Source organism: Mya arenaria, chromosome 13 (genome assembly GCF_026914265.1).
Source record: "Mya arenaria isolate MELC-2E11 chromosome 13, ASM2691426v1".
In the NCBI taxonomy this organism is placed as follows: Eukaryota; Metazoa; Mollusca; class Bivalvia; order Myida; family Myidae; genus Mya; species Mya arenaria.
In genome coordinates this window covers 8,799,409-9,087,766 of record NC_069134.1, presented here as the reverse complement: position 1 = coordinate 9,087,766, position 288,358 = coordinate 8,799,409, and the positions used below count along the sequence as shown (strand labels likewise).

The 288,358-nt window shown below is 35.8% G+C and overlaps 18 protein-coding genes, 1 long non-coding RNA gene and 1 other non-coding gene across 31 annotated transcripts; 14 read left to right on the top strand and 6 right to left on the bottom strand.

Annotated features, from left to right (window-relative positions):
- The first annotated feature begins 1,229 nt into the window (after window positions 1–1,229).
- LOC128213861 (uncharacterized protein FLJ40521-like) lies at window positions 1,230–12,050 on the top strand. Its single transcript, XM_052919928.1, has 14 exons — window positions 1,230–1,275; window positions 1,623–1,724; window positions 2,018–2,071; window positions 2,882–2,952; window positions 3,277–3,379; window positions 4,138–4,254; window positions 4,533–4,586; window positions 5,396–5,512; window positions 5,791–5,844; window positions 6,654–6,770; window positions 7,065–7,151; window positions 7,911–8,015; window positions 11,111–11,188; window positions 11,929–12,050. The coding sequence occupies exons 1-14, from the start codon at window positions 1,230–1,232 to the stop codon at window positions 12,048–12,050; spliced, it is 1,227 nt and encodes a 408-aa protein (XP_052775888.1).
- Window positions 12,051–16,208: 4,158 nt separating this feature from the next.
- Window positions 16,209–16,640, bottom strand: LOC128213860 (DNA topoisomerase 1-like). The gene has a single exon (XM_052919927.1). The coding sequence runs from the start codon at window positions 16,638–16,640 to the stop codon at window positions 16,209–16,211; it is 432 nt and encodes a 143-aa protein (XP_052775887.1).
- A 4,234-nt stretch (window positions 16,641–20,874) lies between these two features.
- LOC128213411 (mucin-5AC-like) lies at window positions 20,875–40,380 on the bottom strand. 3 transcript variants are annotated; one of them, XM_052919072.1, is made up of 20 exons: window positions 39,597–40,380; window positions 35,746–35,906; window positions 35,231–35,468; window positions 34,325–35,130; window positions 33,886–34,102; window positions 33,149–33,708; window positions 31,190–32,869; window positions 30,819–31,068; window positions 29,478–29,594; window positions 28,781–28,891; window positions 28,345–28,468; window positions 25,696–25,841; window positions 25,213–25,387; window positions 24,718–24,983; window positions 24,246–24,400; window positions 23,832–23,994; window positions 23,542–23,646; window positions 22,126–22,497; window positions 21,792–21,899; window positions 20,875–21,646 (listed from the first exon to the last, which is right to left on the bottom strand). In XM_052919072.1, exons 1-20 carry the CDS (start codon window positions 39,625–39,627, stop codon window positions 21,261–21,263), a joined length of 6,171 nt encoding a protein of 2,056 aa, XP_052775032.1. In that variant the 5' UTR covers window positions 39,628–40,380; the 3' UTR covers window positions 20,875–21,260. The 3 variants fall into 3 exon arrangements, with proteins under 3 accessions (XP_052775032.1, XP_052775033.1, XP_052775034.1); XM_052919073.1 differs by having other exon boundaries at window positions 30,825–31,068; XM_052919074.1 differs by lacking the exons at window positions 20,875–21,646; window positions 21,792–21,899; window positions 22,126–22,497; window positions 23,542–23,646 and having other exon boundaries at window positions 23,876–23,994; window positions 24,235–24,400.
- A 6,463-nt stretch (window positions 40,381–46,843) lies between these two features.
- LOC128214339 (uncharacterized) lies at window positions 46,844–50,487 on the top strand. The gene is made up of 3 exons (XR_008257906.1): window positions 46,844–47,057; window positions 50,051–50,197; window positions 50,352–50,487. It is a non-coding gene; the product is annotated as an uncharacterized LOC128214339 (long non-coding RNA).
- Window positions 49,080–52,675, bottom strand: LOC128214338 (nucleoredoxin-like protein 2). 2 transcript variants are annotated; one of them, XR_008257905.1, is made up of 3 exons: window positions 51,951–52,675; window positions 50,150–51,635; window positions 49,080–49,447 (listed from the first exon to the last, which is right to left on the bottom strand). XR_008257905.1 is itself a non-coding variant. In XM_052920761.1 (2 exons), exons 1-2 carry the CDS (start codon window positions 52,346–52,348, stop codon window positions 51,383–51,385), a joined length of 651 nt encoding a protein of 216 aa, XP_052776721.1. In that variant the 5' UTR covers window positions 52,349–52,675; the 3' UTR covers window positions 50,129–51,382. The 2 variants fall into 2 exon arrangements, 1 of the variants encoding a protein (XP_052776721.1); XM_052920761.1 differs by lacking the exon at window positions 49,080–49,447 and having other exon boundaries at window positions 50,129–51,635.
- Window positions 52,676–55,927: 3,252 nt separating this feature from the next.
- LOC128213859 (uncharacterized) lies at window positions 55,928–57,927 on the top strand. The gene is made up of 5 exons (XM_052919926.1): window positions 55,928–56,217; window positions 56,487–56,544; window positions 56,800–56,909; window positions 57,676–57,873; window positions 57,915–57,927. Exons 1-5 carry the CDS (start codon window positions 55,928–55,930, stop codon window positions 57,925–57,927), a joined length of 669 nt encoding a protein of 222 aa, XP_052775886.1.
- Window positions 57,884–60,965, top strand: LOC128214953 (uncharacterized). Its single transcript, XM_052921676.1, has 3 exons — window positions 57,884–58,728; window positions 59,047–59,098; window positions 59,425–60,965. Exons 1-3 carry the CDS (start codon window positions 57,929–57,931, stop codon window positions 60,943–60,945), a joined length of 2,373 nt encoding a protein of 790 aa, XP_052777636.1. The 5' UTR covers window positions 57,884–57,928; the 3' UTR covers window positions 60,946–60,965.
- A 677-nt stretch (window positions 60,966–61,642) lies between these two features.
- Window positions 61,643–61,719, top strand: Trnaq-cug (transfer RNA glutamine (anticodon CUG)). The gene has a single exon. It is a non-coding gene; the product is annotated as a tRNA-Gln (tRNA).
- A 496-nt stretch (window positions 61,720–62,215) lies between these two features.
- Window positions 62,216–67,691, top strand: LOC128212942 (uncharacterized). Its single transcript, XM_052918346.1, has 4 exons — window positions 62,216–62,405; window positions 64,707–64,868; window positions 65,040–65,266; window positions 65,600–67,691. Exons 1-4 carry the CDS (start codon window positions 62,246–62,248, stop codon window positions 66,704–66,706), a joined length of 1,656 nt encoding a protein of 551 aa, XP_052774306.1. The 5' UTR covers window positions 62,216–62,245; the 3' UTR covers window positions 66,707–67,691.
- Window positions 67,692–68,607: 916 nt separating this feature from the next.
- On the bottom strand, window positions 68,608–123,637 carry LOC128212961 (sterol carrier protein 2-like). 5 transcript variants are annotated; one of them, XM_052918374.1, is made up of 19 exons: window positions 87,442–87,531; window positions 84,129–84,186; window positions 83,810–83,881; window positions 82,417–82,481; window positions 82,010–82,073; window positions 80,928–80,992; window positions 80,450–80,576; window positions 79,445–79,508; window positions 77,406–77,492; window positions 76,850–77,052; window positions 76,481–76,576; window positions 74,187–74,294; window positions 73,729–73,882; window positions 73,461–73,554; window positions 72,047–72,250; window positions 71,441–71,635; window positions 70,413–70,542; window positions 70,087–70,163; window positions 68,608–69,535 (listed from the first exon to the last, which is right to left on the bottom strand). In XM_052918374.1, the coding sequence occupies exons 1-19, from the start codon at window positions 87,508–87,510 to the stop codon at window positions 69,443–69,445; spliced, it is 2,025 nt and encodes a 674-aa protein (XP_052774334.1). In that variant the 5' UTR covers window positions 87,511–87,531; the 3' UTR covers window positions 68,608–69,442. The 5 variants fall into 5 exon arrangements, with proteins under 5 accessions (XP_052774334.1, XP_052774335.1, XP_052774337.1 ...); XM_052918375.1 differs by lacking the exon at window positions 80,450–80,576 and adding an exon at window positions 80,266–80,392; XM_052918377.1 differs by lacking the exons at window positions 80,450–80,576; window positions 87,442–87,531 and adding exons at window positions 80,266–80,392; window positions 85,064–85,241.
- LOC128212960 (nipped-B-like protein A) lies at window positions 87,760–122,642 on the top strand. Of its 2 annotated transcripts, XM_052918372.1 has the most exons (48): window positions 87,760–87,940; window positions 88,887–88,975; window positions 89,125–89,293; window positions 89,744–89,847; window positions 90,260–90,299; window positions 90,788–90,840; window positions 91,058–91,108; window positions 91,275–91,324; window positions 91,867–91,944; window positions 92,377–92,445; window positions 92,641–92,730; window positions 92,998–93,021; window positions 93,472–93,502; window positions 93,742–93,828; window positions 94,372–94,533; window positions 99,595–99,782; window positions 100,307–100,547; window positions 100,648–100,802; window positions 101,119–101,199; window positions 101,388–101,488; window positions 101,855–102,050; window positions 105,470–105,552; window positions 105,964–106,318; window positions 107,162–107,254; window positions 107,815–108,011; window positions 108,200–108,401; window positions 108,883–109,029; window positions 109,292–109,426; window positions 109,825–109,983; window positions 110,378–110,489; window positions 110,777–110,901; window positions 111,315–111,455; window positions 111,810–111,903; window positions 112,290–112,444; window positions 112,817–112,907; window positions 113,190–113,296; window positions 113,696–113,762; window positions 113,890–113,944; window positions 114,929–115,064; window positions 115,453–115,560; window positions 115,836–116,042; window positions 117,387–117,533; window positions 118,327–118,362; window positions 119,196–119,298; window positions 119,736–119,850; window positions 120,118–120,295; window positions 120,609–120,863; window positions 121,018–122,642. In XM_052918372.1, exons 2-48 carry the CDS (start codon window positions 88,912–88,914, stop codon window positions 121,360–121,362), a joined length of 5,982 nt encoding a protein of 1,993 aa, XP_052774332.1. In that variant the 5' UTR covers window positions 87,760–87,940; window positions 88,887–88,911; the 3' UTR covers window positions 121,363–122,642. The 2 variants fall into 2 exon arrangements, with proteins under 2 accessions (XP_052774332.1, XP_052774333.1); XM_052918373.1 differs by lacking the exon at window positions 92,998–93,021.
- A 2,698-nt stretch (window positions 123,638–126,335) lies between the features above and the next one.
- Window positions 126,336–138,446, top strand: LOC128212831 (lymphocyte expansion molecule-like). 2 transcript variants are annotated; one of them, XM_052918175.1, is made up of 12 exons: window positions 126,336–126,700; window positions 127,128–127,215; window positions 129,460–129,630; window positions 132,325–132,463; window positions 132,849–132,967; window positions 133,216–133,359; window positions 133,625–133,792; window positions 133,997–134,125; window positions 134,433–134,557; window positions 135,561–135,647; window positions 136,310–136,330; window positions 138,105–138,446. In XM_052918175.1, exons 1-11 carry the CDS (start codon window positions 126,651–126,653, stop codon window positions 136,320–136,322), a joined length of 1,233 nt encoding a protein of 410 aa, XP_052774135.1. In that variant the 5' UTR covers window positions 126,336–126,650; the 3' UTR covers window positions 136,323–136,330; window positions 138,105–138,446. The 2 variants fall into 2 exon arrangements, with proteins under 2 accessions (XP_052774135.1, XP_052774134.1); XM_052918174.1 differs by having other exon boundaries at window positions 135,561–138,446.
- A 2,516-nt stretch (window positions 138,447–140,962) lies between these two features.
- On the bottom strand, window positions 140,963–191,029 carry LOC128213857 (ATP-dependent RNA helicase DDX4-like). The gene is made up of 16 exons (XM_052919925.1): window positions 190,978–191,029; window positions 177,206–177,261; window positions 168,762–168,787; window positions 168,041–168,478; window positions 163,092–163,135; window positions 162,785–162,859; window positions 162,038–162,094; window positions 159,408–159,431; window positions 158,647–158,766; window positions 149,496–149,797; window positions 146,749–147,033; window positions 145,219–145,528; window positions 144,909–145,008; window positions 143,941–144,211; window positions 143,532–143,651; window positions 140,963–142,987 (listed from the first exon to the last, which is right to left on the bottom strand). Exons 2-16 carry the CDS (start codon window positions 177,233–177,235, stop codon window positions 142,865–142,867), a joined length of 2,325 nt encoding a protein of 774 aa, XP_052775885.1. The 5' UTR covers window positions 177,236–177,261; window positions 190,978–191,029; the 3' UTR covers window positions 140,963–142,864.
- A 9,612-nt stretch (window positions 191,030–200,641) lies between these two features.
- Window positions 200,642–204,681, top strand: LOC128214350 (neurocalcin homolog). Its single transcript, XM_052920770.1, has 3 exons — window positions 200,642–201,186; window positions 201,314–201,713; window positions 204,041–204,681. Exons 1-3 carry the CDS (start codon window positions 201,155–201,157, stop codon window positions 204,242–204,244), a joined length of 636 nt encoding a protein of 211 aa, XP_052776730.1. The 5' UTR covers window positions 200,642–201,154; the 3' UTR covers window positions 204,245–204,681.
- Window positions 204,682–208,657: 3,976 nt separating this feature from the next.
- LOC128213113 (hippocalcin-like protein 1) lies at window positions 208,658–212,121 on the top strand. The gene is made up of 2 exons (XM_052918640.1): window positions 208,658–209,311; window positions 211,342–212,121. Exons 1-2 carry the CDS (start codon window positions 208,901–208,903, stop codon window positions 211,525–211,527), a joined length of 597 nt encoding a protein of 198 aa, XP_052774600.1. The 5' UTR covers window positions 208,658–208,900; the 3' UTR covers window positions 211,528–212,121.
- Window positions 212,122–213,869: 1,748 nt separating this feature from the next.
- LOC128213587 (neurocalcin-delta-like) lies at window positions 213,870–222,318 on the top strand. Its single transcript, XM_052919459.1, has 4 exons — window positions 213,870–214,455; window positions 219,965–220,103; window positions 221,118–221,245; window positions 221,472–222,318. The coding sequence occupies exons 1-4, from the start codon at window positions 214,327–214,329 to the stop codon at window positions 221,787–221,789; spliced, it is 714 nt and encodes a 237-aa protein (XP_052775419.1). The 5' UTR covers window positions 213,870–214,326; the 3' UTR covers window positions 221,790–222,318.
- Window positions 222,319–224,723: 2,405 nt separating this feature from the next.
- Window positions 224,724–230,911, top strand: LOC128213588 (hippocalcin-like protein 1). Its single transcript, XM_052919460.1, has 4 exons — window positions 224,724–225,504; window positions 226,127–226,265; window positions 226,465–226,592; window positions 228,570–230,911. The coding sequence occupies exons 1-4, from the start codon at window positions 225,385–225,387 to the stop codon at window positions 228,801–228,803; spliced, it is 621 nt and encodes a 206-aa protein (XP_052775420.1). The 5' UTR covers window positions 224,724–225,384; the 3' UTR covers window positions 228,804–230,911.
- A 4,226-nt stretch (window positions 230,912–235,137) lies between these two features.
- Window positions 235,138–238,182, top strand: LOC128213585 (hippocalcin-like protein 1). 2 transcript variants are annotated; one of them, XM_052919458.1, is made up of 4 exons: window positions 235,138–235,205; window positions 235,605–235,953; window positions 236,372–236,510; window positions 236,707–238,182. In XM_052919458.1, exons 2-4 carry the CDS (start codon window positions 235,897–235,899, stop codon window positions 236,853–236,855), a joined length of 345 nt encoding a protein of 114 aa, XP_052775418.1. In that variant the 5' UTR covers window positions 235,138–235,205; window positions 235,605–235,896; the 3' UTR covers window positions 236,856–238,182. The 2 variants fall into 2 exon arrangements, with proteins under 2 accessions (XP_052775418.1, XP_052775417.1); XM_052919457.1 differs by lacking the exon at window positions 235,138–235,205 and having other exon boundaries at window positions 235,416–235,953.
- Window positions 238,183–238,594: 412 nt separating this feature from the next.
- Window positions 238,595–242,218, top strand: LOC128213584 (hippocalcin-like protein 1). The gene is made up of 4 exons (XM_052919456.1): window positions 238,595–239,111; window positions 239,530–239,668; window positions 239,865–239,998; window positions 241,692–242,218. The coding sequence occupies exons 1-4, from the start codon at window positions 239,055–239,057 to the stop codon at window positions 241,839–241,841; spliced, it is 480 nt and encodes a 159-aa protein (XP_052775416.1). The 5' UTR covers window positions 238,595–239,054; the 3' UTR covers window positions 241,842–242,218.
- Window positions 242,219–245,441: 3,223 nt separating this feature from the next.
- On the bottom strand, window positions 245,442–287,039 carry LOC128214809 (uncharacterized). 2 transcript variants are annotated; one of them, XM_052921472.1, is made up of 19 exons: window positions 286,795–287,039; window positions 285,657–285,792; window positions 284,871–284,960; window positions 283,073–283,178; window positions 281,974–282,132; window positions 281,620–281,637; window positions 279,791–279,878; window positions 279,387–279,511; window positions 278,781–278,839; window positions 278,598–278,670; window positions 274,447–274,531; window positions 272,283–272,358; window positions 268,201–268,260; window positions 265,690–265,836; window positions 263,870–264,039; window positions 262,643–262,793; window positions 254,193–254,266; window positions 250,063–250,167; window positions 245,442–248,704 (listed from the first exon to the last, which is right to left on the bottom strand). In XM_052921472.1, exons 1-19 carry the CDS (start codon window positions 286,972–286,974, stop codon window positions 248,585–248,587), a joined length of 2,022 nt encoding a protein of 673 aa, XP_052777432.1. In that variant the 5' UTR covers window positions 286,975–287,039; the 3' UTR covers window positions 245,442–248,584. The 2 variants fall into 2 exon arrangements, with proteins under 2 accessions (XP_052777432.1, XP_052777433.1); XM_052921473.1 differs by lacking the exon at window positions 281,620–281,637.
- Between the last annotated feature and the right edge of the window lie 1,319 nt (window positions 287,040–288,358).

Here is a 288,358-nt window from a genome sequence, read left to right as displayed (position 1 = left end):
AATTTAGAAATGAGTGAATATTTAGCCTACCAATACATTTCCATGAATTCCCTTGTGTGAATTGGGTTGATGAGAGGGCTGAGTTGTTTTTGTTGTTGATGTTGTTGTTGATGTTGTTGTTGTTGTTGTTGTTGTTGTTTAACGTACGCAGTTTTTATCACCATTTAGGTCGTATCACGATCAATGCGATCACTTTACCTGCATATACTTTTCATGGTCTAAACTTACCCGAACAGAGTTTGTTTAATCTTGTCGTTCACTTAAGACTGACATACAATGAATCAGAAAAAAGGCAAATGGCCGTAAAAAGGATTTTGTGATATATTTAGACAGTCACAAACTATGTGACGGAACCCGGGTTCAAACCTCTACGACGAGACGACTCTAGGACTAGGAGCCAGACCTCTAATTACTTCGCTTTCGGGCTCCGCTAATTGCTTCAGCGCATTGCTTTGTCAATTAAAGACGACATGATACAGATAATTTGAGTAAATAAGTTTAGATGAACGGATTTTTTATATATCCCGTTTACATGTTTGATGGTTCGGCTAGGGCGATGGTAACCAGTCAAAACGTACCCAAGTAAAAACGTACCCAAGTCAAAACGTACCCACATCCTGGTCAAAACGTACCCAAACCAGGTCAAAACATAAGCGCTTTTCTGGTCAAAACGTACCCACATAAAAAGTTTCACACAATTTTTGAAAAAATGACTATTTAATATAAAAAAATGTTTCTGCAACGCCGAATTATGTTCTTTTTCTGTGTTTAAAGCCAATTTAATCTCATATAAATCGTGTTTGTTAATGTTTAATGACAGATTTAAAAATCGCTTTTCCGGATATTTTATTGACTAGTATTTTGGGGCGATTATGGAAGATAATCCCGGTGCAATCGATGAAAATTGAAGACAGGCAGGCGAAAAATTAAATAAGTTGTTATGATATAAACAATTAATTTTATATTGCCGGCTTCCCAATGTGTGTTTTGTCTACGTGGGTGTGTATCGAAATTCAAGGGAAGTTATTGACGAGGGCGGAGCTTACCTTTGGCACCGGAAGACCAGTTTCCATATTATATTAGGGTGGTCAGTTTGATCCGATAATCGTCGCCATTTCCCGTCACTTGACTTTATCGAGAAGCAAGGCATTTACTCTTAAGATGTCGCTGTTGAAATAACAATAGCAATATTGTTACTCCTCCATGCAACTACGCAAAACGGAAACAGAATGCGAAAGTTTGCCAGAATGCCACTGACCTACCGCAAGCCAGCCGGTGGCTTCCTCACATAAAGATATTCACAAATCCTTTTGGGATTCAAACCCACAGCAGTGAGGGGCTAGAGATTATGAGTCAGCGACTCTAACCTTGCTACCACAGAGGCCCTGCTAACATATTTTTAGGTCTCCTGCAGCAGAAAACAGTTGAAAATATTTTGTCAAAGGGGGAGTAGCAGTAACAATTTCTCACTTTGCCACAATTTTTCAATGCTTTCTAAACATGGAATTTTCATTTCGATAAACAGTTTGATCTTTTATCCACATCTTTCTAAATGTTGTTTGCTGCAGAAACCCCATATTAGGGAATGGGTTAGAAGTCATGTTATGCTGTTTTTTGAACAGGTCAGAATAATGAGCTGCAGGAGAGGTCTCCAAGTGATGATTCCCAGCAAGGGTACCAGTTCCCAAATGCTGTAACATCCAATACTGACAGACAGCTCAATGGTAAGATTAGGTTGAGTAAGTTGTGGCTTGTTACTTATTAATATTTAGCAACTCAATTGATATTTGAATGCCTTTGTTTATCGTTCAGTTTGTATAATTTAATCTAGAGATATTTAATTAAAGGGTGCTTTTTACGCTAGTTTGTGCAAGTCGTCTTCAGGATCGCAAGGTCCTCAAACTGATTGTTTATCTTCCAAAGTGCAAGTCCTCTGAATGTAAGGTCCTCAAACTGATTGTGTGATCTTTCAAAGTGTGTATTTCAAATGACTTGTTATGCTGTTTTTTTCCAACAGGGCAGAATGATGAGCAGCAGGAGAGGTCTCCCCCAGTGATGATGGTCAGCAAGGGTACCAGTCGCCAAATGCTATTACATCCAATACTGACACACAGCTCAATAGTAAGAACTGGCGGAGATAAAATTGGCCTGTTATTTAGGAAGTGTTTATCTTGTTAATCAATAGGTATTAAGTTGAAATCGGAATGCCTTTGTTTATCTTTTAGACTGTAGCACATAATCTGCAGGTATTTAATGAACTGTTGCCTTTTAACGATAATTGGCTATATTTTGTGCAAGTCCTCTGAATGTAAGGTCCTCACAAAGATTGTGATATTTTTCGAAGAGTATATTGTATTCCAATACTAGATACTAACATGTCTTTGCTTGTTTTGTCGGGTTTTTCACATCACTTCGACAGTATTTCTGTCATTTTGCGACGCCCGGCTTATAACAAGTGGAGGAAGATCCAAGAAACCCACCTGAGTTACACAGACAGACAACTTGGTAGAACCACTGACCTACCGCAAGCCAGCCGGTGGCTTCCTCACATAAGGATATTCACTCCTTTTGGGATTCACACCCACAGCAGTGAGGGGCTAGAGATTATGAGTCAGCGACTCTAACCTTGCTACCACAGAGGCCCTGCTAACATGTTTTTAGGTCTCCTGCAGCAGACAACAGTTGAAAATATTTTGTCAAAGGGGGAGTAGCAGTAGCAATTTCTCACTTTGCCACAATTTTTTAATGCTTTCTAAACATGAAATATTTCATTTCTGTAAACAGTTTGATCTTTTATCCACATCTTTCTAAATGTTGTTTGCTGCAGAAACCCCATATTAGGGAATGGGTTAGAAATCATGTTATGCTGTTTTTTGAACAGGTCAGAATAATGAGCTGCAGGAGAGGTCTCCAAGTGATGATTCCCAGCAAGGGTACCAGTCGCCAAATGCTGTAACATCCAATACTGACAGACAGCTCAATGGTAAGATCAGGCTGAGTAAGTTGTGGCTTGTTTCTTATTAATATTTAGCAACTCAATTGATATTTGAATGCCTTTGTTTATCATTCAGTTTGTATAATTTAATCTAGAGATATTTAATTAAAGGGTGCTTTTTACGCTAGTTTGTGCAAGTCGTCTTCAGGATCGCAAGGTCCTCAAACTGATTGTTTATCTTCCAAAGTGCAAGTCCTCTGAATGTAAGGTCCTCAAACTGATTGTGTGATCTTTCAAAGTGTGTATTTCAAATGACTTGTTATGCTGTTTTTTTCCAACAGGGCAGAATGATGAGCAGCAGGAGAGGTCTCCCCAGTGATGATGGTCAGCAAGGGTACCAGTCGCCAAATGCTATTACATCCAATACAGACACACAGCTCAATAGTAAGAACTGGCGGAGATAAAATTGGCCTGTTATTTAGGAAGTGTTTATCTTGTTAATCAATAGGTATTAAGTTGAAATCGGAATGCCTTTGTTTATCTTTTAGACTGTAGCACATAATCTGCAGGTATTTAATGAACTGTTGCCTTTTAACGATAATTGGCTATATTTTGTGCAAGTCCTCTGAATGTAAGGTCCTCACAAAGATTGTGATATTTTTCGAAGAGTATATTGTATTCCAATACTAGATACTAACATGTCTTTGCTTGTTTTGTCGGGTTTTTCACATCACTTCGACAGTATTTCTGTCATTTTGCGACGCCCGGCTTATAACAAGTGGAGGAAGATCCAAGAAACCCACCTGAGTTACACAGACAGACAACTTGGTAGAACCACTGACCTACCGCAAGCCAGCCGGTGGCTTCCTCACATAAGGATATTCACTCCTTTTGGGATTCACACCCACAGCAGTGAGGGGCTAGAGATTATGAGTCAGCGACTCTAACCTTGCTACCACAGAGGCCCTGCTAACATGTTTTAGGTCTCCTGCAGCAGACAACAGTTGAAAATATTTTGTCAAAGGGGGAGTAGCAGTAGCAATTTCTCACTTTGCCACAATTTTTTAATGCTTTCTAAACATGAAATTTTCATTTCTGTAAACAGTTTGATCTTTTATCCACATCTTTCTAAATGTTTTTTGCTGCAGAAACCCCATATTAGGGAATGGGTTAGAAATCATGTTATGCTGTTTTTTGAACAGGTCAGAATAATGAGCTGCAGGAGAGGTCTCCAAGTGATGATTCCCAGCAAGGGTACCAGTCGCCAAATGCTGTAACATCCAATACTGACAGACAGCTCAATGGTAAGATCAGGCTGAGTAAGTTGTGGCTTGTTTCTTATTAATATTTAGCAACTCAATTGATATTTGAATGCCTTTGTTTATCATTCAGTTTGTATAATTTAATCTAGAGATATTTAATTAAAGGGTGCTTTTTACGCTAGTTTGTGCAAGTCGTCTTCAGGATCGCAAGGTCCTCAAACTGATTGTTTATCTTCCAAAGTGCAAGTCCTCTGAATGTAAGGTCCTCAAACTGATTGTGTGATCTTTCAAAGTGTGTATTTCAAATGACTTGTTATGCTGTTTTTTTCCAACAGGGCAGAATGATGAGCAGCAGGAGAGGTCTCCCCCAGTGATGATGGTCAGCAAGGGTACCAGTCGCCAAATGCTATTACATCCAATACAGACACACAGCTCAATAGTAAGAACTGGCGGAGATAAAATTGGCCTGTTATTTAGGAAGTGTTTATCTTGTTAATCAATAGGTATTAAGTTGAAATCGGAATGCCTTTGTTTATCTTTTAGACTGTAGCACATAATCTGCAGGTATTTAATGAACTGTTGCCTTTTAACGATAATTGGCTATATTTTGTGCAAGTCCTCTGAATGTAAGGTCCTCACAAAGATTGTGATATTTTTCGAAGAGTATATTGTATTCCAATACTAGATACTAACATGTCTTTGCTTGTTTTGTCGGGTTTTTCACATCACTTCGACAGTATTTCTGTCATTTTGCGACGCCCGGCTTATAACAAGTGGAGGAAGATCCAAGAAACCCACCTGAGTTACACAGACAGACAACTTGGTAGAACCACTGACCTACCGCAAGCCAGCCGGTGGCTTCCTCACATAAGGATATTCACTCCTTTTGGGATTCACACCCACAGCAGTGAGGGGCTAGAGATTATGAGTCAGCGACTCTAACCTTGCTACCACAGAGGCCCTGCTAACATGTTTTTAGGTCTCCTGCAGCAGACAACAGTTGAAAATATTTTGTCAAAGGGGGAGTAGCAGTAGCAATTTCTCACTTTGCCACAATTTTTTAATGCTTTCTAAACATGAAATTTTCATTTCTGTAAACAGTTTGATCTTTTATCCACATCTTTCTAAATGTTTTTTGCTGCAGAAACCCCATATTAGGGAATGGGTTAGAAATCATGTTATGCTGTTTTTTGAACAGGTCAGAATAATGAGCTGCAGGAGAGGTCTCCAAGTGATGATTCCCAGCAAGGGTACCAGTCGCCAAATGCTGTAACATCCAATACTGACAGACAGCTCAATGGTAAGATCAGGCTGAGTAAGTTGTGGCTTGTTTCTTATTAATATTTAGCAACTCAATTGATATTTGAATGCCTTTGTTTATCATTCAGTTTGTATAATTTAATCTAGAGATATTTAATTAAAGGGTGCTTTTTACGCTAGTTTGTGCAAGTCGTCTTCAGGATCGCAAGGTCCTCAAACTGATTGTTTATCTTCCAAAGTGCAAGTCCTCTGAATGTAAGGTCCTCAAACTGATTGTGTGATCTTTCAAAGTGTGTATTTCAAATGACTTGTTATGCTGTTTTTTTCCAACAGGGCAGAATGATGAGCAGCAGGAGAGGTCTCCCCCAGTGATGATGGTCAGCAAGGGTACCAGTCGCCAAATGCTATTACATCCAATACAGACACACAGCTCAATAGTAAGAACTGGCGGAGATAAAATTGGCCTGTTATTTAGGAAGTGTTTATCTTGTTAATCAATAGGTATTAAGTTGAAATCGGAATGCCTTTGTTTATCTTTTAGACTGTAGCACATAATCTGCAGGTATTTAATGAACTGTTGCCTTTTAACGATAATTGGCTATATTTTGTGCAAGTGCTCTGAATGTAAGGTCCTCACAAAGATTGTGATATTTTTCGAAGAGTATATTGTATTCCAATACTAGATACTAACATGTCTTTGCTTGTTTTGTCGGGTTTTTCACATCACTTCGACAGTATTTCTGTCATTTTGCGACGCCCGGCTTATAACAAGTGGAGGAAGATCCAAGAAACCCACCTGAGTTACGCAGACAGACAACTTGGTAGAACCACTGACCTACCGCAAGCCAGCCGGTGGCTTCCTCACATAAGGATATTCACTCCTTTTGGGATTCACACCCACAGCAGTGAGGGGCTAGAGATTATGAGTCAGCGACTCTAACCTTGCTACCACAGAGGCCCTGCTAACATGTTTTTAGGTCTCCTGCAGCAGACAACAGTTGAAAATATTTTGTCAAAGGGGGAGTAGCAGTAGCAATTTCTCACTTTGCCACAATTTTTTAATGCTTTCTAAACATGAAATTTTCATTTCTGTAAACAGTTTGATCTTTTATCCACATCTTTCTAAATGTTGTTTGCTGCAGAAACCCCATATTAGGGAATGGGTTAGAAATCATGTTATGCTGTTTTTTGAACAGGTCAGAATAATGAGCTGCAGGAGAGGTCTCCAAGTGATGATTCCCAGCAAGGGTACCAGTCGCCAAATGCTGTAACATCCAATACTGACAGACAGCTCAATGGTAAGATCAGGCTGAGTAAGTTGTGGCTTGTTTCTTATTAATATTTAGCAACTCAATTGATATTTGAATGCCTTTGTTTATCATTCAGTTTGTATAATTTAATCTAGAGATATTTAATTAAAGGGTGCTTTTTACGCTAGTTTGTGCAAGTCGTCTTCAGGATCGCAAGGTCCTCAAACTGATTGTTTATCTTCCAAAGTGCAAGTCCTCTGAATGTAAGGTCCTCAAACTGATTGTGTGATCTTTCAAAGTGTGTATTTCAAATGACTTGTTATGCTGTTTTTACCAACAGGGCAGAATGATGAGCAGCAGGAGAGGTCTCCCCCAGTGATGATGGTCAGCAAGGGTACCAGTCGCCAAATGCTGTTATATCCAATACAGACACACAGCTCAATAGTAAGAACTGGCGGAGATAAAATTGGCCTGTTATTTAGGAAGTGTTTATCTTGTTAATCAATAGGTATTAAGTTGAAATTTAAATGTCTTTGTTTATCTTTTAGACTGTAGCACATTATCTGCAGATATTTAATGAACTGTTGCCTTTTAACGATAATTGGCTATATTTTGTGCAAGTCCTCTGAATGTAAGGTCCTCACAAAGATTGTGATATTTTTCGAAGAGTATATTGTATTCCAATACTAGATACTAACATGTCTTTGCTTGTTTTGCCGGGTTTTTCACATCACTTCGACAGTATTTCTGTCATTTTGCGACGCCCGGCTTATAACAAGTGGAGGAAGATCCAAGAATCCCACCTGAGTTACACAGACAGACAACTTGGTAGAACCACTGACCTACCGCAAGCCAGCCGGTGGCTTCCTCACATAAGGATATTCACTCCTTTTGGGATTCACACCCACAGCAGTGAGGGGCTAGAGATTATGAGTCAGCGACTCTAACCTTGCTACCACAGAGGCCCTGCTAACATGTTTTTAGGTCTCCTGCAGCAGACAACAGTTGAAAATATTTTGTCAAAGGGGGAGTAGCAGTAGCAATTTCTCACTTTGCCACAATTTTTTAATGCTTTCTTAACATGAAATTTTCATTTCTGTAAACAGTTTGATCTTTTATCCACATCTTTCTAAATGTTTTTTGCTGCAGAAACCCCATATTAGGGAATAGGTTAGAAGTCATTTTATGCTGTTTTTTGAACAGGTCAGAATGATGAGATGCAGGAGAGGTCTCCAAGTGATGATTCCCAGCAAGGGTACCAGTCGCCAAATGCTGTAACATCCAATACTGACAGACAGCTCAGGCTGAGTAGGTTGTGGCTTGTTACTTCTTAATATTTAGCAACTCAATTGATATTTGAATGCCGTTGTTTATCATTCAGTTTGTATAATTAAATCTAGAGATATTTAATTAAAGGGTGCTTTTTACGCTAGTTTGTGCAAGTCGTCTGAACGTAAGGTCCTCAAACTGATTGTTCATCTTCCAAAGTGCAAGTCCTCTGAATGTAAGGTCCCCAAACTGATTTTGTGATCTTTCAAAGTGTGTATTTCAAATTTTTGAATTTGTGCTTTTCTCATCCGGTAGGGACTTATGTATTATGTATAACTTGTTCTGACAAAGTGGAAGTGGGGACATCTGTGTCCTATGGACACATTTTCTAGTTTTCTATTGGAATTCTGTTTTATGGAAATACTTTAAGGGAACCCAGGGGCGGATCCAGGGTTTTCCGATGGTTGGGGGGGGGGGCAACTGTTTGGCAATGTAACCCCCTACAAATGAACAATAAAGCGACCATGATTATATGCAAGAAACTTTGGGTCTTCCCCAAGGGTATCTTAGACTCTTAAAGTCTTAATAGACAAATTAATGTGTTTAACATCTAAAAATACATGTAAACTGTGACGAGTTTAGTGAAAATGCACACCAGGTTTTACAAAGCAGGGGTCTGTCAATGGGTATAAACGACAGTGTTTGTGATAAAGGAAAAGTAGATAAATACCGTATTTCCCCTAATAGAAGCACCCTCCCTAATAGTAGCGCCCCCCCCCCATGTTTTGAATCCAAATGTCAACCCCACCCACTGACTAAAAGATATCAATGCACTGGTGAATCTTGTATTGCGATCGAAAAAAAAAGGTTTCTATTGCTAATTAGGCTGAAAGTAAACTAAACATGAATACATCATTTGTAAAAAACGAGATTTTCCGCCGTTTCCATACACAAATTCTATTAGAAACTCTTAAGTGTTTCGTTTCATCGTAAAACGTAAACATTACTGCACTACCATTCGGGACCGGTCTCTTTTCCCCCGGATACAGCTGGATTGTTTCCATTCGTAAACAATGATAATACCTGATTATTTTAATTAAATTCCCAGTTTAAAATATATCCGTCAAACATTCTGTTATAAAAAATGAATTTCATATTTGGTTAAAGTAGATCTTAGGGTACTCAGAGAAAATCCGATCCACTCCCGAGTGCTAGACATTGACTCCAATATTGTCAACTTCTGCTTTCCTCTCCGATGATATTACAAGTTAAAATTTGCGGAAAAAATCGTTTGGCAGGCATTTTGGATCTCTTGTAGATAAAACTTGGTGTCTACAATTTCAAATAATCGAAAGATAACGTCGTACTATCAGAGAAGCTGCAATTACCGATCGGTATTTGTGTATAGAGTTTCATAGCACTTAGTGACCGTGAAATTTCTAGATAATGAAAAATAAGGTCTGAAATAAGAGCGCCCCCTGATCGGTTTGCACGGCGCCCGGGCGCTACTATTAGGAGAAATACGGTACTACAATAACATGACTTATTTCACTCAATATGGTTCTTTTCGATCTCATTTTATCAAAGTTTGGTCTTTTTTAGGCGATTTTCCTCTTTGAAAAAATGCACCTTGGCAAATTTTAGTGTAGGCGTACGCTGCTTCCTACCCCTCTAAATCTGCCTTTGGAACCCTAGTTTACTCCAGATTCAAAATGTTAAGTATATGAGAATCGGGTCATTCAGTCTTTTGATTGTCGTGGAGGAACATAAGCATGTCAACATTTTCTGACCATTCAATTGGATCTTGCTTTAATTTTGACAAGAAAGCTGTGTTTGTGAAACAGCAATGCCCCCAAAGGTTACTGTCACAAAAATTGACATTTGACCTTGAATTGACCTGTGATCTTGAATGGTGACCTTGACCTTGACATGAGACCCCTCAAAATGTTTGGTTCCAGGATACGTACATGCATGCCAAGTATCTAGTATGTTAAAAAGCTATGTAAAATGTTAAAATTGGTTATTTGACCTATATATTTGGCGTATGACCTTGAACAATGACCTTGACCTTGACATGTTTGCATTTTAAATGTGCAGCTTCATGAAATACACATGCATACCAAATATGAAGTCTCTACCTGTATTATTTCAAAAGTTATGGCCAATTTTAAAGTTGCACACAAACCAACAAACACAAACAGACGGGGCAAAAACAATATGCCCCCCCCCCCATCTAGATCTTGATTGGTTTAAATGAGGTCACGTGAGTTTCAGTAATTTTACTATATTGACTCATAGGTGTGGCCTAAAAAAATATGACTCGTAGTCGTGGCCTAAATATGAACTGACCGGATCCGAATAATTCCATAAGTTTCTGACACAATCGCATCCATTTAACTCACGCTTAACGCTTTCCTACTGACGTCATGTACAATGTCCTGCGCAGCAACGTCACACACGACGTCCTGCGCAGCCATGTTGCACACAAGGTCTGGTATTATTTCCGACATACTTAGAAGTCCGATTTCCTGTAGGAGCAAATTTTCTAAGGAATTCCTAAGGAGCTTTGTGAATACGCCTTAGGGAGTTTCGCTACTTAAGGGAAAATCTCACTTAGGTGAAACTCCTTAGGGAAATACTTAAAGGCTTTGTGAATATAGGCTCTGGTGCGAAACGATAACATTAAGTCAAAGTTATTGAAAGCGTACATGTAGGCTTTATTTAATTATTAAACAATTGTTGCCTTTCAGATTCAGTCGATATGACGATTTATCAACCTGAAAAAAGTGATATCGACCTCGGGCTGCGCCCTCGGTCAATATCACTTTTTCCAAGTCGATAAATCCTCATATCGACCTCACTAAAAATCAATAATTGTATATTGTTACCCTGCAAATGAGTTTTAACAAACCATAGTATTAAAAACAAATTTTACAGCAGCTTATTATTTACCTTGCTTTTAAATTTGGCACCAACATCGAATGAGATTGTATGGTATAATGTATTGCATCGTATAGTGCACTATACTACAGCTGACACTATTTTGTGTGTCCTCTGGACTAAGGTCCTCTCAAAGAGTGTATATTACAGAGAGTGAATTTTAAAGGTCTTATGTTGTTTTGTTTTTAAAACAGGGCAGAATGATAAGCTGCAGTTGAGGTCGCCCATTAAACATTGCCAGCAATGGTACCATATCAACACACAGCTCAATTGTAAGATCTAGTTAAGATAATGTCTCTTCGTTAGTAAAAAATTATTTACAGTATTAGTCTCTAGCAACTATGTTGAAATCGGAAAGCCTTAGTTCATAATTCAGACTTTATCACATAATTTGCAGATATTTAAGGAACTGGTTAGTTATGTAATAGTTGACAATATTTTGTTTAAGTCCTCTGAATGTTAGGTCCTCACACAGATTGTGTGACCTTACAGTGTGTATTATAAATGTCATATTGTGCTGCCCCCATTGAAGTTGGAATGACTTATGTTATTTTGTCAAATTGTTTCACATAATCTTCAGATAAAAGATGAACTGTAACAATATAATATTTTATAATTTTTGCAAGTTCTCAGGATGTTAGGTTCTCATACAGATTGTGTACTGATCTTACAAAGTGTGTTTTTTATACCCCTAGATCTAGAGACATATTGTCTATTTGTTTGTTGGTTGGTTGGTTTCTTTGGGACCAACTTTAACATTGGCCATAACTTTTGAAATACAGGTAGAGACTTCATATTTGGCATGCATATGTATTTCATGAAGCCGCACATTTTGAATGCAGACAGGTCACGATCATTGTTCAAAGTCAGACATATATAGTCAGAATATATAGGTCAAGGTCACCATTTAAGGTTAAAGGTCATTTCTTTTGTGACAACAAACTGTGGTGGCATTGCTGTTTCACAAACACAGCTTTCTTGTTAATGTCATTATATTATGTTTATAAAACAGGGCCAAATGATGAAATGGTGAGGTCGTCCAGTGGTGATGAATGTGATGATGGTCAGCTAGGGTACCAGTCGTTGGTAGTTCTACAACCCCACCCCGACATACATCAAAGTGGTAAGAACTAGTAGAGTTATTAGGCCCCACTGATGGGGTGTGGGGCCTAGAGATTTGCACTCTGTCCATCGGTCCTTACGCCTTTCCATGCTTCTGTCGGCCTGACATATTTTGTCCAGACAATATCTAAACCGCTTTGCTGTTAGCTGGTTACTTGGTTGTGTCAATACATCATGGGTAGGAAGTGTGCCATTTCCTATTTGTGTTACTCTGTGACCTTAACCTTAACCTATGACTTCAGTTAAAGAAAAAAAACTATTTTGGATCATTTCTCCTTTACCATCCTGAGAATACCAAAAGTAGAAAATAGAAAACGCAAGCCAAGTTAAATACACCCCATATCCACATCCAAAAAGCCAACCTGTGTAATGGGAAGCAAACAAAAGAAAACACTTAAATGGCCGAATGCAATGCAAAAGAAGGTAAAGCAACACATGCTTTATCTACACCGACATTACAACTATAAAAGTACAAGTATCAGCAATAAAAAGGTTTTAAAAAAGATGTGTGTTTGTGGGGAGGGTGGGGGTAATTAACGTTTTCAAGAAACCATTAAGTACCTGTTAATAAGCCAATAAATCAATCACTAAACCAACACTATATAGGCATATTGGCAAAAGAGTGCCATACACATTGAGAAACCCGTTATTGAGAAGGGGGAGGGGGGGGGGGGGGGGGGCTATGGGATTGTATTTAGTAAGTGTTTACCTTTTGAATTCAAGGGAATTAAATTGAATTGGGATATTTCTATGCCCCCAGCATCTATAGATGTGGGGCATATTTTTTTTGCCCTGTCTGTTTGTTGGTTTGTTTGTTTGTGTGTGTTCAACTTTAATATTGGCCATAACTTTTGAAATAATACAGATAGAGACTTCACATTTGGCATGCATATGTATTTCATAAAGCCACACATTTTGAGGGCAAATATTACACGTACAAGGTCATCGTTCAAAGTCAGCGGTCAAATATATAGTTCGAGGGTTTGGCGCAAGAATATTGTTACTCCTTCACAATTGTGAAGGAGTTACAATAGTCTTTCGCCAAACCCCGATTACCAATTTTACCATTGTCCATAACTTTTGAACCATTATATACGCATACTTGAAACTTGGCATGCATGTACGTCGTCTGAAACCAAACATTTGAGTGGTTGCATGTCAACGTCAAGGTCACCATTCAAGGTCAAAGGTCAAATTAAAGTCAAAGGTCATTGTTTATGCCCCCACCTCTTTTTTGCCTTTGTCCGTCTGTCCGTCGGTCATTCCGTCCGTCCGAGCCAACAAATGTGGGTTTATGAGCTTAGGGGAGGAGCCTAAGACAAAAGAATACAATAGGTTCATTCCGTAAGCCCATAATATCTTTGTTTATTACGGGCTTTTCCTTTGATCTTTTAAAGAACAAAAAGCCCATAAACACACAAATTTTGGTATGTCCGTCCGTCATTCCGTCTGTCCGTCCAGAAAAGTTTGTGTCGTCCATAACTCTAAAAGCGTTTGATGTACAGACTTGAAACTTCATGGATGTATTACTCGGGGTGTGAACTAGCGCACCTGGGTATTTTCATCCGGCCAAAATTTATATTTACGGAGTTATGGGCCTTGATTTTGTGAAAAAGCGGCATTTTAAGTTTGTGTCATCCATAACTCTAAAAGCATTTGTAGTACAGACTTGAAACTTCATGGATGTATTATTCAGGGTATGAACTTGTGCACCTGTATTTTCATCCCTCCAAAATTTATATTTTCAGAGTTATGGGCCTTGATTTAGTGAAAAAACGGCATTTTTAGTTTGTGTCGTCCAAAACTCTTAAAGCGTTTGTAGTAGTGACTTGAAACTGCATGGATGTATTATTCAGGGTGTGAATTTGTGCACCTGAGTATTTTTAGTCAGCTAAATTTTATTTTTACGGAGTTATGGGCCTTGATTTAGTGAAAAATCTGCATTTTTGACAAAGCGCTAGTGGGGGCATCTGTGTCCTATGGACACATGTTCTAGTTTTTGTGACAATAACCTGTGGGGGCATTTCTGTTTCACAATTTCTTGTTTGTTCTGCTGTCAGACTGCATCACATAATTTGCAGATATTAAATGAACTTGTGCAAATAGTTGACAATATTTGTGCAAGTCCTCAAAATGTTAAGTCCTCAGATTGATTGTTTGTTGTTGCAGTGTGTTCAGTGTGTGGCACAATGTATGTACGTCCCGAACAGTTTGTGTCTCGCGTAACTCAAAAAAAGCGTGTTTTTTTCTACAGATTTGAAACCGTATGGATATAATATTCAAGGTGTGAACTTGTACACCTGGGTATTTTCATCCGTCCGAAATTATTATTCACGGAGTTTTGGACCTCTATTTTGTGAAAATATGGCATTATTGTGAAAAAGCAGAAGTAGAGGTTTAGGGCATCTGTGTCATATGGACACATTTTCTAGGTTATCATGATTAAGCAATTTCTGTCATCAGGATAATTCCCCATATAAGAAAGTCCCCACAAATAGAAAAAAATTACCATGGTCCCTGAAAACGAAGGTCAAATATTTCTACTAATGTTGACAATGACCTTTCCTTGTTGGAGGACATAAACATTTGAGTCTCTTAAAATACGCTATATCTACGATATGTGTATGTTTTATGTTAAAATCAATAAAATCGAAGAATACCAAGCGAAACTGCTTGTAACTTAATGACTCCATGAGTGATTCACTCAACTTAAGTTTCACTGTTATAAAAAGACAAAATATAACTTTTCTGATTTTCTATCCCATGTAAAGAAACAACATGCCATTTACAGAAAAAATGCTACCTTACAGATACATATATAGAAAAGAAGAGCCACTGAAATATCTTTAAGATATATGATTAAAAAATGCAATGAAAATAAATTGGTAAGAAAATATGGTTGGAATTAAACAATAGGTTTGCTGGCCCATGGCGGTTTAGAACTTCTGAGTAGTATGCATATTTGATATTTGTCAAAGAAGATTGTATGGCGGCCGCTGTCTCGGCTCTGTTTCTTTCTTTAAAAACACACACATAAACATGTTCTTTGTTATAGTGTTTGAGAACTCAGATATTCAACTGAAGCATATTAAATGTTTTGTTTAAAGGCCTCTCAAAGTTGGCAAGCATTGTAATATTTAGCACTGTCCTCGTAATGCCGATAGGTTATGGGGGTCCTCATTGCCTTCGAAAACATTGACAAATAAATAAATGGCAATTTCATAGAAACCAAAAATAGAAACAATATATAATTTTCAACATTGGAAATTGCCGTTCATGAACAATATATACTGAAAAAGACGACGATGTAGCGTCCATATAAACAATGGGTCCTCCGAGCGTCGATATATGTCAAGGTCCTCAAAGCGCATGCAATACACGTATGAGTGTGTGTGCGTGTGTGCGTGCGTGCGTGCGTGCTTGTGTGTATGTGTCTCGCTGTGCGTCTTTCATTGTATGTGTCACATTGTGTGTCTCTCTGGCTGTGTGTCCCTCGCTGTGCGAGTTTCGTTGTTTGTCTCTCGTTGTGTGTCTCTTGGTGTGTGTCACTCTCGTTGTGTATCTCTCGTTGTGTGTCTCTCGTTGTGTATCTCTCGTTGTGTGTCTCTCGTTGTGTGTCTCTCGTTGTGTGTCTCTTGGTGTGTGTCACTCTCGTTGTGTATCTCTCGTTGTGTGTCTCTCGTTGTGTATCTCTCGTTGTGTATCTTTGGTGTGTGTCTCTCTCGTTGTGTGTCTCTTGGTGTGTGTCTCTCTCGTTGTGTATCTCTCGTTGTGTGTCACTCGTTGTGTACATCTCGTTGTGTGTCTCTTGGTGTGTGTCTCTCTCGTTGAGTATCTCTCGTTGAGTATCTCTCGTTGTGAATCTCTCGATGTGTGTCTCTCACGTTGTGTATCTCTCGTTGTGTGTCTTTTGGTTTGCGTCTCTCTCGTTGTGTGTCTCTAGGTGTGTGTCTCTCTCGTTGTGTATCCTTCATTGTGTGTGTCTCTCGTTGTGTACCACTCGTTGTGTGTCTCTTGGTGTGTCTCTCGCGTTGTGTATCTCTATTTGTGTGTCTCGGTGTGTGTCTCTCGTTGTGTGTGTCTCTCGTTGTGTACCACTCGTTGTGTGTCTCTCGTTGTGTATCTCTAGTTATGTGTCTCTTGGTGTGTGTCTCTCTCGTTGTGTGTCTCTTAGTTTGGGTCTCTATCGTTGTGTTGGTCTCTCTCGTTGTGATTTTCTCGTTGTGTGTCTATCTTGGTGTGTATCTCTTTATGCGTTTTTCCTTGAGTGTAACTCTCGTTGTGTGTCACTCTCGTTGTGTGTCGCTTTCGTAGTTTATCTCTCGGTGTGTGTTTCTCGATGAATGTCTCTCTGTATGTCTCTCGGTGTGTCTCACGGTGTGTGTCTCTCGGTGTGTTTCTCTCGATGTGTGTCTCTCGGTATGTCTCTATGTGTGTCTCTCGGTGTGTGTCTCTCGGTATGTTTCTCTCGGTGTGTGTCTCTCGGTGTCTCTCGGTGAGTGTCTCTCGGTGAGTGTCTCTCGGTGTGTGTCTCTCGGTGTTTGTCGGTATGTTTTTCGTTGTGCGTATTTCGTTTAGTGTTTCTCGGTGTGTGTCACTCATTGTGTATCTCGGTGTGTGTCTTTCGGTGTGTGTCTCGGTGTGTGTCTCTCGGTGTGTTTCTCGATGTATGTCTCTCGGTATGTCTCTCGGTGTGTCTTTCGGTGTGTGTCTCTCGGTGTGTTTCTCTCGGTGTGTGTCTGTCGATATGTCTCTCTGTGTGTCTCTCGGTGTGTTTCTCTCGGTGTGTGTGTCTCTCGGTGTGTCTCTCGGTGTGTATCTCTCGGTGTGTGTCTCTCGGTGTGTGTCTCTCGGTGTTTGTCGGTGTGTCTTTCGTTGTGCGTATTTCGTTGTGTGTTTCTCGTTGTGTGTCTCTCATTGTGTATCTCTATTTGTGTGTCTCGGTATGTGTCTCTCGGTGTGTTTCTCTCGGTGTGTGTCTCTCTCGTTGTGTATCTCTAGTTGTGTGTCTCTTGGTGTGTGTCTCTCTCGTTGTGTGTCTCTATGTTTTGGTCTCTATCGTTGTGTTGGTCTCTCTCGTTGTGTGTTTCTCGTTGTGTGTCTCTCTTGGTGTGTATCTCTCTATGCGTTTTTCCTTGAGTGTAACTCTCGTTGTGTGTCACTCTCGTTGTGTGTCGCTTTCGTAGTTTATCTCTCGGTGTGTGTCTCTCGGTGTGTTTCTCTCGGTGTGTGTCTCTCGGTATATCTCTCTGTGTGTCTCTCGGTGTGTGTCTCTCGGTGTGTTTCTCTCGGTGTGTGACTCTCGATGTGTCTTTCGTTGTGCGTATTTCGTTGTGTGTTTCTCGGTGTGTGTCTCTCGGTGTGTGTCTCGGTGTGTGTCTCTCGCGGTGTGTGTCTCGGTGTGTGTCTCTCTGTGTGTGTCTTTTGGTGTGTGTCTCTCGGTGTGTGTCTCTCGGTGTGTGTCTTTCGTTGTGTGTATTTCGTTGTTTGTTTGTCGGTGTTTATCTCTCGTTGTATCTCTCGTTGTGTATCTCGTTGTGTCTCTCGGTGTGTGTGTGTGTGTGTGTGTGTGTGTGTGTGTGTGTGTGTGTGTGTGTGTGTGTGTGTGTGTGTGTGTGTGTGTGTGTGTGTGTGTGTGTGTGTGTGTGTGTGTGTGTGTGTGTGTGTGTGTGTGTGTGTGTGTGTCTCGGTGTGTGTCTCTCGGTGTGTTTCTCTCGGTGCGTGTCTCTCTGTCTGTCACTCGGTGTGTCTGTCGCGGTGTGTCTGTCGCGGTGTGTGTCTTTCGGTGTGTGTCTCTCGTTGTGTGTCTTTCGGTGTGTAACTTTCGTTGTGTGTATTTCGTTGTGTGTATTTCGTTGTGTGTATTTCGTTGTGTCTCTTGGTGTGTGTCTCTCGGTGTGTGTCTTTCGGTGTGTGTATTTTGTTGTGTGAATTTCGTTGTGTGTCTCTCGTTGTGTCTCTCGTTGTGTCTCTCGGTGTGTGTCTTTCGGTGTGTAACATTCGTTGTGTGTATTTCGTTGTGTGTCTCTTGGTGTGTGTCTTTCGGTGTGTGTCTTTCGGTGTGTATATTTTGTTGTGTGTATTTTGTTGTGTTTATTTCGTTTTGTGTCTCTCGGTGTGTTTTTCTCGGTGTGCGTGTCTCGGTGTGTGTCTCTTGGTGCGTGTCTCTCGGTGTGTTTCTCTCGGTGTGTTTCTCTTTGTGTGTCTCTCGGTGTGTCTCTCGGTGTGTTTCTCGATGTTTGTCTTTCGATGTTTGTCTCTCGGTGCGTGTCTCTCGGTGCGTGTCTCTCGGTGTGTGTCTCTCGGTGCGTGTCTCAGTGTGTGTCTCTCGGTGTTTTTCTCGGTGTGTCTCTCGATGTGTGTCTCTCGTTGTGTGTATTTCATTGTGTGTATTTCGTTGTGTGTATTTCGTTGTGTGTCTCTCGGTGTGTGTCTTTCTCGGTGTTAGTCTCTCGGTGTGTGTTTCTCGGTGTGTGTCTCTCGGTGTGTCTCTCGATGTGTGTCTCTCGGTGTGTGTCTCTCGGTGTGTGTCTTTCGGTGTGTGTATTTCGCTGTGTGTATTTCGTTGTGTGTCTCTCGGTGTGTGTCTCTCGGTGGGTGTGCCTCGGTGGGTGTGCCTCGGTGCGTGTCTCTCGGTGTGTGTCTCTCGATGTGTGTCTCTCGATGTGTGTCTCTCGATGTTTGTCCTTTTGTGTGTCTCTCGGTGCGCGTCTCTATGTGTGTCTCTGGATGTTTGTCTCTCGGTGCGTGTCTCTTAGTGCGTGTCTCTCGTTGTGTGTCACTCGGTGCGTGTCACAGTGTGTCTCTCGGTGTGTGTCTCTCTTGGTGTGTGTCTTGTAGTGCGTCTCTCGGTGTGTGTCTCTCTTGGTGTGTCTCTTGGTGTGCGTCTTTCTCGTTGTGTGTATCTCGGTGTGTGTATCTCTCGTTGTGTATCTCTCTTTGTGTGTCTCTCTCGTTGTGTACCACTCGTTGTGTGTCTCTTGGTGTGTCTCTCTCGTTGTGTATCTCTAGTTGTGTGTCTCTTGGTGTGTGTCTCTCTCGTGTGTATTTCGTTGTGTGTATTTCGTTGTGTGTCTCTCATTGTGTGTCTCGGTGTGTGTGCCTCATTGTGTGTCTCTCGGTGTGTGTCTCTTGATGTGTGTCTCTCGATGTTTGTCCTTTTGTGTGTCTCTCGGTGCGTGTCTCTCGGTGTGTCTCTCGATGTTTGTCTCTCGGTGCGTGTCTCTTGGTGCGTGTCTCTCGGTGTGTGTCACTCGGTGCGTGTCACAGTGTGTCTCTCGGTGTGTGTCTCGGTGTTTGTCTCTTTCGGTGTGTCTCTCTTGGTGTGTCTCTCGGTATTTGTCTTTCGGTGGGTGTCTTTCGATGGGTGTCTCTCGGTGTGTCTCTCGATGTGTGTCTTTCGGTATGTGTCTCTCGGTGTTTGTCTCTCGGTGTGTGTCTCTCGGTGTGTGTATCTTTGTGTGTGTGTCTTTCGCTGTGTATCACTCGTTGTGTGTATATCGGTGAGTGTCTTTCGTTGTGTGTCTTTCGTTGTGTGTTTCTCGTTGTGTGTTTCTCGTTGTGTGTTTCTCGTTGTGTGTCTCACGCTGAGTGTCTCTCGGTTTGTGTCTCTCTGAGTTTCTTTTGTTGTGTGTCTCTTCCGTTGTTTGTCTATCGTTGTGTCCCTTTCGTGTTGTGTCTCTCTTGCTGTTCGTCTCTCACTGTGTGCCTTTCGGTGTGAGTCATTCTGAGTATGCGCCTTTCGTTCTGTGTGTCTCCCTCGGTGTGTGTCTCTCTCGTTTTGTGTCACTCTCGTTTTGTGTCTCTCTCGCTGTTCGTCGCTCTCTTGGTGTGTCTCTCGTTGTGTGGTACTCTCGTTGTAAGTGTTTCATTAGGTGTCCCTCGTTTAATGTCACTTTTGTTGTGTTCATCCCGTGATGTCTGTGTGTGTGTCTCTCTGAGATTGTGTTTTACTCGTTGCATGTATAATTCGTTGTTTATCTCTCTCGCTGTGTGAGACACACAACGAGTGTTTTGATGATTGTTCCTTCAAACAATTTCTTTGTTTGGTTTTGACTACTCTGATTGTTCTTGTAGCTAACATTCTGGTATTATCGATATACAACACGCAGTGAGTTTGTGTCAGTGGACCCTTAAGACCGATCGCAGATCGCAGTGAACAACGGTTGCCCAGGACTTACATTTGTTTGTTACGATAAAAGAACGTTGTTATGATAACGCTTTTAAAACGATTGAAAAAGACGTTGCTTACTTATTTTTTTCCGATCAGACGGTTGGAACTGAGAACATTCCAGTGACACCTTTGTGACAGGGGACCGGAATCAGGAGGCCATACAGGAAATGGGATGACCGACACAGTCTCCGAATAGTAAACATATAGAGCATGCCTATGGCATCCTGTGTCGTTTATGTAGGTAAAAAGCTATACAAAGCTTATGTTTCAAATGTTATAAAGAATCAGACAATAAACAAATATTGACTTGACTTGTTTGTCCCGTCGTTCGAAAGGTGGTTTTGACAAGTTGCCATGTTTTTATTCTTGCTCATATTATGTGCCTATCAATAGGGTCTATATTTTAATTTTAGACTTCTGCATTTGTCCCTGTAATGTTCGTTGTATTATTTTGGGTAAACATGCTACTAAGTGTTAAAATCAACCTGACTGGATTTAAACCATTAGGTTTTCACTACGTTATCTTCATCGTTGTTAACTTTAAAACGTGAAATATGCTTTGATGGGCTTATATGTTTTGTTCAAAACAAGTACAGCTGAAACAGTTGTCTCAAATCCTATTAAAATACCGCAGCTCACATGTGTATTCATGGTAAAGCAACACCATTTCAATTTTTTAATTCACAATAATCATTAACAACGTGAAAGCAATGCACAAATATAAGAACACCAAATATAGTACATAACACTCGTTTTCGAGTGGTTGAGCAATTCATTCGAAAACTATTAGTAATAATAATAATAATGATAATATTAGTAATTCATCTAGTAAACAAAATACACAGTGTATTAGAATTATATAAGGCAATTTGATGAATATGAAAGCAAATTTATGAGCACTAATCATCTGAAAGACAAAAAGTGTAGAAAACAATGAAAAGGCAAAGTGGGTTGGCACATTTGAGATTTAACATTTAAACAGTTTCTCAGTATCTCGATTGACCTGTCCGCATATTGTCATATGTTTTATCCTTAGATAAAACCAAATATTACACACATATCCCATCTGTGACATAGATGTCATCGAGACCAAACTGAATTAAATCAGTTGCATAGTGTTGCCTCCGAATTTCAAAAACCACGTGATCAAAATATTCGTCCATTGTCTGTGGCAGAACAGTTATTTTTACTGAGGTCCAAACAAGGGTCGGTAAAATTTCCGACGTCCAGAATATTTTCTGGTTATTTAACGTACCACCGATGGACACATATGTTGCTAGAATCAAATTCGCCGTAGAGTTACTGAACTTGTTCACTTTAAAATGCACGCAATGGGGAAGTCCAGTAAACAGTGATGTAAGTGGTGGTGAAATTAACTGTGAGATTGCCATGAAACCAAATGTTGACTTGTTGCCTCCTGCCACGATATAGTTACCTGAAGAAAATGGTAAATATTGTTAAAAAAGAGACACGTTATCGTGTTTACAGCATATAAGCGTCATTAACATTTATATTGTTTCAAAATAAAATAAAAATATCAATTATATATATAAGTTTCATATAAGTGTACTAATACTTACCATTTTTGTCATTGGATTTCAACATCCAGGAAACGGCATTTCTATCCGTAGACTCGGTAAAGAGACAGGAGTTTCTATCACTAAAATCACATGATAGAAACTCGTTCGCTGTAAGTGGTTAAAATATTATTTAAGTTATTAAAAATTGCTAAAATGCTAAAACAATGTGTGTGCATCATGAATGTTATATACAAAGGAAAAGATCAATGTTTGTTCCTACCAAAACAAATTTTCAACGACATATTTATTTTACTATGTTGAGCACAATTCAAAGTCATTTGTCCTACATTGCCAATGAGTTAACATTAAGTAAGTTTCATAATGCATTACATACCTATACACTGGCCATCGCTTAGTGTAACATTGTCTAATCCAAGGCCAAACACAGTGCCTTGGTCATGGTAAACGTTCATCATCAACTGAACTGTTTTCCTTGGTATAAAGACTTCTGTTGACCTCCAAGTATTTGACGAGCGATAATGACTAGTTACTTGCCAAATCAGATCCTTGCTTCTTTCATTTTCTGTAGGATTTTCGTTTTCTTTGCTTAAACCATAGACCGAAAATGTTAGATTCGAGTTTGTGCTGAACATGAAGTTGAAACTTAGACACTTTGGATCGTTGTTTGAAAATTTTGGCGTTATTAGCGTTGCGTTTGCTGGCTTTGGTGAACTAGAGTGTGGTCTTGCGGCAAACAGAACCATTCCTGAAACAAAGGCAAATACCCAGGTTACAGAGCTTCTCATTGTTTGTTTTCGTGTTAAATTAAAGAAGAGGTATTGCAGGATATGCTACAAAAATTGAATACAAATGACTCAAGTATTGTCATAAACAGTATGTATGTATTGTTAGGTTCTGGGAATAATAACTTTAAATTTGATATACTTTTATTAGAATATAAGAAATTTATTTTTTGTGTAAAAGAAAAAAGTGTGTTCCAACAGTAATTGGTTTCAGAAATAGCCTTCAGTTAGCATGGAACATTTATAAAAATACAAATATCTCAGATAAATTTAAAAGTAATTGGGCAATTGTAAGAAATTTGTTTTTGTAACTACACTTTTTCAAAAGTTGTTTGTTCATTTCGATACATTGTTTTATTCATTTGTACAATTAGATCATTAACATGCATGTTTTATGATTTTTTTCTTTTCCTTCCTTCTTTTCCCCAGTCTTTTTTTTGGTTTAGATTGGTTCTACATTCATAGTATCTCAATTACTATTCATAAATAACATAACTGCATTCTTATAGCATGCTTGTAAATTGGTATTATGTAATGTCATACTATGCTATGTAAAATGCATATTGAATAAATCATGTACGAATCTGAAAAAAAAAAAAAAAAGAATATTTGATTGATTCAAATAAAGTGCTTATGACCGCACATACTTCCTCATACTTCGTCCACAGTGTAATTATTTATGTTTGGCCATATCGATTGAACCATTGGATTTTTCATAACAATTATCAGAAGAAAAAAAAAAAAAGAATTTCGTAAGCCAGTGGTTGGGGTTGATTGGCAATGAACAGTTTAAAAAATGAGAATGCTGTATCCATGCTTTGGTTGTTTATTTCTTAAGGATCACGCTTTAATAACGCGTGTATTTCAATGTGGAGCCTATCTTAGCTGCCATAAAATAACACGCATTATAATTTTCATCCATAACGCCGTATGTATCGATAGATTATAAAGTAATTAAATATAATTTCGACACAAGAATTGACTAAGTTTAGTGCGTTTAGTTTTACCCTTGATGAACTTGTCTGCTGGTTGCCTTGTCCAAAAGTAGTCCCCACTTGATGCATCAGTATAACCGCACCATCCGTCTTCAAACGTGCAGTTCACCGTTGGTTCTGTATTAAAAACAAAGTATTGTCCACTCATAACACTCCCCTGAATTATTTATTTGATCATCTTCAATATTATAAGCTTATTGCAACTAATTTATTCCTGTGATTTTAAATGTACTTTATTTTTTCCATTCAACTATAGTTCAACTGTTAGGGGAATCAACGCGAATTTTAAAATGATGGCATACGGGTATCAACAGTCACTTCATCAATCCAGTCGACAAACGCTGTGACGCTGGTGTAGACTCCAGGCCTGTTCGTCTGCCCGCACATATCGCCCCAACTGACCACTCCGGCCAATGTCCACCTTCCATTGTCCACCTCACACATTAGACCACTTCCCGAATCACCCTTTTATGTAAAAATAATATAGCCAGCCAGTTTTTTCTATAAAGGTACATCAGAAATTAGTATGTATCAATATTTGATATAATTTCATATAACCAGTATCAACTCCAATTAGCAAGAAGATTCGAAAAATAATTAACCAATGGATCCTAAAAAATATTTGCCCAGTTTTGAATCCAACAACTTTTTTTGTTACTTATTTAATACATATAATGGAGAGCTGTTGTTGCATTGTGTTATTACCACTATTCTACCTTGCAGGCGTCGATTCCTCCCCCCGTGTACCCAGCACACATCATGCTGTCTCGGATGTAGGTCTTATAAGAGTAGAGTTCTCCACAGGTGCTATGGCTGATCACCTTTATACGAACGTGTCGGAGAAATCGTGGAGCAATAGTTGTATAATAATCTACGAATAAGAAATCAATACGATTTAAACATAAGCTATTACCTCTTGTATGTACATTAAAAACTATCACACGCATTTCGAGGGGTGAATGCGAAAAGGTCATAAGTGACATTAAATAAAGAAGAAGATATAACATTTCGCTTTCACCCCTTGATTTAGATTTGCAAAATTTGACAAACACAAAAAGCTACACAATATTAATACCAGTATTATAGGTCGTACATGTCAAATGATTCAAACATATTATCAAATGAAACCTTCAAGACAAGTCCAGCAGGAAGAAACAAACATGTGTGATTGGTGGAACGAAGTGTTACCTTTCATGTCCCATACACCGTAGCCTGCTATAAAGCAGTTCGAGTCCGGTGAAAATTGCCTTTTGTCCCAAGGCAAACATATTGACCTTATATCGCTTGTAAACGTAAAAGGACGTTGAAGGCGAATAAGAGCAATATCAGCATTGTAGATGAAGTTGTAATCCGGGTGTATTACAATCTCAGATGCAAATCTCACTTGACGCGAGTCATCATTAATATCGCTCACACCAGAAACAATAGATACCTCCTGAGGATTTTGAGCGAGACTAAAAAAGGAATGGTGAATATAAAGGACGTTATATGTGCGATGTTTAAAAGACGTGTTTTTTCTTTTCCTTGATTTATTTCGAACAAATATCAAAGTTGGTTAAGATGGGAAAATGTAAGCTATCAATGAATACAGCAATAAAACACCTTTACAGTATTCGGGCATACTGGTAAAATACACAATTCGATGCATTTCTGTATTTACATAATATAGAAAACTAAACTTACTCATTCACACAATGTCCGGCAGTTAAAACCCAAGACTCTCCAATTATTGAACCTCCGCAAATAACATTGCCGGATCCAATTCTGAGCCCAACTATCCACGGCCATTCACCCTTTGCGGACACCGATCCGCCTATAACCCTCTTCTTTCTATATTCATTAGACTTTTGACCACAGCCTGAAATAATTAATAATAAATGCACGATCTGGGAACCAAATTAGTATCCATTTAAAATATATTTTCCCGAAAAAGCTAATCGCATGGAGACTGAAAACTTTAATTTAAAGTAAACTACATTGATACTCCTCGTGGCCAGACATTTTACTGACGTCTAGTCGAATTGCACCGATAGTGTAGTAGAAACTTCGTGAAAAAGTCCCATACAGGAAAAATACTAAACAAGCAGCCTTCATAGCGATAGGTAGAGCAATTTTGTTTGTATTGATGTATGTTTAGTCTATGTTTGTTTTATAAAAGCCAGTCACCTTCATCCGAACACGCAAGGAGCGTTGTTTTGTCTAGGTCACAGGATTCGCATGACGTAAATGAAATGTTTCCTCCATGATCTGTTATTGAAGCAAACTTTCCAGTGTGTTCTGTTATTTTAATTGCTGTTACTTCGGTTGCATACCTAAAATGGTCAGGAATACGAGGTTAACATATACGGATATATAGATAGCAATCTTAAATGGAACTGTAGACTATAGTGTGAGGCCCATACTGGGTTTAGCGGACAAGAGCCAACACAATGGCGAGTAGTCTTACAACGACAAGACAACGACAATCCCATATCATATAGGTATCATTGCAATCATAGCTTGCTCATTACTTATAAAAACTAAATTTACAAACAATTCTTTAACATTAAAAAACATCAAATGACTGTAAGCCATAGTACGGTGTACGACGGCTCGGTGTTTATTAATAGCCTTCCATATAAATAAAATTAAACAAAACATCTGGTAACTCATTTTTCTTGTTATTCGTGTGTTGAAAAAAGGTTCTTGGACGAAATCCGACCGCAGGCTTTTGGGCCAGGGTATAAATATATAATTAATGTGTCTCTAAAATATATTTGTTTATTCAGTACACCAATAGCGGTCAGCCTAAAGGCATCGCACTGGCACCGGATTTTCAAACTCAAACATTTTTTTAAAAAATCAAAAAAAAATCTTATAATTGCTTACTAAAAATTATAATACCGAATATGTAATATGTATATTATACAATACAAAGTGCATATTTGAAAAAAAAAAATTCAATATTTTTTTACATATTCGGTATTATAATTTTTAGTAAGCAATTATAAGATTTTTTTTGATTTTTAAAAAAAAATGTTTGAGTTTGAAAATCCGGTACCAGTGAGTCATCGCTACACGAATAAACTACATAAAAGCTTGTATTTTTCTATTACGTTAGGGGAGATAAGTTAAGTTGACTGAAGTTATTTTCTATTTGTTGTTACATTCCTTGTATTTTTAAATCATTTACATGTTTTACTAGTATTATCTTTAAAGCTCACATAAGCTTGTCCATCGATCCATCAGACACATTTGTACATTTTGCAAATATTTATGGTTTTAATAAAAGTGACATATATAAGGCCATTGTTCCGAGTATTACTTTTAATGTATTTACACAATTACTCACCTTTATTAATATGTTTGTCGCTAATATATACCATGTAGATGTTTCTTTCTTGTTTACGACCAAATGTGGCTTTCAATTTCCAGAAGGGATTTCAGGGGGCATTTTGATTATGACTAAAAAATATCTAATTAAAAAACAAGGGCTGATATCTACTTATGATTGTTTCCAAATTTATATAACATCTGTCGAACACATACAACTACTTGTGGGGTTCTTTCGGCAAATATTTGTTTAGGTGTTACGATTTGGCAATTTCAATTAACATTCTAATAATGCGCATGGTAGCTGCTGATACTGTCAGGACAGTGACCGGGCAGAGATTTGGATGGTTGCCTGTACGGAGGGATTGACCCAATCGTAGGAGCAACCATGCCTTTGTACGCTACTGTTTCTGATAATATCAGCACAATCAAGTAGTATTTAAATTACATCATAAATTAAATAACGCCTCTTAGTAATACTTTTCAAAGATTTTTTTCTAGAAAGCTAAATTAATTACTAGTATAACATTTTTACCAACTACACATCACTGTACCTTGCTGTTAGTCCCATGTATATAATGCTACTAACAATTTTGATGTGTAAAAGGCATACGATTATTCTTATACCCTTAAAAGAACTAGCCATTTTACATTGGTATGTCGACAAGATAAGTGTATGTGCGCATGTGGACTGGTCGTACAGCAGGGAAAAATAGTTGATGTTATCATTGAATTCAGTTCTCTAATCCATCTTACTTTCTGTAATTGTAAGCATGACTATAATAAGAAACAGCATATGTAAATAAATGTTCAAATATTGTACTTAATTGAAACTATATGCTTTTATTTACAGGTCACCAGCTCTTTCTTATGTGTTAATATGGTATGTATGTTTCTTATTCATGTCGGAAAATAGCTCATTCTTCTAATGATTCTTGTTACCATACACCTGACTTTAAATAAAGATTTTTGTATCTTGTATCTTTTTTCGACTGCGCTTTAAATGCCCCAAAAAGTTATTGTATACATTTAAAAAAAAAGAGAATATTATGTTATATCAAAACGTTCTAATGAAGTAATCTACGACGCTGAATCATTTAGAAATATATTTATATGCTATTAAACTAGCGTTTTATAACCATGTTTACGAATTCATTTTTTTTATTTTATTTCACCACATCACCTAATAGCTTCTCATTTTTTTTTTAAAAAGTTGCGAACAAGGTGTATTATTGCGAAGAAAACAGTTTAATTTTAATGTCAAATGCAGTAAATATTCTTCAAATTTAACTACTTATATAACTGAAGGTAATTAAATTTAAGGTGTTTCTCATTTTTAGGCACATTTCTTAGTGTAAATAGATCCGCATTCCTATTAAATCATAACAGAATATATGCAGCAAAACGTTTAACAGCTTTCATTTGAATGCAGCCATTTGTTAGTCTATATCACGTTCCACACATAAACTCTGTTAAAAATCCATAGTACAGACAAACTCCAACCTTAATCCAGCCTGTCTGCATAGAGCTGTGCTCCCATTGGCCATACTCTGGCTGAAACACAGTTTGTGGCCCTCTCCTCCTATCTGCACTGCAACACCACCAGACCATCCATCGGAAAGCGTGACTGGAACAGAATTATAACCCTTGATGGCAACTACAGAGAATAAACACCTGTATCTCAAACAGGATGTCACAGAAAAAAAAACCTACATTAGTGAAATATTTCTTTTTATTTACGTTATGAAATACAAAATTGGTAATGGCGTTCCAGTTAAAGGATATTGAATAAATTATATTTTACTGCTATTGAAATGGTAATTGACTGGAACTGTAAAGATAAAAAATCTGTTCAGCTTATGCATGGACCAAGTAATGAAGCTACAATCAAATCAGCAATTTATAAGACGCGTTTCTATAAGGAAAAGGCCACGTTTACCACATCCAGTCTCGTCCTCGTTAAAGGGACAGTGTGTTTGACCGTCACATCGTAGTTGTAGACGTATGCAACTCCCATTACTACATTGAAACTGGTTTTCAGTGCATGTCGCTAAAATATATGTAAAAATATAGAGGGTAAATATAGATATATTTCTGCCAAATGTACACAGTTCAAACACTATGTGCTTATATGATTACGTGATTTAATTGATCATGAAAAAAGGAATAGTTAAAAAGTCCCAAATATCTTAAAACTGCACATCAACCGACACCTTAATATGTGCTTTCCATTGATTTATTGAAATATATCAATGGACTCAAACTGTTATTTCATTTTTCAAAACAGTGAAACATATCAATTGGATATGTTTACTGTTTTCAACTTTAAGCCCGTTCTGCTAACAACATGGGGCATGGACATAAACAGGGCTGGGGCACAATATAAACGTCGTAATTTCCGAAATCATCCCCTATTCCTTTGTATATTACTAGATATTAAATGAATAGTTTTTTCTTCTACAGGGCAGTTGTTCACATCTCACGTTCATTCTTCGTACACAGTTGTGTATCCATCTGCTGAAGATATAGGGACAAAGATGCACTGGCGCCAAGTAGCCCAAGATCTGTTGCGATAGATTTCCCTGGCATAAAGATCTTACTAGACAAAACTATCATAAATATTCAGCAACACCTACAACAATACTGTTCGTCGCTGCCGTCAGCACAATCGATCGTGCCATCACAGCGCCATTCCTGTGGCACACACTCCTCCCCGCTGCCACACGGTACCCGGCCCGCGGAGCAGCTCTGACCTAGAGTAAAAATTGGAGCATGTATGTAATCAATTTTAACCATTATCTGATAACTTGGTGCAGACATACATTCATTCCAGCGTGCCGTAATTACATTCATACTTGAACACTTATAAGTTTTTATAAGTGTTTATGATTATATTAAACTACAAATTGACGATGTAGGTTCAACTGGAAGTTATAGTTTGGTGTACGTGTACTTTAAAATGATTCAGCTACTTGTTCGTTTAACAATGTTTTGAATGTAACTATATAATAGTACCTTATACCTAATAAAATGGGCGAATAAAAACGATAGTCAGTAAATACAATACAAACATGAATGGCAAGTTAACACTATTGAATTCCAACATTGTTTAAATATTTGCCTATATAAAAAACGGCCATTTTCGCCCATGAAATCTTAATGTTTATTGCTAGAATAAACTCTGAAGAAAAATATACAAGTGTTTGGGCGAATTGTCCTTAAGTGAATTAACAATAATTTCTATGAAGTTCATTGAGCGCGTTTATCCTTAACAATTCATGTCAACAAAGCAGACTTAAAATATTAAGAAAGTCTAAGTTTTTAAGTTTAAAAGATCTAAAAGACCAACATGTTGGTTTGATATGGATTAGAAGTTTATGATCTGTTTTTTTCTTAAATATCTGGTTGACATATTTTGACATGTTACTACTTCCAATTATCTTAGTTTCACTTCTATACGAATGCTCAAGGTACCGAATGCTTAAATAAGACTTCTTTCATCCAGCCATAAGCAATAATAGTAACATTGTATATCTTTTTTGTATCATATGGAACCGTACTGCTTAGTGATTACAAGTAAGTAAAAGAAATGTCAGCAAATACATTACAGATAAAGTTATGGCAGTTTGTATTGTTGATTGCCAGGTGAAACGATCTACTTTTCAATCAATGCGGTCATTGTTGATTGCCAGGTGAAATGATCTAGTTTTCAATCTATGCGGTCAAAACAGTGTATTTCCAAATATTCGAATCCGTATGGTATTTTGATTCATTTTCCATTTCTTGCCCTACACATTAAACCCTTATATTTGTTCCCAAAATAATATGGTGTCCCCAGGCATCTAAATTCACATTGTCTTATTAAAAGCGTATAACATTGGTGAAGATCCCTTCTTTTACGGAACACTATTAATTCTTGACTAGCCGACAAGAAATAAAGATATGAAGAATTACATTTATTGAATTCATTTACATACTTTTACCTGCTTCATTTTGTGTTTTATAAAATCGTAAGCGAAAGCCATTCTTCTGAATAATTAGATCTGATGTGAACTCTACAAGCAGGTTCTCTGTAGTATGTAAGGTTGGCGGTAAGTTTGAACCACAATAAGAAGCGAGCATTTTATTTTCACTTTCGTCCCCAGAAATGCTATAAAAAGCAAGTTTGTCGTATTGGCATTTTTCGCCGTCTTCTATGTCAAACATTTCAAAGACAACTACTATCAACTGAAACGAATACATCAAAGTAGTTGAAACCGACGAAATAACATTGCTCAAACAATAGAACCAAAAGTTTCAGAAACATCATAATAAATATGTGGTTTTATGTGTATATTTATTTGCTTACTTTTGCGTTGTTCAGGTGAATTTTCCATCTACATACAGTGTCTGGTGGATATCCCGAGTTAATATCAGAACCAGGAGAAGAAATATATCCATTATACTCTGTGAGCTCCTCCGGTGGGTTGTTAGCAGAGCAGCCCGACAATAGAGTTTTCTGGGTCGGAGAACTCTCTGACATTTCATGGCTCGTTGTTTCTGTACTATCTTCTGTTGATACCGTAGTCTCCGTAGTTGTAGACAGTAACCGTTGTATTGTGGTTAACAATGAGTCTGTTATTCCGGAAACACTTGGTATCGAAGAGGAACTAGATGTCGCTGGCGTGGCCATATCATCCATTTCTGTAGTTAAATTTTCACCAGACTTGGTCATCAAGTTTGTTGAAAAAACTTCTTGTGTAGGCATCGCTGCTTCAGTTTGTGTTGATGATGTGACGATTGGTGTAGTGGTGGTTTTGATATGATAGTTTGTGGTGATTTCTTCTGTTACACTGTGTTCAATATTCGGATCAGTTGAATTAGCTGGTAGTGGTTCAGAGGTAATAGAATCAGGCGTTGTTAGATGTGTTGCATTACTATTATTCATTGATATTAATGTAACGTGCGATGTCTGTCGAGAGTCATTATACCCAACTGTTGTTATATTCGTGGATGGTGATGTATTATGCGATTTATGCCCAGAATCAATAGATTCAGCTGTTATATTCGTGGATGGTGATGTATTATGCGATTTCAGCCCAGAATCAATATATTCAGCTGTTGTATTCGTGGATGATGTTGTATTATGCGATTTATGCCCAGAATCAATAGATTCGGCTGTTGTATTCGTGGATGGTGTTGTATTGTGCGATGTCTGCCCAGAATCAATAGATTCAGCTGTTGTATTCGTGGATGGTGATGTATTATGCGATTTCAGCCCAGAATCAATATATTCAGCTGTTGTATTCTTGGATGATGTTGTATTATGCGATTTATGCCCAGAATCAATAGATTCAGCTGTTGTATTCGTGGATGGTGTTGTATTGTGCGATGTCTGCCCAGAATCAATAGATTCAGCTGTTGTATTCGTGGATGGTGATGTATTATGCGATTTCAGCCCAGAATCAATATATTCAGCTGTTGTATTCGTGGATGATGTTGTATTATGCGATTTATGCCCAGAATCAATAGATTCAGCTGTTGTATTCGTGGATGGTGTTGTATTGTGCGATGTCTGCCCAGAGTCAATATATTCAGCTGTTGTATTCGTGGATGGTGATGTATTGTGCGATGTCTGCCAAAAGTCAATAGATTGAGCTGTAGTATTCGTGGATGGTGTTGTTTTATGCGCTGTAGTAGAAACTGGTGTTTGATCAAATCCTTCGTTCGAAGTCTGAAGTGTTTCTAGTGAAATTTTAAACCCGCGTTTAGAAATTACCGTGTCAGACCGAAATACGAATCTTAATGATTTTGTCGCTTTAAGTGTCACATCCGTCCCCGTTTGTAAAAGGCAGAGCTGTTGATTGTCCTTCGCATTCACCGTTCTTAAATAATTTGGTGAACAACTGGAATAACTTGTTATTTGCTGTAATGTGTCTAGCCATCCGCAAAATCTTACTTCGAAAGTTGAATTTTGTACTGAAAGGTAGTCCCATTTGCACGCCGACTGGAGCTCTAGATCAAAATCCCTAATGGATATTTTAATTTCCTGTCAACAAAACATACGAGGAATTCATTAACGAAGTAAACAAAGAATATTCTGCAAAACGGATCCTTTTAAATACATAATACATCCTTAATGTTAAAAGACGTCATTCTTGGCTGAATTGAGACTGTTAAAAATATAAGTGTTAATAATACAAATATATACAATTCGTATATATGAGTATAGAATACAATACTATAACTAAAACTAGTACTCCGTAAAAATATACTTCTTCACCTGACACTTTGAAATGAGCTTTATATACAAGTTAAAATTATTTACCTGATCATGCAAAGATTCAACATCTAATTGACAGGTAATTCCAATTGGATAATTCTGGTTGTTAAGGTAACCTGGACTCACGATGTACAATATTTTCCCCGCTGTTACTTTACTTTTGTTGCAAAACTCTACGATTTCATGATTGTCTGGTGTAATATTAGGAGGGACCAAAGTGTTTGTGGAATTCGTTGTCTGCTCAGATGTGGTTACTTCGGCATTGTTTTGTTCACTTGATGTATCTGGTAAAGTCACCAAAGATGTTGATTCAGTAGACTCAATTGGAGATTGTTCCGACAAACCAGTATCGTTAAGAAATGGTGTGGTGGTTACTGGTGCTGATGAAGAAATCACTGTAGCACTGTCTTGCGTTGTCATTAATTCATTTTGTGTCGCCATGTTTGTTGTCTGATTTTGATCAATACTATCATTTGAAACACTAGAAGATGCACTAGGAGATGATTCACTACTGTAAGTAGAACCTTCTGTTAATGTCGTTGTAAATACTTTAGTTGCATTTTGATTGTTTTTATCCGGAATAGTACCAGGGGAAGTTGAGCGTACTGAAATGATATAGAGGTACATCCATGTCAACTGAAAATGGTGCAAATGTATAAATGTCTTTCATCACAATTTTTAAGCAATTAAAATCTAGCAGTTGCTGACATTTTATGACATGTTTTTATGATGTAAATAACATGTCCAAACGTGAAAAGATAATTTGTATGAAAATACAATACCCGTGGTAGCACTAAGCTGCAGTAAGAATCCCTTTGCAGAAATAATATGGTCTGAATGGAAGGTTATTGTTATAACATCGGATGTACTCAGTATGGGCGTAGGTAATGAAAGTCCGCAAAGATTAACAGATGAGGTTGCATCCGATATGCGAACATAGTCCCAGTTGCAGTACATATGATACTCAATGCTAAAGTTTAAAAACGTCAGCATTATTTCCTGAAAAAATATCCTAGACATGTGAGATATAGTAAACTTCCAAACTTCATGTATTATAAATGTAAACATTTTTAGAAAATACAAACTGATTAGTAATAAAAGAAAACTATTCAAGAATGCATTGTGCTAATTTTATGAGTGACAAAACACAACAATACCATGGAAATGATAAATGCAAAAATAAAGATCGTGTCGTTGGTACCAATTCATTGCAAAACATACCTTGTGCAGGCCATTGGTTATTGACAGTTCACAATGATTACTTAGAGGGTATTGACCATTGTAGTTCATCGGAGACTTTATAAACACCTCTGCTAAATCATTTACATTCACAAATGTTGTTTCACACATTATGATTTCCGCTGCATGTGCTGAAGTATCTGAAATGATGATGGTTCCTGTGTAAGTGTACAAATCAGCAACAGTGTGATCATCAGTGTGATTTTCCGTTTGCTTCGGTTTCGTGGTCAAAACGGACGTCCCTGTACTATAGACTGATGTCGGAGTTGATACAAACGGTGAGGTAGGCGTCCCTAGTGCTGACGTAGATGTGCTGCTAAAAAGTTCTTGATTGTGATTGGGGACTGGCGTTGTTTGCGTTGTTTCTGTTAATGTTTGCGGTAATTTGGTGGATTTTGTTTTAGTTGGTGCTGCATTTGTTGTTGCGTTTGTCGTTGTTTTTGTTGGTGTTGAATTCTCCGCCGAAGATATAGATGTAGTTGCCGTTGATGATGCCGTTGTTGTTTTCGTTAATGGTTGCGAAGCGGTTGATTTTGCTGTTGAATTTGATGAATGAGAAAATGAGTTTGATGAATCTGTCGATGATAAATGCTTGTTGTTGGATGGTATTGTTTGAGATGAAGTCCCCATTGTCCCTGTTTCTGAAAGGTTTGTTGGAACTGTTATTGTGTGCTCATTTAGTTCTGTTATAATGGATGTCAGTTCTGGTTGAGATGTCGTAGCAGAAGAAGTTGAAGTTGACGCAGGTGTTGGACTGGACGATTTACTTTGAGAAGATTCTTCATAATCTGGAACAGATGCCATTTATTAGATTTCGGGCAATTAAAACACAAACAGTTATAAGTTATTTATAGGATACAGATTACACGGTGTTATATAAGTGTATACCTTCAATGGCGGATACGATGGCTTTAAAGCCTCTGTAGTGGATGACCCCGTCTGAATGAAATTTCAAACATAGAGCGTCCCCAGAACAATTAAAAGTAAATGGATCCAATGTTCCACATAAAACAGTGTCTGGGTCGTTGGCCTTGCTGCTACATTTGTCATTAAATATTTCTAAACGGTCCCACATGCATTTTGGGTGATACTCAAGGACAAAATCTTCGAAATAGACATGGACTTTCTGCAATAATAGAATAACAACTATAATAACAATTGTATTTATAACCTTTAAATGTGCAGTGGAGATAATGCTTTTGGATAATGAGACAGGTATTAAACGGATGAATTATTAAGTCATGATGATAACATGTAAAGTCGTAAGAGTATTCATCTTATGCCTTCTTTAGTTATAATATGAATTCATTTATTCTACAATTAATCTTCATTCTCTTAATTATCCAGATTATTTAAAATCATAAGTATTTACCATTCATAAAAGAACATAAACATATACAAACCTTCGCTGCTGGAGCCTGCAAATCCCATGTTTGTTCCGTGTCCCCCGGGTACTCATCCGTCTCGTAGCCTGGAGACGAAATGACCACCAGACCGTCAATAACTACATTGATTGGCTCCCTTGGCAATCTTGGTCTGGATGTTACTAGGCAAATAAGAAATCCTGAAATGTGTAATAAAAAAAGGGTTATGTCGCTTGCTTTCGACCGAGTACATATTTAACGATTAAGGTACAGTAACAAAGTTCATTAATGATGTACCCTGTTTATATCCGGGATTTATGACGAAAAGAGAGTGAAAATTAGATTAATGTTCTATATCGTTATTTGATGGGTGTGCTTCTTAAATATGAATAACATCTCGTTTCATTTTTTTCGTGTCAAATTGCTCATGTCCGAGCGTATAACGATCATTGTTCTTTCAATAAAATACCTCAACATCTAAAAGTATAACTATGTAGTTGGGGCGTTTTGATACAATTAAAAACAAGCAAAATGCCTGCAATAATTATTTATAGTAAGTATTGGTCGATGTTATTTAAAAAGAAAAAAAGAAGTATAGTTCATAATAGAAAACTACGTATGCAAGGAAAATCTGTCTACATTCTACTCAGCGAAATTCAATATCCTTTTTTTATATCAAAATTTACATTTAAGTAAAAGCATGTGAAAACCCAATATTATTAATAGCGGCTTTATAACCGTTGTGGAATTTATCAGTATACAAATGAATTATAACTAGGTAGTGGAATGTGGTTAGTTCAAATAATATCATTTTTTTTAATAAACATGCAATGGTTAATAATATTCACTTATTTCAATTAATGCACAATATCATCGATACAGTAGTGAGATAAAAAGAATCAATTTCTTTTAAATTGATTAACTAAAATTTTTACGGTAAAGTATATTGGTTTTTTTTTCCAAATAGGATTAACAAGTGGACATATTAGAAAATAGTGCAGTTCGTCACCAATATCGCTTTGATTACACAATATAAACTTTCTATTGACATGTGGCACAGCATCTTGTCTCCATCCACCGACTTCGACATGAAAGGTTTGGTTGCTAGTATGAAAATTGAAAAATGGAAAACGCAGAGATTCGGTTAAGATATCAAGGTACTCTTCAACGTTTCCATCAGACTTAAACAGAGATTACATTTAACCCTTAGACGAAATATAAAAATATTTTTTAAAAAATGTCTACAAGATAAGATTTCTCAAGTATACTAATATTTTTTGCAGTTACTCTTGTTTGGTTAAGCCAAACGTATTATTAACCCGTTGAACCGAATATTGCCTTGATATAATTGACCCAAACTGAATTATTTTCTATCTAACATGTATTTCTAGGACAGGAAACTTGCTTTCGAGTCATGGTATGAAAATATTTTACTACAATAACTTATCATTCTGATTTTAACTATAACATTTAGAGTTTGTCTACCGAGTTCCGAGTAGAGAATGTAACGTGGAGTACTATTGCTTGAATATGTAATCCGGTTCAAGAATACAATGAAGTTGCTCCAACAGATCAAAGTTTTCAAAGCCCCAGTCTTAACATCCGTACGTTACAATGAGAACAATAGTAGCATTGTATGTTTTAAGGCAAGTCTAGGTTATTAATTCTGAGAAATAGAGAATACATTGCTTAGTTAGCCTGGCTTATTGAATATTTATGACAGTTTAAAAAGCTACCAGTGGACGAGAAATAGACACCTAGATATGTGTATTCCTTAACTACCTCTATTACTTGGTTGTCAATGCTAAAGTGAAATCTCTTTAAAGTGAAATATCTTTGAATTTCTCACACCAAAAACATTTATTCCATTGCATACAGTAATCTTGAGACAAGTTAAGACTTTGTTGAAATCATGTTCATTGTCTGTAGAGAGTGTAGTGTCGTCAGCATACAAAAGGATAAGTTATTGAAGGTGTACCGTTGTCTCATTTGCATCTACTATAGAAATACCTGGACATGGTATTTTAAGGCACCCGTCTGAATCGTTAGGTAAAAAGAAAATACAATCAGAGAAGGTGTTTCTCCCTGCCTGACGGACTCCACAAAAATTTGAGAATACTGGAAGCAGTTGTCCATTTTATAGCAGTTGTCCATTTGATAGCATTGTACATGTTTTAATGACTGCAAGAATATTACCCTGTAAACCAAATTGAATTAGCTTATGCCGTAAACCAGCTCGTCAGACAGAGACGAATGCGGCCGAAAAAACCCAATAAATTAGCAAAACTGTTTCTTTTCTAGGTTTCAAGTTTACTTAAAAGGAAATACAATGAAAGAATATGGTCGCAAGTTGAATAATTTTCGCGGAAGACGGCTTTGTTCTGGTTTTAGAAGTTATTAGCATAGAGGAATTTGTTGATGTGTTCATTAAGAATAGACGTGAATAAATTGCCGAATCAACTAAGAATTGCAATCGCTCTATAATTTGGGGGGTCGGTAGGAGAACCCTTGTTTTTGATAATTGGCTTTATTGTCCCAATAAGCCATACGTCCAGGAGTATACCAGTGTCAAGGATTGAATTGAAAAGTCTACAGAAGGCTGGGACAATATCGACGCGCGAGGCTTTTATGTATCTATTGTTAATATTTACAAAATGCGACGATGTTTTTTTCACTCTTTCTTTTCAGTATCATTTTGTTAACTTCGTTATGTTCTATTGCCGTATTGGCCTATTTAACACATTAATATCATCGCCTGAGAAGCCAGAGTGGTTATTTTCCGGGTAAAGATCATTCGCGTGAACGACGTTGTTCATAGTTTCAAGGTTATGATACAGTTCGTATATAGAGGGTAACTGATGTAAGATACGTTGCTTACTTTGTTCAAATGATTCCAGTAACCTTTAGGCTATTTTAGTAGCATCCATATGGATAACTAATAGAAGACGATTGTGCATACTTGTTAACAAGTTTACAAGTTTTTATTGGCAAATTCGCATCTCGCCTTTGGCCATTTACACAGAATAATATGATATGGCCAAGACATAAACGTACATAAACAAATATTACAAATTTATCCACGTTATATGAATAAATATAGTTTCAAATCATATGAAAACTAAATTGACAATGAAATCAATAAACTAATTGACAATTAAAATTAATTAAACTAATGAACAACTAAAAGATGAGTGTTTCACCTTAGTATTAGCTGATATTGCCAATTAATGAAACCCGTAGTATGTTTTCATATCTTGTATAAAATTCTAATTCTCACCTGAGTGACAATGTCATGCGTTTCCACATATATTCACGAATTACAAAAGCATATGGCATTCAATGATGAAGCACAAATATCACTGACTTAGTTAAGTAGTGACCGTATTCATCCATCTTTTCGGGCGTATTATGTATACAAAATATCTGATCTGGAACACTGACATACAAATACTTTTCATTAGTATGTTCCATTTAATACGAGTATGCCCCATCTCTTATTCATGTGAAATCAAAATTAACTCATTTTGCATGAATTTGAATATTTAACAAAGTTGACAAAATCGTGAAAAAAATCATAGCTACTACGTAGTTCTTCTTCTACTTCATTCTACTAATATGATACGATAGTAATCTACTAATATGATACGATAGTAATCTACTAATATGATAAGATAGTAATCTACTAATATGATACGATAGTAATAAATAACGGTAATAATATGTTGATGACGGGTTCCGCATAAGTAAGATTTATGTCCTTATTGTTTTTGCTGATAAAAATTAATAATCTAATAGAACACAAAGGTTTTAAGAATAGAGGATGTATTAACTAGAACAAAGGGGAAAACACGAAACCGTGTAAAATCGAGAATGTATATACACTTACGTACCTAACGCGAACACGATCAGCAATATTCTCATTTTGTCTTATTAGGCATCACCATCAGAAACTGTTCCAGATGCATTCCTTTTCCAATTATCTTCTCTTGGCTTCTTCTGGAAGCTTTATTGTGCCTCCTCTTGTAAGCAGAAAAGCCTATATGATTTTCAGTTTAACACTTGTATCAAATATATAATGTATTTTATAATATTTTTCCTTGACTTTGGATAAGTGTTTTCACTCTTTCTCTTGTTGCATATTTTCCGCTTCTGCAAGCTACGCTTGTTGACGGTCTGTATGTGGGTTTTATTCAGCGTTGGGCTGTAATCATTATTATTCGTGCACTTCACGCCAAATAATTTCAATTGCAGTTCTTTTTAATGATTGCCCCAAAAATACTTGAATGTTTGTGGTTTTCGCTTCTTCTATTTCAAGCGTTTTTTTTCAGAGAGTTAAAATAAGTCTCAAGTCTCTATGGAAATAGCTGTACATTGTGCACTATAATCTGCATTTTAAACATATTTATGATATCATTTAACCCCGATTTAAATAGAGAATGAATAATTCATATTTAATATGATATACAAGCGTTTCTTCTAATAGCGCGTTTAGTAAGTTAACGTGTTTCCATCGTATACACCCTGATCAAATTTAAATCCTGGGTTAAAATTATTACTTTATGAGTCCATGCTTTCCAAACCAAAAATATACTTCTCACAATTTTAAAAATGCATTGTTTCAATAAATCTTTAAAAAGTTAAAGAAACTCATCACCACAGCACAATTGTCCTCAGCACGAACAGACCGAACACCGCCCGTTCTATGAGCTTAAACCATGCTTGGTCCAGCTTTTTACACATTTTCAATAAAAGACGTTGGTCGTTTAATCCTCCTTTTGATAAAGCTTAATCCTCCGCACGTCGGGTAACATTACTTATCAGGTATATAGTTTTCTCCCAAATTGTCCATTTTAGGTCTTGACCCGTCTGCCTTCTTTGCAACATTATTTAATACAATTGATCCGCAGATTTTTACGCAAAATTGTTCAATGTTATTTTTATAGAGGAGAAACGAGTTAATAACTTATTTATACTATATTAGTATTCGGTTAACCTTAAATAATTCAATGAAATCGACCATATGTGTAAACCTTAAGATGTATATAATAAGAAGGGTTATGGCTCAGTGGTGACTATGAAGCAATAGTTTGATTTTGTGAAAAGAGAGAAGTTATTAATTCAAAATAAATGTATATATGTTAGAAATGTATGTCCAGAAACAGGCTCACTGGTGCTTATAAGTACCTGTCATCTATGCAGTATTTTTTTATTGAACAGTTCTTTTAATTCATCGAATCTTGACATTGATTTGTTAAACTATTAAAAGGAGCTTGTACAGTGCTGGCTGTTTGTTCTTTGCAATAAGCCTAAATTCTAACCTCTAAATCATCTACATGTTTATATACATGAAAGAAACCAAATCAAGAAGTCGCAATGTTAATGCAAAAAGTGCAACGGATTGTCATTGATGTTGTTCTGTATAGGAGCTAAAAATAAATACTTAATTCATATCTATTAAGTATAATATTTAAGAAATAATATTTCGCTGTTGCTTTTCAAAATATAAACGACGTGTTCACATATAAAAACAACAACAACAACAATGTTTTAAAAAGATAGTTGTCGATATAGAGGGGCTAATGAAAACATTAAAACGAGGGAAAGGTGGTGGTTTTGATTAACTAATTGATGAATATTTTATTGAAGCGGGCGAACTTTTGATAGGTCATATAGTCGAGGTGTTAATCATATATTGCATAGCGGGAATATTCCCTAATCAATGGATGCTTGGTATTTTACAACCAGAACTTAAGGGGAGGGGCGAAATGATGTCAATAATAACAGTTATTACTTTGATAAGTTGCTTTGACAGGATTTTTTTTACATCTGTTATTATCCACCACTTATCTTTTTACAGAGAGAAGTACAATATCATCACCGATGCACAAGTCGGGTTCAGAAAAAATGAGTCTATATTAGATGCCATATTTTGTCTAACTGGACTTATTGAACACTATCTATAGAACGATGAAAGACTATATACTGCTCATTCATAGATATGCGGAAGGCCTTTGACAGTATCCAAAGAGACGCTCTGTGGCACAAACTGAAAACATCAGGCGTTTCCTGAAACATGATGCTAAAGCCATGTGTGAATGATTCAATCGGTATGACGACAGGTGAAGCATTGTGGAAGTTTCTCCGTGTCTTTTGACTTAAAACTCAGCCTCTCTCAATGCGAACAATGTTTTTCGGTGTTTCATTCACTCTTCGTTGAAGACCTAAAAATTGAACTTGCATCTAGAGTCGAAAGCAGACACTGATATTATACGGCGCTGACGATATGGCCCTTCTTGTAGAAACCACGAAGATCTGTGGCAAGTAAAGGATTAATAGCCATGAACACATTGTTATCAAAGACAAAGCCCTTAACGTTTAATCTTAAGGTTAATTTGAGCTCTTTGACTCATTTGTAGAGTCAATTTTGAACTAGTTATGTGCAATTTGGGGTCATGTCAAATACAAGGAGATCGAATGCATATGCTTGGAGTTTTTATGGTGTTAAATTATCGTATATCAATGCCGCTATTTATGCAGAATTCACGGTAACGATAGCAATTACATATGATGAAATTTTCAAGAATTATAAAGTATTTGTTAAACGTGGTTTTGGGTTAACATTGTGTTAAAAATGCTATATAAAACTGTTTGTAACAAAACTGAAATGAAAGCTGAACAATTATTATGTAGATATGGCTACGCATATGTGTGGTACGATCCGCAATTTATTAATTGTAATTATTTAAATGTGCAATTTAATCAAACCATGATCGACTACATATAGGAATGGCATAGGGATTAACATCATAGTATCCTTATTGTATAAACACATAAAAACAAACTTTGACTACGAACAATATTGGACGTTAACAAAAGAGCAGAAAATAGAAGTTTAGTTGTTCGGATGAGGACTTTTACCGATCGGTTAAGAATAGAAACCAGAAGGTACGTACGAAGCCGTTTAGAAAGACATGAGCGTGTATGCCAAGTGTGCAACTCAACTTACATTGAAGATGAGTTCCATTTTTTGTGCACGTTATGTAGAACTTAGACAAAGACACATTAAAATGTTTTATTGGAGAAATCCATGTGTTTTCAACATGATTTCACTGATTAATTCTAAAAAAGAATACTGCCACCTATAAAAGAGATGCATATAGAAGTAGAAATAAAGTATTCAACAACACTGAATGATTTTTTTCTCATATGCATTGCTTCGAAATTAGGTATGATTTTGTTGATATGTCATAATTAGCAACTAATATTTGTGTATTGATTGTTGTTAAACAATTGTACTTATCTATTTGTATATCATTATAATGAGAAACCGTAATGATATAAGTCGAATAAATTATTTTTTGTTCAGCTAATATATAAATATTAACCTCCCTGAAGGAGACATAGAATCTCATTGTGCATCAGTGTGTACCGTGGACGATTTGGCTAGGAAAATCTCGTAATTCTTGAGGCGGTTTTATTGGTTTAACTAGGTACCAATGCGGAAATTTGCACAGACACTCATACTAATTTTATCCCATGGAAACGGTATTTTGGTGTAAGCTCAAATAAAACTTGGTCCTTCTAATCGCATTTAAAAAAATATCTCGAAACCTTTATCTTACATCTGTACTCTTAGATATGATAACTGCCGTGGTGGGCATACACTTGCATAATAATAATAATAATAATAATAATAACAACTTTATTTAACGAAGGTTACATACTAAGTGTACAATCATTACAGACATACTACTTATTTCCAGCATGGCCTTCACACAAAAAGTATTACAAAAACACATGTACTATACATATTAAGCAACATACAAAACATACAATCACACTATCACTATCATACATTTCTTCGACAAACACAACTCAGTTTAATATGATGATTATAAATTACAATAATTTCATACTGTAAATAATGTAGATATATTCAGTAAAACCACATTCAATCAATATATTTACATATTTGGTAGTATCCATTACAAGTTGTTGCAAGAATGTCATATACGTACATTAACACAATTCATGTAAACAATGAACTATTTATTATAATATGATTTAAATAAAGTGTCAAGATTTTTTGTTCATGTGATAAAATTATTTTGCCAATAAGTAGCCTTTTAATGCATGTTTAAAGGCTGGTAGCTTATCTTGACAGTTTATGTATGTAGGAAGATTATTCCAAATTTTCATTGCTTTATAGGCAAATGTATTTTTGATATAGTTTGTTCTAGGTTTTACAACAAAAAGATCCTTGTTTTCTGAAGAACGCAAGTTATAGTGCTCATTTTTGGCAAATGTTAACAATTCTGTGAAGTACGAAGGAGTCAAACAATTCATGCTTTTGAAAACAAGTAATGAGAGATGATAATAGCACCTGTCTTCAAAAGATAGCAACCCAGACTGTTTGAACATGTTTCCACAGTGGCTAGTTCCCGACTTGTACATTGAACATGTGCAACTTGAGTACAAGCATTGTAAACGATAAAAGAAATGTCATTAATGAATCTTGACAGATCATTATAATTATTATTGACATTCTTTGTAAAAAACCAGACGTTCTGTAGCGTTAGCAAATACACTAAATATATCAGATATTTTTGTTAACACACAAACGCACAAATATAATGCTTGGCTTAAAGGGGATATACGATATGATGTAATTGCGTACGCCAGAATGAAGTTGTACATTGCCGTTATTAAAGTTACTTTTAAAGTAACAACTATGGAAGCGTATACCGCATATACGTCACGGTACTTACAGAGTTTATAACGATAACAAACAAGATGCCCAATAAAAGTATAACACTTTCAGAGGAAAACGATGTTTATCATAAACATTTAGCATGTGTAATATTTAATGCATTTGAGAATGTAAATAAAGCATGCGTTTGTACAAATAACCATGTCGTAGCTGCACCAAATGCCTTAGAGCTATGTATATCGCCAGCCTGGACTTTATTTCAGTCGTAGCTGCACCAAATGCCCTAGAGCTATGTATATCGCCAGCCTCGACTTTATTTCAGTCGTAGCTGCACCAAATGCCTTAGAGCTATGTATATCGCCAGCCTCGACTTTATTTTAGTCGTAGCTACACCAAATGTCTTAGAGCTATGTATATCCCCAGCCTCGACTTTTTATTCCTGTCGTTGCTGCACCAAATGCCTTAGAGTTATGTAAATCGCCAGCCTCGACTTTATTTCAGTCGTAGCTGCACCAAATGCCTTAGAGCTATGTATATCGCCAGCCTCGACTTTATTTTAGTCGTAGCTACACCAAATGTCTTAGAGCTATGTATATCGCCAGCCTGGGTACTTTATTTCAATCGTAGCTGCACCAAATGCCCTAGAGCTATATAAATCGCCAGCCTCGACTTTTTATTCCTGTCGTTGCTGCACCAAATGCCTTAGAGTTATGTATATTGCCAGCCTAGACACTTTATTTCAGTCATTGCTACTCCAAATGCCTTAGAGCTATGTAAATCGCCAGCATGGACACTTCATTTCAGTCGTAGCTGCACCAAACATCTTAGAGTTATTTAAATCGCCAGCATGGACACTTTATTTCAGTCGTAGGTGCACCAAACACCTTAAAGCTCTGTAAATCGCCAGCCTGGACACTTTATTCCAGTCGTAGCTGCACCAAACACCTTAGAGCTATCTTTATTGCCACCCTAGACACTTAATTTCAATCGTTGCGCCAAATGTATGTGCATTTTTATTCTATTTCGCGCTTGCTTCCAAATGTTCATAAGAATTGTAAAAAATGAAAACAAGGATTAATAACCTGACATAAAAATAGAATGCCATAAACAGTGAATAATTAAAGCATTTGACATTTCATTACATCCTTGAATGGCGTAGGTCGGGATTGTCTTCATGATAAATGGGTAAAAATATATGATATATGTCAAATAACTTCTATCGTCTGTTTAAAGCATGTATTAGACTGTATACACGTTAACGCTATAACAAAACTTGCACTTTCTGGAATTCATGAAAACTGTTTTAAAAGAAACTATGGTTTACTATGTTAACTTTAAAATGAACAAGTTTGTATATATTAAGCAATATTTAACTAGTTTTTCCTTGTTTCACCACTCATCCCGTCTGAACCCAACGATTCAGTTTTAGGGTATTATTATAGTCATATTATAACACATCAAATATAAACATACGTGTACTTGTATATATAGTTTTGAATGGCTCTGTTAATTTTATTACACCGAGGTGCAGCATGTTTCTGTTTAAAATTGCATTCATCGAACGACCTTTTAAGGAAACATTAAAGGGAATTTCCATCAAACAGATTTAGTTGAAATAATACTATTTAACGATAGCAAATTCATGTATAATTGCATTGGTCAGTGTCAGACAGTGCTAAAAATAAAGTAAACACTGTACAAATGCCCTATAATTGATAGGTATACAAACCTTATATAAATATAGTTTCGACGATTAAACATAAACATTTTTCAGAGCTGTGGGGCCACTCTAGATGTCATTCATCGCAGTTTTCGCGGCATTTTGGGTACAAAATTATTCTTTTGGCGAATATCCCATCAGCCGATGGGGGTAAAACTCCCCCTTTGGCTTCAAAATTCTGTTTAAGTCACACTTGGGGATGTGACGGGGTCAAGCCATAATGCAGCCATTATAGGGCGCGGGTAGACCTTTATAAACTCAACAACAACAACAAACATAAACACTTGATCAGACATCTGTGTAGCTGTTTATTATACAAGAAACCTACAGATGACCTAGTCCGTTAGTTTCATTTAGTACATACACATTTAATACTTCTCATTCTATAATAAGATTTAAAATGCATGTTTAGACTATATGCCACGTAGTATTTTTATATATATGTTATAGTATCAAATGTCAAACTATCCAACTTAAATTATGAAATATGCCTTCGAATGTACATGAAAACCATGTTTCATGAGATTTTTTTGTAACAAGCAATTTAAAACAGAAATAGTGATGCGCATCTCAAACTGCTGTGACATGCCATAATTGGATCATGTTCACCTATTTGTTCATTATGAAAAGCTGTTGCAGTAGTCATATTCGTCGTAAAATACTTTATAAAATGGATTTAAAATTGTTGGGGTAATAATACTTTTATCGACGCCTTGAATTATGTTTATGTGCAAAATCGTTCAGGCTTTTCCTGAATATTGTATCATTTTTGAAACCGTCTTCATTGTGTCTGTTCATTCATTTATTGTCATATCAACACGGTCACCAGATGGTGGAGTTTTTTTAGCGAAAAACACGAAGCGTGTGGATAAACTACAGAAGACAGAAAGACATGCAACCCTTTATATAAAGGAATGAATGGTATGATTTATAGAGCTAAATATCACCTACATTTGTATATACTCTTAAGTAAAAGAAACTCTTTTTGTGCGCATGAACTTGTATAGAATATGTGCAACTCGGATACGAAAATGTCGACCGACAAAAGCAATGTAAGGATGGCCCTGAAGATAATAATCTTTATACTATAAAAAGGGTATGTCTGTTTTAAAAGATTACGATAACTATCGCATATTTTAAAGCGTCATGGATTAACTGCTGCGTGTATAAGACCAACATTTGGCCTTTAGAATAGCTTTATCAATATCATGTATGTATATTTCTAATTTGCTTTTTATTAAAGATATATATAGTTTTTCAAATGCCATATGAACGCATCCAAAAAACACCCAGGGGTAAATATTGGTCATATAAACGGGGTATATGTTTGCACAAAGGTGGATGTATTGTGTACACTAGAATGAAGCTTTACAATGCGTGAACACGTTGATCATTACATTTGGTCGATTTGCAAAAAAAAACTGTTAGTAACCGGCAGAACGTTTTTCACTTATTCACAAGCATGGCTAAAACTATTCATTTTGAACTGCATTGGCAGTCGCAATGCCCTTGGCACTTTTATTCGTTTATTTGATCAGATTTTGCAATTATAATTGCCAAATAATGCATTTGTAAGCAGATTATTTCCCATAATTGATATTCGTCTGACAAATTACTGAAAGGTTTAATACGCTTTCTCATCATATATCTGTATAGTGTAAACATTCAGGTCATAAGATTTAAATTATTGAAATCATTTTAGAGCCGATGGGATGGCAGTATTTTTCACAATATTCGACTTTTAAATTCAAACTTTTGATCGACGTATAATGTGTCCGTGCTAGACTTGAACATAGACTTCCAAATAAACAATAACCTTCGTGTGCGTGTTGAGCAGAGATTACAATTACATAATTTTATTTAATATACAATATCGTACTTGATTAGCACCTCGTTTATATATAAATATAGACTATTGAGCACATTACTACTTGTAGAATCTTTAGCATATCAATTTAAAACCACGAGTGAGTGAGAGTGTTCTAGCGGTATCGTGGGTAAAATGACAGAGGCGTTACATCCTGCTGTACTCTTTTTTTATTGTTTGGTGATAAAGTTTGATTTTCCATACAAATGTTTAAAAAAAAACTAAAAAAAAATCGCTGAATTCTAATTAAATGCATTTGCGTGATTCACTGAACACAGGGCTAAATGCAGGATACTACGCAATTGCCATGATAAGTAAGGAGTCCGATGTACACATAAGCTTGTCAAGAAATTTAGCCATTGGTGGTAATGTTAAAATTGAAGGCATTGTGACTAAATATCATTAACGTGTCATTCGAAAGGGTACTGCTTTATAATTACTATTATGTAAATTGAATGACCGAAATTAAGTTACAGATAAAGTTATGGCAGTTTGTATTCGTGTTCTTTATTAAATTGAAAACGGACGTGTAAAGACTTTTTTGAAATAATTAAATGCAAAAAATGTATGTTTGTAATATTTGTTACGTATATGTTTTTACATACTTTTTCTCTACATGTCAAAAACTTGGAAATGATACAAAATAATATGGTCCGGAGGCAACCAAAATTCCAAATACTGCACATTGAATACCTGAATTATTTAAACTTAAATCAGCGTGGCCTAATAACATTTAATATCCTCACAATTTTTTTTTAAACTCTACAAATTGGGCCTTAAATAAATACATCCGGAATGATAATGAGAGAAATTCCCAAAAAAATACATTTGATTTATTTTCCCATATCTTCCCATTTGAAGTACGTGTCCTTTCCCTTTTGTATATATATCCTTTTCACTTTTGATGTGGTTGTCAATGAATAAATTTCCTGCATATAATAGTTTATGTAAATGCATCCTGCGAAATTGAAATTGCAAAGAAAACAAAAAAACAAATGAAATATAAAACAATATTGAGGTTTTATTGGGTTGCGAACCAACACTGGTAAAGTCAAGACAAAAATAGTAAACCCATGCAATTTGAACCGACGTCTTAACCACAAGGCCACAAGGACTTAAAGAGAGAGGATATTTTGACCTTTTAAACTACATTGATAACATCACGTAATTATGTCAAGCATCTAGTCACACAACAACGAATCGCTGAAACCCGTCATTAAACACTATTGAAAATTGTGATCTTCAAATACTTGAGCACATATCATCAATTGCTAAAGGGTTCCACTTAAACTAGGGATTTTTATACTTGAAATATCAAAGAGCAAACTATTTATAATATAATAAGCTAGTCAATTTAGTATTTGGGGTCCAACAAATTCCTTCACAAACTTTTTGTATATTTTGTGATTATATTTATAGATTATATTTTTGCCTGTGAAAAGTCCTCACCCCGAGCTCACGCGGAAATTCAAACTGAAGACATTTAAAATTTGAACAATATTTTATTTTACCGATGACCCGTATTTATCACCATACTTACCATTTGCGATTTCCATATAGACGGTGTGCTTGTTAACAGTCATACAAATCAATAGGCTGTAAATTTTAAAACTATGGAAGACGGTCAGGGTTATAAATTCAAACCAACCACACAACTTAAAAAAGATATGCGTTTTGATCGCCCGTGCATGTTTACACAGTATTTATAAATTGTGTACTTCCTGCTTGTACATTCTTTGATTTTAATAATCTTATTATTCTTAATAGTACAAATGCTTCATACGAGGCAGTCAATGATTTTGAATATCCTTTCCAGTTCGATCTGTGCGCCTATCTTTCACTATTATTATGTGATGGATACAGCTCCGAACAGTCAACTAGAGACAGTACGTGTGATTGTATAATAAGGGGTGGGGGGGGGGGGGTAGGGGGCGGGGGGATGTAGGTTGTTAAAAAGTTTGTCTCAATGACAATTATCCGATCAGATCGAAATATACATATATTCTTTTTAATGTCGATAACAGACAGATCCGTATTTCCTTATCAGGGGGATGCATGTCTAGTACAGAGTGCCCTATGTACAATGACGAGGGTGACATTGAGGTCTTCATTGTTCAAACAGATGGTTGATTATCCAAAAACAAACCTTCAGTTAATACAAACCTACAGTTATTTTCGGGGGAAACACAGACTTGTAAGTTCTTCTTTTTATCATTTAAACATACATTTATATCACATCTATTCTAAATCTGATTCTTCACTAAAAAGGAGTAAAATTGATACATTACAGCAAAAAGTGTTCTAAGAATTGACGAATTTCGCATTCTACCATTTGTTCATGCTTTCAGCGGATGTCAAACAGTATCACGGAAATATGGCATATGAGGGAAGTAGCAATAACTTAAGAAGGCAACACCAGATCCCCTTTTTAAATAACATTCAGAAGGGTTTTTTTTTCTTAAGGAGAGCACACAAGAACATTTCAAAACAGCAGGTGAATACATAGTTTTGTCATTGGATAGAGGAAAACCAGAGGAGGAACTTTAAAATTAGTGCAAAAAGTGAACACTGCAAAAACGATTCCCCAAGTGCAAACCTTGCCACCAACGAAGGCAGCTACGAAATACCACAGCTAAAAAGTGTGCTTAATTTTAAGTGCAAATATGGACTGGTAAAATTGTGAGGCATTAAAATGGGGATGCACCTGTAAGAAGACACGGATTAACATGCTCGGTAGGTTTTGGTGAATGTTAAGTTGCCAAAATAGAGAACGTCTGAAAGACATTAATGACATGAATATGTAATGAGCTAGTGTTTTGCTCTTTACTACGTCTGATGAACATCGTAATAAAACGAAGGTGGGGTTCTTTGAGCGGCATAGACTGCCTTTGTTTTATCTAAAATGGTGTAATAAAAGAAAAGTTATCTTTGATTTAAGTCAATATTATTAAATCAAAATGTTACCCTCCGACGTAGCATATATGACGTAATTTATCACGTGATATGCACACACTGGTATTGATTCAGCTGAATACGCACAGTGGGAACTGCATGCGACCAATGCCTAGGCGCGTTTTCGGGTTCTGTTTATAAACAGTCAACAGGCGATATGTGAGTACACTCTTAAATAATAGTACAATTTTTAATAATCCCAACAGAATCATATGTTTAAAACTTACTTTAAATACGCATATGAATTTGACAAAGTATAGATATGGCAACACATATAAACCAACCCCAACGCACAAATAAAGCGAATCAGTTTGAAATCATCCTGAATTAAAGCCCGTAGTGGTGACGCACTTTTTTTACTCTCAAGATTGGCCCAAAATGAGCATTGACTATAATTTGCGTATCCATGTCATTATAAAATATGCAATCATGTTTCGTTCTCAGTGGTCAGTCCTTCAAGCGCTTTTTCCGCGCCGTCTCCGGAAGCAGCTGTCGTTTCCGTGTTGCCGAGCGCCTGCTGCTTGGCCTCTAATGTGGCGGCGGCCTGCTGCCAATTCCGGAAGGCGATGACACCCTTGTCCTGCACCTCCTTCCGACCCTTGGCAGTCACAACCTCCCCACCCCTACTGACGATGATCAACTTCGGCACCGCCGTCACGTTGTACTTCATTTTTAACTCACTGGTAAAAAAACGATATGCAACTAGATTGATTGAGCATAATATATAAACTGTGGCGTACATGACACTAGTACTCGAGTCGAGATAGACTTTCAGGTTAATGTACATTATATGAGTCAGATAAAAAATGTTGTTCTTATTTTACCGTAAGTGTTTTGATATTTTGTTCCTCGATTTTAGAATCAACGGCGTAATTATATTTACTAAACAGAAGATGGCACAAGGGTATCAGACTGAGCAATGTTGTTATCTGACTAGTAGTTATAGTATATATATATCCATACGTCAAGTAAATGCAAAGTATAAGTTCTCTCACTCTTTAAAGGGATCATCGTTTGGAAGAGCAAGCCAACTCCTGTGTTTGATCATAAAGTACTTCTCCATTTCATCAGCGGTTCTGTCGAAGCTGAGGAAGACCACCTCAAAGTTGGCCTTACGGTTCAAGAGCTCATCATAGAGATCGCACAGAAGCGGGGTGAACTGCTGGCAGGGTGGACACCACCCGGCTGAGAAGTATAGCCCAACGAGTTTCTCATCGAGCGCGACGTGACCCAGAACACGCCCGGGAACCTCCTGGTCCTCCGGTTTAACGTCCGGTTTCTTGTCAAAGTTAGTCAGGTTCAATTGTTGGGTCAATGTTTCTTCGTCAGGAGTAACAACTTTCTTTTCGTAATACTCTTTTGTAAACAGATATTTGTCTCTAAACAAATCCATTTTTAATAATGTCTCACAACAGGCTTAACCTTTTTAGGAGACCAATGCATTATCAGTAAGTATTACATTCTTCATCATTCAAAACAATCGTTTAATATGAAAGTGACCTACACTAGTAATTGTTTACATAGGTGCATTGTGGGATTTGTTGATATTATTATCCAAGCGACGCAAATGGTATAGTAAAAAATTATGCCGATTATAGCAGTCTACATTTTCGCCAGCACCGACCTCATCATCATCATCGTCATCATCATTATCATCATCGTCGTCATCATCATCACCAACATCAACATCGCCGTGGTGGTGTGGTAGTGGTGTTGGTGGTGGTGATAGTGGTGGTGGTGGTGGTGATACTGGTAGTAGTGTTAGTGATTTGGTCATTGGTAGCCTAGGAGTGGTGTAAGTGATGATAGTGGTAATAGAGGTGGTGGTAGTGTTAATGGCAGTAGTGGCAGTGGCACTTCTTATAGTGTAGTGGTTATAGTAGTGGTTGTTGTAGTGATAGTGAAACAGGTAGAAGTGGAAAAAGGGTACTAGTTAAAGTGGTAGTAGTGGTATAAAGGTTAGTAGTGATAGTGATAGTAGTGGTAAAGGTTAGTAGTGATAGTGGTAGTAGTGGTTAAAGTGGTAGTAGTGGTATAAAGGTTAGTAGTGATAGTGATAGTAGTGATAAAGGTTAGTAGTGATAGTGATAGTAGTGGTAAAGGTGGCAGTAGTAGTCAAAGTGGTAGTAGTAGTTAAAGTGATAGTAGTGGTATAAAGGTTAGTAGTGATAGTGATAGTAGTGGTAAAGGTGGCAGTCGTAGTCAAAGTGGTAGTAGTAGTTAAAGTGGTAGTAGTAGTTAAAGTGATAGTAGTGGTATAAAGGTTAGTAGTGATAGTGATAGTAGTGGTAAAGGTTAGTAGTGATAGTGGTAGTAGTGGTTAAAGTGGTAGTAGTGGTATAAAGGTTAGTAGTGATAGTGATAGTAGTGGTAAAGGTGGCAGTCGTAGTCAAAGTGGTAGTAGTAGTTAAAGTGGTAGTAGTAGTTAAAGTGATAGTAGTGGTATAAAGGTTAGTAGTGATAGTGATAGTAGTGGTATAAAGGTTAGTAGTGATAGTGATAGTAGTGGTATAAAGGGTAGTAGTTAAAGTGATAGTAGTGGTATAAAGGTTAGTAGTGATAGTGATAGTAGTGGTAAAGGTTAGTAGTGATAGTGGTAGTAGTAGTTAAAGTGGTAGTAGTGGTATAAAGGTTAGTAGTGATAGTGATAGTAGTGGTAAAGGTGGCAGTCGTAGTCAAAGTGGTAGTAGTAGTTAAAGTGGTAGTAGTAGTTAAAGTGATAGTAGTGGTATAAAGGTTAGTAGTGATAGTGATAGTGGTAGTAGTGGTAAAGGTGGCAGTAGTAGTCAAAGTGGTAGTAGTAGTTAAAGTTGTAGTAGTAGTTAAAGTGGTAGTAGTAGTTAAAGTGATAGTAGTGGTATCAAGGTTAGTAGTGATAGTGGTAGTAGAGGTAAAGGTGGTTAAGGTGGCAGTAGTAGTCAACGTGGTAGTAGTGGTTAAAGTGGTAGTAGAAGTTAAAGTGGTAGTAGTAGTTAAAGTGGTAGTAGTGGTATCAAGGTTAATAATGATAGTGGTAGTAGAGGCAAAGGTGGTATAGGTGGCAGTAGTAGTTAAAGTGGTAGCAGTAGTTAAGTGGTAGTATTGGTTAAAGTGGAAGTAGTAGTTAAAGTGGTAATAGTAGTTAAAGTGGTAGTAGTGGTTTAATCGGTAGTAGTAGTTAAAGTGGAAGTAGTAGTTAAAGTGGTAGTAGTAGTGATAGTGGTAGTAGTGATAAAGGTGGCAGTCGTAGTCAAAGTGGTAGTAGTGGTTAAAGTGGTAGTAGTGGTATAAAGGTTAGTAGTGATAGTGGTAGTAGTGGTATAAAGGTTAGTAGTGATAGTGGTAGTAGTGGTTAAAGTGGTAGTAGTGGTATAAAGGTTAGTAGTGATAGTGATAGTAGTGGTAAAGGTTAGTAGTGATAGTGGTAGTAGTGGTTAAAGTGGTAGTAGTGGTATAAAGGTTAGTAGTGATAGTGGTAGTAGTGGTATAAAGGTTAGTAGTGATAGTGGTAGTAGTGGTTAAAGTGGTAGTAGTGGTATAAAGGTTAGTAGTGATAGTGATAGTAGTGGTAAAGGTTAGTAGTGATAGTGGTAGTAGTGGTTAAAGTGGTAGTAGTGGTATAAAGGTTAGTAGTGATAGTGGTAGTAGTGGTATAAAGGTTAGTAGTGATAGTGGTAGTAGTGGTATAAAGGTTAGTAGTGATAGTGGTAGTAGTGGTTAAAGTGGTAGTTGTGGTATAAAGGTTAGTAGTGATAGTGGTAGTAGTGGTTAAAGTGGTAGTAGTGGTATAAAGGTTAGTAGTGATAGTGGTAGTAGTGGTATAAAGGTTAGTAGTGGTAGTGGTAATAGAGGTGAAGGTGGGGGTAGTTGTTAAAGTGGTAGTAGTGGTAAAGGTAGAAGTAGTGGTAGAGGTGGTGGTAGTTGTTGTGGTTGTGATAGTGGTAGTACAGTAGTAGTGATAGTGGTCTTTGCAGTTGTAAGAGCAGTGGTAGCAACGATGGTGGCGGTTGAGGTAGTGGTTATGGCAGTAACAGTTAAAACGTTGCAAAAGTAAAAAGTAGTACACCCAAGCCTTAGCTCTATGGAACGGTGTTCTGTGCTTTGGGGCGCTGAAACACATTCTTCAATAATAATTCAATCATTTTAACCTGTGTTTACAATGGAAATGGAAATACAGGTATTTCAAGAAGAAGCATGGTGTTATAACAATGCCTGTTTATTTGTTTCCATGTTATCTACAATATAGTGTATAAGCTTCAAGTTTTATTTACAAAATATCCAGAAGGTCATGGCCCATATGGACAAATACATCCATGCAAATAAGTGTTACAGTTGAATCAATGCATATACTCATCCAAAATTAAATAACCAATGTGTTTTTGTTTTTGTTTCAGGCATGTTTTACCATAAAGTGTATCTAACAAACTTTAATTGGGGCAACATGAATGGCAGCCAAGTATCTATTTATCTCGTAAACTTATATACTTAAAGTAGCACACCACTAACGGACACTAGTTCAAACTGTGATCAGCTTCATAATTTCTTAATGTGTATCATTTCCTGGATTCAGAAAACCCTAAAAATATTTGTAGTCCTGTGCTTAACAACATAGGCTAAAGCATTAAAGTTGAAGAGTTTGAAGTGGAGGTTTTCATTAGGGGTGTACTACCTTAAACTATAATTTATTCTCACAAATTCTGTTGTCGTATAGGCATACACTATTTTCTAAAACACACACCAGACTCACCGACCAGTCCATGCCCCCAGCGAGTGCCCACACCAAATCAGTAGTCTGTTCAATTTTGCATTCATTAAAATTACATCTAAAACTTATAAGTATGTCCAATAAATAATTGAAGTGGTTAACGATGTTTAGTTCCGTCTTTATTGGCGCCATTAAACGCGATTAACCTCAATGACGTCATTGGTAAATACGTCAATATGGCGACGTCCTAACATTACAATAAAAAAATGTAAAAGGTAAACGTTTATAATGGACGAACAGAATAAGAATATTGCTTGGCTGTCTGTTCATGACATTCAGAAAGAACCAAACCTTTGTTCCAGTGTTGATTTTGCGAATGGACCCGACAGAATATGGGCGAATTCAACAGATACGTGGGGAAACGAAAAAATCGCATCCACGATTCAAAATATTGTTGAAAGGAAAATCAACGCTGAAAATAAATTCCAATCATCACCAACCTCTGAAGAAATTCTAGCTGGGCTTCGATTTCAAGATGTGCGAAACATTTACATCGAAAGTGATTGTCATCTCTGCAGGTAATTCAGCATCTGTCTGATGAAATATCGCTATGGCACACATAACATTAAACTATTTTTTTTGTATCAGCAGTTATTAAATAATATGATATTGATACTGGTTTAAGTAAACCAAATCTTATCTGGGATCTACGTATGCTGAAATATCAATTAATTATCAGTTAGGGCATCTTTGCTTTCAAATATCGAAATGTAAAACATGGGTCATAAAATATTTATGACATAGTACAATTATAGTGTATATTATGTTTATTTTTTAATAATTTCAGCCATTATACTTCAGTCAGTCTTCCGGCGTATGAACATCTGAATGATGGCAAAAATCAGGTGGGACTTTTCTATCATCGTTTGCATGAAGCAATATTAAGGTGTATTGAATGCTAATAATAATATGCGACCATGTTACAGTATTAAAAGTACTCGCATATGTCCGAGTTAAAATAAACAGCCAAATATCCGGAAAAAATATGATTTAAGAAGTAAACAAAGCATTCAAAAATACACCCACAACGATAATTAAAAAAGAAATATTTCACTCTTCATCTCTTCATTGATGAGTCCAAAAACACTATCTCTTTCCAGATTCAGAGCGCCTACTACGAGGCGGCTGATGGACGGCAAAGACGCCTGAGTGGCGGGAGTGCCTGGGGCGACCAAGAGGTCCGATTCAACAACCCCTTCGACCCGCGTCTGTACGTCAATTTTTTGCACGAATAAATCCTACCTTATCAATCATTTAAGGTGTCCGACGAACAGTTATGCTAATTGTGAATGTCTGGTGACCCTTTAATATTTTGTATCCATTGAATGGGTTTATGTGTAAAAAACAAATCAGACCGAACCTGCGGTTTCAAACAAGTTGTTTGACCTTTGATCATTGGAGAAAATAAGCCATTTCATGTCCAATTTCACTTTTTATTACAAGACATTGCTTGCAAATTTGAGTACAATTGTATTATACAAGACGAATTTTTATGCAAGACATCACAGACGGGGCTGAAAAGGTTCAGGCGTGAATGTACTTTTTGTCGTAATTAAAATGAAGCTAAACATATGTTTTAATAATAGATCGAAATAAACAGGGGTGACATGAATCGATATACCCAGGTAAAACATTAACATTATTAAATAAAGAGAGCGCCATAATGTTAGAAACTTGTAAAAGCTTGAATAAAACATGAACCACCCACCATCCGGATGGTAGCCAATGAGGCATTTCGCATGAAATGTCTGCTGTGCAATTTAGGAGATATGTAGAAAATGTTCCATACCCGTATGATCGATATTTAGGTGCGTAATCGCATTCTTTAAAATTATAAATGTCTACCTATTTCAGAAATTTGAGCATCGCGGTAAGCTCGAGACGTGTATCCTGTGTTTCTTATCGTTAAAGCATACGAAATGTATGTTTGAATATGTAAATGCACATGCGTAGCCATTTATTTCTCACCATTGCAGCCGTTTTGACGGGCTCACACCATGCTTGAAACGGAAACACGTGGATTCTGAGAATCGGCCCGTTCTCGACGATATGAACTCCCTGATCATGACCCAAGATCCCGTAGAGTTTGCGGACACATACTATAGCAAATACAGGATGTACGTAAATGATCTCCAAAATGGTGGAGACCTGTCTTCCGGTGGAGACGTCTTCGGGTCTCGGCAGCCTCGGTCGGAAGTTCCGCAATTTGTTGGAGACGCAACCGATAATATGGGGCTTTGGCAAAGAATAGTATCGACTAAACGATTTTGGTCTGAAGATGACGACAACAACTCAAAGAGAACCAATAAATCTGTAAGACAAAGTTTTGGCATGGGCGACATGGCTGAAATAGGAAGCACATATACTTCTTCGGTTGCCATGGATGGGAGTGCGTGCGGGCGTTCGTTCAAGAACATGAAGGGCAGACCTCCGTCTGTATCTCAGAACGATAAGAACCCCTACACTGAAGAGAAAACCATTACCTCACAACAGGAACAGAGAGCCACCGGAAGGTCAAGAAAGGACATTTATGATTGGTTGTCCGGGTTACAGGCAGGGTTAGATCAGAAACAAACTACCACATCTATGCATGCACGTACAAATGAACAGCATACGCCATCGCCTCAAGTTCGAGGTATTCCGCAGATAGGTTGTTCTCAACCTCTGACTACTGCGCCGGTAGAGGTTAGAAAGATCCAGATTCTAACCAAACACAGTTATCCCAGCAAATCATCAACAACTGTTGGGCAAGAAGAATCAAACGACACATTGGTTTCGACACCAGATAGCGGCAAAGTATTTAGATCAAAACCAACACCGCAGACTGTGGCGACCACTTTCAATACGGATATGACCTCTCTTAAGAACGTCAACACGGCTTATTCTAGCAAAGCAGCTGGACAAGACCTCAAGGGTCGGGCGATACCCGTGATTACCGGACATAGTGGGATTGTTTCCGGTAAGGGTGGCACCATTATAAGGGCCCCACCTAAAAGCTCGCTTCATGCGACTTCTGCTGGCTTAAAAAGGTAAAGCATTGTCAAGTACAATTAGGTACTTTTGAATGATGCGTATTTTTGGACGATTCATTGTACTAATATAATAATAATTGTAAGAATCATTAAAGACAGTTTAGAGTACTTTTTTATCATTGAGGTGTTTCGGTTCGGTAATTTGACTCGTAAATGTCTTACTTTTAGTATCCATGAGTTTATGGATCAAGAGTACAAGCAAACATACATATTAAATAATAATGCAGGTCAAGCGACATAAATAGTGATTTACTTCATTGGGCATATATAATACAATAATAACATAATAACTCTATTTTGTATGTACATTTTCAGTGGTGAAATTAAGCATGACACCCAAACGACACAAAGTCTGGAGACTCGCGAGGTAATAGTCGCGTATGTATGCATGAAACATTCCCGTAACTCAATATTTTACTTTTAAATATATAATAAAAATTAAGTCATTTAATAATCGGAATTATAAATCGTACACCTATGATGATGTGGTGCCATAGAAACGGTTGGTTAATTGGACTAAATGGCGTATCACCTTTATCTAATAGTACTAGTACTTGACATCAAGATTCGTCTATTTCAAAAGGAACTGAGTTTACTTAATTAAACCTTAAATGGACTCACATTTTATTTTAGGCTCATCTGTAACGATTTAAAAAAAATAATATCTGTATAAATGAAAGCCTATATTTTCAGACAAACAACCAAACGACGTCGCGGGCGATGCCGGCGCACCAGCCACAGGTCGTGTTCCCCGGCCCCCGTTCCACCGACTTCCCCTCCCAGACTTCCATGTTCTGGTCCCATCAGCAGCGCGAGGCCGATCAACACTGGGAACAAGATGGCCGGCGCCAACACAAGCAAGACGACCACAAGACAACCTACTCAGACCTCTACTCCAATTTCGCCGATGGCGCCGACGGAAACTCGCGAAGCCCCCAGCCAAATTCTGCCACAGCAGATCAGAGTGGACGAACAAGGTATACAGAGTTTGACCAACGCGGTGATATGGGTGAGTGGAGTCGTGTTCACCGTCTTTCGTACGGTAATGAACAAGTTCATAAGCAGTTTGCCGAGAACAATGTAAAGCGTGACGGAAATTATGAACAGGAGTATCAAAATTTGGCAAAACCCACAGAGCAGCTTTTGCCGTCTGCTGGAAAGTGGATAGGAACACAAAATACGAGCGCTACTCGACCGCTATCTGAGACCTGGCACTATGTCTTTAGTCAACAACAACCTTCTTCCGATCCTCAACAAGTTTACCAATATGATCAATCCCGTCCCCAGGACGTTAAACTGGACGACGAAGTATGGTACATCAACGGCGTACCATTTCAGCACGCCAAGTCTTTGCAAATACCATTTCAGTATCCAGATTATGTTCAGTCCCCATCGCCATCGGCTTTACCGGTGTCGGCGCAATATTCTTCCGGCCATATTACGTCACAGTATCAATGGAGCGCCGGAAACTGCGACAATACTCAAGATACCACTACACAGTCGCAGGTTTTTGCGCAACCACCACCACAACTGCCGATTGTCTTCGACCCAGCTCGGGGATACCACGTGTACCAAATGAATCTACCGGCCAATGACTATGTTACAAGAAACAACGCCAATTACTGCAACACTACACGAGGCAAGAAATCGCAGGCCAATAATAGCGGCTATCACTTAGGGGTGCCGATTCCAAACAATCAAAACAACAACAGTTTCCTTAGAGATGACGGTAGTGTTGTTACCGGAGACTATAGGGTCGAAGTTGTAAAGCAAGAGCCATATACACGGTCACCGTGCGTGTCAGAAAGTCCATGTGAGAGTGTGGACGCTCATAGTTCGGACCGCTCGTCCTCGCACGAGCCGTTTGCCTCCTTGGAGAGCAGTAGCTGCATCAGTTCATTTGGAGATTTTGTGGACTCGTCTTCTCCCAGTCCTTTTGAAGACGTTGAAAGTGTAGACGTTAAATCCCATGGAGAAGGCACGCTTTTCCTTGACTGTTTAAATCAGTTTGAACAACCTCCTACGGAACCAAACCTTCCTATCAAATCGGTATGTGGGGATCAATGCCCTGAGTTACTGAGCGATGTTCCATTTAAGGCCAAGAAAATACGAATCATTCGTAATAGTTCCCATGCCCGTGAGCAAGCCATTGTAGCCGCCAACAAGCGGAAACCAACCAGAAACATGCGATCCGGCCTTATAACTATATTGTGACAGTTTTGTAATATAATTATTCTTTAAATATGTTTTTGGACTGTGAGTTGTGTTCTGTTTCATTCAAAAGATTAAGTGTTTGTGTGTGATGATGTTTTAATAAATTGATAGAAATTGGCAACATTATAATTATAAAGATTTAATTTTTCGGTTTGTGTTGATCAGTTCAGCTCTGTAAACCATGGTGTTCATGGTGGTCTGCCCGCGCCTCAATTCAGCTCTGTAAACCACGGTGTCAGTCACGATGGTCTGCCCGCGCCTCATTTCAGCCCAGTTAACCATGGTGTTCAAGGTGGTCTGCCCGCGCCTCAGTCAGCTCTCGGTTAACAATGGTTTTCATGGTGGTCTGCCCACGCCTCGATTCAGCTTTCTAAACAATGGTGTTTCGCGACGTGCACACGTTAGAGACGGCTAGGAGAAAATCAATCAAGGGGTCGCAGGTTCGATTCCCCGTCGCATGACTAAAAATACTAATCGTCTTCCAAAAGGGACGTTAAATGGGGGTCCCGTGTGACAGTGCTATACACGGGTGCACGTTAAAGAACCAGGGTAGCTCTATCCAGGGTTACATTCTGTCTGTGGACTATGCTCCAACAACCTAAAATGACAAACAATCATAACGGAGCACTCGCCGAATGGGCAAGGCCCGAGTGCGAGTAAAAATAAGCTTACACACCACCACCCGAAATGACGGGATGGTCCGCCCCATTAGCTCAATCGGTAGAGCGTTGGACTCTGAATTGGACAACCCGGGTTCGATTCCCGGGCGGACCAGGTCACCTCTGTTGTGATTGGTTATGAAATCCTTTCTACGTCCATTCACACTGTACCACTGTCCCTGGCATGTACAGAAGTTGTCAGTTCCTTGCAGAGGTGAAGGCACCTAGTACTGGTTCTGCCCAGGATAGGTGTGCGGTGGTTGAACTGTCACTCTGGGACCCTTCAATGTGCTCACGCCGGACCCGGAGTATAAACTACTAACACCACCACCCGAAATGACAGTCGAGACTATGCCGCCGTGCGACCAAGTTAGGCCTACTCCTGGTTGTAACTTATAAATAAATGTAATGTAAGGATCGTGGGCCGGAACCAATTAATTTTTCTTTTCTACTATCCTTATATTCAAAGAAATAATCGAATATTGTAGCATGAATTAACGAAATAATAAAGAATAAATAAATTTATGGGTAGGGGCAGTTATCGACAGCGATGATAAAATTCGAGACAAAAACTGTACGACGGAAGTGGAAGTGATATGTCATACCGGAAGTATTATGGTTGCTGACAATAAACAGATAACATGGAAAAGTTCTTAAAGAAAATTACTTTTGATGTTAATGTAGAAAAAGACATGGAAACGTTTGGACGTTTATTAGGAAATAAAAAAGTAAAGCAACATTTAATACAAAGATGTTCATGTCTGGGCATTGCAGTGTTCCTCTGGGTGTATTTCAACGGTGGTGAGTAAATTTCACTCTATTTGCTTTCAAACTCAACTTGGTCGCCAAGCATTGCAGTACTGTAGTCCAAATAATTGTTCGTTGACGATTTTTTTGTGATTTTAATTATGCAAATCATTCATGTACAAATTGTTTTGATGCCATTTTCGGCAGGTTGTTCCGATAGGGATTCTGGGTTACAGCATATTATGTCTAAAAAAGATCATACAAGCCCTTAAATAATAATTGCTGTCAGTTCCTTGCACAAACTATAAATATCCAGTGAACAATTATGGGCTTTAATTCATTCCTTACATAAGACAAAATGGTATATACATGTAACAGACAACAGTTTTGTATGCAGAAGTGAGCACTAGTCTAAAATATTAGACGTGTTATACGGGATTCTTCCAATCCCTAACATCTAAACTGGTCTGTTCAAAATCTGGGGGGTTTGAATATTAAAATTGTATTTAGTGAAGTATTTTATGTTTGAACTGGATAATAAAGGTTTTTATCACATGCTTACCCTTGTTTTCCGTGTAATATACCCATTACGAATATTTTTATCTTACACATGTGTAAGATAACCTATCAGACATTTCTATTGGCTAGACTAATCACACGCGACTTAGATATCCCTCCGCATTGTTTGTAAACAAAATGGTTTAAACGCCAACAAAACTTACCTCAATAATGAAGCTTAAGGACTTCTGGGAGACAAAAGGCTAACGCATCATAGTGTCAGAAAGCATCTTGTTAAAAAACTTTCTGATAGCGATGTTCCGCCAACCAGATAATGCAGATCATTAGTCACAGAAATATCCAGTCAGTCAACAAATACTGTACAGCCACATTTAAATAGTGACAAACACCACAAGAACATTTCAAACATTTACGTCTTCACCAACACAAGCAATATGCAATCAATCATATTTGCTTGCCAGTTTAATCAGCTGTCGGTTACCGAAAACACAAATATGAATTGCGCAGCACATACATCTCCTTACACATCCCATGGCGGCTAGAACATCATGTTCTATGGAAACATTCTTGGTGGAACTTTTTCAACATCAACGTCCATGCAGTACAGAGTAAAGCTTCGCTGTAATCATCTGCATATTGTGATACTCCATGTGCACTAAGAAAACGCTGCAAAATCATCGTAGAGAGCGACAGCGAATAACTTTTAAATTTGTGCACACAGTAAAACTTGACAGACCGATGTAGGTCACATAAACCGCGTAAAATCCGTAAATGCATGTACTCTGAGTGTGACGTCATCAAATTGTGTACTTATTGGGTTTTTTGGGGTTAAAATCGTTCGTTATTCATGTTGTTGGATATTTTACTACACATTTTTATACATATTTTATATGGCGTATCGTTGACATTCTATTCTGAGTACTTTGGCTGTCAAACAATCGGTTCAGAAAGTGGAACTAAATTGCTTATAAAAACACCGTTTTAAGCATGTGACAAAAAAGATCTGACACTCGTTGTCAGTTAATACAAGAATTTTATTAAACTCGTCCATGAAAGTTGTTAATAAGCTCGCCAGAGGCTTACTAACAAATTTCATGAACTCGTTTAATAAAATCTTGTATTAAATGACTACTCGTGTCAGATCCTATATATATTCATATTAAGTGCAAAGCTATTTTGCACTAAACAAGCATTAAATGCATTAAAACTCAAAACGAAACTTGGCTGACGCGGACAACAATTATGCCAAGCAGAATAACTCGACCCAATCATAATAACTCGGCCACCTCAGACAAGCTTTCAAGATAAACCTCCTAAATACAATCTTAACAACTTGGCCATGGCCGAAGTGTTTCAATTGTTGTTCAACTGTGAACTGCAGCCATGCAAATGCACTTCATGTATATATCGTTGGTTTTAACAAAATGAAATGAAAAAACGGAAATGGGAGCAGGCTTAAATAGCAAATCAGTTAAAAATATCAATTTGATATTCCACTGTTTTAAACTGTGACAACTATATTTCATACCCCCCCCCCCCCCCCAAAAAAAAATAAAAAAATTGGTAATTACATGGTTCTAGGGAAACCATAATTGTATAATTGTATTTATTTAAAAAAAATCTATTTTTTATAAAAACAAATTGTGTTAATCACTAAATGGGCTTTTTTAAGTTGGGGAATGTTTAAACTTGATCTAAAAATTTTGGCATTTGAAAGTACATGGACTACAATGGAAATGGCTGCTAGAATTTCCATTCTGCATATTAAATTCATGTTTATAATGGTTATTAACATTATATTTACAAACTTACCTGTAATATTTAACTATTTTTTAGGACTTTTACCAAGAGCATGGCGTCAGCAAATTCCTATGCTGCGGATTGGGAGTGATGCGAATGTGCTTGTATTTTTCCCAGAATCACAGGAGAATGGCGCCAATATAAAATGGGCTAGAGCCTGTAACACAGAGGAAAAATTACAGAGAGCTTTATACAGTAGTAAGTAGCTCTTTAACATTGTAATAATTGGAATGTGTTGTTTATTTCACTGAAATTTGTTCTTTATAAAATTATTTCCAAGATTTAATACTTATTTGGCTAAAAATTCACTATAACAAGTGAGAGAGCAGCTTTAAGATTCTTGTTTAAACAGCATTGCCTGGTTTGTAGGTGACATTCAGATGATTGAGGCAGATGTGATGTTGAGGGGTCAGGGAACTGAAAAACAGGAGTTGACGCCGGTCATGGCGGAACTGCCAGACACAGATGGTCAACTGACCTTTGACCGCTGGCTTGACAATGTGATCAAAGCCTCATCCAAGGGTTTTAAGTTGGATTTTCAGGCCATAGATGCTTTGGAAGTTACCTTGCAGAAACTGCAAGATCGAAAGGAAGAGGTTTGTCATGGTGAATTTGTAATATTTGTTTATTTGTTAGTATGTATACTAGAATTCTATGTAAATAGGTAGGAAACTCATTTACTGTCAAGTAGTAATAAGTGGTCTTTGCTGAATTTGAAAGCGTAATCTTTGTGTCATAATTATAGCTTGTAGTCTTATGCGCTGGTGATCATTAACAGAGCAAATCAAAATGGAACCGATTACCTGCAAGTTGAAAGGATGATTCAGTTAGCAAATCAGATTTTCTGTATAGAGCGCAAGATTGCTTAAATCAGTTAAAACTTAAATGATAAAAAAAGATGAACATAAAATAATTTGAATGTATTTCAGATTACTGTGCCAGTATGGTTACATGCAGATGTGCTTCAAGGTCCATTAGGAGGGGCACCAAGGGTTGACTCCACCCGCTTCATCAAAGTGATAAAGAAAATGTTCCCAACCTGCACCTTGTCCCTGGGCTGGACTACAGGCTCTCACACAGATGTTAGCCAGTTGAGCTACACCTGGGACATGGTTCTCGATATGTATCATATCATTCACAAGATGGAGGTTAACAAACCAGTGGTGTTCTCGGTCCGTGCTTCTTTCTTAGAGAACTCAGTACCCCAGCTGAAGTGGCTCATTGATAACACTAAGAGTAGTATTCTTGTATGGCAGCATCCTAGGGATATGGATGCTCAGGATAGTCAGAGTTTGAAGTATCTGTGTTATAGATTTCCTGCCCATAATGCCTTCTTTGATCTCACAAATGAAAAGTTGCTGGAAATGGTTCAGAACAACAGGGTGATTTCCAGTGTTCAGGAATTAGATGCAAGAGTAGGAATGAGGGATTCCTTGAAATTCCGACCAGAGGCATGGGTGAAAATGGGCTTCCATATGGATGCCCACTCCCTAATGGCAAGTTCTGAAGCTATCGTATTGCAGAGTCGGGCTGTGTACATGGTCACAAAGGCAAAGTATACACCTAATCCAAATGTCAAGCTTGAAGGTCGAGTACATTTTCTTGACCGAAAGAATCTCAAGGAAGAAGTAGGTAAAACTGGACTGAGTATTTATGTTCGGTCTAAGGAATACATGCACTTTGAAGACATTAAAGGAATTAAGTGCTTTATTGGTGTAGATGGAGAAATTGTAGTTGAAAGCAATAACATGCCAGGAAAGGCATTCAGAGAGAGCCATAGAGTTACTCCGGGCTCCGCAAACTGCTACAGATTTACTGTGAAGGATGAGGGTAAAGAGTTAGTGTTTATTGTTACAGTATTGCCCGAGTGCCATACTCTGGAGAGTTCCAAACCCTTTGACAGGGTCCCTGCTGAAGTTAGGGTCCTTCTGCCCCCAGACATAGGGGGCTTTGAAGTGGAGCATCCGTTCATTGTGAAACTGGAAGACAGCAAGAGAACTGCTGTACTTGATGAGTTGACTGTTTCATTGACATAAGTTTCTAGTTTTCTTAGTATAAATTTGATGTGTCTGCATAAAAATTACTGGTATAAGGATTTTTTTCCGTTTGAATGTTGATTGGCATGGTATGAACTTACATCATGTGGCTAACAGTTTGGCCAAGGATTCTAAAATTACTATTTTCTTATGCTGAAACCAGTTTATCACTTTATGAATTTGAGAAAAACAGATCTTTTGAGTTGCTGTATTTTAAGAAAATAGTTTAATCAATTTTATTCCATTACATGACATTAAAATAGTGTGTTTTTTTGCACATGTCTGTATGATACTCAATTCTAGTTTATCATTTATCATTGAAATAAAAAATCATCAACCTCAAGTCACTCTGCCATATTTCTTAAAATACATTATTTACAGTGATGCATGATTCTTGCTTGAGAGAGTGTGGTTGTTTTAATACAGTTAAAGAAAATTATAATAAAAAAAATGTTTATTTAGTCATACTCAGGGTTTTTTTTTAAATTAGTACTCGAGAATCTGATCATTTTAATTTTTGAAAGTATCTAGTGTTTGTATGTTTCAATCAAGTTCTTTTACAATATATTTATAGGCTCGAAGTGTAAGTAACACTTGTCTTAATTGAAATTTTGGTCTTTAGCGTGGACCAAAATCGAAAAATCAATTGCGTTTTCAAAATGAACGTTTCAAATGTCACACAAACGTTTCATCACTGATTTCCATGCAGAGTCACCAGAGCACCAATTTCACATAAGGATTATAATGGAATTATTGATTACATATCGGTTTTGGATCAAAATATTTTATGTATTGTGTATTTCTTTGAGGTTGTGTATTTTTGTATATTCCTAATGCATATCAATACTTGAAATGTGATAATTGATGTATACATGTAATTGAGAATGTTTTTGTTTTGTATTTTTGATACTATGAACAATTTTATTTTTTCATCTATTTGAATTTTAATAAATGCTAAAACCTGAAATGAGTTCACTATGACAATATTCAAGTTCTAGTTAACTTTCAAATGCCAAACAAGGCCATTGAAGGACGATGCCACACTGTTAAAATGTTCCACAATATTAAAATTCCTGTTGCGATCTTTTAGTGGAATGGATATCTTAACTTTGCAATGCATTAATATTTTGGTATAACATGAGATGTCATGGCCACCGCCACAGTTTAAACAGCCAATTTTATATTATGTTAAACCATCTGTTTCGGTGCTGTAGTGGGGTTATCTCAGATGGGTTTTGCAAGTCAATATAAACACTGTATATGTAAAACTGCAGTACATCTTTCATACTGGTAAACCATACATTCACAATACATTCAATGGTTACTTCTTTCAAACCCTACAAGGGATAAAAACAGCCTCATGTACTATAATGATTTTTTGACCATTGGTTTATAAATAGTATTGAACTGTTGAAACATACAATATTTACAAAAATCCAAGGACTGAGTGAACTAATTCCACTGGAACATGACATTAATGCCCATCTCTTGCTATTAAAACTTCCCATAAATGTTTGTTGTGTTAAAGCTTGAGGTTGCTGGGAACAAAAGTGTTGCTATAATAGGTATACTTAATAAATATAATATAAACATGTAAATATAATATAAACGTGTAAATATAAACATGTATATATAAATATATAAAGTAACATAAATTGTGAAAAGTAAAGATTGACAATATTCACATCTCCTTGCTAGTGAAGCTGTATTATGCTAATGTAATGAGACATGTTGTTCTTGCTCTGTGTGTGCTGACATAATATAGTGGTTGATGTCAAATATTCTTTCAATTCCTTATATCAATGGAAGTATCAATATTGTCTCTGATGTATTTTAATTATCTATCTTGTCAACTAAAATGCAGCATCTTCTATTTTTCTACTAGGATAAAGACACACAACTATTTGGTAATTTTTATTCATGAATATCATATTGCAATCATACACATATAATACATGCATATTTTAAAGAATTATTTCATAAATAATGTAAATAAAAGGTAAATGATTGACTAATCAAAACAACAAGATGGTGTCTCAGGATTTGGAGACAAGTTGAGGATTGAACTTCAATATGCTGTTTTGACAAAAAAAAAAATGAAATAATCAACAATGAAAAAACAATTCAAACCATCAGTACCAAAATTATGTACATCAGTACTACATGTAGCAGAACACATAATTGGTTGAATTATTACAGATTGTATTAAATTCTTGAATGCCAGTATAGCTTCTCATTTATACATACATTAAGTTTCAGCCAAAGCAATTTTGGTTATCAAAAGCTTGCAGCTGAAAAGGAATTTTGTGACATTTTTAACCACATGAATGCCAAGATGAAAAACATTTAAAACCTGGAAACACATGGTTTTATCACAGATTGCTTTCATACTAATCAAGATCAGAAATGCGATAAACATTTTACAATAATTTAACAGCACTTCCAAGCTAAGATATGCTTCGGCCATGATAACAGATCCTAGAGTACAGGAGGTGAAACAAGAACATATTCCGGCATGTATTCAATTAATTTAGTTCATGACATGGTCATAATTTAAAAGATATATTTATAGCTATTTGTTTTTATCAAATCATGCGAACATCAATCAATCAATCAATAAGTAATTGACTTTTTACCAATCAAACGTTTTTACCCACAACAAGCTGACACGATAGTAGCTCTCTTTGTGCCGCTAAAAAAGTGTATGTAATGTCTATATTTGAGCGTAAAGTCCCTTTATAATTTTGATTGTCCCTTTGGTTGAATCTCCTTCAGTTTCATGGCCAGGCCCATATTCCCTTGTATCTTCAACTTCCCTTGGAAGAAAGCCTGAAATTTATTTTGAGGATCATTTATGATGGAATTAACAAAGGAAATTGTTATGAAGGTAATCTGATTAGTAACCAAGACAGCAATATGCAAATGGTTACCAAGGCCACTTGTTTTGTTTTGTTTTGTACCAGAAATCTGTGTGGCTAACAAGTGTAGTACAGGTGAATGCCTTTCCTAATCAATCAAGGGGCAGAACATGACAATTATTAAAGCAAGAGATATGCGGTTCTGCTACACATACAAATTTTGTAACTGGTCTAATGCACAGTTTCATTACAATATTTTTAACAGTATAATAACAGTATTTGGACACTGTACAAAATTCAAGCATATCAGCAATACTGATCTGCTGATGACACCAATACAAGGCCATGACAATTGAATATCTCAATGGGGGTGTGGGGACCTCCTCGGGGTGGGGGAAAAGACAAGCTTATACATCTCAAGGCAACACCTTATACAAATATATACCGTACTGTTATGTTCAACAGTTTATCAGTGTGCCATGTTTTAATACCGGGTTTTGAAGAGAGGAAATGCATACTCACATTTTGCGGGTTGAGCTTTCCTGACATGAGGTTTAGCATATCATTATCTGACATAATGATAGTCACATCTCCCTTGGCTGTAAGAAGACAACAAATGTGTTACAGTGTATAACAACCTACTTCAGTGCTCAAAATTAGCACAAGCCTGCAAGCCTTGCACTGGTAAAATGCTTTCCAAGCCTGCTGAAATATTGGATTTTATATCGCAAGAGTTCAGCTTGTTCATCCAGAATTCTAATACTAGATAAACTTGAATTCATTTGGAGAATCAACTCATGGAGGATACATTTTGGAGATTTTAGACACAGAAAAACTTCCTAAGTTACCTGGTCCGCCAAATGACACAGAGCCAGTGCCATTCTTGGCATCTACAATCCAGATCCCCTCCTTCCCATTGTCCCCCTTCACACGGAAACAAAACACACCCTTCATCTTCTTCACTATGTTGGCTCCATCCTGTGAATACATGTGTATTTATTAGCCATTTTTTCTCTGTAGTTCGAGGAATTACCTCTTTTATAACCATGTAGTACCTGTGATTCTTTACAGCTACGCCAAGAATGTTAATGTTACATGAATCTGTTAATGTTACATGAATCATGTATAGTCAATAAGTGAATAAACAGAAATTCAGATATATTCTTGGTACATTTCAACAGTTACAGGACATACTGCAAGGTTAATGCCAGAAGATATCACACTACTTTACAAGCTTACATGTATTAAAGGGACTAGTCACCCGATGATACAATTGCAAGAAGAAAAGAAAATTGTCAAAAACTCATAAAATTGACATCGATGTGTACAAGGCATTAATTCTTACCTACTGATGTATCATATTGCTAAGAACACATGCATCTTTCGCAGTTTTAGCGCATTTTTTGAATTTAAAATTTACTGTGGTTGCCTACCCATAAATCCCGGTAAGTTTTAAAATAGGGTATAGTCCCTTTAAAGCTGCACTCTCACAGATTGAAAGTTTTGACAACTTTTTTATTTTTTGTCTTAGAACCAGCCAAATTTTGCGAAAATGCATGGAAACCAGTTATATAAGACTGCTGACAAAAATTAGATTGCAGATTTTCGTATTTAAGTTAAAAAATTGATGTTTTATGCATTTTTCTTAAACCTTTAGTAATGGTTTAACCAATAAAACATTAATTTTCGAACGGAAATATGAAAATCTGCGATCTGATCTTTTGTCAGCAATCATTTATCTTTGGTTTGCAGATATTTACGCAAAAAATTTGCTCATTCCAAGACAAACAATAAAAAAGTTGTAAAAACGGTACATCTGTGAGAGTGCAGCTTTAAAGCTGATTTCTATGGCAACTTAATTATAATAGAAGCTTACCCTGTCCACTTCTGCCTTGATTTGGTCAAACACAGGAGCAACCTTGAATTCTGACCCTGGTTTGGGGCCAGTCCCGGCTCCAGTGTTTGATGGGGCAGCAGATGTCCCCACTCCCCCCTCAGGCATCTTGAGATCCTTCAACTTCATGGCCAAAGCTGTGTTGCCCTTGATCTTCAACTTGCCATTGAAGAAAGCCTGCAAAATGTAACATATGTGACTTGTGGTCAGCAAAAGAGGCCTATGGCAATATTAAATACATTTTTTTAAAATGAGTATAATTTGAAAATAGTAAACTTTTAACAATTAGAAATTTGATAGCTGCAGTTTTTCTGCTTCCCTAGATAAAACATTTAGCTATAAATCTGGAGTTCTACAGAAATTGTTTTTACCAAAGGAGCCATTATTTTAAAATATGTGCATCAGCAGGATGTATATTCTTTAAGTAATGTGTACATATATAACTTGTTTTGCTAAAAATCCAGAATGACTAACTATCCTGACAATTATGAAAGAAAAATTCAAAGAGATTTGAAAATAAATCACTGCCTATATACAATATTTCTTTATACGCCAGACACCACACTACTGATTGAAAGCTAAACTCACTGTCTGTGGGTTCAGCTTGCCCGTGAGGAGGTCCACCAAGTGCTGATCAGTCATCATGATGGTGACATCCCCCTTGGCAGGGCCTCCAAACTTGACAGACCCGGTCCCATTCTTACAGTCCACAATCCAGACACCCTCCCCAGCCTCACCCTTCACTTGGAAACAGAATACACCATTCATCTTCTTCACCATGCTAGCACCATCCTGGAAATGATGTATGTAAGTAGACATTTGTGTTCTGTTAGTTTAAAACAAGATCAACACCTTTTTATCTCCTAGATTGTTATATCAGCTATTCAATTCATCTGTAAGGATCATAACATCATCAATAATGGTAATTTAAAGAAGACTCTATAACAGAATGTAACCAATTTAATTAATGGATTAATGAAAGCAATCTCATGGCAAACAAGAGCTGTCACAGTAAGTGCCATACAATTCAATGGTTTATGTACTGAACTGATATGCCAAGTTAGCTTAAAATCCTTTCCTGCATTGCAGCTCAGACAAGTACTGACATGGGTCGTGCAAGCCACTATTTGCCTTTATTCACAAACATGTGCGGAGTTATTTTAAAATCCATCTCTGCATGACAAAAATACAGCTTGGACACAAACAACTATTATCTATCTGCATATATGCAGCATTCCTTAACTGTGTGAAATTACTTGGCAAAGGTATTAAGTCAATAAAGACAAGATGCCACGTGCAAGACCCAAGTCCCTACCTTAAAAGTCAAGCCCACAATTATGGCCAATGGCCAGGAGTGACCTCCCTGAATACCGTCTGGACATAGGAATGGCAAACTATTTCTTTGAAAAGAGGCAATAACTCTGAGGTTAGTGAAATCTGCAATTCCTCTTATCATGCTTAACCAGGGTGCTGTTTAATAAAATCAAGTAACACTTCTGACAAGAAAAGGCAACAAAGGGTGAGTTGTTAGCTGAAATAGAGTTTAATATGGTTGTATGAAGTTTTATTGAATTCCATCCTTTAGTTTTGAATTTATGGTCCAGACAAGAAAAAGTAACAAAAGGGCAATCACACTGTAATTAAATGTAACAGAGTTGACTCCAATACACCCCCTTCAAATTTCAATTGTCGGGGGTATCATTGTTAATCTCCAAGTGTGACCTAAAACTTTGAGGTAAGGTCATGGGTCTGGCATGCAATATGCTGTCTTTATGTACTGAACACATGTGCCAAGTAATTTCTGTGCATGATAAAGTTACAGCCCTGAGTGATAAAACCGGACAAACAGAGCTATTTTAATATTGGGGCATAAAAAACACCTGTATAAATTATTTCTAGCAAAACAGACAAACGCATATGTATAAGACTATCATTTAACATTTCTTAAATAAATTGTGAACACAGTTATGAATTGAAGCCATCCAGAATGATCTAAATTTACCTTTTCAAGTATCTGGCGAATACCATTGAAGATGTCGTTACACTTGAAGCTCTCAGGAGCCACCATGCTGGCTGGTACTGCCTGAAGTCTTTGTCTGTAATGTGTCGCCATGAATACAAATACCAAAACTTTTTTGATGGACTTGACATTCCAAATTTCATTAATGATGTTGTGTTAAACGTTATAGGAATCACATAAAATTTCCACAATTAAGCTAAGTTTTCAAATTGAAAATTCCGAAAATTCTTCTTATTTTTTATGTACTTACGCAGCCTTCTGTGGAAACCCCAGCCTGTACATGCCTACCACTGCAGCCCCACCAAGCCCAATGTTGTGCTGGAGGGCTACCTTTGCCCCGGACACCTGTCTTTTACCGGCCATCCCTCGAAGCTGCCAACACAGCTCAGCACACTGGGCAAGGCCTTGAAATGAACATTGAAAAGTATTTGTACGTTGCCATTTTGGTTTTTGGTGTTAACATGTATATATAAAACTACATGTGTCCTTACCATTACCTTACACCCAGTGTTAAAAGATAAATTTTGAAATAAACAAGTAGATTAACATTCCAAAAACATTCACATGGAAAATCAATTTACAATGTATATAATCCATACATTCTTCTAAATTCTCAACTGACTATGCCTTTTCTCTTTCTTACACTACATGGAGAGAAACGCTGAGGTAGTTCAAGATTGTAACAAACATAAAATATCACATGCTTACCTGTAGCACCAAGCGGGTGACCTTTAGAGATGAGTCCGCCACTTGGGTTGACCACATATTTCCCGCCATACGTGTTGTCTCCGCGATCAACCATATCCCCTCCCTTGCCTGGACAGTACAGGGAAATATACAACATGGGGCATGATAGGTGGTTGCATGAAAAGCTTTAATCACTTATATGAAAATAAATATATATTTAGGGCATCTTAATTCTAGACGTTTTAATGCCTTTAGATATAATGTAAACATTGCATATGCTACAGCACATGGTAAATAGAATTTAAAGGGCAACACATACCGGTACATATAAGTTACTATTACATTCTGAGTAAAAAAAACCCATATTGTTTGGAACTTTGGAAATACAAAACCCTAACAAACCATAATGTACAGATGGAACCCTAACATACCATTATGTATAGATGGAATCCTAACATACCATTATGTATAGATGGAACCCAAACATACCATAATGTACAGATGGAACCCTAACATACCATTATGTATAGATGGAACCCAAACATACCATTATGTACAGATGGAACCCAAACACACCATTATGTATAGATGGAACCCTAACATACCATTATGTATAGATGGATCCCAAACATACCATAATGTACAGATGGAACCCAAACATACCATAATGTACAGATGGAACCCAAACATACCATAATGTACAGATGGAACCCTAACATACCATAATTTAAAGATGGAACCCAAACATACCATAATGTACAGATGGAACCCAAACATACCATAATGTACAGATGGAACCCTAACATACCATTATGTATAGATGGAACCCTAACATACCATAATGTACAGATGGAACCCTAACATACCATTATGTATAGATGGAACCCAAACATACCATTATGTACAGATGGAACCCTAACATACCATAATGTATAGATGGAAACCAAACATACCATAATGTACAGATGGAACCCAAACATACCATAATGTACAGATGGAAACCAAACATACCATAATGTACAGATGGAACCCAAACATACCATAATGTACAGATGGAAACCAAACATACCATTATGTACAGATGGAACCCAAACACACCATTATGTATAGATGGAACCCTAACATACCATTATGTATAGATGGATCCCAAACATACCATAATGTACAGATGGAACCCAAACATACCATAATGTACAGATGGAACCCAAACATACCATAATGTACAGATGGAACCCTAACATACCATAATTTAAAGATGGAACCCAAACATACCATAATGTATAGATGGAACCCAAACATACCATAATGTACAGATGGAACCCTAACATACCATTATGTATAGATGGAACCCTAACATACCATAATGTACAGATGGAACCCTAACATACCATTATGTATAGATGGAACCCAAACATACCATTATGTACAGATGGAACCCTAACATACCATAATGTATAGATGGAACCCAAACATACCATAATGTACAGATGGAACCCAAACATACCATAATGTACAGATGGAAACCAAACATACCATTATGTACAGATGGAACCCTAACATACCATTATGTACAGATGGAACCCTAACATACCATTATGTACAGATGAAACCCTAACATACCATAATGTACAGATGGAACCCTAACATACCATTATGTACAGATGGAACCCTAACATACCATAATGTACAGATACACCCTAACATACCATAATGTACAGATGGAACCCTAACATACCATAATGTACAGATGAAACCCTAACATACCATTATGTACAGATGAAACCCTAACATACCATTATGTACAGATGGAACCCTAACATACCATTATGTACAGATGGAACCCTAACATACCATAATGTACAGATACACCCTAACATACCATAATGTACAGATGGAACCCTAACATACCATAATTTACAGATGGAACCCTAACATACCATAATGTACAGATGGAACCCTAACATACCATAATGTACAGATGGAACCCTAACATACCATAATGTACAGATGAAACCCTAACATACCATTATGTACAGATGAAACCCTAACATACCATAATGTACAGATGAAACCCTAACATACCATTATGTACAGATGGAACCCTAACATACCATAATGTACAGATGGAACCCTAACATACCATTATGTACAGATGAAACCCTAACATACCATAATGTACAGATGAAACCCTAACATACCATTATGTACAGATGGAACCCTAACATACCATAACCTACACATGAAACCCTTAAATAACATTATGTATAGTCAATATTTAAAACACATCTTGTCTTAACAGCCTCAACATGACTAACCTTGCGGACAGAGTCCGAGTGCCTCGTATGTGATGAGCTCGTTAGCGGAGAAGCAGTCATGGAGCTCTACAACCTGTACATCATCTGGCCGCATGCCTAGTGAAAGAAATAATATACATGTTCACTCAATACTTGTAATCCCACTGATATCAAAAGAGCTACTCACCTTTTGTCCTTTGTTTGAATCAGTCTTGCTTGGTTGGTTTATACTGGATTATTTTTTAAATTATATAATACAAGTAGTTAAATGGTAATACATTAATACTCACTGGCTTTACAACTTGAATTCCTTGATTTTGTATCAAAAACATTTTAAATACACACAATCAATACATTATATGCACTATTACCCAGCCACAAGACACCTACCAGATTGTTTATAGACCTCATCGGCAGCCTTCTTGGACATGTCATACCCAACCATTTTAATGCAGCTTTTGTCAGCAAAGGCAGAAGGCATGTCGGTGGCCATCTGCATCGCTAGAATCTCCACCGCCTGGCCCTCCAGGTTGTGCTTCTTTACAAAGTCCTCGCTACACACAATGGCTGCTGCAGAACCATCCGAGGTAGGGCTAGAAAGAAATAGGAGGGAACATTATCTTTTATAAGTATACATTTCTACAAAGAGAAAGTAGTGCAATTCTGAGCAAATTTAATGGTTATAAATTGTCCTTTAATGTTTTAAAGCAAGCAGCAAAGAAAAGTGTCTATTTCAAATATCATCTTGCTAAAAGCTGCATCGTTTAGTATGCTACGAAACTATAACGATGCACAAACTACATGTAACCAAATCTAATCTTAAATACCTACATGGTTGAATTAACCCTAGAGATCATTTTTCTTTTTATGATATAATTGCAAAATAAACAATTCCAAATGACCACATAAAGGCAACTGATTCTTTGTTGCTGCTGTCAACACGTACCAGCACTGTAGTTTGGTGAGAGGGTCGTGTATTTTGGGTGCGGCCAGGATCTGCTCCAGTGTGTAATAGTCCTGGAACTGCGAGTACCTGAAATAGTCAAACAACAAGGTGGTGGGAATTGTGTTAGGAGTAAACAAATCAAAAAAATCAAATTGGCCTATTTTTATAGATAAGCGGTGCCGCATCACACGATTTTGAGCTTTTGGACATACATTTGCTTTTATTCTTTAGTTTGGTGTTTAAGTTGATTATATATTATGAATCATTACTGAAAAATTTATGATGATATCACTGAAATTGCCTTAGATCCGTGTTTAGAATTAAGACCATATCGGATTTTTGTATACTAAATATGACGTCACACATGACAACATTAAACAAGAGCCGTCGTAAGACAGCGCACTCGACTACGCCGCTTTGACTTAGAAGTGAATACAATAGCGATTTAATATTACCAAGTTTGGTTTCTTTATGTCAAACCTAACTAAAATTATTCGATACATAAGGTGACTTTGATGCTGCCCTCCTACCAGCCCACCCGAACAATGACGCAAGTCATTCAAATAACTTGATTTCCCATTATGAAAATGTGGTTAAGAATATACAAATATGTCTTTCAAAAGAAATTAAAAATAAATAAATAAGTAAAAAAAATTCAAGGGCCATAATTTGTATTTAGGATTAAAAAGAAGTTATGTTTCTTGTTGTAAGATGGTCGTAAATAATAATTTTGAATTTTATTAAGTGCATTGAATGAACGGTATAGAAGTTTTTTTTATTAAAATCCCAACTTGCCCTTAACTTGTACTTGCCTAAAACTTTAACCTTAGTAAATCAGGGGCCATAACTTGTATTAAGGATATGGAGTTATGTAACCTCATTGGGTGATGGTCCTGAACAAATGTGTGAAGTATTAAGTCAATTGAACGAAGGGTATAGAAGTTATTAATAAATATCCCAACCTGCCCTAAAACTTTAACCTAAGTTCCATAGTTAATCAGGGGCCATAATTTGTAAAAAGATAATATGGTGTTACCTAACCTCATTATGTAATGACTCTGAACAACTGTGTGAAGTATTAAGTCAATTGAATAAATGGTATTGGAGTTTTGAGTGAAAAACCAAACTTGCTGTAAAACTTAAACCTGCACTAAAACTTTAACCTAAATCAATCAGGGGCCATAACTTGTATAAAGGATAATATGGAGTTATGTAACCTCATTGGGTGATGGCCCTGAACAACTGTGTGAAGTATTAAGTCAACTGAACAAAGGGTATAGAAGTTATTAATAAATATCCCAACCTGCCCTAAAACTTTAACCTAAGTTCCATAGTTAATCAGGGGCCATAATTTGTATCAAAGATAATATGGAGTTACCTAACCTCATTATGTTATGGCTCTGAACAACTGTGTGAAGTATTAAGTCAATTGAATGAAGGGTATTGGACTTATAAGTAAAAATCCCAACTTGCCCTAAAACTTTAACCGGACGCCGACGCCGGGGCGAGTAGTATAGCCCACCTATTTTTCGAATAGTCAAGCTAAAAAGTACATTTTTGAAAATACACTCATAATTAACAATATTCCAACTGGCATAAAAATAAGTTTTTAGTTTAACATGTAATCATTATGGAACATAAATAATGAAAACAATGATTATTCCTGTCAGTTTTTTCCAAAAATTGGGTCATTTAAAACAGACACTATTAATGCAGTCTAAGAAAGTCAGGATGAAAGTCGTGGTTGCAATGGAAACAGGAGTAAATGAATTGTCATAAATCATCAAGAAATTGATTTGCCAATGACAATCCTTTCAAATTTGTGAAAATTTTGTCCCAAGGCCTAAAAGTGTGGCTCAGATGTAAAAATAACCTTCCTTTTTTCAATTTTTTCTATAACACTGCATTGAAAGTTTTTAAAACTCATCACTTGATTTGAGCACACAGCATAAACAATACTAACTTCGTTTTTTAAGTTACAGAAGTTCACTCAACTTGTTTAATGCATAAAAAATAAAGAAATAATTACTATATATTACGGGTTGTTAGTGGAATGTTTGTGGTTCTTCCAGGCAATCTTAGCAAAATGTTCTGGTTTTGTTCCTGAAAGAAATACAATACCACAGTGCTTCAAACGTTTCTATTCAGTTGTGTTTCAATATTGAAACAGCACAATAGCTGAAATTTATGATGTTGTGAACTGTTCTAATTTTTCACATGACGAACACTTACTATCACTTGATTTTTGTCATCAATGGCATGGAAACCAAAATCTTTTTTTAAAACAAGATCCATTTACAATAGTACTTTTTTTATAACATTAGATACTGAAAACATTATTATTTTAAAACAAATATCAAAAGGAATATCTAAAACTTGTCAATTTATTTTGCCTGCTTATACCACAAGACAGCAAAACTATATGAAAGTCTTAACAGGTGGGTTCTAACAGCTGATAATTGTAAATCCAGAAAAATAGCCAGCGATCTGTTTCAGTGAGAGGGATATATGCCCAAATCACTAAAAGGGATTAAACCCATTTTGAAATTTTTCCCAATGTCATTTATATTCATTTCAAGGTAGTCTATTGTTTTTTAGGTCAAATGTCAAAACAAAAAGAAAATGTTTACAACTGTAAAATAGTCTTAAATAAAAAGCTCTCAACACTAATTTGAGGATTACTCCTGAACTTTAGAAACCTGTCTAAGGAAATAGGGGGTGGGGTATATAAAACTGTCTATCTGGCTATATAACTGTGAAAGGTAATTGAGCCTGAAATACAAACATTTATCCAAGCAACACTTACACTGACAGACATGTATGCTTCTGGAAAAAGGTTAATTGCAACTGAGTCTGTTACCATATTTTTCCATATGTTCACGCCCAGCATTTCCAAACATTTGAGCAGCAAAGGGACTTTTGGTCACGCCATAAGTCTCCTTCACGACCTTGGCATGAAGGGCTGTTGGGCTTGCTCTGTCAGTGTACTGAAAATATCCATGGAGAAATTATGTGAGCACACATAACCCAGATATGTTAATTACCGTATTTCTCCATGTGTTCCCGGCCTGCGTTGCCGAACATCTGGGCAGCTGGAGGCCCTGCCTCAAATCCGTGGGTTTCCACCATTACCTCCATATGCTTGTCCATTGGATTAACTCTGTCCATGTACTGAAAATGCATTGTAATATTCTTTCTCCAATACATAGACTTTGATTAAATGAAAGTAATTAAGAATGATCAAATATGCACCTTTTTAGAATTATTACTACAATAAAAGACTAACATTGACTTTTTTTGCAAAATACCACCTTCTTTCAATATAGATTTAGTACGGTATATGTCCCATGGAACATCGACATGAATAATGCAGCTAATATAAACAGCAACAAAAAAATGGGAGCTCAGCATGTAGATGCCAACATTTGTCTGTTTTTTCTCAACAAGTCAAAATGCCCAACCTGTTGATATACAAAGCCAGAGTTAGAGAGTTATGATCACAAAGTAAACATGAAGTTTTACCTTGGCTGCGAGTGAGCCCCTCTCCATCTTTTCAAAACCAAGGGCCATAACACAGTCTGCCAAGCCTGAAAAATTATGACAGTGTTCCATAACTATTTAAGTTTATATCAACAATTGTTAACCATTGTTTTATTTATCTTTTGTTTTTAATATGGATGCAAACTTCTTAACGCATCCATAAATTTTAAGTAATAAGTAAGTATACTGTTCCACTTTGTACCTGTGGTACTTGAGGTTAAACACCACTACATTTGATAAGGTTGGCAAATTATCTAATGTTTGGATAGCGAATAAGTAAAATTATTAGAAAAGAAGAAAAACATATTAAAATATCAGCTGATCAAACCAATAACTTGTGAAGATTTTAAAACTGAAATTGTTCTTTACTTCAATATTTGCAACTACCTTACCCTCCAAAGACTCAAACACTGCAATAATTATCAAGCCCTGATGTTTATAGATTTGATGAGATAAGCTACTTTTTTCAGTGGTGGATTTTAATGACTTGATAGCCCTTTTGAGATTCTCTCTATCAGAGTTAATATCAGAAGCGTTGGCTACTGTACTCAGAAAAAAATAATATACATAGAGTCTAACCTAAGAACAAAATCAAGCAGAAGTTGTAATAGTCAAGTATTAATTGAGTCAAGCCAAGGTTAGGCATACACAAATATAAAGAATGGAAACAATAAACGTTTTTATTTAAAAGTCCGTACAAATAATTTAATTCATTTGTTCAATAATTTATCAAAACATTTGTCATTATTACTGATGGTGGAAACAAATCAACAAAAATGCAAAGTAGGTCATTGACCTGGCAATGTAAACATCAATATAATAAGACATAACATGAAAATACCACAACCAGCACTGACGCGACTCCATGGAAGTCCAGAATAAGTAAGTAACTGTACAGAAAATGTTTGGCAAAATCTAATCAAACAGTACAATGTAGACTGAAACTGTAATGCCATGCAATCACTATACTATTAGTCTACCACAATATATATCATGTTGTATAATAGAAAAATAAAAATAAGACACACAGAGCACTACTTCATGTGTACCAAGCAAAATGTTACCTCCTTGAATGAGCTGTTTTGCCATGACAAGAGCTGTGGACCCAGTGGAGCAGTTATTGTTCACCTGAATGCACAAATTCCAATATTTTAGTTTGGTAAGTGAACCATGAAGTTTGTCCTAATAGTTGTGTACTAAAAATAGAAGCTTTATAATCAAACAGACATTGCATGCAAACAGAATTCACAAAGTCCCCTGAAATAACATTGCATTAAATTTGAAGACATGAATTAAGGAAGTCTGTAGATATCGGTGCCCGTCTCTTCAGTTTGAACCCCACCAGACCACAAGGGCAATGGTATATCTCATTGGCATCTGCGTAATTCATATAAGCTTATAGCTGTCTATACAATCGAGCTAATAACACCAATGTAACATGAACAAATGCAAGTAATAAATGATTACTCACATTATACACAGGAATGCCAGTCATGCCCAGCTGATACAGCGCCCTCTGTCCACATGTAGAATCACCTGTAGTGAGAGATACTGTAAGACAAGTGCTATCTTAAACAGGTTTCCATCATTGTCATTTTGCGGGGGGAGAAACTACTCAGAGGTCTTCGCAGGTTCATATACATAAGTTTTGTAAAACAATAACATCAGTCCATCACACATAACTGTCATGTGTGGCATGGGAATGTCCTATGACAGGCTGTCAATTGAACTTCTTTTAAAAGATAGGAGAAAAGTAGGAATAAAACTTTTGGGTGAAAAGTAAGAATAATAAGGATTTTGTATTAAAAAAGTAGCAGTTTTACATACCTTTGGACAGAACTTTGTATTACTCACAGACTTAAATTGCAAACTAGAATACATCTTGATGATACTGCATAAACTGGTCATTTGACTCTCAAGCAGCCACAGGTCCCCAGTCAGCACTCCCAGTCTGTACAGTCTCATCAAGATGATTCCAGTCTTCTAAGCACTCACAATTGAAAAGATCCTACAAATATACTATCATTTTCAAACTATTAATATTTATAAGGTAATTGGGAAAAACTTGAACCAAAAAAGAAGGAAATTTCAAGAGTTTTGGACCAAAAAGTATGACGGAATAATAAGGAAAATAAGAAAAAAGTAGGAAAAATAAGGACCGCTTGACAGCCTGCTATGACTTACACAATGAAATGGGTTCTAGACAATCATTACAAACTTTACTTTCTTGTTGGTTAGTATATCTTTATTATATATATACTCACTATCAATTGCAAAAGTATCAATGATAACAAATGTACAATAGTACTGGTACATGTATGAATTGATAGAGTTAGTATGAATACAAAGTATTCATCTTTTGTTACCTAAATTATGAACGTAATGCTGTATATACTTTTGTTTGTTTTGTTAATGATTAAAATGGTTTTATCAATACATCAAGTTGTTTCTAAGATATTAACTTAAATATGGATACATGCAAAAAAAAATGCTAATAATTGCTAAGGGCCAGAATTTGCATTATATGCTAAATAGAGTTTAAATCTTACTCAATTAACTAAGTAGGTTATATAGTTTAGTGCCATTGTATAAGGTCTCAATGCTGAACATCACATGAGATATTATCATACATGTATGTGCTTACATGCAAAAACTTCAGAAAAACCTTACTCAAACAATAAGGGGCCATAATTGCCAATATATATGAAAATAGAGTTATCAATGTTATTACACTGGATAATTGGAACACATGCCTATTGTTTCAATGCTGAGGTAATGACTTAAAGGGGCTAACATGCACTACCTAACCAAGGTGTGAGGGAGCTCTCCATATTCGAAGTCAAGCTAAAATCATATTTTCTTACCATAGACATACCCTACACAGGCTTGCTCAATGGCATTGTAGTTCAAGCCAGCATCTTCCAGGGCCTTGGTGCCTGAAATGCAGAATTGTTTAAATAGTATTTTACATCTTGGTACATTTGCATATCCCTGTAATTATAATAGTAATTATTACAGGTGAACTATTTTTGCCGATCAGTTATTATTTTAAATGTATGTAAATATCATATTGATGATTAATAATGGAACCTGACAATTTTAAGGGCCTTCCACAATACTAAGTGTTTGGACACACAAAAGACAAAAACTAAAGTTTCATGGTCATTACAAGTAAGTTATTACCAGCTTCTTTGGCCATGTCAGGGTAATCAAAGTTTTCTCGCCTCCCTGGCTTTTCAAACTGAAACAAAACCATAAATAATGAAGATAAAAATAAATAACAACTACAGTTGTACAAGTAGAAATAGTATGAATATGATATCAAATATTCGATCTCGTGTGCTATTGACTTGAAGCAACCAACATAAAGTGATGCATGCCCCCAAGCCAATGACCTAACACATTAATATTTTGTTCATGCCTGTGTGTATTTTTTAATAATAATTTATTGTTTTTAATAATTTTTAGTTGACAAAGAATGTCCTTTTTCTTTCACATAGTATAACGAAAGCAGATTTGTGCACTAGGCTACTGTGTGATTTTGTTTTTCTTTTTCCATACTCTATTTTTAATTCATACAATATTTTAGGCGTAAACGAAATAAATAAACAATATGATGATAATTTTCAGTATATGTACGCTGTTTGTAGCATAAAAACTGGAAAATCATACATTTACATAATGTAATAAATTTTAGGGCCGTTTCTAAAGGGCCTTTCGATAAAGGAGGTTTGAAGGATATAAATCTTAAAAATATGGGCCACAAACTTCCTTAATTTTGGATTAAAATTCAAAAAAAGACACTCTGAAGTTCAAAATATCAAAACATTGTGCGAAAGTTAAAATTTTGGCCACATTTCATTAAGTCTTAAATGAACTGTTTAATTACACTTTTTTATATTTATTTAATATGTTTTAGTAGCAAATTATTATATTATTCTTTAATTTCTGTATATTAATAACAGCAATAATGGCAAATTCTTATTGTTCGAGAGACTTTCACTTGATGTCTCAGAGAAAAACTACACAACTTAATGACTAGAAAGTTCTAATAATGTTACAATTGTAGTCATTCAATTATATTAATCTGATTCCACCAAATCAGCATGCATTTATACCTTTGTCATTCCTACTCCAACAACAAAAACTCTTCGACTCATGTTTGTACTTTAATAAAAACACAATCAAATTTGCTCTTCCAATTTCACCAAACTTCAAAGCTACTTGAGAGTAGAGAGCATACTATTCTATGACCTGTCAAAGTCTAAACATGTGAAGTGAACATCAAAGGGGTCATTTCAAACCACTTTATTCACTTAATTTTAGTTCAAATACGGGTGGATTATTTTGTGCTCATGTTATTGAAATCCAGAGTAATAAGATTTGTTATTATAACCAAGAAAAAATCTTTACAATGGAAAAAAAATCAAGTATAAAAAAACAAGTATAAAGAATCGATGCTCTGTGAACACATACTGAAAATGGCAGAATTGGGAGAAAATGAAAATATCCGCTAAATAATTATGGATTTCTCTGTCAGTTTACTATGATTGGTACATACAGTAAAGTTTTCCTATGTGATTTATATGTACTGATGTGGTAATTTGCTCCAATAATTGAAGTTGAAAAGGATTTGGTGAACATCCCCTCGTAAATATCCGGACCTAAAATGAATTGGGATACAAACAACCAAGTCTGAATATATTCTGACCCCACATGGTAAGGGTTATTTTTTGATTCTTCTAATAATGAGAGGATTTTATATAGCATCAATAACATTGTAGCTATATTTTAATGTTAACATTTAAAGGGACCTGCTCATGTTTTGTTAAATGCACTTTTCTTTATAAAAAATAGTGTGGCAAATTATAAGGAGTGTTAAAACTTACAAACCGAAAGCTGGAACCAAACGGCATAAAATTATGTTCTTATTTGCTAAAATATCATCTTTGTAGAACAAAATTTTCATTAGCGTTAATAACGGCAATTTGTTGTTGCTTGATTGGTTGATCGACATTTTAGGGCTCTATTAAAAATTTGACATAAGTTTGACCTTCCTTGACATCAATATTGGAAGTTTTCCTGTGAAATTTGGAAGTGGATAGAAGAATTCCCACTATCGTCCCAGTGGTCGAAATTAACACAAGCCCGCAAGCCCTGTACTGGTAAAATATTTTTCAAGCTTGCTCAAATTCTTAATTTTATATAGCAGGGCTTGTTCAAAAGTTTTAATATTTATGCGAAAAAAACTAGAAGCCAAGCTAGTATAAGAATTCATCTTACCTAAAGACTTATTAAAAATGAGGCCGTAAGTAACTTTGACACCTGTATTTTTATATTTTGAACTTCCAATCCCGGTTTGACCGTCACTTTTGGAAGTTTTCTCCAAAATGGTGGTAGTTTTTGTACTTCCAAGGATTAAATTTCGGAAGTTTTGGCACATTTACAGGGAGTAATATAATACTTCTAAACTTCCTTTATCAGAAGCCATGAGTATCATGTGATGTTATCAATGTATTGCTAAAAGCTCAAAATATCCTTCACTTTGTGGCCTCAGGGTTTAGGTGTTTGTTTTCTAATATTTTCTTGACTTTACTGGCGTACGTTAGCACCCCACTAAAACCCAAAATGTTCTTTTATACTATTTTTTTGCGGTTTTGATATAAAATAAAAGAGTAAAACAATGATGAAATATATGTTTTCAGATGCATTACCGTAAAAACTAATTTTTGATCCAAAAACATGAGCGAGACCCTTTAATCTAAGTATATATTAAGGTTAAAACACACTCAATATACTCTTGTACATAACACAGTATAGTAAATGTTTAGGCTAGAACAGAGTTTTAAAACGTTTCACAGAGAAAGTTACCCACAACATATCGAAATCTCAACTACAGGCCAGATATTCAAATGACAGTTCAATTAACACCAAAAGTTAATATGTGAAATATAGGTCAGGCGCTCATTCGGTGAAATATATTGTGATCTTACACTGAAACAAACAATTATCCTCATTGCATTTGTAGACTAAACGACTTAGAAACTGTAGTTGTTGACCTATGATGGCCCATAAAAGCCCAAGATTGTTGGAGTAAATTTCTAATGTTTAGTGTGGTTTATAGGGTCAGACCTAAAAATAGAATTACTAAAAAAAAATATTGTCCCTTAAACCTTAATTATCATTAATCAATCAAATTACTCGCGATAACGCGTTAACTTTTTGACTTTCATGGTCGTTAGATTAAGGACTTTCTTGAAACTGATACTTGAGGAGTATTGCAATCATTTTTATTATGTCCACAGTGTATTAGCCACAGGTATATTAAGACGAGCAAGTTCTATACAATACGGCATGAGATTTTCCCTAAGTATTTTGAGACAACCCCTTTGTTAATTAAGGAACTTAATTGAGTTGTATTGTGAAAGAAACAAAACAAATATACATAAATATTAAATATTGTGATCGACTTTCATTAAAACCGAAGGCAATCAACCTTCGTCATCCCAACACCAACAACAAAGACTCGTTTGTCATTTATTGTGTTTATCCTGGTAGCGGCCATCTTGTGACGTCATGAATTTACCAATTAGGGACTATTTTTAAGCATTTAGTGTTTCATTGCGCTTTAAATATGGCTAAAACGGTCCAAAATAATGAAACCATATCATTAAAATCCGTTTGCTTGGCATTGTTTTTCAATTTCTTATGCACAACTCGTTATCTGAATTGTCATTTTTGTCTCCAAATTTATCTTTTGGGAACTATTTACTGATGCGGCAAATCAGCCGTAGTTTGTTATTCGGCTGTTTTATTTTTGGCGCGACTCATTGTTTTGGATAAAAAAATCTTGAAAAATTACCATCTTACTTGGTTCTGATGGCCCTATATTTAAGCATCATGTGAAAATGTATTGATTAGTCTTCGGTTTACCGTAATTTGTTTTCATATAGATCATCCAGAAGTGATCGAATTTGGTCCACAAAAAGAGACAGGTGAGTCCATCAATCAATTTTCGGCATCTTTTACAAGAGAAATCATTGCATTTTAATGCACATGCTCACTTTGCAATGCAATATTTAACTTAGCTGTTGGGTGTATTTACATACAAAGGAGGTTTTAAACGTATTTTTGAATACAATATGGTTTTATTCTTGATCTATTTTGCGTGACCTACATAACCAATGAGCAAATCTTGCGGGTGGGGAAAGTCTGAAACTAGATATTTTATGATTACCAAAATATGTAAGAGAATTTGTGAAGAATGATAAGTTGACAACCATTTGTGTATATGTTAAAGAATGAGTAATGCATACATAATCCGACATATTTTTTTTTTTGGCATTATTTTAAATCACTGAAGATCCAATACATAGTATTTGTGTATGCTGAACAGACTTGACAGAATATCTTCTCTTGTCATGATTTCTTTTTAAATCACTGAGAATCGACAATATAGTATCATTTTATGTATTTGTTCATTTCATAATAATTTAAGAGGCTGTACCCAGCTAAAATGGATTTTTTGCTTGGACAAGTCAAGTTGACAAGTCCCAAAGTAGACAAATAGTTCGCATGTTTATCTTTTATTTGTTTTGGAATTAGTTTGAATAAGCATACATTTTGTGTGGATACTGCTGAAACATGCACCAGCTCAGCAACAAGTTTGACTAATGATTTAAAGAGACTCCTGAATGTAATTATTGTATAGTTGGTGTACTGATTGTATAGTGTTATCCATCAGAACTACTCTGCATCTATCATTGCAGTTTTAATCAACAATCAAAGGGTTTGATTTCTGACTAAATTTATGTATATGAACTGCAGCAATGCATGGACATGTTTTTGATATGGAACATATATTTGCTTGTGATTGAAAGTTCAAAAAAGGCTATACATGTCTTTTATTACAATATCTGACCTATAGTTTTGCTATTTCAGATGTAAAGAAAATAGTGTCCGCAAAATGAATGGTGAGGTGCCAAATGTTCCGATCACCACCTTGGCAGGGATAACAAGTCTCACAGACTGTAAGTCAAGAAAATAACAACATTGTGCTGAAATCAGAAATGAACTGGTCCTGAAAGGTGAAAAGTAACTTTTAAAAGAAATGGAAAAGATTTTATTATTGCATATATATATCATGTCAATGTTTGAGGACTTTAATTTTATATTTCAGTGTTACCAGAATTACCCTTGCCAACCCCTTTGCAAAATGCCTTGAACAACAAGAGTCTACTGTACAGCTCAAAGCTTTCGGAGAAATCCAGAAAGCTACTAGATGATGCTGATGATGGGCTTGTTGAGCAAATTTCTGATTTGCTGCGACAAACATCAACAGATAATATGTAAATATAAACCTATGTTAATTTTTATATTGATTGCTTACGAGTATTTTTTTAATAATGTTGCCTTATGCATAAGTTAATAGGGTACGGTAATATAAGCTAAATTGTTCAATACTGATGCTAATAATACAGCTAAAAAAACCTTTTTAACTTGTGTTTATTGAGTATTGAGTACACCTAAAAATAAATGTAATTTTATAATAACATTTAAATGTCAAACACTGTTGAAGTATTAACACTTAACAATATGATGAAAACCATTAGCAAGATCTATTGGTATGGTTTTCAATACTTTTTCATATTAAACATCAAGATTAATTGCAATCCGTCATAGATGCCTGTACCTTTGAAATGCTACTGTAGCATAGTGTTTTGTTTTGTTACAGGGCTTTTCTCATTCACTGGAAATTTTATCTAAGCTATTCTAAGATGTTTTTGCTATTTTGCTAGTGAGCTGAAAGACAACCTTGGTGGAGCACCTGTGGATGGGGAAATGTCTGAGCTGCTCCGAGCCATCTTAGCAAATGATCCAGAGGTCTTCTCTGGTGGTGCAGGTATTGTTATTGTTAGTGCTACCGATTTGAATGGTTGGTGTACAGAAGAATTATAATGACAGGGTTTTCCCTAGCATTTTCAGATGAGAGGTCGGGGGGGGGGGGGTATCTGGTATATAATTTAATGATTTACACTCAACAAAATTAATATGATTATCCCAGGGATGCATACTGCATAGTAAGGTCGAAGTGGGTATCTCTATTCAGGGACTCTTATTTTTGCTGCTTCAGGGAAATCCCTGAATGACCTGTTCATTTTGCATCATGAAGAAGTTGTTTTGTTCTCTGTAGAAATACAAGTAAATAGATGGTGAGAAACCATAACTTAGCTCAAAATAAGCGTTAATTTTTGATAAGTCATGCATTCTTTTGCAATCAAATGGTGCATTATTCAAAGAACAATATTTTTCAGGTTCAAGCCATGGAAACCACTATCAGTCGAATTCACCAAGGTAAGTCACCATGACAATTGTGGCTAAATATCTGAAACTGTTTTCTTTGCTATTTTATTTTAATGGTATGCATGTTTAAACTACTATTTGAAAATGATTTAGCAAAGCATACTCATCATTCAGTTAATAAGATCACCAAATCGCTGATAACTGCAGACAGTTTGTTTTGATGAGGAAAGTCAATCGAAAGGCATAGATGTTTCACCTAATTTGAAATTCATTTGTCGGAGTTGGGCGGTCTTAGAGCCACAATCATTCAATGCATCAAAGACTTAAAATGCTGACTCCATTTGCAATCAGTATTTAAAAGGAAAAAACTATATCAATACTTATGTTTTCTTGGACCACTAAAGTAGAAAGTTGTTTGTTGCAACTCTCAAAAATATTTTTTGTTCTTTCCATGTTTTAAAAGAACATAATGAGCTTGATATTTCATAAAAGTTTCAGAATTACTGTGTCCAACATGACATGTTTTCATAATCTTCCAGGGTTGCTGGATCCGGGATTCAGAAATCTCCAAGCTTGCCACATCAGTTACCTGGTAATTTACTTAGCAAAATTCATTTTTCTTGGACACAAACATTCTTCAATAAGTCCTTTTATTGCTTTTAACTTTAGTAAATACTTATTAAACGTTGTTGCACTGCTGGAAGTGTTATTTTGTTTATCTGTAAAGGCAAACTTTTTATATTTAAACATGTTTTCTTTATTGAATTTCTTTTGTCATTCATCAAAAATATTATATATATTTTTTCCAGGATCTTCCAGTATGAATGGAGATTATGATCGACGGAAGTCCAGAGTGTCCAGTAAGTAGATCATTTACATTGACACTTTGTGGATTAAGGATTAAGAAAAGGATAAGTCTGTTCAAAAGGGTCCATCGGAAACGCTGCCTTCTGAAAACAACTTTGACATGTAAGAGTAATTTACGCAAGGTTTGCAAATGTGACACTTATACTTTTATGATTACAGTGAGTTCCCCAGCACAGGCTACAGCAGCAGAAACAGCAGTAAGACAGGCTGTGAGTTCAAAAAGCAATTCTTTGATATTAAGATTTCTCATAATGTATTATCATGTTTTTTTAAGGGACATTCATCATTGTAATTTTGAGCATATTGAACTAATTTGATATTAATACAAACATATATGTGCACTTTCATCTCTGCTAGGGCTGTTCCTGGGATAAAGGTAATGGGGAGCCGGAATGGAGATGAATTAAAATCATCTTCTTTTTTCAAAGGAGTTCAAATAATCTTGGTCAGGGGCATTAAAGAAGTTCAATTTGTCTTGGTTTGGGGTGTTTTGGTAGTTCAAATTGTCTTTGTAGGTTGTATTCTAATGCCTGTTGTTTGGGGGGCTTCAAAAGTCCAACGTTCATATAAATCTGGAGAGATTTTCACAGGAAAACATAATTATAATTATTGGTCCCCCTTTTTTTGGAGTTCAGTTCCTGGAACCTCAGTACATTTTTCAGCCCTTAGCATAAAAGGTTATTATAACGCATGTTATTAAAACTTTTGATTTCTAGTTTTACTAACATTATTATTATCATTTCAAATGTAGGGTAGCCGTCACTCAGAGGCAGCTATTTTGGATGATTTTGAAGATGATACACCAGTATCCAGGTCTAGAGAAAGACAGGTCAGATTCTTAGTAATTTGTATGTTGATAAATGAGCTATGCATGTAAAAATGTTGTGTTAAAACCTTGATGTGCAAACATGTCAAAATATTGCTCAAATTTTAATTTGCAACAGACTAGAAGTTCTACAAGACAAGCTAATATGAGCGAAAAGGTAAGTTTCTATGCAATAATGTTGATTTTATTATTGGTTGATGTTTTAAATATTTTTTTGTTTATTGTTTTGTGTTTATCTGAAAAAATATTAACTGTTTGTGTATAAGTTGCACAATACTATAATGATCGTTTGACTAAAATTTTATTTTGTAAATAATAAACTTGTGGTAAGAATTGCATACTACTGCTGTTAAGTACACTTTATGCCCAAGATGTAAGACAGACATATAATCCTATAATCCTAACAGCACATAACATGATTAATCTCCTTTGCAGAGATCCCGCGATGAATCCAGATCAGATCTAAAGAAGCCAGTTGTGTTGTTAGAACCATTGGACCCAAAAGTAAGATACTCATTTAGATTAAGGACCCTTATGTCATGATATAAAAAGAATTGTTTTGATAATAAACTGTTGTGATAACTGTATGTTTGTTGCCTGGCTTAGCTAATACATAATCCTTGCTTTTTACTTGATTGGTTTTTAATTTAATGTTAAAAGCTTTGAAACATTTTGCATTAACTAAATTTTAACTTGCAGGTAAATTTGTTTGACTCGTTAGTGAAAAAAGACGAAGTTTTCAACTCCTGTAAGCAGCTCAGTATTTCCCTGAAACCTCTGGATGAAAGGGTAATTAACTGTTAGTTTAGAAATTATGAAATCCACCCAGTGTACATGTTTTGTTGTTCAATGTTATGTGACTAAAACTGTTTTTGTTTGCACAATTGTGACCATGTGTCCTCTAGTCTTATTGATCATGTGTCCTCTAGTCTTATGGACATAAATGCTACAAGTCAGTGCAGCATGCTGTATGTACTACGAACATTTTTATCAAACATTTTGTTGTCATCATTGCATATACCTTTATACAAATTTATCTCACTTGTCCTATTTTAGTTGCGTCCTGGTGAAAATCATGTGGTATGTGAATGCATAACATACACATATTATTGTTCATGAGTATTATATTTCATTGTAACTTGCATGTATGCTAACCTTTCACAGAAAAAGACTAAAAGAAAGGTATTTCAAATCGTTTGCATGCAGTTTTGTTCACTTTTTGACATGAAAGATATTTATACTATACCCCATAGTTGTGTTCTTGTTTGGATGGTATTTTGATAATTTTAAGGTATGTTAAATGTGAAAATAATCTGGGATTTTTTTTTAGCTCAATCAATATTTCTGCAGAAGAAAAAAGCAACATGCAATTAGATTCTTTAATTGGAATTTTAATTTATTTGTTGACTTTCGACGTAACATAGTCTATCCTGCTTTATAGAATATATTTTTTAAAAGTGTTAGTTTTAAGCCAATGTTATTACCTCTCTCAATTGGTAATATTTATGTATTTGTTATTGTATCTTTCAGATATTGAAGTCAATTGCAAGCTCCGGAACAGGTAGGTTCTTTAAAGAAACAATTTCCCAATAATGATTATTTTTCATGGGCCAATACTTAAATAAATCATCCAGCTGCAGGGCCTTTTCGGCAGTTATGGGAAAGACACCCTAGTTCTGAGATCTTTAATCTCTAGTAGATAATTTGAAGCTTTTCAACAACGGTAAACTTTTAATGGTCACATATGTCGTTAACATGTATTCTTAGCCCTATTCTAATCGATCAAATTTCTTGTTTCAGTGAAAACAAAGGGCTCAAAGCGGAGGCGAAGGTCAGGTCATGCGGAAGACAGCGACTCTGATAGTGGACCAGAATCTGCTGATGAATGTAAAATTTTCTTTGAACATACATGTTTACACTTCAACAACGTTAATCCTAAATTGTCAGGACCGAAATAAAAAATTTGGTGAACAATATTCTGGTCGAGTGAGTAATGTGGCGATCAAGTTTAATGAGATAGACATTTTAAATGATATTCAGATTGACTAAACCAGCCAATATATACACACTACCACCCCAAAAGATCATTGATTATTTGATACTGATTGATCAATAGATGTGAAATAGCAAATTGGGACTGTAACTTTTACTTCAAAATAACAATTTAATATTTTGAAATAGTGATTTCAGATTATTGATAAAAAAAAATAGTTAATAAATAGTGATGATTTCGGCTCAACAGTGCTAAGAATTCATTGGTTTTCAAAGATTTTTCTTTTCGGCCTTTTTCTGTGTAATCTTGAAATATCAGATGTAGTTTTCCGTCAATTGTGTCTCGAAAGCTGTGTATTACCTTTTCAAGTAGTATGAACATAACTCTAGTTGAAGTCTTTGGCATGCCAGTCATACTATGTTCTATGTATATTTTAGTGATGAGGCGTAAAAAGCGGGAAAAACGTATGCGTCGAATGAACCAGACTGATCTCAGTATTGAAGAACTCTTGGATAGCCCAACATTCAAAAAGTTTAGCACTTGTCTGGAAAAAATCTTTGATGCAGCAGAAGATATAAACTTTGGCAGCATGGATCCAAGTAAGAAAAATATTCTTTAACATTAAATATAACTAAGATGGCTTGAAGATATTTGGTTGATCATGTCGTAGATTATAATTGGTAGTTGCTAGATTCTTTTGGTCGGTGGTTTGTTTGGGTGTAGATTGTTCTTGCTGTTATGAAATGATTGATTATTTTATATTTTTTAATGGATATGTTCTGGGCATGTCGGCACAGGGAAGGCATGTGCCATCCTGCTTCTAGTCCCAGCATTAGTCTGACCCTTGAATGGCAGCACCAAGCCAATGTGGCAGGGTTCTGTGGCATGTTCATGGGTGGTTTGCTTTGAAGTAAGTCGAGATGACAATGTTTATATCTAAAAATGGTAAAACAAAGGCTTAATTATGTTAATGTAGATCGCATATATTGGAGTGATTTGAAGGAAATATTAATTGAATTAACATTCTAAATTCCAAAAATATCATTTATAAAGCGCCGATATGTATTAAAGGGAGAAAATATATTGAAATTGTAGTGTTTGTCTCCCTTGAGTGAAACGTTGATCTAGAACACAATCAGTCTTGTACATGTGAATAATTAAGCCATTGGTATAGAAGCATCAGTCATCTGCTTTGGGATTTATAATTATAAGAGCCATATGATTTTGCTAATAAAGGGGTGTATGAAAATCACTCTTATCTGTCTGTGCATATCTACACATGTTTTGTTTTTTCTCTTTTCACTTATGAACCATGGAAGATTTAACCTCATACTTTTGATAATGATAACAGTACTATTTTGTGACATGTAACGTTACTCTTGCATCAAAATTGTCAGATAAATTGCCCCTTGTAAACTTTTATTCAAATTTAAGAAATGATTTTACTTGTTATGCCTCCGAAGGTGGACATATTAGAATTGCAATCTCCCTCCTTCTGGTTTTCCTTACCTAGGCTATTACTTTGTCATGCAGGGAGTGATTTTCAATTACTTGGCACATGTGTTTGGTACATAAAGATGATGTGTCGCGCACAAAACCTGACCCTACTTCAAATGTCAAGGTCACACTTTTAAGTTTAGTCATTATGGAATGCTGCATATACGCACATAGATAGAGTTGGTCGTGTCTGGGCTGTTATTTTTTTGTCATGCACAGAGGGATTTTAAAACCATTTGGCACATGTGTTTTGTACATAAAGATGTTGTGGTGCATGCAAGACCCATGTCCCTACCTCTGAGGTAGTGTTTTAGCTAAAGCGGAATGGAAGGGCGGCCCGCCCTGCCCTTTTTTGACCCCGCCCCGTTGCCCCTTTTTACACGCCCTGTCATATTTTTCCCGCCCCCTTGCGCCCTTCTGGCCATTCAGATCGTTGTTTATCACAAAGTTACGCCCTAAAAGTATTTCATTGGTCAATGTCGCCGTTTCCTAATCTGTCACAGATCAGTGCGTTCTAAGGCACATGACCGTCATCACCGCGGGTCTGATTAACGGTAGTTCACGCTTCTAATCAGGGTGCTAATTGCTGTTCATTATGACACATTATTCCTTGTCTGAGACATCGAAGTTGTACCTCTAAATGTCGATCTTTGATGCCGATGTTGTTACAAATTTAATTAATTTAGCAATTTATAATCGGTAATCTCCTAATCACACAATTGGGTCGTCTATCATCCAATTATCGAAACGTCCCATTTTAACCAATCAGAGAAGACACTGGTAAAATGATTAAAAGTTTGTTAAATTGCGATAGAAAACGCGAAGAAAGAATGAAAAATGTTGTCAAGTATTAGTAAACAATTGATACTTGCAGTGTAAAAACAAGGCACACTTTTTAGAACAGTGTTTCGTTTGAAGCAGACGGTCATTGAAAAACAGACGGTGGCGCTAAGAAAATCAAATACTTGACTTCATGACCAATATTTGATAGTTTTTGTGTTGAATGTTCGTAATGAAAATTTGTTTTGATATCTCAAAACTTTTTTATTTGCTTTATATAGCGTTTACTTAGAGTATTTTCCTCATTTGTACGATGTTTAAAAGTAGAAGATTCGGCGAGTCACCGCCATTTTGTCATAACATTTTTCGGAGTTTATTTTTCGATTTTCTAGTTCTATTATTAAGTATTAGTGAGTTTTTCATGAAGGATAGAGATTTTAAATGTCATTTTGTTTTAAAATGTCAGCATATTAAAATTTATTTAACCAAAGACAAGTAAACAACAGCAAAGCTGAATGTGACATTCGTACCCTATCCTGATCATACCAAAACAAGATTCGCCCCCCTGCACTTTAATGTTTTTAACAGCTCATATATAAGGCCATTCTGATTTTTTGTAATGGTATTTTTTTAAATGTCTTTGTTTTTATTTTATACACTTTTTTGGAGGTAAACTTTACATTGCAAAAAGGAGACTCTAGACAAGTACACTTTTGATAGGCCAAACAAGAACACTTTTTTAACATTCCATCTAGTAAAAGCAATCAAAGTAAATGTGAATTTAAAGTTTTGTGGCATGGCACAATATTTATCTCAGGTTTAAAGATAAGTATTTCGTCTCCTTAAAGTCTCCCCACTTCTCCCTAATTTGACTGGTGGGAGAAGTGACTTCCCCAAAAAAATCAGCCTTGTGAGAGCCCTGGTGACAACAACCCGAGATGGTAAAGAAAGTGTCTGAAGTGAAAATGAACAAGAAAAAAGAATTAAGAGTATTCTGTAGAGATATTACTACAATGTGTGCATGAACATGCATGTACTTTGATAAGGTACATGGTTGTTTTACAACAATACAAAGCTAATATTGTGCGCATTGTTTTCCCATTTAAGAAAGCACCATGCCCCTATTTTAGCCCACCCTGCCCTTTTTTTGGCCCACCCTGCCCTTTTTAATTCCTGGCTAAAACACTATCTGAGGTCTAGATCACAATTACAGGTTTATCATTACAGAATGCTGCCTTCATGCACATAGTTTATGTAACTGTGTCCAGGCTGTTACTTTGTCATGCTGGGAGTAATTTTAAAATTAATTTGCATATTTGTTTAGTACATAAAGGCTATGAGGCGCAATCAAGACCCTACCTCAAAGGACAAACCTTGATGAGTTTAATCATAATGGAATTTTGCATATATGCACATGGATAGAGTATGATTGGTCATGTCCTGTTGGTAACTCTTGTCATGCAGGGAGGGATTTTAAAACTTCTTGGTGCATCTGTTCAGTGCATAAAGACAATGTGTCTCGCGCAAGACCTACATCCCTACCTCTTACTACATAACTCACACACTTAAGGGTTACCATCATGGAGTCTGGCATATGCTTCTTCTTTATGTTCACTGTTCTTGAATGTAGACATATTAGTTATTGCATATTCAATTGAAATGGATGTCATTTCTTGGAACTTCTTTCCCTTTATATGGCAGCTCTTGTTATCCTTACACTAAACAAACTGGAAGAAATTTTAAAAAAACATGAAGCATCAACACATCATATTGTGAGATTGTGTGTTATACAGTTACCAAATTACCTCCCTTGCAGGGCTTCTAAAAACTGACAATTTACCGGACCTATATCAGTGACAGAAAATTGGTCGGAAAATTGTTGTTGTTTTCAATTTCGGTCCAAAAAATTGTAGAAATGGTAATACCCAAAGAGTGTTTGTCATACCCCATCCTTAACTACTTGGGGACATCCTATTGAAGCTAGGGGACATCCTTGAGGGAGATAATCATATTTGTTAATTGACTTTGCTGTTTTCATTACATCGAAGTGATGTCAGATGAGCCAGCTTTTTCACATGGAAACAATTTTCACACTTTTGCTACGGAAATTCCATTATCATTATATTATATATAAAATTGTCATTGTAATTCTGAAGTAATTAACTTAGGATATTAACAGCGACACGCTTTGATAAGCTACAGAGTCTTGAGAGCTGAGATCACCGCTTATGTCATTTTTTAAGAAATGTAATGAAAAAATCGTTCTTGATATATAACTTACAAGACCTGATTATGCATAAAGATATATCTGTTTATTAAAGTTTTTCAGTAAAATTCAGATCCACTGTAGTAGCATAAGCAGAAACAGTTTCCCTTTTTTGATCGGACATCCGTCAGCTGCAACAAATTACGTTCGCAGCGTTCATTGTAAGGAACGCTGCAGAAATTGATGAAAATCTCATTTAAAATTAAATTTGTATTAATTACTTGCTAAATTGAATTTTGTATTAATTACTAGCTAAATTAGCTATGATGGCTCTAAAGCACTGCTTATGAATCACCTTGTCATGAATAAGTATTGACAGTATACACATCGCGAAAATGTGTGACATAATTCTTTGATCATTTCTATAACTTGGTTTTGGAAGTTCTGGCCTTTCTTGGGACGGGGGGATTTTTTTTGGTGGAGGGAGCTCGATGACGCTGGGCTCAGACCGAATGAGGTTCAAAACTTTTAGAAGCCCTGGTCTTTTGTTCTTGCACTTTATAAATATATGAAAGAAGTAAATGACAGTTGAATGAATACATAAAAGCAATTATTGGTAGAAATCCTGAGCGTTTCAAGAACCTTTATTGTTGCCCATTGTTCCCAGTTCATCACCTTTATTGGCATGACATTTATCAGCAAATGAATTTACTTTTCATAAGAGCTTGAAAAGTTTTGAATGAAACATAAATTGATGATGATGTTGACAGAGTCATTGATGGCAATATGTGTTCATTGTAATCTGTAATCCCCCCACCCCTAAACATATTTATTATGTTTTGACCTTATGTAACTTGGTTTTAACTGTATTGGCATTACTTTTGCTTGTAACAGATGGCAATGTAAAGTTGTGCATCGTGCCCAATCATAAACTCACATACTTCTAAACATGGTATAAAGTCATATAGATAAATAGGTTAAAATGCTCATAATCTGTGAGAAACATTTTTTGATGAAATTGGTGCCTATTTGCATAGTCACTTGACTTGACTTTTAACAAACTTTCATATTGATCCTTTTGTCATAGATTGTATAATTCAAGGCCCTTACCACATCCTGTGATGTCTTTTTTTAATGATGATTTTTCTCAAAAAATGTATGCTTATTCTTTTTTCAGATGATGAGGAAGTTGAATGTCCCCCAGAATCTCTCATCAGTAGGCACATTCTAGCAGAGTTAACCAGTGAAACAGCAAAACTGAAGTCTATGGGAGTCCTGAACCAAGTGCCAGCCAATACGCTGGTAAAACTGCTCACCATCCTGCAATGGAACATCAGGGATGGAACAAAATTAATCCCCAATCAGGTATTTTTAGAGGCATCATTATATCAGTTAACCTGAAGATCTTAGACATGACCTTTCCAGGTCAGGGCACAACCCCTAGCCGGTTTTAAAAATAATTAGGGATTTTTTTGTAAAAACAACTAGTCCTTTTTTTGTGGGGGCTCATGCCCCTTTTCGTATCACCCTGCCCCTTAAAATGGGTAACTATTTTACCTAGAGTCATGATACCTTAGGGGTATGTTAATGGGGTGATGAAATTTTCCACCTGGGCTTTCGTTTCTCGTTGCATTTAGTAAAATCATACTATTATCATAGTGTTTGGTCATAACTAAACTTAAAATCAGTAAGATGTTTGCTTGAAACTTGGTAGTTGTGTTACTAGTGACGAAACATATTGTTATGAGTATACCAAGTCCCTTAATGAAGCTACAAGAATTCAAAGCTAAATGTCAAATACAGTTTAATTTTTGTCACGGTTATGATTGTTTTATATTTACAACTTGAGTCGTAACAAGAGATGTCTTATGAAGTTGATTTAATCCCAGGACAATGATGATGAGGACGAGGAGGGTCAGAAGTTGTGGCGAGAGATTGCAATGGAGCGGGTCGGACGCTCAATAGATGCTGCTCTCACGGCAATCTACATCATCACTTCCCCAAAGATGCCAAAGCAGGTGTTTATTGAGGATGTGATAGACAGGATCGTCATGTTCAGCAAATTTCAGCTATCCAATACCATATATCCAGAGTTTGATCCTGTGTACAGAACCAACCCTAAAGATAAAGGTAAAGAATTGTTGATTTATTTGTCAAGGATATCAATTTCACAGTCATTGCAGTCGTCATGCAATAAAACATGATTAAATTAAACCTTTTATTGTAACAGACGGTTACCAAGGCAGCCTAAAGATGAAGCGGTCACGAGCCCACCAGGTTAAACACAAGTCTACCATATCCCTGTACAACAAATTAACTGACCTGGTTGGCAACCTTGCAGAGCTGGTGGAAATCCAGGAACTCACAGATACCATCATCTTACAGGTCAGATATATCATAACACTCATATCTCAGACTTGTTACACCATGAATAGACTAGTCATTTTGCATTTGATATTTCCAGAAGTTATAGAAACCCGACTTCAATGTGTTTATTGTTCAGGAAGCAAAAAAATGTGTGTACCACAGAAAAATCAAGAAAAAATAAAAATGGCATATAAATGCCGCTCACTCAGTTTTGTTACCGTTTCTATCTTAATTTGAAGAACAGTTTAAACATTCAGTGACTGTGATGTTTATTGAATTTTACAAAACGTTTTGAACATTCATTGGGATTTGAATAATCTGTTTGTATTTACAGATGTCCAGTCTTGGTGTTGCTCCATTCTTTGTGGAGAACATCAGTGAACTGCAGCTAAATGCAATGAAGCTGGTCACAACAGTAAGTTATTTTTGATAATTTTCTACTCTTACGTGTTGAAGATGAAATGGACTGCCTTTGATGTCTATTTATGTTCTACTCTAAGATATGACTAGGGAAATAAGATCAAATGTAGTAAATATATGTATATTAGAATGTAAAATATCAAATCATGTTTCTAACTGGATAAACATTGTTGTTATGTGCAGGTGTTTGCCCACTATGACAAGCATCGACAGCTAATCCTGGAGGACATCTTCTCCAGTCTTGCCCGCCTGCCCTCCAGTAAACGCAATCTCAGAAGTTACAGGTTAGATGTTTATCTGCAAGTTATTTTTTGATGTGACAGAATCATTTTTTATCAGTAATGCATGAACTTGCATTAGTCATTAATTTTAACACAACAATGACAAATTTACAGGACTAGGGATTTTCATATGTTTGGATGGCTTACAATGCACTAACTGATTATGTTCTCTTTTTCAGCAAACTGAAGTAATATTTTGTCCAAAACACTATCACTCAATTTAGAGACTTGGTTCTGTGTTGGACATTGAACAAGATGTTCAAATTTTGTGATAAGAACAACCATGATTTTACTTGCCAAGAATATCAGATGTTACTTTCAGTCTGAAATGATTAATATAAATTTCTTTCAAACATCTGCCCAACCCAGGTTAAATGCGGATGACCACATACAGATGGTGACAGCGCTGGCCCTACAATTGATCCAATGTGTTGTCAGCTTGCCCCAGCCCCAGACCGAAGACACCCAGGGGGAGGCGGATGACCCGGAGGATTCCCGGATGTCAACCTCAAGTCGCAAAGATGGAAAACATAGCAGCAAGAACAAGCGACGTTCTGGTGACCCTGTAAGAAATAGTTTGGTTAAATTACTGTATGTTGATAGAAAATGTATGTATACATAAATGGATTTTTTTTTGTAGGCCAGAAACCACTTATAATTTCTTACATTTTGTATAGTCAATTGACCAATATGTATGCAAAATAAAACTGATTTCTAGTGTTTCACAACTCCCAACACCATATATTGGAAGAAAGTTTCACTCGTGTTCTAAGGTCTAAAAAAAAAATATGTCTGTTTCCTGTAACCCGACCGACCGTAATTTTTTACCGCCGACCGCAATTTTTTTATGCCCCAAAATTCGAAAAGTCAGATTTTTAGCGATCTCTGGCCTATGATGACAACGATAATTTAAATATTTTGGTAGTGTCCGAATCGTTGCATAGTTACAAACGTTTTCGGTTTGGCAAGTTGAAACAATGGCAAAAACCTTAATGGCTGTGACATTAAACTGCAGGGCTTTCAATTGACCCGATCTCCCGGGTTTTGACGCACAGGAATCGTAAATGACCCGAAATCAACGCATCATCCATTTGTAATATGCATCAGTTTTGACACGGGATATTTCGGTGTGAGAGTCGGTATCATCTGAAAGGAGCCTCAATGCATGATCTGAATGTTTGTTTAACCCGCAAGAGCAATTTACACCCGAAGTGACATGTGATTATCGATCTGGAATCTGATCGGTAACCTTGTCAATTAGCAGCACTCAAACTCAATGACGTAATATTGACTCCGCCCATTATGCAAATTAACGGATACCTTCCACTTTTTCGCTAAGTGCAATGGTTTTGAAAAACAACAATGCTAGGATATATTTTGTTCATTTATTTTAAGTTTTTTTTTATTATTTCTCCAGTTAATTAAAAAATATTCTTATAAGTTTTTAATGAGTTAACAGAAAAATAAACATTTTTCATACCACATGGTCTAAAAAGCACGGAAAACAGGAGCACACTAACTTCCTGTCAATTTTAATGAAAGTGAAAGGAGAACTACGTAGATCGTTGTCAGTGTTGTAGTTTGGTTCTATCACGGACCTGGTTTATAGGTCCGTGGTTTTATAACAAAACTGTTATGGTTTTGCCATTTATGAAAAATACGATGTTGCAATACTGGCAATAGGAACGTTAAATGTTTTTGTTTACTTCCGGAAAAAAAGATAAACCTGAAAGTGAAAGTTAAAGTAAGAAAGATGTCGTTGCAACTAAACAATCGCTGGTGCATATTGGAATTTGACAAGGATGCACTGGATTACATAACGAAGATGCATTAACTAAATAATATGTTCGTCAGAGTCAGAACATATTTTACCAAGTTTTGACTCTGGGAATGTTTTAACCCCCGTAGTCCAGAAAAGGAAAAAAACAACAGGGTATTCTATTGAAAGTTACATTGATTATCGTGCTTGAGATTTTTACAGAATGAACAGTGGATCTAATACAGCAGATCTTTTTAAAACACTGAAAATTGTTAAAAAAAAATAAGTTGTGAAAACTATTTAAGGTACTGTACGTGTACTAGTTTTGCTGTTTTACTGTTTAAAAAAGAAAATGGTATTACTTTTTATTAGTCAGTCTAAGCTTTTTTGATACTGATTTTAGGCTATTTAAACATATTCCAGTCCAATCTGTTATTTTACACTGTTCGCTGTCGAGTCAGCAGGTAAGGTTTAAGTGTCCAAGCAGTGAACAGCGTAGACCATGGGGCTACACTGGTCCCAAAGATCTGTACAATTCTGACAGCCTCTAAGAGTTAAATGGTTTAGTCATTGATTCTAGTCATTTATCAATCGAAGTATTGATTTATATAAAATTATGTTTTGTGGAGATTCTTGCCTGTTCTTGTTGTAACAGCATTTTATTTTATAATAGTTGTCATGTACATTTAATTGTAATACAACTTGATATTATTACACAGTCTATCTTAAAATAGTCTGTGCAATAATATCATGTTTTATTATTAGAAAATGTATGCATTTTGAAAGTTTTGTTTAAAACATTTGCCAAAATTAAATTGTCTAAATGTTCTTTGATTCACTCTTTCACTGGGTTATATTTGCAAAGTCTAAAGATGAACTGCTTCCCTGGTGAACATACTGACAATGCTCAAAATTGCACATAATGTTGCCACCACTGGGAGTCGAACCCATGGCTTGCCCTTCAACAGGATGCATTCTACAACTGAAATACATGTACCATGGCTAAAAATAACTGATAAACAATGCTGTTTCTTTGTCAAGCTTCACCTATATATATACATGGGTGAAAGTTTTCAGTATTGATACTGAATTCAGTATTTTGGAAAATATTTATCCTTTATAATGTATTGTGAAAATGGCATTTCCCTATGTTAACACCCTATTTTCAGTATTTTGAAAAATTCAAACTTTCACCCATGTATATAGATGTGAAAAATCACTTAGTCTTGATTTATTACAATGATGATGTATTTTATGTTTTGATGGCTGTCAAGCTAGCAGTTTTAGTTTATAAGTGGCAGAAAGATTGAATCTATATATCACACTGAATTCTTATTAAAATAATTCACCTGAAATAAACTTGAATATTGGATCATTATGACATTTAAAAAAAAAAAAAAAAAAAAAAATCCCTACCTACCGACCCATCTTTTTTTCAGCATGTTACAGGAAACAGACATATTTTTTTTTTAGGCCTAAACATTAAACAATGATAGAAAAAGTTTTGTTTCTGATAAGGAAAATATTATTCTTTGTATGTAACCACTGGGTATAAGAAAGCGTGATGATATACAATGTAGAAGTACAAAGAATGCAGTGAAAATGTAAACAAAATTAAGTAGATCCAGCATGTTCAGCCAGTCTTTGAAACCACAAACCACTCGCTTAAAAACCTATACAGAGGAAAAGTATCAAAATTGTCAAAGATTGAATAACCCTGCTTTGATTCACCGTCATATGTTAATAAAAAGATATAAAGCATGTTACCAGTGGTCGAAATTTGCCACAAGCCTGCAAACGCTGCACTTGTAAAATGTCTTCCGGGCTTGCTCAAATTCAGAACTTTATAATTATAGCAGGGCTTGTTAAATAATTTGATGACAAACAATAGCAGTGGTCGAAATTAACACAAGCCCGCAAGCCCTGCACTAGTAAAATGTCTTCCGGGCTTGCTCAAATTCTGAATTTTTTATAGCAGCGCTTGTTAAAATCTTCATTCCACGCAATAATATAAGAATTCGGGGATGTTCATCCTCGAGTCTAATTTCGATGACTGCAATAGTATAAGAATTCGGGCTTGTTCATCCAGTAGTCTGATATCAATGACTGTGTAACACTTTTTAATCACTTCTGATTTGGTGTAATTTTCCCTGTTGTGTTTTGGCCAAGAGTCATGGGATGTCATGACTATTGACTAATTTGTTTTTACTGTATTTGTATTTCAGACTGATCCTGATGTTGTGATAGTTACCTCATATGAAATGGCCATGCGCACAGGCTACAACTTCCTCTCAGTATTTCTTAAAAAGTAGGTAAAATTTTAACACTTGAAACAAACGAGAAAGGGTTGGCTTTAGAAAGAAATGGTATTTGTACATGCAAACTGATGTTGATCTGTTAATAAGAAAGCATTACAAACCCTTTAAAATGCTTTAAGTACATATATGTATGTATACATGTGTATATTTAGGAAATTTGATCCAACTATATACTATATGACACAATGTTACATGTGCAGTCATTATTTGTGTGCATGTTAAGCAGGTATTGTCAAGTTCAGGATTACTCCTTAAATCCAGATGAGGAAACAGTTTCAACAGGGAACTAAGCCCCTAAACCCTGCTTTGGACCTGAATTCCTCATACTCTTAATCTAAATTTTCAGAAATGGAATCTTTGTTCTTTATTTCCCCAGGTTTAGACATAATTATTTTTTTCAGGTGTACAATAAAAGGAGAAGAGGATTACAGACCATTGTTTGAAAATTTTGTGCAGGACTTGTTATCAACAGTGAACAAGCCAGAGTGGCCAGCATCAGAACTCTTATTAAGTTTGTTAGGGAAAATATTAGTGAAACAATTCAGCAATAAATCTATAGAAATGTCATTACGGACAGCAGCATTAGACTACTTAAGTATAGTGTCAGCACGTTTGCGCAAAGACGCAGTATCTAGTCAGTTAAACCCGGATATAATAGCCGACATAGTGTGTAAAGTTAATGAGAAGGAGGAGGAGGGGGAGGAAGATGGGGACGTGAGTAAACGTTCAACTCGGGGCGGACGGAGAACACCCGAGGTGGGTAGAGACACCATGTTTAAATTCATTGTTGCCATTAAGAATGATTGATATACTAGTGTTGTTTTTTCCCAATGTTATTGTGATTGGGGCCATTGCCCTTTAATTTGTGAAAATAGTGACCAGACCAAATCCAAAAATTGTGAATTAACCTTCGTATATTTAAAACAAATAATCACTGCATGCTCCTTTTAAGATCATAAGTTTTAAGAATTCTTTAAGGAACTAAACTGCATTTAAACAGATTTGTACGAGTTGAGAACATTCAGTTTTCAGTTTTGGGTTTGTGATTGTCTAAGGGAAAAAACCTGCATTCAGTCAATAGTTGTCTTCTTTTTCTTGTTCACTCCCTTGTCTTTGTGTTGGATAATGAGAGTGACTGACCTGTATTGACTGGGTGCAGTTGGTTTTCTCCCTTGCCTTTGTATAGTATCAGTATGTTGCCTATTACCCATACATACATGCTCAGGATTGAAAAGGACCTAAAGAGCCATGCCAGTAAAGCATAGGCCATCTTGAGCCTCTTGTCTTCGAAATTGACCCATTCAGAAGTTCTTAAAAAGAAAGTTATCTTTGAAAAACTATAGATTTTTGTTGTTTAAAGTTCTTCAAGCCCACTAGTAAATGGTTTATAACAGCTTCCACAATTATTAACAGAACACAAGCAATGTGCTGCCATTTGTGACGTTTATACTTTATTGAAACGGCCCCCATGTCTATGTGATACTAAAGCCTTTGCTATCAGTAACTACTTATCTGTTCTTTTTCCCCATTCAAAAGTAGTATGGACATAACGGATTATACATTCAACTATATTTTGTGTTTTGTATTTTAATTGTACAGGAGTCAACAGACATCCCAGATGAGACAAGAAGTCTTCAACAGGCCATGGTGGACTACCTTGCATTCAATGGGGTTGATGAACCTGCTTATTTGGTAAGTTACACATAATTCTTGTTTTTTATTTCCTTGTTACAGAATTATTGAATGTTTGAACAAAAAGAGAATTCAACAGACTGTGTGATATTGTTTTATTTTATTGATAATTCATATTTATAATCATTTTATGAACCATTTGATTTTACATCATGATGTGGGTAGGGTTTAAGCCAGGTTTTAAAAAGAGCTGGGTGCTGCAGAAAAGGGACAGGTTGAAAAGGGAACATTGCTTTGAAATATGAATAACTGAGTTATAAGAAATGTGACAAAAAATATTAGAAAAATGTTTGATTGAAGCAGGTTTTGCTTTCAACTGCCAGATATATAAAGTTTGGAAGTATTTCTAAGCATATAAAAAGCTTTTAAACAAATTATTTGATAATCTAAGGCATACAACAAGTAGGCAGAAGGTTTCCATGGTGGCAGCAAGTTGCTATCAAAAAGGGGAGGGTGCATCAAATTTCTATTATTCTAATTAGCTAAAACCCTTTGCATGATGTACTGAAATCCATCTGTGATGATAACAATTTTCATGTTATTGTCTCAAACTTTTCCAGTTTGCAAGGCAGTTTTACATTGCCCAATGGTTTCGGGATACAAACAAAGAAGCTGAGAAGAAACAGCATCATGGCGACGAAGACTTTGTAGCAGAAAATGAGGAGAAAATCACAGACAATGACACCAACACCGAGGCCATAACAAAATTCCTCCTCTCACAAATAGACACCAACCTAAAACCATACTCATCTTTCAAGTAAGCAACATGACATGGTACATTGGAAGTTATCTGTATAGTTAATGTAAACAGTAAGGTATAACAAAATTAAGTAATTGCTCGAATGTCTTGGATCACTAATTTACCTTGGAATGAAGACATTGTAACATTTAAAACAAAAAATAAAAAGGGCAGCCTTGATATAACAAATATATGTTCCATTTCAGACCAGAACCGAGCAAGCTGGACTACGACAGTGCATGCCTGGTGGCTCGATACCTGTCATCCAAGCGTCCATTTGCTCAGAGTTTTGACATTTACTTGGGCCAGATCCTCAAGGTGCTAGCAGAGAACACTGTGGCTGTGCGTACCAAGGCCATGAAATGCCTCACCTCCATTGTAGAGGCAGACCCTGGGGTCTTAGCAAGGGTAGGTGAAGATTTGTTGCTCTAATGTAGTAAAGCTTGTTATCTAACGTGCTGTGTAAAACTGTATAACAATTAAAAGTTGTAACAAAGATAACAATCAATGACTCTTGTAATCTTACGCAGGGGTGATATAGTTCATTACTTAACCTGAAATCAAGATTTAGAGCTTAAAATTTCAGACAATTACACATTTGTTAGGTTGGTGTTTTTTGGGCAATTGTGTTAAACATAGTTAAAAGTATCTTGAAAAGGACATAAATGGCTTTGGAAACAATTTAAACAGGAGTCCAAGCCACTTGACCCGGTTTTTGGCCACTTACAAAATGTTCAGGATTGGGATTATGGGTCTTGTTATCTTGTGCGGCTTAATCTCTCTGAAGATAATTTTTTCCTTCCACCTTTTTTTGCAAACAAGTGTTTTATCGTATTTGCTAGTTTATTTTATAAAAACTATTATCAGAGTTTAACTAAATGTATTTTAGCCTGACATGGAGCGAGGGGTACATGGTCGGTTTCTGGACCCCTCAACAGCTGTGAGAGAAGCTGCCATTGAACTTGTGGGTAAATTCATCCTGGTTCGGCCCGAACTCATACCACAGTACTATCACATGCTCTCAGAGAGAATCCTGGTAAGTGTCTTAGTGATTGTGCTTGTAAATTGTGCTTTGTGAAAGTTAAACCATTTGGAGTCGATATGATTTTGTGTTGATTTGGTATGTAAAAACGGATAGTTTAGAAAGGATTTAAATGAGCCAATTTTAATCAGATTGTTTACAAATACAAATTATATTTCTAGTGTCTGTTCAACTTGAAAAAGACAAAAAAATAATTTGAGACAACTTCATGTTTAGTGTAATATTGTTTGTTATGTGATGTCTTGCTATATTTCAGGACACAGGTATCAGTGTCAGAAAACGTGTGATCAAGATTTTCCGAGAAATCTTCGCTGTACAACCAGACTTCCCGAAAATTCCTGATATGTGTGTCAAGATGATTCGTAGAGTCAATGACGAGGATGGAATCAAGGTTTGTTAAATTGATGAAAAAATTGAGCTTTGAAAGCTAAATCTTCTTAGTGCAAGAACTCAATATCTGCTTCCATTTCTATATGCAGTTGTTGAGTTATTGCACTAAAGTGACATAATGTTCTCTATGAATGTTGTTAAAAAGAATTTGGGACACATGAGTAGATATTGAAAATTAATGAAAGTAAGCAGTTGCAGTTGATAATATGCATTTGTACATTTATTTGGTTGTGTACTGTAAATTTATGCATATTTTGAAAATATCTTGTTAAGAAAGTTGTTGGTTTAAATAATGATTAGGTTAGTTTCAAAATAAAATTTTAAAAAAATGAACATGACGATACATAGTTCTCATGTAAGTATCTTGTGTTTGATGGTAGTTTTATTTATTCCTTAAAGAAACTGGTGAACGAGGTTTTCCAAACGATGTGGTTTACGCCCCTCAGTGCCCGGGACAAGGACTCGGCCAAGCTCATACAGCGAGTAGTCAACATCACAGATGTTGTTGCAGCAAGCAAAGACACTGGCTTTGAGTTTATTGAACAGCTGCTGGATAATGTAAGATTAAAAATCATGTTATTTTAAAGCATTTATAGAATAAAAACTTGTCCTTAAAAAAAATGGGTTATATTTGAATTGGGGATGAATGTTTCAGGAGAAACATGTAAAATTTCAGAAAGCGGCATGTTTTTAAAGAAATTGCTATTGGAAATGTGTTGGAATAACCTGAATGGCCGGAACATTGCAACACAGGATTTTGAGTGATGACTATGAAACCTATCACAGGGTTTTGTCTTAGCCAAGAAAAATATAGTGTAAATATGTCTCATGAGTTCAAGTTTACTAGTCGACCCCTTACTAGGTATTCAAAGTTCTTCATTGATTCATATGACTATATATTTTCATGAAAAAAAAACAACATGTACTGTAAATGTATTGCTGTTTATTCTAGTTGTTGAAGAAAGATGAGCATGGCAATTATAACAAGTCAGCGTTGACATCATGTAAACAGATTGTCAACTGTCTGGTGGAAAATGTGCTCAGATTGGAAGAAACCAGTATTGGTAAGTGCTTGTATTGTTCAATAAACAAAATTTATGGAAAATGATATAAAAGATACTGTTGAGAAGCTATAGCCACGTTAATGTACAAATGTAAAAAATGTGTGGTCGATCACACTAATATATTGTGGATGTAATGCAGAAACAATGGTTCAAAGTAGCTAAAATGGTATTGACTGCTAATGACATGTACTATTTTGTTCAAGAATCCAAATGCTACATGTAGTCTTGAATGCAGAGAGAATCTATAAAACTGTTCAACAAGATGTACATGTGTTTGTGGTTTTCAGACGGGAAGTGCAGCCAGAGGCTTACAGGCTGCTTACTGACCCTGTACCTGTTTACAAAAATTAAGCCTGATCTCATGTTGGAACATGCACAGACCCTCCAGCCATATCTCAACATTAAATGCAGCGTAAGTATTTCCCTGGCATGCCAGATGAAACCAAGACAAAATTGTATTTGCAAAAAAACAAAGATTGTATATGACGTTTCATGTGTGTTATAGATAAAAGGAGTAAATCAATTTAAATAGGCTAACAGATACAAATATATTAACAGGCTAAAAGATACAAATATATTCATCTTTTAATAGAAAAATCACAAATGCGGTAAAGCATGCATCCAGTAACCATTGTCTTATGAAGCAAAAAGATATCGCAAAAGATCTATGAAAACAATACCAGCCCCAAACTGATTTCTGGACCAAGAAAGAACTTCTGGTCAAATCTTTCAATTATTTTCTATCAAGTGACAAACATGTTCATGTAAAGCAGTATTACAAAAAGCATTCTTCATGCAGAAATGTTCTTGCTTCCTATATTGCAGAATCAAGGTGATTTCTATGTGCTCTCCTATGTGGCCAAGATATTGGAACTGGTTATTCCTCTATTGGACCACCCCAGTGAAAACTTCCTCGCCCAAGTCGAGGAGGATATGATCAAACTTATACTTAATCATGGCATGATGGTAGGTATAGGAAATGTTTATGTTTGTTTTTCAGTGTTAATAAAATGAATATTGATCAGCAATGCTTTACCTTGTAATTGATATCATTATTTTATGCCCATCTTTTTAGCTCACCCGAGCACTTACAGCACTAAGTGCTCAAGGTGAGCTATTATGATCGTCCAATGTCTGACATCCAGTGTCAACATTGTTAACCTATAAACATCATGGCCCTCTTGTATTTTTAAACCCTATTTGTATGTGTCTACATGTATATTTGAATATATCTTTATGATGGAAAACAATTTTTGGGAGTATTCTGACTGAAATGACTCGCCTTTCTTTATCAATCATGTACTTGTATTTCTTTTACAGGTGCTAGAAAGCTGTGTTAGCTGTTTAGGTGCTGTTGTAAATAGTGTTAGTCATAATTACCCTTTGGTGAAAGATTGCTTCCAGAAATTCTTTGGTAAGTAAAGAATTATGAAACTTGAACTAAAGCTTTGAACTTCACTGAGGCATTTTAATTAACACACACGGCTGTTTTGAAAGTCATGGAATGGGCACAAGTAGTAGTCTTTGACAATTGAAGTATCTGAATAAATATTTAGCTCACTTTTCTGTTGTGTGAACTTGACATATTGCATAAGAATCGATAAGGAACAGGTTTGGTAGTCAACCATAAGGCTTTAAAAAGAAGAAATTCTATTTTCGTGAAACAATACAAGATTGATGCTTTGAGCCATATATACTATATCTAGCACATTGACTACCAGAGTTATGACATTTGATCTGTAAAAGTGAAGGTCATACTTGACAACAACATACATTACATGTGCATCCTTGTTATTGCAGGTTACCTGTTGAAGTATGAGCAGTTTCACCAGGAGAACCCCACCGTCCCGATTCAAGCAAACAGAAAACCCACTCTTCTCAGGTCCCTCTTCACTGTTGGTCTCATGTGCAAACACTTCAACTTTGATTCAAGCGAACTCAGAGGGGAAGATGAAGTAAGAAACCCAAACTTCTCAAAACACAACAAAAATAGATCAAATTTGCTTGTGCTAAACCTTGGTCACAACTATAAAATACTTTTTAAATAAAATTTATTATACTTACTGCGAAAGATTTGTAGCAAGGCTCATTAATCACTCTCCCTACAATAAGTATTAAGTATTGCCCCTTACAAATAAAAAAAGCATTGGCTTCTGTTTGCATTGCTCTGTCTAATATATGCAGGTCTGCTCATTTCTGAAAGAAGAAATAGAAGATCGAATAACCCTTAAATGATGTAACTCTATTTATAAGTATTACAATAATTTAAGATTGAGTTTTTTTGAGAAAAGTGGTGTTACCGTAAACATTTACATACTTTTTTCCAGATATCATTAAAGGAAAAGATCTTTGATGTGTTAGTATACTTCACCACCCACATAGATGAGAGTGTGCAAGCCATGGCTCTCACTGGGCTAGGTAGGGACTGGGTTTTGTTTATGTTTGTTATAAATTACAGTGTATTTTGCGACATAGTAGTCCACCATTGAATGCTATTGGTAATGACAATTTAATTAAGTGTACAGATGTGTCTTCAAATTGCCTTTTGTAAAACTTGTGTTTAAATTCTTGAAATGCAAGAACAGCAAGATGCTTCTATTCCCATGACTATGAATCATCTATTAACTGTACAATATGTTTCACTATGTGATACCAATACCAGTTATAGAACATATGAATATAAGTTCTGTTTCATTATAGGTTTCTTGGCTGTACGGCACTATGAATACATGCTTGGTAGGACTCTCAAAACTATGTACACAGAACAGCTCACAGATGCCAATGCGTGTCTCAAACTTAAGTGCCAAGTAAGTGCATCACATCACTCAGAAAGTATTCCGTTCCAGTGATTCATATTTCGTAAAATGCATTTAAGGTGGAAAAAGTTGATACATGCGAACCCCATTGGCTTGAACTTCTAGGGACCGGCGAAAAATACCTCGAGCATTGAAAAAATCAAGCCAAGCGGGAGTTTTTACCTTCAGTATATTGAAATGGGTCCATAACATCAAGTTCGAGCCAACGAGGAATTCGAACCAAGCAAGTTAGAGCCAACGGGGTTCGACTTTATTTAAAAAAAAACAAAAACATGACATGTTATTGCATGATGAGCATGAATTTATTAAATTACCTGTCAAATAGCAGTTATATAAAACATTGTTTAAATGTAGGCATATTGTTTTGAATCATTTTGTAATTTATTACAGGTGTTAAAGAATTTGTATCTCTACTTGCTTGAAGAGGAAGTAAGGATGGCCAAATCAGATGCAGAATGTAAGTTGATAGCCATTGTTTGTAGACTCATGCATGTCATAGCTAATGAAATTAAGAAGTTGGAAGTTGTAAAACAATCTGTTTGAATGTAATTCTACATTGTGTGTTGGTATTTGTTTTCTTTCAGGGAAGAAGCATGCAAAGGAGGAGGATTTAAAAGAAATGGGGGATGTGCAATCAGGGTATGTGGAGCTTTTTAACATTAAAAGGTTGATGACATAGCTGATGCATTTACATGAAAAGGCTTAACAACTACAGTTTATGTTGTAAATACTTATTTACCATTAATTACAACAATGCATTTAGGTACAGGGCTCGAATTTAAACTTTTTTCCTACTTGCAATTTCTTGCAAGTGGGTAAATTTTCAACTTACTTTTCAAACAGTGACTTGCTTTTTTCTAAAGTATTAAATTTGGTAATTAAGCTTTATATGCCGAATAATAAAGTAACAAAAGTCAATACAAGTGAGTTCTAGTTAAATGTTTAATGAACAAGTGTCAAACATAACTTACTTCGTAAGAATCCATGACAAAATTCTTTTAATCAATAGAACAATAGACAATTTTTCATTTCACATTATTGAATTAGTCTTAATAAAACTTCTGTCTGACAATGTCAGTGTAACATTCAGGAAAAAACGAAATAGTATTGAATCATACACACAAGCAATGGTTTCTTCTCTTTGCTGTACTTCGCTGCTTGTCAAGGGAGATCACTGTGTTGGAATTTGTGTACTACGTCCTCAAATCAGCACACCCGATCAGTTTTACAAAAGCGTTTAATGTTTACCTGTTATGTGTTGTAATGCATCTTGGCGACATTATATTCCTTGCGAACTCATTACCGTTCGTCCTCTGGTATTTTGTTTTGAAATATAGAACTCTCGAATTTTAGAGAGTAGATTTTTTATGAGGTCGCTATCAGCAAAAATGACTTGCATTTAGCGAGTATGCGAGCTTAAATTCGAGCCCTGAGGTACTTATGTACTGATATCATATATTAACAACATACAATGACCAAAGCTCATATTAAAGTTTACACCAATTAACAATGGGTCCATGGCAAACATTAAGGTCATTAGATGGATGGACATTAAATAGGTACTACAGGATGTTATAAGAGTTCATCACTTCTACTGCATGATCTCTGTTTCTTGTGTTCCAGGATGGCCAGTACAATCATGCAGGTTTACCTGAAGGATGTGCTGGAGGCATTTTTCATTAGCAAGTCGCAGGTTCGACTTGAGGCCCTTAACGTCATACAGCTTGTCCTCCGGCAGGGCCTCATCCATCCAGTACAGGTACACACTCTCTTTGGCACCTTTGAATTTATATGATCTTGTCTGGTGTTTGTTGTTGTTTTAAGGGAAAATGGTCTAAGTAATCCCATAGTGTTGGTGTCAGTATTGTTTTGTTGGCTACAAAATTGTTAACAACATCAATTTTACATATTTCAATGACAATGGGAATTTAAGTAGCATGTCTGTAACTGGCTCAATTATTACTTGACCTGCAATCAACTGAGTAAAACATATTTTTTGTTAAGTGTGCAGTAGGATTTTAATTTGCGTCTTTGTACGAGAGGTGATAAAATTTCTATGGAATTATAATATGTGATCCTTAGTCAAGACTCATTTATAAGGCCAATCATATAATACACATGATAAGAAGTACGTCTTTCTCTTTCAGTGTGTTCCATATCTTATCAGCATGGCAACTGACTCAGAAGCTACAATACGAGTCAAGGCAGAACAACAGTTGCAAGAAATTGAGAAAAAATATCCCGGCTTTATCCATGTAAGTTGCCTACTGATACCTGTACATTGTAGCCACAATGTCTTATATCTCTTGGGTCACAATGTCTTACATCTCTTAAAATGGAGTTGTATTAATATGACAGGAAGTTTTTCTGTGCAAAATCTTCATGATGTGATTGCATATATATACCATTTATTATGTTATTCTTAATTGATTTTAATAAACAACAACATGAAGTTAAAAGTATTATTGCTTTTTATAATCAACCGTCTTTTATTAAATTTTGCATTGTCAAGTGTGATATTTGGTTGCAGATGAAGGCGCTTCAGGGGATAAAGATGTGTTTCCGCCTCCAGGAGCTACTTCAGGGAGAAAGTGGGGATAGTATTGTAAGAGGCCTCCATAATCCCCTTTCAAACAGCTCCAGCCTTAACGCATTCCTTTACAACGTGCTGAGAACTAACCGCTCACATCGCAGAGCTATACTTACGACATTACTCAACCTTCTGGATGATTCTGCAGTAAGTTTCATAGGGGTCCCAAATATTTCCATGGCTTTTAAGATGTACATAAATTTACATTTATTACAATTATGGTAAATCATTGAGTATAGGACACACTTTTTCCCCCCCAGATTTCTTATAAATAAAAGGGGCTTATAAACAGTATTTGGCTTTTGAAGATTTTTCAAATTTTTTCCAAAGTCCAATTGAAGCCGAAATATGTTTGTTTACATTTCACTTCAAAGGGATGTGACTCACATTGATTGATTGATTATAGTTATAACGGCAGTAGAAAAATCGGGTATGGTTAGCATCAGCAGACAACAACAAATCAAAGGGGTTATGTTTCGAAATTGTACGATAATTTTTACGTAGTATGATTCTGTAATTAAAACAAATAGACATGCATCTTGTGAAGTAGCATCATTGAGCACTGTAGATGTGTGAAGGTGTGCAAAACTCCCTCTAGATCTACCTTACAGCGGCTGCCTTACTACCAATATAGTACAAACTATTGCAATGACAGTGTTGTTCGTCCCATTATACCACATGTTTTAGATACTTTAATTAGTTGTTGAGAACATTTAAAAGGGTACAATATACAGCTGTTTCTTATACAATTTGCGGCGACCACAAATAATTTGAGGGCTTTGCGGAGAGCGACATTGGGATGACAGATTTATATTGTTGTTTATTGATTACTTAATACAGTATTGAAATTAACTATAAATGTGCTGTTATTTCAATGTATTTTATCTTTTTTGTACATGTGTTGTACTATTTAATAACCTTTGCCATTTTCAAGATTCAATAAAATTCGTAAAAAGAAATATGGCGGCTGCCGATTTTGACATTTTTTTAATGCGTTCTATATAAATTGTTAGTGGTATTTATTTATTTACTCCTGATTTTTCTATTAATGTTTTTTGCCTGCATGCTTTATATGATAGCGTCCTATACACACTGATTTACTGTGCAGTTATTTCACAACTTATGGTAGATAATGGCAATGAGGGTTTCCCTAGCAATTTTCAGGTGTGACTCCTAAGACCCTCACGGTTGACAAATAGGGTCCCAATAGATCAGTTGATACTCGATGAATTATTATTATGCAGGTCCCAGGGATTCACAATAAGTTATAAATGGGGTAAATCGAGTCGGGACTCGAGGTTTCTACATCAGTGATATCTCTAGCCTAAAATTGGATGATGTCTGCCATAGGGAATATGAAGTTTATTTAACAATAGAGCATTTGTCTGACCTGGTCTTAAACAATTTTCATTGCTTTTAAGGTTGAGAATATTCAGATTATTGTATTTTATTTACATTTGTACCAACAAACAACCATTGTCCTCTCAACAGAGAATCAGTCTTCAAGAGCAGTTATACATAGCAGACAACCTGGCTTTCTTCTTGTACCAGACCCAGGATGAACCTCTCTTTATCATCCACCATATCGACATCCTCGTCTCAGTCTCCGGATCCAACCTCCTACAGTCATTCAGAGAGGTATGTGGCCAAGTGGTGCAATTGTTGTTGGGTAGGGGTCCTAGGAGAAATGTTTGACATTTCAAGCCTGTCCCCTTTTCTGTAAATAACAGTGTATTTTTTCCAGTTGAAGAATCACCATTGATCTGCAAAATGTTTGAGATGGCTCCTTTTAGAATTGTTTTTATGAAAGATTCTTTTTTCTTTAAAGTTTCTAAACAAATAGACAACTGGTCATATGATCTCAAGGCAACTGGTCATATATCAGGGGGAGAACAAGGTTTAAGAATGTCTACAAAAGGAACTATACTTGCATGACTTATGTCAGTCTTAGAATACTGCATGTTTTAATGTGATTATTTCAGAGCATGATTCAATGTGAAGGCTTCGTAAATATTGTGAAGGCTTTGTCAATATGCATGAATGTATGAACAATGTCACAATGTCAAAAACTGAAATGTTCTTCAATCATACAAATGTTTTTTCTTAAAAGAACATAATAATGGAAATAAGTAACTGTGAAACAGGTATAAGTTATTTTCTCTATGCGCATTGATTTATTAACTGTACTACAGTTCTGCGCAGTAGGGGCAACAACAATGTGAAAGAGTTATTTATCTTTCTTTTTTAAAGAAGAAAACAAGGTAAGAGATATGATATGATGACAAAATTCAAATAAAGATAAAAGCGCCTGTATCATATTTGTTGGGAAACGTAAGGCAATGATTGGTTAAAGAAAATTTCAGTTTTTTAGGGTCAACATATTTGATATTTTTATGTTTATGGTTGCTTGACATACTGTTTTACCTTGTAGAGGCTGTTATATGCAGATGGAAAAGGTCCTAAAACGGTATTACACTTACTTTTTGAAGTTCATTCGCCTTTAACTCTTGCATAGATATGTATATCAAGAATTTGGTACATTTTGAATGCAAAGCTGCTCTTTTTTCCTGTTTTGAAAGTAATTGCCAAATATCTCTACTTGTATATATTTGGCGAAATGCCTGCTTTTATTTGTAACTTAAATACTGCATTGAAATCAGTTAAGTCTGATTTCATATCAAATTTAATGACGTTTCCTCATTTGTGGCATAGGAAATAAATAAAACTCAAACAGAGTCTAAACCTCCAAAAAGAAACACACGCTCAAACACAAGGACAATTTCTGAAAAGGTATTTTGTTGAGTTAATCGCACCAGTGGAATTAAGTCCCCACCAAGGCTTAGGCAGTTAATAAAATGCCAACATTTCAAATTGATCGTGCACTTGTTATACATGTAAGTGTCATATTCGTAAATGGCGACCATTATTTAATCAAATATAATTACTTGACTGTTATATACCGGGGTATGTCCACTGGCATAGAACTTGTTTACTTTTTCTTGTTCAATGTTACTTACGTTTGTGTTGAGTCTATATTGCTTATTGTGTTCATTTATTTCATGTTCAGCTTCTACTTGTGTTTCTTGGTTTCTCTTGTATACAGTATGTGATCATTATACAAGTTTTTTGTTTTGTTTTTTGTTTTGTTTTTTGTCGTGTTTTTTTTTTTTAGATGATTACATAAAAATGATTTTGTGAACACATTTAATGACAGCTTCAATTCTTTAAATGATCAAAATATGCTAGCTATTGATGGTTGAGTGTTTAGTTTCCATCATGAGTTGACATATATTATTACAGTTATTGTCCCATCCACATGGTACAGAAAACGGACTACCGAATGATGGCCGACATCATCATCATTTCTACGACGATGATGATGATGACATGAAAACAATGCTAGGTAAGTATTTTGGTAGTTAACATAACACCAGATACTTGTATTCCTTGAAATGATATTTGTTAACAAGTTCAAGAAAACAAATTATGAATTTTATCAATAACATTTATATTAAGGTTAATGATATACTGTTCGATAAGTTATAATATCAGGCCTTAATGTTAAACTGTTTCAGAATAAATTTCAAAACAATTGGCTGATATATGAAATATCTAGCACTTATTCTTCTGCTTTGCAAATGAATTTAGCATTTGAAAGTGTTGAAGCAAGGAATGATAGTAACTATTGGGATCATGCTTTGTTTAACTTATCGACAAAGACAATTTGCTAATTTTATCTGTTAACAGTTGAAAAACTTGCCAACACAATCCCATAGAAGATTAGTTTCATCTTTCCATAAGCGAGACAATTGTTACATAAATCTTATGTTTCCCATTCAGGCCGCCTACCAGAGGACATATCCCCATTGAAGGATATTCTGTGGATTGCCCAGGGCTGTGTTCTCCTTTTATACTTGAAGCAGCACCTCAAGGACATGTACGGATTCACTGACAGGTTTGTAGTCCTAGATGGATGGTTTTCTTAATAAACAAGAAAATGGGCTCCGTCTTTTTTATTTGATGGTATATGCATGTTGAATTCAGTTTGACAGTAGGTAATAAAATCAATTCTCATTTTATAGAGACTATTTCAATACATATACCGGTATTAATGCTTCTGAAACGGTATCAAAAGTGACTTTAGGTTCAAGGAAAATCGTTATTCATGTTTATTATGTTTTGCAGAGTTGACCTTCATATTTAATATACATGTATGTTGCAGTAAAATCCAGAACTACTCTCCAACGGAAGCTGTGAAGGTGTATGATAAGCCCCTGCAGAGGAAGGCCCTGGTCAAGTTTAACCCTGAGTCAGTGTTGAATGTGATACGTGACAAAATCACCAACACTGACAGGTCGTATAAAGAGGAATGTGATAAACTGGTAGAAGATTACCTCAATGTAAGTTCAGAAAAGCAAAAACTGAGGAATAATTTCTTTGTCTGTTTATAATTCCTGCATGCAACTTCTAACTAGAGTTTTAAGAGGCTGTCATTTTGATTTATATAAAATGAATAAATCAAACGTTGCTAACACTGAAACATAAGTATATATTTTCTAAACTGCACATCTGTTATCTTCATGACATTATGTCCAATAGTTTATTGAGGTTGATCATAGCTTTTTAAAATGCTAGTTGGAATAAGTACACATAAATAATTCCACAACATTCGGAACTTTTTGGTATTGATTTTGTACAACTTGACAATTTCAGTTTAAGGATCTCATGTTGAGTGTGGACCCACCTGACGATGATGACAGCGATGAAAACACCGGTCGCCAGTCCCCACAAACCTTATACACCATAAAACAGAAACTTGAGGAAAGCAAACGAAAGATGGAGGTCGGAGGGGGAGATAACTCGCTCGTAAATTCCAACCATGTGGACGGAGAGGCAAGCAATGATGTGGTTATGGTTGACCGAGATGGTGACGCGGAATCGGTCAACCTCAATAAAGAATCTCCCGAGGTAAATATCCAAATATCATGTGATTATCTATAATCCTTAAATGGAATTGCAATGATTGCATTTCAAACTTTTGTCTTAAACCTGCAAGTATTCATTCTTTAAATTGCTAGGTTTCATGGTTATACATAAGCTTAAGATTTTCCTTTTTCTTCAGGAAACTCCCAAACCAAGAATTCCAACTATGATCATATCAACAGCTAAACTACAGACACCTGTAGCGAAAGAAAAGGATCGCAAAAAGGGCTCTCTTGTACGGACTATACGCTTACCTGGGGCTTCTCAGCTCCAGGAGTCAGCCCATAATAACAGCCCAGCCATTCACAGCCATACATCTCACAATTCTTCACACCATTCTTCACACCATTCATCATCCAGATCACATCACAGATCATCAACATCATCATCACATTCTTCACACAAGAAGAAGAAAAAGAAACGGAAAAAATATGGTTCAGACTCTGATGATGATGATGATAGTGACTATGACCCATGTGGTTGAAATTTGGAAAGTGTTCATTCTAGGAATTTTTAAATCAAAAGTGTGATAAGAGTTCAGTTTTAACTGCCAGATTTTACCACTTGATTGATTGGTGCACTATTGTTCTTTGTTGAAAAGTGGAAAATAAAGTGCATATGAGATGGCAAGGAATGGCCGAGGTTTGTGTGATACGGCATAATACTTGAGTCCAAGCAGCAATTAAGAAATATCAGGGTCGGAACAGGATGGAAGAATAAAATAAACTAATTGTTTCATATCGTATACTTTGAAATAATTAAATCTGAATGTTGTTAATTGAAACGTAAAAGTATGTTGCTTAGAGAAGCAGAAGACAATAGAAAACCACATGTTGAGTTCAAGTAGAACTTATGGAGTGAAGGGTAGCATGTTTAAAACCAATATGACATATATGAAATATATGTACAGATATATGTTTCTTCCAAAGACTATCAGATCAGGTCATAATCATTTCTCAGTGTAAAAACCATCCTAAACATGCATTTTATAGTTATACATCATTCTGTAATCATTCAAGTTATACTTTATAAACGTGAAACTGTGATATTTAGCAAAAATATTCTTTTACTATCACATACCTTGCAAAGTCAGTCTGCAAAATACATGTGAATCATTTATTGGTCCATGTCAAACAGTTTTGCATTTTGCTGCCATTTTAGTAATGTGATACTATTTCTAATAGCCATATGATCAAATCAAATCTGACGACAGAATACATGGTATAGCTTAATGACAGTTGAAACAACATGTAAGCATAATTAGGATAAGAATCTTGGAAACCCTTTTGACTGTGGTCACATATGACAGGATGAAAAGAATATATTGACAGTTAACTTCCCATTTAGTTGCATTCAGATTTTAAGTATTTTTAGATGCAAACAAGAGTTTCCATTATATTAACTTAAGTTGTTTTACATATTAATAAATTTTACTTATGTATATGCAAACTGCTGTTGTAAATTAATGGTAAAATTAATTTTAAGTGTAAATGTTAACTACGTTGTCATACAGTGAGCGTCATTTTAGTGTTAGTCAACCTATTTTATTTACTGTTTGTAAATTAAATGTTCATTGTTTAATAACTATCTGTTAATTCATGTTCATCAACAAAATTCACCATTGTTTATTTCGGTATTTATTTATGCTGTTTTTCTATGATTCAAAGTTACTTTCACTCCAAGATTCATTGTTCAAATTCCCATAAGTTCTGCAAAATGCAGCTAAATTTATAAAATGAGCAAAAAATAAAAAGATAAAAACTGTCTTTTGTTATCTTTTATTACAGTGCAAGGTAGTACCCCCCATTACTGTTTTTTTTTTAAAAAACAAACTTTTAAAACTGGCAAATTAGCAGATTCAATACATGTTTCATGAAAGAGATGTCAACAGCAACTGAGCATGCATAATATTTGATCAGCAACTGGATATTAGTTCACTCATCAGTTCACTCATTGACTGGGAAATTTCTCCATGAATTGAAATATAATGAATTAAGTTTTTACATATGCTTAAAAACGTCGAGTAAAGCTTAAACATGTTGGATGAAAAATATTTGTTGAGTTAAAACTGGTTTATCTGATGATATACAGTAAACAAAACCAAAACAGGAACTGACCTTCAACAATTTGATTGTGATTTGCAAAGAAAATCCACTGCAATGAAATTTTGTAAGAACTTGCTATTGGATAAATTGCATCCTCTGATATGAAACTACATGTATATTTGACGTAATTTCCAGGCAGGACTTGGATCATATGAACAGGTTTTTAGCTCCACTGGCCGAAGGCCATGGAGCTTATGTCGTCACAGATTGTCCGTCGTGAGTGCGTGCGTGCGTAAACTTTTACTTTAAACGACATCTCCTCTGAAACTGATAAGCGGATTTTGACAAAACTTCACAGGAATGTTCCTTTGGTGGTCCTTTACCAAAATTGCTCAAATGGTTCCGGTCCATTGCACAATATGGCCGCCAGAGCTAAAAATAGCAAAATCTTTAAACGACATCTCCTCTGAAACGGTTTGGCAGATTTTGATGAAACTTGACAGTAATGTTCCTTGGGTGGTCCTTTATTAAAATTGCTCAAATGGTTCTGGTCCATTGCACAATATGGCCGCCACAGCTAAAAATAGCAAAATCTTTAAACGACATCTCCTCTGAAACGGATAGGCAGATTTTGATGAAACTTGACAGAATTGTTCCTTGGGTGGTCCTTAACCAAAATTGCTCAAATGGTTCCGGTCCGCTGCACAACATGGCTGCCAGGGCAAAAAAATAGAAAAACCTTTAAAGAACATCTTATCAGAAACCGATGATCAGATTTTGATGAAACTTAACAGAAATGTTCCTTGGATGGTCCTTTATCAAATTTGCTTCAATGGTTTCGGTCCACTGCACAAGATGGCCCCCAGAGGTAAAAATAGAAAAACCTTTAAACGACTTCTCCTCAGAAACCGATGATCGTATTGCAATGAAACTTGACAGAAATGTTACTTGGGTAGTCCTTAACCAAAATAGCCCAAACAGTTCTGGTCTGCTGCACAACATGGGCACCAGAGCTAAGAATAGAAAAAAACGTTCAACTACATCTTCTCAGAAACCGATTATCAGATTTTGATGAAACTTTACATAAATGTTCATCGGGATGCCCTTTAACCAAAATTGCCCAAATGGTTCCGGTCCGCTGCACAACATGGCTGCGAGAGTTAAAAATAGAAAAACCTTTAAGGACTTCTCGTCCGCAGTCTTCACGAAAAACATTTTAACCTACTAGCCAGTTGGACTAGCATAATGGCATATTTTACTAGTCCGAATGACAATATAGTAGTCCGACTATTTTGCCACATTATAAAACTGTATGCTTGAGGTAAATACCTATTTCAATTGAGCAGCTTGCAGTTTGAGTAAACATTTCTTTATTATGATGCTCATGCAGTGATAGGGAGTGACATCCTTCTGTTGGGAATAGTGCTCCTTGTTTTTCAGAACCTATGGGTACTATGTAAAAACAAAAGGCATCTTGCTTGAATAGACTGTAATAATATCAACATGGTTAGAAAAGAAATGCCATGCTTTAATAGCTTTGATTACATTTTACTACTGAATTACCTCCCTTTAATAGAAAAAAAAATAATGTCTTAATTTTTCACGTATAGCATCTTTAAATAATTTTTAAACAATAATAAACCAAAGCCATCTTTCCTGCTAGGTATCACATGACATGTGCTGTGTGGGTACACCTGACAACCAGTCTGAAACTGATTTACCACAATTATGATTATATAGCAGTTCTGATAAATCAAAAGTGATAACAAAAAAGAACAATTCCAAGGTTTATTTATTGTTTTGCGATCTTCTGATCCTTTGTACAAAGCAAACGACGTCTCCATTTCCATTTGGAAAACAATGGTTTGTAATTTTTAGCTCGCCTGTCATATGACAAGACAAGATTACATGTTAGTCAATCGTCAGTCCACAAATTGCCTGCGTCACAATTTTGACATAATCTTTATGAGACTTAATAACAAGGGTCATCTCAACAAAATCTTTGACAAAATGGTTCCGTTCCGCTGCACAACATGGCAGCCAGAGCTAAAAATAGGAAAAACCTTTACACCACTTCTCCTCAGAAACCGATGATCAGATTTTGATGAAACTTGACAGAAATGTTCCTTGGGTGGTCATTAACAAAAATTTGTTAAATGGTTCCAGTCCACTGCACACCATGGCTGCCAGAGCTAAAAAATAAAAAAACTTTATACGACTTGTCGTCGAAACCGATGACCTTTTTTCGATAAAACTTGACAGAAATGTTTGTTTGGTGCTCCTTTACTCAAATTGCCCAAATCATTTCGGTCCACTGCACAACATGGCAGCCAGAGCTATTAAAGTAAAAATTTTTTTTAAATAACTTCTCCTCAAAAATTGATGATTGTATTTCTATGAAACTTGAAGAAAATGTTCGTTAGGTGGTCTTTGCTTGAACCTTTTGGCCAGTGGAGCACAGGCACTGATGTGCCTCTTGTTTTTCAAAAACTAGACCCACCAGTGCATCAAGTATAACAACTAAGTACTGAATAGCATCATTACAAAGAAAGCTGATCATTACAACACCAATCATACAATTTCATTCAATACTGCAATTACATCTACTTCTATCAAACATCAACACGGGGCAGTAACAAATATTATTTTTTTTCTAGCCTTTAGAGTACTGTATAAATATATACTTAATAGGCTAGAAAAATCAGAAATAAAAGTGACACTGAAATAGACAATGTGTAAAGAATAAACTACTACTGCAAGGAAACATTTAAATATCCAAAATCTATGATGGCGTTTTTTTCGGTACTTTGTGCTTAAACAAAATCTTTTGCTCCCAAGTCTTGATTCTCATTTCAGCATATACTTTATAATCAATTTTGTCAACATAGTATAGATATAACAGGCAGAATCTTCTTAAGGAAAAAGCTGTTAACTTGTTTTTTGCACCAAAATCCACACAAAATGGGGTTTTGTACAGACTCCAATCTAGATTCAATGAGTTTATGCACGATATTTCGTGAAATGGTATACAAGACGATAACCATGGATTAGTGTTTTTTAGATTTTTTAAAACATGACCTTCTTTTTGATGTAATTGTGAATTAAATGTTTGCCGTTATCATTCCGTTTTACCCTCGACTTTTTTCCTTAATGTAATTAATTGTTTCAAGTTTCAAGACGCATATGCTTAAAGATTGATAGACTAAACTTTTATAACTTATCATATAATGGAAAGGTTTGTCTTCTTTCACGTTGTCCAGGGGTAAATTTGTCAGATTAGCGTCACTTTAAGTCAGTTTTAATTGTCTGGTACGAACACTGTGGTACGAGTGTTCGTAGGTACGAATGGATCGATTGAGTTGCCTCCCTTTAGAATACTCTTCAACGAGGATCCCCTCTTGATAATGGAAAACCCTACATTAAAACAATTATTTCCTTAAATGCATTCCTCGATTTTACTACTGTTAGTGAGTCTAGCAAATTAGTATTCACCAATTTAAAAATAACTTATATTATTCGATAGAATTGTCCTCTTGTTTATAATTTTGCATGGACTGTCGCACAAACGGAGATTTCGATCTCTGAAGAGGATAGCGTCACGTTGCCATGTGACAACGGTGATAGTTCTTCAGGACTTTTTGTGATAGTATTTCCCGCAATAAAGATGTAGTGTAAAATATATTCAGTGCAATCTATTCTAACCTAATGACCTAAAACAATTGAAAAAATGGCAGAAAAAAAGTTCAAAGGATCTCCATTTGGGACCCAAACCGCAAGGTAAGTTTTCCTGTAGTGTATCGATAAGTGTAGGAAGTGAACTTAGAATAAGGCCACAATTAAAAATCATTGTGTGTACCATAAATTTACATTAAAAGACACCCAATGTGTTTCCAATGATCTTAGGCATTGACCGAAGTGGCAGCATTGCAAAGAAACATTAAAATATCCAAATTAAAACATTTTTTCTGAACACCCATGTATAGTATTGTGCATCAAAATTTAATAATCAAAATGGTTTAATAAATAACTAATTATTAAATTAATAAAAGAAGTTACAATTCCATTCAAGAAGCCATCCAATTTCTTTTGTTTCCAAAAAATTACCAGCTACATTGTTTTAAAATGATGTTTGGCTTATTAATGACAGTTTTTATCTTGTAATGAATTGCACTTGGTGATATGCATACATGTGTATGAATTGCAGGTTTGATGTCTCTGGTGTTCATCCTAAAAAAAAGATGCCAGGCACTTTTACAGAAATTCCTTATGACAAAAAGTCTATTGAAGAACTGGTAGGTTACACATTTCACTTTTGTTATTTTAGCCACCTCTTAAATTTTAAAAGGTAGCTGTAGTAAATATAAATACCTCACAATGCATTCATTTTAACAAATTGAGAGGATAATTTTTTTTATGGTTGTGGGGTATAGTGCACAGACTAATGCACTAGTCCATTGTAACCACGGCCCCTCCAGGTCCAGCGAATAGCGGGGACTTTGACTTTCGGTCCAGCCAAGCATGGGTAAAAACCCCGCCCGGCGGGGACGAACTGATGGTTAAATCCCCGCCAAATGCCCCCGCACCCCAGGGACCCTAAGTAAGGCACATTCCCCGCTATATATGGCGCGAATACAAAACCAGCGCATTCACCCGGCACTGCGGGGCCACCTGGAAGGTAAAAACACGGCCCATTTCCCCGGCTATCCCCGGTATACCCCCGGATCTTGGGGGGCCGTGGTTACAATTGACTGGTGCATAACTCTGCTTAGTGCTACTCTGGTTCTTTAACATGCACCATATTTTAGCACCACAGGACCCTAGTTGTATGTCCCTCCTCAAAGACAAAGATAACATTTCTTAGTGAAACCTGTGACCTCAAGCTTTATAAGAAGGCTATACTACTTACTCAGCGTTGGTGTCCAGTTGAAGTTTTAGGACAAGTTGCTTTCACTTATAACTACAATACTCTTCATTCAATTCTCTTAATACTTCAAACAGTTGTTCAGGACCATCACACACTGAGTATACATAACTCCATAATTATCCTAAATACAAAATTTGGCCCTGATTGACTTTGGAACTTGGGTTAAAGTTTTAGGGCACATTGTTGCAGGTTAAATTTTTTGTGGAAAGTTTGGTTTTTTTCTAATAACTTCTATGTCCTTCATTCAATTGACTTAATACTTCACACAATTATTGACGGATATCTTATAATTAGGTAACTTTACACCATTTTATCTTAATAAAAATTATGGCCCCTGATTGACTAAAAAGATTTTGTTAAAGATTTTGGGCAACTTTGGCTTTTAACTTTGATCTCATATACTGTTCATTCAATGGCCTTCATACATTACACAGAAGTTCAGTTACATAACTCCATATTAATCCTAAATAAAAATTATGGCCCTTGATTGACCTTTTTTATGGTTTATGACAGGCACATTTTTATATTTTAATCAAGGTTTTCACAATGAGAAACCTGGTAATTAGAATGATGTACGTCATTGTTCAGGCAGGCTGGCAGGAGGGCTGTGTCAAACTCACCTATGTTATCAAATAAATTTAGTTAGGTTTGACATAAAGGGACCAAACTTGGTAAATAGGAAGAGTTTTTGGAGACCTTTCATGGGATTGCATTTGGGGCCCCAGGGGTCAAGGTCACTGTCACTTAAATAGAAAAATGATTGGTTCTGAATAACTTTAGTTAGGGTTGACATATGGCAACCAAACTTGGTATAATTATTATATAAAGAGTTTATGAAGACCTTTCATTGCATTGCGTTCCTAGGGTCAAGGTCACTGTTACTATGAATAGATGAACTGTTTGGTACTGAATAATTTTAGTTAGGGATGACAGATTGTGACCAAACTTGGTATGTAGGAAGAGTTAATTGAGGACTTCCATTAGATTGTATTTTGAGCCCGTAGGGTCAAGGTCAAGGTCACTGCTACTGGAAATAGAAAAGCAGTTGAAACTGATTCTTACAACAAAGGCTGAAGATCTTCTGTCAATCAGTGAAAACCTGGTTTCATTGCATTGCTGCATTTCTTGTATATTCTTTAATTTGACTTTTATAATTGCTTTTGATAGGCACATATTACATCATTATTGAATTTATTTCTAAGACAAATGGGCGTAAAGTCGAGCGCACTGTCCTATGACAGCACTTATTTGTCTGTTGAATGTCTTACCACTAGACTATGGATCTGTTTATTGTTAAGAAAATTAAACATGAGAGAAGAAAAAAAGTTTGTTAACTGATTAGAAAAAGTCAACTGGTTGCTTTTGGTTGTTACTGTATTTGCTGTTAGTATTGACTCTCCTGTTGACTCTCCAGTTTGCTTCAAATTCGAAGTCAGGAAAGCCCTCCAAAGGGCTTTTAAAAAGCCAGTTTTGCTTCTGCTGCAGGTTGCTTGACCCCCTAAATTGACCTAAATGGTTCCAGTCCTTCAGCTGCCAGGTAAATCACATCCCTGATAATGAAAGACTTTAATAATTGCAATATGATATTAATCTATGATTTCACTGTTTGCAGAACCGGCGCATGGGCCCTGGATCGTACTATGTGGATGTTGGTGGGTTCAACAGAAAGAGTGTTGAGGAGCGGTCATCAGGGCCGGGCTGGTCTCGCGCACATGAGGTGGAAAGGATGGCCGCCCTACCACACCTTCTCCACAAAGAACAGTGGGAACTGAAAAAGGAATTGGTAGGGACTGTTTATAAATGTTTGTGTAATATGATAGTTGCTGTTTACCCGGTATCTAATGTTTTTAATTACACGCTATTGTGATCTTCTGATTATCAAATATTTTCATCATTATTGTTGGGGATGCTGGTTAAGCTTAGCTTAAAAAAAACTTGAAAGTTTGCTTTTGCTAGAAGGTAGTTTTCAGATGCATTTGTCTTGGCTCCTATATTTTTTATTAACATTACCGGTAATAATTTATAAATTCAGACAGTATAGGTCACTAGATGTAGCCTGTCTGGTGGAATAGAAATTTGAGTTCAATATTAACAAATTATTATTTGATGTAGAATAATTTAAGCACTGTCTACATTTGTTTAGCTCTTAACAGTAAGGCTTAAATTCTCAACATGTTTGTTTTAGGTATGTTAACACAACATATTAGATCACCCGAAGTGTGCTTATGCAGATAAAGGGGTTTACATTTGTGTCATTGATTGATCAGGTTTTAAATGTTTTGACTGAAATGTTTTCCATTCAACAAGCATTAAGTAAATATAACCAATTTGAAACTAGTAATTGAAATATGTTTTAAGACGTCGACCAGAACTAATAGCTATTATAAAAATGTATTCTGTTGATTAATGTGAAGTGATCTACATCTTTAAAAGAGAAAATCAATGCCCTTAATGGCCGAGCTGCCAGTATTTACATTTCACATGGAACTGAATGCAACATGTATAATACATGGAGATAAGACTTCAAAGCTACCTAATATCAGATTGATATAAATATCGTTTCGATTGTATCTTATTCCCTTTATGAATTTAGACAGATTGATCAATATCAGCAAACTAACAATAGGTCAAGGCAGTGGTTAGTGGTTTAATTGAATTTTCAGATGCTAAAATTGCCAATGATTAAAATGAGAAATACACTGGGTGAAAATGGAACTGTAATTCATATACAATTTGAATCAATTGGAAGAAATTGTTACTATATTTCAACTATTTTGAATATCTTCAATTCTTACAGCAATATATATTGCCAATCAATAGAAACAAGCTCAGTCATCTGGATAATATCATTCCCAGTTTTAATTGAGTGTAGAAGCTTTGATACCGCTGCCTCAAGAATCTCAGAAATTTAATTACATGTGAAAGTAAATCAATAATCAATAGTTAACTGAACGCAAAGAAATGTTTAATTAATGATCATTATGAAAAATATTTACCTTCCTTTGCCATATTTTCTATGATTATCTCACACAAGGTTTTATAAGATAGGAGGTAAAAGATTACTTATAAGAAGGCTGATGGTCCATCTATAATGGTTGGTTTTATGGTTTAACAATACTGTTCAATTTTTGAATTTCATGATATATTCACCAAGACCTGGTTCTGTTAAAGTTAATCACATTAAATATTTAGAAAGATATTTATGGTATTTTAAAGGTGTTTTAGATTTTTTTTTTAAAGTTCATTAAATATACTGGTAGATCCTATTAAATGATTAAGATAATCTTAAATGTGCCATTGAAAAAAATCATAAATATTGATTTGACAAAATAATTATACTTCGATATAGTAAATTTATCTGCAAAATGTTATTAAAGACATTCAGATCTTATGAAAGAAGAAGAAAGGGCCATGATAAATATTACTTTTTACATGATGATTGACTTAATAGATTTTATTTCAATTATTATTTCAGTCAGTCTTGTCTCCTGCTATCACCATTAAATAAAGGTCAAGTGTGACTTTGGAAAATCCAGTCTTACTGGAGTTAAGGCCTATTTTCAACTTTAAATTTTTCCAAAAATATGGTATCCGAACATTTACTCATGAAACAGTTGTCCAATTTAAAAAATATTTGGAAAACAGCATAATATACAGGTCAAGTTCGACCTTGGTTTCAATCAACCCCATGTTTGAAGGAACTATGGGCCCTTCTGAAAGAAATAGTTGACCATTCCTGCGTCCAGGTAGCGTGTGGCTGTATTTGTCACTCATGTGACAGCTCTGGATATTGATCCGTTATATTAAATTCTAATCAAAATAAAAAAAAAATATATATATTTATATGTCATTTTATCATTCAAAACATTTACTAAACTTGTGGTGTATAAATTAATTAGGTCCCACCAAAAAATGTGCACAATTAAATAACATGATTCTATTTTTAAACTTCCCAAATTACCTCCCTTGATAAAACTGCGGTAGTGTTGTATTAAATATTCAAGAAAGGGAGTGAACATCTCAAATTAGTTGATGGGAACATATTTGTACCTATTTAAATAACCGAAATCCTGCGAGCCATGCTCCATTGACATGTATTTGTTTAGAAAAGTTTTATTGATGTTTTATAATTTTGCTTTGTCATATTAGCAATTAAACTTGTGTAGAATGCAAAAAAAACTTTCTTTTTAAGCCATACTACTAAACATACATGCTTTTATTGATAATGAAATCCCCATGCTTTACCTTCACACATGATTACTAAAAAATGTATATGATTATAATTCAATACAAATTGAAACATCTCAAAGAAAATGCTTATGATCTACCAAGAGCAACTGTATGGCTCATATTTGCATAGTTATAGAATGAGTTATCGGTATAACATGCCTTAAAAATGCCCTTCCTGTTCAATAATCAGTATGTTACATAAATAAGCAAATCATTTTTACTGCATGTTATTATTGTTTTTATTCAGGTTCGTAAGCTGGGTCCGGGGTCGTATGAGATCAAGGATTTTCTGGAGTCTTCAGACTTGAAACCACGCAGTGCTCTCGGAATCTGTGAGACTCGGGCAACCCGCTTTAAGGAACAGCAGAGTGAGGTACCGGGACCAGGTGAGATGCTCTTACAGGAACAAGTCAAATTAGGAGTGTCAGTTTTCTTTTAAAAGGTTTGGGCTATAGTATGCCTCTTCCCTATTGCTCAATTTGAAAAATAAATCCTGCCATACAAGGTGGTGCTTTGTGTTAGACTATTTGTGAAGGGTGATCCTGAGCAACCAGGGTGCCTTTGTCTACATTGACATCAGATACTGTAGGTGGAGCGGCAGGCCGCTCCTGAATGCCAGCAAGCGCGTAACAGTACTAATATAGTGATGCAGCCCATGAGAGTAGGAAACAATAGTCTGTATCCAGTAAACACAAAAAAATCAAATCCCTGTTTGAAGTAGAGAGACGCGGTAGTTTTATGATTTAAAGTTTTTGTTTATCTCTTTCCTAGGTACCTATGGTGATGGGGGTATTCCCCATGCTGCCAAGGAGGCGAAGGAACAGATTTCAACATCAACAATTGGGATGCTGGATGCTGGATCCTCCACGCCCAGGAATCTTCCCTCTGTTGTGAGTAGACTCACCCATGATTTGTACAGTTCCGATTAAATGAATTAAAATATATATTTCTTTGTCTTTTTAAGAGTGCTTTTTTGCATTCTGTACAAAAAAAACTGTCCGAGCCCAGACTATAAATCGAAAGAATGTGTGTAATTGGGGATGGATGACATGTAGTGTGTTCCCAATGGAATTTTGAAATAAAATTTGTGCTGATGCATCTATCTGCAAGTATTTTTCTAAACTTGTCATTTTTTCAGGGTTCCAAGTTGGGTCCAGGGACATACAACTTCAAGAGCTTTGCAGAGGAGCGTGTAAACAAAGTGACGAGTTTACGAGGCCCCTATGACCTGTTTTCTGGGGACAGGAATAAACCCATCACTGTTGGATATCTTGCTGCTCCTGTATGTTTTATCACAATGAGATACCAAAAACATTAGCTTCATCATTAGGCTTTATTTATATACTTTGATTAAGCACTTTTATGATGTCCTCTTACTGGGGTCCTTTTAGCTGTCCTAGACACACAACAGAGTAGATTTTGAAGCTCCATTCTAATGTGGACTTGAACTTAAATCAGCTTTCAGATGATTGGTTTGCAAATTTAATGATAAGCCAACCATTATGTTCTTTCAACACTTGTCAAGACAAGTTATTTTTTCATCCTAGAAATTAGCCAATCTGGGCCCAGGCCAATACCAGCTCAAGTCTTTTGTTGATGACTGGGACACAATCCATCGCAATCGCCAGGGCAGGTTTGGAAAAGTTTCGCAATACCCTGAGCGTCCAACAGAGCGCGTCTTCTGCAGCACCCTTTCACAGTGCCCAAAGGAAACGGTAAGAATGCTACTTGCCTTTAAGCATATACTGAATTTCAACTTTCCACAATGATTTTGAATTGATAAGATTTTAGTATTAAAATTGATATTAAAATCTGAACCAGATAGCAACTTGGTATCACATATAATGATGATTAAATGAAGTAATTTAACTCTCATGTTCTTAACATCATTAAATGTGTATAATACTGTATGATTACAGATCCAGCCGGGCCCAGGTCAATATGAGCCTGGGCAGTTGTCGAAGCCAGAGTCTAAGAAACCCCCTGGCTTCCTCTCCACGGCACAGAGGAACGACAAACTCTCACAGAAATTCTTCACCAGGAACTTCGTAAGTCACCTGTCTGGCAGTTGGGAGTTAATCTAAAATATGTTTTTATACAAGGAATGGCTAGGGATAAAGTTCTATCTTTGGTAAATGTTCTTTTGACTTTTCCTTGTTTGAACTAGCTGAATCAATCAAACCTACATTTGTTTTATGTAACTCATGGTTCAGAAATCCATCTATTAATGGTTGAAATGTTTTTTTAGACCTTATATTGTATAGGAATGCGTTCCTGTTAAAGGTAGAATTTATATGAGGAACAAAAGATCTCGTGTGATATTAGAATAAGAATATTTTTGTACATCAACAACAGAACCCAGTTGGCCCTGGTCGGTACGATGTGCAGAAGTGGGAGGAGGCCCAACACAAGAATGGTCATCAGAGTGTCTTCCTTGCCAAGACGGGCAAACTCTCACTCACTATGGAGAAATTCCTCAAGTATGTCCACCTGGAGTTGTCCTTTCCTATGTCTTTCTGTCTATATTTATTTGATCTTGTCTATAGAACTATATACTGCCTGTATACTATTATAACCCCGTCTTGAACTTTGTACACCAAAATATATTTAAATAAATGTGAGTAACATTACATTAAACAATTTTAAGTAGAGTGACAATTTATGATTGTTTTGATAATTCATAATACACAAATATAACAGTACAATATATTATGCTCTCTTTTTAATGAAAAATTGAATAGAAAACAATTTGTTTTCCTGTAAATCAACGAAAAAGTAACAATCTCGGTCATTAACATTATGACATGCAAGTCAATTCACATGTGTATGTAGAAAAATATTCAACTTGTGCCCTAGGAAACAAGATAAGGAGACAAGTATGAATCGATCAAAGACAAAAATGTCAGAAACCGCAGCCTAAATGCTTATCAGCTGACCTATATACTCAGTCAGGTTCTTTTTAGTTTCCCCCAGTTTAAGTAATTTTTAATTTGTCTTAATAACCTGTCACTAATATACCGGTACCATGATGAAAGTCATTTGACCTTTATTAAGCACAAAACTTTCACAAAGTTTATATCAATTTCTTCCTTATAGTTGTATTAACAGTTACATTTTCAAAGTCTGACACTAGAATAACATATTCCTGTTGCTCAATGTTACAAAACAGTTTTAATGTCTTATCCTTTCTAATCTGCCCTTTGTTAACTTCTTTGATCCGCCTCACAAAAACAACAGAAGTATTCAATTGCATGTATTGTAACATACCTGGGTAATTAAAAACAAAGAACTGTTGCTATGATATTTCAATCGAAATAAAATATTTACCACAAAGTGAGCGTCTATAACATTATTTATTTCATCCCCTCTTAAACTGACTAGCACAACCTGCTGCCAATGTAGCTATAATATTTGTTGCTATTTAATTTCATTGCCTTTGTTATGGAAAATTACATGTATCTTTACAATAGCAATCATTTTCAGGGAGCGTGTAAGAGCAAAGGATGTTCGTGTAGAAGACAGAGTATTCCTCGTTCCCCCCCAGGGGCCTCCTGGATACGACCTTCCAAGGTCAAACACGCAGGAAAACTTTGTAAAACGACGGGCAATAACTATAGCTTAATTGTTCACTGCCAAATTAAAATAAACTTCCTAGAACTTCTAACTTTTTACTGATTCTTGCCTATATTATGCAAGCCAACATTTATTTGACAAAATTAGCAACATAAATTGTTGTTATTAGTGCCTTTTTCCCCCATCTTTTACTGTGAAAAATAAGCTTGTGTTCACCAAGATATTGTCCTGTCTCAAAATGTGTGTGCTGTTAAATCATCGAGTCTCAGGCCCTGTACAATGTTTCATGTAGACATTGTTTTGTTCATGTACATTGTTTTGTTTCAACATATACAATCATGTAAAAAATCATATGAACCTGAAATAATATTGATAGGCATAGTAACAAACGTTATTCATACACATAACCCTTTAAAAACAATTGCTATTTTTATGAGTTTTACAATTTTGATGAAATTAATATAAATTCCTTTTTCACAACTATTAAAGTTATTGAAAATAACAAAGCAGTACATATAAGTATGAATGTAAGAAATAATGCGTTCAGTATTATTTTGTGTCACAGTATTAATTGTTAAAGCAGTAACTCTTAGAACAAATTTATAAATTGAATTGTTGTCTATTATAATGTTTTGTTATATTGTTATCTATATTTACAGAATTCAATTCTGAAGTTATGAGTAGGTACTATAATGTTGTATACATTCCGGGTGTCTTTGTTTGCTCAGTCTAGGTTTTGTTGTTGTAAGTATTGTTTTGGCTCGCGTTGTGATTTTACTAGAATCATTTAGTCGAGTACAGTGCCTCAACTGTTTCTGTACGCTATTTAGATACAATAACAGTATAGAATTTTAGCCAGATTTTAACAGGGTGCTGCAGAAGAGGGACAGGGTGCCAAGGGATAAAAGGGCACATAGTATCAGGCTGTGATAGAACTTGAACATTATGAAATTGACAGAAAGTGTTACGAACTTCGTTATATTTTAATATACCAGTAACATATCAACTGCTAAATAGGTCAACTTTGTATGTATTTATATTCATATTGTAAGTTTTAGTTAAAATAAAAGAAACATTTGGTTATCTATAGTATTTAATTCTATGAAGGCAATGAAGGGTGCTATTTTTTTGATAGTATCTTTCTGCCCTCATAGAGACCAGTTTAAAAGAACGGGGTGCAGCACCCTTCCATTACTCCTGATCTGAAACCCTTAAGTACACCAAAGGGAACCAATGTTTGGGTGTTAAATGTTTAACAAGTAGTAATTTTCTGTTAAACATTTCATTAAGAAATCTTTGTTGGACAGTTGTAAATCATTAAATTTCAAATTTCATTCTTCCAAACAAACCATGTTTGGGTATTTTAAAATGTTTGCAGTTTTCTGCTGTTGTTGTTATGTCAGTGATCCCTCTGAATGTTTGTATGGTAGTAGCTGCTTTAAACCACGAGATTAACACATACAGTATTGTTGTTTTTGGTGCACCAGTATTATATATACAATTGTTGTGAACATTTTGTAGTAAAATTAGTGGCAAATTTAGCACTGTCTAAATGTTGTTGTTTTTTAAGTTAGAGGATCATTATCTGTGTTTATCCACTAGGTTTTATATTCACATGTCAGGAAATTTCTTTTAGGCTCTTATGTTTTTTTGAAAACAAGTATTTGATGTAAAACTAAAAGTATTTGTTGGTTTGATTTTTACAATTGAAAAAGCATGTGGTACTTTTTGAGTTTTAGCACTGTTCACAAATTCTCAATCTGATTCTCAGCAGCAGAGACTTTGTGAAATAATAGACCTGGAGAGGTGAGTTTCGAAAATTGCCGTGCAAGGATGAGAATTTAAGAACTTTTCTCTGTTATTTTGCAATATGTAGCACACAAGCAGAATTTGGTTTGTTTTCTTTCATCTGGAACTTGTATCATTTGTATTACAGCAGGCTTTCCAGCATTCCTACTTGACTCTTCCTACATTTTTTCCATCCTTTTCTTATTAGCTCGTCTGTTTTTCGAAGAAAAAAAGTCGAGTTATTGTGATAGCCTTGGCGTCGTCTGCGTCGTCGTCGTCGTCCAAAAACTTTAACCTTACCTCATAACTCAGACGAGCGTTGGCACCCACTCCGCGGTGCTCTTGTTAAAACCTATGATTCCTTCTTTTTTGTGCGGAAAATGTTGAAATATATAGATCAATTTTTATCTTTATTAATGAATTTTGTTCACCGATTACCTCAGGAGTCCAAACTAATCAATTTAAACATTGCCAACCTGAGATAGTTATAAACTCTTGTGACAAAAACTTCTTTCTTCCATATTGTCCAAGTTGATTCTTACTTTTCTACGGGATACTGCTGGAGAACCTGTAAACTTACAAAACGTTTTTAATAATGCTCGAGTTTTATTTAAATGATCATAATTGTAAATGATCATAATTGTAAATTGTATATATATTTTTCAGAGGCATACGCTATTAACTGGATCATCTATTCTCATAAACATGTGACAGAAACCATTAAAATGCTGTGGGACTAGATATAAGGAGAAGCTTCCCCGACTAATTTTTATTATCTGTGTATTATGACAATATGTGCAAAGCTGTTTTCTGCCGCCTTATTCTGCTTTTATAACCCAGTTTTCTGTCTGTGATATTTTGTTCCACGAACTTGTTTTGTATTCAGTATTTACAATTATATGCAATGTTGAATTGTTGACAGAAGTAATTTTTGCTCCAGTTTGTGTTATTGTTTTTATCATTTTATTGTGTGCATTATTGAGTGATAATACATTTGGAAAAAAAATATTTTCATTGTTTTTGTATTTAGATCAGTTTCAAGTTATTATTGATTTCGAATTACTGATGGAAAGTGGCATTTAAAATGCACTCTTACTCCCAGGAGATATACGGTACCACATTTAATAATATTGCTTCAATATTACAAAATAGAAAAAGGATGAATAAATGTCGAAAATAATGGTTCTAATGAAGGATACCGAGTTTAATTGGAAAGAAATTCGCATAAAAAAACTGTATTTCTACCATATTAGACTACAGTAGACCACAGTAAATCTTTTAGCATTCACCAATTTTTTAATATTTTTGCGCTTTCTGCTATTATATACATGTTCAGTCTTGTTATCAGTAATTGATATTTTCCATAGATTTAGTGAGTAGTAAAGGTTTATCAGTCAAAATTCATGTTTGGTATACAGGTGTATGTATTGATTTTGAATAAGACTTAATTTGTTTAAAGTTTTAAAATAAAAAAGGTTTTAAATTTGATATAAAATTTCTGAGCTTATTCTTGTGCGTATTGTGGTCCAGAACTTACCTATACATATATACCGGTACTATACAGTCAGAAAGGTACATAGTTAGGATTGCCATGTTTGACTTCATTTGAAGAACTAATAATAACTGGGACCAATAACACACCCAGATAATAATAGTTACATCGATACTTTTCAGGACAAAATTGCGTTCCAAGTTTACAGACTCCAGCCAGAGTCATGGGCCGTGATTACAAACAGTTTAAAGTTAGGAGTTCAGACTCAAGTAGCAAAACTGCAAATCTTAGTACTGATGTTATTTGGATTTTACTAATTAATATTTTACAATGACAGTACTTTTCCGAGTCTGTTTCTAGACTTGGACTCGAGACTTTTCATATCATGACCCAAGTCTTCGATAGCTATAACTAGAAATGCTGCAATGCAACACCAAGCTTTTAATTTGGGCAAATTTTAGCCAATTAATTGATTCTTGTACAAGTGAGGAAAATATTGCAGCCTTTACCTTTATCAGAGGCTTACCGGTAACTGCATATTACTCGTTTAGTATCTTATGTATAATTTCCATTAATTCTAACAGGCATTGTCAGGCGGAAACCATTTTTCTATTTTGAGTAATAGTGACCTTGACTGCACCCCCTTCAAAAGCAACCCAAAGCTAGCTCTTCACCCAAGCTACCTACATACCAACTTACTACTATCCACCAATGCTAGCTGAAGTTATTTGGCTTAAACCAATTTGTGACGCCTGCCCATATACATGATAGAAAAATGTTTTTTGTGCACTGCACATCTTCTCACCATAAGTTTTGTCAATCACATCAGTTGTTTTGAAATTAAGACAGAACTTAAAGATGTGCATGATAGAATATGACTCTTTTGCACTCACTTCCTCTCTAGCCATCCATCTATATATAGAGGTGGTGCGAGTCCCATTTCATTCCTTAAATGCAGTCTTACTATTTATGGAATTAATCTGCTGTTTTAACTGCTGCATGTGAGCTGTATTTTAACAAACCTTGCAATAATTTTCTTCAGGACCCAAGTGGTTACGCAAATTTCAGTGCAATAAATAATAAAATGTAGAATCATTTTGAATCCATCAAATTCTAAATATTAAGCGTATACTGAATCTTCAAGAAGTAAAAAACTATTTTGTTGCTGGTCATCGATCATTTGACCTCAAAAGCAAAAGCGGATCCATCTACAGCAACTCCTAGACAAGTCTCTGTAAAAGTACTCCGACCAGAAACCCTTCAATTTTGGGACCCTCAACCTACTACAATCTACTCCTCAAGGCCAGCCTTGTACAATCACGACAACTATTATGGGCCTACTTGGACACTTTGGTTAAGAAAAGTTTTTTTGGATTTTTTGCTTTTGAACGGAACAGGACAGGTCACAACCAACAGATTGCTTTTTTGAAAACAGCTTGTCTGCCCAGTTTTGTGGTCGTAACAACAGATTATAAATGGACATAAAATTTGTACTTTTAGAACTGGACACAAACCAACAGAGGTCACTGACCAACCTGCATACCAAGTATAAAGGTCCATGCCTTTTTAGTTATTGACCAGAAACAAAGTGCGACGTATGGACTGGTGACCCAACATTGTTTCCACCTCCAGGTCACTGTGACCAAAACCTCAAAATCAATAGGCGTCATTCACTTATGATCAACAAGTTCATGGGTCTTTTCTTGAGCAGATACCCTTTTTCGACAAGGTCACTTCGATCTTGGACTAAACTCTGACAGACGGACAGGGCAAAACAATGTTTCTCCTGGAAGGAATTAAAGATTGCTATGTCACTGTGACCTTGACCTTTTCATTTTTAACTCCCTAGAATCATAGTTATCATGACCAACTTCTTGTAAAAATTTCACTGGTTATTTGATATTAAATGATTAGAAGCCATTTTGCTGCTTACTCCTCTTGACCTCAAAATCATGGTTGGCATATTGTATAATTTAGGGAACCCCTGATCATGAGTTATCGGGGAAGGGATAAGACAAAACAAACACCAGCAAATCATCAAAATACCTGTTTGGGTATCATAAGTGTAAAACAATCCACAAAATAAAAACGTATTCATATATAAAACAACAGAAAACAATAGGAGATGGCAGTTTTCAGTACTCCAGTCTGTTTTACCATTTTGTGACGAGATTTAAATATAAAATTTGTTAAAAAAAATCATAAACAAACTAAGTGCAAAGTAAAAAAAACATCACAAGAAATGATAAAACAAACACAAGTACTATCCCTGGATAATCTTTGGCACAATCCTGAACAGCTTTTGGTGGTCCATTATCACAGATATAGATGAGGATGAAAGACTAGTGGTAAAACTGATCACAGATGCTTAACCCTACCATGCTAACACAACATACATCTATCTAGCTAGAGGTGGACATCCATTGCCCATTATGTCTCAAACAAAACAAAAATCAGCAAAGCTAATTTAAGAATCGATCATCTTGAGATATTCAATTCCTTTAGTTTTACCAATTTTTCCTACACTTGTCAACATGGATAGCTAAACCCTGCACGTCAGCTCAACCACTACTGGAATATTCTCTTCCATAATTTATGCCACATTTGACCCGTTCCATGGACGTTTTGGCAACAAAAAAACTGCATAAAAAACGGCCAGGTATTTTGCCCTTGAAATCTGGTGTTCCACAAAGAGAAGTGTCATAAATCCCAAATTGTTTTTTTCACAAGCCAGGAAAGAAAAATGTGTTTATCAACATAAATCCTGCTTCATCATTACCATACTTATGTTATGAAGAACCTTTGATTCCAACTGCTAAACACATCAGATTTACATGTACAATTACTGAAGTAATACTGCTAGAATGGATGAGATCAATTTTGACTAATAATCAAATATCAGTGATTATTTTTTGTATGAAATGATGAGAAGAAAACACAACAAAATTACCCATTGGTCCCTTTTGGCAAGCTTCAACTAACAACAAACCTATAATTTTGAGTATTTATCTTTTTACTTTTAGTACCCGTTTCCCAATTTCCAGAAACTTAATGTTCCAGAAGTATATTTCCAATGCTACACAGTATGCCGTCCTCCCCACCCTGACAGATATGCATAAACATTTGGACAGCCTTGAACCTACATCAAATCCTATTCGTGTGATTTCAATAGCCCAGTATTTACTGATTACTGCTGTAGGATTTGTGTCCAAGACCATCTTGGCTACCAACACCTAAGTTTTCATTTACATTTTTGTTGAAGTCTCTTTCTTCCTTGGTATTACACTCTGATCATTTTAATTGTTTCACTGCTCACTGCAAGTTGCCCTTTTACACTACTTAATCTGAAGAATGAAACACAAGTCCAACATTTCCTGTAGCTCTCTGAAAGAAGCCATAACCTCTGGGGTTTTTGTAAGTTCTGTCTTTTGCATTGATCTCATTAACAAAATGCACTTCACTTGTTCTTGAAGGGGAACACACTTGGCACTCAAACAAATATTTTTATTATGCTTAGCAACATTTTTGTTCACACAATTCACTGTTCAGGCACAGATTAATCATCACTTTTTTAGAGCTTTATGGCAACAGTTTACACGCAAATGATCCTTGGGTGTCCTTGCAGTAGTTTCATTAACATAATTAGCACTATCTATTCAAAAGATTGCAAACATAAACGGGTGGTCAAAAGTGACCAGTTAACAATAACAACATCAAAACAAGAACATATTTACAGATCTAAGGGCTTCAATCCCTAGTATGGCGCTAGTCATCAACAAATTTCATCTCAAGTAACCCTATCCAACAAGCTATCTTCTCATTCTCACCAACTAAGGGCTCCTTTAACAAAAAATGTTCATACAGTCACAATGCGCCTCTGGAAGGTTTGCTTAGACATCTGTGAACCTCCATTGTATCCTGGGAAATTCTTGCATTAATCCCAGCTTTCCTCTTCTTCTGCACCACCAAAGGCAGAGCTACCACCGCCGCCCATTCCTGTGTTAAATCCACCCCCGAAACTGCCTCCAGTTGACTGTGCTTCACCTTCGTGGCGGGTCTGCAACAAAGAATAGATAATTAAATATTCTAAACACTGTTTTATCCTTTAGTTCTACTTTTTTGGGGGTGTTAAGCCCGAAGGTTGTTATAAAAATACAAAGATACCCTTGTTTGTTTTCTTAACAAACATGGCAGATATTGGGTCGAATGTACAGAACTTTGTAGAAGTAAACAACATAGTTAATTTTATTGTTATTAACTGAAATCTTAACTACTCTGGAAGATTCATGGATACACTTGTGAATTGTAGTACTTTATACAAAATATTAAACAACTATTTTAGCAGTGGTGGTTTCATTTTGGTGGTTTCATTTAAATGTGTGCACATTGTGATATAGTTCCCATTTAAAGGTCAACAATGATACCGTTAACAACATTGTTCATTGAAACAAAGTTCTGAGCAATTGACCTATTATTTCACACATGCAAAAAGTTCAACACAATTCTAAATGCTTATATCGCAACAGTACACTTTATTTAGGAACATCAGTTAATGGTTAGTTAAGTCAATAATTAAAACAAGGCAAGAAATTTGAACCTACCCTTGGGACATCCCTACGGATGTCTTTGCCTCCAAACTTGCCACCCATAGGTACGTAGCCGGCCGTACTGATGGCGCCCTTAGCATAGTTCTCCAGCCATTCTGGCACCACCTGACCAGCCTTGAGATGGAAAACAATAATTTCACCAATTATCACTACATTGATAAATTTAAGCATCTAAATTTTGACTGTTCAATGTGGTTGCAAGCATCATGGTAAATCTACAATATCTTCATTCAAAATTACGATTAACTAGAGAAATCAGATTTTAGTAAAACTAGAAAAAAATGTATATATTTATTATTTTAACTTACAAAATACTAATAATGATTAAATTTTAGCTTTATTTATAAAAGAACTCGTCAACTATTTTAACTTTCTGTTACATGAAAACAATAACACAATTTACCTGTGCAAATATTTTGACCAAAGCCTTGGCCATACCAGAGTCTGACTCGTTGTTGTAGAATGACGTGGCTGAACCAAGGTTACCACAGCGCCCAGTTCTACCAATCCTATGGACGTATTCTTCTATTGCAGATGGCAGGTCATAGTTGATGACTTGTTTCACCATTGGAATATCAAGTCCCCGAGCTGCTACTGACGTGGCAATGAGGATTGAGCACTTTCCTGTCTTAAAGTCAAGCAGTGCTTCCTCTCGCTCCATTTGCAATCGGTCTCTATAGAATATAGACAAGCATATGCATTTAGCAGGAACAGCATGCATGAACATGAACCCTATTCCCAAATGTGAAAATAATCAGAAAGGTCCCAGCCCCATTCCCAAATTGGTGAGAAAGAGTTAGGAGTTAATCCTCAACTGCTAGATAAACCTTAAGTCCCTATGATATAAATAATACTAGTATTCTGCATAATTGGATGTGTCACGCTTTTGGAGCGCCTATCATAGTCCAATCAATTAATGTGGAAAGAGCCAATTTAAAATATAAAATCTGCCACAAATCGAGATATTGAGGTAAATTAGCACAGTATCAAATTTGGCAGAGATATAAAGCCTGAAACATTGTCATCCAGTTTCTTCATGACTGGATAATAAATAATGTTTTTACTATTTTATTTACATAAATGGCATAAAGCTGAAGCTACTGCTGCAATTTACCTCTCGATCGCACTTGACGGAGACCTTGTGTTTACTTAAACTGTCAACAAGTTTTTTATAATTTGAAAATGAAATCTTCAGTTACTATTTACATAAGCTTTGGACACTTCAAAGGCCAATAGTAATACCTATATCGCCTTTCTAGACATCTACATAAAATTATGAAACATCTATTCCAAGTCATTTACAAGGCATTTTTATAAAACTTTTTCCCAACCCAGACATAAACATGTCAACCTTGAATAAAAAGACCATACCCGTGTATACTGGTTGTGGGGAAGCCAGTCTGGGACAGATACGAAGCCAGGAAGTCGGCGTTTCTCTTCTGCTCAACAAACACAAGCACTTTGTCCTTTCCTGAAATAGATTATTTGTAGACCACTTTACCTGTAACTTAACACATCATCCAATACTGGAACTGCAACAAGGTCATTTCATGTGTTTTTATTTATACAACTATGAGTCATTGACTAATAGTCAACTTCACACATTATTCTGTCACATTCTTTCCATTAAATTGTTACAGAACAACCATAATCCTTAGATGGTAGTTAACAACAAACATACCAGCATCAGTGAGAATCTCTACCAATTTTTCTCTCTTCCCTAATCTGTCCACTTCATACACATGTTGAGAGACATCTGTGTTTGCCCCACCGACATTTCCAATTGTCAAGAACAGGTAATCGTTCAGGTATTCGGCTGCTAGTCGCTGGATTTCTTGTGGGAATGTTGCACTGAACATAAGGGTCTGCCTCTGGGTCTTGTCTGGCGTTCGGAACTCCTCGATGATACGTCTTATGTCGGGCCCAAAGCCCATGTCCAACATGCGGTCAGCCTCATCCAAAATGAGGTACTTCAGCTTCTCAAGGCTAACCTTTGAGGGTATAAGACAATTTTTCCTAATATAGAGAACTCGAGAACAATTGGGGAACACAGATGATCATATTAAGAGTTGTTCTCCTCATCCATTACAATAAACAAGAGCTGTCACAGAGACAGCGCGCTCGACTATTCCGCCGCTTTTCGGTGTATGGATTGAAAAGATTTGGCGAAACATGCATGGATCACTGTAAAATTAGATTTAAATGCAAAACATGATGTGCTGAGAAATTTATATAAATTTAATTTGAAAATATTTGTGGTACGCAGACTTTAACGTAAATTCTTAGTCCTAAAAGGGGCATAATTTTGTCAAAATGTGTGATAGAGGTACCTCCTCCTGTGTACAGGCTGGGGGCATGATGGCGAACAAGCGTGCTAAGTTTCAAAGCCAGATGTCAATGGACTTTGAAAATATTTGAGGTGGTACGCAAACTTTAACGTAAATTCTAAGTCGAAAAAGGGGACATAATTTTGTTAAAATGCTTGATAAATATACCTCCTCCTGAGTACAGGTTGGGGTCATGATGGTGAACAAGTGTGCAAAGTTTCAAAGCCATACGTCAATGGACTTTAAAAATATTTGAGATGGACGCAAACTTTAACATAAATTCTAAGTCGAAAAAGGGGCATAATTTTGTTAAAATGCTTGATAAAGTTACCTCCTCCTGTGTACAGGTTGGGGGCATGATGGTGAACAAGTGTGCAAAGTTTCAAAGCCATATGTCAATGAAAATATTTGAGGTGGTACAAACTCTTACAAAAACTTGGAACATAAGTGGTTACGCCGACGCTCGGGTGACTAGGATAGCTCTCCTTATTCTTCGAATAGTCGAGCTAAAAATCGATCGAAACGGTTAACATTGGTAATTATAGGTAGTAATTTGTCATTTATTTAATAAATCAATGCTAGATAAAGCATTAAAAAAAAGTTTGTTTCCAGTTTCTCGACCATTTCATATTTTGGCCCACACCATATACCTTTTTATTGCCTCCAGATGTTTGTATCATTTGTTTGAAAGTTGAAGACAATTTGTTGTTTGCTGTCAACAGTACCAGTGATGCTTATACTGGCTGTATTGATGTTCTCAAGCATACAATTTATAGTTTTTTGGTAATACCAAAAATTTCAAGAAATAGTTTCATTCTCCGATAATTTAAACCAATTCCAACAAAGAAACCAATTAATCATCGTTATTAAATGAAATTACATACCTTCCCCTTGCTGAATACATCTAGAAGCCTGCCAGGTGTGCCCACCAGGATGTGACAGCCCTGTTGAACCTGTCGGAGCTGGTGGCCCACAGATGTTCCTCCGTACAGGACTACTGGGCGCAGCATTGTGCCATGTGCAAACTTGCGGGCGTCCATGTAGATCTGAACAGCCAACTCACGGGTCGGAGCAACCACGAGCGCCTGGGGTTCTTGAACGGCAGAGAACTGGCTTCCCTCAAGTCCATTCTTCATCATACCAGTGAGCGTTGGCAACAAGAAAGCAGCCTGCAACATGTAAGATAGTGTTTGATAATCGGACAATTTTCATGATGGCAGAAACCTATTTCACAACTGTAAACAATGAATCGGAAATAATTCAATTTCCACATTAAATACTGCATTTTGAAAAGAACATTTATGTTTTGTCATGTATATTTCAATATTGGCCTCAAGCATTGAATATATTCAACAAGAATTGTCATAAGTTGTGCATGCTGAAATTATGATTCGCTTCCAAAAGAATTGCAACAAAATGAAATCTTAGTTTATTTTGCCAACGTTCTCCAGTTTTTTTTCTGTGTTTTTCATAGCCGATACACGGTTGTGTTCCCAATGCCAATAATACAAGTCTTTCCATAATGTGGAATAAAAATCCCCAATCAGAAACAGTGATTTTATTGTTTAATTTTACTGCTGAATATCAGCTGTTTCCCCTTCCAAAAAATGTCCATTTTTAACCAAAAAAATCATTCATATTTCACCCACTAACTGAATTTTTCTCTACATTTTCATTCAAGGGTATTTTGATTCTAGACCTTCATTTACAGATCAGTTAACTTTCAAGTGCCAACACTCATATCTGGACAAAATCTGGTTCAGGACATCGCAAAACAGGTTACAGACTAATATAGATGTCTTTTATATTGTTTTTCAGTAAAATAAATTGTTCAAGATCAAAAGCAATAAATGCCAATTCGATCATCACTACTATAGATCACAACTAATTCTCTAAATCGTGGTAGAAAACATATCGGAGGAGCGCTTCAGCTATTTTCTGCACTTAAATGAGTTCCTTTCAAATGTTATAACTATCATACACAGACTGTACAATTCAACAAACACAATTTTTCGCTACCAGAATAAACATGCTACAACATGCCACCCATGCACTGATCTCCCTTGACAAATAGAGATCTTGGCTACCATGTTAGAAAACGTCTGGATTTCAGCTTTACAAGTTTCAGGGGTTTTCATGTCTTTTTGCAATATTGTAATTAAGTTGAAGTTTCATCAACTTTGATTCCCAAGTTCAAAAAAATAAATAATGAAAAACAAGAGCTGTCACAGTATGTGACGAATGCCCCCTAATATGACATTGACCTACGAACAAGGTCAGTACATGAAAAGTTGATCTTGCCTTTACGTGTCAAATACATATGGCAAGTTATTTTAAATTGCCTCTGAACATAAAAAAATACCATCCATACTTGACAACCTACACTGTTATGTCCTTATATTCAGAATTCCCTTGTGAATAAACACTTAATGTATCTTTCACCTTAGAGGTAGGGACATGGGTCTTACACATGACACGTCGTCTTCGTATGTGGAACACATGTAGCAAGTGATTTTAAAATCTGTCCATACAAGGGAAAGTAACAGCCCCTGACACGACAACCTATACTCTATGTCCTTATATGCAGCACTCCTTTGTGAATAAACACTAAGTGTGACCTTGACCTTTGAGGTAGGGACACGGGTCTTGCACACGACACGTCGCCTTGGTATGTGGAACACATGTGGCAAGTTATTTTAAAATCTGTCCATACAAGGGAAAGATACAGCCTGGACACGACAACCTATACTTTATGTCCTTATATGCAGCACTCCATTGTGAATAAACACTATGTGTGACCTTGACCTTTGAGGCAGGGACACGGGTTTTGCACACGACACGTCGTCTTGGTATGTGGAACACATGTGGCAAGTTATTTTAAAATCTGTCCATACAAGAGAAAGTTACAGCCCGGACACGACAACCTATACTCTATGTCCTTATATGCAGCACTCCATTGTGAATAAACACCAAGTGTGACCTTGACCTTTGAGGAAGGGACACGGGTCTTGCAGGCGACATGTCGTCTTGGTATGTGGAAAACATGTGGCAAGTTATTTCAAAATCTGTCCATACAAGGGAAAGTTACAGCCCGGACACGACAACCTATACTCTATGTCCTTATATGCAGCACTCCATTGTGAATTAAAACTAAGTGTGACCTTGACCTTTGAGGTAGGGACACGGGTCTTGCACGCGACACGTCGTCTTGGTATGTGGTACACATGTGGCAAGTTATTTTAAAATCTGTCCATACAAGAGAAAGTTACAGCCCGGACACGACAACCTATACTTTATGTCCTTATATGCAGCACTCCATTGTGAATAAACACTAAGTGTGACCTTGACCTTTGAGGTAGGGACAAGTCTTGCACGCGACACGTCATCTTGGTAAGTGGAACGCATGTGGCAAGTTATTTTAAAATCTGTCCATACAAGGGAAAGTTACAGAGCCGGCCGGACGGATGGACGGACGGTGCGATTTTAATATGCCCACCTTCGGGGGCATAAAAAACCCGACTCTGAATGCAACTTGATTTTGATCATCAAGTGATCTGCAGGACAGCAGTGATTACTGTAAGGCAAAGAGAAGTTGCCGCTGTATGGATTTCTCTACTTTTCTACAACTTACCGTTTTGCCTGAGCCAGTCTGGGCACAGGCCATCAAATCTCGGCCTGCCATAATAATGGGGATGGCATGTTTCTGTACAGGTGTTGGTTTCGAATACTTTGCTTTCTTCACATTTTCTAAGAATGCATTGTAGAGACCGGCTTCATCGAAGCTCCCAATACACGGAGGAGCATCTCTGCCGGTCACTTCTACAGGAATCTTATCAAAGTTATCAAAGTTGATCCCAGCCATTATGGATTTGAATATTTCCTCCTCATCCTCTGGGGGTGTTGGGGGAACGTATGGGGGAGGTCGCTCAGGGTCTGCAAGGCAATTATGCAGGGGTTAATAGTAGTGATCCTCTAGATTTATGTTCTCTATTATTAGCCGAGTGTTATATAGATACAAATCTATTATGTGCGTTTTTAAATGGAAGCTCTCAATTTGTCATGGATTGAACTACTGGTCAATAGTATGACCGGTTTCCTCTCGCACTATGACATCATTGGAATTTCCATATTTAATTATTAGACAGCATATCAAAAGATTAAAACAATGTTTTTAACAATTTGTTAATTTTTTTTTTAGATAAATAATCAAACAGTAAGTGATTTATTTTTTGTTAAGATAAACTTTTGATCGGGTAATAAAACAATTTTTCATGGTTATTTAATCAACAATCATACTGTTACCCAAATAACCATGAAATAACTATACTTCACCAGAATACACAAGGATACTCTGTACTAATACAAGAGCCGTCGTAAGACGGCGCGCTCGACTACATCACTTCGACTTAGAATACAATAACGTTGTAATAATACCAAGTTTGGTCTCTTTATGTCAAACCTAACTAAAATTATTCGATACATAAGGTGACTTTGATGCTGCCCTCCCACCAGCCCGCCCAAACAATGATGTAAGTCATTTTAATAACTTGATTTCCCATTATGAAAATGTGGTTAAGAATATACAAATATGCCTTTCAAAGGAAATAAAAAAAAATATATAAGGACCATAATTTGTATTTAGGCTTAAAACAGAGTTATGTTTCTTGTTGTAAGATGGTCGTAAATTTGAATTTTATTAAGTGCATTTACTGAACGGTATAGAAGTTTTTATTATTAAAATCCCAAATTGTCCTTAACTTTTACTTGCCTAAAACTTTAACCTAAGTCAATCAGGGGCCATAACTTGTATTAAGGATATGGAGTTATGTAACCTCATTGGGTGATGGTCCTGAACAATTGTGTGAAGTATTACCAGGTAAGTCAATTGAATGAAGGGTATAGAAGTTATCAAACAATATCCCAACCTGCCCTAAAACTTTAACCTAAGTTCCATCTATAGTCAATCAGGGGCCATCATTTGTATAAAAGATAATATGGAGTTATCTAACCTCATTATGTGATGGCTCTGAACATCTGTGTGAAGTATTAAGTCAATTGAATGAATGGGATTGGGAGTTTTAAGTGAAAATCCCAACTTGCCCTAAAACTTTAACCTGCCCTAAAACTTTAACCTATGTCAATCAGGGGCCATAACTTGTATTTAGGATAATATGAGTTTTGTTACCTCATTGTGTGATGGTCCTGAACAGCTGTGTGAAGTATTAAGTCAATTGAACAAAGGATATAGAAGTTATTAATAAATATTCCAACTTGCCCTAAAACTTTAACCTAAGTTCCATAGTCAATAAGGGGCCATAATCTGTGTAAAGAATAATATGGAGTTATCTAACATCATCATGTGATGGCCCTGAACAACTGCGTGAAGTATTAACCCTTTCCCTCATGTCAAATCAGCCATATTACCCTGCCACTGCATGGCTTATCAGAACATTGATAACCAGTAGCCAATAGATAATAAGCCCCTATAAGTACCCCTACTGCATAGGAGATTATTGGAGAATATTGAAAAATTGCCCCCTATGCATTTCTAACTTATTTTTCTAGTATTTGTTTTGGTTTAATCAATTATAGTTCAATATAAAGTTTGTTGGTAAATGAATTTCCAACCCAGTGGTATAATTTTTATTCTGTTGTCTAAATTATTTGGTTGAATATTTATAGAGAAACACAACTCCTGTGAAAAATTGAAGATGTTTCAATTGATTTCATATTATACTATATTTCCATTGACACCTATGCATAACAACGTTAATATTTTGCAGTATTTCTTTTGATTAAAATAATGTTAGAAATTCAAATAATGAATATAGTATTTGTAGTGTATTAAATTTGGAATCTAGTGATCATAGTTTAATCTAAAAAGGTTTTGACAATACTGTAAACAAATATTCAAATCACAGAAATCATGCATTGTTAAACAAGAGGCACATCAGTGCCTGTGCTCCACTGGCCAAAAGGTTCAAGCAAAGACCACCTTACGAACATTTTCGTCAAGTTTCATAGAAATACAATCATCAATTTTTGAGGAGAAGTTATTTAAAAAATTTTTTTACTTAATGTTGTGCAGTGGACCGAAATGATTTGGGCAATTTGAGTAAAGGAGCACCAAACAAACATTTCTGTCAAGTTTTATCGAAAAAAGGTCATCGGTTTCGACGACAAGTCGTATAAAGTTTTTTTTTATTTTTTAGCTCTGGCAGCCATGGTGTGCAGTGGACTGGAACCATTTAACAAATTTTGGTTAATGACCACCCAAGGAACATTTCTGTCAAGTTTCATCATATCTGATCATCGGTTTCTGAGGAGAAGTGGTGTAAAGGTTTTTCCTATTTTTAGCTCTGGCTGCCATGTTGTGCAGCGGAACGGAACCATTTGGGCCATTTTGTCAAAGATTTTGTTGAGATGACCCTTGTTATTAAGTCTCATAAAGATTATGTCACTTAAACGAAAATTAATGTTCAGTCTATATATACTTTCCTATGTATAAATGTAAGGTTTTTAAATTGATCTTTTTGTGAGAACTTTATGCTTAGGCCAAATAAAAAAAATGTCTTGTTTCTGGTCACCCGACCGACCCTACTTTTTACCCCCCGACCGTTTTTTTTTTATAGCGTAAAGACCGTTTTTTATAATTAGCGTAAAGTGAGCCGGGATTCCCGGTCCCGGCGCCGAAGAGTAAACCGCGCTATCCGACAGTAATATTATATTCGTGACGTGTTTTTTATACGGCCGTGTCGAAGATGGCTGGCCCTGCGCAGACGACGTCTGTTACGCATTTGATAGCCATAAAAATAGACAAATGTTCGCACTTCGACGGTTGTAGTGTCATTAAAGTTGCCCATTCGCAAACAACAATAAAAAGTCTTTTCATCGATTTACATGGCGAGCGAGAAAATGTCCGACTTGAAGCTAAATGTTCGGTAAGTTGTATGGCTGTTTAGATATCGTAAAAGGGCCATCGTAAAACAAATAATGCCTCGACCGAGAATGACAGTTTTGGCACCGACATTTTCGTAATTCAAAAGACTACAGTACACTCCACGCGGAACTACCACTTTCCTCGGTGACTCGGAGGCGTTTTTAATTTATCGCGGATTTCCGCCGAGTACGCAACCTTTTTCCTCGCTAAATTTCGCCGAGTTGCACCGAGTTAATCGTTTTCTATGAGGGGTTTTATTGCCGGTAGCGCCGGTGATCGTATCGATTTATTGACCTAATCGCGGAAATCCGCGTTTTGTGCATAGCTACTACAGTACATTGCTTCTGTTAAAACAGTATTAAATAATGAGACATTTAATTTTTCAAAGTACAGTAAGTTTCTTTTTAAAAACAATTATTGTAAATTTTCATCAGCATCGTCAAACAACTGTTGTTTTTCACATTATGTAATTAAAAGATATACCATAGCGTGCGTTTGTGTTTGTTATTGTCATCTTTCTCTTACTATATTAAGGTGTTGAGAACTTAATTAGATTGGAGTAATGAAGGTGTTGAGAACTTTGTAAGTGTGAATATTTTTCGGTCATTATTTCTTAATTTGCATTTTACCACTTATTAACACTTATTAATGTATCCGTAGTTATCAATGGTTCTAAACTTATTTATTACGCATATAAGTGTAAATCCTTCATCAAGTTAATTAAAATCCCATTAAACACCATTTTATACATGCATTGAAATGAATAACACATTCTATCGGCTTCAGATCAAACAGTCTCACTGTGTGACGTCACATAACTCACAGTTTTACCCACGAGGATCTCATGGAGAGCATGTATATTGTTATGCAGGATTAATGTTTCTGAGTGGTGTTTTCGAATGTAACTTAAGTTTTGCATTTTCAACTTTAATTCATCACATTAATTAGTTACCTATATCATTGAATGTGTTGACTTTTATTGAGGATTCAATAAGTATAACTGTACATAATTGCTTCTTACAGTCTATAAGTGTGGTAAAGTTTTATTATTGGCAGATGTTTTACAAAAATGTCATGTCTTTGTTTTCTTAATCCCTTGATTGCCCTTGTTGTTTATTTAATCCTACAATAAATATTTCACACTTCCTCTTTCTACATGCAATACATCGTTTAGGATGGGTATTTACTAATTAACTTGTCAACAGTGGTGTATACGGTTAGGTAAGGTTGAAACTTGGTAAGTGTGAAAGTTACGATTGATGTCCTTTGGATGTCCGAAAATTAGGTACGCGAAATAAATTATTTTTATAAATAATTACGGGTGTAGCAAAAAATATCAAATAAATTGAACAAAATTAGATACAGTGGGAGATTCTTATCGGTTTTCCTCCGAGTTTCGCGGTGTTTTTACCTCCGAGTAAAGCGGCGATTGTAATTATACGGTCCACTGATCAGCCTCGGTGGGTGAATGAGTAAAAACGCCGAGGAAAGACGATTATGATCAATTGGATGTCGTGTCTGCGATGACCATAATCCGCCGAGGACAACAGAAAGTGGTAGTTCCGCGTGGAGTGTACTGTATCTATACACATATACAAGGTTTATTTGAATCGGACGAATTGAGGCAAAATAATGCCGACGAAGCGTGAATCATTATGCTGAGTGAATGGATTTAAATACTTCGTCTCTCTCAAATACCGAACGTCATATTAAAACGTTTCATTTTTGGACCTTCGTTTTTAATGTTTTAAAAGATTAAAATTAATTTTCTGTATGAAGAACCATTGACATTACACTAAGTTAGATTTTGTCTCTGTGATGTTTAAATACCCAGTATTACGGTTTCTTCCATCCATGTTTATATTTGTTTTCTGACAAAGAATGACAATTGTTTCTTGAGATTATTTCAAATTCTAGTCTTGGACTTGTTGCTTCTTGTCATGTAATAGTGCTGTTGTTGTTCTGTTAAACTAATAAATACATAAATATGGTTATAAACTTGTGTCCAGTTTCCTTTAAGCCATATTTGATGGTGTTGTATTGGCAGACAATATTTCATCATTTTTCAAACGCTATACTATTTCATTCCAAAGGTTTGAATAAAAAAAAAAAAAAAAAAAAAAAAAAAAAACACCTACCTACCGACCCTGTTTTTTTTGAGGCATGTGACCAGAAACAAGACATTTTTTTTTTTTGGCCTTATATGTTTACTCATAAATTATTATTGTTTAAAAATTATTTAAAGATGCTATACGTGAAAAATTAAGACATTATTTTTTTTTCTATTAAAGGGAGGTAATTCAGTAGTAAAATGTAATCAAAGCTATTAAAGCATGGCATTTCTTTTCTAACCATGTTGATATTATTACAGTCTATTCAAGCAAGATGCCTTTTGTTTTTACATAGTACCCATAGGTTCTGAAAAACAAGGAGCACTATTCCCAACAGAAGGATGTCACTCCCTATCACTGCATGAGCATCATAATAAAGAAATGTTTACTCAAACTGCAAGCTGCTCAATTGAAATAGGTATTTACCTCAAGCATACAGTTTTATAATGTGGCAAAATAGTCGGACTACTAGATTGTCATTCGGACTAGTAAAATATGCCATTATGCTAGTCCAACTGGCTAGTAGGTTAAAATGTTTTTCGTGAAGACTGCGGACGAGAAGTCCTTAAAGGTTTTTCTATTTTTAACTCTCGCAGCCATGTTGTGCAGCGGACCGGAACCATTTGGGCAATTTTGGTTAAAGGGCATCCCGATGAACATTTATGTAAAGTTTCATCAAAATCTGATAATCGATTTCTGAGAAGATGTAGTTTAACGTTTTTTTCTATTCTTAGCTCTGGTGCCCATGTTGTGCAGCAGACCAGAACTGTTTGGGCTATTTTGGTTAAGGACTACCCAAGTAACATTTCTGTCAAGTTTCATTGCAATACGATCATCGGTTTCTGAGGAGAAGTCGTTTAAAGGTTTTTCTATTTTTACCTCTGGGGGCCATCTTGTGCAGTGGACCGAAACCATTGAAGCAAATTTGATAAAGGACCATCCAAGGAACATTTCTTTTAAGTTTCATCAAAATCTGATCATCGGTTTCTGAGAAGATGTTCTTTAAAGGTTTTTCTATTTTTTTGCCCTGGCAGCCATGTTGTGCAGCGGACCGGAACCATTGGAGCAATTTTGGTTAAGGACCACCCAAGGAACAATTCTGTCAAGTTTCATCAAAATCTGCCTATCCGTTTCAGAGGAGATGTCGTTTAAAGATTTTGCTATTTTTAGCTGTGGCGGCCATATTGTGCAATGGACCAGAACCATTTGAGCAATTTTAATAAAGGACCACCCAAGGAACATTACTGTCAAGTTTCATCAAAATCTGCCGAACCGTTTCAGAGGAGATGTCGTTTAAAGATTTTGCTATTTTTAGCTCTGGCGGCCATATTGTGCAATGGACCGGAACCATTTGAGCAATTTTGGTAAAGGACCACCAAAGGAACATTCCTGTGAAGTTTTGTCAAAATCCGCTTATCAGTTTCAGAGGAGATGTCGTTTAAAGTAAAAGTTTACGCACGCACGCACGCATGCACGCACGCACGCACGCACTCACGACGGACAATCTGTGACGACATAAGCTCCATGGCCTTCGGCCAGTGGAGCTAAAAACAAACACAATTTAATTGGGCAAACAACAAATGTTATTTCAGATTCATTGTTCTCATAAATAAAATTGGCATGTCCGTTGTTTTGAAATGAATTGAATAAAATAATTGTAAATATCAAAATAAAAGGCTGGGTCTGCTACTGGCACAGTTTTAAAAACTTTGGGAACGTACTAGATATTGCCCTCAACAAGCCGAACAATTGAATTTTTAATAGTCAGAATGGCTATTTAAATTAAATTAAGTGATTCCGTAATAATATTATAATTAAAATCTGTCAACACAAGGCAATAAATCAAGGTCTGAAATGCATGGACAATTACGACAACATTCTTGTGTATTTATCGAGATCGAGAGAACACTTGTTTTAACAGCTGTCAAACTGGGTCATACAGGGTTCGAATTTAGACTCGCATACTCGCAAAATGCGAGCGACATTTGGAAATTGCGAGTGACTTTTATTCAAGCTCGCAAAATTCTGCGAGTGGCTTTTTCTAGACCACAAAATGTTAAAAGGAAAGTAGAATAAACATGAACTTAATTCCGCTATGTAGTCGAGTGTAAAGAGCCTATAAGTGGCATGTTTACACTACCGGTATAAAGAAGACAGTAAGGAGTCACACTCTAGTAGGTTTTCAAAAATAGAACAGGCCAAGTTTTATCTCGAATCTTTCCGGGATGCTCCGAGGCGTGCATAATACAAAGTAAATACGAATGACGTAATCACCTAGCTCAATCATTGGCTAAATTTAGCGCTTTTGCGCACTATATGTAAACCCCATCATCCTGTCAAAATGAATAGACTTCGTTGATCGATATATTTCATGGTCCAAAGTATCCAAGCCACATTTACTGTTGCTTTTTTATTTTAAATTTATTATTTTATTGTTTTTAATATTTATGGACTTAATGAAATCTGTAGCGTGCTTGTCGAATGGGTATTAAATTACCCGATGGCGAGGGTAAATATACAAAGTGAACTATGTCAAATTATTGGACAGCTTTGTTATCAAAAAGCTGCCAGCATCAGACAAGTCTTTCCATACCCCCCAAATAGAATAAGCCATCAACAAGTTCTAGTAGTCGAGTCACTCAAGATTGATACTTTTTAATATTCATAATATGTCTTAGGTGTTAATTTCTACTTTAATTAGACAATATTATAAGGGAATAAAGCAAATAATAAAATTGCAAGTTGATTTGTCATTTTGCGAGTTGCCTCAAAATGCACTCGCAAAATTTTGCGAGTGCTCCTCAAAGTTAAATTCGAACCCTGTCATATCACATATAATTTTATTATTATCCGTGTTTTTATCCGTGTTTTCACAACAAAATACTAACTTTGATTAACAGACGTAAGGGGACATTTTTATTACCGGACTAACATTCCATTTTTGGAAACAGAAGTGACAAATGACATGTGTTTATTCAAGCCAGACTCTTGTTTACTACATCGTAAATCAGCCATTTTGACACATTTCTAAACCATGACAGGTGACGTCATTAGCGCGTGATCAGTAGGATATATTTATTTTTGATATTAATTATTGGTAGTTTTAAATAGCTAGTGACGTGTATGGGGATTTTCCATCAAAAAAAACGAGACAAGCAAGCGTCAAGCATGCGCTGTAAACTTTTAAGGCGGGTTTGACCTCTGTCTCTTTTAGTCGCGATTTTCCAAAAATCTTGAATAGTAACATCATCTTTTTTCATTATTTATATAATTATCGATGTTAATATTACACAAAAATGCATTTGTTGCGAAAAAATAAGCAACAGATATGTTAATAAATGACCGTAAATAAGCATGGCACATTTTGGAACAATCATGCGGGAATCGATAGAGGGACATTTTGGAACAATCATGCGGTAATCGATAAAGAGACAATTTGGAACAATCATGCGGGAATAGATAAAGGGGCAATTTGGCACAATCATGCGGGAAAGGGTTAAGTCAATTGAATGTAGGGTATTGGACTTATAAGTGAAAATCCCAACTTGCCCTAAAACCGGGCGCCGACGCCGGGGCGAGTAGTTTAGCCCACCTATTCTTCGAATAGTCGAGCTAAAAATGCGTACACAACAGACAAAACTGAAGTAAACTTTCAATATTCTACTCATCTCCACCGATGGATTTTTCATGAAAATGATCATCCCCCTTTTCCAGTTTCAACTAGAACTTACCAAGAGTGATACCTCCGCCACCTTCACCTGCCTTTGGACACTCTCGGGCAAAATGACCAGACTCGCCACACTTGAAGCAGTTCCTGTCTCCGCCGCCACCTCCTCCTCCTCCACTGCCCGCTGGTAAGAAAAACAATAATGAAATATCATCAACATGGTGCTTCAAATTTTTCATCTACAAAATTAAAAGCCATCGTCAATATTTAAATGAATATATTGGAATAAATTTATATTATTCAGTGGAATAAATGTCTACATTTCACAGTGATGATACGGTAAACAATTATGAACAACTGTTACAATAATACTAGCAATTAAAGGTATACATACATTCTGTTTAAAACTGTTTAGAATTCCGAATTTTACTACAGAAATTACTACAGATGTTGTGTAAGGCATCACATCCGATATTTAGAAGCAAACAGATAAAAAACAAAATTGCTGTCAGCCATCCAATAGCTTTTAAAATAGTTCAAGATTCCCAAATATTTTAATTACAACACGTACATGTAAGGAATCACATCCAATATATCAAAGCAAACAGATAAAAGAAAAACAAAATTGGAACCAGTCATCCAATAGCCACATAGTGAGAATATATCTTGTGATTTCAATCTGTGAAGCACATGCTATAACATTAACAAGAGGCCCAAAAGGGCCTATGCTCTACTGGCATGGCTTTTGTGGTCATATCAATCCAGAGCATGTATGTATGAGTAAAAGGCAACAGACATATAGTTTATGTTTTGTGTTTGGGTTACCTGAAAACGTAGCACGTTCAACATCTGAGCCCAGAAACTATTGTAAGCAGATTAGTTGCATGAACTATTTTAATATGTGCCAAGTAAGTCATCTGACAAAAAAAAAAATTGCTTTCAAAACTGTACTCATAGTAAAAATTTCTGTAGTTTTAAAATTTAAAAAAAGTTGGTCAAAAGGTCAAAGTCAAGGGCATCCTAGGACAACATTGATCAATTTGAACAAACATTCACAATCAATTGTGCTGAGATGGATGCACGAAAACACAAAAAGATTTTCAAACCTTTCCAGATTTATGTTTACCAAACCTGTGAACCCTGGGTGTGGCCAGTAATGACGCCAGGTGCATAACTTAAACATTCACAACCAATTTTGTTAAGATGAATGCGCAAACTACAGAACTTAAAGCTAAAAAATGGCCTTTGGGCTTTCAACAAGAACAAGGCAGAGTAATTCACAAAATCAACTGCAGAAGCAAAAAGCAAATTGTCTCTCAAAATCCTAGATTTGCAAATTGTCTCCCTTAACTCTAGACTTGAATTTACATGTACATGAAAACTTGGCTAAAAATAGAATTCGCTCATGCAAACCTGGCTAAAAATAGAAAGCATTTCTTTAAAACTTTCATGGCCCATAATCTAGGCATTCACGGGCGGATCTGGCTGGTTTTCGAAAGGAACAGAGCTCTAATAGATATCTAGATACTGTACAAGTTTCATCGAGATACAATCAAAACTGAAGACTGTATCATGTTCACAACCAATTGCTTACACAAAAGCATTTTTTTATACTATCAAGGGCCATATTCTAGGCATGCATGGGCGGATCTGGCTGGTTTTCGAAAGGAATCCAGCTCTAATGGATATCTAGATACTGTACAAGTTTCATCGAGATACAATCAAAACTGAAGACTGTATCGTGTTCACAAGCAATTGTTTACAGACGCACGAACGCACATACTACGGACACATTACCATCGCATAAGCTCTTTTGGCCTTTGGCTAATAGAGCTAAAAATTAACATATTTCCGGAAATAACAAGAGGGTCAACTGTCGCAAGATACAGCAGTCCTATTTATATGACACCAAGTTTTGTGACAAATGGTTGTAAGTAAAATTCAGAGATCTGACACAAATATAACAGTTTTTGCCTAATCCAAAGTCAAACCTCTGATCGACTGCGTTGATATAGGTAGTTATGAACGATGACCTTGATATTCTGCCAGTGACATACCATCTACATTTGGTGATATTGGGACATAAGGTTCTACAAGTACCAGATGTTACAAGACTAATTTTAGGTTATTTCTATAATTCAAGGGTGATCACTCTTAGCGACTAAAGCAATATGGCTGGTTAACACACTTGTGCAAGACATTATGCCCTTACACATTCTGACTAAATTTGGTGACGATTGGACAAAGGCTTCTCAAGTTATTGGTCGGCCAAGACGGATTTACGGATATTTCTATATTTAAAAGGGGAATGCTCTTGTGTGACATGAGCAATATGGCTTGATAACGGAAGTGTTTGAGACATTATACCCATTTACATTCTGAACAAAGGCTTCTAAAGCAATTGATGTGACAATACCTATTTTAGCTAATTTAATTAATTAAAGGGCAACAACTTTCGAGTGACCAGAGCTTTATGACAGGTTATCAAACTTGTTATGTTATGCTGATACATATTCTGCCCAAATTGGATAATGACTGGACTAACACCAAGTTATCAACACTTGACAACACTGGCCTGTACGATGTAGGTGAAACTACATTAGTCCTGTTCTATAAAATGGTATATAAAAAGAGAGAAATAAAGAAACTTCCGATATTCCATTGTTTGTGCAATTCCTGTCAGACTTGTTTCATTATCCACCAACAACCGAATAAAAAAATTTGACCTTATCCATAGCAAGGTTTCAGCCACACAATTTTCAGGCTACTTCATTTTTATCAAGTCCAAATGGTTAAAATCCTTATTTCGATCACTGAATATTGGATTATATCAATTTGTTTAAATACTTCCATAACCACTAGCAATGTATTGGATTATATTTGGATTGTAATTAATACACAGCAAACTAGATATAGTACATATATATATATCTATACAGCCTCTCAACCGTATCAAACCTTTCCCTTCAAATACAACTGCAAGGTTTACAAGCGGATACAATACTCTGGAGAATAATAATGGACAATAGGATACACTCATATAAATCTTAATGTCACACAGTGCACACAAACTCACCGAAGTCCCCGCGCCCACGACCTCTCCCAAAACCTGTCAACGGAGTCAATAGTAGTAACACATTGCTAAACTTTATACAACTGAAGCTTAACAGTACTTGTCTGGAGAATTACAATCCTGTATGATCTCCATTGACATTTTCTAAGATTTAAAGTTTTGAAAGCACAAGTTACAGGCCAAGGAGGTAGCAGGAACAGGTATCAACATTATTGAAATAATTCCTTTTTGAAATGAATGCACAAATAATTCTCGAGACTAACACTTGTCAGCAATGGTGATAAAGAGATGATCCCACAGACAAATACTGCCAAACTTTTTTAGTTGTGAACAACTTCACAACCTCCTATCAATGTTGAATATGGAGGATGAAACAGCTTACCATTTGGACATTCTCTGGAAAAATGGCCACTTTCTCCACATTTGAAACACCCGTCACCTTTTGTGGATAAGTCATGATAATGTGGAATGACAATGAATACGATATCAAAATGAAATGCTTAAAATGGTGAATGTTGCAGTCATAATCAGAGCTACAGAATGTTACACCCTTATGCAATCTAGTTCAAGTGTAATGGCGATTTCTCAAGTGTACTGGTACATTAAATTACAAAATTGAATGAACTTTTATAGTACGCAATTATATAAGAACTTACACAAAATTAAAATGTTGCTCAGCAAATTACAAGTCCTGATTAATTTAAACATCTTCACTAAATTTTTGGCCGTCTATAAGTCTCTTGTAATAGTGAATCAATTTTAAATAAACCGGTTTAACATTTAGTCAAAACATCTAGCTAGAACGGTAAAAATTCTCGAAAGAACGTTATGCCCCATTTATTATTTTTAATCATACTGAAACGAACAGCTGTTAAATTTTATGTCGTGATGGGCGATTTTTAAAGTGTATTTACGCCCATTACGACCCTCATCTGTAGCTCTGCATGATGATGTAGATTCACAATGAATACAAACATCAAATGCTTAAAACAGGAAATGTTGAAATACACTTGACAGGTTACAACGTTTCAGCAAGGTTAATGAAAAATATGCGTTCCATTAATTCATTTCACACCTATATAAATACTTAAATGTTATTTTTGAAGTCCTTGACAAAATGTTCACGTACCACCAGACTTTTTTTCTGCATTGGGGCATTCTCTGGAGAAATGGCCACTTTCTCCACATTTGAAACACCCGTCACCTTTTGTGGATAAGTCATGATAATGTGGAATGACAATGAATAGGATATCAAAATGAAATGCTTAAAATGGTGAATTTGGGCATACAGGACCTGTACACAATGCTGAGTGAACATTTACACAAATCTGCCTTCTAGCAATGTCTCTCACATTTCTACCATTCGAAATGTTATCAATCCAAATTAATGCCACCTTTTTTTAATTTAGATGTTTTATAACAAAATTTTAACATACCTGGCTTTTTCTCGCCACTGCTGCTGCTTCCAAAACCGCCACCCCTGAAGGTAGTAAAGGCAGATCTATACCTATTAAATCTACACCCTTCATTAAGAATTGTTTTGACAAAACTAACCCATTTCATTGGGGATATACCAAAAGGTGTAGTGTTTTACATACTGAACTTTCACTTTATTTACTGGATTGTTTCCGGTTTATGTTTTCCGGTATGACCGGATGTTATGCACAGATAGATGCGCAGAAAAATTAAATGCAGAAGTGATTTTAAAAATCAACAAGAGCCGTCGTAAGACAGCGCGCTCGACCACGCCGCTTTGACTTAGAAGTGAATACAATAACGATGTAATATTACCAAGTTTGGTCTCTTTATGTCAAACCTAACTAAAATTATTCGATACATAAGGTGACATTGATGCTACCCTCCCACCAGTCCGCCCGAACAATGACTAAAGTCATTCAAATAACTTGATTTCCCATTATGAAAATGTGGTTAAGAATATACAAATATGCCTTTCAAAAGAAATTAAAAAAAATTAAAAAAATTCAAGGGCCATAATTTGTATTTAGGGTAAAATGGAGTTATGTTTCTTGTTGTAAGATAGTCGTAAATAATTTTGAATTTTATTAAGTGCATTGAATGAACGGTATAGAAGTTTTTTTTATTAAAATCCCAACTTGCCCTCAACTTTTACTAGCCTAAAACTTTAACCTAGGTCAATCAGGGGCCATAACTTGTATTAAGGATATGGAGTTATGTAACCTCATTGGGTGATGGTCCTGAACAATTGTGTGAAGTATTAAGTCAATTGAATGAAGGATATAGAAGAAATTAATAAATATCCCAACCTGCCCTAAAACTTTAACTTAAGTTCCATAGTCAATCATGGGCCATATTTTGTATAAAAGATAATATGGAGTTATCTAACCTCATTATGTGATGGCTCTGAACAACTGTGTGAAGTATTAAGTCAATTGAAAAATGGTATTGGAGTTTTAAGTTAAAATCCCAACTTGCCCTAAAACTTTAACCTGCCCTAAAACTTTAACCTAAGTCAATCAGGGGCCATAACTTGTATTAAGGATAATATGGGGTTATGTAACCTCATTGTGTGATGGTCCTGAACAACTGTGTGAAGTATTTTAAGTCAATTGAACAAAGGGTATAGAAGTTATTAATAAATATCCCAACCTGCCCTAAAACTTTAACCTAAGTTCCATAGTCAATCATGGGCCATAATCTGTAAAGAATAATATGGAGTTATCTAACCTCATCATGTGATGGCCCTGAACAACTGTGTGAAGTACTACCGTAATTCACCTTAGAGTTCGGACACTCTAAATATTCGGACACCCATAATTATTTTCCAACATAATTTATTTTGCGTACCTAATTTTCGGACACCCAAAGTCCTGACATAAATCATAACTTTCACAGTTACCAAGTTTCACAGACGAAGATTATTGATTTTTTATCTTTACAATGCCTGGCTAGATTACCTAACCGTATACACCACTGTGACAAGTTAATTAGTTACTACACATCCTAAACGATTTATTGCCTGTTGAAAAGGAAGAGTGATATATTTATTGGAGGATTAAAGAAACAACAAGGGCAATCAAGGGATTAAGAAAACATAGACATGACATGTTTGTAAAACAATCTGCCAATAAACTTTCAAACTTGAACCACACTTATAGACTGTATGAATCAAAAATCGTACAGTTATACATTAATCCTTCATAGCAATGTCCATGCTCTCCACAAGATCCTCGTGGGTATAACTGTAAGTTATGTGATGTCACACAGTGTGACTCTTTGATCTGAAGCCGATAGAATGTGTTTATTCAGTTCAATGCATGTATGAAATAGTGTTTTAATTAACTTGATGAAGGATTTACACTTATAAGCGTAATAAATAAGTTTATGACTATTGATTACTACGGATAAATTAATAAGTGGTAACATGCAAACATGAAGAAAACTAGAAATGTGTCCATAGGACACGGATGCCCCCACTTCGATTTTTTGTCACAGAAAATAAGCCATAATGATTATTCAGGATAATCTGAGGGCCCTAACTCCTAAATGATTAAAGCGATTTCCATGGCTATCGAACTTGATCAAGATATTATGGTCACAAACATGTGTTAAAAGTTTGGTGAGGATTGGACAAACAGTTTTCAAGAATTAGATCGGAAACAATCTTCGGGACGTATTTTTCAAGTCTTTTTTTGCAAATAAAGGGCCGTAACTCCTAAATGACAAAAGCGATTTCCATGGCTATCGAACTTGATCAAGATATTATGGTCACAATCATGTATGTAAAGTTTGGTGAGGATTGGACACATACTTTTCAAGAATTAGATTGGAAACATATATTTTTGAAGTATTTTTGGCAAAAAAGGGCCGTAACTCCTAAATGACTAAAGCGATTTCCATGACTATCGAACTTGATCAAGATATTATGGTCACAAACATGTGTTTAAAGTTTGGTGAGGATTGGACAAACGGTTTTCAAGAATTAGATCGGAAACAATCTTCGGGAATTTTTGGCAAAAAAGGGCCGTAACTCCTAAATGACTAAAGCGATTTCCATGACTATCGAACTTGATCAAGATATTATGGTCACAAACATGTGTTTAAAGTTTGGTGAGGATTGGACAAACGGTTTTCAAGAATTAGATCGGAAACAATCTTCGGGACGTACGTACGTACGCACGTACGTACGTACGTACGTACGTACGTACGTACGTACGTACGGACAAGGGCAACCCTATATGCCGCCACTTTGTGGGGGCATAAAAAGGCAGGTTAAACAAACATGTAAATAAAATGTAATAATGGTAATTTTCTATGTATTCGAACAACGAAAAAAATAATTAATTTAAGGTGTCCGAACTCTTAGGTGAATTACGGTAAGTCAATTGAATGAAGGGTATTGGACTTATAGTGAAAATCCCAACTTGCCCTAAAACTTTAACCAGACGCCGATGCCGGGGCGAGTAGTATAGCACACCTATTCTTCGAATAGTCGAGCTAAAAATCAAGTTAAATTGAAGTGTTTTATTGCTTGTAAATTTTTGTTGAAATGGATGGGAACTTCCGACCTAATTGGGGGGTTAATGACAAATTTCATAATTTGTTTGATACAAACATAGAAGACGTATTAAAACTGATAGAAATCAAAAAAATTGACATTTGCATGATTTGGTGAAGGTTTTTTTGAGGAATTCTAGAATGATTGGGTAGGAGAGGATCACCCCAAGGTTTCCATGTTGGAATACAATGAATGGTGAACCTAAAGAACAATATAACCCGAGGTAGCCAGGCCAATGCACTACTGTCTTTGTTCAATTACACTGTTATGAGGAAAAAAAATCTGGGACCTACTGGTTGAGAATACAGACTGCTATGCTGACTAACATTGAGCATCCTCAAGCCTGATTTGCCCAAAAGTGGACTTAGTTGATAAAATTGTCAAACTTTTTGTAGAATCAAAATATTTTGATAATTCTTTCTGCATTTTAAATACAGATTAATTTAGAAACTTTCATACATTTGATAATGACACATTGGAAGTTTTTATGAGTGACTGATTTCTTGTTTTCATATTTATTTTTTGTTTACATTTACCTGTTTACCTTACAAAAAATAATCTATTTAAAATCACATGCTAATAAAAATGACACAAATATGTGCAGATTTTCATTTCATTTCCAAATACGTTATCTTTATTGGGGTTCATACTAATAATAAACAAGAGCTGTCACAGGAGTGACGAATACCCCCAAATGCCGCCTGGACACAGGAATGGCAAACCATTCCTTTGAAAAGAGGCCATAACTCCAAGGTTACTGCACACTGCATCTTCATTTATCATGCATGTATTGTTTTATTTAAATCTGTTGAGTAATTTAGAAGTTACACTGCTGACAAGAAAAACTAGCCTTTCATGAGTTATCGTCCGGAAACCGTTTTTCTATTTTTAGTAACAGTGACCAAGACCTTGGCCCCACCAGCCCCGATATCGAACTTGACCTGTATCTTCTGATGTTACACCTGTGTACCAAAAATTGTTCAAATCTGTCAAGCCTTTCAGGAGACCGTTTTTCTATTTTTAGTAACAGTGACCTTGACCTTGGCCCCACCAGGCCCAATATCGAACTTGACCTGTATCTACTGATGTTACACCTGTGTACCAAAATTTGTTCAAATCTGTCAAGCCTTTCATGAGTTATCGTCCGGAAACCGTTTTTCTATTTTTAGTAACAGTGACCTTGACCTTGGCCCCACCAGCCCCAATATCGAACTTGACCTGTATCTTCTGATGTTACACCTGTGTACCAAAAATTTTTCAAATCTGTCTAGCCTTTCAGGAGTTATCGTCGTCCGGAAACCATGAAAACCGACAGACCGACCGACCGACAAGCTCACTCCTATATACCCCCTCAAACTTCGTTTGTGGGGGGTATAATAAGTTATTAGTGTTTATCATATGCGACACAAGGGTCATGTAACGGGCCTTTTTCTATAGTTCCCACAGGTCTGACTATCGGTCCAATTCCCCTAGCATTTATGACGCAATTTATTACATGGTATACACACACTGGTAAAGAAAACTCATACTTTAATTTTCTCATTTGCAGGAGATAGAAAAGCTGGTTTTAACTAAAAAATTCCCAATTTTTTTATGTTAAACGATCATTTTCGCTCAAAATGGCATATTTCATGATGCAAATTTTCCCAAAATGTTTGTCTTAAATCCCAAAATGGGCAGGAAAAAACATGTATAAAATCAGATGGCTTTTCAGTTATTGGAAAATGCCCAGATATTCAAGATATTCTAACTCTCGGAATGAAATGGGTTAATTACAACAAACATTGCACATTGATCAGTCTCACAGCATACTAAAAATTTATATTCTAAAGGTAACCATCTTTGTACCTGGGAGGTCGGTCTCCACCGCTGCTGCCAAAGCCACCACCACCACCACCAAATCCTCCTCGACCTCCACCTCCTCCGAAGCCACCTCTTTTTGGGGCACCACTATCGCCATTTTCATCACCACCACTGCTACCAAAGCCACCGGCCCCACCACCAAACCCTCCCCTGCCCCCACCTCTACTCCCAAACCCACCCCCACCAAAGCCTCCTCTTTTAGGGGCACCACTGTCACCATCATCTGTATTTCCACTCCCAAAACCACCCCCACCACCTCTTCCCCCTCCAAACCCACTTCCACCCCGTCCACCGCCACCGAAGCCATTTGTGGCTGCTCCACCACCTCCAAAGCCGTTAGTTTTGGACCCAAAGCCGGGTTTGCTTCCAGAGTCTCCCGATCCACCGGCATCTGTTCTCAACACACCTCTGCCAAAACCTCCTCTACAAAGATAATTCCCATTGTACTTTAAAAACAGAATTTTAAGGTAATGCAAACACAATCTACTATTAAGTTAAAGGTGTCAGTTATTACATAAAAAATCATTATCTACTCGAATTTCCTGAAGCCTATGCTCATTATGCCTTTTTTCTTCCCTCTGAAAGTTATTTGTTTGCAATTCACAATTAATGCAACCAGTATCAAATCTTGATCGATGAAAAACAATTCTTAAAATTATTAAAAGATGTATCCATTTTCCAAGCTCTGTATTCAATGTTTACTTACCCAAAGCCACCAGTCGCTTGTGGGGCCTGAAATAGGAATTAAAAGGAAAACATGAACATGCATACATTTTAATAGCCTCCAGACATCATCAATAAGATCTGTGTATAGGCTATGCTCAACTGGTATAATTTTCTTGATTATATACTGAGCTCACATTCAAAGGGAAGCAACCAGTGAACCATGCGTTTCACAAAGGGTAAGTAATACACAACTCTTTTTACAAAGTTGCCTCCCTAAGAAAATTCTTTTGCTTTCGGGCAAAGGAAAAACACTTCTGCAGTAATCCAAACTGTCCGTATGAAGCTGTCTTCCTTAGAAAATACTTCAGCATTTCAAGGGCCATAATCTAGTCCTGCATGGCCAGATCTGGTTGGTTAAAGAAAGGAACAGAGCTCTCACGAATATCTTATTACTGTATATGTTGTTTAAGATACTTTTAAGTTTAAGATGGTTAAGATACAATCAAAACTAAAGACTGTATTGCATTCACAAGCAATTGTTCACAGACTCAGACACAGCACCATCGCACAAACTCTTCTGCCCTTTGGCAGTAGATGTCAAAAAAAAAGAACAAAGGGTAATATCTCAAAACATGCGTGAGAGTGTTGTTGTTCCTACACATGCCCTTTTATTGAAAAGTTTTGGAAAAAAATATGAACTGGAGGGCCAAAATGACCTTGAATTGCTGACCCGTATGGAGGCTATTCGTTGCCAAAAGTCCAGACGTGTATGTGTGTATTTTAGGTTTGTAACATTGATGATTTACCAATTTACATTTTACAACCGCCAACTCATCGGTTGTATGTTTACATTTTACACTGCACATTTTCATTTTTCATTGTACCAATTGGAGTTTTATTCTGGTTGCATCTATTCAACAGACGATTCAGTCGTGTTTATAAAGTTGTGTATGTTAAACACACGTCATTCTGTGAAAGTCACATGCCGATTTTACATTGCGGTGTGTAGAAGACAGATTTCAGTTCATAATTCTACAAAGTACATTGTATGGTGGTGACTTTTCATTCGCAGTTCAACATGTTTACGAGATTAATTTAATTTTATTTATAGATAGCTCCGCCTTAACCATGCCTTAACTCCGCCTTAACCATGTCTTAACTCCTCCTTACGTCTTTCGGAAATTTTCGCTATCACTCGGCTTTATTTAAACCAATTATGGATACTTTGGACCATGGACATTGCGAACCTTATTATGGACATTACGAATCATCTATATTATGATATTATGGACTATGATTTGGAAACAGGGTGGATTATAAAATATTTCATGTCGAATAAAATATATGATATTACAACATGTTTTTGTCTATATAATAGTAATTAATACGCACATATGACATGAAATGAGATGTATGCAAAATGATACTCGACTCAAACACAACAAAATGTAAGTCATTAGCATTAAATTATACTTCAAGAATGAAAAGTCCCATTGTCTTATTTTTCTTTTAAAGCTGCACTCTCACAGATTGACTGTGTTGACAACTATTTTTTTGTTTTGTTTTGGAATTAGCCAATTTTTGCGTAAATGTCTGGATACCAGTGGTATAAGACTGCTGACAAAAGATCAAATACAGTTTTTCAGTTTTACGTTCGCAAATTGATGTTTTATGGCTAAAAGTAATACTACAGTAACGTTTTAAGAAAAATGAAAAATGTCGGCAGTTTTCCAAACAATTTAGATCTGTTTGTAATCTGTGTGAGTAATCTTATTATTATTAAAATTATTCACTAAGATGCCCCAGAGGTTTCTTACCTGGTAGCTGGAACTGTATGGATAAAATACACTTAGATTACAACTTCACATAACTCTTACATTATACTGTAACGAATATTATTTCATAGGTAATTAATAAAGTATTTTAATGATGAAGTCAATTTATTGCTAATAAACAATTATTACTTGCTGCTACCTTTTATACCCCACCCACACTCAACAGTCAGGGCTTTTTTCACATTTAGGTGAAGCGGACCTAGCCCTTTTGGAGGGGAAAAATCACGCGTTTGTTTTTCTAATCTAAGACTCACGATATCTATTTTTTCATGTTCTTGAAATCCCCCACTTGTTTGTTATGGTTCACAGTGGCAGATCCCGTAATTCGTAACTGGGGGACACAAGTGAGTTGGAGGGCTGTTCTTCCATCCACATGGATATTTTGTTTCAATGACGTATTGAAATTACACGTTTACTTCATACACGCTTAGGCCAGAGTTTTTATATCTTTAGATTTACGGGAGCGCCGTACCTAAATATTGCAAAACCCAAATAAAAATAAAATAAAATTTCCTAGTTTTATTTTTTCCGACGAACGTTGCTCCAATGTTACGAAGAAAATAAAATTAGTGTTCTATAACCCATATCTCAGAAGCAACTGGTGTACTAATTGTCATTCATTATCTGTCTTTTTACTTCAATAATACGTAAACCAGTCGGAAATACGCGGGAAACAGAACAGGTACCCGTAACCATAACAACGTCCTGTCCTTGGTTTTACTACCAAGACGTTCCAAAGTTTATGTTACTTTATTTAAATCAAACCATCGATAACTTAAGGCGTGTATATTGTCATTTTTTGTAGATCTAGTATGTTGTTCGCGATTCGTGGAATGATTGCGCAACTTCCGGTCAAAATAAGGAGACAGAAATTTGTGGGTTGTGTTTGTAAATAAACAAGAGATGTTTGTCAAACATTATGCCCCCTGAGCGCCAAGTTGCCAGAAATATTTGGACAATTGAATGAAATATGCATGGACTGAAATGACAGCTGATTTGTCATTGGATGCATATGAGGCAGGTCATCTACTGGTCATACCTAATCTTCATGTCAAGTTTGATGACCATAGGTCCGGGAATTGTTGAGTTATCACTCGGACAAGCTTTGGTCTTCCAACAGACCGACCGACATGTGCAAAGCAATTATATAACCCCTCTGCTTCGAAGGGGGGCATAATTAAACTAGATGTTCACTGAAAACTGATACTTCAACTCATGCATTTAGTGACATATAAATTTCTACTGTCTACTATATAAGAAAATAAAATATGGACAATCAGAAAACCTTTTTTCAGCTTACAGTCACACTGACCTTGACCTTTGACCCACTGACCTCAAAATCAATAGGGTTCATCTGCTGGTCATGACCAATAAGCCTACCTAGTATGAGGTCCCTGGGTCAAAGCGTTCTCAAGTTATTGATCGGAAACCGTTTTTCATGTTAAGGTCACACTGACCTTGACCTTTGACCTCAAAATCAATAGGGTTCATCTGCTGGTCATGACCAATACACCTACCAAGTATGAGGTTCCTGGGTCAAAGCGTTCTCAAGTTATTGATCGGAAACCGTTTTTCATGTAAAGGTCACACTGACCTTGACCTTTGACCCACTGACCTCAAAATCAATAGGGTTCATCTGCTGGTCATGACCAATAAGCCTACCTAGTATGAGGTCCCTGGGTCAAAGCGTTCTCAAGTTATTGATCGGAAACCGTTTTTCATGTTAAGGTCACACTGACCTTGACCTTTGACCTCAAAATCAATAGGGTTCATCTGCTGGTCATGACCAATACACCTACCAAGTATGAGGTTCCTGGGTCAAAGCGTTCTCAAGTTATTGATCGGAAACCGTTTTTCATGTAAAGGTCACACTGACCTTGACCTTTGACCCACTGACCTCAAAATCAATAGGGTTCATCTGCTGGTCATGACCAATAAGCCTACCTAGTATGAGGTCCCTGGGTCAAAGCGTTCTCAAGTTATTGATCGGAAACCGTTTTTCATGTTAAGGTCACACTGACCTTGACCTTTGACCCACTGACCTCAAAATCAATAGGGTTCATCTGCTGGTCATGACCAATACACCTACCAAGTATGAGGTTCCTGGGTCAAAGCGTTCTCAAGTTATTGATCGGAAACCGTTTTTCATGTATAGGTCACACTGACCTTGACCTTTGACCCACTGACCTCAAAATCAATAGGGTTCATCTGCTGGTGATGACCAATACACATACCAAGTATGAGGTCCCTCGGTCAAAGCGTTCTCAAGTTATTGATCGGAAACCATTTGGTATTCCGACCGACCGACCGACAGACAGACAGACCGACCGACCGACCGACCGACATGTGCAAAACAATATACCCCACTTTTTTCAAAAGGGGGCATAAAAAGTCGTTGACGCACGTCGTATATTAAAAACTAACTGCAAAATGATATCGTGTTCATCATAGTCAAAATGGATATTTATTTCTGAATTTGACTCTGAGGAGCATTGAACACACTGCCTCACGGTCACATATTTGAAGCGAAAAACACAAGGTATCTTCTTACGTTTGTAGTTGTTAATTTGTTTAATAATTAATAAGAATTTATAAAATACTGAAAATGAGCTAATAATAACATTGTGTTTGTTCTGACCAGACAGAAAAAATTGGAACATAAGATAATATTTGGCAGTCAGTGCAAGAAGTCAAGCTGATCAGTTGCTCATGTGTCAAACAAAGGGCATCCCAATAGCTGGAATTAGAAGGATATTGTTCAGGATCAATTCTAAAATTAGTTTTTAACCAGATATTTTGAAATATATTACAATTGTCAAGTTTATTTTAATGCTCCCGAATTTTCTTTGGTGAAGTACATAAAATTAATGTAGTTTACAGATTTTGACTGTCTATGCTTCCGTAAGCCCTGTCAAACTTTGAAGTGAATAGGTATATCCATCAGGGCTTAGACTTTATTTGGTAATATTTTCTATATGAAAACCACATTACAGTAAATGGTCACGGTGCTATATGTTAAAGACATAAAAAACATTTGACCTCCTTTCCGTGTCTTAAACTTTGTTCAATGTTTGATCACTTCAATATTAAAAGGAAATGCTTATATTGTGGGCAACAGGTTAGAAATGGCCATTTCAACTTCTTTGTAACACTGACATGTTTCATAAAATCAATGGGTTGATAATACATACAACACATGTATGCATAAATGCATAGATGCATTTGAACAAATATATACTTAACAATTATGCACTAATCAATTGTAACCACAGCACCCCCACCCCCCCAGGTCCGGGGATAGCCGGGGAAATGGGCCGTGTTTTTACCTTCCAGGTGGCCCCCCAGTGCTGGGTGAATGCGGTGGTTGTCTTCGCGCAAAATATAGCGGGGAATGGGCCTTACGTAGGGTCCCTGGGGTGCGGGGGCATTTGGCAGGGATTTTACCATCAGTTCGTTCCCGCAGGGCGAGGATTTTACCCGGAGTTGGCTTGACCGAAAGTCAAAGTCCCCGCTATTCCACGGACCTGAGGGGCCGTGGTTACAATTGATTGGTGCATTAATTTCAATAAGCGCTTGAACTGTGTTAAGGTCAATATTTTCAGTCTTTAAAAGGATCTTTAATTATGCTTTTGAAACTGTATGGTGATCTTTCACCCTTTGTTCAGCCTATGAAAAAGCTGACACAAGTAAGGTGTGTTTTTGTCTTCATGATATAAGAAGATTTAAAAAATAAAAAAAATCGAAGAAAAATCCATTTTATTTTTATTTATTTCTCCTTCGGGACATTTTATGCATTTTATTTTTATTTCCTCCTCCTTACCCAACTTTTTGAAAAATCTCCCGTAAATCTAAAGATAAAAAACTCTGGCCTTATTAAGATAGTAAATGTATAACATCAGACAAAACTAGGTGGATATCATTATGATGTCCATCAAAAAATTTGTGGGTTTGCTGGAGCAGGTTTTGAACAGGGACTTGCGTTAGAGGGGCGTTACTTAGGGGCACAACTTTTTGGACATGATCCCTCGAGTGGGCATGACATTAATATGTTTAAAATGTGGGAAGTGGGGTTTAGGGGTACTCCCCCTAGAATATTTTAAATATTTTTAGTCTGAATTGGTGAATTATGGCGTAATTAAGTATTTTTTTCTGAGAAATATTGACAAAAAAATTAACCTTTAAGTTTACTTGCGGGCCAACTGGGGGGACACAGGCCCTACAGCTCCCTCCCCCCACTGAACAATCTGCCCATGGTCCACTTGTAAATAAAATAAATGAACAATTTTTGCTTGCTTGGGTATATAAGTAAAAAAACAACTGACAGTGGCAGCATAAATCTGGGTCCGTGAGCCCAGCTCAGTTACACCCAACTGCAATTGACTAAATAATATGGTGATTTATAACCCATTTAGGAACATTGATCGTCAAAATAAAATAAAAGATGAAGTTAATTTTAGTTTTTATTGTGAAATAAAGAGAGAGTACTCGGACTTACAACCGGGAATTTTCAGGAGGTAGGCGAAGATGTTATCTCCCTTGCTTGATTCGATGGATATAAACGAAAGAAAATCTGATTCGTTAGCTCCGCCCATTCACCTTCGTTTCTTTTCGGTGACATTTACCATACAAGGTATAGGCGAAATCGTCTATCCTTGTAATTCTGAACTTGTCAATTGACTTTTGTAAACCTGGACTTGTTGGACTGCAAATGTTCATTTTACGAATGCGAGTGTCGACTGTAGGATTGCAGTTTTACATATGCATGATTCGGCTTTCTAAATTACATCATCATATTGTTAAAGGCAAGTTATACGGTCTATGTTTTAGTGAGTTTATACAGGGTCGATCTGACAAATATACATTTTGACTACTATAATGACAATGACAAATCAATACGGAAAAACTGACGAATAGAAACAACAAATAGCACGTCTACATTGACAAATGTAAGAGATATTTAGTACGATTAAGAAGCACATTGTGGGAATTACACGTCTGGACTTTTGGCAACGAATAGCCTCCATAGACCCGTACAGGGGAAGTTTTTTAGAACTTCTGGAAGTAAAACTTTTATGATTTTCCTGTATGTTAAATACAGCTGCAGAAAAAAGTATCGTCTGCATTTTTTTAATGTTGTAGGTCAATCGAGACGCAATGTTGCATTTTAGTAGATGGTTATCAACCAAAGCTTCCTGTGAAGTTTCAATAAGTTTGACCAAGTAGTTTGAGGAAAAATTGACCAAGGGCTTGGCCATTTTTATCCCTAGGGGCATAATTTGAATCAACTTGAACTACTACATGATGCTACATATAAAATATCTGGGCCTCATGGTTTTTGTCAAGAAGAAAGTAGTCATGGCAACTAGAGTTCCACATGGAATTCATTTCTTCGAGCAAATTTGAAATGGCACCACCTTTGGCACACCCCTGTGAAATTTCATAAAAAATGTTAATTACATTATTGATTGGAAAGATTGAATTTCACACTTAATGTCAATTTATTATTGGAGGAGTTGGGGAAAGCCCCAAAAGCGATTGGATGATGCGTCAAGCAAAATGTTCCCGACAAGCCTTCTCGCTATCAGTCAACTATTATGAAAGCCTAAGCTTTGTGTTGTCAATATTGAATACTGTTTTGATAAGACTCTTTGCTGCGGGGATTTAGGCATGTTGGTGCAATTAACATGTGTTGGTAATAAGCCTCGCTGCGGTAAGGCACATCAGGTCCGACAAGCCATAAAGGCCTGGCGGAAACTCTGTATACAAATATACAGATAGTTGCTTAGAGACAGGGGTTTTTTTTGGCAATTTTTATAGCCAGTATTTGGTCATGTTCCCAATGGCAAAAAGTATCTTTTTTCCCAATTTCTGAATAAAAATTCCCAATCTGGAGTTCCAAAAAAGACAAAAGAAAAAAAAGAAAATTGACAATGAAAATATAAACAACACAGTTATTTCCCCTACATGCAAGCGTCTATTCACAGAGACATACAATGATCAGTGGTGAAAGGTGGATTTTTATTGGTTGAACTTTATTTTCCATCCAATCAGAGAGCATTTAACAAATTAAGAGTTATTCACATTGTGTTAAAATCATGTGTTATTGTAAACAAAAGCATTAATAATTTTAAGTTGACAGTAGATTATATGGTGCAGAAGGGGATTAAAATTACTAATAGACGATGCTGTTCTTGGTCATGCCTCACATACATGACCTTGACCTTCATTGCCAATATTGGAAAATAACAGAACTGAGAAGTGAAACTGAAAGTAGACAACTCGGTGAAATGAACAAGTCTTTATTTGTTTATAATAATGGTGTATTCAATTTTTGATGAATGACAAAAGGAAACAAGTTGATGAATTTTTACAAAAAATATTCATTTGGTTTTTATCAATTGCATAAAAAGTCCGACTATTTTTAATAGATAGCAGATTGTGTATCCAATTTAAACCCATCAAATTGTCTTCTATTAAAAATAATTTTCTATGAAGTACTTTTATTATATGACAGTGTCTCATAGAAATATTAATAAAAGGGGTAAACAATTTGGGACTTTATGACGTGGCCTTCTCTATTTATCAATTAGACAATGTTTGGTCTGCCGACCAACTCACATGTGTGAAGCAATCAAAGGCAAATACTTACTGATGGAGTATCCCAATCCTCATCAGCCATATCTGCGCGATTGAAAGATGCTTGATCTGAAAAGACAACAACACTATTATTAACTTCAAATAAAATATTTCCGGTACAAGGTTAGTCTCTACCTTGTATTCGAAACACAATGTAACATTTACCTTGTGCTCGTCTTTTTTCTACAGAAAACTGACAATAATATTACAGAAACAGATCTGCGTATTGATGTCATTGTTTATTTCATTGCTGTAGTCTGACTGGACATGCACAACACTGTTTCACCAATCAGTGAATAAACTGATCATAAGGAGATTTTATGTTCATTAGGCCAAATAAAAAAAATGTCTTGTTTCTGGTCACCCGACCGACCCTACTTTTTACCCCCCGACCGTTTTTTTTTTATAGCGTAAAGACCGTTTTTTATAATTAGCGTAAAGTGAGCCGGGATTCCCGGTCCCGGCGCCGAAGAGTAAACCGCGCTATCCGACAGTAATATTATATTCGTGACGTGTTTTTTATACGGCCATGTCGAAGATGGCTGGCCCTGCGCAGACGACGTCTGTTACGCATTTGATAGCCATAAAAATAGACAAATGTTCGCACTTCGACGGTTGTAGTGTCATTAAAGTTGCCCATTCGCAAACAACAATAAAAAGTCTTTTCATCGATTTACATGGCGAGCGAGAAAATGTCCGACTTGAAGCTAAATGTTCGGTAAGTTGTATGGTTGTTTAGATATCGTAAAAGGGCCATCGTAAAACAAATAATGCCTCGACCGAGAATGACAGTTTTGGCACCGACATTTTCGTAATTCAAAAGACTATCTATCAGGGCTTTTTCTGCCCATTTTGGGAAAAAGACCCCAGACATTTTGGGAAATTTTGCGTCGTGAAAATGCGGAAATTGGGAAATTTTACAGTGAAAAGAAAAAGCTGTCTAGTCTCCTGTGAATAAGGAAATGATTTAATATTAGTTTATTTTCCCTTTAAAAGACCCACAATGGCTGAAATATCAATCCTTGGGGTGTAAATATCTATTGCAATAAATCATGATATATAATAGTTCATATGTCTGAATGTAATGAAAATCAATGATTTCTGAGTTCAATTACCAAAAAAACTTACAATCACATAATTTATTAGGATGTTGAAAATGAACCAGTACAGGTAAAAAGAATTTCTAAAAAAAAAATTTTTTTTTTTTTTTTTTTTTTTTTAGATTGGGAGTTTTTTCTGAAGATTGGGAAAAATATCTTATATTTTGCTTTGGGAATGGGTCCGATAGTCGGACCCGTGGGTACTATAGAAAAAGCCCTGTCTATACACATATACAAGGTTTATTTGAATCGGACGAATTAAGGCAAAATAATGCCGACGAAGCGTGAATCATTATGCTGAGTGAATGGATTTAAATACTTCGTCTCTCTCAAATACCGAACGTCATATTAAAACGTTTCATTTTTGGACCTTCGTTTTTAATGTTTTAAAGGATTAAAATTAATTTTCTGTATGAAGAACCATTGACATTACACTTAGTTAGGTGCCGGATACTATAATTAAAGCAGATAGAAGAATGAAGGGGCGATCTCTTATCTGGGTTATTTGATCAGTTTGCTTTTAATAAATAAAGTAGGAACTGTGGTCATTTAGATAAAAAGAGCTCCAGATATAAAACATATTTTGTGTTTTCATGATAAATATTTTATTTGTGTATCCATCAAATCCTATCTTGTAACACCCAGCTTTTTGAGGCAATACTAGTCCTGCTCACATAGAAGACAGGGTTTGCTGGATAAATATAAAAGATTTTCATAGCATAAAAAATATACAACAAAAAGGTTATCACAGACATAGTTTTATGCATTGCATAAATCAATGAATCTAATAAATTGATATTTTGTCTCTGTGATGTTTACCCTATACCTCAGAAACCCTTTGACATGCCTTTGCACACAGAGTAGACCCTGATAAGACATCTCAATGAGCTGTCTGATCAGGGTCAAATCTGTTTGCTTAACATAGTATGTTACAGATCTAAGTTTTCACTGTTTTGGCTATGAATGCATATATATATATACCTTGATAAATGGTTGGGACATGGGGAAGTCTTGAATGAATAATGAACAGGTGAAAATGTTTATAGGTTTATTCATATAAACACGTCATTTTATTATTATTTTCATATATATGTGTGTGTGTGTGTGTGTGTGTGTGTGTGTGTGTGTGTGTGTGCGTGTGTGTGTGTGTGTGTGTGTGTGGTGTGTGTGTGTGTGTGTGTGTGTGTGTGTGTGTGTGTGAATATGATCAGAACAAAGACATCATTTTTTATAAAACCTGTGAAAAAAATATTAAGATAAATATCTGACTCAAAATTTTCATATTAAACATAAAACTAGAAATGTGTCCATAGGACACGGATGCCCCCACTTCGATTTTTTGTCACAGAAAATAAGCCATAATGATTATTCAGGATAATCTCAAGTCTTTTTTTGCAAATAAAGGGCCGTAACTCCTAAATGACAAAAGCGATTTCCATGGCTATCGAACTTGATCAAGATATTATGGTCATGTATGTAAAGTTTGGTGAGGATTGGACACATACTTTTCAAGAATTAGATTGGAAACATATTTGAAGTATTTTTGGCAAAAAAGGGCCGTAACTCCTAAATGACTAAAGCGATTTCCATGACTATCGAACTTGATCAAGATATTATGGTCACAAACATGTGTTTAAAGTTTGGTGTGGATTGGACAAACAGTTTTCAAGAATTAGACCGGAAACAATCTTCGGGACGTACGTACGTACAGACAGACAGACGTACGTACGGACAAGGGCAACCCTATATGCCGCCACTTTGTGGGGGCATAAAAATATACAGCTAAAGGTTATCACAGACATAGTTTTATGCATTGCATAAATCACTGAATCTAATAAAATGATATTTTGTCTCTGTGATGTTTAAATACCCAGTATTACGGTTTCTTCCATCCATGTTTATATTTGTTTTCTGACAAAGAATGACAATTGTTTCTTGAGATTATTTCAAATTCTAGTCTTGGACTTGTTGCTTCTTGTCATGTAATAGTGCTGTTGTTGTTCTGTTAAACTAATAAATACATAAATATGGTTATAAACTTGTGTCCAGTTTCCTTTAAGCCATATTTGATGATGTTGTATTGGCAGACAATATTTCATCATTTTTCAAACGCTATACTATTTCATTCCAAAGGTTTGAATAAAAAAAAAAAAAAAAACAAGAGATGTTAGTGAAACATTTATGCCCCCTTGGGAGCCAAATTGTTAGTAGGATTTGGACACTTAAATAAAATATGGACAATCAGAAAACCTTTTTTCAGCTTACAGTCACACTGACCTTGACCTTTGACCCACTGACCTCAAAATCAATAGGGTTCATCTGCTGGTCATGACCAATAAGCCTACCTAGTATGAGGTCCCTGGGTCAAAGCGTTCTCAAGTTATTGATCGGAAACCGTTTTTCATGTTAAGGTCACACTGACCTTGACCTTTGACCCACTGACCTCAAAATCAATAGGGTTCATCTGCTGGTCATGACCAATACACCTACTTAGTATGAGGTCCCTGGGTCAAAGCGTTCTCAAGTTATTGATCGGAAACCGTTTTTCATGTAAAGGTCACACTGACCTTGACCTTTGACCCACTGACCTCAAAATCAATAGGGTTCATCTGCTGGTGATGACCAATACACATACCAAGTATGAGGTCCCTCGGTCAAAGCGTTCTCAAGTTATTGATCGGAAACCGTTTTTCATGTTAAGGTCACACTGACCTTGACCTTTGACCCACTGACCTCAAAATCAATAGGGTTCATCTGCTGGTCATGACCAATACACCTACCTAGTATGAGGTCCCTGGGTCAAAGCGTTCTCAAGTTATTGATCGGAAACGGTTTTTCATGTAAAGGTCACACTGACCTTGACCTTTGACCCACTGACCTCAAAATCAATAGGGTTCATCTGCTGGTGATGACCAATACACATACCAAGTATGAGGTCCCTCGGTCAAAGCGTTCTCAAGTTATTGATCGGAAACCGTTTTTCATGTAAAGGTCACACTGACCTTGACCTTTGACCCACTGACCTCAAAATCAATAGGGTTCATCTGCTGGTGATGACCAATACACATACCAAGTATGAGGTCCCTCGGTCAAAGCGTTCTCAAGTTATTGATCGGAAACCATTTGGTATTCCGACCGACCGACAGACAGACAGACAGACAGACAGACCGACCGACATGTGCAAAACAATATACCCCACTTTTTTCAAAAGGGGGCATAAAAAAAAACACCTACCTACCGACCCTGTTTTTTTTTAGGCATGTGACCAGAAACAAGACATTTTTTTTGGGGGGCCTTAACATTTTCAAGATTTCTTGAACCTTTTGCTTTATCATTTCTTATGCTTTTTTTAAGCAAATTTTGAACCCTTTCCTGAGCCCTGCGATACACTGGTAAAGTAATTCAACAAGAGATGTTTGTCAAACATTATCCCCCCCCCCCACCGAGCGCCATGTTGTCAAGACTATATTGACAATTGAATGAAATTTGCAAGGACCGAAATGACAGCTGATTTGTCACCGACATTGGATGCTTTTGAGGCAGTTTTAAGATTATGACCATTCAAAGAGTGAGGATAAGAGTGTGTTATCAGGGCTCATCCTACCAGGCGACTTAGGCGCCCTGCCCGCGGCGACGTCGCTATTTTCAGAGATCAAAGCGAAGTCAACTTCGCCGACTTTTTCAGAGATGAATAAACGATATCGCTCTCAAATACACCCGAAATCGTTTAAAACTACCGCTTGTCATAACAGAGCGACTCCGCCTCCCGTCTGTCAGTGCGATTGACAAACTTCGGCCAATGAGAACGCTTGTTTTATTCAATCGAGGCACGTGTTTGCACCATTGAATTTGTGTACATGAACTACGTCATCGATGTAATAAAATTGTAAGGGATTCATATTTACGCTTGCCGTTGTTTGTAAATGTCAATTAGTGCTAAATAGGATTTATACTTGATGACAATAACGGTTCAAACGATGTGCACTGATGACAAATGAACTTAACTGGGTGTGATTACCGCGAAGTTAGCGAGAAGAAGGGCAAGTGCGAATCACAATTCCAGGTTTGTTGATTTTATTTCAGAAATGCTTTCATTATTATTTATTCTTCGATCGGTTAACATCAATATTATATATATGAGATATTTTGCCTTCTGTTCAATAATCATCATGCTTTCTACGTGGCTTCTACGGGATTCCGCAGACCTGAAACGTAATGCTGGCGATGTTGAAAGTGATGACATGATCGACAGTCCAAATAAGAAATCATTCAAAAAGAAAATTATCAAAATAATTTCAGTTGGTACAAACTTTTTATATGAAATATTTTGTGTATTTTCAGCCAATCAGCACAAGGCCACCTTAGAGAACACAGTTTTGCGGTCCGAGGAGCCCATTAGGAAAATTGTACTCGGGCCAAACTGTCCCAAGGATGACAAGCTTGGGGTCAAGCTCCATAAGACTGCCTACAACCTGGCCAAGTGGGAGCTCCCCAAGGAGTAGTTTCAGTGATGATATATTGACTAGTTTTGTTTCGTTTTTACAATTGGTGTCATGTTGTTTGATATAAGCTAGTTCTGTTTGTATTAGCTTATTTGATTCATTTATGCAGTATTTAATTCTGATATATTTATGTGTGCATGATAGGTTTGCATGAAATAAAATGTTTGAAACTTGCATTGTTTAATGTTTTTAAAGATAATTACAACAAATTAATACCAACTAAAAACAACCAGTATGACCATTTTAAAACAAGAACAACACCTATTTGAATGCATAGAAAAGTTGTCCAGGACACACCAGAACCCACCATTTGACATTTAAAATCTCAAAATTTTCAGACTTGAGGGAGGGGGCAACCCACTCCCCCGATCTCACTTCTCCCTAAAATTTCTGTGTAGGATGAGCCCTGGTTATGACCATGTCCATTGACTCTATAACATCAAAATCCATAGGAGTTATCAGCTAGTCACAAAAAACCTAAATATCAAGTTTGAACGCCATGGGTGCAGGCATTGTCAACCTATCACACAGACAAGCTATTTTCGTTCAAGGTCACTGTGACTTTGATATTTGACGCGATGACCCCTAAAATCATAAGTGGTCATCTACAGGTCAGGCGCAAACCCAAGTCAAGTTTGACAGCCATGGGTACAGGCATTGTCGAGTTATCACTCGAACAACATTTTCGCATTCAAGGTCACTGTGAACTTTGAGCTGATGACCCCTATTTGTCATCTACCGGTCAGGCCCAACTTTGATGACCATAGGTCCACACATTGTTGAGATATCACTAAGAGAAGAATTGTTAACTTTTGGCGTTAAAAGGTTACTGGGACCTTGACCTTTGGCCCAATGACCCTCAATGTCAATAGGGGTCATCTACTGGTCAGGCCCAATCATCATGTCAAGTTTTATGACCATAGGTCGAGTTTGCCTTCAAGGTCAATATGACCTTGACCCCAAAATTCAATAGGGGTCATCTACTGGTCAGGCCCAACCTTCAAGTCAAGTTTGAGCACCATGGGTGCATTGTCGAGTTATCACTCGGAGAAACTTTTATCATTAAAGGTCACTGTGACCTTGACCTTTGGTCCAATGACCAATGTTCTTCGAAGGGGGGCATAATAATAACAAAACGTTATTCCTCATACTTACAAATACAAACTATACATTGGGTACTATATCAAATAGATCCTTTTCATGTTCTTCATACAACTAAAAACATTAACTCCATTTCGCCCACTCGCCAATGGTGACCTATTTCCGTTCTGGGCGACTGAAATTCAAAAGAGGTTTGAATAATATGCTCCTGGTCACCGAGAAAACCTCTTGCAGAAGGGTACTGGGCGCCAGGAAATAAGATAATTGCGATAGCTAATCACGCATCAGAAAAATCCAATATGGCCGCGCCCATGTAGACTAATGAGGAAATTTCTTGAAGGCGTTACGCAGCTTGCAAGGCTGAATAACAAAGCATTTTAAGAATATGAAAAAATAAATGGCCAGTGCTTAAATACTCACTTAAATGGGCGAACTACCGCATATGGCTGTCCAATACCAATCATGGTTTGGTTTGTTTTGAGTAAGTCTGCGGGTTTTGCAAAATATTTTTGTCAATACTGTGAATTGTAAAAACTTGACAGTATTAAAACATCAAACTAGTGATACACAAAAAAGTCCCTTGCTATTCCAAAAGGTTAAGAAAAGCCTTTTGAAAATTGTGAGGCAGCAAACATTTTGACAACCTTAACAAACAAGGGCAGTAATGTCAGGTGCGTCCATGCTTCCCGGTTCATTGTTTTGAGTGGAAAACGTCCTCGATTCGGTGAGTATTACCACTGTTTTCTATATGTTTCAACAATAATTTTTAGAAACGACCTTGTGCACCGAATGAAGAGCAATTGCTCGTTTACGAAGACGCTTGTTTTAGATCAAAATAATGTCTGTATTAAAATATCTTGTGAAAACAATGCACGTTCTTACTAGGCTTCCCGACTCACTTAATGCATTTTTTGCTTCAAAACAACTATTTAATACCGTTCTCTTGCGTACAAACCTCACCCGATACTTTGTTTTGGACAATAACAGTATTGCTATTGTTTTCCGAATGCAGACAGCCAATTTTCGAGTTAAATTGGCTCATTTACGAAAATGCTTGCTGGTTCATTCTGTTCATTTTTAGAACCTAGGTTCATCCCAAATCTGGAAGATCTATGGCACATTAAAATAACGAATAAAAGGCGTCGATTTTTTTAAAATTCATGTATATGTACTAAAGCACGTCTAAGAAGGTAATTTTGTACAGGCAGAGTGTGTATACCACGTGATAAATTACGTCATATATACTACTTCAGAAGGCAACATTTTGCTTAAAATGAAAACTTGAATCGAAGATAACTTTTCAATCACTACACCATTTTAAATTAAACAAAGGGCTGTCTATGGCACCCAAGGAGCCCCGCCTTCGTTGTATTACCGGAGTTTGATAAGGTGATTAGTTTCAACAAACACTTCGACAAACTGGTTTCCAAAATAATGTTTTGACAGTGCTCCATCAGACGGCCTTATTGTGAAAAGTTTTGTCGAAGTGTTTTAAGAAACTAAACTCTCAATCAAACACTGGTAAACGACCGAAGGCGGGGCTCCGTTAGCGGCGTAGTCTGTGCTATATTCATTTAAAATGGTGATGAAGTAGGAAAGTTATCTTTGTTCAAAGTCTTCATTCGAAGCAAAATTTTGTTTTCAGACGTAGCGTTTATGACATTATTTATCATGTGGTATACACACACAGACAGGACTCTCTACTTAAAGTAGAACTGTCATTATTTTTGGAGGTTATATAGTAAGTCGAGACACGGTTATGTCTTTACATAAAACAGTTTTATCAACTAATGTGTTTTATCAACTAATGTGTAACGTACTTCATTTAAGACCTTAAATTGTCAACTGTTTCCTGCAGGTTGTCTCCCTTTTTATTTTGATTGCCAAAGTAAACATATAGCACATTCTTTAAGGTAAACTGTTAGTTCCTTTTCATGCTATTTCCTAAAAAGGTAGTTTTAAATAATCCACAATTTTACCTTACAGTGGCACATAAGCAATTTTTAACCCTTTACTTCACAGATACGCAATTTTACTCATCTATCCATAGCTTCATAGATACGGATCTTAACGTTTTATCCATAGCTTCATAGATATACGTAATCCTACGTATTCGTAATGTAGGGGCATTTATTTTCATACCTGATGCTTGTTTATTCGCTATAAATTCATATTCATGAAGTTTAAACATCGATAAATACAATGCACTAAAAAAAACACGATGTTACTATTTAAAGAGTTTCGGAAAATCGCGAAATAAGGTCACTGGTATCAAAGATGTGTAAAACGTTGACTGCGCAGGTTTGTGGGCATTCCTGTCTCGTTTTCCTCGTGGAAATTTACACAATACTGCAAGTTATAATTAACTACCAATAATACAACTATATTTTATTGATCACGCGCCTGACGTCACAGGTCATGGTTCGAAAACGTGTCAAAATGTCGGCCATGTTGGATTAACAAAAAATCATCTGGCTTGTATAAACAAAGGCCATAAATCATTATATGGGACATATGTGTCACTTCTGTTTCGCTAATCCGGTCATAAAAATGCGCATCTGCTTCTACAAACTGAAAGTAAGTACAAATGTGTTATAAAATAATGACTATCCCTATTGTTAAACTTTGACATGACCCAATTTAACATCGATCAGCTGTTGAAACACGTGTTTTCGAATACACAAGAATGCAATGTAGAGCTAATTTCTGCCCATGTTAACTTCAGTTTAAAACAACATTCCTGAATAATGTCATTTATATTTTAGTGTTTGTCTGACGAATCGGAACATTCTGGCTTCGATCAAAATGAGTTTGAGAAAGACGTCGAGATGGCAAATTCGGACCTCGGCGTCACGCACACAAGGATACAAGAAATGAGGATTTTTAAAATCAAACCCAAATGACAATACCTGGACATGCAATAACGATATAAATTTAGTAAACAACAACATGCAGGCCTCATTTAGTAGTTGAATAATAACTTTATTTGTTCATTGTAGTGTTTAATAACCGATAGTTATACATACTGTGACTGTTGATCAACTTTTTTTTTTTCTTCTGTTTCATATATATAAATATACCGTGCTTCTTTGTTGTGAATTATTTTTTAATCCTGTCCATCTTTGTTTCAATTCAGGTTGCATTAAATGAATTATAAAAATATGTTGTTTATATAATATTTTGTGTTATGTTTGATAAATAAAAATTGATTTTCATCAAATTTGACATTTTTCTGTTTATTTATGAATATCATGCGGAAATAATTTAGATAACAAAATAAAATTTATATGACTGGATTGGAAATTTAATTCTCTATAAACTTTACATTGATGACTTATTGATTAAATGATCAACGAAACCGGGAAACATTCGCAGAAGTGATTGTTTTTATTTAATATATTAAAAAGTGGAATTTTCAAACCAGTAGGTTATATATATCTTTATTATTTTTCAATAAAATCTAATTGTACATAAATACATATAACATGAAGCTCATAAAAATTAAATAAATGGTATCTATTTTTAGCACATTTGTAACGTCAACGCTCCACTTAACATGAATATTTTTGTAAATGCAGATTGTTGTCTGCGTCAAAAAAGGAAGTTTACCGAACAAATCGTTTGACCCATCTGTTGCCAGTATTTTAAGTTGTGCTTAGTGCGCATGAGCACTACAATTGTGATTCCTAGTGTAGGTAAAATGCGATTTTGTGGAAACTTTTGGAATTTTATGTCTTATAATCCTTACCTAATGAAAAGATTTGGTACCTGCTGAAACTTTTTAAACACCGGATTGATTTAAATCAGGTGCTTGATATGGGGTCATGGACACTACGGACCATGGTCATTACGGACCAGACATTACGGACCAGATTTAGGGACATTACGGACCATCTTCAGAAACTTACGGACCATGATTTAAACATTTTTTTTTTTTTAATTATTCACTCATTAGTTTTTACCGTAAATGACTGGGTATAAGACGATAGGGGGTATTAGACGCAGGGAAAAAAATCTGTGAAAAATCCGAGAAAAAAACTTTTAATCTATGTTTTTGGTTAAAAGACGCATAGAAAAAATGTCAAAATCGTCCGGCATTTTCAGCCACCATGTTTGTTGACAGTGACAAAAAAAAATGTTTTCGTGAAAATGGCGATGGTTATCTTTAAAACCATACAACCATACTGTCGAGAATGAAAAGTTATGTTATGCAAAAAATATTTTGACAGTGCCCAACTTTGCTTTTTTATATGTAAGTTTGATTATTGTTTAATTCAATTTATTTTTCAAAATAATATTGAATACCGTAATTCACAAGAGTTCGGACACTATTAATTAATTATTTTTTTCGCTCTCCGAATACATAGAAAATTATCATTTTTACATTTTATTTTCATGTTTGTTTAACCTGCCTTTTTTCTTCATGTTTGCTTTTTACCACTTATTAATTTATCCGTAGTAATCAATGGTCATAAACTTATTTATTACGCTTATAAGTGTAAATCCTTCTTGAAGTTAATTAAAACACCATTTTATACATGCACTGAACTGAATAAACACATTCTATCGGCTTCAGATCAATGAGTCACACTGTGTGACGTCACATAACTTACAGTTATACCCACGAGGATCTCGTGGAGAGCATGGACATTGCTATGCAGGATTAATGTATAACTGTACGATTATTGTTTCACATAGTCTATAAGTGTGGTACAAGTTTGAAAGCTTATTGGCAGATCGTTTTACAAACATGCCATGTTGATGTTTTCTTAATCCCTTGATTGCTCTTGTTGTTTGTTTAATCCTCAAATAAATATATCACACTTCCTTTTCAACAGGCAATAAATCGTTTAGGATGGGTAGTAACTAATTAAATTGTCACAGTGGTGTATACGGTTAGGTAATCTAGCCAGGCATTGTAAAGATAAAAATCAATAATCTTCGTCTGTGAAACTTGGTAACTATGAAAGTTATGATTGATGTCCTTTGGGTGCCCGAAAATTAGGTACGCAAAATAAATTATTAATTAAATTAGGTGAATTACGGTAACTTTAATCGAAAAATATTTTTGTTGAAATTATAAACGTCTTACGATATACCGTATCCCGATCTTCAACTGCCGTTTTAACCCGTATATACTCGATCAATATGACGCGAGTAACACCCCTTTCTACATAAATCTAAACAAACTCTTGGCTTGAAATTGACCTCAGAAAAAAAGTTCAAAAAATTGTTACTGGGTATTATACGCAGGCATTTTTTTGCATCAAAATCTGAGGGAAAAAAGTGTGTCTAATACCCAGTCATTTACGGTAATTTGTTAATAAATACTTGAATATAAGTGCTCAGTATGACAATTATCTTTAATGTAACTGAAAAATCCCATGAAATTCCAATGTTAAACATCAATGTATTTTTAATAAAGTATTATAATAATTTGAATAATAATGAACGAAATTTGTGTTTATCTTATAATTGTAAATGTGAATATTAATGTTTTCATATGTGATCAATTGCTTTCTGAAATAAACTTTGAATCGTCATATTTGTTTGTTTTCCATTTCATCTAATTTAATTGAAAGTACAATGGGTTTTCACACTTTTATGATTGCCAATTAAAGGTTGTCAGTGTAATGTTTGTTTCTTTTATAGTATACCGCCGATAATTACGGGTACAATTATAACTAATTAACACTAATTAAGGCAACAGAGGCCGGCTCATGAAGCTTTGGGCGAAGTATTCTGCTAACGAGTTGACAACAAGCAGTTTGCTCAAAGCATGTGGGAGACTGTATGGGCCTGTTTAAATATGAATGGTGGCTTTGGGGACATGTGCTGTTTATTCGTGATTCATGTAAACACTGATATGTTCTTATATGTGCTCGATTTATTTTGGTAAATAAACTGTATTGGATTCATGTAAACACTGATATGTTCTTATATGTGCTCGATTTATTTTGGTAAATAAGCTGTTTGGAACATATATCTTCTGTTGCTTTTAACTGATTTAACTGCCGATCTTTAAAATTTTGTTCATTATTTTTCACATAATTGTTATAAATGCATAGGTCTTTAACACCTTTTGGAATTTCACAAGATTTTATATTGAACCATTGATCTATTCGAACTTCACGCGATTTTTCACAGTTTTATGGAAGATATAACGTCATACTGAGCACTCATATTCAAGTATTTATTAACAAATTAAAAACTAATGAGTGAATAATTAAAACAAAAAATATGTTTAAATCATGGTCCGTAAGTTTCTGAAGATGGTCCGTAATGTCCCTAAATCTGGTCCGTAATGTCCCTAAATCTGGTCCGTAATGTCCATGGTCCATAGTGTCCGTAATTCTTGATATGTAACTTTAAAAATGAGGCGAAAATCGCGAGTGTCCGAGAACTACTAGTGTCTGAGAACTACTCGCCGATTGGTATTGGCTTAAAATGATTTATGTATAACGTTGCGTTTGTATTTATCAATGAAGTGTTTGGTGGAATTACAGTTGAAGAATATATTTTACATTGGTATGAATCAGTCGACTAGTGGCGTTTAGGGAACAAGATGAATATCCAAATGTTCAAGAGTTCCCTAAACATGCATTATTGTGGCTACTTTTTATATGGACTAGTTCATGTGATATACAGAAGCAGTTGAAGATCACCGATGATATTGAGGCAATTTTACTGAATACATTCGAGCTGTATCAATAATCTGGGACGTACGATTTCTATTTTTAGAATTGAAATGGGAACCCCAAAATGAAATGTCTCTATTTAGGAAATTACGATAATCTCTTAGACCAAGCCAACCATTTCTTTCAAACATTTTGTAATTAATACTATCATGCGATGACATGTATTATTTGTTGCAATTTCTTAAACAAGAGTTCATTCTCTTTCAAAAATCATTATCATGGTTGCTACCATTCTAGTGCTGAAATAGGAAGTGCATGAAAAGGTCTAATTAATAAACAAAAGAAGGGTATTTATAAATAAGAAGATATAAAAGTAGCAAATAAGGGACTAAGAAAGATAATGATGTTACAAAGAATGAAAAAAAAATCAATTTAAATCCTCACATTTAACTAAGACACAGTTTCGATTTCCCTCAGCACCGGATATCCTCGGAGTTCGCGCGGAATTACGCACGAGGTTACCACGTGACAATATTTACCAAAAAGAAAAAATATTTTACCACAAAGCTGCAGTATTATTTTAGTATGCTGAAGGGGGAAGTTGACTAATATAAAGATGAGTTTTATTTAAGGATTGCAAATAACAAAAGCTCGCAGAGCTTTTTTAACCAACTAGGCATCAACATATTGTTAGAACATGATTTGAGACATAGTGAGAAAATATAATGCGATGTATTCAAGTGTCACATTCACATTCAAACTTTGAGATACGGGTGGAGGTTGCACCCCCAACTCCCTTAATCGTCAATTGTTAATATCAATATAGGAGGAAAAAAGGAATCACATCCAAAATGCACCATTTTGAACAAGATATTTAAAAAAATGTCTCGGGGATGTACCAAATCACCCTGCCAACAGTTTCAACCATATAAATTTCAATTCACATGGAGGGGAGCAAGTCAAAACGCTGTACGCCCATAAGTTACACCCCCTCTAACGACAAATCCTGGATCGGCACTCCTGAAATTATCTTATAAATTATTTTTTTGTAAAATGAATATTATCACATTTATTATTTTTAATGACTAGCTAATTGTAATTGCATCGTAGATTATGTTATTGAGACAGCAATGTACATTGATTTTAAGAAGGGGGAGAAAAGTCTTTGGGTTGAAAAGACCTGCTTCACCTGCCATCAATCGGCATACCTATTCCAGGCCACTGCCTCAATAACCCAAGACACACAAGTAATTTTAAGTGTTACGTCGAATCAATGTTTACAATGTATGCAAGTACTGTAGTTTACAGTCGTAAATTAAAGTAAAATGTGCTATATTAAAACATTCTAATAAATCAAAATCAAAACAAGTTGATTTGACATAGCCCGGGCATCTACATGTATCATCCTATGATAGCATTAGGTTTTTCATCTGCGCGAATTTTGCGCATTTTCTGAAATGAACTGAAAAGTCTCAGTTCCATAAAACCGGAGCTGCGTTTATACCAAACGTTCTGGTTTTACTCGAAGTATCTCCAAAATATAGATGAACCTGAATGTGATATTGAGTTTTTTTTCTAACAATTAGATCGAAGAGAATAGGCACTAGGTTATATATAATTGCAAATGTTTCAATGGTCATGTTTCTAACTAGTCTGAATGGTAATGTTGGCAATCTTACTCTCTCAAAGATCTTCATATGATCCCTTAAATCAATACACATTTAATAGCTCTTTCCTGTTTATTTTTCGATTTTTGTTCATGAAACATTTTAAACAGTCTTTTAAGTCCCCTTACGTTATGACCTATTATTTTCCGAACGATGATTTGAATAGCTTCTCTCTTTTTTGCAAATATTCTGTATTTGTGTGTCAGAATTAAACTTTTTGTCAGTATCGATGCCCAGTAGTAAGACCGTATCGTTACATGATAAATTGCCTTCTCCAATTTGAAAAGTTGGATTGTTGGTAAAAGTCCAACAGCAGTAGCTTGAAATTTGTCAGGATTTTCCTGCATTTTATGTTAGTAAAATAAGTCAATTAATTAAGATACTGCTTTCAATTTGCAGAGTTGATGTTAGATTAGCATTAAACAGTAGCGACCCAAGGATGGAGCCTTGAGGAACACCCTTACTTATATCAGCCCAACAGCTAATTAACTATTTGGTTGTATTTAAGCTGTTGTTTTCTATCTGTTATATACGATTGCAGGTGCGGTAGCAGGTCTATATGACAGTATGCCGACAGTTTTTGCCAAAGTATATCAAGCAGCAAGCAGTCGAACGCTTTTGACAAATCCATCAGCACAGCTGCATGAAAATGATTTTTGCCTAAAGCCTGTCTCCAGTCCTCGGGGAGTTTCAGCAATGTTGTTTGTCATCCATGGCATTTTCTAAAGACACATAGGAAATTGTCAAAAAATGAGTATGAAGAAATGAAAGTAATTGGATAGTTAGTCAGCAATAACTTTTTCAAAGATTTTTGAATGCATTGAAAGGGTACAAGTAGTTTTAAAATTTGATTTTAGCAAGGCATCATTATTTTAAAAGAGTGGGGCACAACAGAAAACTAGACAAAGATGATTTAAACAACGATCTGGCTTCATTCAGATGGTGCTTAAACATAAATCTTGCACAACAGAAAACTAGACAAAGATGACTTAAATAACGATTTTGCTTCAATCAGATCTTGCTTTAACATAGATCTTGCACAACAACAAAAATCAAAATAGATGCTTTAAGCATAGACTTTGCTTATAATATTAGCAATAATTATTCAGTGAATGATCAATATAACATTTGAAACGGGAGTAACACCGGTGTAGAGAAAACAAGCATCATCCTTCTTACATGATTAAGTAATTAAAAAAGCAGCAATAACATAAAAATGTATTTTAACAAATTTCCAATATCCAAGACATCAACATAAGGGTAAAATATGAACATTAAATATTCTAAATAATAATGTTAAAACTACTATTACGATGAACAATTAATGATATGGTTTATATATTCATTAATAAAGTATATCGAATCTTAAATGCTTCCGATATATATTCACCTAACATTAATGCTTCAGATTTATTTTGTGTATTAAACAGCTGTACAAGTTTAAACATACTAGGTCTAACTCTATAATATCATTTAACATAATTTTGTGTAGACGTGGGGATATAGTACTTCGACCCAACACTTCTCAGGATTCGATATATTTATTTCTCAATGGTCGTATAGAAAAACCTATAAATATAATAACATTATGACAGAAACAATAAACATTTATAAGACACAATACAAAACATACAAGATAAAAGCAAGTGCCACGCCCTTCATGAAATTCTGTAAATACAATTAAGCAGGTTATCTCTAATTACAGCTTTTCGGATTAAATACAAATAAATACTAATATGAATGTAATAAAGAAATACACTCACCAGACTGTGAAACAGTACACTATTAAATATGAATATATAAACTATAAAGTTTTGTAACAATATAGAAATGACTTTGAAGGAGAAGCGGGCCTCGCAGTCCGACTTCTAGAAAACAAGTGATAGCCAAAATGAAGGAAATTAGTAAGGGCGGTGAGATAAAAATAGGAGAGCCAATGAAACTGTTAGTTAAATATAAATATACCCGTTTGACCACTTTCATACATAACCTCATACACTCATTTACATAAACATGAGAATCACATGGACAAACAAGTGACAATAACAAACAGGACAGTAGGGGTGGAGTTATAGTTGAAATTGGCCTATTCTACACACTCCCCCTCTTAGTTGAAAATGTCTCTGACATTCCTAAATGAAAAAAATATTAAGAGGAGTGTTAACATAAAGATAAAAGTTGATGAACCTGGTGTAACCTGAAAATTCATAAAAAGGGCTTCACACTGAAAAATAATCTATCAATGTTAAACATAATAATATTTCTAAAAGATGAACATCTAATATGACATGAAAGTGAAATCACGTCAAGTGAAAAATATATCAAAACAATAATGAGAAAATCATTCCTCACTGAAAAAGATGTATAGGTGAAAATTATTTTGCAACAATAAACACATACAAAACATAATAAATGATAATGATCCCATCGTAGGGTTGTCAGGCCTACGATCAGCACCACTGCCCAGTATCTGCCAAGAAATACATATATATGTGAAAACCATATGTAACTTAGCACAAAGCAAGACAGATAAAAACAGTATAAAGACAAAATAAACAGAATTGCAGTAATGAAATATCAATGGCTCCAGCACTGCAACAAAATAAAAAACATACCACTGTGTTCAGAATTAGAACAGTAGAAAACACTAAATAATAATAAAAATTTAGTAAATATATATGACTACGTCTTCCGCTATCTGTGAAGATACCCACTCTCCGTACCGCTCTGGAAGACGCCTGGTACGCCTCGGCCTGGGAGTAGGCACCGGCGGGGTCACTGAAATAGAAGAGGGGACAAGAGGAAGGGCATTGGGACTATTTAGTGAGTTTATGGGGGATTGAATGGAGCGACGTGATAGAAAAGAAGCAGAAGATGGGGTTTTGCCATAACTGACGCTTGTGGGTGGTTCAGGAGCGGGTTGATGGCCTCTTCGTTGTGGAATGATGTAGACGGAAGTCTCAGATGAGCTGGAATCTGCGTCATACTCAGATGATGGGGACGGTGGAGGACGGGATGTTCTAGTCCGCTTCTTGGGGACAGGAGTGACGGTGACGTCTTCCGGTTCCGGAATGGAGATAAACGGCAACAACATGTTTCGATGAAGGGTACGAATGGGATCTTTTCCGGTTTCCAACTGGACCTTGAAGACCGGCTGATCTGGAAAGGGGATCGCAATTATGGAGTATGGATCCTTCTCCCATTTGTCTGCTAACTTCTGGCGACCTTGCAAATTGACTTTCCGGACAAGAACTACATCACCGACAGAATGTTTATTCTCCCGAACTCGCTTGTCATACTGGGCCTTGTTCTGATTGGCACGTTTCTTCGCCGCTTCACCAGCAACACGGTAGGCGTATTGGAGACGCTCTTGGAGGCGAGAAACATATGACGTATGGGACTTGGCACCTTCATTGCCAGGAGAAGTACCTAGAAAAGCATCGACAGAAAGACGGGGATGCCACCCAAACATGAGAAAAATGAGGGGAATAGCCCGTAGAACTGGATTTGGTGGCGTTGTATGCCTGAACCGAAGCGGGAACAAACTCCTTCCAATTACCCTTATGATCATCGCTCAGTGTCCCTAGCATCCGCATGAGCGTGCGGTTAAAGCGTTCCGCAGATGGATTACCCATGGGATGAAAGGGAGTAGTACGGGTCTTCCGGACACCTGCGATGCGACACAGCTCTTTGATGACCCGGCTCTCGAAATTGCGACCTTGATCTGAATGTAGCTGTTCGGGTAAAGAGTAATGGACAATGAATTGCTCGTAAAGAGCCCGCGCAGTGGTGACAGCTTTCTGGTTCTTGCAGGGAATAGCTTTGGCATACCGAGTAAAGTGATCGGTAATGACCAGAACATCTTCATATCCACCTTTCGACCTATCCAGCTTTAGAAAGTCAATACAGACAAGCTGCATCGGTCTCGAGGTTTCAATGGGAACAAGATTAGCCCTCGGAACAACTGGGGTCTTACGACAAACACATGCACGACAGGAAGAAATACGACGGTCGAAATCAGACTCCATGCCAGGTCAGTAGGAACGCTGACGAGCGAGCCAAAGAGATTTCTCCTTGCCAGGATGACCAACGTCATCGTGAACACCACGAAAAGCTAAAGTTTTGTGAAAAGAAGGAATGACAAGCTGCTGGACTTCATTACCATCCAAAGAGGCGTCTAAATAAGACACCATTATCTAGTGAAAGACGCGACAAGTCACGAAATAGGGATTTGACATCTTTCGACGTCTCCTCCCCCCTCGGACGAGAACCGGAACGTATGATGGAAATGACCTTGGAAATGTCAGGGTCGTTGGACTGTTCTGTCTTCCAATCTACAGGATTGATTGCTGGAACAGGAGGAACAACATCTTCACTGGCCAGGCGAGGAGCCGTTACACCAGACAAACATTCAACCGGAGAAACTGAAACAGAAACGCCAAGACAAACAGCTTTGATCTCTTCTGAGAACAGATGGGGCTTACGACTTAATCCGTCACAATCTGAATTAAGTTTGCCTGACTTATATACGATATCAAAATCATATGCAGACAAAGCTGCAACCCAACGATGACCTGTAGCGTCTAACTTTGCAGATGACAATATGTAGGTCAAGGGGTTGTTGTCAGTCGTGACTTCAAATTTGTTTCCGTACAAATAGTCATGAAACTTGTCGATCACTGCCCACTTGGGCGGGATAATTACGCTCACTACGACGAAGACATCGGCTCGCGTAGGCAATGACCCTCTCGGTGCGATCTTCTTGCTCTTGGAGTAGCACTGCTCCTAAACCAGACCCACTTGCGTCAGTATGGACTTTAAAGGGTTTAGAGAAATCAGCGAAAGCAAGAACAGGAGGAGAAGAGAGTTTCTCCTAAAGAAGATCAAAAGAAGACTGCTGGGCGTCATACAACAGGTTTTTTACGTTTTGATTTGGATTTAGATTTTGAATGTGTATGACCATGACCTTCAAGAAGTCAGTTTAAGGGTTGGGCTATGTTTGAATAGTCTTTGATAAAACGGCGGTAAAAACCAGCTGTTCCTTAAAAGGTACGAAAGTGTGAGATATTCTCTGGAACAGGCCAATCAGTAATGGCAGAAGTCTTCTCGGGATCAGTAGCAATGCCTTGTTGGGAAATGATGTGACCTAGATAGGAGACGGAGGATTTGAAAAGCTCACACTTAGAACCTTTTAGCTTCAGACCATAAAAGAAAGCCGTTGAAAAACATTCTCCAACCTGGTGAAATGCTCCTCGAAAGTCTCGGAAAAGATCAAAATGTCGTCTACAAAATCTAGACATTCCCGGAGAAGTAAATCGCCCATAGCTCTCTCCATCACACGCTGAAAACTAGCACCCGAGTTAACTAAACCGAAAGCCATGCGATTGCATTCGTAAAAGCCGAGGTTTCCAACGGAGAAAGCCGTAAACTGCTTCGAATCCTCTTCCATCTCCACTTGCCAGTATCCGGACCGAAGATCAAGTTTAGAAAAGAACTTAGAACCGACAAGTAGATCCACCGTATCATCAAATCTAGGAAGCATATATGCGTCTTTCCTAGTACGGGAATTAGGCATGCGGAAATCAATGCAGAATCGAAGGGAACCATCTTTCTTACGGACAAGCACAACATTGGAAGAAAAGGGACTTTGGCTTTCACGAATAGCACCACAATCCAACATATCTCTGAGATGTTGCCGGACCTCTTCATACATCCCTGGAGGGATCTTCCGGTAAGGCTGCTTAAATGGCGTATCGTCTGATCTTATGACGGGTGATGTTGGTGCAGCCAATGTCTACAGGACCAGTTGAAAAAATGTTTTTCCAGTTCCCAAGGACCTGGCGAACACGAAGGAGCTGATCTGAGGACAAGTTCTCCGTGTCAATCTTCACACCAAAATCATTAACAGAACTGTCAGAAGGTTTAGATGAAGGAGAAGGAAAGGAAGATGAGAGATTTTCTAAGACATTCACTTCATTGACAACACAAATATCAGACTTGGGCCGAATGAAAATGGGCCTAGCAGTCATGTTACACACACGAACTGGGATCTTGGCATACTTGCCTTGCTGAGGAATAGAAACCACCTGAGGGCGAACGAGATATGATGAAATTGCACCAGAACTCTCTGTCACAATCTTCTGGGCCTTGTCTAAGCCTCTAGCAATACCATTGATGGTCACAGTCTCATATGGAGCTATCTCAATGCTGTGTTCATTTGTAGACTTTACAGGAATGGGATTGCAGACAAGTGTGTTAAAAACAAATTGCCAAACTTCTGGCACAGTGTTTGCGGAGGCGGCCGCCACCGACTTACAACACCGAATGATGTTTGTTCCTAAAATAAATGTGAATCTGGTATCCACGACAACTTACTGACCTGGTTCCGTGAATATCTCAATAATCGTAGGCAACGTGCAATTCTCTCTGGCTCTATTTCTAGTTGGGTCTTACATGAGACCGGTGTTCCATTATAAGTCCCATTTTATTTCTGAAACATTCATTTATGAAATGTCAGTGTTGTCAACACATGAATTACTGTTAGCTGATTTTCAGACGATGAAAATCTTTATATTATCGTTGACTCCAGAGGAACATTGATAACATAAATGCCTGGGCCGACAAATGGTAAGTTACCTTAAACTCTTCAAAACTATGTCCATGTTGTTCCCCTGAAAGGAAAACCTCGTTAATATCCTGAGTTGTCCATATTTAATCAACAAATTTCAAAAACTCCTTTGCACTTATGTTGATCCTTCTAATCACGTTGAGTACATTAGAAGTAAAGCCCTTAAAAGAATGTGCATCATGCGAAAAGCTCAAATTCCGACTGGACGGAAGAGGTCTAGAAGTTATATACTTTTCATACATTTGCCCAATGTGTGTTAAGCATACAGGCATATCACTTTGAACCGTAGCAATATACCATCGGCCAGAATTCCAAATCTGAGGGGAATACAGATGCAGAAAGGTTGCTGGATCACGGTATTGTCACTGTTGAAAATGATTGAGTTAGTAACATTGACTGATGTCAATGTGAACATTGTTTAGAAATGCTAAAAGAGATTGACCGTTTACGTTGTCGTGAATTGGTTGCAATCAAAGACAAGGAGAAGAACAAACAAAATCAGTTTCGTTGCATTATATGTAGCCACCCGAATTCTCCCCACACTCTGTCTGGATATAGATGATTTTGGAATACAATCCTTAACTGTGTAACGTGAGACTACAAAACAGGGCCAACAGATCCCTTCAGAGAAAAACATCGACTGGTCTTTATATACAGTAAATTCTCAATCCACACGGGCATTCCTTATTTGCATATTACCAACCAAGTAAACATACGTACTATGAACTTACTTCCGTCTATAACGGAATGTTATACTATGAACGAACACCAGCCACCAACAGCGGACCGTTACAACTGTATCTGTGATGACGGAAACATTTCTACCACTACCAGTGCCAGCAACTGACACGAATGTTTTTATTCTTAGGAAATTAGTATTTAATTAATTATTGGAACATATACCGTATTTATCATCAACCGGATTAAACGGCTTCTGGTGACTTTTATATCTAATCATAAATGCCAAAAAATATTGATTTTTATTTGCAACGATTACATTCATAAATGTCATTCGCAAATTTGCGAATAAAGTTAATGGGCTGATCAATTTATTTCATATAAAAAGAAGCTGGTGCACTTACACAACTGTACGTTGTTTTGTTGAATTGATCTTCTTTTATAATTCCTTTTCTGTGTTGGAATTTTCTTAACGTTTCATGGGTTTTTTGGCTTGGAATGTTCTTGACATATTTTTCCTATCTTGGTTATTCCTTAAAAAATGCGTGTTTGCTGTCTTCTTAATGTCTGGTGCTGTATTGGTCATTTTTTACGGTGTTTTGTTGAATTGGTATTTTTTGTTTATAGGTTTTTGCTGTTTTGATTGTTTCGAGTGTTTGCAATATTGTTCATTTTAAATGCCTTTATATCACGTCCTTGGTTAAGTCATAACGACTGTTAGTTGCCTTGGTAATTTTTAAAAGCCTGTTAACTGCCTTGGTCATTTCTTAACGTATTCATGCCACGTTCTTGGTCAAGTCATAACGCCTGTAAGCTGCCTTGGTAATTTGTAAACGCCTGATTTCTGTCTTGTAATTTTCTCAACGTTTCTTATCTGTATTGCTTATTTCTTAACTGTTGTTGAATTTGTCAATGTTAATAGTTTTGCTGTCTTGGAATTTCTTAACATCTCTGTGATGTTCTGGTTAAAAACCTAATACCTTTTTGACTGTGTTAGTCATTTCGTAACTTTTGTTTTCTGCCTTGGTAATTTCTTTATGGTGTGTTACCAGATCGTCTTCTTGTCACGGTTTTGGTCAGGACATAAGGCCTGTAAGCGGCCTTTGTTCTTTCTTAAAGCAAAACTTCCGTGTTGATAATATAAGCACTTTTCTAACAGTAACGTGTATTTTAAATATTTGTATGCAGAACATTGTTAAACAAAATGGATACTATTAATAATAATAATATGTTAAGGTGTTTCAATAGACTGGTTTTGATAAAAGGAATGCAAATATAAACATACCCTGAACAGTTTTTGTTATCTTTTGATATAAACGTTTTTTTGAATAATTATAACGGAACGGTTCAAACCATTTTATTTACATTGTGCTCTTGAGAATCGATCGTTAATTGAAGACAAATAAAATTTTGTGTTTTCTTAAGAAGAATGCCAAAAGGTTTTATTTATTTTAACCATCGCTTCCTAGTTTAACCATTGCTTCCTCAAAGTTTAGATGGCGACGCGATAACTGCACATGAAGGCAATCAAAGATTGTTTGAGGATCATGCGTGCAATTGTGCCGTGACAAATATTCCTTTTATAGCCTTCAGTCTTCGAAGTTTGAAAAATAATTGTTTTTAACAAATCAACAAGAAGGGATAGAAAATGGTGTTCGAAAATTTAAAACGCATGCGCAGGTATGAATAATTTTAGTTTCTATTTTTGCTTTTAAACATAAACTTCTTTTCAACCAAAAAGCGCTGTTATAATTTTAGATTTGTTGCGAACGCTTTTCAAAATATTTTCATTTATTTCTTATCTCAGCTTTATCACGAAGATGACGGCAAAAGGACAGAAACGAAAGATCCGCCAAGAAAAAATAGATGAATTACAAAATGAAGTCAGTTTTTCCTCAGATGAAATAAAAGACTGGTTTTATGAATATAACAAACGCCTTGGAGAAGGCCACAAAGAGTTAACAAAAGAAGAGTTTAAGGACGTGTATAACTCCATCTTTGCTGGTGATGCGTCCGAATTTGCCGAACACGTGTTTCGAACATTTGACCGTGATGGGAACGGAACCGTAGATTTTAAAGAGTTTTTAATTGGCTTGTGTGTATCTGGTAGTGATGACACGGCGGCAAAATTAAGTTGGGCCTTCAAAATGTATGACATCGATGGAGATGGCTACATATCCCGTCAAGAAATGAGGAGCATTATGTCAGTAAGTACGCACATTAAGCTGTATGTTTACATGGATTTATGCAATACTTGTGTGTTGTGTGTGTTGCAGTATGTGTCTCTTGTTGCATGTATGGTTGTATGTTTATAAATTGTCCGTGGACCTTTAATCAAGAACACAGTAGTTTATATTGATTGGGTACTGGGTTTGTCCCTGTAATTGCCCTTGCATTTTCAATAAAACGATACATCTTGTATGTGAGTAGATTATGTGCTTACACTTATTAGGACTGTTTCCTAATACTAGTTTAATTCAATAAGGAAAATATTTGTGATGCATGTACGCACGTACGTTTGTACTTTAAAGTGTGTTATTGAAGATCACTGATGCCGCTGGTAACATTAATAGTCTTATGGAATGAAGCCAGAGTATGTCTTTATGAGCATGCACAATAATGCAATTATCATAAAAACGATCAAAACGGCATTGTATTAGGGGAATCACCCCATGAATTTTATGAATGTGTTTTTTTGTAATTAACCTGGCTTCAAACATTTAACTTCCTTTCAAAGTTACATTATCAAACGCTATTTGACCTTGGTTATCTTTTAGTAGCCCTGTGTTCATATGCTATTTTAGTGTTAAAAATGTTTGTTTGTTTTTCGGTCTTAATCAAGTGCAAGATTGTTTTTAGGTAAGACGGTTGAACTTAAAGCAATACATGGAGGTGAATTGTTATAAAAAGAAGATGTAAATCTTCTGGCCCCAATTTCTCTAAACTTCTTAAGCTTAACAGGCTTAATATTTACGCGAAAAGCTACAGAAACAAGCTCAGTAGCAAGAAGTTTAAACATAAACCCGGTTTAATGGCACTGGGTAAACACCAAAGACATAGAAAATAAAATCACAAACCAGAATCATAGAAGAACAGCACAAAACTCCACAAGCAACACAGTGCATACATACTATATATAAAAAACTAGGTATGTATATCAAGGATTTTTAGGCACCGCATTGGAACGGTCAATAAAATGTAAATTTACTGGGGGTTTAAACCAGTTTGTGTATCCCAACAATCCCGCATAAAGTAAAAACGTGAATGGTAATCTTATCAAAGTATACCATAGCCAAAGACATATAATACAAAAACAGACGATCACAAACCAGATACATGGAACAACACAAAACTACACAAACTCAGTACACATATATTTTTAAAAAACAACAACAAACTATTGGTGTTTATCAAGGATTGTTAGGTACGGCCTTGGAACGGTCAGTAAAATGTAAATTTACTGGGGGCTTAAACCAATTTAAGTGCACAACCCTCACTCTTATCCCAACAATCCTAAATAAAGATAATACGCAAAAGGTAAATCTTATCAAAATATGCATTAACTTGAGGAAACGTAACAATAATAAACAATAAACTTATAGGTTTACCCCAAGTACTTCTATGATTAGAGATCCGAACTCTGTCTACAGACGAAGGAATACAATTCAGAGCACCTAATGCAAAAACTTGTCATAGATACGATGCAGTCATTGTTTGAAACTATAAACATCACACACAGTCTGCCTTTTAAAATAAAAGGTTTAAAACTGTGTGATCACAGATTTTCATAATTAAGTCGCTTATTTCAAATAGCCAAAATACATATTGAAAATGGATTTTGATAAATGAAAAATGGTTTCTTCTGATAATCATACAAATTGAGATAAGCTTAATCCTGTTATAAGGGACTTAAGAAGTTCCAAGAAATCGGAGCCTGCAGCAGGTCTCAAAAGCGCTACGTCTAAGTCTAAAGACATATATTTTATTGGACTTTAAAAACCATATATTCAATTGTTCTTAATTAAGTCAGAATTTGTAAACTTTTGATTGTTTTCATATTAAGATGACTTGAACTTACTGTAGAATAGGTCAATCATTATTATGTTATCAGCAAGGTGGGTAATGTATTCAGGAGGCCCCATTTAACAGGTTATTTATTTTTGTATTCGTTAATATAAAGAAATGAACTAGCCAAAGTCGCTATCGTTCTTAAGGTACAAATATACAAGTTAAAAGAATCTTTTTTTAAAGTCGGATATATGCTAACAAGAAACAATGAGCTATTTTCCGACATATAGTGTCGCATACTAAGATTAAACCATATGCATTGTTCATAAAATTTATCACGTGCATCATATATACGTCCATGCATGACCATTGCACAAAAACGTGTACATGTATGCAGCTTTTGGGAGACATAATCAATAACTTCTTACTCATGACTTTCAACTTTACAGTTTGCTGAAGCTGGTGTCATTTTGAATAAACATGACCAATTAAAGTGCAAGCTATTTAAACTTACATATATTTGCAGGCAATCTACAAGATGACGGAATTGCAGAACCCGGATGAAACCGGTAGCCAGGCGTCCGCGGAGGACCTTGCCGACCGGTTCTTCGAAGACTTTGACACAAACAAGGACGGCTTGGTCTCATGGGCGGAATTTCGGGTCGGGGCGACCAACGACCAAACCATTATCAGCCTTCTTGAATGCAACCCGGACACTGACCCCGAATAAAGTGGACAGCCCTCATTGGATTTTGTTTTAAGAAAAAAAATATAGTTTGCAAACATTTCAAATTTGCACGGAGACTTAAGTTGGTTTTCGTGAGTTTCGTTTTATTATGTTGACCGAGTTATATAAATGCATTTCACAATGATATATTTGAAATGCAATGATAGTGTACATGTTTCTCCTACTTTTGACAAAGACTACGGTTATTGACAAAGATTAATGAACGTTAACACTGTTGTACAGATGTGTCATATTTTCTATTTGATTTCAGTAAAGTGACGTTAAAGTTATCAATTGATCTGCTCCTAACTTACCTATGATTAAAGTGAAAGTATGAAAATGATGTCAAATGGAGAAAACCAGAAACTCCAAAAGCAGAATGTAATCAAACATTTCATTTATAAGTCCATTAAACCAAAACCTCGAAACGCTTCTGCAAAGGTTATTGTCTTGGTTTCCGTTTCGAGAAATACCCAGCATAGAAACAGTGTTCTGTGTCTTGAGATGAGTCTGTACAGAACACCATTTTTTTTTGTGTATTTATGTGAATTGAAATGTGTGAGGAAACATAAGTTTGCCTAAGACTGTCCTATTTTGCAGATTTTACCAAATCTAAGATCCTTCTACCTTACATGCTGTTCTATCTTTTGATAGACTGTGATGAGAATTACACTTTTTGGAACACTACCAAAAAAGTTAAATCGCTCAAAATTAACATTCCAGCAAAATGTGTCGAACATACGGAATGTTTTTGTGTACATTTTTATGGTAAGACGCAAATGTAGTTTGAAAAACACATTTGTTCTAAATACATTTTTAATTTCAATGTAAATAAAGCGTATCGTTAAATCCAATGAACTAAACCCGGCCTGGTGATTTAACATTTGTTCTATGTAAACGACACATCGCATAATAATTGTGTGAAATGCGAGTCTCCATGCAAAATTTAGAGAGTCAACAAAAAACGATGGAGGCGGGTAAATGTTAACAAATACATTAGGCGTATATAGTTTTGCATCTACCATAGCTGTCAATAACAGTGTGTGTATATCACGTGATTAATTCCGACATAAATGCTATGTCGGAAGGCAACATTTTGATTCAACTCTGGACTTTAAACAAAGATACCTTTACTTTTTCTTGACCCTTTTAAATGTAACATAACGTAGTCTACGCCGCCAACGGAGCCCCGTCTGAATAAACAGTCCCGAAATGAAACATAACGAAGTCTACGCCGCTAACGGAGCCCTGCCTGAATAAACAGTCCAGAAATGAAACATAACGTAGTCTACGCCGCCTACGGAGTCCCGCCTGAATAAACAGTCCCGAAATGAAACATAACGTAGTCTACGCCTCTAACGGAGCCACGCCTGAATAAACAGTCCCGAAATGAAACGTGTGTAGTTCTAAACTAATCACTATATTGCGAAAAGTTTTTCCCGATTTCCCGAAAAGCTTTAAACGTGTATCGCCGAACATGCATAATCATTAATTTCAGGAAAATTTAGCATATGTTTTAACACTTGACCAGAAATGTAAATAACCTACAATATACATGTTGTTCATTGTTAACCTACCAATTAACAGACCAAAAACGTCGCATTAACTTTACGTGTCCCCCATGACAATGTGAATCTGACTGCATTGAAGTAAAGCAACGTGTTGGTTCTAAGTGTTCCAGTTACCTCTGTATATAGCTTTGATTGGTGTGATATGTTGGCGCCGTTTCGCGTTGCATTGCAAAAAAACGCGTCGTGTCGTGTTTTCGCATGTTTGCGTTGACGGAAAAACTACAGAAACAAGCTCAGTAGCAAAAAGTTTCAACATTAACCCGGTTTTATAATGGCACTTGGTAAAGGCCAAAGACATAGAACATAAAAACAAAAAATCACCAACAAAAACCATGGAAGACCAGCACAAAACTCCACAAACAGCACAGTGCATACATACTATATATAAAAACCTAGGTATGTTTATCAAGGATTGTTAAACCAATATGTCGTGTTTTATCTTTTTGCAATTACTTCATTGCGCTACTGCTCCATCGCGTCAACAGCTATTATATATTATTTAATACTAAATATGTCCCGAATGTAAAAAGGTGTCTTATTCTTTTTACCACATGCTTTTTCCTGTCAAAGATAGCAAAACACATCGCATTTCACATGAACTGCTGATAAGCCGAGCACCACAAAGCAATGCAACTTTTCGCGATGCATGCAGTGCATCTGGCCAGTATGATCTTATATCACGCCTCCAACATGAATGACGCAACGCCATTGGTCCAAGACTGGTCACGCGGTGACCCCGTATTTTTCAATATTGAGTCACCACATTTATATCGTACCAAAATGGCGTATATTTTTCGATTCCTAGAAATATTCCGATGAATAAATGAAACATTTAAACATGTAAACAGATTGTCGACGTGATATATACCTTACGGGGTTAGTAGGTGACCCAATATGGGATATGCGGGGCGCAGGAAACCATATTCGGGTTCAAGCTTCGCTCTCACCCGATATGGGTTTTTTGCCCTGTATATCGCATATCTGGTCACTTACTAACCCCCGTAACTTATAATATCGCTCATATGAGTACCTGAAGAAAATTAGGGAAGCAAACTACTGAAGTCATTGCTTGCCAATGAAGTCATTGGTCGCTTTGTCAAAAGGTGGTTGCTGGAAGTTGGTGGCTTCTACCGAGGGCAGTGGTTGCTAATGAGGGGGTGGTTAATAAGAAAGTAAGCCACTTTCGAGGTAATTATGAGTTATTAAGAAAAATGTTGCGTAGGAAGTTTATCGTTACTAAGGAGGTTCATGTTTTTCAAATATCTCAGCTCTTGGCATTTCAGTTTTAGAAATAACTATTCTTACATAGTTTATTTTTATGTGAGTTTATGTAAATCAAGTGACCCCATGTCAGATCCAACATTGCTACATGCCAAATAAGTAAGCCGTAGGCGTTGCAGTGTTTTGGAATACAATGTTTAAATATTTTCCTTATACTAGTATAATAATTCTAGAAGATTTTTAAAGTTGTTCACAAAGTCACGAAGTGAAAACTAGCCCCGTCACCTGTCAGCTATTTTTTACGAACCAACATGGCTTGCAGGAATTTGGAAGAGGGGCAACCAAGGAACATTTCTTTGAAATTATTTAAATACTAGGCTAGCGGTGCAGGAAACCTGTATAATAACTGAGTAGTATTGAGTTTGAATGAAGGATCGTACAGATTAACCACACGTGACATCCATTTGCTCGAATAATGAAAGGAATGATCCACAAAGTTTAATATGCATTTATGGCGTTCCATAGCATAGTAGTGGTTAGTCGAAGGTTGACCATAGCCCTCCGAAGACAAGTAGTACCATTATGAAGTTTGATATAGGTGTAGCATAATGTTGTCGCTTTGCCTTGTTCTAAATAACCAGTTCACCGAGTCGATGATACCCAGTACCTCATAAATGGACTAGCTTTTCGCATAAATATCGTTTACTTTTTATAAGGTCAGACATAGGTAAAATATATCTCGTGTGAAATGTGATGCTTGTTTCAATAATAAAACATTATAAATAATTCAAATTATAGATATATTGTTAATCTTTATTGAAAAATGTGAAAAAGTTTACCCTTTTCTCCCCTAAGCGTTAGTAACGCTATTGAAATCAGTTGCTGTTTGATGTTTGTTTATAATGAAAGTCAGTGAAATAACTCAATTTCAATAAAATGTCAACAAAATATTGATTACATAAAATGTGTGAACCAAATAGTCAATCAGTTTGTATCGTAACATTAATTGATTCCATTATTGGATGTATTATTATTATTATTATTTTTATTATTATTATTATTATTATTATTATTATTATTATTATTAATAATAAAAGACAGGTGCGCTCACCAGTTTAATATGACGTGACGTCATTTTACTTCAGACTGTGTCACTCGCTTTAACGCTGAACTTTATCGTTATATTTTACGTACGACCGGAGCGTTTACGAGACGTTTCTGACACGCCTATATGATTATCGTTAAATTGGTCGTTAAATTTACGATAATGGCAGATCGTAAAATCTATCTGAAACGCACCCCAGTCCCTTAAACAGTAAACAGAAGCATATCTATTGTGGCGTAGTATTTTGGATACGAAACATTTCGTGAAACCTGCGCAAACTCTGTATTTACCTGGTAAGAGTCATTGAGATTTATAGCCCTTGAGTTATGTAAGAAGACTTTTTTGGTAATTGAAATAAATACCATTATCTACCATTTAAGTCACCGCAGGCTTCTTATCCTTGGTGCTAAACAAAGAAAAATGCCCAGATAAAATTGCATCTTAAGTTAAACGTATATGCTCACACAAAAATACACAATAATTAGTTTCGCTTAAGGTGCATGACTATCTATAAAATGTAAAAACAGCTATTTCTGAACTGAACCATTTTGTGAGTCAGTGAGGCGTGTTTCACGCAAAATAACCTCAAACGAGGATAATTTTGGGAGAAATAGGACCTATATCTAAAGAATTGCTATGACTTTTAAAGTAAATATATTTTATCACGCAAGTCATATTGTTATCTAAGATATCGGGAAAATGTATTAACTACTATCAAATAACTTTAAACGTTCGGATGTGGAATAACTGTTTAATTACTTTATGATATTTATTCACAACGTTTCTAGCATGGGAGGTAAAGAAAGCAAGAATATTGAGCCAAGAACACTCCACGAATTAAGAAATCAAGTCGAATTTACAGATGACGAAATTCAGAATTGGTTCCAGGAATATAACAGCAGTCTGGCTAAAGGGCAAAAAGAACTCACAAGGGAGGAGTTTAAAAATGTGTATAACTCAATATTTATAGGCGATGCAACTGAATTCGCAGAACATGTGTTTAGGACGTTTGATCATGACAGAAGCGGCACTGTGAACTTTAAAGAGTTCCTTGTAGGGCTCCATGTGTCAGGGAGCTCCAACTTGGATACGAAACTCCGTTGGGCCTTCAAAATGTACGATATCAACGGGAATGGGATGATTGACAAGGACGAGATGAAAACCATAGTTTCGGTGAGTTTGTCTTGATTTTTCAAGAGTATCATGATAATAAAAATGGAAGTTAATTTAACATATAAATTTGCGAATATAATACTTTAAGTCGTATAATAACTTATGTCCGTATATTTGTTTCCTCGTCGAAGCATTAACGATAGTTACTAGATGATGCTCTGACCTTGCAGCAAATATGCTCAACTTGTTATACAAGTTGTTATTGTGCATCATTAAATAACAATACAATACCACAAACATGCATACATATTGTCCATGTTTAGAGTAGATATATAATGCACAACTTTATTCAACAAACTCATAAAACGATCATGAGCATCGTGCGCTTATTTTGATCAGAGTATGACATTTTTTTCTGATTTATTTGCAACATAGAGCCCTGTGAAGAGTTGAATGAATGGTTTCTTTTATAACGACGAGTGTAATATTCTTTTGCTTTTCGTATGCTTCTCGAAAAAGCACATACCTTCTGTACATTGACTTATGTCAACGCATTGCATGCCCCAACGTACTTAAAGTTCGTCGAGGCTACAAGAAGTGGCGTTGATTAGCGGATACATAATAAAAGACCACCTGTCTTTTTCATTTAAACCTTATTAAATTGCCATGCTATTGCTCGTTGAATTGCTAGATTTAAAATCAAGTATGAACTCTGATTTCAATAGAATTTGGACAAGTTTGTGAATTTAAAGATTTAAACAAACCGGGAAGTTGAACGAATGTTATCAATTGAAGTGCAATTTATAACAAGTATGCAGAATAATATATTGTCTGATCAAAATGATAGTACAGAATAGAAAAATGTATCTTAATAATATGCAGTACACAGTAATGGTAATGTTAAGTCGGAAGATGGTGCGAGCGGTCTACTGGTATCAGCCTCTAACCCAAGAGCATGTGGGTTCTGTCCCCACCAGGGTGAGAGTGGTCTAGTGGTATAGATGTCCGACTCTGACCCAAGAGGTCATGGCCAATCGCCACTAAGATGAGAGTGTTCTAGTGGTTTGGTTGTCTGCCTCTCACCTTAAAGTATGTGAGCTTTGTACCAAGCCGGATGAAAGTGGTCTAGTTGCATGCGTGTTTGCCTCTCAACCAAGAGGTTGTGGGATTTGTCCCTACCAGGTTGAGGGTGGTCTAATGGTATAGCTGTCCGTCTTTCACCTACGTGTTGTGGATATTGGAATATGCGTCGGTCTCTGACCCAGGAGGTTTAGGGTTCTGTCCCACCCAGGGTTAGAGTGGTCTAGTGGTATATGCATCGCTAATGTATAAACTAAGTACATGTAATAGTTAGTGTTTATTTTTGGATTTCAAAAACAAACAGACCTTAAGTAAATGCTTCAGTGCTAAAAAGCTCCCACATTGCGAATGTGGGAACTTCAATATAGCTAACATTATAAAATCAGTTAATAAATAAATGTAAATTTGGCTTCGCTAATAAAGGGGAATTTGGAAATCAGTTTTAAAATCTGCTTATTTGGTTTTGGTTTGTTAGAGTTGTTCTAAATACGCATATGTGAATCTGTCCTGCGTTCCCATTTGAATGAGCATTAACACTAAATCGGAAGAGGGCGTAGCATTGAAAACAGAGATCTATGTCATACATATTTAATGACGATACACCAATTTATCACGTGCAATGGAGAATATAGATATCACTCCGGATTCCGTATGAAAGAACAGTAATTCGCTGACCGTGTCTCTCATTCAAACGTTTCAATACATTACTGGTACTTCTAGGGATTAGTTTTTTAGACTTTATAGGTGTATGATTGAAATAGAAACAAAAGCGAATTTCGCTGGTTAACTGAAAGGCATTGCTTGGGTAAAGAATGGTAAAGAATGGTACATCGGTCCAGATGTATACCACACATTTGTCCTATTTGTTCAGAGACGTGCACTAGGTTGCTCAGTGAAGTGCTGCCTGGGTCGCTTTCTAACACTATATTAATGGGGAAAATATATGAATTTTGTTTACAGTATTTGTTTTATTTTTAAACATGGCAACTTTAAGTCTTGTTCCTTTCCAGGCCATCTTCAAAATGACAGCAGCCAAGGTGCCGGAGGAATTGAACACGCCGGAGAAGATGACCGAGAAGTTCTTCAAGGAGCTGGACGTGGACCAGGACGGCGAGATCTCGTGGGATGAGTTTGAGAGGGGAGCCAACAAGGACCCCATCATACTCAGTCTTTTACAATGTGACCCGGACGCGTAGACGACCCGGGGATTTTCTGTGCTCAAATAATGTGTTGAGTCTTAGCCTGAACGATTTTGTTACATGAATGTATGGTGCAAGGTAATGGGCGTGAAGTGTTGGAATAATAAGTGTTTGTTAATCGGAGAAAATTTACATGTTACTCAAATATATAATTGCTTTATTTTCATATATAAAATGAGTTATTGTCAAGGAAATGGTGAACTTAAGTATAAACATGATCTTGTTTTGATGTATTTTGTTATGTTTGTGTTGAAAATTGCTATTAAAACGATATTATATTTTAGTAGATAAGGCATGTAATTGCAAATAAAATATTTGCACTATGAAACCTGTAATCACTTGGTTGTTAGGATGTGTATTGACTATACAATGTGGCAGGGTTTATATAGTATATTGACTATACAATGTAGCAGGGTTTATATAGTATATTGACTAGATAAACGTTCTCATACCTTTACAGCATTATCAACATTCACATCTCGAGATGAATTCAGGGTCGTTGTACTATAGAATGCACCATATTATGTAAACCGTGTTAGCATATTTGTATAGTGATTTAGATGTTTCTAGAATAAAATGTATGCAATCTTGGGAGCGTATTATTTCCATTTATTATAAATGTGTTCATGATAGGATAATTTATTGAAATGCGATAGCCAATGCTTCTTCTGATTCAACCAAATTTTTAAACAGTGAAATGAATCCCTAAACCTAGTAAGTTATGTTTCGAATCTAAGGAACACTATTTTGTAAATGAGTTTGAGATGCAGTAGGATGTAAAACCTTTCAATACAATCATAGTACACTTTAATATAAAAAAATGCAATTCATGCATTGAGTCTACCCTTATATGTATTAACTTGTAAGCCTTTGAAAAGACGAGACGTGCGAGATGAATGCCTGTGTATGGTTGCCGGATAGGAAATCTGAGTTGCCTGCAAGGTTCAGATTATAACGATTATACGTTTTTTTTCCTCATTTTATACGAATAAAATATCGGCAATAGTATGCTTTTGTATAAAAACAGGGTTTACACTCTTGTAATCTCTATTGTTTTCTCCGCGACGGTTCCAATTATACAAAGGTAACAATACGTGTATTTGACAAACAGCCTAACATGTAACCATGCATAAGGCATAGGAACAAGCAACGACTCACACAACGTTACAAGACATCAAACACAATATACAAATTAGTGAATTCCATGGCGGTAGACTACCAAACTTATTCCTTTGGTTTAAGTGTCGTGGTTAATGATTTAACTAGTCATATCAAACAGTACATTACCTAATGCAATGCAAGTTTGACCACCACCCTAAGATGAAGCTACCAACAATTATACAAACAGGCGCACACGCACATAAAACAATATACACTTATTGAATGCCTTCCTCGGTCAATAGTCAGAACGATATACCCGAAGTCGCGGAAGGAATTTATGCAATAACCTTGTTCCTCTAAACAGAGTATCTTTGAATGCTTTACTACTGGGCATGTCCCTGTATTATTCATTGCATCATAGTCCTTGTGATTGAACATATATTTGCTATTACACACAAGCGCAACGAGTGTTTCCCTGCTCGGCTTGCAAGTCCGGTATTCCATACGCACGCTGTCCGCGTATAAGCTCTTTTCATGTGTTCGCGTCTACATTCGCGTCCGATCCGTGTCAGCTAAAATCGCGCAGTGAGTTATGAGTTTGGATTGAAAAAGATTGGTTAGACCTCTATTCAACAATTAATGCGCTAGAATGTATAAAAAGTTAAAAACATGGCCATGAAACAAAACATATGCATAACTAAACGTTTAAGTTTAAAGTTGTTCAATTTGAAAGTTTTTCAACATGGAATTGAAACATTTTATATGAGTGCACATCAAACAGTTGTATCTTTAAATTTGAAAATCATTTTCGATTATTTCGTTATTTCTCCTCAAAAATTCCGGACGCGGACATTGTGCACATGAAATACTTAGCTCTCTTACTGTAGTTTCCATTACAAAAGTGTTACTGTAGCTCTATTTCAAATATATTAAGATACAAAACGCTTAAGGAAATATAATGATACTTCTCCTAAAAAGACATACATCTATGAATAATTCCACCATTTTCTGCTATCAAAAATCAGATAAATCAATCTCCCTGATCTTCTAAATGACGAAAAACAATTAACGGGTGTCTTAGGGGCAAACACGGTTTCTGAAGTCAAGCTGTTTACAAAAGCTATTGCAATTATGCATTGGTAAAATATCACAATCATTACTTTTTATTGATTAGATCATGTCCAATACTTCTTCTATTACAAGCAAACCATGCAAGGGGTTGACAGACAATAACTCACAAGTAAACGAAATAAATGGGAGTACTTTCACGCATGTTAATAATTAAACAACAGGTACAATAGAAATAGTCCTGTATTGGAAAAACTCGTTGAAAGTAGGCTGCTAACTGAACAAAACCATTTGCCTTTATTGAACTGCGAAGTAGTGTTCTAGTAGACTAGTTCGAACACTAACATATTCTACTTTTTCTCAAAGGAAGGGAAACATTATTTGCAATTAATTCATAGCAGAAATCAATGAACAATTAACAAAATAAACACAGGTTTTCAAACATACAATTACGAAAGGAATAAACGTTTTAGAAAAAAATAAAACAGCGATTTTTTATGGTTTGCCGAATTTACAAGAACTCTGTGGAATTAAACAAGGGACAAAAAAAGCCAAAATCGCTGCAACATATTTCTACAGCCTATAGAATCGTTTCCAAGTGAACGGTAGAACGAAGACATCATCGCGATGGGTTCTGGCAAGTCAAAGGTGCGAAAATTGAACCCTTCGACAATCTCTGAACTCCAGAAGAACATAGATGTGGATTTTACGAGGGACGAAATAGAGGAGTGGTTCCGGGAATACCAGGCTACACTGGTGGGTTGATTATTAACGTGCAGTTACCTTCCAATGGTGATTATGAGATATGTACTAAGCTCAAAGACCATTTAAAAAAAAGAAGTATCTTACCATGCCATTTTCTAATAAGGAAAAGATCTTTGTTATTTTAAGTCAATTTCTTTTCTTTGTTTTTTTTTTTGGTTATGGACGTACTTTATAATGATTTATAATTGACATCACATTAGTCAACACAGAAGTAAAAATGTTTTCATTTTGGTTTTAAAAAAACAAACTTATTTTAAGGAAAATATTTCGATTGTTCTGTCTTTCAGCGATATGTTATGATTCAACCGTTTATTGACAAACTGGTTCGAATCGTTATATGAGAACTGATACATATTATTATCAGAGAACCTGAGAGACATTGATTTAGACTCATAGCTGATAAAATCAGCTGTACAAGTTTGTTTTATTCATCGCTTTATATCCATCAACGTTTAATTAATTGCTACGTTGGCATATGAAAGCCGAGCAACCAATTCTCCTATAAATTTTGCATTTATTCAATTTCATAAAAAAATTGTTTCTTTATTTCTGTAAAAGTATAAAAAAAATATCTGAAAACATTATTTTATATATATTGAAACACTCTTATAAAATATATATGCAAACATGTGAGATTTTTAACCATGTTAAAAGTCAACATAAGCCAAGAATATTTATTTGTAAAAATGACTTTGCAAGACCAAATTATTGTAACAGAAATGACTATAGCCAATACCTTACTTTGATATTTCTAATTGTGCAAACAAATCATGTTGACCTACCTACAACGCACACATGTTTATTAATTCAGTATATTTACGATCATACAAACACTGGTAAAAACATGGACTTGATAGGGAGGATTCAAATTTAAAAAAGATATACTTATTAGTATATGATTTGTAACCGCCGTCCACGGAAATACATATTTCGACCCAATAAACGGGGCATTACACTGTTGTACTGTAATTACATAATATTGTTATCGTGTTTCAACCTTTCCAATAGGCATGGTCAGAATTCAATTATTCCATATTTGAATATTTCAACAATTTCACGTTTACTTTTTTATATAGAATATAAATGACCACCGCTTGGATGCTTTGACCTTATTGTTATTAGTTATACAATTATTAAATCATAGGTTAGTCGTAACATAGGGAATGCCCTTGCAAAAAGTCAACACAAATTAACCATTTTGAATGACTAAGACATGTTCAACGCGAACAGAATAGTTACAGTAATCATAATTAGGAAAGAACTAGCATTAAGGGTGCCATCCCCTTCCCGGAATATCGCTTATCTTCGAACTGGTATCCGATATGTCATTGGTTAAGAGTTAAAACTAACGAGCAGCGAGACAAACATAAATGTATAGGCCCATAATAGTAGGGTTCAAGGTTTATTTATACCAAGGTTCTTTTGCGTCCATCTTTTCCTCAACTATCTGCTTAATATTATGATACTCCGACATCTTGTCTTAGATTATTTGTTTTTAAAAAGCGAATCGATGACCAAAACAGCCATGCTACGCGTACGTTCAACTTTCGGATTTTTTACTTGCAAATTTTCTCATGAGTTGTTTTTCAACATATATGCACATGTTTCCAAGCGAAAGTTTAATATTTGAATAGACAGGAAGTTAAACTTGAAGTGTCCCAGACCTCCTTTGCGACGCCAGCTAACATAAGGGGTCTCATGTAATGCTTCAAACAGGCAGAGAATCATAAATCATTGCCGCCTCTATCAAGCTCAGCAATTAAATTATATGGAGCTAACCACAACTTAAACATTTTAAACGTGCAAGCTTTCATAATTGTTTATATATATTTATTTATATTTAGTATTTAATATTTTTTTGAAAAACTTTAGAAACTAGTCGGGTAGTCAAAATCTTAAACATAAACCCTGTTCAGTTGCACTGGACCCAAGCCAGAAATACAGAACTACAACACAAACATCCACAAACAGTTATCACGGATGGTTGGGACCCTCATTGAAACGGTCAGCAAAATGGAAACATACTGTGGGATACAATTCGTTTTTGTATGCGCGCAATTCAGCGCAACCTTCGAGAGCAGAAGCGGGATATGCGGCTTTAACTAGCACAATGTGACCTTTCCAACTACAAAACTACCGTGCAAGTCAAGCCATGTCAACTTCCTTAATTCACTCATTCCAATACATATAAATGTGGTGATAAATATCACACGCGATAGATTTTATTTCTTAAGTGTATGGAAAACATGTTACATCATGTTTCATATCAGCAGAACTTGTTTGTGGTTTACAATTTTGAATTGCTGATATCTTGTTTATAATCTATTCTTTGTTATTGAATCTTTTTTTTTCTACTTGTGGAAGTTGATATTGTCGTCAATAACATTTCGGCACTCGTCACGGCCTCGCGTGCCTTTTCAAAAAACAAACAACGGATGCATAAGAATTTTTGTTAAAGTAAACTTGGATGCGTTTGATATCGTTTTTGTTGAATAATTAAGATACATAGTAGTGTATTCCCGGATAATGTATGCCTGCGTTGCTTCAATCCAGTGCACGCAATAATTACTATATGTTACAGCCAGAAATAAAATAAATATTAGTCGTTCATGTTATATAAATGACGAGCAAGCAAGGCGAGCAATAACGTTTTATGCAAGTGTGGCTCAAATGTGATAAAGGGGTTTTGCAGTTCTCTTCCGAGAATCATTTGCATTAATTCTTCGAAACTGTTGTCATATTGATGACTTACTTGTAAATGATATTCAGATTATTAATGTCATTGATGATTGCTTGTTTTCTTAAGGAATCCCAAAGCAGTAAGCTCTATCTGTGGAATCAGGCGTACCTTAGCCCCGGAATCCGGAATACAGCCCAAATGGCGTTATACCCTTGTCATTCGTAGTAATGCGAAGGTGCTAAATGTGTGAAAAACGTCAAAAGTTTTCGCCCTTTTATGATTGAAATTACCTAAAACGGTATTCCCCGAAACATATTGCATCAATTAAACATTCAAATATATAACGAGACGCAAAAAAGTCGCCAAATTGTGATACAATATTACTATGTCACTTTTAATATACAGTATAATACTACGCGAGCTTATTTTGAATTATGTCAGTTACAAAAATTATATTCAGGAGTCACATTACAGTTATTATACAAAGAGTGTATTTCTATTCCTTTTTTTGATATATGGTTGTTTCGCTAAAATTTCTACCAAAGCAAAATTGGAGATCAAGTAAAAAACACGTATATACAGGTGTCCTGCCGTGAGTTGTTAGTAATTGACAAAATAATAAAGAGCAATTTATTCTACATACATCGTAACAATGTTCAATCTACTGTTGATGTAAACAATACACATTGCAATACTGAACATGTACATAAATGCATCAATTTGCATATTACATAATAAAGTCACGCTTATCAGAAATGGTAATGAAATGCGAACCAAACCGCCGTGAAAACTCCAGATTATTGAAAAGACATAATAGACTGATGTCATTCACCATTTCATAGAATTTAACTGCTTCCTTATACGCCTCATACGCGTTGACATTCAAATCTACTATAACAAAATGATGTACATATCACGCTTGCTTTGAAACCCTTGTATCTCACACGGAATTCGTTTCTAAGTTGCAGTTGCATTTCACTAGCTCTCGGCATCATGCAGATGCTTTTGTGAGGGAATACCAAAAAGGCTTCAGTTTGTTTGTCGGCAATGCTCTGTAATATGGTCCAGGCCCTAGTGATCGACCCCAGCAAAAGCACAGGCTTTGCATGTGCATACAAGGTTTTCAAATTGAGTTGAAGTTGTAGGGGCGGAGTATGTTCAATCGCATTACAATATTTCTTGTGAAAACTCTATGATAGTTCTACAAGTCCTGGTTATAACATTATGTGACTACTTCTCCAGTCATGTGCCCGTTTCTATATCTGAACACTGGGACATTTTTTTCAGTTTCCATGTAGCAGTGTCTGCTGGCAAATCTCATTCTTTATTTGGTATTAGCCATTTTTCATGACTAACTACAATGTAATGATCAAATAGTTTATTAATGTTCATCCCGTCTAAGAAATGCTTGCCGATTTACAAGAATTCTTTAACATCTTTGTTTCCCAAGTTGATGACTCGAAACATTTTTAAACTGTTTCAACTTATTCATTTCAAACCTCAACCATGTCAATACTCTGCAATTGCTACTGAATGCAGTTTTGTGATTATAAAAGACGAAACATGAAAACTCAACATATCGTCCCATGGGTACCAAGATATCTTTGAGAGTTTAAATGATAATTATAATGGAATGTATGTTATGTTCGTACTCACAACCTATTAGGTTCAGGCTGTTTACATCCACTTGAACAGTTGTGTAACAGTGACAGTGTTTGCTACGTTTGTTTCTGGCAAGATGAACAATTTTGTTTCAGTGAGGTTATAAAGTACTTCAATTGACAGAACTACTTTTTTAATAACATTTAATACTGTTCACCATTGAGATTGAGTGCAGCGATGTCAGACTATATCACAAGGTGAAAAAGTGTAAGTATACATATAAACTCTTTGAAATAATATATCATTACATAGTGTGCAGTATCAGTTGCTCATCCTTTCAACAGTAAGGTTTTTTTTCAGTGTTAGTTTCATTGAGCAATATTCGAACATAATGCAATAAAATATGTGTTCAAGAGCAAAAGGGCGATGCTGATATTATGGAAATGTGAGTACAAGAGCAACTTACGAGCGAAGTATAATATGCATAGGGGCGGAATGGGATAATTCCGGGAGGTTTGTAATATGTACACGGTAAGAATGGGATAATTCCGGGAGGTTTGTAATATGTACACGGTAAGAATGGGATAATTCCGGGAGGTTTGTAATATGTACACGGTAAGAATGGGATAATTCGTGGAGGTATGTAATATGTACACGCTAAGAATTGGATAATTCCGGGAGGTTTGTAATATGTACACGGTAAGAATGGGATAATTCCGGGAGGTTTGTAATATGTACACGGTAAGAATGGGATAATTCCGGGAGGTTTGTAATATGTACACGGTAAGAATGGGATAATTCCGGGAGGTTTGTAATATGTACACGGTAAGAATGGGATAATTCCGGGAGGTTTGTAATATGTACACGGTAAGAATGGGATAATTCGGGGAGGTATGTAATATGTACACGGTAAGAATGGGATAATTCGGGGAGGTATGTAATATGTACACGGTAAGAATGGGATAATTCGGGGAGGTATGTAATATGTACACGGTAAGAATGGGATAATTCGGGGAGGTATGTCATGACTATGAATAGTATGTTTGAGTGCAAGACCTCCGTCCTGTAACCAACAAGGAACCTTATGTTATAAAGCGTTAGTTCAAAAGGTGTCCAGCAATGAGCTTAAGTACAATACCTCCAAGTACTTATTCAATCTCCTATAAAGTTTTATTATATTATTTGAGAATAACTTAAACAAGAGGTCTCCATTTGCAGCGCAAAGGACAGAGCAGACTCACAATGCGGGAGTTCGGTGAGGTTTACAGCAGCGTGTTTGACGGGGACGCGAACGGTTTCGTCCGCCACCTCTTCCGATCCTTCGACATGGACAACGACGGATTTGTCGACTTCAAGGGTGGGGACTTGTCGTTATTTTGTCTGTTTGTGTACTTCTATATCGATTTTAACATTTTTAAGTTGGTAGTTTCCGTCAAGACCGATACTTGAAACTAAATCTGTGCTTGTCCTCCCAGTTTTATCCGAATAAGAGTTTAATATCCGGTAGAAGAAGTGCCGTTAGAGCGAGACAGCTCTCAATAACATTATCTGAACTTGCGCATAGCGAAATGTTCATTTGGGGAGCCTTGAAAATATCATTAAACAAACTGTATGCCAGCAAAATCGTTTAATGACACGAAATTAGTCAATAACTATTTTGCTCGTTGTTGTGATATCGACATCGACACTGTTCTTATCGTAACTTTTATCGCAGATGTAATGAATAATGCATACTGAAATTACAGGAGTTAAACCTAATTGTCTGGTGGGTGGGATAACAGCCTTGTGTGTAATAAGGAGTTAAATAATTGATACCATGCACGAACGTAGATCAGAAGAAACGTTAGAAATTGAATATGCCTGTTAACAAATACAGCCTTGTCTAAAAGATTGGTAGAAATAGGATTCTATGAAAGTAATTTTAAAAAGCCTGTGCATTTGAAAGCAAGCTGAAAAGAGTTTAATAAAATCTTTGTGAGGGATCGCGGGGAATAGATAATTATATATATTGCTGCCTTGCCACATCGGGTTTCATTTAAATACCTTAAAAATAGGAATAAACTAGCGAGATGAATGCAATGTTCAAATATCCTAGTCCATATAGGTTTATCAGTTACTGTAATGAAACTAGCAAATTGTATAAAAAAAATCATCAATTTACATTACCTTTTTTAGGTAATGACATGGACTTATCGATTACAGTTTGGGGCCACTCGAAAGAATTTTTGGCCTGTGAACAAAATTGTAAAAATATAAAAATCACTCTTGTCGCTCCTACAGCCTTTCAACGTTTTTCATACTAGTGTTTATCTTTAAGTTATCTTTAATTCCACAAAGGCTTTTTGTATCATTATTTGCTCCTGTTCTGCAGAGTTCATAGTCGGCCTGTGTGTGTCTGGCAGTGACAAGCCCGAGGTCAAGCTGAAGTGGGCCTTTAAGATGTACGATATAGACGGGAACGGATCAATCTCGCGAGAAGAAATGTCTTCCATGCTCAAGGTTGGAAACTTATACTTCTATGTAGAGGAGAAGTTGGAAACTTTATACTGCTATGTGAGGAGAAGTAGTCTTTGAAGTCAGACAATAGGAAATGATGAAGTTTCACACTAGCAACCGTTTGAACTTAGCCATATGTATTCAATGTTCTAATAAATGCATTGAATTAAACATTTTCTATTGCTATGAAGCAGCGTTTAATAAAACGTTTTCTTCTGTTCTTAAATAGGCCATATATCGCATGATATCGACCGACATGAGCAACACGAAGGCAGACATACAGACGATAGAGGAATTGGTTGTGGAATTCTTCCGGTCAGCTGACCGAAACCATGACGACGCGATCAGCCAGGAAGAGTTCATGGCCGGGGTAAGAGAGATGCCGGCAATTCTCCACTTACTGCAGTGTGACCCCGCGGCCGAGGGTGATCTTCAGGGGCCGGTCACCCAGCTGGATTCCCTCGACATTGACAAAGAATCGTTGCCTAACGCGAGTACGCAGTCAAAAACCTCCGGTGCTAAAATGAATGCGTACAAAGCCTCATAAACGGTGTTTTTCATAGCTCATAACAGAATCATAACCTATAGTGTGTGTTTTTGGTTCATATGTAGGGCTAGTATATTGTGTGTCGTTTTGTTGACGTGCTTCTGTTGTAAAGAAGGGCAACGCCTAAATGAAATTCAGAATTGTATCAGTTGTTCAAATCAATGAAAAGGATAATTATAAAAGCAATAACAGACAAGAATGTTAAACTAAACATATGGATATGAAACGGTTGCGTGCTAAAGAACATTGCGGTCAGAAACATGAGATGGCCTTGCTCGCTCGTGGAACCACCTCAAATCCATCCGGCGTCAAATATCAAAGAATACACGGAAATAAGTGTATTTTATTACATGCGGTTTAACTGCGTGTACTCTCAAGTCCTACGACGCAGTTAGTACATCATAAACAAGTCAAAATGGCTTTAAATGAAACATTATTTAAAAAGGGATTCTTACTCTCAAATAAGATGTACCACAATTAGTTCATTTATATTAATTTGCCGAAAATGATAAATAAATATCGAAAATAATGGTTCAAAGGATACCGTGTTCAAGGGTCTTCCACAATGCAAAAATAAGTGGGTAGGGCCAAAAATTAAAATGTTTAAAAAAGTTTTAGGAACTATTTCTGAGGTATTCAGGAGTAGAAAAAAACACATCCCCTGTAACACATTCTGCTGGTAAAACCCCCGCCAAATGCCCCCCCCCCCCCCACCCAAGGGACGCTAGATAATGCCATTTTGCCGCTATATTTGGCGTGAAGATAAAACCACCGCAGTCACCCGGCACTGTGGGGCCACCTGGAAGGTAAAAATACGGCCCATTTCCCCGGCTATCCCCGGTATACCCCCGGACCGGGGGGGGGGGGCGTGGTTACAATTGACTGGTGCATTAGGTCTTTCAAACTTACTTTTGAACGATGGAAGGCCCTTGATTTGAAAGAAAGGTGCAGAATATACGCTATCTCAACCTTAAGAGGCGATAGTTGACCACTGTAAATCATTTAGGACTTACCAGTCATTTAATATTTGTTTTCCGCTGTTAAATACACGATTACAATCTTGTTATCAGGAATGTTATTCATAAATGCATTATTTAGGAAGTATTCACTCAAAATTTATGTGTGTTATACACGCGTATGTATTGATTTTAAATACGTGCGTCACTTTAAAGGTTACACGCGAAAGCAAGTCTTTATTGCCGAAGCTAAACTGACTCTTATTTCATTTCATGTTATGTTAATCGCATTCGTTCCTCTGATTTATTCAAATATTTCAATAGTGTTATTCTTTTCTGCAATATCTGTTTAAGGGTTCTCCACAATGCAAAAATGGGTGGGGAAGGCCAAAATTTAAAATGTTTAAAACGTTCATGTTTAACCAAGTTTTGAGGAACAATCTTTTTTAGGAGTAGAACAAACAGCTTTTTCAGCATATTTTGGAATAACAAGGAGTTGAGCAAATTTTACGAAAGAAGATTTTATTAGATTTCGGTTAAAAAGAATTTGCATTTTTTCTTAAAGGTCTGTCGACAATATATATATATGTTTGTGTCAAAATGCTCCAGACTACCCAATCAACAATGTCTTTCGGGTTCTTGATGATATCTGTTCAAAAAAGAAAGATATTCAAGAAAAGAATACAAGATAGTGAATTAAGTTCATTTCCTGGTTACAAGAATGCAAATATCTTTCTCAATATACCTGCAATCACCACAGAGCTGCAAGGCATTGTTGGTCGGGTAGTCCTGACCTTTTTGAAACATGAACATAGTAATTTGGTAGAAAGTCATTTCCGTAAAAATGTAAATACATGAAAGTTGCTCAACTCCTCATGACACCTACCCATGTTGCAACGGATGATTGTATTATGATTGCGAAATATTGAACCTCAAAACTAAATATGATATGGCATTTATGTTTTGGTCCTTCAAACTTACTTTTGCACTGTGTAAGACCCTTAAAGGCGCACAATTGCCTTTTTTTAAATGTATTTACATTTTTAACTCATTTGATTTTAAGAATAAGAACAACAAACATATAGTTTAGATAAAGATAAAAAAATAACCTTTATAAAAATAATGTGTTTTTTTAATAGCTACGTGGCCACAACTCCCCAGTAAAAAAGCGCCAAAATATCGCTTATATGTATTTATCTTTACCTAAATCATATGCCTTTTAATCATTTAGTCAAATGAGTTATACATAATAATGCATTTAAAATTAAAATTTTCATCAACCTATTTTACGCCTTTAAACGCACAAAAATGAAAAAAACAACAACATGGAACAATGGGTGAACCATACAGGATAAGGGATGGTAAAATTTAGTTGCATTTGTGTAGAATGTCCTGACATTTTAAGATTTCTAATGCTTCGTCATTGTAAAGCAAAGTTGTTAACTTAAAAAAATAAACGGATGCCATTGTTTAATTGACAATTTATTTGATATAATAATGAGAAACCCTTCTATTTTCTAGCTGCAATATAGAACTTATTCTTTTAAGGAAAATAGGGTTTTAAAATGAAAATGAAGCGTGTTGATGTTGTGGGCATGTGGTCAGAAATGGTCTCATTCTGGAGGTCATTCCACGTGACCATTCCGTTGAGCCCAAATACATTTCCTAGCGGTAAATTTAAGAAGCCGAAACTAAGAAAGGTTTTATTACTATCCGTCCAACAATAATGAGGTGACAACTATGGTAAATACCAGATACAAGGAAAGTTGATATGGTAAAGTTGAAACTGAAGACGATGCCTTTTCATCCGAACGCTTCGTTTGACTGACATAACCAATAATTAGCTTCCTCTATCATTTAAGCAGGCCTAATGCATGAACGCCGTATGTGGTACATACTACGAACATTTTTTGCTTGCAATTTGCTTTTTGATTGGCTCTTATGCAATAATAAAGATTAAGTTTGTAATCTAGATTCCCCGTTTCACTAAAAATAACAGTTGCAGACAAAAAAGTTTGATTATGTGCCACAAGGTTGGCTTGTTTTTGTGGAAATTGTTAAGGACTAGCAAAGGTCGTGATTCATAAGGCATACTAATTTGCCGACTTAATGATTTAGACGATCGAGAAGGAAGCTATTACAAATGTGACAAATATGATTATATGACGAAATATAAGGAAAAGTGCGATGCCTTTACAACAGATAGGTGCGTATGATTAACACTGATTATTATCGCGCTCTGTCATCAGTCATGCAGCCCTAATGCATGCAAGCCGCAAAACATAATTGTTTGCATGCGGGTGACTATTCTATTGGCTCTTAAACAATAAAAAAGATATATGATATACAGCGTACGATAGTGTGAAGATAACAGATACCCTGATTGTTATTTAGATTCGACTAAACACACATCCTTTAGACAAAACTGTTTGATTTTGTGCGGCAAATTTTACATTTTCGTGGACATTGTTAATATCTAGCAGTGGAATTAATTGAAAAGGTTAGTGACATCTTTATCACAAATACTAAAGCCATCACTGAATGATCTAGAGGATACCGAGAATATCTGTTCGATAGAAGCAATCCTGTGACAAGGGACGCGCTTATAAGCAGTGAACACGACAACACGTACCGGAAGTATGGGTGCGGGAAAGTCTCGGTTGCCCCCACAGACTCTGTCTGAGCTACAGGCGAACGTGGACGTGGATTTCACACATGAAGAGATTCAGCAATGGTACCACGAATATCTTAAAACAACGGTGAGTACTATCTTATTGTCAAGTGTGATTATTCCTGATCATTGATTGAAAAATAAAATGGTCACATGAGTCGTGGTAAACCAAGGCTTGTTTCAAAATGTACATGTTTCATCTAGATTTTGAAGCTCTCTTAAAACGTGGTCTTTTTTATTACCATAGAAATAATTTTGTGACGTATTTTTTGAAAGTAAAGCTCAATCATTTTGAACGAACATAACAAACTTACTTTATTCATCACGGACTTTCCAGTACCTTCGAACATGGCTTCGATATACCCTTAATTTAGAAGTTAATCCAATGGATCTACTTCATATGTTTTTTAGAATTTCATTACTTTTAGCGTGTGCGTGCAGTGTGTGTGTGGGTGTGTGCGTGCGTGCGTGCGTGCGTGCGTGTGTGTGCGTGTGCGCTTGTACGTGTGTGTGTGTGTGTGTGTGTGTGTGTGTATGCGTGTGTCTGTGTGCTTGTACGTGCGTGCGGGCATGCGTGCGTGCGTGTCCTTACACGGGAGGACTCGTAGTGAATGTTCGGCAGTGTTTTTTTGTCTACGACTCCAGGGACTTCGTCAGATTGAGAATACAGTAAATAAATAAAACGAATCTATCCGTCCACATATTTTCAGGGTAGGTACAAGACTCGCCTTACCCGGGAGGATTTCCAGCGAGTGTACGACAGTGTTTTTGTCGGAGACTCCCGGGATTTCGTCGGCCACCTCTTCCGCACATTCGACCTGAACAACGACGGCTACGTTGACTTTAAAGGTCAATCAAATTGCTTTGCTTGTCCATTATATTCTTATTTATTATAACTCGAGTGTGAAGGCTCGTTGATCTGTTGCAGGCACACACAAAGTAATCACTGTTGATCTTCTTTTGAGTTTTATTTGAATAAATTATATCCTGTTTCTGTTAAGCTCTTATAAATACAAAATAATACTCTAATTTTCAATTACTTTTCCAGAGTTCATTGTGGGTCTTTGCGTGTCTGGCAGTGAACGCGTAGACCGGAAGTTGGGTTGGGCGTTCCGGATGTACGACACAGACGGCAGTGGCGCCATTACCAGAGAGGAAATGACCATCATGCTTAAGGTATAATGGGAGTTATGCGGTGATATTTAAATGTTAAGAATCACAGTTACATTATTTTTAACATCGAATATGAGTTCTGGCCTCAATTTCTCGCATAATATTAAAGTACACTTTTTTCGTTTTGGTACAACTCTTTTGAATAGTCTCCTTTTGCAGCGAGAAATGAAATCCTATTTGAGATAATATTGATATTTGATACATATATATGATATGATACTAACGCTTAAGACTTTCCAACAATAGTTTGGCCTGATGGTATACATGTGGGTTTCTTGGTGGCCTTGATGGTGTACATGTGGGTTTCTTGGTGGCCTTGATGGTGTACATGTGTGTTTCTTGGTGGCCTTGATGGTGTACATGTGTGTTTCTTGGTGGCCTTGATGGTGTACATGTGTGTTTCTTGGTGGCCTTGATGGTGTACATGTGGGTTTCTTGGTGGCCTGATGGTGTACATGTGGGCTTCTTGGTGGCCTTGATGGTGTACATGTGGGTTTCTTGGTGGCCTGATAGTGTACATGTGGGCTTCTTGTTGGCCTTGATGGTGTACATGTGGGTTTCTTGGTGGCCTGATGGTGTACAAGTGGGCTTCTTGGTGGCCTTGATGGTGTACATGTGGGTTTCTTGGTGGCCTTGATGGTGTACATGTGGGTTTCTTGGTGGCCTTGATGGTGTACATGTGGGTTTCTTGGTGGCCTTGATGGTGCACATGTGGGTTTCTTGGTGGCCTTGATGGTGTACATGTGAGTTTCTTGGTGGCCTTGATGGTGTTCATGTGGGTTTCTTGGTGGCCTTGATGGTGTACATGTGGGTTTCTCGGTGGCCTGATGGTGTACATGTGGGTTTCTTGGTGGCCCTGATGGTGTACATGTGGGTTTCTTGGTGGCCTGATAGTGTACATGTGGGTTTCTTGGTGGCCTTGATGGTGTACATGTGGGTTTCTTGGTGGCCTGATGGTGTACATGTGGGCTTCTTGGTGACCTTGATGGTGTACATGTGGGTTTCTTGGTGGCCTTGATGGTGTACATGTGGGCTTCTTGGTGGCCTTGATGGTGTACATGTGGGCTTCTTGGTGGCCTTGATGGTGTACATGTGGGCTTCTTGGTGGCCTTGATGGTGTACATGTGGGTTTCTTGGAAATCATAATTGAGGTGATATTCAATATTGGACTTAATTCGATCTAAGAACGATGTAGGTAGTCGGATTGCTTGATACAGATAACGGACCTATTAGGCTACTATACAGAGAATGAAGTCAATGGTGTATGACCATAAGATTGACCTTCGTAACATATTATTGAACACACCTTGAAGTCGGTGTGTATTGTACGTGCCATGATGCACACGTTAAATGAACACATACGTGCATGCTCATTGCATTCGCATTAATATAAATGAATCGTTAAATTATTATTTCAAACATGCTTATAATATTGAATATATAATGTGATATTGAATACTTTCCAAAAAATTAAATCACTTCGTCAGAAAACATGCTTTGTTGACAAACCGTTTGATATAATACAAAATAAATGGATTTTAGATTACATGATTATACGAATGAAGCAAAAACTGTTTCGCGCTTTAAAAAAAATAATAAGAAGTCCTCCAGATAAGGTCAGATACGTAAAAGTGGTTTAGTTTGAAACGTCATCGACGGCTGCAATTCTAATAACTTTGTACAAAAGAAACAAACGGAGACAAATTCAATCAACCAATCACAAAAGTACCAGGGAGCACACGCCATCGCTCGTCTGTTGTTTTCAGTCGAAAATGGGCATAACTCAATAATGACTCAAGCCGGAGTTACGTTTCTTGCTTAGCACGTGCATATCGTCACTGGTAGCATTTATTGAATATATTGAAGGTTTTTTTTAATTTGCATTATGACACAGACGTTGAAAACGACACCAGGGCTATGGCAATAATTGGACTTAATTTCTTCGAAAAGCAGACGTGCTAAATATTAATTTCTTTACAGGCGATCAACAAGATGATTTCGCAGAACAACAAGAGAAGCGCCAGCGACAAAGGGAACAGCCACCAAAACAACTCCATCCATGACTCAGCGACAGTAGAAGAAATGGTTGAGACCTTCTTTAGGTCCGCAGATAAGAACGGTGACAACCAGATCACTGAAGACGAGTTTATTGAAGGAACAAAACACATGCCCGTGTTTCTGCATTTGTTGGAGTGGGACCCAGATTCTGCTTAGTCCGATGACGTCCTCAAAAATGAACGTTTTTAGCAGTTTGCTATTTTTATCAGAGCCAAAAATAGTACATATGAACAAGAATAGTAAGCATACTAATCAGTGCACAATAAGATATTTCTAAACATCTTATTACTTATGCTCTTTTTATGGTCTATGAGCGTTGTGTCCAGTGTGGTAGTTAAATACTACATGTAAGATTACGTGTTTATCAAATGCTTGTGATGTTATGTATATACCTATATTAGTATGTGCTCGTTCATACAATGTTGCACCATCGGGATTCCCAGCAAATGTTAGCATTCCGTGCACCAACGAAAGGTTCGGAATCTGTACCAGGGGGACCAAAGTAATTATGTGTAATAAGCGTATTTGTAAAAGACAAATGTTCTAGTACTGTTTTGTCACCATGCAGGTAACATTTTGTAAGAAAAAACAGGAACAAGCGAATATAGCTCTTACAATGCTTAATATTATATGTAGTTCACTTGAACAAATACCGTGTATGGATTTTGCCCACTGATATCCATCATGGCTTTGTGATGTAAATGGAACTGCTCTCAAATCTGAATATCAAACAAAATAATTATCTAGTACGTAGCAAAGCATAAAAATAGCATTCTTCTTCGAAAATCTGATAGAAGAATTTTGATTGGTAGATAATTATGCTGCAAATGTCTGTTGAAAATGGTTTAAAACATGTACAATGTTTGATAAGTCGTGTATAAACAAACTATGGTAGCCTAAAGTGGACACTCTAATGTCAATATAGTGTTAAAAATGCATTTTTACGACGATTTATTTAAATATATTTAGTTATGGCATTTTTAAAAAAGATAATAGTTGATGCATATCTTGAAACCACTAAACAAATCATGGTCTCCGGAAGAAATTTACCTCATTTATAAACATGAACTGAGTTGAGTGGAGTTGAGTTGTCATTCATGTACACACACGTTTACGCCAAGCGCGAAGACCCACTCAAAATGACCAGTGTTCAAGGTTATTTACGCTCAACACATATTCAGTGTGGACATACCACGTGGTTTGTGACGTCACATTTAGTTATAACGTGAAGTAACCAGAAACTTAATTTGCTTCTCGTCATAACAAACAATATTTTGTCCATTTTCAGCATTTGCCCACGATTTTTTAAAAAACTATAAATTACTTAACATGTCGCTAAGTAACCGAGTGTAGTGTACATTTTTCCGCTTAGCCTCCGCTATAAAAATAACGCACTTACAGCGATAATCCTTTTTGGGGCGAGCGGTATTTTACTTCACGTTATAACTAAATGTGACGTCACAAACCACGTGGTATGTCCACACTGCATATTCATGTGAATACATGTAGACATGATGACAAATTATAATACATGTATATTTCGTAACTAATAACCTAATACACCAAGCTATCGGGTCAGTTATTATAGGATATTAGTATTTGGGTAAGAAGACATAAAACACATAAAGACAATCAGATCAGGCCAGGCTGCATTGGTTTCTTCTGAGTTTTGAATACAACCAAAATGGATTAAGCTATTGACAATCACTATGACACATGAACACATTAACTTTTGATATTGGTTATTGTATTGTATACTATTATAGTTTGATAGATTTGTGATTTACTATTCCAGTTCATCCTTAAACATAGATTGATTATAATATTGATTTAATATTTCACACTGCACCGTATAATTGTAATTGAAATATATTTAATATGTATATGAAAACAAAACAACTGTATAGTCTACGTGCAATAAATTCTGTTCTGTTCTGTTCTTTTCTAGATAAAGCTGTTAAATACTGCCTTCTTGCATTCAGGTATATTGCACAACATAGTGGAATTCATCACCAATGTTATTTTGGTTATTTTGGTTTCGGTAATTTCTTTCAATACCAAACCAATGACCCTTTTCAACCAGTTTTGTAAAGTCTATAATTGTTACATTTTGGAGACTCCTTTACCATAACTCAACACATATGTACATGTCTACGCTATTTTTGACCTTAAGATGTATGTAAAACAAACAAACATTCTTCTACGGATTTATGTTATATATTTTTTAGCGTCATGTTTCACATCAGCAGTAAAGTTGAGCATGCCCTGCTTCTTCTTGTTATATTTATTTGCTAGGTATTTTCTAAAGCACCGTCAAATTACGGATAGTATAGCCCCTTCAATCAAAATATATTATAGTTGATAAATTAGTTGCATTTATCCTTTGTTCTTAACAGCTTTCACACCATTTAAGATATCAACCTCAAACTTCATTCGTTTTAATACAGACACAAGATTACAACATTTTGTGACAAGTAGCATAACTCCCTCACAAATTTCATCTGATTTTTGGCCCTTTCAAGACTTTATTATTCATTTCTTGAAAAGTTTAAGAAGGATTTTAATGAGACTTGGAGTATTAATATTTCACATAAAAAATGAAAGCTATTAAGAGCAAAGAATAAATGAAGCATTTAAAAGTTACATAACTTAAAAGAGCTTATTATTACTCATGTTACTGTGAGCAGGTAAAGAATGTTTAAACTTAATATCTTGAAAGGTTTTTAAGTTATTAACAAAATCACAAAAAAATGACAATTTTCTAAGTATACCAAGACATTAAAGTGTGACAATATTTAAATATAAAGCTTGTCATCACAGGACGTTTTATTTCAGTGAGGAAGTAAATTAAGTTTGAACATAATATCTTGAAAAGTGTTTAAGTTATTAACATTACCATGAAATAGTCATTATTAATGAGTATACAAAGGGCCATAATCTGAAAAAATACGCATTAGTTAGTTAACTTGTCACAAAGGAGTGATTATATCAACTCTTGACTTATTAGGATGACCTTGACCCTTGACGTACAGAGCTTGGACTTGCGCGCGACACGCCACCTCATCATGGTGAACTGTAATGGCATTTTTTTTAAATCATAGCACAAATTGTCAAGATATATCCTGGACAATGATCATTCCAAATGTTTGATCTCTTAGCATGACCTTGACCTCTTAGGCACAGATCTGAGCCTTGTGCGAGACATACACTCTTATAATGATGAACCTTAATGGTAAGTATTTTGAACATTGTATCATTTATAGTTAAGATACATCTCAGACCAGGATCATTTCAACCTCTGACCTCTAAGCGTGACCTTGACTTTTGATGTATAGACCTGGAACTTGAGTTCGGCATGCCACCTCATCCCGTGAACATTTATGGCAAGGTTTTTTGAAAGGCATATAGGACATGGTCAAGATATAGCTCGGAGAAGGATCATCTCAACCTTTGACCTCTAAGGGCGTCCTTGATATTTGAGGAACAGACCTGGGTCTTGTGCACGACATGCCACCTCATTATTATGAACCATCATGACAAGTTGGTTTTTTTTAAAACAACAAAAACATCCAATTATGCATTGTCAAGATACAGTCCTGACAAAGTTCAGTCCGGATGGACGCGGGCACATTCACAGAACCGCCATTGTGACAACTATGTCTCGCTCACCTCACGCAGGTGTATTTGTTATTAACATTTAATCTTTTATTACTAGTATTCATTACTAGTAGTAATAAATATTTCATTCATGCATATTCAATTTCGGCACATGAAATTCTTTCTGATGCTGGTTTATTGAAGGCCAATAAGAAAAATATCAGGTTTATTGTGACTTAGTTAATATTGAAAAGGAATTGAAATAAAGCAATGATCAAAGTAAACAAAATCCAATGAGTTGTTTAACAAGACAGAAGTACGTGCATTTATAACCCTGTTTATCATGACATAATTATAAAACTGCACACAACAAAATTAAAAACTGATATCACAGATGAGAGTGTGTGAACCTTTTTAACAATATTATACATGTATATCAACACAAGCGTCATATAAACGTATTACATTTGTTTAAATTGCGACATATGGATGCAACTATTGCATGTTTTGATAGTATTTAAATTAAGGTATAATAATTTTTCATACAACTGAAAATAAGTGAGATGGCGGGTCGGTGGTTTGTACACAGTAAATCCTACAATTATGATCATGCAGTTGGGGTTATTCTCGTTACTTCCTGTATTCTGAACACATCTTAGATAGAAATCAAAATCCAAATCCTGAAATCGTGTGAAAATTTATGATAGTTTATAGATTTATTCTTTTAGGTAATGTTCAAACAAACGCATGTACGAGAATCTGAGCTGAAATGTAGCTTTTTATAGATAAAAAAATACTTTTTTCCAATAGAATGCTGCAACATTAATATCACATTTACCTTTGTGATCCTATAAAAAGCTACTTTTCGTTTATTAAAATATTTTAAAAACATGTTGAATATACCGCTTATTTACTGCATACAAAATGTTAACTATTATTATACAATAATTAGAGTGTAAAAATGCATTTTTAGTATGTAGTTAAAGGTTTATCACTCAAAATTTACTTTTGTATACATGCCTATATATTGATTTTAAATACGAGTGTTACTTTAAATGAATGTTACACGAAAACAGGAAGTCTTTGTTTTATAATGCTGCTAAACTGACTCTTATTTCATTTAATTTTATGTAAATCTTATTCGTTCCTCTGATTTATTCACATACTTCCATTGTCATTCTTCTTTGCAGTATTTGTTTAAAAGCTGCACTCTCGCAGATTTACCATTTTTTAACTGTTTTTTATTTTTAGTCTTGGCAAGAGCAATTTTTTGCGTAAATATCTGCAAACCAATAATATAAGATTGCTGACAAAAAATCAGATCGTAGATTTTCATATTTCCGTTCGAAACTTAATGTTTAATGAAAAATGCATACAACTTCAATTTTTGAACTTAAATGTAAAAATCTGCGATCTAATTTTTTGTCACACTCTTATATAACTGGTTCTAATGGATTGGCTCGTTCCAAGACAAAAAATAAAAAAAGTTGTCAAAACGTTCAATCTGTGAGAGTTCAGCTTTTAAGGCCCTCAATACAGTTTGGTACCATTTTTTTATGCATTTTAATTTTTAATTAATTTGACTCTAATGATAACAACAAAAAAGCATAAAGTTAAGGAACAGATACAAAATATTAACATTTATAAATGTTTTTAGCATAAAGCTACGTGGCCACAAATTCCCCAGTTCAAAGGCACCAAAATATAGCTAATATTTATTTATTTGTACCTTAATCATATGCTTTTCTCATCATTAAGTCAAATGATTTAAACATTATAATGCATTAAAAATGTAAATATTTGCATCAACTTTTAGTGTACGCCTTTAAAGGCACAAAAATGGTTGAACATTGAACAATGCAAAGGCGTAGGCCATAAAAGATAAGGGATGGATTGACTTCTGCATTTTAGTTGCATTGGTGTAGAATGTCCTGAAATTTGAAGTATTCTTAAGCTTATTTTATTGCAAAGCAACGTAATGTTAACTAAAAAATGGAAGCCCTGTTTCATCATTCTCATTAATAATGATAGATCTAACGATGTGCATATATCATCATCGCTTTGGTGTAGGAGCATGAGTTTATCAGTCAACATACTTGATATCATATTGTGAAACTCTTCAATTTTTGTGCAGCAATATCACTACTTTTAAAGAAAAAGCACTTTTAAAATGAACATGAAGCGTGTTGATGTTGTGGACAAGTGGTCAGAAATGGCCTCATTCTGGACGTCATTCCACGTGACCATTCCGTTGAGCCCAAATACATTTCCTAGCGGTACATTTAAGAATGCGGAAACTAAGAAGGTTTTAAGGAACTATGGTAAATACCAAGGAAAGTTGATATGGTAAGGCTGAAATTGAAGACGATGACTTTTCATCCGAATGCTTCGTTTGTACATAATACGAACGCTTTTTGCTTGCAGTTTGCTATTCGAGATATAAATTATGATACGTCGTGATACTGTAAGATAACTATGGTGCCATATAACTGCCGTAAGATTGTTAGTTGGTCTGTTACTGACCCCCCCCCCCCCCCCCCCATTTTTCCGTAGTGGGTCAGTTACAGACCACATAACTGATTTATTTCATCGACCACCTCTCATGAGCAAAATTGTTAAAACTATAATATGAGAATGGATGAATGGAGGCCATTTTTGTCGCCTCTTGACTTTACTGATCCACTGTAGAAAAATAGAGGGTCACCATGTTACTTCTCTTATCCAATGAAAAGGTCAGAAACTAGTGGGAGGTGAAATAAAACCTGATAGCGTTCGTATGTTAGCATATTACTGATAGCGTTCGTGAATTGTTTCGTGTTAACCACTTAATTTTCCCGATAATTATCTAGCTATCGAGTTAATATTCGCGATACGTTTTTGGTACGATAAATATCATAAGACAGGCTTGAAAATGCCAACAACTGCCACCTAATACCTTTTTGAGCTATACAACACTAACAGGTTAACTAATTATGGTTAGCGAATTCCACTGAATAAGTTACAGTTCTGTGCACTTTCAAACCAGTTTTTAGTCTTATGATATTTATCTTACCGAAAAGGTTTCGCGAATATTAACTAGATAGCTAGATAATTATCGCGAAAATTAAGTGGTTAAAACGAAACAGTTCGCGAACGTTAACAGGTTATCTTACGGCAGTTATATGTCACCATAGATTACAGTTACCTGGTATTTGGACTGCAGTTGTGGCCAGTCGAGCTATCTGACTGGGGCGATTCGGTCCCTTGGGTGATCTCTTGGTCTGAGAATTATAAAAAATGTGTTCGTGTACTCTATGATACATATAGTAAACAATTAATTCACTTTCGGTCGTATATTTTTGTTACCTGAATGTTATTGAGATTCGACTAACACACACGCTTAAGACGTTTTACATTTTCGTGGAAATCATTGATATCTAGCAGTGGAATAATTGAAAAAGGAAGTGACATCTTTATAACAAATATATAAGCCATCACTGAACGATCTAGATGATACCGAGAAGGTCTGTTCGATATAAGTGATCCTGAGTAGGGACGCGCTTATCAGCAGTGAAAACGACAACACAGGTACCGGAAGTATGGGTACGGGGAGGTCTCGTGCTGGGCTGACGAGGCCCCAACGACTCTGTTTGAGTTATATACGATCGTGGACATGGCTTTCGAAAAGGAAGAGATTCAAAAATGGTACTGCGATTTATTAAGATCCAAGGTAAGTCCTTAAAAATGCATTTTCCATTTTTAATGACAAGTGTGATCATTTCAGATAATTAATTGAAAAATAAAATGTGCTCACGAGGAGTGGTTAATCAAGGCTTTTTCAAAATATACCTATATACTCTAAATTGTGTAGCCCTCTTACAACGTGGCATGAGTCAATACCATAGGAATAGTATGTAAACAATTTTGTGAAGTATATTCTGGTAGTGATGCTTAATCATTTTGAACGAAAATAACATACTTACTTCATTCACCACGGCCTTTCCAATTGCTTCAAACATGGCTTCGATATACCCTTAATTTAGAAGTTAATGTAATAGAGTTACTTCATAATTTCTAGAATTTCATTACTTTTAGCGCGTGCGTGTGGTGTGCGAGGACAAAGAATTGATCTATCTAAATATTTGCAGGATATGATAATGGATCGCCTTACCCATGACGACTTCCAGGAACTGTTCTACAGTGTTTTTGCCAACAACCCCCGGGATTTCGTCGACGACACCTTCCGCATATTCGACCCGAACAACGACGGCTACGTTGACTTTAAAGGTCACCACATCTTGCTTTTCTTGTCCATTATATTCTTATTTATTATTACTCGATTGCAAAGACTCATGGATCTCACGATTGCAGGCACACACAATGTTATCATTCTTGATATTCTTATAAAAAATCTATAAGATAACAATTGTTTCCGAGCTCCTTTACAACGAAATTAATGCTCTATTTTTAACTACTATTCCAGAGTTCATTGTGGGTGTGTGCGTGTATGGCACTGGCACTGAGAGCGCGGACCGGACGTTTCGTTGGGCGTTCCTTATGTACGACACAGATGGCACTGGCAAGATTTCGAGAGAGGAAGTGGCCATCATGTTTAAGGTAAGGGAGGTATGAGGGGATATTGGAATCACAGTTACTCTAATTTTAACATCGAATATGATTTTTGGCATCAATTGCTCGAATACTATTATTTTAAGGCCCTCAATACAGTTTGGTACCATTTTTTTATGCATTTTAATTTTTAATTAATTTGACTCTAATGATAACAACAAAAAAGCATAAAGTTAAGGAACAGATACAAAATATTAACATTTATAAATGTTTTTAGCATAAAGCTACGTGGCCACAAATTCCCCAGTTCAAAGGCACCAAAATATAGCTAATATTTATTTATTTGTACCTTAATCATATGCTTTTCTCATCATTAAGTCAAATGATTTAAACATTATAATGCATTAAAAATGTAAATATTTGCATCAACTTTTAGTGTACGCCTTTAAAGGCACAAAAATGGTTGAACATTGAACAATGCAAAGGCGTAGGCCATAAAAGATAAGGGATGGATTGACTTCTGCATTTTAGTTGCATTGGTGTAGAATGTCCTGAAATTTGAAGTATTCTTAAGCTTATTTTATTGCAAAGCAACGTAATGTTAACTAAAAAATGGAAGCCCTGTTTCATCATTCTCATTAATAATGATAGATCTAACGATGTGCATATATCATCATCGCTTTGGTGTAGGAGCATGAGTTTATCAGTCAACATACTTGATATCATATTGTGAAACTCTTCAATTTTTGTGCAGCAATATCACTACTTTTAAAGAAAAAGCACTTTTAAAATGAACATGAAGCGTGTTGATGTTGTGGACAAGTGGTCAGAAATGGCCTCATTCTGGACGTCATTCCACGTGACCATTCCGTTGAGCCCAAATACATTTCCTAGCGGTACATTTAAGAATGCGGAAACTAAGAAGGTTTTAAGGAACTATGGTAAATACCAAGGAAAGTTGATATGGTAAGGCTGAAATTGAAGACGATGACTTTTCATCCGAATGCTTCGTTTGTACATAATACGAACGCTTTTTGCTTGCAGTTTGCTATTCGAGATATAAATTATGATACGTCGTGATACTGTAAGATAACTATGGTGCCATATAACTGCCGTAAGATTGTTAGTTGGTCTGTTACTGACCCCCCCCCCCCATTTTTCCGTAGTGGGTCAGTTACAAACCACATAACTGATTTATTTCATCGACCACCTCTCATGAGCAAAAGTGTTAAAACTATAATTTAAGAATCGATGAATGGCGGCCATTTTTGTCGCCTCTTGACTTTACTGATCCACTGTAGAAAAATAGAGGGTCACCATGTTACTTCTCTTATCCAATGAAAAGGTCAGAAACTAGTGGGAGGTGAAATAAAACCTGATAGCGTTCGTATGTTAGCATATTACTGATAGCGTTCGTGAATTGTTTCGTGTTAACCACTTAATTTTCCCGATAATTATCTAGCTATCGAGTTAATATTCGCGATACGTTTTTGGTACGATAAATATCATAAGACAGGCTTGAAAATGCCAACAACTGCCACCTAATACCTTTTTGAGCTATACAACACTAACAGGTTAACTAATTATGGTTAGCGAATTCCACTGAATAAGTTACAGTTCTGTGCACTTTCAAACCAGTTTTTAGTCTAATGCTATTTATCTTACCGAAAAGGTTTCGCGAATATTAACTAGATAGCTAGATAATTACGAAAATTAAGTGGTTAACAGGAAACAGTTCGCGAACGTTAACAGGTTATATTACAGCAGTTATATGTCACCATAGATTACAGTTACCTGGTATTTGGACTGCAGTTGTGGCCAGTCGAGCTATCTGACTGGGGCGATTCGGTCCCTTGGGTGATCTCTTGGTCTGAGAATTATAAAAAATGTGTTCGTGTACTCTATGATACATATAGTAAACAATTAATTCACTTTCGGTCGTATATTTTTGTTACCTGAATGTTATTGAGATTCGACTAACACACACGCTTAAGACGTTTTACATTTTCGTGGAAATCATTGATATCTAGCAGTGGAATAATTGAAAAAGGAAGTGACATCTTTATAACAAATATATAAGCCATCACTGAACGATCTAGATGATACCGAGAAGGTCTGTTCGATATAAGTGATCCTGAGTAGGGACGCGCTTATCAGCAGTGAAAACGACAACACAGGTACCGGAAGTATGGGTACGGGGAGGTCTCGTGCTGGGCTGACGAGGCCCCAACGACTCTGTTTGAGTTATATACGATCGTGGACATGGCTTTCGAAAAGGAAGAGATTCAAAAATGGTACTGCGATTTATTAAGATCCAAGGTAAGTCCTTAAAAATGCATTTTCCATTTTTAATGACAAGTGTGATCATTTCAGATAATTAATTGAAAAATAAAATGTGCTCACGAGGAGTGGTTAATCAAGGCTTTTTCAAAATATACCTATATACTCTAAATTGTGTAGCCCTCTTACAACGTGGCATGAGTCAATACCATAGGAATAGTATGTAAACAATTTTGTGAAGTATATTCTGGTAGTGATGCTTAATCATTTTGAACGAAAATAACATACTTACTTCATTCACCACGGCCTTTCCAATTGCTTCAAACATGGCTTCGATATACCCTTAATTTAGAAGTTAATGTAATAGAGTTACTTCATAATTTCTAGAATTTCATTACTTTTAGCGCGTGCGTGTGGTGTGCGAGGACAAAGAATTGATCTATCTAAATATTTGCAGGATATGATAATGGATCGCCTTACCCATGACGACTTCCAGGAACTGTTCTACAGTGTTTTTGCCAACAACCCCCGGGATTTCGTCGACGACACCTTCCGCATATTCGACCCGAACAACGACGGCTACGTTGACTTTAAAGGTCACCACATCTTGCTTTTCTTGTCCATTATATTCTTATTTATTATTACTCGATTGCAAAGACTCATGGATCTCACGATTGCAGGCACACACAATGTTATCATTCTTGATATTCTTATAAAAAATCTATAAGATAACAATTGTTTCCGAGCTCCTTTACAACGAAATTAATGCTCTATTTTTAACTACTATTCCAGAGTTCATTGTGGGTGTGTGCGTGTATGGCACTGGCACTGAGAGCGCGGACCGGACGTTTCGTTGGGCGTTCCTTATGTACGACACAGATGGCACTGGCAAGATTTCGAGAGAGGAAGTGGCCATCATGTTTAAGGTAAGGGAGGTATGAGGGGATATTGGAATCACAGTTACTCTAATTTTAACATCGAATATGATTTTTGGCATCAATTGCTCGAATACTATTAAAGTACATTATTTTCGTTTTGGTACAACTTTTTCGAATAGTCTCTTTTTCCGGCGGGAAATGAAATCCTATTTGAGATAATATTGATATTTGATACATATATATGATATGATACTAACGCATAAGACTTTCCAACAATAGTTTAGCCTGATGGTGTACATGTGGGTTTCTTGGTGGTCTTGATGGTGTACATGTGGGTTTCTTGGTGGTCTTGATGGTGTACAAGTGGGTTTCTTGGTGGTCTTGATGGTGTACATGTGGGTTTCTTGGTGGTCTTGATGGTGTACAAGTGGGTTTCTTGGTGGTCTTGATGGTGTACATGTGGGTTTCTTGGTGGCCTTGATGGTGTACATGTGGGTTTCTTGATGGCCTTGATGGTGTACATGTGGGTTTCTTGGTGGTCTTGATGGTGTACATGTGGGTTTCTTGGTGGCCTTGACGGTGTACATGTGGGTTTCTTGGTGGCCTTGATGGTGTACATGTGGGTTTCTTGGTGGTCTTGATAATGTACATGTGGGTTTCTTGGTGGCCTGATGGTGTACATGTGGGTTTCTTGGTGGCCTTGATGGTGTACATGTGGGTTTCTTGGTGGTCTTGATGGTGTACAAGTGGGTTTCTTGGTGGTCTTGATGGTGTACATGTGGGTTTCTTGGTGGCCTTGATGGTGTACATGTGGGTTTCTTGGTGGCCTTGATGGTGTACATGTGGGTTTCTTGGTGGCCTTGATGGTGTACATGTGGGTTTCTTGGTGGCCTTGATGGTGTACATGTGGGTTTCTTGGTGGTCTTGATGGTGTACAAGTGGGTTTCTTGGTGGTCTTGATTGAAAAGTTATCTTTGACGTCTTCATTTTAAGCAAAATGTTGCCTTCCGACGTAGCATATATGACGTAATATATCACGTGGTATACATACACTACCTGTACAAAATTACCCTTCTTAGACGTTGTATAGTACATACTACATATACATGAATTTTTAAAAAATCGACGCCTTTTATTAGTTATTTTAATGTGCCATAGATCTTCCAGATTTGGGATGAACCTAGGTTCTAAAAATGTACAGAATGAACCAGCAAGCATTTTCGTAAATGAGGCGATTTAACTCCAAAATTGGCTGTCTGCATTCGGAAAACAATAGCAATACTGTTATTGCCCAGAACAAAGCATCGGATGGGGTTTGTACGCAAGAGAACGGTATTAAATAGTTGTTTTGAAGCAAAAAATGCATTGAGTGAGTCGGGAAGCCTAGTAAGAACGTGCATTGTTTTCACGAGATATTTTAATACAGACATTATTTTGATCTAAAACAAGCGTCTTCGTAAACGAGCAATTGCTCTTCATTCGGTGCACAAGTTCGTTTCTAAAAATTATCGTTGAAACATATAGAAAACAGTGGTAATACTCACCGAATCGAGGACGTTTTCCACTCAAAACAATGAACCGGGAAGCATGGACGCACCTGACATTACTGCCCTTGAAATATCTTGAATGCTTTCTATAATTTGCACTTTGACACAGCCTTTTAAGACGACACCAAGGCTGTGACAATAACTGGGCTTAATTGATTCAAAGAACAGACGACCTAAAATTAATGTCTTTCCAGGGGATCTTCAAGATAGCTACGCGGAGTGTCAGCAACAAAGGGAACATCCACCAAAACAGCTTCAACCATGACTTTGTAGACGATAGTAGAAGGAATGGTCGACCAAATCTTTACGGCCGTAGACAGAGACGGTGGCAACAAGATTTCTGAGTTCGATTTTATTAACGGAACAAAACAATTTCACGTGCTACTGCCACCATGTCCGGTTATGTCCTCAAACACTTGTAGCAGTTCTGTTGTTGTTTTAGAGCCAAAAAGGTACATATGAACTGGACTAGTAGGCCTACTAAACAATGCACATTAAGATATTTTTCAGATGTTTGACTTGCGCTCATGATTTTGTTTGTGAGCGTTTTGTCCAGTATGGTAGTTAAATGATACATGAACGATTAAATAAATGTTTATGCTTGTGATATTACACATAGCCTCTGAACGTTTTAGTTCATACAATGTTGCTTCATCGGGATTCCCAGTAAATTAAAGCGTTCCGTACACCCAATAAATCGTTTGGAATCTGTATATTTGTAATAAACGTATTTATAAAAGACTCATGTGCTAGTATTGTCTTGTCACCATTTTAAATGGTAACAACTACCGAGCATGGATTTTGCCCACTGATATCCATCATGACTTTGTGATGTAAATGGAACTGTTCTCAAATGTGAATATCTAACAAAATAATTATCTAGTACGTAGCCAAGTATAGCAATAGCATTCTTCTTAGAAAATCTGATATAAGGCGTTTGTCTGTTAGATAATTATGTCTTCCAGTACCTGAAGCTAACATGGTTAATGGTTTATGGTTTATAACTATGTTACACTTTTTGATAGGTCGTGTATAAACCCACTATGGAAGCCTAAAGTCACTGGCACCGGACGTTCAAACTCAATCTTTTTAGTTAAAATAAAATTAAAAAAAGCTTTAACTATTTTTTCACAACTTTGATATTGTAAATTTAAATTTGGAATTAAAGGATCAATTTTTTTTTTAATTTTTAAATAAAAATGATCGAGTTTGAAAATCCGGTGGCAGTGTCTAAAGTGGACATTCGGGTGTAATATTATCAAATATCAATGTTATGGAATAATGCAAAGTTATAATTAAGACAAAAAACGTACTTTGCCTTTCAGGCAAAACTTTTTACAAGAAAATCACAAAACTGAACTTGACAAAATAGACTGTGTAGACGAACACATAATGCGAAATGTACAGACAACAGCACGACAAGGCAAAATACATATACAACGTCACGGCAAGGCAAATAAGCTCGATTTTCGTGACGTGTTCGTGTTTTCTCTTTTGACTTTTAACATTTCAATTGATAGACTTAATAATTAAATGTATTATTTCACCGATATATAATATGCCCGAATAGTTTTATCAACCCAAGAGACTTCACTCATCTTTTTGTAGTATTGATAGATGTGACACATATATATATACCATAACTGTACAATGAATATCGACATTTAGTTAAAAAAAGATAGCTGGACTTGAAAACCAGTTCATTGTGTCAACCGCCTTCTGATGAGGCATGTCAATGAAGATATTAGTCGTAAATTGAAATTAGCTTTCTGGCATAGTTCCATTATTATACTACAAGTTGAGTGAAATTGACTTGAGCCTGTATAAAAAATAAGCACACAGTTCGGGAAATAAAAACAACATCGTGTTGACATTTGTGAGGCACATCCATATTCAAAAGTATTAACGTTTTGTTATAGCCAACGACAAAATTTGTGTCCAAGGAATGTGCACATATAGTTTTAAAGCTTCTAAAAATCTGAAACACGAACTCATATCGATCATTAAAATTAACGTCATATTTACTTATTCACTGCTGCTAAAGGGATACGTGTTTATCTGCAAAATTAATATCAGTCATCATCTGAACATGATTAAAAACTGTACCTACCAGTCGAAATAATAAAAATCTTGGTATTGGTGTTATGTAAAGCTGGTAAATACTGTCTCATTGCATTATAAATTCAGGTACATTGCACAACATAGTGGAATACATCGCCAATGTCATTTTGGTTACATGAAGTACATTTTCGGTAATTTCCTTCAATACCAAACCATTGACCCTTTTCAACCAGTTTTGTAAAGCCTATAATTGTAACATTTTGGAGACTCCTTTACCATAATTTTTCACGTATGTTCATGTCGCCGCTATGTTTCACCGTGACATGTATATGTAAAACATTTTAATGGTTTTATGTGCACGTGTAATACTGTTGAACGACATGAGTATTTAATGTATGTGCGTGCAATCATGAACAATAAATTCAACATTTAGTATGAATGTGTTTTCGTAATTGTGCACTTTCTGTGTGTTGTCCTCCAGTGCGGAAGTAAATTAATATGAACTTAATATCTTGAACAGTTTTTAAGTTATTAACAAAACCATGTTAAGCATTCGATAGTAAACTTGTCACAAAGGAGCGTTTTCAGAGGTGGATCCAGGAGCGGGCGTAACTTAGGTGCGTACCCCTTTGAGTTGCGCCTCTCCCTCATAACCGAAATTTATTTAGTATAAAGTGCTGTCACTCACCCAAGATAATTCAAACAATATCTAGTTCAAAATGGTGCATTGTGAGCGCGTTTTATTACTTTTTTCTCCTATATTAAAATAAAAAGTGAACTTGGACGATTAAAGCCCCCCCCCACCCCACCCCGAACCGCTAGTGGTATTGTCACTGTGAGGAAGTTGAAAAAGTATGTATTAGATATCTTGAACAATTGATTAGTCTAACGGGTGGCCTTGAAATCCTATAATGCATTGTCAAGATTCAGCCGAGACAAAAATCATTTTAACTTTTACCTCTAAGGATGACTTTGACCTTTAAGGAGCAGACCTGGGTTGTGTGTGCGACGGGCCACCTCACAATGGTGAACCTTAATAGCAAGTATTTTAAACACCGTATCATACACAGTCAAGATACATCTCATACCAGGATCATTTCAACTTTTGATCTCTAAGCGTGACCTTGACCTTTGAGGTACAGACCTGGAACTTGTGCGCGACATGCCACCTCATCAGTGTGAACCTTCATGGCAAGTGCTTTGAAATCCTAAAAGCATGGTCAAGATATAGCTCGGACAAGGATCAACTTAACACTTGACCTTTAAGGTACAGACCTGGGTCTTGTGCACGACACCATTGAGAACCTTCATGGCATTTTTTTAATCTAATAATATATGCTCAAGATACACTACAGTCTGGACAAAGTTCAGTCCGAATGGATGCACTACCAGGCTGATGCATGGACGCCACACATACACAGAACCGCCATTATGAAAACTATGTATCGCTCACCTAACGCAGGTTATTAACATAAAATCTTTTATTACTTGTATGAATCACTAGTAGTCTACGAACTATTTCATTCATATTCAATTTCGGCTCATGAGGCTGGTTTATTGAAGGCCAGTAAGAATAATATTTGGTTTGTCGTGGCTGTGTTAATGTTGAAAAGGAATTGAAATAAAGCAATGATCAAAGTAAACAAAATCCCATACTCACTCCTAAAAATTCATAATTACTATATTCATTAAACTTCGTGTCTGCCATTTTTGTACACAAATGATTATAACACACATTGCTTACCTATGTGTTGTCTAACTTATTTGCTGTTACGACCTTGTAATACCCAATGCAATACACATGAAGGTCATCATTGTTGTTGTTGTTATTGTTGATGTTGTTTAAATGTGCAAGAAGTGTTTATAGAAGACAGAACAACATGCATTTTATAATCCTGTTTATTGACATAAATATAAAACTGCACACAACAAAATTAAAAACTGATATCACATATGAGAGTGTATAAACCTTTTTAACAATATTATATATCAAAACAAGCTTCATATTAACATATTGCCACATTTGTAGGAGTTGCGACATATGGATGTAACCACCGCATGTTTTGAAAATATTTAAATTAAGGTATAATAATTTTTCATACAACTGAAAATAAGTGAGATGGCGGGTCGGTGGTTTGTACACAGTAAATCCTACAATTATGATCATGCAGTTAGGGTTATTCTCGTTACTTCCCGTATTCTGAACACATCTTAGATAGAAATCAAAATCAAACTCCTGAAATTGTGTGATAAATATGATTGTTTATAGATTGGTTCTTATAATCCTCAAACAAACGCATGCACAACACTCTGAGCTGAACAGCAGCTTTTTATAAATAAAATAATACATTTTACCTTAGAATGCTGCAAAATTTAATATCACATCTTAAAAGCACTTTTGTGGTCCTATAAAAATTTACATATTATTACATATTCATATAATTATACTGCATAGAACATGTTTACTTAAATTATACAGTAATTACAGTGTTTTGAATGTTGTTTATCTTATTTAGTTGTCATAGTAATTAAAATTAAAAATCTCATATACAATTTATTATATCCAAAAGTCAATGTTAATGTTGTTGTTGTTTGTGTTGTTGTAAATGATGTCAACATTTTTTTTAAATTTCGTATTTACTTAATTTCTTCATAGTTTTCTCGCAAAAGAATTGTCATGTGACAATGGAATTAAATATACATAATTATACGTATTTTCAATGAATCTGATGAGATATGGTTGTTTAAACATCATGGCACAATTACAGAGTAACGAAGTGATACAAACACCTCTGTCTATTAAAACCTGATAAAATTACCCCACATTTAAACACCGGAAAATGATATACCCGGTACACAGTACCTTGCACTCTCTGCTTCAAATATCGTGTGCAAATACTATATATTTATACAAAAATATTTACTCTATTAGAAATGAGGTGCTTTGAATTTCTCTTTTGGAATAACTTTTTTTTTCCTTCAAAATTATTATATTTGTTAAAATAACTGGTCTTTCTTTAACAATGGGTAACATTTTAATATAAGTAATAGTTAAAATACATAGGTTAAATCTGAATGAGTAAGTACGGTGAAGACAGCAAAGAGAGCAAAATCTTGTTAGTCATAAAGATATTGGCAAACATATTCTAAATGTCTTAGATAATAACATTTTTCAACAGGCAGGGAACCAAATTATGATGTCCTGTCTGTTACATTGTAAAACTACAAATCTTAACAATTAAGCATGGTACTCATCGATTTTGAATAAGAGGGTCATTTTAACAATTACAATGGTACAATAGGCAATTTCAGTAGCTGTTAATGTAGGTTATAATCTAAGATTTAAGAGTTTAAAATTAAAATCAGTGTACGGTTACAAGTGATTTAATTATTTACAAGCCTTCTAAGATGTCCTTGAATTGACTACAATCCCAAAGGAGAAACTGAGTAACATCAATCATACAAGTTACAACTCTAGGTAAAATGATTCGTAAAAGTTTATTCTATTACATTTCTATCAGATTACTAAAATTACATAACAATCTGATTAGAATAGTTAACTTTTAAAACCATTTGTCACAGCTGAGCATATAGAGAAAGGAATGTTAATGCCGTTTTCTATCACAGACCAGTAATATATACAGTGTTTACATCAATTTCTATTATAGATATGAAGAGATTACATTTCCAGTGAGAATCACAGTAACACTGCAGCACACCTATCATGTACTTGCTGGAATAGTCATCATTTTGCTCAAGATTGGCTGTATTCTTTTTGGAACATATATCATGGCAACAGCTTCCTTTTTAAATAAAATAATATATAACTCTTAATCTCTGTCAATATTATGCATCTCACTACTACAAGGCAATACATCTCCATTTGAACAGAAGTTTGCATACTAATATATTGAATATAATAACAGATCTATCAAGGTAATATATCTCCATTTTATCAGAAGTTTGCATAATAACATATTGAATATAATAACAGATCTATCAAGGTAATACATCTCCATTTTATCAGAAGTTTGCATAATAACATATTGAATATAATAACAGATCTATCAAGGTAATATATCTCCATTTTATCAGAAGTTTGCATAATAACATATTGAATATAATAACAGATCTATCAAGGACGGATTACTATAGAACCACCACTGACCTTTACTACTATACACAATAAAGCATAGGTCATTTCTGGCCACCAGTCAAGCATAGTACATACCTCCGAACAACAAACACTTGCATAGGCACTTATTATTACTTTTGAATTATGAAGGGAATTAGTGCACTTTCAACCTTAATTTGTTTTAGACAGTGTAGTCAATTAGCAAACATTGTGATTTAAAAATCTTATATACATGTATATAAAATACAATATTTAAATACCTGGATACATGTATTCTCAAAATCATTGAACAGGAGTTACATGACACTTAACTCAAATAAATTTTGATTTCGACTAGAAAATAATACCTGTATGTATTCAATATCACACTTCAAAAGACCAAGTTGTATTCAAGATAATAGATGTTAAAATAGTAAATCACACTTATATTTAGATATTTAAATAATACAAAAAACAACATCATTTCAATAATAAAAAAATAACATTCAGCTTTCAGTACAAAACATGACGGTCTGAACATCATTCATAAATAAAATGTAAGTACTTTATAGCTAATAAATCAAAACATATTGAATCAATATGTTTCAGTTTTTAACGAAAATCTTTGAGCATGAATTGTAAACCTGCTATAAATATGACAGTCAAATATTTTTCCCAAGCTGTTATAGATGTGACAAAGGACTATTAACCTTGCTGAATAACTTTGAGGATGGTGAAAAGAAACTGAACACAGACCACTAGAATTTCTTTACAATGTAACACAATCACATAATTCATGTGGGATATGAGACTGTAAATACTCCGCTACAGCCCAATCAATCAATTGCTAAAACCACCATGCTTTTTTGCTGTAGTTCAATGCCAATGTGAAACTAAAGCCTCTTAATCACTCTAGCTGGTCTCATAATAGAGCAAGCACTGTGGGAGGACTTGATTGACATCAAACACAACATATTCCTGGTTCATGGACGCATCTCCCTGACCAAGCATGTGAGAAAGCCTTCCCGGAGTCTGAAATATGATGGAATGTTCATTTACAAAATAAATCATAAACATTTTTCACATATTTTATGTTCTACTATGTGAACAAAATGTACCTTGAAAAAAATCATCAACTTCTGTGAAACAACCCATCCTTACGGACCAATAATTATTTTGTTTAAATTAACTTTAAATATAAGCATATTTATGAGGGTAAGCAAATAAGTTTCAACAATATAGAATACCATAAATGTCCTTTCAAACGCACCCTGTGAGTGTCCTTTTAACTGTAATGCATTATTTGCCTTGCACTCTAAAAAATATCATTTTTCCCCATCCAGAAACTTTTAAAAAAATGCTAAATTTGAGTAAAAAACATGGAAAAAAATCAGTATCCTCTGCATCGTAGCTGTATACACACCCTCCTGTGTAAACCACTTAAATGGTCCACTGAACACATGGCTTCAATATATCAAAACAAATCTTTCATCAATTTTATCGCACCTGTCATAGTATACAATAGAGTATGTTTTTTCCGTAAATGCAGGAGTGATAAAGTGGCGGCCAATGGAATGCTTTTCATCGAAATAAATTGCATTTTTAGAGTTGACGAAAAATCAGAAAAAAGACCCACAATAAATACCATTGGAGCGTCTACTAGGGCATGTACGATTAATAGGACAATTACAGTATTCCTTTACTGAAGTAAGTGGGGGAAAAAACTTTTTTTATGTGTACAATTCAAAAAGCATGAATCATTTTGACAGGTTCTTAAATCACTTGTTGCTTAAGTAAAAGCATGAACATGAAATATCTTCATTTCTTTAAGGCAACTTAATGTTCCTTTGTTCTTCAAACGATTTTGTTACATGTTATGATGACGTACCTATAACAATAACACAATTTTGACAGGGTTAGTGACGAATATACAGATGAACATACTTATTAAAAGTGATATTTCAAAAATTCATAGACATTCATAGACATTGTGCAAAGACATAAACAGTCTAGTAACTCCTACTCCTAAGGCTGACAATCTTTGCTTTGTGCTCAGAAGACCTTAATCAGTCATCAGATTTTGAAGTATATTTTTGATCAAAATTTTTCTATTTTTCTATTTTTCTTGCCTGTACTTAAATTTTAACCTGCATTTCCAGTCAGAAAAATTGCCTATCAACCCTCAGTAAGTACCATGCTTAATTGAGATTTGTTGTTAAAATTAAAAACATGATGTCCTAATTGGTTCCCTGCCTGTTGAAAACAGTTTATAATCTAAGACATTTAGAACATTTAAGGTTTTATCTTAATGAATAACAAGGGCTCACTCTCTACGCTCACTCCTCCCCTCTTAATCATAAAGAATAAATCTTACATGTTCTATTACTTACAATGATACTGTCATGTCCAGCGGAAGGTGCTTTCCGTGTGCGATCCTGCTTGACAACTGTCTCCACTTTACCGATACCCACCTCCACACGAAGCAATGAACCAAGCTGGAAAAAAAAACACAGAAGGTTTACATCATTGGCTTTGCCTTATCACAGAATGGCAAAAGAAGAGTGCAGGAAAACCTCATCAAAGGGAACAAGCTGACGAAGTTTAAATATTATCTGACCAATCCCTACCAAGGTATGGTTCCCAACAGAAAAAAATGTGGCGGACGAGCAGACGGAAGGGTAGAAGGCAAAAGGCAATAAACAGAGCCAAAACATTATCCCCTTCCTGAAACCTTCCGTTCAGACAATAGAACATTATTTGACCAATCACTACAAAATATGGTACCATTTTATGTGGGGCCAGAAGAACAGACGGATCGATGGACAACTTCAAAACAGTATACCCCTCCCGAAACTTTTAATTTGACAGGGGATAATGAAACTGATCTTAATATGCCTAAGTTCCATCCTGATTTACAGAAGACGATAAAAAATAAATAAATTACCATCCTGCAAAAGGAAACTTTTTTATGACAAAGCAAAGAATTTCAATAACAAGAGCTGTCACAGAGACAGCGCGCTCGACTATTCCGCCGCTTTTCAGTGTAAGGATTGAAAAGTTTTGGCGAAACATGCATGGATCACTGTTAGATTAGATTTCAATGCAATACATGATGTGTGGAGATATTAACATAAATGTGGTTACATGCAAAATTTTAACCAGAATTTTTAAGTGTAATAATAAAGGGCCATTATTTGCAAAACACAGTTATCTAACTTGATTATTCAATTAGGTTGGGTGGTTGAATACCATTGTATAAAGTCTCAATGCAATACATCAAGCAGTTGCTGAGATATTATCCTATGTGTGCTAACATGCAAGACCTTAACCAGAATTTCTAAGTCGCATAATAAAGGGGCAAAAATTATATAATATGAAAGATAGAGTTATCTTTCTTGATTTAATAAGAAGATTAAATGGTTGGGAGCCTGTGTGTAAAGTTCCAATGCAACACATGATGTAATTTTGCTGAAGCATTGACTGAAAAGTGGTTACATGCAAAACTTTAACCAGAATTTCTATGTTGAATAAAAAGGGGCCATTATTTGAATTAAATGCAAACTAGAGTTATCTTACTTGCTTATTTAAGTAGATTGGATGGTTGAGTACCATTGTATCAAGTCTCAATGCAATTCATCCAGTAGTTGCTGAGATATTAACCTATGTGTGCTTGCACGCAAAACCTTAACCAGAATTTCTAAGTCAAATAATACAGGCCTATTATTTGCATTAAATGCAAGCTAGAGTTATCTAACTTGGTAAATTAAGCAGGTTGGATGGTTGAGTAGTATTGTATCAAGTCTCAATGCAATACCTCAAGCAGTTGCTGAGATATTAACCTATGTGTGCTTGCATGCAAAACCTTAACCAGAATTTCTAAGTCAAATAATAAAGGCCTATTATTTGCATTAAATGCAAATTAGAGTTATCTAACTTGGTAAATTAAGTAGGTTGGATGGTTGAGTACCATTGTATCAAGTCTCAATGCAATACCTCAAGCAGTTGCTGAGATATTAACCTACGTGTGCTTGCACGCAAAACCTTAACCAGAATTTCTAAGTCAAATAACAAAGGCCTATTATTTGCATTAAATGCAAACTAGAGTTATCTAACTTGGTTAATTGAGTAGGTTGGATGGTTGAGTACCATTGTATCAAGTCTCAATGCAATACCTCAAGTAGTTGCTGAGATATTAACCTATGTGTGCTTGCACGCAAAACCTTAACCAGAATTTCTAAGTCAAATAATAAAGGCCTATTATTTGCATTAAATGCAAAGTAGAGTTATCAAACTTTGTTAATTAAGTAGGTTGGATGGTTGAGTAGTATTGTATCAAGTCTCAATGCAATACCTCAAGCAGTTGCTGAGATATTAACCTATGTGTGATTGCACGCAAAACCTTAACCAGAATTTCTAAGTCAAATAATAAAGGCCTATTATTGGCATTAAATGCAAAGTAGAGTTATCAAACTTGGTTAATTAAGTAGGTTGGATGGTTGAGTACCATTGTATAAAGTCTCAATGCAATACCTCAAGTAGTTGCTGAGATATTAACCTATGTGTGCTTGCACGCAAAACCTTAACCAGAATTTCTAAGTCAAATAATAAAGGCCTATTATTGGCATTAAATGCAAAGTAGAGTTATCAAACTTGGTTAATTAAGTAGGTTGGATGGTTGAGTACCATTGTATAAAGTCTCAATGCAATACCTCAAGTAGTTGCTGAGATATTAACCTATGTGTGCTTGCACGCAAAACCTTAACCAGAATTTCTAAGTCAAATAATAAAGGCCTATTATTTGCATTAAATGCAAAGTAGAGTTATCAAACTTGGTTAATTAAGTAGGTTGGATGGTTGAGTACCATTGTATAAAGTATCAATGCAATACCTCAAGTAGTTGCTGAGATATTAACCTATGTGTGCTTGCACGCAAAACCTTAACCAAGGGGTGACGCCGACGCTGACGCTTGGGTGAGAAGTATAGCTCTCCTTATTCTTCGAATAGTCGAGCTAAAAACCATGCAAGTCATTGTGAAGTATAAAATTTCATACCTGCATAAAATACAGCATTTACCAATTAAGTAAGATATCAATTACTGACTCATTTGAAATGGCTTAGTTGTGAGTTATGTTAAATGAGGCAAACAAGAAAACAAAATAATAACATGATAATTGATAGTCACATGCTTAATGACTGCAAAAAGGACCTATTCATATATGAAATAAGAAGGGTGATAAGCCCTTTTGCCAAAAACATGTGGTCCTTGAGCAATGAGAATGAAATGTAACAAGGAAGAACATTGTACTTCGCACCTTTAATTGCGTATTTGTAAATCCTTATCATAATGCTATTTTAGAGAGACATTATATAATAGGTATTTGAGTAAGGGTAATATTACTGTTTATTCAGTAATTGGCAATATTATTTCTTTGTAATCACGGTCTTGAACACTCCTTTTTACTCCACTAGCTGATAGGAAGAAATGTCGCTGCAGTTAAGATTATTTAACTATGGTTTGCAATTGAAATTAGCAAAAGATACTCATTAGTCAGTCAATAAGAGCATGTTCACAATGTCGCTTTGCAACAAAGAGACTGTTGATTTGTACTTCTCGAAAAGTGGTCTTGAGCAGTAAGATTTTAGCACCTAAAAAATATTTGTTTGTTACTGTGCTGTCTTTGTGAGCATAAATTAAAGGTAGAATTGAACACTCCTTTTTACCCCAGTAGCTGATAGCATGCACTGTCACCGCAGTATAGACTATTTGTTTACTATGGTTTGCAATTGATCAATGAAAGCATGTTCATAATGTCGTTTGCAACAAAGAGACAGGTTATTTGTACTGCCCCAAAAGCGGTTTCGAGCAGTAAGATTTCAGCACTTCAAAAATATTTGTTTGTTACTGTGCTGTCTTTTTTAAAGCTACAATTGAATACGATTTCAAACCATTACAAATTGTCCCTGTGTGACGCATTGCGGTGTTATGAGCTTGCCTCATTAGAAGGTGTGAAATATGTCAAGTATATGCCAAATCGCTGATGACTACAGTTGGTTTTCTTTGAAGTTGGAAGTCCATCAACAGGCTATAAATATTTCACTTAATTAGAAATTTAATTGACAGATTCGGGCAACATTCAATGCATCAATGTATCAAGGACTTGAGATGCTTTGTTCATTTGAAAACAGTAGCAAGGAAAATAGCAAGTGGCATAGTTGATAAGGTCACTGACTACAGACCCAAAAGGAGAATCCTGGTCCTGACATTAACTTGTGATAGTTTTGTTTCCCTCAAAGTATTTTTTCAAAAGTTTCAAATGTTATAATTTTTACTACATAAAAAATGTAGCTAATGGGTCTTAATCCTGTTCCTTTATGATATTTTCATAAAAATCATGCAATTTTCCAAAATTTTGAATTTAGCTTGAGAGTTCAAACAATTCTTCTCAAGCAATTTCCCAAAAGTACAGGGCCTTACTCAGAACCAGAGACACCCCTGCCCCCGTGGATGAACTTGCTTACCTTTGAAAACTGAGCAGCTTTGGACGGAAACTTGGAGAAGTACAGGCCCTTTCCAAACTCCCCACATGTAAAATCTGAAACAATATTTAGGCTTATTATTCATTCAAACATTTTCATTCAAGAAACAAATGAAGTGAACTAGAACTGTCATACCCCAGTGGCAAATGCCCCCAGATGCTGCCTGGATCGGTAATGGCAAACTAAACTCCATTTTACATATATGGATTGTAACCAAAGTAGAACTAGACCTGTATTTTAAAGCTGCACTCTCACAGATTGAACGTTTTGACAACTTTTTTATTTTTGTCTTGGAAAGAGCAAATTTATGCGTACGTAAATATCTGCAAACCAAAGATAAAAGACTGCTGACCACAGATTTATATATATAAGTTCAAAAATTGATATTTTATGCATTTTTCTTAAACTGTTAGTAAGGGCCTATGCTGTGCTGGCAATGTGATGTAGCTTCATTTTAGAACACCATAATACATAAGTGATTGTGCTTTATTGTACCAATTGTATCGCTGGAAGAATTCCGATTTAATAATTTTGAAACCATCGATCTTACCAAAATGGTCAATCAACAACTTATATCATATAGGGTTTTTAACATTAATTCATTAACAGTAAGTATTAGCATCAGTATACTCACCAACAACAAGAGGCCCAAAAGGGCCTATGCTCTACTGGCATGGCTCTTGTGGTCATTTTCAATCCAGAGCATGTAGGTTTGAGTAATAGGCAACAAATATATAGTTCACTTCTAGTGTTTGGGTTAGCTGAAAACGCTGCACGTTCAACATCTGAGGACAGGAAGTGTTGTAAGCAGATTAGTTGCATGAACTATTTTAATATTTGCCAAGTAAAGGTATTCTGAGGGTAAGAAATATTTGCTTTTAAAACTGTACTCATCGTCAAAATTTCATTTCTGTAGCCTAAAAAATAAAAAGTCGGTCAAAGGTCAAAGTCAAGGACATCCGAGAACAACATTAATGCTTGTTTGCAAAACCGTTCACATGGTCAAAATTTCATTACTGTAGCTTTAAAAATTAATAAGCAAGTCAAAAGGGGTGGGGCCAGCTTTTGCCCAAGGGGCATTATTTCAAATGTTTTCAATTGCATCATATGATGCTCCACAACAAATATCAAAGGTATGGGCCTTGTGGTCTGAAACAAGAAGATTTTGAAAATATTTCTTAAATAAGTCTCAGGGAAAATTGTGACACCCAAGGCAGTGCCAGTTTTGAACATAATTTGAACAACCAATATCCCGGGGGGGGGGGGGGGGGGGGGGGAAGGCAGTAATGATCCCAGGGGCATAATTTGAACAAACCTTCACAAGCAATTGCGAATTTACATGTACACTTGGCTAAAAATAGACTTCGCTCATGCAGTCTAGGCTAAAAATAGACTTAGCTTAAAATAGCATTTTATATACTTTCAAGACCCATAATCCAGGCATGCATGGGCAAATCTGGCTGGTTTTCGAAAGGAACCGAGCTCTAATGGATATCTAGATACTGTACAAGTTTCATCGAGATACAATCAAAACTGAAGACTGTATCGTGTTCACAAGCTAGTGTTTACACAATAGCATTTTTATATACTATCAAGGGCCATAATCTAGGCATGCATGGTCGGATCTGGCTGGTTTTCGAAAGGAACCGAGCTCTAATGGATATCTAGATACTGTACAAGTTTCATCGAGATACAATCAAAACTGAAGACTGTATCGTGTTCACAACCAATTGTTTACACAATAGCTTTTTTTTTATACTATCAAGGGCCATAATCTAGGCATGCATGGGCGGATCTGGCTGGTTTTCGAAAGGAACCGAGCTCTAATGGATATCTAGATACTGTACAAGTTTCATCGAGATACAATCAAAACTTAGGACTGTATCGTGTTCACAAGCAATTGTTTACAGACGCACGGACGAACATACAACGTACTCATTACCATCGCATAAGCTCTTCTGGCCTTTGGCCAGTAGAGCTAAAAAAACTATTATATTGTAACGACCTAAACAGTCGAGGCAAAACTTCCTTACTTGTAAGGGAAGATGTTGAAATACAACGAACACCAAGTTGAACGTTTAACGGTTTATAGTGTATTCTTTAACTTTGAATCATGAATATCAAACACATGTGTAGTCAATAGATATCAGTTTAAGTTGCATGGGCTCTCTAGTTTTTTATATTTGGCAACTATTAATTATCTTTTGTTAAAACAACTTGTTATAAATATTAAAGTAATGTCAAAGTACTAGACTAATAGATCAGATTTACGGGTGTTTTCTAACCCAAACGAGCTATGCGACATCAAAAACCCAGCTCAAACATACGAGGGTAACCTTACCCAAAACGAGCTATCCGACGTCAAAGATCAAGCTCCTGATCTTGAAAGGAACGCTGTTTATATAGAAAACGGGAGATGCCCACATGATCAAAACTGACCAATGGCGGCCAGACTGGTCAAACGTCCAACCAATCAACGAAGGACCGGAGGACCGCTCTGACAGAACAGAAGGACCGGTAGGGCGGTACTCACAGTGCCCACCAGTCCGGCAGCCATGACAGTTTGTTTACAATATTGAAATACAACTTCAAGACATAAAATTAAGCACTAATGAAGTGGCTCAAAATATAAATGATTATTATATGACAACTATTAATAAATAATGTTTATCTTATTACGAAGATGATTAAACAGTTATACTTATCAGTTCAAATACATTCAACACGTATATGTAAGGTGGGTGGAGAACCCCCCCTTGTATGTACATAGCAACAGGAATTATATGATTGGATGGAATTTAAACAGGCATGACCTAAGGTAAGTGCAAATTTACAAAACATATCATAGTTTTTAAATATATCTGAGTATTGTATATAAGTTCCACAGAAAGATGGCAAATACATGTCCAGGTGAGTAACCTGCATAATGACAGGGTTATTACAATATGCTATTTTAAAACGGAGAAACTGAGATGAGACAGCAACATGATTCTTGCGTGTATTCTTTAAATCATGTGAAATTAAGTATTATCGGCCTCCTACTAGCTCGCATTGTCAATTCTAGGCTCGTTTTGAGGAAATACTTTATTTGCCAATTTTTGGACCATCTGGTGTCTAGTCCCTTTAACACATGTAGTAATTTAACTGGAATGATAGACGAAACTGAGCAATGTCTCTTGAATAGAGCCACAGTAAAACTGCGATCGTTCATAACTATCATCGGTCATGCGTAAACAGTGATAAACAGGTTTTCACACCCTATCAAATTTCCTTTAAACTCTCATTACAATTTTTACAACTTGCGAAAAAACCTAGCAATTGTTTGTTAATTTTGGAACACTCGTTCGGGATAAAGTGTGAACCTATGACCTCGAGGGAGCCATAAGGTTTTGTGCATGATTTGTGTATTTGGGACCGGCAATATTGCTTGACTCCTCGACTAATTTAGGTTTCGATGCAGCGTCAGTATATTTTATATGAAAATGAAACGAAAAATGTTAGGGACCAAGCTCTGACCTCGAGGGACTGCCGGTTCTTAAACAACGCTTGTTCGAACGATCGCAGTTTTACTGTATTTAAGTGTCATTGAAAAAAACTTCCAATAATTCATTTCATTTTACCATTAATGCTACCCTTATGTGCAGCCTAAAAAAAGATTTCTTGCTTTCTCAAGTGCCTGGTCCCAAAAGTCACTTATAAAATATAGGTCAAAATCACTGTAAGTCAATGCAAAAAATTAAATAGAAACTAAGATAAACTGGAAACATCTTATCTATGACATCATAATAATGCTGGGAACATTAATCACTTTATAGTTGATATCATAATGTTGACTCCTTGTCATAAAAAACTTCAACCAGCATTATAAGCAACAAAATACATCTTTTTTTATTCAAGTCAGTGCCTTGGCTTTTCTTATTTTACAGAATTTAATATTGTGTTTTACTTTTAAAATGCTTAAAGCTTATTTACTATCCAGGTTTCCACCAGCATTTTAGCAAACAAAATACTTTTTCTTTTCAAGTCAGTGCCTTGGTTGTTTTATCTTATTATATGTTATTCAATATTCTCATATTTAAGCAGAATTGTGTATTACTTTTTGAATGCCAAGAGCTTATTTCAAACGGTAAGTTTTAAGAGATCTGCTTACAGAACTTGTCTGTGCAATTTGTTGATACCCCATCACTTAAGGAACGTGACAATTACTCTGTCAATGCAAAATATCTGATTACAGGAACAGATTCTACAGGATTTTTTTTTTAAATTCCCTCAGCTGAACCTATTCAAATATTCACATGCAAGGAAATGGACAAGGCATGTACGCAAAACAAAAGCAATTGTAAGAATTAAGACAGTATGCTTCTCATTTCTATTTGTAAGTTAATAGAGTCTTATTCACATTTTTTTAGTAACTGCACATAATTGCTCTGCACTATTTTGAATCTTGTGGTATTTGACTACTGGACAGCAAAGTCAGTGTGCGTATACCATGTGATGAATTGGGTCATAAATGCTACGTCATAAGGCAATATATGGCTTTAAATGAAGATATTAAACAAAGATAACCCCTACTATTTATTCACCATATTAAATGAAACATGGCGCAGACTATGCCGCTAACATAGCCCCACATTCGGCCTTTCCCAGAGTTTGATTGAGAGTTTAGTTTCTTAAAACACTTTGACAAATCTTTGCACAAAACTGCGGCCTGATGAAGCACTGTCGCAAAATTATTTTGGAATCAGGTTTGTTGAAATGATTGAGGAAACTTCTCACCTTATCAAACTTTGGTAAGAAGGCGGTGCTCTTTAAGCCACATAGACTGCTCTTTGTTTCATTAAAAATGGTTGAGAAAAAGAAATTTATGACGTAATTTATCATGTGGTATACTCACACTAATAGTGGAGGCGACAGAAAGACATTCAAGCAGGTCCAAATGGACAACCTTAACTTTTTATTCAAATAGACCCATTGGTTCTTCAACTTGCTCTGTGTGAAAAGCAGATACTAGAAGGGAATTTTTTTTACCAGTACAGAGAACTCAATAATTTCAAGAATTTCTGGTACTCCATTAAGTCACTGGTGTAACAATCATATTATCCTATAAACTAACTGAGAACTACACCTAGGACCTCCAGCACCTCCTACTGGCTCATGTTATAAAATTGATGTGTTCTTTTTATTTAATACAAACCATATTTGACCTAATGAAAACCATTCACTCCTAAACATTCATGAGAGGGTGTAGAATTAAGGAAACCAATTTTCATGATGATTTGTATCGTATAAACTAAAAGAGTGTTTTGACAAAACTGTTCATTAACTGTTTGGTCTCTATATTTTGTTCTTTAAAAAAATCAAGTGCCAATTAATGATAAGATATTGTATTGTAAATGAAGTTTTTTCAAAATCATTAGTAAATCTTCAAAAGTAGATCGTCAGCTGGTAGAATTTTTCAGCCTCAGGGTTTGTCTTGGTGTGATTTGGTTGGATTTTAAGCCTTTGGGTTGGGGCCTGGTGTGATTTTGGTTGGATTTTAAGCCAGAGGGTATGGGTCTCATGTGATTTGGTTAGGTTTTCAGCCTCTGGGTTGGGGCCTGGTGTGATTTTGGTTGGATTTTAAGCCAGAGGGTATGGGTCTCATGTGATTTGGTTAGATTTTCAGCCTCTGGGTTGGGGCCTGGTGTGATTTGGGTTGCATTTTAAGCCAGAGGGTATGGGTCTCATGTGATTTGGTTAGATTTTCAGCCTTTGGATTGGGACCTGGTTTGATTTTGGTTGTATTTAAGCCGGACGGTATGCGTCTGGTATGATCTACTTGGATTTTAAGCCAGAAGGAATGAGTCTGGTGTGCTCTGGTTGGATTTTAAGCCAGAGGGTATGGGGCTGGTGTGATCTGGTTGGATTTTAAGTCAGAAGGAATGAGTCTGGTGTGATCTGATTTGATTTTAAGCCAGAAGGTATGGGTCTGTTGTGTTTTGGTTGTTTTTTTTAAGCCAGAGGGTATGGGGCTGGTGTGATCTGGTTGGATTTAAAGCCAGAAGGTATAGGTCTGGTGTGTTTTGGTTGTTTTTTAAGCCAGAGGGTATGTGCCTGGTGTGATCTGGTTGTATTTTAAGCCAGAAGGAATGAGTCTGGTGTGATTTGGTTGGATTTTAGGCCAGAGGGCATGGGCATGGTGTGATCTGGTTGTATTTTAAGCCAGAAGGAATGAGTCTGGTGTGATTTGGTTGGTTTTTAAGCTAGAGGGTATGGGTCTGGTGTGATTTGGTTGAATTTTCAGCCACATGGTATGGGCCTGGTGTGATTTTGTTAATTTTTAAGCCACAGGATATGGGGCTGGTGTGATTTGGTTGGATTTTCAGCCTCAGGGTTTGGGTCTGGTGTGATTTGGTTGGATTTTTAGCCAGAAGGTATGGGCCTTGTGTGAATTGGTTGGATTTTCAGCCAGAAGGTATGGGCCTAGTGTGAATTGGTTGGATTTTCAGCCAGAAGGTATGGGCCTGGTGTAATTTGGCCGGACACCCTACAGGAAGGCAATCTGTACCCATTATTTAACTTGCTTATGGGTCAGCAACCAGCCATATCAGAACAATGCCCTAGTGATGCTCAAACCTTTGATCTCCTGCTCTGTAGACTGACCTTCTTACCACTTAACCACAGACAAATTCATTGGTATGAAATAAATAAAATGCTATGCCTTTTTAGTTCAAAGCTAGATATTAAATCATAACGCCTGTGTCACTAAAATCAATATGAATTTCAATAAGGAACAATAATAAAATATCCTTTCATCAGATTCTTGAATAAACATCAGTACAAGATTTCTTTTCACAATCAACAAATTATGATTGGTTGAAAAGAAGGCATGCACCAAAATATTATGTCAACTGCTAACGCTTATCATGATTCTATTTATCCCCATTTCAGTTTTGTTCCATTCATATCAACCGAATATGATTGAATTATATTTTCAAAGCTATCATGATTTCTCTGACAGCAATTCCTTGATAGTGTTAATCTAATGACATCATCTTTTCAAAAGGCTGTATAGCCCGCTGGTTTATGAACACTAGAGATTGTATCAAAGATATTAAAATATCATGTAATTCAAAACTGAAAAAACATATAAAGATCATACAATGTATTGCCTTAGGCGAAAATGTTGATATGAATGGAAAAATAATTCATACACTGTCTAGGACTTCTTCCTCAAATATACCGGATATTTAGGCACCAAGTATACACTTGCCTATTCCTTCCCCAGTTAAGGTATAACGCTCCCTACATGGATAATTGCCAGTTTGTCTAAGGTATTCAAATGGTATCAATGTCCCAATATAAATTTAATCCAGAAAAAAAAAACTGCAAGAATCAAGGTTTTGTATACTTGCCTTGATATTTGGAAATTATGTAAATGGATGGCAATGTACTTGGCAATGTACTTCTATTGCTATTTAATTTCACCTAGGCCACCAAAAAAACTCTAGATCCCATTACCAACTCATCCATCAGTCTGAGATTGCTATCATGTTATCAACCTGTCTTATCTACAACAAAGTCATGGCTTTATGCAAATAAGTCCTTAATATTTTTCATCTTGACAAGTGCATAAAAGATATACTACACCCATACCATTTTTAGTTACTATCTCGTAATTCTTTAATTAAGAATGTAATTCAGAATAAGTATTTTATGAAATTGGATAACCTGTGACCTTTCAACATGTATATATTTTACTTTAAACTTGACGAACCATGTCGCAATAATAACATAATATGACTGTAGATGTTTGTCATTTTGTGTGTGATTTTATACCTTCGGCAGACAAACTCAATCTACTGCAAATGTGAACCACAACACAAGTTAATGCCCTTACATTTTTTGAACGGCTGGATTTCACAAGCATTAAAGCCCCTAGGACCATAAAGGATGTTATACTTCCAGATTTCCATAGGAACCAAAAAAATTTTTAAAGCACAAAGAAGATATAAAAACTTCGTCCCAAATCATTATTGATCACTGCAATAAACGATCATTGGAAATAATTAGTCATGCCATTTCAATGAATTTCTATTATGCAATCAAAAATTTATAAAAATTACTTAGTGGTTAAAAGAATAAAAGCTGCATTTTGATATTAACAAGTACACATAAAAAATTACAATAAATAAACATGAATGCAAAATCTAATGCTGTGTTAAGAAGAAGTAATTTTTCATTGATCACTTTAAGCTTTAGTTTAACACTGATAATTATACTGTTGCGCTTGACTATTTTTAGAGAAAACTGCTTCATAGAGAAAATTCATTCCGAAATTTTGAATTTATCATCAGTGAACTCAGCCTTGAATGATCAATTTTCAACAACCCATAATCATCGTTTTCTCTCCAGTGCACAGTGGTTCTATTGAATAACTACATGACCCATACCTCCTTCAGAGAACCCCTGCCTCAATATGTCTTTGATCCTTTCTGGGTGTTCGAGTGTGCCACAGAAGTACATGTCAAGCACCATGGTCGGGTCCGCCAGCCCCTTGATACGCTCCTTGTAAGCTTTCTTTGTCTTCTCAGGGACCAATGCCTACAAGCATGGAAACAAAGAAACATCTGAACAAAGGAGGTTTCCAGAAGGTGAAGTATTGGAAAATCCTTAGCTTTTACCTTAGTCTAATTGATGTTGATGAAAATATAATAATTTGTAAGTTAGCAATAATAACTATTCCACCTTTTTGTACTACCATGTACACAATGATTTAAGTGAGCTAACAAAAATAGTATTAATTCAATTTGAACAAGAGCGTTGCTGAGCGAATACCATCAATCATCTGTTGTTTTTGCAGTGGACAAAAGGGGCTTAACTAGATAACTATTAAGGTCAGAGTTATGGGCCTTGCATGTGCATATTCAATCTGGCAACATGTCTACAAAGTTTCATTTGAATATCTTGAGTGTTTTATTTTATTTATGGCAAGATTTAAGTTCACAACAATCAGTGTGTGTATACCACGTGATCAATTGCATCATAAATGCTCGAAAGCAATATTTTGCTTCAAATGAAGACTTTAAACAAAGATAACTTCACTATTTCTTCACCATTTTAAATGAAATATAGCGCAGTCTACGCCCACGGAGTACCATCTTCGATCTTTTACCAGAGTTTAGTTCTGTAAAACACTTTGACAAACCTTTTCACAATACGGCCATCTGACGGAGCACTGTCGAATCATTATTTTGGAAACAGGTTTGTCGAAGCGTTTGATAAAACTAATCACCTTATCGAACTCCGGTAATAATACGAAGGTGGGGCTCTTTAAGTGACATAGACTGCCCTTTGTTTTATTCAAAATGGTGTAGTAAAAGAAAAGCTTTGATTTAAGTCTTTATTTTAAGCAAAATGTTGCCTTCCAGCGTAGCATATATGACGTAATTTATCACGTGGTATACACACACTGACAATACCAACAACTGCAGCTATGACAATACCTTAACTTTTTTCATATATCATACAAGAAATCAATTTTAAATCCTTGAAACTAGAAACTTATCATGGTAACTACATCGTAACCTCGATATTGGCAGTGCGCTTAGACAGCATCAGGCCTTTCATTCATTCATATTATAACTAATAAGATATCATGCTTAAACCTCAATCCCTACCTTTGATATTGTTGTGACCTCGCACTTCTTACACGCCAGTGTGTCGAGGATCATCTGCTGTTTGAACTGCTCTGTGACGTCATAGAAGAACGCAGAGTCCTTGATGTGATCATACGGCTCTTCCTCCAATTTGCTGCCCCCCTGGGAGAACGCCACATACCGACTCTCATCTGAATACACAAGTTGCTGGTACCGTATTATATCATGCATAGGACGCACTTTTTTACACCCAATTATCGTCTTAAAAATTGCCTGCGTCCTTTCTATACTATAAGAATTTCGTCTGTTTCCATTTCAGGACCGGAGATGAACGCAGTAATGGTAAGTACCGATACTGTGTCCACCGAAGAGAACAACTGACATAGGTAAAATCACGCAAGTTAACACACGCAGAAATATAAAAAATGTTTACTTTAAAATGATTTATTTCTCAATAAATTGAAAACAAACATGTGTGTTTACTTTTATACAAAAGGGACGCTACTCACAAAAACTCAATGTGAGTCAGCACTTTAACTGGATTGAGTTATAACGGCAACGGGAAATCGGAAAAGGAGGTAAATATCAATTAATCGTTGTTCATGATTTGAATGTTTCGATATTTAACAAAACATTTTGTTGTATGTTACTGTTTTAAAAAAATAATAAAGGAATGTGCATAACGCAAAGTAGCATTATTGTCACTATCAAATCTTTTGAAATGTGCGAAGGTGTGAAAAACACCCGCTGTCTGTCATTAGAAAAAGATCAATAGAACCAACTGTTGCGATGGTAATACCGTATGGTTGTTTGTTCGCACTTTACCTGACGTGCCTTCCGCTGGCAAGGCTAATTACCGACACGCATTAATTATGACGAAATGCTTTAATCCGCGCAGCGACAAGCCTTATCAAAACAATCATCAGTTTTGATGCGATTGCAACGGTTGGAACTATTGCAACGGTTGCAACAGTTGACTGTCGGACTATTACGCTATTTGTATAAGTCTTATAATATGCCTGAATGTTCTCACAATGTCAAGACTTATATCATTGTTGTGTACGCTAAATTACCGAAATACGACGATATTTATCGAAATACACAAGACAGTTATCTAAATATGCTTATATACAATTTTTTGTTTGTTTTTTACTTCAATATATGTTATAAATACTTTACCAACCTCAATTTTGACATATTTTCGCTGCGTCCTATCTTATATATTAAGGGTTTTTACCGATTTTTCAACAATTTTTTTGCCTGCGTCCTATCTATGCTATATCAAAGATATATTGGCTGTGTGACCAGATGTCAGTTTTAACTCTTGCTGCTTTTATGATTTATTAGCTTCACTTTCAAAACACTGCTCCCTTTTTATTAATACAGTGGACTCGGGAAATTTAAATTGTTTTCCTTTATGGGGTGCAGTTCATTTACACAGTGAATTTAAGACGTTACTAGATAATAAACAAAATGAGAAACTGTATGACAGTTGTATGGAAATGATTAATTTCATCCTGGCATCACCAATGTTTTTATTGGAATGGTCGTCAAAACAAAAACATAACAAAAGTGAAAGAACCTACTGAATTTAAGGCTATCTACAGTGAGTTATGGAAGATATGGGGTTTTTTTTATAAAAAATAAGCTAGATGTTTTACAAGCTTGAAAATACTGATTTACTCTATTTCGGATAATCTTTGTTGATAAAACACAAACATTTCTCAAATGATTATTAGCAACTCTACATATAAAAATCTCTTGATCAAATCCTGCTGTTTTCCTGATTAAACTCCTTTTTTTCAATTCATTGTTTCCTTGAAAAATAATTCCAAACTCACCAACAACAGTACACGAGCCATTAGGTTTGTTAGCAAATGCTTCCATGAGGTCTCTTGATGATGTTCGCTTGTGTTTGATCCGGAGGTCCATCTTTTCTAGCTCACGCTGCAGGCTGTCTATAAGCTCTTGGGTAGACAGGTCATCGTCTGAATGCCAAAATCAAATAATTATAATTTTAGTTCACATCAAATTAATATAGGATTAATACACCTTTTTGAGGTCGTTACCATCTGCAAAGGCCCGCAAAATGTTTTACAGCCCGAATTCATAGCTTTTATTGCATAAAATACACACCATGAGAAATGTTTGTGTTTAAAAAAGCTGTTAAATGTCACAAAAATGCAAAAACAGTTAGTTAAAAATAACCCCCATAAAAGGTACTTGTGTGACGTCACGAGTGACATCATTGAAAAAGTTTTACATTAAGCTCGATTACGGCAGTTGCATTTTTGTTTCGACTTCGTTTTTTGCAGTGTTCATTTGTTTGGAAAGTGTGTTTTTTTTTTAAATTGACTGGATTACTTGCATTTTTTACACACAATACCTATTGGGTAATCGATTAATAACCAATATATTCCTACTTTAACATTTATTTGTTTTGGCAACTAATTTAAGCCTAAAAAAAAATGTTCACATGTTCTTGATGAAAATGGACAGCATCTTCAACATCAGAGAATTTTTTTATTTTATTTTTTTTGTTCATTGCATACGACGTAATGGAATCATGTCCATATAAGTCGTTTGTTCTGAATAAAATCGACAGAATTAACTCAAGTTCGGACAAGTTATATGTTTTAGACTTAATTTAGTGTTTTTAAAGCAAACAAATAGTCAAATCAACTGCAGAAAGTACTTTCTAGTAAACACACATCAGCTTGCCAGGAAAAGACTCGGAAAAAAATATGTAAGTTAAATGCAGTTTATTTCATTTGTCGATATTTGTATACAGCTATATATACTGAAATTTAATTTTTGTGCATAGTTGGCATCGTTGACCCACTTTCAGTCAGAAACCAGGTCACTTAGCGGCCATTGTTATGATGCGAGCCATGATTGCGCTTATGTAAAACAAAAAGCCAGTCAACAACGGCATGTGAATTTACTGAATAATGCACATTTTCTATCAATAACGCCCGGGGTTTTGCGTTTTAACACACCACGATAACAAACCAAAAACACACAGTCATTTTATGCAATAATATCTAATTAGTGATAAAATGTCATAAGTTTAAAAATTACCCTTGAGTCATTTTTTTTATCATCCAAGATATTATGGCCAATAACACTGTAGCCATGTATGGCATGGAACTGATGGTAAATGGTTAAAGTCAAATTAGGCATTTTTTTACAAAATATAAGAGTAACAGCAGCAATCCAGCCAGTCATCACACTTAAAAGATATCCATAACTTTGTGACCAAGGTTGGTGATAATTGAATAAACAAGAGCTGTTGTAGGATAGTGCCCTCGACTATACACAGTTTTTCTTAGAAAAAAATGCATTAGTGTTGTAATATGTGCATGTCAAAAACAATAAAATAGTAGAAAAAGTCATAAAGGGCCATAACTAGTATAAAGGTTAATATTGAGTTATGTAACCTAATTGAGTGATGGCATGAACAAGGGTGTGAAGTATGAAGTCCATGAAATGAACAGAATATTTGATCTGAGTTAAAACCCCAAAAACCGAACAGACCAAACTTTTAAAGTCAATCAAGGGCCTTAATTGGTATTTAGGACAACATTGAGTTATGTAACCTAATTGTATGATGGCCATCAACAGTTGTGTGAGGTATGTAGTCAATTAAACAAAGGATATAGGAGTTATTAGTGAAAAATCCCAACTTGTCCTTAATCTTGAACAAGACACAATGTGTCCTAAAGCTTCAACTCAAGTTCCTAAGACAGTCAGGGGCCATAATTTGTAATAAAGATGAAATGGAGCAATGTAACCCACTTGTGTGATGGTCCTGACTTGTAACTTTGGATTAAATTGAGGCATGTTACCTAATTATGGGATGGTCCTGAGCAACTGTGTGATGTTTTAAGAGTATTGGAGAAGTGAAAATGCAAACTTGCCCTAAAACTTTAGTCAGACACAATGTGCCCTCAAACTTAAACTTAAAGTCCTAAGATCATATTTCGTAATTAGGATACTATGAAGTTTAAAATTTAATTGTGTGATGGCCCTGACCAACTGTGAGAAGAATGAAGTGCATTGAATAAAGGTAATTAGAGTTATAAGTAAAAAATGCCAACTTGCCCTAAAACTTCAACTGGACACCGACACCCGGGTGAGTAGTATAGCATTCCATATTGTTTAGCTAAAATTGGTCAAGTAAGATAGTGGACTACCAGAACAGCTGCCTGCACACCATCATATGTCCTGATTTTTGAATTAGAGTACCAGTATAAAAGTCAGAAACATTCAAAAGTGAAGACAGGTACTGCATGGGTATTCTTAAAAAGTTAAAATTAGCAATATTAAAATAACAATATTATTGAGGTTACCTTGTTCACTTCCAAAAGCACTTTTGGCTGTGGACAGTCTGTAATCCAGCAACTCTTTCTCTGAAATACAAGACACTGACTCCTACAAATGGCTGAACATTTGTTAACTGGCTTAAAGAAAAATACAATTTACCATGAGTATTTAATATTCCCTCTGCTCTAAAAAAACACACACAAAATATCCTTGCAACTTTGAAATCTACCCTGATAAACATTGAAATCATAACTAAAAGACCTGCACTTCAATTTATGCAAAGACATTTACCTCAGTAGTAGGTGTTTAATCGCATTCACCCTTCATTAAGTTCAAATCTAAGCCTTAATTCCTTGATTAATCCAGCCACATTAACCTAGGTTGCTCACCCTCCATATTTCACGAGACACTAAAGCCATCTTCTATCATGACATGTGAATACCTTTTCTACTTATTTCTGTGAACGCCCTTTTTATGAATACAACATTATTGTATCATCTACCAAGAACAACCTCTTTGAGCACTTATTTAAATATGTTAATTGCTTAAAATTACAGGAGGAATATTGAGAGAGAATTTGAATCTTTCATATCTTCCATTTCATTTAAAGAATTAAGATTAATATTAATAGTTAGATTAAATTTGATTGATATGTTGGCAACTTAACCTCCTCAACAAATTCATTTTATAGGCATTTGGAAGTTAACATTTTGACATTTCTAGAAGTACACTATTTATTTTAGTATTTACTAAGTTTTTTTAAGCCAATAACCTTGGCAATGATTGGGATGACATGGAAAAATATGTTATATGTTGTGTTCAATGTAAGATTGGATTTTATTTCCTAAGTGTCATTAAAAAACATATTTTCACAAGTGGTACAGATCATGAAATCATTCCACTTACTTCTTAAGCGCTTATTTTCTGAGATTTATTGGCATTTTAGATTTTTTGTCAAAATATCCCCTTTTGCATTTCACCTCGACAATCAAGCTACCGTGTGGAGTCCTTCATGCCAAGAATATATTGCCATTAAAGTGGAATGTTACTCATTTATTTATGCACTCATGTTTCAAATAATACCAGTTAATAAACAAAACAAATAAAATTGAACACTGCATTGATATATTTGATCAAATTACCTACACTGGTCGCCATTTACTGAATGAAACATTTGAACAGTCAGCAGTGTAAATTAAAGACTTATGGATTACTTATAGTGAATTAACAGCATTTTTCCAAACATTTGATTATGTTTCATGGCTATAAAATTTCAATCTTTTTTACTGTCAGAAATAAGTCTGATTGCTTGTTGATGGGTTCATTTTGGCTGAAGTTCACACTTTTGTAGTTGACATTTTAAGTGTTTCAGAGTCAATGTTAGATTTTCTGGAAAGTTTGTATTGCAAAGTTAGACAGGTTGAAAAGATATTACAAGATACAAGAATCTTTATTTAAAGTCAGGTATGTGTTAACAAGAAACATTAGCTCAATGAGCTATTTTCCGACTAATTAAATATAAGATATAACATCAATTTATTTTCAAGCATTTGTTTTATTATGTTTATTATGATTTTGATCTTTGTCAAACAAGCAAATATTCCAGCATTCAGCTTTCAACGTTTGAAAAATGACAACAATTTCCCGTATAAACAATTATTGGTACTTTGATTTTTTAACAATAAATATTTGACCATGAACTTTTTGAAAAGAAATGATTATTTTGCGATAAAAGTTTAGTGTTCATAATATGGTTTAAAGAATACTAACTATGACACTGACAAAATTCATAATTTCACTTAAAATCATGTAAGAAATGAACATTTAAGAAACAAGTATGAGGTCCCTGGGTCAAAGCGTTCTCAAGTTATTGATCGGAAACCGTTTTTCATGTAAAGGTCACACTGACCTTGACCTTTGACCCACTGACCTCAAAATCAATAGGGTTCATCTGCTGGTCATGACCAATACACCTACCAAGTATGAGGTCCCTGGGTCAAAGCGTTCTCAAGTTATTGATCGGAAACCGTTTTTCATGTAAAGGTCACACTGACCTTGACCTTTGACCCACTGACCTCAAAATCAATAGGGTTCATCTGCTGGTCATGACCAATAAGCCTACCTAGTATGAGGTCCCTGGGTCAAAGCGTTCTCAAGTTATTGATCGGAAACCGTTTTTCATGTTAAGGTCACACTGACCTTGACCTTTGACCCACTGACCTCAAAATCAATAGGGTTCATCTGCTGGTCATGACCAATACACCTACCAAGTATGAGGTCCCTGGGTCAAAGCGTTCTCAAGTTATTGATCGGAAACCGTTTTTCATGTAAAGGTCACACTGACCTTGACCTTTGACCCACTGACCTCAAAATCAATAGGGTTCATCTGCTGGTGATGACCAATACACATACCAAGTATGAGGTCCCTCGGTCAAAGCGTTCTCAAGTTATTGATCGGAAACCATTTGGTATTCCGACCGACCGACCGACCGACCGACCGACAGACAGACAGACCGACCGACCGACATGTGCAAAACAATATACCCCACTTTTTTCAAAAGGGGGCATAAAAATTGTATTCAACAACTGCATCACCAGCCAAAAGCCTATAACTATACGTCTATAATTATCATATAAGACTACCACACAATTTAATAAATGCAATAAACTCGATCTCATATATAATCTTATTATTTAACTTCTAAATAAAACTCATTATACATAGCATTATCACACACAGTAGGACTAATGGTTATTTTAAATAATTATGTAGTTAAGTGGAAGATTTCGAAGACAGGCTTGACAAATTAAAAAAAATAAACCTTCTTCAAAACCATGGACTATTTATTATACCTAGGTAATGACTGATTCTAAACATAATATATTAATAAATTCAAGAAAAACATACCTTAGGCTTAGCCACTTCTATTTATCTTTCACACCAATGTTGTAATGGCTTAACTTAACAACCATATAATTCTGAACTCTTACCAATATCAATATTTATTTTAATATCTTTTTTATTCCTCAAGTCATGAGCAGAAATTCAAATAAAGATTGAAAAGATATTTTTCTTCTCAAATGCAAGTAGAAATTTAAATAACAAGGTATAAAAGAAACACTAAATTTGACCTAAATGATTAACTTGAATTAGAGAACCTTCTTTCTATGTTATTATCCATGCATTCCATCAACACAGTAGGAAACCTTTCCTTTACGTTTATAAGCTATCAATTAAACTAAACATTAAGATATTATTTATCATTGGTTTAAGATAAATCTTTCAATACTAATTGTGTTTTACTCAAGTAGAAGTACAAATAAGTAAACAGGGATACATTCAATGAGTGAGCACTTTCAGTACCTATAATAAATTGATTTCCTCTGTGGGTTAACTGGGTCATGCCATATGAAAAGGGCATTAAAGAAATATCCACAAATAATTTGTTTACTTAACATTAAACTATATTATTTAATTCATAATAAAGGGAAATCCAAGTCTACAGAAAGCACTTATATATTACTGTATGGTCTGCTTAATTTAGTCTAAACTCATTGATTAAAGTTGACAGAAAGTATGACAAAATGACAAACACCCATAATGAAAGAGAATATAAAAATGTGCATGTATAAAAGAACCATGTAAGCAATGAATCTCCTAAATATGTCAAATTAACTGGTATGATGTCTCTTATTCTATGCATCACATCATGTAACCAGAATAGCATACACAAAACTATTTCAATCCCAGCACTTCAGTGACAAAAAGGGAAATATTATTTCTTGACAATATTTTCTCCAAAAGTTTGCAAACCTCAGTCATGATATTGATAAAGCAAGGACTTCTGATTCTGCCTTTCTGCTTCCTACTAAAAGATTAGACGCATCATCGCTTAATTCCTCTTGCAAATTCTACACACAAAAGTCCTAACACATGAAAATCCTCACAAAAGATTTTTTTTTCAGTCTGATGAATCTTTCTTGACATACTACCCCATCGGAATTCCACGCTGCCTTTAAATTTGACAAACTTAAGACTATTACAAAAACAATAAAGACTTGACTGCATTACCCCAAAGAGTAAGATTTATCCATTTGTCTCTCATACCTGCCAACATTTTTTCTGTCTTCAACATCTCATTGTCCTCAACAAGCGCCTTCAGAAACTTGTCCTGGGTGGTTGCCTGAAACATGGAACAGCACAGGGACTTCTTAGCAATATTTCAATGAACAATATTGCCAACAATTTCAACAAAAAGAAATTGTAAGAAACCCCTTACTTTGACTACTCACAATGAAGCAGGAGCTTTGTATATCTGTATGAAAGTTCACCTCAATTCATGCTTTTCTCCTTTGCAAATCATGAGATGTTTGTCAAATATTATGCCCTCTTAGCGCTGTTTGTCAGAAACATGTGGTAGATTTAATTGAGATGTTTTAAGAAGATATGCATTAATCATTAATGGTTGCACAGTGTTCCTGAAAGTTAAGATAAACATTTTAAACTTTTAACTGGGTCAAAGACTATTGACTGTGACCATTGACTAAGTTGAGGACAACCTAAAACTGAAATTTGATGGTCCCAGGTAAAACAGTTCTCAAATTATTGTGCTGTTTTATCCATAAACAAGAGCTGTCACAGAGACAGTGCGCTCGACTATTCCGCTGCTTTAAAGTGTAAGGATTGAAAAGTTTTGGCGAAACATGCATGGATCACTGTTAGATTAGATTTCAATGCAATACATGATGTGCGGAGATATTAACATAAATGTGGTTACATGCAAAATTTTAACCAGAATTTTTAAGTGTAATAATAAAGGGCCATTATTTGCAAAACACAGTTATCTAACTTGATTATTCAATTAGGTTGGGTGGTTGTATAAAGTCTCAATGCAATTCATCCAGTAGTTGCTGAGATATTAACCTATGTGTGCTTACATGCAAAACCTTAACCAGAATTTCTGAGTGAAATAATAAAGGCAAGTATTTGCATTAAATGCAAACTAGAGTTATCTTACTTGGAAAATTAAGTAGGTTGGATGGTTGAGTACCATTGTATCAAGTCTCAATGCAGTACCTCAAGCAGTTGCTGAGATATTAACCTACGTGTGCTTGCATGCAAAACCTTAACCAGAATTTCTAAGTCAAATAATAAAGGCCTATTATTTGCATTAAATGCAAACTAGAGTTATCTAACTTGGTGAATTGAGTAGGTTGGATGGTTGAGTATTATTGTATCAAGTCTCAATGCAATACATCAAGTAGTTGCTGAGATATTAACCTATGTGTGCTTGCACGCAAAACCTTAACCAGAATTTCTAAGTCAAATATTAAAGGCCTATTAATGGCATTAAATGCAAAGTAGAGTTATCAAACTTGGTTAATTAAGTAGGTTGGATGGTTGAGTACCATTGTATCAAGTCTCAATGCAATACCTCAAGCAGTTGCTGAGATATTAACCTATGTGTGCTTGCACGCAAAATCTTAACCAGAATTTCTAAGTCAAATATTAAAGGCCTATTTTTGGCATTAAATGCAAAGTAGAGTTACCAAACTTGGTTAATTAAGTAGGTTGGATGGTTGAGTACCATTGTATAAAGTCTCAATGCAATACCTCAAGTAGTTGCTGAGATATTAACCTATGTGTGCTTGCAAAACCTTAACCAAGGGGTGACGCCGACGCAGACGCAGACGCCGACGCTTGGGTGAGTAGTATAGCTCTCCATATTCTTCGAATAGTTGAGCTAAAAACTGTTGACTGTGACCTTTGACCTACTGACCCAAGAAAAAATAGGGGTCATCTACTGGCCAAAGGCAACCTACCATCTAAGTTTTATGGTCCTAGTTTAAATCATTTGACAGTGTTAGCATGGATAAGTGACCTTTACCTTTTACCTACTGACCCGAAAAAATAATAGTAGTAGTCCACTGGCAAGGGACAAACTACAACTAAAATGTTATCTTCCTAGTATCAAACTGTTTGCAATAATTGTGTTTACAAAGTATTGATGTGACTTTGACTTTAGACCTTCTGAACTCAAATACATGCTTTAATGGAAAACTACCACTGAAGTTTCACTGTCATCAACTCCTTAATGAGCTATTGTGTGGTCAAGCAGACTGACCTACCATGAAACATCTGCATACCTGTGCCCTCTTTTTTTAAAAGGGATCATAAAAATCTTATCCAACAAAATTATAAATGTTAGGCCTAAAGATGAGAGAAAGCAGCTACTCTTTGTAAAACTAAATGAAGACAAAAGCTCCCTTACGGTGTATTTGAGTTGAATGATCTCGTGCTTCATGCGCATCATGCACGTGACTTGCTGCTGGTACACCTCCAATGTCTTCTCCTTCCTGTTACCATGGAAACAGAACAAACAAAAATACTGGTAAGAAGGTTGTAAAATTAACAAGATGTCACGCAGCATGCCTGCAAACTACCCACACAAGTATCTATCTCATGCCACCGCCAACAACAGCAGGTCATTCAAATGTTAGAGCAGTGCCATATGATGCTAGCACTTGCACTTTATTCTTCCTTGACCAACAAATATTTAGTTCAGAATCAAGGGGAATTATGTACATAATCATACATATAGGACGGCTGTTTGTAAAGTTCTTGAACAGGCTTTGTTTATTAAAATATCAATATACAAGTTATGTAATGCTGATCTAAATTTTCAAAAAAAAAATCCTATTTCGGATAATTAAAGACACAGATTATGTAGATATGACCATATAGTATTTAGGTAAACATTGCTAAGGAAACTAAGAGTATGGAACAAGAAGCACTTTGATTTTTAGACTATCTGCGCATGCGCGCAGGTAGTCTTAAGACCGCAAATTCCAAAGAACTACTTCTATTTATCTCGTTTAAACCCATTTTTTTTTGTCTCAATGCGCTCTATGTTTAGCAGAATGACGACAAAATCATAAAAATAGATTAGTTGTATTGCGTTCGGAGTATGAGTTCTTTTTGGTCGGCTATTTCCGCGCTGTATTTCTGTATCCCGGCGTTTTATTTTTAGCAGGACATAACTATTTGTAGATCGTTATATTTACAAGATTAATGGGTCAAAATAATGGTGGCTCTGGTAGGCAGTTAACAAACTGATATCCACTCTGAGTTTAGCCCAAGATGTATAACCGACCGCAAGTGTCCCATCGCCTGCATGGTTTGTTATTATAACCTAGCTGGTGTGATCCTGAGGCACGCTTATTTGTAATGGTGTATCTTTGATATTACCGTTTTATGAGATAAGAAACAAAAATGATTGTCTGGAAGTCAAAATAGTTGTATATCAGGTTTCGCGTTGCTAATGCTTCAAATACTATAATTTGCCTGCTATACAATTACAAAATACTATTCATTCTATGATTTTTAGGCGTATACTTTTCTATTAAGATGTTTTCAATTTTTTTGCGTAGTAGCTTCGTTCTGGTGTATTCTTGCCATTGTTGGACATAAGGCTTTCAATTTATTCTAACACACATGCCCTGATACGACATTGAGTCATTCATACATGATGAAGCAAAGTAGTTCAGATTTAACCTGTAAAACACCTAAAGTGTGCGAAGCCTTCATAACACCACTAGTATTATTTCTACACAGATACTTACGTTACACATAAATAACATTTATTTATCAACAAAACTTGAAAAAGCACAATCATATTCCCATTCTTAAAACAGACAATTTCCGATAATCTAAAAATAGTTTCAGCATCATAAACTGTCAGATTTTCTAAAAATAGTTTACATACATTAACTACCACATGTTTGTCCTCAACGCGGGAAAACGACCCATCTGATAAGCTCTGCATTTGATAGGAATTATTTCTAAAGTTGCTCGTAAAAATAAAATCATTTTCCTTAAACAATTAAAATGTGTATGTTCATAAAACCAAGGGCAGTAATGTCAGGTGCGTCCATGCTTCCCGGTCCATTGTTTTGAGTGGAAAACGTCCTCGATTCGGTGAGTATTACCACTGTTTTCTATATGTTTCAACGATAATTTTTAGAAACGAACTTGTGCACCGAATGAAGAGCAATTGCTCGTTTACGAAGACGCTTGTTTTAGATCAAAATAATGTCTGTATTAAAATATCTCGTGAAAACAATGCAAGTTCTTACTAGGCTTCCCGACTCACTCAATGCATTTTTTGCTTCAAAAAAACTATTTAATACCGTTTTCTTGCGTACAAACCCCACCCGATGCTTTGTTCTGGGCAAAAACAGTATTGCTATTGTTTTTTTTCGAATGCAGACAGCCAATTTTGGAGTTAAATCGCCTCATTTACGAAAATGCTTGCTGGTTCATTCTGTACATTTTTAGAACCTAGGTTCATCCCAAATCTGGAAGATCTATGGCACATTAAAATAACTAATAAAAGGCGTCGATTTTTAAAAAAATTCATGTATATGTAGTATGTACTATACAACGTCTAAGAAGGGTAATTTTGTACAGGTAGTGTATGTATACCACGTGATATATTACGTCATATATGCTACGTCGGAAGGCAACATTTTGCTTAAAATGAAGACGTAAATCGAAGATAACTTTTCAATCACTACACCATTTTAAATGAAACAAAGGGCAGTCTATTGTATTGTGAAAAATTATCGTTGAAACATACAGAAAACAGTGATAATACTCACCGAATCGAGGACGTTTTCCACTCAAAACAATGAACCGGGAAGCATGGACACACCTGACATTACTGCCCTTGAAAACTTGCCTTACGTATGATATCTAATCAAAGCACCGAAAAACCTTTAGAAGCGATTGAAAGGGGCATGCATTGTAACTTTAAATACATGGGGATACGTCGACTGAAGTGATACGCTGTGCATTTTGAATGGAATTATTGCTGAAGTTGTTTGTAAAAAAAATGATTTTCCTTAAACAAAACATGTATGTTTATAAAAGGAAATGATATATATGATGTATTGTATTTTCCAATCGTATAATATTTAATCAAAGCAACGAAAAACCTTTAGAAAATATTGAAAGGGGCGTGCATTGTAACATTATATACATGCGGAAGGGGTGTTACGACGATTGAAGTGACATTTACATAAACAAAATGACACAAGACGCCATATAATAGATACAGATATGTTTGCTTCCTCGCCCAGTTTGGGCACAAGCGCTCTTGGCCCTCGGCACATTTTCACTTTTATCTATGTGCCCTTCACCCATTCCCATGGGTGAATAAAATTTGCAACTCTCACATATTTGCCCGCAGATAGTCTTTCAGCGCTTCGCGCTTTGTTTTTTTCAGTTGTTAAATACTAAAAACAAAGTTTGCATGATAATACGAATTTCATACAAAACAAAACTCAACATGAAATTTACATTTAATTACCCATATACCTCTTGCAACATTGTACAAAATTTGAATGCGATCATAAACGGTATTAGAACTTTATGGGATTGAGAAGCTCATGGGTGAAAATAAAAAGGTTAAAAGCCTTGAACTTGACGTTCACATAATAAGATACAACATAGTGAAGAAATTGGTAGATTACAGTCCTTGAAATAAATTGCTTTTTTTACATGACGCCGTGACATGTCAAAATCCTCCGTGCTGAAAGGGGTGGTAGGTAAAAACTACACATATAAGGACTTCCAATCAGTATTTTCAGCTTAAATGTTCAATACATCTTCCCAATATATCATACAATATGTTGTTTATGTTAAATTGTGAACATTTATAACTGGTGGAATGAATTTGCTGTCCTCAAACTTTACAAACATCCCTTATACATGACATATGCATATAATGAATATGTTGATATCTGAAATGATATACAAGTTATGGCAAACACAAATAGTTTTGCAAGACACTTTGTTGCTGCTGAAGACCTAGGCTTCTTTAAAAAGGTTGTATGTCAAGTTGGCCTGTTTTAAAGAAACAGCAATAATATGAAAATTTGAACAGTTGTATAGACTTTGTTCTTTCAATATACACACAGAAGTTTGTGATGACATTCCACTAATAAATAGTTCAAGTTACTCTCAACAATTTTGTCTTAAATTCTGTAGTAAAATGCAGAAATATTTTGAGATACATTACATAACAGTGACACAACATTCTGGTGAAATCTGTTCCTTCGTGTTTAAGAAGGTTGTGTAATGCCCGATTTTGGCATCTGTTCTGCATAGACATGAGTTTGAACATGTCTTATCATGTTGGAAACTTTTGTCTCAGAATCTATCTTATGACATATATCACCAACATGATTAACTATCAAACTGCACATCTTTGCAAACAATGTAAAATAATGCTTTATAAGGGCTTTTAAACAATAAGGGAAAATGTTCATGTCAAATGTGACATAATTATTATGAACCTTGCAAAGAAAGGCAAGGATGAAGGGCCACTTGTCCATATGACAAGGAGGAAAGACACCTTACCATTTTAGAAGCTCTTGTTCCAGTTCAAACATCTCCACACCAGGAATTTTGATGGCACTCAATAACCGGTGACCTGCAATAGTGGAAAACAATTATAATTAAGGGTATGCCCATCATATTCGAGGAACTGACCACAGGGTTTATACGTGAAAACTGAAATGGAAGAAATGTAAATCCACAGACCTGAGAACCCTGGCAGGTAACACATCAAGGTGCAGTTGGTAAACTGTTCAGCTAGCTCTCTGGAACACCACAAATACATGCTTGTTTATGTGAGACTGTATGTTATCTTCAAAATTTAAATATAGCTTACTTGAAATATCAAATTTTAATGTTCAGAATCGCAATATATACAATATATATAATATATATTTTTGTAATGGGTTTTCAGTAAATTGCTCCCTACAGTTTTATAAAACTATTGCACTTTAAAGTGCGCAAATAATTCCTAATGCTTTTCTTATTGAGAGCATATTCAGGGATGTGACTGACCTGGCAGCTGGAGGGCTGAAACATTTTCGGCCATGGGTTAAAGGGGTGCTCTTTGGATCAAAAGTGCACTACTGTAGAAGAAAAAATGGCTTTTTAGCAGCTCTTTTGAGGGCTCTCCTGACTTTTAATTTGAAGCAAACTGGAATATTAACCTAAACAACTGAAAGCAACCAAATATTTTTTTTCAGGTTTTTTTTTTTTTGGGGGGGGGGGGGGGGTCTCTGGGGCCATTAGATCCGCAGAATTCCGCGGACAAATCACATCCCTGGTATATTGGTATGAGACCATGAGACCTACTTCCATCTACTGTTGAGCACGATATCATCTGAGAAACCAAACTTCTGGAAGAAATCCACCGCCTCATTGTCGGCATGGACAACCACCGCGTCATAGTTACCAACAACTTTTGGCTCTACCACTTGCTGAAAATGGGAAATAAAACAAATACTGTAGGTTTACATTACTAAGTTTGCCCATTGGATGAAATTCTTTTTTTTCAATTGTCGCAGCATATTTTCATAAAATGCATGACCCTTACAAAATGTGATAACTAAAATTCTTTAAAGCTATTATTTACCACATAGTTTTTCCACACCATCTCAAAGATGTCATTTTTTAACATGAAACTTGAAATAAAATTCTACAGCATCTAATGAGCATTACAACAATAAGTTTTTCCAGTGGAAACCATTCAAACTTACTGATAGCAAGTATCGGCCAACTCCAAAGCCCCTGCATCGTTTGCGAACACTGACTATAGTGAGATGAATCACCCTGTCCCTATGTTTGCTGGAAATAAAGAACAGGATGTCACCCACAATGACTGAAAGAACATGTTTATCTACAACAATTTATCCACACAACAGAAAACCAGAAGTCACACATAACCTGGAGCTAGGGAGATTTATACTAGAAATCAGATTGTTCTGCATGCCCTTACTTTAAAAAAAATCAATCATGTGACCAAAACAATGGCACAATACACGTTTTAATCATGTTCATAGATATTTTCAAACTTTGCGTTACAAAGTGAACTTGCCCTCATCACATTTTGACTATTAACAATGTTTGAAGGGTTTGTGGCTGTTAGTATTTGCACACCTAATGGCTGATTAGTCAGTCTGTGGCTGGGTTGGGTTGGAACATTCAAGGTCTTGCAATGAAAGTTCTTCTACAGGCCCCAATTTCTCGAAACTTCTTAGGTTCCTTATAACAGGATTAAGCTAAACCCACTATTTTCGTCTTTCAATATTTTGCGTTTGATATACTCCTTAAAAGTTGTAATACTTTAAATAGGAATTATCGTAACGATTATCACAATAAACCATTTTTCATTCATAAAAAATCACTATAACTATGTATTTTGGCTTATTGAAATAAGCAGCTTAAGTCAGTTAAGCTTAAGAAGTTTTGAGAAATTGGGGCCAGTACTTTAAAGTCTTGCAATAAAATATCTTCTACTACTGTTTTGCAAATAAACTCAGTGAAACAGGCTCGTCAATCAAGTTTAACAAAGCTTGATCAAAATGTCATTTTAAAGAGATGGTCAATTTGTACCGTACCAACAGTGGCTTTGAACAGTTATTCCCGATTCTTGCAAGCATAAATTAAAGCTGCACTTTAATTGGCTGGTTGATGTGAAACCAATTCAAAATGTACATATATTGATGCTTTACGAAGGTATGTGCTCGCCTCTTCAGTAGTTAGTTCCATTTAAAAATAAAAACATTTGCCAAATTGCAAAGCCTGGCAGTTGGCAACTTTGATGTGTGAAGTCCTTCAACATGGTATGGATGATGCAGTTGAATCAAAACTAACAATCATTCAATGCTTCCAAACCTTGAATTGCTAAGTTAATTTGCAAACAGTAGCATAATCTGATGGAAGAAGGATCAGAATGTGAAAATAGTTATAATTTGTTTCAATTTTATGACATAAAACCATAAACTCTGAAATAAAGCCCTAAACTGGGAAATTCATCAGATAGAAACTACCAAAACATTAAACCTTACAGTAAGTGATTCAGACAATCTAAATATTGAACAAGTTTTTGAAGTTTGGTATTTACATACACTAAACTGTAAACAGTGAAACAAAAACAGAGGAAATATGCAGAAATATAATAATATGCAGAAATATAATAATATGCAGAAATATAATTATATGCAGAAATATAATTATATGCAGAATTATAATTATATGCAGAGATATAATAATATGCAGAAATATAATTATATGCAGAATTATAATTATATGCAGAAATATAATTATATGCAGAGATATAATTATCATTGAAAGACAGTTTAAAAACCAAAAACATTTGACTGTGAAACCTTCAAATCTTGTATACTTATTTACTAATAACTTACAGCTAAAACATTATAAAACGCTGAGCTCCACTTATGGAAGAATGGCAAACCAAAATATGTTTGCCAAAATAACGTTATAGTGTTAATTGTTTTGTCGTTGAAGGTCATGCTAAATTGAATGTTTCCACAGTGTAATGGGGAAAGTTTCATAAAAAGCAAACCTTTTATATTTCCCCTGCCTGAGAAAAGAACATATACATACATACAAGTGTGAGTTTAAACTAAACAAGGCTTGAAGTTACTGAAAACATACATGTACCATTAGATAATTATCATCATTATTGTTATCAAGCTACTATTAACTTGTTTTCATAAAGCAATTATTTACTTTTTTATTCAGCCATTATTAACAAATTGTTATTAAGCTAATATATTAAAGCTACAACATCAGAGAATAACAAGTTTCCACTGAAACCAGATGAGCAGGTTTACAAAAGAGTAAGAGATACATGCACTCTTCCAATTATTGTTTTGCTTTCTAAATATTTGTTTATCTAGTTTTACAAAATACTTACACATATTTTTTCTCAAAAGTGGCACAACCAATAATTCTGTTCTCAATGCCTAAAATGTCTTCAGTGACGGGTCCATCGCATGTTTTACGGGCTTTTCTCCGGTCTGTCACACTCGAGATGAAAGTGTTTATTCCTTTGGAAAAGTCTTCCTCATCATCACTAAAAGAGCAAGTCTATCATAAGAGAAATCAACATCAACGCCAATACCAACGGATTTACACTGACGGGACTAACGGATTTACACTGATGGGACTAACGGATTTACACTGACGGGACTAACGGATTTACACTGACGGGACTAACGGATTTACACTGACGGGACTAACGGATTTACACTAACGGATTTACACTGACGGGACTATCTTGCGTAATGAGATTTGCAAACTCAAAAGAAAAAAAATGTAACCTGGAATAACATAACTGGGTTTTCCCATGCGAGTATAAATGAAGTTATATATACTATAGGCTATTTAAATTCATATTAGAGATCAATGATTCTGTTATTTCTGAAGTAACGTGGGTGTATTAAACTGTTGTTTATAAGGGCTGGTTAGCTGGGAGAAATCAGAATATTTTTTTATTAAAGTGACACTCTTATTCAAAATCAATACATACACATGTATAACAAATACAAATTCTGAGTGATACATTGTGTAAACGTTTAACTACTTACTAAATAATGCATTTATGGGAAATATTAAATACTTATAACAAGATTGTAACCATGTATTTAATAGATGAAAATGCAAAAATATAAATTAATTGGTGAGTGCTAAAAGATTTACTGTGATCAACTATCGTCTCATAAGGTAGAAATACTGTGTTTTCTGCACCTTTCTTTGAAATTTAACATAGTATCCTTCATAAGAACCATTGTCATTGACATTTATTCATCCTTTTTGGTGTATTCAAACAATTGTATAAATTGTGGTAAATCTTATTTGGGAGTAAGAGTGCGTCTTCAAGTGTTTCATCTATTAAAGCCAGATAAATTTTGAAACACAAAATATATTCCAAGTATGCAACCACAGAAGATGATTCCTCTGCTCTAAATTTCCCTAGAATTCAAACTCCTAACGATCAATGTTGGGTAACGTACTCATCCTCCTCATCGGCGTCCTCTGATTCTGTGTCACTGTACACCTCTGCAAACTTGCTGCTCGCCCCTTCCTCCTCTTCGTACACATCCTCGTCTATCTCACTCCCTGTCATCAACACCAGGATACAACGTTACATTTCATGGCCATTTGGGGTTTCATTTAAAACATTCAATCGAAAACCAAACATTTCTGTGACAAATTCAAAAATCTATAGCAAACTACAAGCTGCATGTTAATTTACTACACACCAACACTACATGTATGAACAGGTTGTTGTTTTTTTATCTGATAACTAGAAATTCCAGATTTGTTGGTTTTCTGGACAGTGTAAACAGCACTTATTTCATACACTAAAATTTGATAATTAGCACCTTCATCTAATGAGCCCCTTCATCTTTCAATTTTATTTTTTTTCATCTAATGAGCCCCTTCATCTAATGAGCCCCTTCATCTTTTTCTACATTTCATGATTCAAGGGATGTGGGAAATAGTGTATCCATGTTAAGGTGCATCCAAAAAATATTTGGCATTCTCTGGCTGTATCTTACACTAGAACTTGATCTAACAAGAGCCGTCATAAGACAACGGACTCGACTACGCCGCTTTGACTTAGAATACAATTACAATGTAATAATACCAAGTTTGGTCTCTTTATGTCAAACCTAACTAAAATTATTCGATACATAAGGTGACTTTGATGCTGCCCTCCCACCAGCCCGCCCAAACAATGACAAGTCATTCAAATAACTTGATTTCCCATTATGAAAATGTGGTTAAGAATATACAAATATGCCTTTCAAAGGAAATTAAAAAAACAAAAAAAAAACATTCAAGGGCCATAATTTGTATTGAGCCTTAAAAGAGAGTTATGCTTCTTGCTGTAAGATGGTCGTAAATAATTTTGAATTTTATTATGTGCATTTGATGAACGGTATAGAAGTTTTTTATATTAAAATCCCAACTTGCCCTTAACTTTTATTTGCCTAAAACTAAGTCAATCAGGGGCCATAACTTGTATTAAGGATATGGAGTTATGTAACCTCATTGGGTGATGGTCCTGAACAATTGTGTGAAGTATTAAGTCAATTGAAGGAAGGGTATAGAAGTTATTAAACAATATCCCAACCTGCCCTAAAACTTTAACCTAAGTTCCATAGTCAATCAGGGGCCATAATTTGTATAAAAGATAATATGGAGTTATCTAACCTCATTATGTGATGGCTCTGAACATCTGTGTGAAGTATTAAGTCAATTGAATGAATGGTATTGGAGTTTTAAGTGAAAATCCCAACTTGCCCTAAAACTTTAGCCTGCCCTAAAACTTTAACCTAAGTCAATCAGGGGCCATAACTTGTATTTAGAATAATATGGAGTTATGTAACCTCATTGTGTGATAGTCCTGAACAACTGTGTGAAGTAATAAGTCAATTTAACAAAGGATATAGAAGTTATTAATAAATATTCCAACTTGCCCTAAAACTTTAACCTAAGTTCCATAGTCAATCAGGGGCCATAATCTGTGTAAAGAATAATATGGAGTTATCTAACTTCATCATGTGATGGCCCTGAACAACTGCGTGAAGTATTAAGTAAATTGAATGTAGAGTATTGGACTTATAAGTGAAAATCCCAACTTGCCCTTAAACTTGAACCGGACGCCGACGCCGATGCCAACGCTTGGGCGAGTAGTATAGCCCACCTATTCTTCGAATAATCAAGCTAAAAATCTATCATGATCTAATAGGCGATAATTCTCAACTCAGTAGAACAAAACTGTATCATGAATATGCCATTGACCTTTGACACTGCCGGCCTCCTCTTCCTCCACTTCCTCCTTTTCCTCCCGCGGCTCACGCTGACGTCGACCCTCATACTCGTCCAAACACTCTGCAACACAATCATGGTTAGTTCTCCGAGACTACCACACAGTCATGAAAATTAGGTTTTTTGACAAACAACTTACAAACTCTCTCTCTATATACATTGATAAAGAAATTGTTAAAATGTGTAGGCAAAATCCAAATTTATAGAAGCCAAACTATACTGACCTGAGAAGCCTCAAAGGGTTTGAAAGTTTGTGCTCATTTCAAACATTATTAACAAGCTCTTTTCATATGAAAATACAGTGGTATCAAATTTAGTCCATATACATAATTGTATTGATGCCATCTTCGTTACGGTGGACTGTTGGAACTTCTATTTTACATTTGATTCGCACCCTAGTACTAAAAGCTGTTTCAGAGTTTCTTAAAAAGTCAATAATTTTAGTTTATCTAGTTTATTAAATACAAATGCTACACATTATCATAAGTGGGATGGAAGCTTTTAATTTATCTACATGTAAATAAAAAAGGCACACTACAAAAAATACATCATCATAATTAAGTAGCAAATGACTGTAAATTGAATAATAATTTGGCCCCAATTACTCAAAACATCTTAAGCAAAACCGTAATAAGTATCATATTTCATTTACTTAAATTACTTGCTTAAACATCATTTTGCACAATTTTTACATAAAAAAAGTGTATGAGCTTGATCCTGTTAAAAGGGACTTAAGCTATTTGAGAAATTGCAATTTACCATGGAGATCCCTGACGAGAATGATTGTCCGTGCCCACTTCTCACACACAGTTGAGTACAGAACATCAGGTGTCATCTCGGACAGCGAAACATCGTACAAACCGATACAGGCATGCAGCAGGTCACGATTTGATACCTGAACATTCATGTAAGTGATAGATCTACAAAAAGTTAATGTCACTGAAAAAACAAACTTGCTGGCAAATAAAGTCATTTTCACCATTTGATTACCCTCAATTTTTCAACTTCAATCCCTTGACCATAGAAAAGGAGTTTTTTTGCAGTGATCTATGAAAAGTTCATAACCCACCTTAATAATAGGGCCGCAATTTGTTTTGTGTTTCCAATGCAACTTTCATTTTTTTAAGCCTCTCTAGTTCATATGAATTTTCAGTTTTTCATTACAGAATTAAGGATTAAAAAGTAAAAGAAAACATACCCACACCTTAAAATGTGGATAAGGAAAGAGCTAACAAACAAACTATTTTTTAATTGTGGCCTAGAGTTTTACTATATGTGAATGAATAACTTCCTGACAGAGTCAAGTCCTTTGTATGTCTTCTTAGCTGATGGCTGTCAGTTTTAGAAAGCAATCATACAAAAGCACAAACTCCAAAAACATCTTGACAGTCTACAAAGTTCGACCAGAGACTGGATTGCTGGTATGAAAGTAGCGCAAAGAAATGATAACTTCAGGCACAGGACTCCTTAATAGCTGAGAAAGTGTAGTGTTAGAGGTATACGAATTAAATAAAAAAGTGCATGTTCCACTGGGATAATTTTCAATATCTAATTCTATGACTAAAGCAGCATAGTTTTAGAAAATGATGTGCAGCCTGCAGACTTACAGTGCCTATGTAAGGTGTTGCCGTGCAGGTACATCACTACATGTATTAGTACATACCCTGTGCCCATATCCCGGCCATCTGGGGAACATTAAACCACTAGGCACTACTAGTTAAAAATGGTGCATTGGGTTTTGGTGGGTGTAATCTGCTCTACAAATTTATTTGACATATTGATAGAGTAAGATGATTGGAAATTTAGGTGGGTGATGCGCCATCTCAAAATCAGCTAGTACATGCATGTACATATATGTATAAAAATCAAATATAAATTTAATACAATTTTGTTTTACCCCTGGAATAATTCCATGATCCTTTAAATCAGCCGCAAGCAGAAGAAGTCTCCTGAAATCTACAATGACTGCATATCCAGATATTGTTTCGCCTTTCTTATTTGTAAATGTTTGTTTGTCTGAAATTTGAGCGCCAGGTCTAGTGAATGTTTCATGGTCCAATTCTACATAATGGTCCATGGCTAATTTCGGTGCATGCTCTTGTTTTCCGTTTGCCTGTTCCAATGGAATGTTTTCACCTTTGCTGTCCGCCATGTTGTAAACAAACTATCCAAGGGAGATAATCGACTAAAATACCATACCCTACTGTACACATCTAGGCGTTTTTCTCGTGCATTTCCAGCAAAAGTTCTATCCTACGTTGGAATAAAATTAATCATTATTATCCAAGCTGTTGATTTGTTTCAAATATTTAATAAAGATGGGACCAGACCTGAGCAATGACAGATATAATAACATTTATTTTTTATGGGACCTTTATTTCTATGATTTTATTCATTTATAAATATCTTCCATTTTATCATTCTTAGGCGCATAATACTGTTCATGTTGATGTCGATATAAGCCTATACGTAATGGGGGGATGTCTACTACTAACCATTGTATATCTTGAAGGGCATGTTCAGCTGTGGGTTCCAGTGTTTCCGGCCACTCCAGTTGATTCAGCATGAATGTGATGCTGCCATTGGGATGGTTACGGCTGGTGGTGTACATTGCAGCTCTTCTGTCTACCATATCTACCGTTTATGGGTCTGGGTCTTGGTGTATCACCTCCCCCAAATAAAAACAAACAAAATGCATCAGAATGCACCATTTTAGACTGAAAATAACCAAATTCTTTGGGGGTGTATGCTCACCATCCCCTCCTCCACACAACACTGGGAGCCTCCTTTGTTCGGTTCCTGCGGAAAGTAGCCACCGAGTGCGCCACTTCGAATGTCAAATCCTGGATCCGCCACTGGTGTCCGCTTATAGAAAGGCCTTTCAGGTATAAGTTAACTAATTCGGTTTCTATGGGCCAGACGAATACTGAATTTTACCTGGATGAAACGAAGTGCTTCACTTCGGCTTTTCCTATTTGAACGGTTGTTGAGAAATAATTTTGGAGGACGTTTATGAACGCCAGCAACAGGCTTGCGCCGATAACACTGCATTGAATGACGCCGCTGATTACAGACTCAGACTCGGAAATGGTACCGGCCGCCAACAACTACTCTCGGGATCTTGTTACACAGGAATGCTTAAATCCAGGCTAATGTGTTGTCTCTAACACCATAGTGATCAAGCTTTTTGAGAAGATGAACATGCAAGGCCCGGTCGAAGGATTTGGGAAAGTCTTTTACTGCTGGTCCTAGTGAATAAGCAGGCTGCTTACTAAGCCAGTATGTGTATACCACGTGATAAATTAAGTCAAATATGCTACATCAGAAGGCAACATTTTGCTTAAAATAAAGACTTAAATCAAAGATAACTTTTCTTCAACTTCATCATTTTAAATAAAACAAACGACATGCCGCTCTAAAAGCCCCGCCTTCGTTTTTTCTACCGAAGTTAGTTTCATCAA

Excerpts from the sequence above, each read along its gene's own strand:
- LOC128213587 (XM_052919459.1), top strand. The coding sequence starts at position 214,327 with ATGGGTTCTGGCAAGTCAAAGGTGCGAAAATTGAACCCTTCGACAATC. Across the intron at positions 220,104-221,117 it reads CGGATTTGTCGACTTCAAGG|AGTTCATAGTCGGCCTGTGT; the intron begins GTGGGGACTTGT and ends CCTGTTCTGCAG. Across the intron at positions 221,246-221,471 it reads AAATGTCTTCCATGCTCAAG|GCCATATATCGCATGATATC; the intron begins GTTGGAAACTTA and ends GTTCTTAAATAG.
- LOC128212831 (XM_052918174.1), top strand. The coding sequence starts at position 126,651 with ATGGCAGAAAAAAAGTTCAAAGGATCTCCATTTGGGACCCAAACCGCA. Across the intron at positions 132,464-132,848 it reads GAGTGAGGTACCGGGACCAG|GTACCTATGGTGATGGGGGT; the intron begins GTGAGATGCTCT and ends TCTCTTTCCTAG. Across the intron at positions 134,558-135,560 it reads ACTATGGAGAAATTCCTCAA|GGAGCGTGTAAGAGCAAAGG; the intron begins GTATGTCCACCT and ends AATCATTTTCAG.
- LOC128213584 (XM_052919456.1), top strand. The coding sequence starts at position 239,055 with ATGGCTTTCGAAAAGGAAGAGATTCAAAAATGGTACTGCGATTTATTA. Across the intron at positions 239,669-239,864 it reads CGGCTACGTTGACTTTAAAG|AGTTCATTGTGGGTGTGTGC; the intron begins GTCACCACATCT and ends CTACTATTCCAG. Across the intron at positions 239,999-241,691 it reads AAGTGGCCATCATGTTTAAG|GGGATCTTCAAGATAGCTAC; the intron begins GTAAGGGAGGTA and ends ATGTCTTTCCAG.
- LOC128212942 (XM_052918346.1), top strand. The coding sequence starts at position 62,246 with ATGGAAAAGTTCTTAAAGAAAATTACTTTTGATGTTAATGTAGAAAAA. Across the intron at positions 62,406-64,706 it reads CTGGGTGTATTTCAACGGTG|GACTTTTACCAAGAGCATGG; the intron begins GTGAGTAAATTT and ends ACTATTTTTTAG. Across the intron at positions 65,267-65,599 it reads TGCAAGATCGAAAGGAAGAG|ATTACTGTGCCAGTATGGTT; the intron begins GTTTGTCATGGT and ends AATGTATTTCAG.
- LOC128214350 (XM_052920770.1), top strand. The coding sequence starts at position 201,155 with ATGGTGTTCGAAAATTTAAAACGCATGCGCAG. Across the intron at positions 201,187-201,313 it reads AATTTAAAACGCATGCGCAG|CTTTATCACGAAGATGACGG; the intron begins GTATGAATAATT and ends TTCTTATCTCAG. Across the intron at positions 201,714-204,040 it reads AAATGAGGAGCATTATGTCA|GCAATCTACAAGATGACGGA; the intron begins GTAAGTACGCAC and ends ATATATTTGCAG.
- LOC128213585 (XM_052919458.1), top strand. The coding sequence starts at position 235,897 with ATGGCTTTCGAAAAGGAAGAGATTCAAAAATGGTACTGCGATTTATTA. Across the intron at positions 235,954-236,371 it reads GCGATTTATTAAGATCCAAG|GATATGATAATGGATCGCCT; the intron begins GTAAGTCCTTAA and ends AAATATTTGCAG. Across the intron at positions 236,511-236,706 it reads CGGCTACGTTGACTTTAAAG|AGTTCATTGTGGGTGTGTGC; the intron begins GTCACCACATCT and ends CTACTATTCCAG.
- LOC128213859 (XM_052919926.1), top strand. The coding sequence starts at position 55,928 with ATGGACGAACAGAATAAGAATATTGCTTGGCTGTCTGTTCATGACATT. Across the intron at positions 56,218-56,486 it reads AGTGATTGTCATCTCTGCAG|CCATTATACTTCAGTCAGTC; the intron begins GTAATTCAGCAT and ends TAATAATTTCAG. Across the intron at positions 56,545-56,799 it reads TGAATGATGGCAAAAATCAG|ATTCAGAGCGCCTACTACGA; the intron begins GTGGGACTTTTC and ends ATCTCTTTCCAG.
- LOC128214953 (XM_052921676.1), top strand. The coding sequence starts at position 57,929 with ATGGGGCTTTGGCAAAGAATAGTATCGACTAAACGATTTTGGTCTGAA. Across the intron at positions 58,729-59,046 it reads ACTTCTGCTGGCTTAAAAAG|TGGTGAAATTAAGCATGACA; the intron begins GTAAAGCATTGT and ends GTACATTTTCAG. Across the intron at positions 59,099-59,424 it reads AAAGTCTGGAGACTCGCGAG|ACAAACAACCAAACGACGTC; the intron begins GTAATAGTCGCG and ends CTATATTTTCAG.
- LOC128214338 (XM_052920761.1), bottom strand. The coding sequence starts at position 52,348 with ATGGATTTGTTTAGAGACAAATATCTGTTTACAAAAGAGTATTACGAA. Across the intron at positions 51,636-51,950 it reads AACGATGATCCCTTTAAAGA|TGAGTTAAAAATGAAGTACA; the intron begins GTGAGAGAACTT and ends TTTTTTTACCAG.
- LOC128213588 (XM_052919460.1), top strand. The coding sequence starts at position 225,385 with ATGGGTGCGGGAAAGTCTCGGTTGCCCCCACAGACTCTGTCTGAGCTA. Across the intron at positions 225,505-226,126 it reads ACGAATATCTTAAAACAACG|GGTAGGTACAAGACTCGCCT; the intron begins GTGAGTACTATC and ends ACATATTTTCAG. Across the intron at positions 226,593-228,569 it reads AAATGACCATCATGCTTAAG|GCGATCAACAAGATGATTTC; the intron begins GTATAATGGGAG and ends ATTTCTTTACAG.
- LOC128213861 (XM_052919928.1), top strand. The coding sequence starts at position 1,230 with ATGCGAAAGTTTGCCAGAATGCCACTGACCTACCGCAAGCCAGCCG. Across the intron at positions 7,152-7,910 it reads TACAGACACACAGCTCAATA|GTCAGAATGATGAGATGCAG; the intron begins GTAAGAACTGGC and ends TTTTTTGAACAG. Across the intron at positions 8,016-11,110 it reads TGACAGACAGCTCAGGCTGA|GGCAGAATGATAAGCTGCAG; the intron begins GTAGGTTGTGGC and ends TTTTTAAAACAG.
- LOC128213857 (XM_052919925.1), bottom strand. The coding sequence starts at position 177,235 with ATGGCTGATGAGGATTGGGATACTCCATCA. Across the intron at positions 158,767-159,407 it reads TGAACGTGCTACGTTTTCAG|CGGGCAGTGGAGGAGGAGGA; the intron begins GTAACCCAAACA and ends TTTTCTTACCAG. Across the intron at positions 143,652-143,940 it reads TGGTCAAAATATTTGCACAG|GCTGGTCAGGTGGTGCCAGA; the intron begins GTAAATTGTGTT and ends TTCCATCTCAAG.
- LOC128212961 (XM_052918374.1), bottom strand. The coding sequence starts at position 87,510 with ATGGCCGCTACCAGGATAAACACAATAAATGACAAACGAGTCTTTGTT. Across the intron at positions 79,509-80,449 it reads GGAACACATGGAGAAATACG|GAACAAAACCAGAACATTTT; the intron begins GTAATTAACATA and ends TATTTCTTTCAG. Across the intron at positions 77,053-77,405 it reads CTCACCAAACTACAGTGCTG|CCCTACCTCGGATGGTTCTG; the intron begins GTACGTGTTGAC and ends ATTTCTTTCTAG.
- LOC128214809 (XM_052921472.1), bottom strand. The coding sequence starts at position 286,974 with ATGGACCATTATGTAGAATTGGACCATGAAACATTCACTAGACCTGGC. Across the intron at positions 278,840-279,386 it reads GTGCTCAACAGTAGATGGAA|AGAGCTAGCTGAACAGTTTA; the intron begins GTAGGTCTCATG and ends GTGGTGTTCCAG. Across the intron at positions 265,837-268,200 it reads TGCTTTTGGAAGTGAACAAG|ACGATGACCTGTCTACCCAA; the intron begins GTAACCTCAATA and ends TTTGGCATTCAG.
- LOC128213860 (XM_052919927.1), bottom strand. The coding sequence starts at position 16,640 with ATGAGTGACACACACCGAGAAACACTAAACGAAATACGCACAACGAAA.
- LOC128212960 (XM_052918372.1), top strand. The coding sequence starts at position 88,912 with ATGAATGGTGAGGTGCCAAATGTTCCGATCACCACCTTGGCAGGGATA. Across the intron at positions 100,548-100,647 it reads AACCAACCCTAAAGATAAAG|ACGGTTACCAAGGCAGCCTA; the intron begins GTAAAGAATTGT and ends TTATTGTAACAG. Across the intron at positions 109,984-110,377 it reads TTGAACAGCTGCTGGATAAT|TTGTTGAAGAAAGATGAGCA; the intron begins GTAAGATTAAAA and ends TGTTTATTCTAG.
- LOC128213113 (XM_052918640.1), top strand. The coding sequence starts at position 208,901 with ATGATATTTATTCACAACGTTTCTAGCATGGGAGGTAAAGAAAGCAAG. Across the intron at positions 209,312-211,341 it reads AGATGAAAACCATAGTTTCG|GCCATCTTCAAAATGACAGC; the intron begins GTGAGTTTGTCT and ends GTTCCTTTCCAG.
- LOC128213411 (XM_052919072.1), bottom strand. The coding sequence starts at position 39,627 with ATGAGAATATTGCTGATCGTGTTCGCGTTAG. Across the intron at positions 31,069-31,189 it reads TTCACCTGAACAACGCAAAA|TTGATAGTAGTTGTCTTTGA; the intron begins GTAAGCAAATAA and ends TATTCGTTTCAG. Across the intron at positions 21,647-21,791 it reads GAAATCCAATGACAAAAATG|GTAACTATATCGTGGCAGGA; the intron begins GTAAGTATTAGT and ends CATTTTCTTCAG.